Raw genomic sequence first — 288,358 nt, forward strand, 5'->3', positions numbered from 1 at the left:
CACTCATTCCCGTTATTTCCGTTTCCGTTCCTGTTTTTGTCCGATTTTTTTCACAGTTAGCTTCCCGGACATGCATGCAATAAATCCTGAAAGTTCCATCGTTCCATCGTAGAATAAAGGATGCAATTCCCATTCCAGTTCCCGTTTCTCGATGCATTTAGATAAGTGAATGTTTCAGTATCAAATTAAATTATAGTAAAGTATAGGAACGCATACGTGACAGACAGTCAAACATTAATTTATATACATATGTAGGATTGTAATGAGTGGTACGTAGTGTACATGTATTTGTATTTGTACGTAATGCATGTATTTGGAGGTTGGCATGCGTGCGCGCAAGTTGGTTACCAACGTAAATAATTCCTTAACTACACACTGGCGCTTCATACTTTCGCGTCGATAAAATCGTAATTACAAATATTATTATTAAGAGGTGTTATCCCGTTTTTTTTCACAGTAATTTTCCCGGATATGCATACAACAAATCCTAAAAGTTCCATCGTAATCGGTTCTTTGGTAGACAGACAGACAGACAGACAGACAAAGAGACATTCAATTTTATATACAACTAGCTGAACCCGGCATGCGTTGCAATGCCACAATAACGCATACAATTCCCGTTCCCGTTCCTGTTCCCTTTCTCCTTTCCGTTCAGCCTATTCGAGGCAGACAGGCAGACAGACAAATATTTATTTTTAAATGTGTATATAGAATATATACACATATAAAATATATGTGTGATATTTTCCACCTTAGTGAGCGTAAATTGTCGGAAATTACTCTAACCCAATTATCTGGTAGTCTGCGCTCATCATTGTTTTCATGATTGATTGTGATTTATGAGTGAAATTTTGATTAACTCTCTTCCATTTGGGCCTAACAGGGATGTTTTGTATTTGTAGTTGTTTCTTACATATTTATTGAAACTGGCTGTAGGTGCAAGGCATTCCTTATGCTATATTTTTTATTTGATATTTTTACTTTTTTTGTTATTATTAAATGCTATTTTTAAGTTTATGTATGGATGTATTTATGTTTATGTTCAAATGTAATTTTTTATGTATAATTGATGAGTATATTATTTTCGTTATGTATTCATTTATGTCTAATTTTTATTTTGTTTTTTTTGTGTTATATTTTTTGACCATTGTGGCGCTTTAGGAATTCCTATTATGCCACAATGGTCTGTTTAGAATAAAATAAATAAATAAGAAATATGTTACAGTGAATATATAATTTCACCAATTCAAGTAGTGAAAATGTATCAAACAATAAATTTAAACGTTTAACTCTATAAATTTAACCCTTCAACCCAATATTTACTTAACAGGCCAACAGACCAACCCTTACTTAACGTAACCTATCCTAACCCTTAAAAAATAAAAACCCTAACAATCTAATCTTAAATGAATAAAATCAACCCTGAAAATGTACCTGGTTATGATTTCACTGAATCGTCTTATATAAAAATATAATTTCACTGTGACATATATAATAAAATATAAATATTGATATATTATTTTCTATTCGAAGACTTATTTTTATCAATGTTTTTCCGTAATACAAGTATTCCATTTTCGACTCTTATAAATAGAAATATATGTATATATCAAATGTCAAACTATAATCAACAATATATGAAAGATTATGTTTGCCTATCTGTCACTAGCAGTTTCGATGTTGACAGTTTGAAAATCGTACTAGTATGTCTATATTTGTCTCCTTACCCAGATATATCGCATATACTATGTAGATATTGTATGTATTTTTATATGTACGTATACCGAGAAGTCTTGCTTCATATACAGTATGATTTCGGAATGCGATATTTTAATGCCGAGTACATTTACCGTCACGGAGACGGAATTTGTAAATATATATTTGTCGTTTTTGACTGGCTTCTCTTCGAGTGGTCTACATAGGTTCACTTTACATTGCCGAACAGTCTAGGAATAAAATTATTTGAATAGCTCTTAAGTCGACTCTCTTACGTGGAAGGGTAAAAAAATTCCGTACCATGAAAGTTGAATCCTTTAAGCTCATACTAGTACTTTCTTTTTAGCTTTCCGTGTTCGCCATACCATCAAAACCACCACACCGCATCCCATTGAAAGTTGAGATTTCTTTGCATGTCAATAGCCCGTTATTGCATTAAAAAATCTCCGTTTTCCTACGGTAAAGGAAATACGGCGATTTATACTAGCATAAATGCGTGATAATATAAGTAAATTGGATATGATTACCTCGTTAATTTTTTACTTCATTTTTAAAAATGAATATTAATATACATATGTACATATAATATACAAAACAAGTATCCGAAAGTTCTGCGATTCGTGTAAATGGTAGGTATATTTTGAACCATCAAAGTTTTCCGACCCAATTTTCATTTTGTAAATGGCCCATATTTTGTAACCAATCAAATCACTTGCGAAACTATAAGTCATAAAAATGATCCCAAAAAATACGCTTACAATACAGAGCTCATAATCTCTCTCTACACATATTATTATTCATTTATTTTTTATTTAAATTTATATTTTTTCATGATGCCACTACTGGGTTGCTCCTGAGCGACACAAATGGTATAAAAATTATGCATACGTATGTACATATATATGTATGTACAATTTAGTCTCTCCAGGAAAGCGGGATTGTGAATCTCTCCTCTAAGTAATTTTACAAAATGTTTCCCAAGAAATAAATCTCTTCAAGAAAGCCAGGGAGTTGAAACCCAAAGATCCCAAGACAAAGGCACTAGGGATAAACCAAAACAGATATGTATAAAATCCAATGTTTTGTATTTGCGGCTAGTTCTTATATAGGTTCATACATATATTCATAGCCAGCAGCATAGCTCGGACGTTAAGCTTCTGCTTACCGTCAAGAAGGTGCCGGGTTCTATCCCTGAATGAAAATGAATTTTTCAGAGTATGCTGTTGGTCAGACCTGGATTTGTGACTCCAGGTTGATCGTTTCCTATCAGAGTTTGCCAATTTTCTCTGATTTCATTGTTGAAACGGTTCCCGGAAAAAAAAATTGGCTAAAAATCCTTCCTACCTACTATGTCACCACTATTTGAAATTTGATGGATGTACAATAAGAATTTATGTACAATTCATAGATGTCTCGTTAATTTGCGAGTTTTTTCAGTGTCTCGCAATTCAACGAATTATAATAAAAAATGCTGCATTTGTATTTGTAATTGGCCAGGAAGGCGCATTGGGATTTTCCTGTAAGGCCTTCCTGGTATATATGTAAAAATAAAAATAAAAAAATAAAAAAATATGTCTGTATATTGGTGTTGGATGTACATATGTAGATCCAAGATATTCCCTTTGTATTGTATTATTTGATATTTCTTCTTTTTCTGCTGTTATTATAATACTATTGTTTTTTTTTTAATTATCTACAAATGTATTTTTGTCTGTATTCATACATACATATGTATATATTTTTATTTTTCTCATCTCTCTGTATTCTTTCGACCATTGTGGCACCTTGGAGACTCCTGTAATGCCACAATGGTCCAAAATTTAACGTAAATAAATGAATAACTAAGTCATTTTCATATACCTAAGTACATATGTGCATATGTATGTAGATACATATTTTTCCTTTGTAAGGTCTCACCTTGAATTTGCCTCAATTATCTGGTCACCTTTTTATTTATCCCATATTAATTGTATTGAGAAAGTTCAACTTAAATTTATTAAATCCTTACGCTAACTTTTTCCTACCTATACCCATTCTACTGTTTCCGACATTTTAAAAATCCTTTCTTTTAACAATCTTTCTGTCAGGCGACGACATACTTCTTTAAGCTCATAAATGGTTTCCTTGATTGTTCTGATTTACTGAATAAGGTTAATTTCAGAATCCCAGTTCGATACTCTAGACGCGTTGCACTCTTTTCACTTGATCCTTTCAATACTAATTCCCAAAAATATTTTTATCTGCAGCGCGTTTATCGTATGTTTAACGGAGAGCTGAATGAGGTTGATCTATTTGGTATTTCCCTACATCAATTCAGGTCTAACATCAAGAGAATCTTGACCGATTGATTCATTTCTTCTCCTATTCTATTTTTCCAATATTTCCAATATTTTTATACTTTAGTTTAGTTATGTAATGTGCTATTTAATCATATTATAGCTTTCATTATTTTCCTTTTCATTTGTTTATTTTGTATTTACCTTTTTCATTTGTTTTATATTTTGTAAATTTCAATTTCTTCTTATATTCTATTTTATAACCTTTTCCAAATATTTTAATACTATAGTTTAATTATGCAATGTTCTACATATTTTTTCATGCCTTTATTCTTTACTTTTTAATTTGTTTTCCTCATATTTATCTTTTTCATTTTTGTAAAAATCTATTATTGGACTCGGATGTTACATATATTATTTATTTACTATTTGTTTTTTTATACATATCTATGTACATCCTGTCTGTTGATTTTTCAATTAATAAAATAAAATAAAAATAAAAATACATACGGTGACGTCTTACCGATTTTCGTTGTATCCTGCTCGCGAACACATAAATGAGGCTATGCGACAAAACAGAGAGATTTTCACGCCAGACCACTGATTTTCAAAATACAAATATATTTTCAATTATCAGGAAACCTCAATGTCGTGATATTTTCGCTTTTGAGCCCGTGGAAATCACACAGTTCCCGTATAGCAGTTTGAAAACCAATTTGTGAATAATTGAATCTAATGTTACCTTATCAGATCAAAGTATGTATACAAGTTGACCTACATGAAATAAATTGCTATTAAGTCGAGGAATAAGCAAACGACAACAATGTTTACCGGCACAGAACATGCCCCATGTAATATTGCCCATTTAGACAGTAAATATCGAATTATAGGGGTATTTGAGCATTTCGAATTGTGATCTATTTGCATGTATAAAAGCGTGTTTTTTCGGATGTATTTTATCTCAGCCAGCAGTAAAGCTCGGTGGTGGCGTTTATGTTTAGCACTGAGAAATTACCGGGTTCGATCCCGTGCTAATCTTTAATCGATTAGAGGTTACCGGGTTTGATACCGTGCCGCTGGTCAGACTTGGATATTTTGTGACTGCAAGTCGACCATTTCCTATCAGAGTTTGCAAATGTATATGATCTCATTGTTGAAATGGTCCGTGATTAAATTGGCTAAATACCATCCTACCTACTATGATTATATACACTATGATAAATGTACAATAAATAATGTGTCCTAAAATTGCTTTGGAGTTCAAATGCGAACTACTTTCATTCTTATAAATATGTTCATAAACTAAATGATTCTAAATGAAAGTCTATATGTATCATTTAATATAATTTTAGCCAGCACCGAGAGGTTACCGGATTCGATCCCTTGCTAATCTTTAATGCTGCCGGTCAGACTTCGATATTTGTGATTCCAAGTCGATCGCTTCCTATCAGAGTTTGCCAACTCTCCATCAAATTGGCAAAAATCCATCATACCCGCTATGCTTTTTTATCCTACACTGACTTAGATGATAAGTTACATAAGTAGCCAGCAGTATAGCTCGGTGGTTGCGTTTATGTTTAGCACCGAGAGGTTACCGGGTTCGATCCCGTGCTAATCTTTAATAATTCTGGTCAGACTTGGATATTTGTGACTCCAAGTCGATCTTTTGTCAATTTATCCGATTTCATTGTTGAAACGGTTCCTTTATCTAATTGGCAAAAATCATCCTACCCGCTGTTCTAATAAATATCTCAATTTTTTTTATGTACAATATGTAAAAATTTATGTACTAATTAATTAATCAATCCATAGATGTCTCTATGGATTGATTAATTAATTGGTAACTTCGCCTCTTTATTTAGCCTCTTGAAACACAGTGATTTATGTAATAAAAAATGCTGCAATGTTTGTAATTAATTGTCTAGGAAGGGGCGCTTAGTTTACCTATTAGGCTTTCCTGGTATATATCTATGTATGTAAAATAAAATAAATCTCATTTTAAGTACATATCTATAGTAACATCTACTTGTTTAAAGTTTGGTAATCGCCTCATATAAAACGTACATATGTACGTGCAAGTGGGCGTCCACTCAGAATTTTACTGAAAATGCCGGAAAATGCAAAGCGGCTATCGTGGCAATGTCCCGGAAAATTCACGCTCGAAAAGAATACAAGCACACGCATATCGTGAGAACGATCCTGCGTATCCTTCCGCATGCCACATTTATTCGGCGGTCTTATTGCAACATTCTCAATATGCGAAACGCGTCTCGAACTTCCGCAACACGCGAGTCGTTTCAACTGTCAAGTGCTCGCAATCGATATGTCAATATTTGCTGTCAAAGTGGGTACGAAGTTTTTTTTCTTTCTCCTCTTTATAAAGCTTCGAAAGATTTAATCGGGAAAATTCGGAGGCTCGTTGCGTAACGCGCAGGGAGAGAAAGTCACGCGAAAGCGCAATTAAGTTTTATTCGGTACGAAAGCTACGCATGTACGTGCTAAGTTTAACTGCGAATGTATTCTGACCTAGTTGTAAAGTCAAAAGTATTACTTTAGCATTTGTCGACGTGATCCATCACTTTTTAGATGCTAATTTTCCCGCCCTTTGCTTACTGAAAGGAAATGTCAAATTATTCATTAAAAACCAATTATTTCAAAATTATTTGAAAGAAATCATTCAAATCAGTGTACCTTTACGCGTATGCACAGTTTTGTAACAATATATAAACAGGTAAACGGATTATTCAGCAAAAAGCGATATCGCACACGTCGTTAAGGGCGAAATTACACAGGGAAGAACGGCACGTCGTGTTCTTGCCTCCCCGCTGTGGGTGGTCTCTTACATTTCTTCAAATATGGGATACACCGTTATCGATCACTGTCAAGCAAGGATAAATACAAGGATACATTTTTTCGAAAACACTCCAGGGGATGATTTTGGGACGGTGCGTGCTGGGTGTCTGTGCAAGACACGCCACATTTTGTCGCACGTTTAAAAAAACCATGAACCACGTTCATCGCTGTGTTTTCGCCCTTAAATCTCGATTACGAAACATCTGGCACTCGAGCTCTCGTTCGATTGATGGAGTTTTTGGGTGCCAGATGTTCCGTGATCGAGAATTTAGTGACGTGTGCGAGATCGCTTTTTGCGGAATAATCACCGAACCGTATAAACAGTGTGAATTTATTCGTTGAATTCAAACAAACTGACAATTTGTCAAGAACGTACATACGTTTATTTCGAAATTAAGCTTGTATTTTATTTCAATATATATTGCTGTTGGTTCCCTCATCACTGAGGATCGTGACTATGATGTCCGGTCAACCAGCTGCCTCCATTCAGTTCTAAATTCGGCCAGGCGAAGACGTTCAGCACAGCAGCAGAATAATGATGAATTTAAATGAGATGCGTAGAACTACATACATATTTCACTTATTAATGACTAACGTTCTTGGAGTCTTGTTGGTGATGACCGTCACTCTCGGAGTCGATGGTGATGACTGACGACTGTCATCTGCAGAGTCGATGATGATGACTAACGACTGTCATCTGTGGAGTCGGTGATGATGACTGACTTGAATTCTATCAGTAACGAGTTTATATACTTTTCTTTAAATCAATGAAGTATTGAAGACACGTACACGAAGTGTCGTACAATTTCGGTTAGTCGGTAAATTAGGTGTGCCACAAATCAATGGTACTCCTTATTGAATTAGGTGTGTCACAAATCAATGGTGTGTCTTATCCCTACTGGTTAGTCAACTACATTGATAAGCGAGGTATGTACATAACACTGGGTTGGGCAAAGTCCGGCACTACTGTCATTGATGAACAGTATGTACATGTATCTTACCAATAGATGTTGTCCTCATTAAGATTAAACCAAGCCATTAACCAGTATTAGAGCTCGGTGGTTGAGAAGTCTGGAGTTTGAGCCCTGTTTCGAGGTATCGATTGAAAATAATTTATTCTGAGTATTTCTGCAGTGCTGCTGGTCACGCTTAAATATTTGTGACTCCAAGTTGATCCTATCAGAGTTTGCCAACTTATCAAATTTCATTGTTAAAACAGTTCCTCGCCAAACTAGTAACCAACCTACCTACTATTTGTCACTACTATCTGTAAAACAATTTATAATCCATAAACTAATATATGTACTAGTTTAAAACCATAGGTGTCGCTTTGGGGCAACAATGATAAAAATTAAAAATTAATTGAAAAAAGTGGCTAACTTATGCTGAAGAATCTGAGCTAAGATTCATAATGCTTAGACCAAATTCTGTTTCTTATTATGTTTTCCAACGTGTTTGTAATCAACAAGGTTGAAAGTTTTTATTTCATTGTTATTAGCCGATAGTACTCAGCATTGCCCAGATTATATTTTAAAAATTTGATGAATACTCATGAGTGTAGATATTATACATATTTTCTAGTACTTAAGATAAAGTCAAACATTTGATATCGTATGACTTTTGATTAAGAACTGTATTATATATGTATTAGATTAAGCTCTAGTGAAACTCAAAATTTTTGTACAATATTTGAATGTTTTAACAGACAAGCTGAACCACAGGAAGTATGTAAATATACATACATTAAGTCTGTAAAGATGTGATTTTTTAAGGCGTATAATATGTAAGTTCCAACGTTGACTAAATAAAATGTGTATGAATATGGAGTAGTGTTGATAATAAAAGGCAAATGAAAGAATTGTGTAAACATAACTTTTATTTTGTCGCTGTACATCTGAGTTAGTATACATTTGGGCACATAAATTCATTCTTATGTCTAATTAGTAGATCTTAATAGATTATACTGTGTTTGTGTAATCGAATAGACAATCGAGCAAGACTAAGGCGAAACATCTAAAAACAATGTCCGCCAAATATGTATCAAAATGTTCCCATGAAATGGATTATTCGATATGCATGTATAAATTACAAAAAAAAAAAAATAAGTAAAGTCGATGAATATGTTAAGTAATGTATAAAATTGATTTCATTTTTTTGAATCGTATTTGTGACACGGTATATGATTAAAAGCTGTACAAGTTATAAAGATAAACTAAATAAATAAAATAAACAAAAATTAATGTAAAATACAAACTATAAAATATCTCTGAAATAGATTTAAGGGAACATACATAGTTATTAATATATCCAGAGTTATGGCCAGTTGGGTCGAGGCAAGAAATTATTGCCAGTACACATATTTTTAAAATTTTCATTTGTATATATGCTTTCATCACGATATACGCGTTAAAAAAAAAGTATATCGATGTAAAGTACATAAAAGATCTAAACATGTAAGACATTCTCAATCATTTTGTATATCTTCATATTTAAAAAATATAATTTATATATAATAAAATAAATAAAAATTAATATCTATAGCTGTTGGATAAAAGTATAGATTCACTGAATCTAGATAGTGATTTTTCTTTTTATCTTTTTGGTGTGTAAATTGCACAATTCAATAATTGATTTTACATGTACAAATGGACAAACATACAGATTTACACATTTAAAAATTGCGATGGCATTAAATGTACTTTGGATTTTTGTGGCAGCTGTTTCGTGTTCTCCAGCACATAAAACATTTTTGACTTAAATAAAAGCAACTGATATTGGGTCTGAAACAAAACAAAATTTTATTCTATTATTTAAAAAAAAAACATCAACAATTACAACAATTTGAAGTTTTTAACTACCTATAGATCACTTTCCCCATAAAGAGCAGTGCTAAAGGCCATGTAGTCAAGAGCACCAGGAACAGCTCCTTGTCCACGGTATGGAGCCATACGTTGTACGCAATATTCAGCCTGATCTGGAGGCAATTCACGCCTGAGCTCATCGGCTAGGATGTATGACTAAAATAAAAATAAAATACAGTTAATGTACTGGAAAATATAATAAAATTAAGCAAATCACCGTGTATTTATTACCTTATCACCAGCTAAGATCCTAAAGCTGTCTATTACTTGCTCGGCCGTATCAGTATCTGTTGATTCACGGGTCATGAAGTCCAAGAAAGCATCGAAGTGGACGAATCCTATATAAAATCAAACAATATACAATTAGAATGATATATGACACTATAAAAGATATAAAACAGAAATAAACTAAACAAACCGGTGCTGTTGGGATCTACGACAGCGAGAATACGTTGGAAGTCAAGTTCACCTTGACGATCCTTACCAATGCTGTATCCAAGAGAAACGAGGCAAGATTTGTATTCTTCCGGAGCAAGGCGTCCTTAAAAACAAATAAAAAATAAATTAATATGATTTCATCACTAATACAACAACGACGGCTGAATAATACGCATACCTGTGCGATTCTTATCGAAGTGGTTGAACGACGCTCTGAACTCGGTGAGTTGTTCTTGTGTGATACCTTTAGAGTCACGGGTGAGAATTTGATTTTCTACTTCATTGATATTTCTATTGATGGATGTTAATAATTGTTCCCATCCTACGCGTAATGTTTCCATTGTGTATTGTGAATATCTGAATCATGAAAGTACAATTTTGTAAATAAAATACAGCATTCAAATCAAATAAATGCAAAATACTTGGCTTCAATTTACCTATTCTCGAAGATCATGCCTTCCTGTACAGCTTGGTGAATCTTTTCCAATTCCTCGATATGTGGTTTGTAAGCATACACTCCGTGTTCGTATTCTTTGAGTCTGTGCAATTGATCTTCAAGTGATCCCTATAAATGTACATATAATGAAAAAAATATGTTTCAAAGTGGACAATTGTATCAGTCAAAACGGAAACAATACCTGGAGACCCATGCCGATGGCAGTAACAGCATCCATTTGCCTTTCGATCCAAGGACCGACAGCGTTAGCCTTTTCGGCGAATTGTCTACGCAACATTTCGTTGTTCTGTTGTTTCCTTAATTCGGCAGCCAAGGTAGAATCACGTTGTGGTACCAATTGCCTAACATCAGCCCATTTCTTTGTCAAATCCTACAATTTTAATACACATTTATGTATAATAAATCATAAAACTATAACGATTGATAATATTCTTTGTGTAGTTTTCTTACGTTAGCTGTGAGGGTAGTGTACGGGTTCTCCAAACCTCCAGGGATTTGGTGTTGCTTGACGATAGCTTCAACGTCACGTACCAAGTTGACGATCGACTGATATTCCTTGTCGGCTTCTCCCAAAGTTGCCTTGAAGCGGGAGTGAGCGTCCATCAAAGTGGTGATTTCTTCCATTGTGTGTACAATGAACATATCGACGAGATCCTCCCGAGTGCCATCCAACCTTTAAAATTCACAATATATTTAGTATTATGCAAAAAATTGTATGAAATCTCAAATGAAAACGAGTTTTATACCAATTGTTAAATGGAGCAGCACGCTTGGCGAATTCGAGATGCAAGATGTCGATCTTTTCGAGGATGCGTTCGGCTTCATCCAAAGCGGCACGGCGACGTTGAGTGAGAGCGCCGAGACGGTCCCATTGCTCGCAGATACGTTGGCAACGCATGTTTACGCTGGCGGAGTCATGATACTCCAGAGTGCTGTAATAAAAGATTTAAATGTTGACGAAATGATTTACACAAATGTTCTGGAATGACGGATGACAAAAGACATACTTGAGCTCTTGTGCGATGGCGGCAATTTGTTCTACGCGGTCTTGGTGAGCGGCAAGATCGGATTCGAAAGCCTCGTGCTTCTTTTTCAAAGCCTTGACTTCGTTCAACCGACATTGCCTGAAGTCTTGAGACTGAAGCATATCTTCCTTGCCTATAAACAATCAAATATTTCGTTCAACTTCTATTTCTACGTCAGCTACGTTAGACTTTGTGTCCCATAGTACTATATGGTAAAAATACCTCGAGTCCACTCTTCATGGATGTCAGCCTTGTGCTTGAACTTTTGAGCGAGATGTTCAAGTCGTTCCAATCTCATCATTTCGCTGAGAAGCCATTCTTCGAATGCCTTTTCAGCTACTTCAAGTCCCTTCCATGATCCGGTGATGTCCTAAAATTTTAAAATCAATTTAAAAAATGCTTTACAACACCTTCTAGACATTGATGGATGCTAGTCTACTTACAGAAACCATTTTTCCTTCAGTGGGCATGTAAGCCGGGCGGTTGCTAAGACGCAACTTGGTTTGCAAGGTATTGAAGTTGGTCTCCAACTTGGCCTTTTGTTCAACACGTGGTGGCTTGTGTTTACGCCTACAGAAATTCAGATTCAATTAATAAAATATATTTAAATTAAATTGATTTATATAATGAAGTATAAATCACCTGTATGTACGGTAGTCTTCGAGTTTCTTTTGACAACTGGCTAATGAGTTGTCGGTCTGTCGGCTTGCTAACCAGGGCATTGTACGCCTGATCCATTCGAGGAGCTGTAATTTATATTCACAAATTAATATTTGAAATTAAAAAGGATTTGTTTTGAAGTGAACGGAGGACTTACATCACTAGCAAGACGTTCGTATTCTTCCATAAGGCGCTCGTTCTCTTGGTTGACTTTGAGCACCTTGCAAATACGGTTGGCAGCGGTTTCGGCCTGCACAAAACACAACATGTAATTATAAAGCCTAAAAACTTCAAACGGAATCGTTTGTATCTGATTGGTTAGTTATTATGCAACGATTAGAAAAATCACAACTGGTTTGGGTTACATACGAACCTTTTGGGCTCCAGAAAAACAGTGATAGTAGGATGATACATATGTCATTACGGCTCTCTCATCAGGCATAGCTGTGTTCTGTAAGTCTGTCGATAAACAGAAAGCAAATGCAAGCATGCTTTTAGTAGTAGCTTTGATTCGATAATGATTAATTAGAAATAACATTGTGTGAAATATTCATATGAGAAATATACAAATACAATATAAACGAGGATTCAAAAAAAAAAAAAAATTCAAAAAATGAAGAACACTTTCAGCTCAACGAATTTAAAACAAGAAAGGGTTATTAGTACAAAAAAATACAACGATACACATTTTACGGGAGTTAATTAATTTCAATATAAAAAAACTAGGATATTTTTGTTAGATATTTGAATGAATAATAAAGGGAGGAAATGAATTTAATATTATATGTTTAAAAATACACAAAAAAGCAAACATTTATAAAATAATATTTTATATGAAGCAAATTTTAAACGATATAATACAATAAGCGAGGAATTTCTTCAAAATATTTGATATTGTCATGTAAAAGAATCATTCGAGTTTTCATGTAATTATTGAATGGTTTTATTAAACTTGACATTTCTGCTAGCTGCGGTAATATCTTGTAAATTTTTTTTGACCCACTTGGCAATACAATATACTATCAAAATTTGAATTGACTCACCTTCCCTTCCAAAAGTTATTTACAACCATTGAATTGTCAGATAGTATCAGTTTACCATATCAATAAATCAACATTTAGTATTTGCATTATAAAAATATAACTAAATATACATATAGTATACATACGCGTGTTGTTTTTCCAGGAACAAAAATGAAGTTTTATAAAACCATTTAACTTAAAATGTGTTTTTACACAGGTTTTAATGATAAAATTGTATTTAAACTTCATCTTACTATAACTCTTATGATTTTTTTCATGATCATTTCAAATCAAATATACATAAACGCACAAATAGCAAAGGGGAGTTGTTTAAAATCATGCCACATTTCAGCATGGGTTGTTGTTATCACTCAGTATTTATTATAGTCATTAGACTTTTAACCTGTTGAGCACCCTGGAAGGCGTGATAGTAGCATGACACGTATGTCATGATAGCGCGTTCATCAGGCTTGGGAGTATTAATCAGGTCTGCAAATTGTATTCAATTTTTATACTCAAAACACCTATATATTCCCATAAATATGCAAATAAAAAATTCACGGCAAAAATAACATGTGACTCAATGTGTCGTAATGTGTACAAAGTGTACAAGGCAATGTTTAAACAAGTGCCGCTCATTAGAGAGAACATTAACATTATAGTTGATTTGAGATTGTATTTTCATACGTTAAATTTGAATTGTATATAGTGTTTAGTATGCGATCATTCTCACCATCTGGATCCAACATCCTTGGGATGTCAAGATACTTTTCAGCGACGTCGAAAGCTGTGTTCAAGTTTTCCAGAGGATTGTCCTTGGAAAGTTTGCTGTAGTCGATGAGGTCTGGTCTGTGACGATGGATCAGGGCACAGAAAGCCAGACCGTCCTTGAAAGACAGGTGGAAGTTCTGAACGTTGACGTTCTTGTACGGGGCTGTCTTACGTTGGCACCACAACAACAAACCTTCCTGTTTTGAGATAAAAAAGATATATCAATATCTTAACCTTGAGGTTCTGATAGTACGGTCAGTATACGGAAGCAAATTTATACCTTGGCAGTCATTTCTTCAACAGAAATGTCCTGGATGGCGAATCTGAGAATAATAGTCCAGATCATACCCAAAGTCATTTTGAGATTTCCATCCACGATTTCCTCTGCTCCAATGGAGACGAGTTTTACTCCTGAAATTCAATTTAAAAAATCATATAAATTGTATCAAGGTCCTTTTACAAATATTAAATATGATAAAATAAAGATAATTGTATAAAATAGTAAAATACAAAACTTTTCTTTTGAACTTGTGACCCACAAACTCTATGACATTACAGAGTACTCTAACGCGTCACTGTGACAGTCACCCAACCATAACACAAATAAAGGTATATAAAACATCCGTGCTTGACATTTATAATTGAAAAAATCTACCACGGGCGTTGCTCTACAACCACTCAACTAGTTTAGCACAGCTTACATTAAACAGGTCAATTTCACCAGCAACCCGGTTGAGCAGATATATCGCTCTAGATATTGGAAACGTTGCCAACATATTTGTGCGAGCCACAGGAGGAGAAAACAAATCAAGTCCCTGAACTTATTAGGTGTATAAAACTTAAATTCTTCAAGAACCTGAAGATTTTGTGCTAACCCATTTAATAATAGCTTAAAAAAATGCTTTCCCAGAAACATAACACCACGAGACTCCAATGAGCTGAAGCCTAACGCCCCTAATAGGAATGCACTAGGATATAGCCAAGGATAATAACCATACAATTTCATATAACGATATCTGAGAAACCGTTTTTGGATTCTCTCAATCTTCAATGAATGAGTCATATGAGTAGGACTCCATATAATGGAAGAAAATTCATAGGGATTCATAAAGAATTTTAAGCACCAACGCACTCTGGAAATGTTTACTAAGTACTCGTGGTAAGAATACCAGTATTTTTGTGTCCGGCAAACAAATATTGTCTATGTGCCGTTCAAAAATTAAAAATTATTTGAGAACAAGACCCCCAAATCGCTAGAATCATCCACTGACTTTAATTCAACACCACTTAGGTGATAGGGATATAAATGTATGTATGTATGTATATATTGTTTACCTTTGGAGGCGATGTAATCAAGAGCCTTGTTGACATTCGCGATCTTGTGGAAGCGCATTTTTCCGCGATCGGGCTTTGGGAGAGTTTCTCCGGAGATGACCTCCAGGAGAAGCATCAGCTTCAGCCCATTGCGGAAGTCGTCTTCGATGTTCTCAATTGCCGTCCCGGCTTTACGGAGGTGGCTGTTACACCAAGCGGTGAAGGTCTGCAACGCAAAACACACAAATTAGCGATTCATTCATCTGCTGCTTATAAATTATGGCAACGCTCAGTGGAGCGTGGAGTACAGGAAATACAATTTGGATCATAAATATCAACAAAACCGTACGACATTTGGTAATGTGTAATTCAATGTGAACCAATGGAGCTAATAAAACCACATCAAGTTGTTTATCTGCCGTTCAATCATCTCCAATGAACAAGCACAAATTACCATAACGGCTAGTTCGTCCTTGATTGCAGATTGGAGAATATAATGGGTGGACAAATGTATGTACATTGCCGATTATTTTCAGCGCACTGTGTGGATTGTCGGCGCTCATACAAAATTAGCCAAGCGGAAAATTTGCGATTGCAAATGTTTTGATCCCATAACTGTATCCGATGCTTAATTAAATTATAATATACATAAGATTTTGCTATTTAATACATCATATAAACAACTACATACATACTACATATTTAGCTCGGCAATTAATGATGACACAATTTTGAATGTAAATATTAATACGACATTACTTAGATTTTAAATAAGCAAAGGTTAAGTCATCACTAACTGTATAAATAGAGTATATTTCCGTTGAGCATGTTTATATCATAAATTATTAAAAAATCAATGATTTTTAAACATTTCATCAATCTGAATCAATTGTTTTATCAACCAGAAATATTTAACATTATTCAAAACACTGCTAGATTTATTGTTAAAGAAGTCGAAGAAAAAAACATAAAGCATCTAATGAGTGATATAATATACTTTACTTTTTAATTTGTTTTCCTTATATTTATCTTTTTCATTTTTGTATATATATCATTCATAAGATAATATAATATATCATTCATAAGATACTAGTAGGATTAGTGCTGTTATCAGTCAAAGTGGCACTAAATATTAAGATTTTTTTTATAAATTGTTATTTAAATAATTTTTTATTTGTTATCCTATTATAAAAATGTGTTTTTATTTGTTTTACTTATTTTTTTATAGTAAAAAAACTTGCGATTTCTAAAAAATGTAGCGTTCCATTCATTTTGTCACACCTCTGTATACCAACGAAAAGAATTTTCATTTACATACAAAATATTCATAAATACGTTGATTTTAATATTTAAGTAAAAATGAAAGAAATCATCATACATAAATTAATTAAGTAGGAAAAGAAATATTATCGAATATTAAACAGCAAAATTAAAAAATTTAATATGGAATAAATTATTTTTTTATAATTATGTACGTTGATTAAAAATATTATCAGCATCGCATTTTCTTGTAAAACATAAAAAAAACATCAAGATAAATAAAATAAAGTCTTAATTACAACGCAGATAAGATAAAATTTTAATTTTGCTGTAGATGGGGAAAAGATTACACGAATAATTGCATTAAAAACGGAAACATGATATTTTGCGGTTTCGAACAAGTCGACGGATATGGCCCGGCGCAATTTTAACATTAAAATCATTTATCGAAATTGAACATTGCTAAATTGCCACATTCCTAAGATTTCAACGCGCATTAGGAAACCCGACCCAACAACATATACATACATAATCATAACAATATAACAAAACCGAGTCCTAAACGTAATTACCATCGCATAATATAACAGTACAAAATAATTACAAATAAAATTTTCAATTATTACTCAACTATTGTACAACAATCAGTTCGTCACGCTTTCCTCGCCTGACGTAATGATATTAACACCGGCTTCTTAAATCATCCTATTTCATATCCTAGCCGTTCAATAGTTCAAAAAGTGTGACTAATTGGCTTGTCTTGAAATTTGCACGTTACGCACAAAACCATGTAATTGTTTGCATATGAAGAAATTAGTCCACTTCGTAAGAAATGATATATCCGTTCCGCGTACAAACCGGTAATACTCATAACCGGTCAGTTTAGTTGAGTTCACAATATAAAATGTACTATGTAAAACAAACACTCAATCTTCTCGTAGTGCGTCATTGTAGTTTTTCCGTTAAAAATCGACAATTAACCGTAGAAAACACTTTCGAATGATTCACGGAATGTTTACGTCGAGATGAGTCGCCCGAATCGTATGTAAACGGAAAGGAAAACCGTTTAGAAAATTTAAAAGTAAAATTTCTTCGAAAATCAGTACACTTTCCACGCTCAAGGTGGGCTTTGACGAAAAAATTTGAATCAGCAGACAAGTCTGACAATTTGTCTGCCGTAGATATACATACATATGTAACAACAGTTAACAGATAAAATAAAACAATACAATCGGTCGGTGATCCTAGTTGAGCCTATCTTTATCTTTCAAGTATTTAAAATATATCAGATACATATGTATATTCACTATACATTTAACAACGAATTTTACCACTTTACTTTTATAAAGATGCATAATATGTATGATTTGGTAAAAATAATCCAAAAAGTAGCAATTTTCTTTTGATCAACAAAATATTTTCTTCTCGTAGATTGTACCTTTAGTAAGAAAAATTCCGTAATCAAAGACTGCGGGACTTGTCTGTCGACAAATCTTCACATACATGCATACATACATATGTATAAGACCAGCTTAACTGCTGATTCTTAGAAACTTTCTTCGAAAATACGCATTCTAGAACTAGAACTATCTGGACATTAAGCTTAGCTCCACTTATTAGTGATGCTATTTAATAATACATCATTTTTATAAAAAATAATATGATATATGTAATATAAAACTTAAAAAAATCATAAACATAAATGCTATTTGTAATATTTTATTTTATTTCAATCAACCATGCGCACTCGTCTTAACAAATTGCTCCAAACCGACGAGTGTTGTATACAGATTAAGAATTATTAATTACTATTTGTTTAACCCGACTTTGCTCAGTATTTGTAATATAAAAAGCGTAAAAATGGCGAATCTAATAGTAAATATTCATTTGTATTTTATTAAATTTATTTGAATCGAAAAAAATATATAATATTCAACCAATTGAATTGTGGTCATAGAAACTTTGCTTTGTTTATGAAGTTCCCAACCAAGATTACATATTTTCTTACATACTTGCATAGTCTCTTTCGAAATTATATATTAGATACATTTAGGTATACGTCCATATGTTTACATTAAATATGACATCTACGGTCTTTTGTAAGTATTATACAAGGCAAATAAAAACATCGATCCACAGAAACAACTATGGACAAAATAGCAGCATTTATACAAATCAACAAAATCGGGATGCTGAAAAACTTGAAATTTTGCGAGAAAATAGGAAATAGTTGCCAATTTGTTGGAACCGTATCAATGAAAATTAGATAAATCGGCAAACACTGATCGGAAACGACCAACCTGGAGTCAACTGGTGGGATTTAGCCCGTGACCACTTTGTTCGAAAGCATTTTACGCCAAACACATGCTGTATAACCATATTTATTGTTAACCATTGTTTATCTCAAAACATCTCAGTATATGTGAAACCAAGTCGAGATATTTGTCATTAGTAAAGTATCTAGCTAGGACAAATGTATCCAAAAATACTGTACGACAGACTAATCTACAGACAAATATCTAAGTCGACGGTCACTTTTATTAACGCGTCGCAATAAAAATAAACGATACAAGTAATTGAAACATATTTTATTTTTGGGGGGGGGGTGTCGGTCTGCGTAATTTGACGACCGAGTGCCACCCCTCGTAAACGAAACTTTCACTACATAGCAAGACCGATTACTGCCGGAAATATCACTTATGAAACCCTTATAGTGCCATTAGGGTCAATTTATGATAGCTTATGGAGAATGCGGGTACAACCGGGGACGAATCCGAACGTTTAAGGCTTTCAACGTCTGGTCCACGCGAGGACGATAGTAATGCCCGCTTAAAACGCCTCTAATGATTTGGCGATTAGTTAAAATTAACAGCATGTGACTTAAAACGACTGTGAATATCGTTTGGGATTATTACACAATGCAATTTAAAGTCCTACATATAGGATTCTCACATTTAAGTGTTATTGGTAAGGCCATCATGTGCCTATACATATGTACGTGTACTTTTCCTACTCTCTATTAGTGTTATTTCCACAAATGTTGAATGTGCATTTACATACACACTAACTGTCTATGTCAATACCTCCAGTTGATACACCATTGCTTCTAATTATAGGAGTATTCATTTTAATTTAATACTCTACTAAAACATATTTTGAGGCATATACGAAAAGACATAGAAAACGGAATATTTGGGTTAGAAGCATGGGGGTAAAGAGATTGAAATGGCAATGGGTGGGTCACGTAGCTAGAAGAGCGGACGATATATGGATGAAATAAGTGCTCGAATGGTACCCGAGAGAATTTTAAAGGGTGCAAGAAGGCCACTGGGGAGATGGGGAGATGAAATCAGAAAAATGTGTGGGGTGAGATGGATGCGAGTTGCCAAAAGAGACGAATGGAAGAATGTTGGAGAGGCTTTCATCCAGCAGTGCATGGCGAATGACTGTGAATGATACATGTAGGTGGTACACTTCGGAAAAGCTAAAAATTTATATGTGAAAAATTCTTTCGGCTATTATCTTCTTTTGTTGAGATAATGTTTAATTTTATCTTAACTTCAGCAAAAATATACTTCAGATAAAACAAAAGCCTTGTAAAACTAGCTTAAATATCATATAGAAATGGCATATCGGAAAAAAATTGTTCTTTGGTTTATTTTTCATTGTTTTTATAAGTCAATGGATTGAAGCGAATTAAAAGTTGGGAATAGTTATATAAGAATTGAATAAAAAGTTTCTATTTTACTCTGGTATTTGTTTCATTCGAACAATAAGCGCACGCACAGTTTTTAATCAAGAAGAAGTCCAATATAAAAGAAGATGGCCAATTATTAAATGTTTTAAGAAGCAAGGCAATGAAGGCTTTATTATGAGGGATAATAATTGGAATTAATTAGAATCTTAATGACAAGATTACATTATCAAATAATGTTAATATGATAAGTAGTGAATAACAGTACAATTGTGAATACACAAGGTTCTAATGTTAAATTTTATCTTAATTTCAGCAAAAATATACTTCAGATAAAACAAAAGCCTTGTAAAACTAGCTTAAATATCATATAGAAATGGCATATCGGAAAAAAATTGTTCTTTGGTTTATTTTTCATTGTTTTTATAAGTCAATGGATTGAAGCGAATTAAAAGTTGGGAATAGTTATATAAGAATTGAATAAAAAGTTTCTATCTTACTCTGGTATTTGTTTCATTCGAACAATAAGCGCACGCCCAGTTTTTAATCAAGAAGAAGTCCAATATAAAAGAAGATGGCCAATACTTAAAATTTTTAAGTATTGGCCATCATTTTTAAATTGTTAATATGATAAGTAGTGAATAAGAGCACAATTGTGAATACACAAGGTTCTAACTCATGCAATTTTTAATTTTAAAATTCAATTAATACAGAACGGGCCAACTACTGCAATTGCATTCCTATTTACGTTGTTATAAATTAGCAATTTTTAATCGTATGAAAATTTTTACACAGTGTGATTCTTGTAATCAATTTTGACCCACTTTTTCTTGAACTTTTTACCAAATTTTCTAAAAATAACATAAATGTTACCAACGATAACACAACATTCTTTCAAAATTTAAGTTGAATCTATCCTATCAAAAAGGTATTTGAATTGTTAGAAGCTACATATGTACATGTTGGGTAAATAGTATCTGTTTACTTGGTTACCATATCAATGTATCAACATTCAGTAATTGCACAGTAGTGTGTGGATATAGCGTGTTTTTCAAATAGTCGTGAGATTAAAATGAAGCATTTAAGATTATATAGAAGTCAAGATTCTACTACATAGCATAGTCTTCAAACTGGCTAAAGCAAAACTACTACGCCCTAAAATACTGTAACATAGAAATTCCGGACCAATGTAAAGTGGATAATTCCGAGTTTGTAAAGAATTCCTAGTTCGTAGGAAATAACGTGTATGGGGAGTGAAGGGGCTGTTCGGACTACTGCATATCCGAACACTCGGCTACCTGCCTTTAAAAGTGTGTACATCCCGAGTCATAGAATAAATGCTGTTAACCCTTTGAATGCTGATCAACGCCGATCGGCGTTTTACCAACAAGTCTTATTGTATTGTCTTACTGTATTGTATGTCTGTATTTTGAGTATGTACAAAGGGTAGCATTGAACATGGGTCGTGTAATCCGTGTCATTCATTTGTCAACGTTTATAAAGACTGATTTACACCGGAATTTCTGAACCATAGTAGAATTTCCCGATGGGAATCCCTAACTGCTGAGTATTTTAGATTGTGCCTTGGTATTTAGATTGTCAACATTACATTTTAACAACAATGAAGAAGATGGAACTATTTTTGCAAAAATAATAGACTTATTTTGCTTATTTTATATGTATATTAGAGAGTCTAAACACACCTTTACAAAACTCAACATCCTCGGCGGTAGTTATCGAGGGTTTGTTTGGATTAGCTACAATTTTTATACCTGCTTTCTAATGGATTTCTAAATAATTCTAGTTGGAAATGTTGGCGAAATTTTAAGCGTGGCGGGCTTTCAACAGAAAAGACGTCAGCACTCTAACGCCGGGCCGCACCGTGTGACTTGGTTGAGGGCGACAACCAATGCATGCAGGTAGATGGGACATGCCACACCCGTCAACTTGTTTGTCGCACACATTTCCATACATTTTTTCGTGTCGCGCAACTAGTCGGCCGACAAAGTTGCACGGTGCGGCCCGGCCCAAAGGGTTAAGCGACTTTGGCCCATCATTCGGATCCTGAACCCACCCCTACGCAACAGTAGATTCAACAATGAATCTATTACATAATAAAATACACCCTGTGACAAATTCTCCATTGCTCAAAAGTAAGACTCGTCATCAACACTCCCAGCTATTGAAGGAGTGCATAGCCCAACTGACATATCCAAGGAGATGGTCGCACGTGCACGTGCATTCGTCTTGGGTGCAAAACTGATCAGAATTCGACAGTCAGCAGCTGCTGAACGGACGAAGCTTAAGTTCCAGGCCCGGCTAAAGGTCTTGCACTACTGAAATAGTATAGTAACTGAGTATACTAAAAATACGTATCCGCCGCTAGTAAACAACACATGCGTGCACGGAAGATGGATGAGGGGCGCTCGCGCATAATTTGCCTCAATTAGCGACGTGGTCAACAACCCACGCTCGGACACAGATGCAGCTGCACTGCATATTGCAGAGAGAAGTATTGCAGCACTCGCTGGAGCAATTCGTGCAGAATTAGAACCGTCAAACACTCGATCCCCATTGAGACTCTGGAGGGAACTCACCCTCTCGAGTAAGCCTCGGTTTCTATATTCGAGACGAGGAGTGGCACTTGTTTGTGAGGAAATTCAAGTCCGTCATAAAGCTGGGTATAATTAAGGGGACCACCCACTGATGAGAGTCAGAAATTGCCTCGGAAAGGGCGCTCTCTACTGGCCGACTTTTTTCTATTGTTTAGTCAGAGCATCGCGTCTCATATTTTGTGATCGTTTGCATTTTATGCTAAGAAAAAACCGGTCAATAAACAACACTTATGAATCGAAACGAAAATATAATATGTCAGATTCAAAATCAATATAAAAACTTGAATGGATCAAGAAAGACACTTCGTAACAATAATAAATTAGTTGGCCTGGTGACGGTAAAACATATGCTAAAAATGTATGAAATGAAACTATTGTTAATTCCACAAAGCATATGTGACAATTGAATGATAGAAACTCTAGGATATCCCAAGCAACGTAGGAATAGGTTTTTGAACTATTTTACCTAATATGCTGTACATTGACATTAAAATAATATAATACTATGATTACTAACAAAATTAAATTAAAATTGTAAATACAAAATGATCAGTAGATCAGTAGCTATTAAAAAAGATATAAGATGTATTGTGAACATACTTTAGTAATAATAAAAAGCATTTAAAAATAAAAAAAAGCAATGTAGTTGTACATAAAGGTGAACCCAAAGCTATTTGTTTGGCTGAAATAAGCCAAGAATCACTGATCTAGTTTAATCGGATGATACATAATACTAGATAGGATGAGTAGGACACGTTCGGAACGGAAATTGGTCATCTTCAAGTAGTTGTGCAAACATCGGTGACACAATGCGTTGAATTTGGCAACTCTTGCTCGTTTCGTAAAGGGTTTTCAAATGAAACGAATGCACGCGTCAATCTATCGGCGTGAAGTCCATTAAAAAGCACTAAACGAGAATGAAGAATGGGAACTTCAGGAAGTAAAATCAAAATACATAATATGATTTTATATTTGGCAGACCTCATTCGCTTCAGGAAGTGATAATGTGATATCAGTGAATCAATCGACAGAATCCATTTGAGTATTCTTTAGTCTGTATTTTGACGGTGAAAAGGGTCATCACGTAGTCTTAAATTTAGAGATATGGTCTATTTTTGCATCGCATTTAAGTATCATTCTGATAAAATACAAGAACAAGAAAACCGTTGTACGTAGTATACAAAACATTTGACTCGTGCTAGTATAAATTTGATTCGAGAGACCCTCGCTTTCTTTCTTCTATCCCCTATAGATCTGAAAATGGAAAATTTTACTCGAATGTCAACTCACGTGTAAATTCAAAGAAGGCGACAGTAAGTTGTTCAAAATTTGGATCAATGAGAAAATTAATATAGATCTCACGAATTTGGTTACTGCTAGATAAAATTTTATACTGACATTAGACCAAGAACTTCTACGTACGAATAAGGAAAATCAATCTAGTTTAATGATGCCTACACCGTTAAAACCATCAACAGAAATAAACGCCCAACTGATCATAGCCGTATAGATTATTCATTTTGTCATCACTTTTACATTCTAACTAACAAATAGTTCAAATAAAAACCTCTGTCCTTGAATCTTCATTTTGCTTTAATCCGGCGCAATACAAGACGATACGTGTCATGTCTTCAATATACCCAATATTGAGTCATCGCAGCTCGTTATCATTACAAAATAGAATAAAATATATCGCGCACTCACTTTAACCATAACTTATGCTGCACCTGTATGGAATAATGACTTCAATAATCTAAAATAAATCATTTATAATATAACAAGCCCATATATGTATACATTACTAACCTGAAAAAACTAAAGTCAGTAAAAAAAAAATAGCCAGGAGATGCTACGATACGAACAACCATACTAAAAAACTTGTGAAGAGTCTCGGTGATTACAACAAGATGTCTATACCTTTCAGATATAAACACACATTAAAAATAATATTTGAATTAGATCACCGACTTAGAAGAGTATTTAGTTCAAAATAATATATACTAGTGGTTTTACCCAGCTTCGCTCGGTATTTGTAATATAAACCGCTTAAACATGGCTAATGTAATTCATTTGCTTTCAGTAAACATTCATTTTCTTTTTAATTAAATTTATCTGAATCGAAAAAAAAAGAATATTCAACGATATCGATATCATCATCATAGAAGCTTTAATTTTTTTTCGATGCTTTCTATACCCTTCAGGTATAAACAAAGATTACCTAAACACAATCTGCTTTAGATCGTCGACTTTAGAGAGTCTTTAATTAATATTATGTATTAAATGTATTATGAGCATTTATAAGAATTGTAAATAGGTTTTTGAGATATTTTTCATATTATGCTGTACATTAACATTAGAATAATATAATACTATGATTACTAACAAAATGAAATTAAAATTGTAAAATAGAAAATGATCAGTAGATCAGTAGCTATTAAAAAAGATATAAGATGTATTGTGAACATAATTTCGTAGTAATGGCGGAGGCTCCATTTACTTATATTGATGACCAAAATGAGCAATATGGCAAAGTATGAAAACGATTGGATTAGAGGCAAACCTTTTCCTGAATTGTAATCGTAAGTGAAACGTAAAGGAGGTATGTAATAATAAAAAGCATTTAAAAATCAATCCATGCATATGCTGATGGTCATAACAAAGCTCGTCGAGCAGTAGTAATCGAGATGTACAGTTCGCCTACTGCCAAGCTAGCTGAAACGGGATACAAGCATGAATCAGGTATTCGCGGTACCGATCTCATTCACGTTGGCAAAAGTGCAGGATGCACATGTTCAGAGCTTTTGGGATGAGCAGAATTTGGACTACCAATGTGCTGACGGATGTGAGGAATCCGAGCATCAGTTTCACAAGTTCTAGTGTGTGATTCACGGTGATTTGGTGGTGGCGTTAGTTACACCCACGACGCAGATCGTCACAGCCAGCAACCAAACAGAAATAGACGCCGGGCACCGCACGACGCCTATACAAAATTGGGTCGACATCGAAACCGACCGAGTTCGCTGCACCCGGAGTTGCCACCAGCTGCTACTACTACTTGCTAATAATTCAGCTTGGACAAGTTAAATTTCGTAGAACGATCCAGAGGAACCGTATTCCACCCTTATCAATGGACGCGAGTCAAACCCAAGGCGTATAGCGTGGATACTGCGATGGTTCGGTTCATGGAAAGGTATGACTGCAAAGTTCTGGGTGTTCTACTTGCTCTATGTATGTGTGTACAAATGTACTTCTATGGAACAGTATTATACAGTATACTTCAAAGAATGAAGTAAAAATTGTGGCCAATAAAATATATGTAACAAGTTTCCTTAAATTCGGATACTGTACCGAAGTTCATTCTATAGACACAATTGTTTCGGAAACCGAAAAAACCGGAAAATACACCGTGGGTGAAAATTTCATTTAACCCTTTGAGTGCTGACGTCTTTTCTGTTGAAAATTTCGCCGACATTTCCAACTAGAATTAGTTAGAAATCCAATAGAAAGCAGGTTTAAAATTGTAGCTAACCCAAACAAACCCTAGATCACTACCATATATAACTACCGCTGATGATTTCGAGTTTTGTAAAGGTGTTTTTAGACTCTAATATGTCTTGCAACAATATAAAACAAACAAAATAAGTCTATTAATTAATGTAATTTTCCAAAACTAGTTCCATCCTCTTCATTTTTGTTAAATTATAATGCTCACTATCTAAATGCCAAACCGCAATCTAAAATACTCAGCATCTAGGGATTCCCAACGGGAAATTCTGCTGTGGTTCAGAAATTCTGGCGTAAACCAGTCTTTATAAATTAATGACACAGATTACACGACCCATTTTCGATGCATTTTTTTTCAATGCTACCTGGAAAGGCTTAGCGGGTAGTATTCTTGTTTACTTTGTACATGCTCAAAATACAAAGACTATCGGTGTTTTTCAGGTCTATGGACTTGTTGGCAAAATGCCGATCGGCATTGGTCAGCATTCTAAGGGTCAAATTCGGATATTGTTCCAAAGTTCATTCTATAGACACGATTGTTTCGGAAACGGAAAAAAACCGGAAAATGCACCGTGGGTGAAAATTTCATTTAAATAAATATATTTTTCATTGAAGTATCGAATCGTATATAATAACCGTCAATTGCGTGCGTGCCTGCGTGCGAAGTGCATGTGAATGTTCGTTAACATGCACCGTCTATTTCTCCCCTTGGAATCGGCTGCACTAGGTTTTGTGTAGCATCTTAGTGTTAAATGTCTAAGTTTCACATGAATGTGTAAAATATCGAGGTTTGAAGAATGAACACAAAATATGTATTTTTAAACAATTTTTTAGTTTTTAACAATTAGTTAGTTAACCAGAGCTATCAAGGTGAAGTGTTTATACCGGAGACAATATATATGTAGATCCAAATCAAAGTAATATCAACATATTTAAAAATATATATGTATAATATCAGCGATGGTTAAGTTAATTGTAGTGCTTATCAAACTCCGGGACAAACAATCAAAATGATTGACTGTAACTGATAAGTTGGTGATTTTCTTTACATTTTCAAGAATTTGATTTAACTTTTTAGCCATTTTTATAATGAAATTGTAAAAATTACTATTGATCACAATATTTAAATAGAAACTTAACATAACGAGAAGAAAAATAGTGTACCATCATATCGAAAATTATTAACTTTTTCATCATAAAAAACTCTTTGTGCTATCAAAAATGCGGACGTCATTCAAAAACCACAAAAATGCATCGCAATACGAAAAAGGAAAACTTTAATGATCTAAAAAATTTACAAACAAGGAAAACAGATACACCGCGTATGCAGAGTCATCAAATAAGAATGCGACTATCAACAATAAATAACTAAACGTACAGTCGATACGAGCACATAAAGCGAAGTTAATTAAAAACGACGAACGCAAATAGACAAAAGTAAAAATAAATCTAGCCAGGAACTGTAATCTAAAATTAAAAATAAAAAGTCAAAATTAAAGTGATAAAAAAATCCATTAAACGACCGCTGGCAAAGAATCCCACATTGCACACAGCTGGAAGTGGAAAAAAATTTTGACGAGTGAATACTTAATACGTAAATTGAAATGTCAAATAAAAAAATTAATTTAATTTACTAAATGAAACGAACGGGTCGTCATGCAATAAGCGGTAATGACTTTAGATGCGTTATCACAGCACGTGAAAATTTTAAACACCGGCGAAAATGCCAAAGAAAATCCTTGACGAAATTAACGACGCGTTCTATGACTTGTATATCTTGGACAATTTCCTCGGTATTCGACTGCCAGTTACGCAGTTACTTCCACGCTCATACGTAACAAGGTACGAAATTAGACCAGCGCAGTTTGAGGAGCACTATGCTGGATAATAATAATGTCCCAAGGTGAGATAACAAACGGTACAAACGGGTGACGTTCAGAGCACGTCACTGAACGTGACACAGTCAACAGGTGAGCATTCCTATGCGGACTTGAATGGGTTAAATTGAGGGAATTGGGTTGACGAAACCAGGAGACGAGTGCGATAGTGTATTTTGTCTTATCTAATATAATAAAAGCCACCACATGACCCATTTTCCCCGGACGTGTCCTCTTTTCGACATACATACATTTTCCGTCAAATCAGATTTTCAAATACGTAAAACTTTATATTTTGTTTTTAAATGCGAAATGCTTCATATGAACATATTTCCGAAAAAAAAAGTCAAAACACGAAACTTAAGTTTTGAGCTTGTAACCCACCAGTAGGGTTGTCAGATTTCACGCAAGTCAAACCGGGACACCCACAAAAAAAAAATCAGTTCTTTGACTTTTCTATAGATATATATTTTCAATAGAAGTGATAATATTTAGAATATCTATACTTATTTTTTTTTCCCTTCTATTTTTAGTATATGTAAATGAAAAGTGCTACAAGACTTCACTGAGAGGATTAGTGAAAAATCTAATAAGGTTTTTGGTACTTTTTCTTCAGCTAAAAAAAAGCTTTTAAAGCTTCAAATACCTTTAGAGTGCGTTCTATTGCAAGTAATGGTGGTATTTTAAATAAATAAATAAATCTTAATATTTTAATCATTAGAATCAAATCTAAAAATAAAACTTATTATTTACTATGATATATTGAGTTTTTGAATGTGAGAGTAGATTTTTATATTGAATATATAAGCAAAATCAAAGAAATATTATTTCTGTTCTGACAGTGTCTATTCCGCGTCTGCGTGTGATGAATTAATTTGAGTCTGAGAAAATTATCGATCCAAGATAGATTAATTGATGCCTGATACACATTTTTTGTCTCCCTTCTACACATACAAAATTATGTATGTAGTTCTCCAGAAAGTATAAGACAGAGACAAATAGTTCATTGTTGAATATTGCTGCAGTTTTTACCAGACTGTCTGGTCCAAACATCGACTTTTTGTTTATAGTTTATGTTAATCCTGAGTTAAAAACTTCTGTACGAATTTAAATGTAGTAAACCGGGACATTTGGACGTCCCGAGAGGTTTGTTCGGGACACCGGGACACGAGACTTAAAACTGGTGACGCCTGACAACGCTACCCACCAGTTACATAAATGACTGACTAATCATTGAAACGCACACGAAAGTCTCATTTAAAATAATTATCACGTAAAAAAAACACCTTTTTCAGCAATCGACTAATGGAAAAACATTACATACTCACAAAGCAATTATTGAATGTTGATGAATTGATATGGTAACCAAGTAAACAGATACAATTTATCCAAACATAGCTACTATTAATTCTCACGGATCATTCAAAGACTTGTATGAATGGATTGAATGGATTTTCAGTTTAACTGTATACTTTTTTCTGAACGCAAAGATACGGCAATCCTAAATATGATATAAGGAATGTGTATATGCATATGTAGTTATATGGGAGGATCGTGTTTTCTGCAATATAAATAGTGCTTATCGCAAACCGTGTGATTATTTCGCGCACGGTAAACATTTAATATAGAGGTATAGCGGCTGATAACGATCATACGTTCGCGTGAAATTTGCGATCTTATCCGTTAGTAATATCGTATCATTATATGGAAATATTACGTATCTTTGAATGGTAAATTAAACATGTGTTTGTAACTCAAGATAAGAGCGATATCCATTAAAAAACCTTACGCAATATAGTGATTGATTGATTGATTGATTTTAATGTTAAGCCTTGCCTCTTCATTTTACGACGTGTGTTCTAAGGAAGTCCATAAGATAAGATAAAAGAAATGGGAAATAGATAATGAATATTAGTACACTGTGTTGCATATCAGGGGAATCCCCAAGCACATTCATTACCGACTAAATCGTGCAAAAGCAAATCCAGGATAAAAGAGTTAGCCGCAAATGGACGATTGCTATAATTCAAAGTGAATTTTGTATTAAAATTTCATCACTGGCAGGTTATTGATACTTTCGTCTACAATATATTTTAACGGTGCCGGATATTGAACCAGAAAAATCCAGGTAATAAACCAAATGATCAGACTAATCAGTAGCTATGAGAATTTATCGGAGCATTTCTGCAGTGCTGCTGGTCAGACTTTATAAATCGAAATCGATCGTTTCCTAATAGAGATTGTCAATTTCTCTGATTTCATCGTTGAAATGGTTCCTCGTCAAATCGGGAAAACCATCCTACCTACTATTTGAATATGATTTAAAATTTATAATCTATAAATTTACATGTACTATGTCTGTACAAACTTAAAACCATAGGATATTGAATCAAATCATTTGCCAGTAGTATAGCTTGGTGGTTAAGAGGTCCCGGGTTCGAGTCCTGATTTAACCTCGATTGAAAAGAATTTATTCGGAAGTATTGCTCTGCACTGCTGCTGGTCAAACTTTTGGACAGGATATTTATGATTTCGAGTCGATCGTTTCCTATCGGAGTTTGCCAGTTTATCCTAACTGCTATTTGAATATGATTTCAAATTTATAATCTATAAATTTATATATTTATGTACAAGTTTAATGCCAAATGTGTCATAGGTTTAATACTAAGGGTAAAACCCACAATGGCATCATGGTAAAATATAGATTTAAAAAAAGTAATACTAATAAGACTAAGATGCTATTGAATTCAGATCAGCATCAGATCTTTTAAAATTTGTCGATTTTGTCAAGATCATTTTAATCTTTTCTATGCGAATCATTTGTAAAATGTTCTTCGTAAGACACTTGATAACATGGCAAACTGTCAAAATGTTTGCAATGATGAAATTTAGTATACCATTTTAATGTTTTCAGGAATTCAAATGTGATGCTTTCTTCAATAAAATGGTAAAGATAGAAGAAAACGTAAGTGAGACCAGAAGTCGAAAAGAAAAAACAATCAATGTCAAGAATAAATTAAGAGTTTCAGAAGTATCTCAATAATTCAACTCCCATAATATATCAAGATCAAAAGACATCCATTGAGAATGAAATTTTATAATTTTTTTTTTGAATATCGACTACAAACACACTAGCCTAGAGAAACGAAAGGTCGAACCGAAGTAAGGGACAATATTTCAACACTCCAAATAATAGTCGTTACACAAAACCGCCGACAGAATAAATAAAAAGTGACATTGTAGGAGCCAAGTCTTTTGATCCACACACAGTACGGTATACAAATCGGGTTTTTATTTACGAACCCACGAAAAAAATCGGTAGAACAGGTGTCCCCCTTCAAAATTTCCATGTCTTGTCATATTTAACCGAGTGTAGGAACGCGATCTTGGCATATCCCGTGGGACAAAACGCGATCGTAAATATATTGAGCAAGGCTCGCATATTATATATAACGAATAAAATATAGGTCGAACGGGGGCGACTTGCATTAAAGCACATCTAGTATTCAAAATTTTCAACACCTCGACGAGAGACACGTAAATTTAGAACGCGCGTTGGCAAATTTCGCATTTTTTATTATTTTATTTTATTTTTTCACTCTTAGAACCGTCGCCGATAAACAAGGGCGAGTGGAATTCGGTTGACAGTGACCCAGTTATTTGTATAGTGCAGCAAAATGCATAAATACCGTTGCAAAACGTGTTGTAGCGGTGTGGTCCTAAATTTAGATCGTTTCGTACATGTCAAGCTAAGGTTGATTTTTTTACATCGGTCTCGTTTCGATCATTCTAACTTGTAAGCCTCGTAAATCAAAATTTATCCAAAAACAATATATTGATAGTTCCCAAGCTTTTTTGATACGTCTACCACACATTCCATACATTGTTCCAATGGCGTCCAAAAAAATGACACAAATCTTTCGACACAAATCGTTTAACTCGAATCGTTTGAACATGTGTTTAGAATAAACTTTAACAAAAGTGTGGTGACAGATTCGTGTATTTTAAAATTTATAAAACTAATAGATATAGGAAGCCATCGCTTGTCAAAATATGTAATAATCGAAATATTTTGATATAACTGATGTATTTATATGTTTTTCATTATTTTTTTTGTGAACCATTAAACGGAAAATCACGTGTGTAAAACTGTTGTATGTAGATCTATTCCAGGTCCACTTTTTTTAAAGCAATTAGAGCCATTCACCTGAACGAACTGAAATTTTGGATTCAGAAGGTTCACAAGTCAATGTGACGATATGTTCCTGTGGCCAACTACGTAGAATATGAGTATGATGAAGTATTTAGCATACCTGTTCGAGTCTCCCCACACTTATCAATATTCGTGACAAACAGGTTTCAGAACGTCTTCGGAATGCAAAACAAACTTATCGAAAAATAAATCGAGTACATGTATTTTCATAAACAATGCGCGAGGATTGTAATTATACCTGGAAAAAAATTATCGATTTTCTTGTCGGTTTCGTTGAACGTTTCGATATGAATGAAGGTTAATCGCGTTAATTATGATACGAAAAAGCGTATCGCAGAAAAAAACTACTGGGCCAACAATGAACAGATTGAAACTGCCAGTCAAGGCTATCTCTATTCAACGTGGAAGATAAATTATGTAGAGTAAAAGTGATTGTGCGGCTAAAATGTACAATGAACTGATGAATGAATGAATCCTTTTCGTTTGCAATGTGCAATTTGAAAACACTGAATCGTAGGGTACGGCTTGCCTAGGTAGACTCCAGCTATGATGGAACTATCCTCATGTCATTGTTAATTCGTAAATAGAAGTTTCTCCTACATTTCTTCAAATATGGGAATCACCGTTATCGATCACCGTCAAAACAAGGATAAAATATCACCGAAAACACTCCAGGGCGTGAGTTTTGGCCTGGATTGCCATAGCATATATCAGGCGTGCTGGCATTTTACACGTGCTATAAAACCACATGGCGCCTTTTGTTTGCGCCCTAATCCGTTTTGTAGAAAAATCGATAGACGTATCTAATATTTAGGATATGTCGCCAATTATGCAATATTGTAAACAATAACATATTACTTACATATCAGCCGATTTATATTACAAAGTTCAGGGGCGGTCTCTTATCTGATATAATTATAATTCAATTACGACAAACTAATAAAATAAAAGGTTATGTTTCAATAACCCTACGATTTAACTACAAGCTATTAAAATATTATGATATTGTAGTACAAAAGTCACATATCATTTCGGAATTGAGAATGGAACAGATTCATTCAATGCTATTTATTGTATAGAAATTTCGGTGATCCATTTTTACAAGCCTCTTATTAGCTTTATTTTTATTAGATTAAGCCGTCCTCTTTTTAATTGGATCATTTTGCTCATAAATGAATATTAGATCTTCCAAATTATTATCTACATACTATATACGAACTTGAAATAAACAAATTACAGTCGACTATCAACTGAATACCTGCACATAATGAGAATTGAAGAATGACATACATACAATGAGTCGAATCACAGCATGTTTGTGTTTATTTATAGACCACACAAATTAAATAGAATAATAATATTGTTATCACCTCTTAGTAATACATCGAAATCGATAAGGTTGTTAAATTTAGTTAAAAGTTACAGTAGGCTAATAAAATCATAAAACTTCACTACTATTTATTGAACTCGACTTGACTTGACATATCGAAAAGTAGATCAAACAAAGCGTCTATTACGTAAGAAAATCTCAATATATAATTTATCTTCAATTTTATACACTACAATAGTTGAACCTCATAAAAAGCCCCATATAGTAATTCGACGACACATAAAACCGACATATAACGAACACTGCATGGGAACAATTTCAACAATTAGATCGCAGACACAATTTTTTCTCGCCGAAGATGAACTTTGAGCCATATGATTATCTTCGCAGATGAATGACATGGACAAGTTGCAATGACAGACATTGCAAATAGATTGCAATTGGACGAAATTTATCATTGACCGGACGAAATAGAACAAAAGTCAAGACCGAAATATCGAACCCACTCTCGGAATGTACACAAGTACCACCGGTCAATTATAAACGAATTAGCGTCGGGATCATATTACGCGTTCGAGGACTCGATTCAGGTATACCTGGACTCCGTTACACACACCTCTCGTCCCCAGGTAGATGCGAGATGATTTTAGAGCGTATACACCTGAAAAAATTCGGGGTATCCCTGGCACGTGAGCCGAGACGAAACAATGGGACGTTGCGGTCCATACCTGGAGATATGGATAGACAAACGGTGGCCGAGTGCGTGTGTGTGTGTGTCTATGATTATGATGATGATGACGGTTGATGAATACCAATCGAATCGAAAAATATTGACCGGTGTTTGTAAACATTCGTCGGGTGCATGTAAAAGCGAACCAAGGACGAGTACATTCCGCAATGGACAATGGAAGCGTTAACCGTTCTAGTGTCGAATGCGAGCTGATTTGAATTTCTGATAAGGAAAAAGACATAGGAAACCGCTACCTTTTGTGTAGTTGTCGTTTTTACATTGGCGAATGTTGCATTTGCTATAGTATATTTTATGAAATTTGGTACCACAATGGTGCACACGGGCGAAGCGATTTTTCTACCGTAGAGATCGATGCCTACCCTTTATGAATGTATATAATTTAGCGTCCAATAATTTTGTCAAATGCAATATTTGAATATGGTGCATTTAAAAAAAAATAGTATTTAGATTTCCCGTTACCTACATATGTACATATAATATATCTGTACCTCATAGTTCATCAATAAGACAAATTGTGCAACTGATTGCACCTTAAAACGTATTTTAGGTAGAAAATGAAGGATTTGTACAATCAAAAAATTTCTGCACAACCAAGTATCCACTTCAGTTCGTTCATGAACATATGAACTAGTTTATTCATACACGAACTTTAGTTTGAGTGCTAACAGTCAAAAGCTATCTTCAATTAAACTCACCAGACGTCGCATGAAACTTTTAGCTGTTAAAACCTGAGCTGTCAAAACCTTTGAGATGTCCAAACGCCAAGCATTTAAATAGAAAATCCTATGGAAACCACATTACAACGTTCCTGTTTCCGCTAATATTAAAAATATTGTAACTTACGATAAGCATACATACATATTTTATTTTATTATAAAAGGCAAACCAAAACAGACCAATTATATATTACATTTCAAAAGACCAATTATAGGTTCCCACTGGTAGATCATGTATGCATGTAAATAGAGGATGGGACAAACGATTGAGAATACTTAAAACTTAAGCCTTACAGTTAGTGCATGAACAAACTATGTAGTTCGTTTGTCAATTTGTTCTTTTCCGTACACTATACTGGCCAGATCGGTTCATGTATGAACGAATTAGTACAATTGGACTGTTACACATACAATTGTAATTATTTTTAATTAATGAATAAGTCGTTATTTAATCATAAGAAATATGTACCTATACATACATTTTTAATAAAATAAATTGTAACGTAGAACATTATATAATAGTATACATTTCAATTCAACGGTTTTACTAAGGTTTTTCACACTTGAGATTGGGCTTTGTTTTATTTCAAAGTTGTTTTTCACCTGAAATGACAAAGCATTTTGGCGAATTTAATTTAAACTTTTCGCACGGCAGAGCATTTAAACGGGTTCAATCAAAGGAAAGGTTTCCTGTCCTTTGCGTAGTACATGTACCTCGTAACGGGATTGTTGCCACGAATTTAATAAAATGTAATAAATTGAATTTCCAACGGTAAATACTGTTCCTAAGAATTGCGCATCAGTAAAAAATAAAGTAAAAATACTTATTCGAAAAGTTACTTCAGTATCATATATGTAGGTACAGAATCATGCACGTATATATGTACATATGTATGTAGTTTCAACAGCATTCACTTTATGCAAAATGTTTGTACAATATGTAAGTAAGTAAGTATGCATGTACAAAGCGAGACAAACCGGGTTGCGTTTGTTTACAAACAAAGCATTTTATGCACTCGAGAACGAATACTTAACTTGAAATTTCATTTACAATCGGCTCATACAAATCACAAACACTCTCCGAGTCAATATAAAACAATCTAAATCAAATACCGACATTCAATAGATGTTTACTGACATAAAAACATTTATGTATGTTAATTCAATATTCGATTAAGGAAAGATAATCGATTTATTAAATATTCTGAATAGACATCAAGTCATAAATTCACTTGTGTAATAGATTCCATTAGGGAAACAAAGGCAATCATTCAAATCCATTACGACAAAGAAAAGATTCAATAAAATCGATTATTCAAACATTTTAATAATCTACACCACTTATAAGGCCGTGTTTGAATAAAATTGCAAAACAAAAACACTCATTTGAGCATAAAAACATAGCACTAATCAATTTCGCATTCGTTAACTCAATAAAAACCGCAATTAAACATTCAACATCCCACAAGAATCAACAAAGCATTTAATTGCGTCAATTACACCAATCATAAAATTAATTATATCAAACCGTCCGACTGTTTGGATAATATTTTGATCAAACGAACAATACATTTTAATAACATAAAAAAATGGATATACAGTACGTGATATTTGAGATTTGAGAGATACCCAGCTGCAAAACCAACAGACAGCAGCTGCTAAACGTGTTTTGCGCACTTTCAATTTCTAACACAAAAATATACACTAGGGCCGGAAGAGACCGACTTAACACCGGAAGGTTAACGCATTGGAATGCAAGCGATCATCTCTTGAATTGTCATAAAAAAAAAACTTCAACGTATATACAGACATAAAAATAACGGTCACGTCACACTTTCCGTGTGGTCAGAGTAAAAACTCGCACAAGACATCACCGTAAATGTCACGTAGAACTTTTGTGACGGAATAAAGACGTTACAACCGTCAGTCATTATTGTGATAGCGAAAAGCGAACAAATAAAAAAGTCAATATTTACACTGATGACTGTATACGATATTATGTTTGGTTGTACAACTAAACGCGTTCAGTAATTTGCTTAATGACCGCAGAGTGATTCGAAGTGACCGGTCGTTAATCAGTCGGTCAAACGTGTTTATACATGCATGGATATATAAACAAAAATGTGAAAGTTGCGAAAAAGTATCACAAAGCTTATTTTTAATTAAAAAATATTTTATTTCTGCGACAGGTTAAGATATGTATTATGTAAATTATAATGCATGTGTTACAAGTTTGACGTTGAATATCGTTGATCTGAAATCCAATCTAAATGTGTAGATTTGCGTATTCGATTTCGAAACTGCGCTGACGTATCTATGTATGTATTATATATAACTGGAACACCATTAGGCTTTAAATTGACACTTTAGTCGAAACATCATTTGCACTCATCGCTTTCTCTTTAAAATTAAATTGTAAAGAACACCTTTTCATTTATAAGTTTATGCCCCCATAGTCTTCGACTATCTCAAAACAATTCTTAAAAATTTATCACATTTCGGAAGGCCTCAGAAACCTGGATCGAAGGTAATGTAACTATATACGCCAGCTATGTAACTATATACAGCTATATCACTGTTTTCATTCACAAATACATACATATTTAGAACCACTATTTTGGTATAACATCTCAAAGTACTCGTAACATAGACCGTGGCTAGTTTTGAAAGGGTTTCGTCTGCTGGAACGATGCCTGGTAATCTAATTTAATATATTAAATTAAGCAAACGTATTTTCATTGAAATCTAAAAATAAAAAGTGGTCTTACATAAAGTCTAAAAAATACAAAATGAGAGGTGATCTAATTTAAGTCTATAAAATTATATATAACAATTACAATTATTGTCCTATGATAAACCCCCTTACGTTTAACAATAACCCTTACATATCTGAGGGATCATACTCTCGGACTACAAAAAGATAGTATTTCTTCAAAATAATTAGAGAACCCTTCTATAAAATAAGTCTATTCAATGAATTAGTACTTTTTTACAAGGCTCTATTTTTTCTAATAAAACACTATTCATTGTTTCAAACCTTATTTTAAAACTTCTAATAAGATCAATCAAAATGTTTTTTTTTTTTATTTGTAGACATCAGATTCTAATTCACTTACATTATCAATGTACACATGTACCTATGTTTGCACACTTGAACAGAAGGAAGTGAGAAATCACTATAATAATTATCTCAAGATAATCTAAAAAATCCATCATCATGAGGAATTAGTACAGACGTCAAAGATTACGCTGTCTCACCCATCTTCCCGAAATAAACGTATTTTGATAAATAATCCACACAAGTTTCGATCAAATTGAGACGCTCACTTGACAAGATGACAGGTAAGAGGTTCCAAAAACGCAAACTTCAACATAAAAACCGTGACTTAAAAATTACACGTAAAATTATGAAAAATGGGCTACGCCACATCTCAATTTTCCAGCTCGAATAAGACACGCTCTATCAAAAAGATACACACCCTTCTAGCGATACGTTTATTATATTTTGACTTAATTTACATATATAAATACCAACTCGTAAAGTACCAGTGGTATAAACACGATTAATACGACTTCGCAATTTGTTATACGACCGAGCATAAACCGCTGTCCCTCGAGTCCAGATGGATAGATACATAGAGCCGAATAATTCCGACGGGGTTTATTTATTTCGGTGATAATCTTTGAGCAAGGTCACGAAAATTCGCATACACGTTACGCAATTCGAATTCTTGCTCTCGAAAAGCGAACTTTGCATGTTTATTATTCGAGGTGTATACTTTTACATCGGCGCCCACGCAAACGGTGCAGTCGTACACTGATTGTGAGACACTCACTGGCACGAGTTCAAATCTACCAGGTAACATCAAAATGAGAATAATAAGAAGAATGAAAAAAAATGAGAGAATTCTGTATAATACTACAAGAGATATTCATCTTGGAAATGTAACCGAGCATGACTGCAAGTCGAATTACAAACGAACGCTTTTACGTACGAAGGTCAAGTACGGTGGAAATAGTTATAAAATTTCTGTTATCCGATGAGTTTTTGTGTTTTTTAGTCATTGGAAACGTGCTAAATATTGATCAAAAGATACACTGATTATGAAATAAGTACATATTTATATAAGATAAGTGAATCTTGATAATAACACGTCGTATTATTTATTACAGTAAGAAGTATAGCTTGCCAGTTTGCTATTAAAACGGATTGGGATTGCCCTTGTGATTATATTTTATTAGAGTAGTCTTTGCACAGTAGGCAAACTATAAACCCCGATTCTATACGATATTCCTCTAAATAGAGCATCACAAATGTGCAAGAGAAATCGCTTATTCTTCTACCTACTGGTAACAGTCATGAAATTGAGTATAATTAGCTGTATTTTCATTTTTATTAGCACACAAGGGCCAAAAATTATCCTATATAATGCTGGGATGAAATATTTGTCATTGAAAGTATTACACAAGGTCACTTTAGATTGATTAAAATCTTTTAGGTGGTAGCAGAATAAGTCATTTAGAAGCTATCTAGCTATACTGTAGGAGAAAGTCCTGCGGTTTTCAAGATAGAAGACAATTCCTAGAAGAAAATCTACATTTTATGATGAAAATTCAACCACATCAAATTGTGTACTGTTTGGAATTACAGGAATAGACATTGAATTTATTTGAAATCTCAATGTTTTAGATTCATTTCAAGTTTCAACTGCCCAAAAATATCTTCCAATTAGGCTCTTTTTCGATATTATTTCATCGTTGTCAGAAGCGTTTACATTTATCTTGGATAGACTTAATCACCTATTAGTTGGCGTACTAAATGGTTATTATGCTTTCGATGAATCTACTAAAACGGTAAACTAAATGTTCCTCTGATATACTTAGATAAACTGTTTTCACATCGTTTCCTCAATCTGTAACTATCATTATCTTTGAAGACACGACTATAATCATTAAGTATCCAAAACTTCACATTGAGTTTTCAGAGTTGTAGCTGATTCAGCACACTTCCAAAGCCGATCAATCAACTAATTGAACCTGTCCCAACTGACGACTGTTCGATACAATCTCGAAAAGGATTTACTAGGAAGCACGTCTAGCTTAGGCATCGTCAAGTCTCCTCAATAAATGCAATGGTCACCTTGAATCTGCAAGAAAATGTCGCACGTCGCAAGTAAGTGTGCCGACGTCTGCCTTTGTTGCGACAGTGAACCAGTTGCGAAGATCAGGTCTATTTGGGTACGCTGCAATGCGGCAACAAGAACTGATGCTGCTCGCTGATGAAGAACTTGCACCATACGTACATACGTACGTACAATGAGTCGATGGTGCCAAATGACAGGGGGCAAGTGTGCCACTGGGACGACAGGTGACCGGAAAATTGGAGGAAAAGCCGAGAAAAGTATCGAACTGTCTTCGGAACTGATTGACGGCGAAGTTAACGAGCCATGGCGTGTTGTTGGAAAATTAATTTATGCCAAAACCTTAACCCGTATAATATAAAAACGCAATTTTCTAAAATCGAATAAAAACACAGAGGAATTTATACATATACTATAATATAATACTTCATTAGAACAATTAAAATAATGGATTAGTCTAATTGAAATAATATACTGACGCACTGTGAAAGGTATTGTATAATATGAAAAGTGAAACAGTAGCTTTCGGATGTTTATTTGGGACGTTTAAAATTTCACTGTAATATGATTTTCCTATATGTCGAGTACATAAAAAAGAAAAGAAAATATTGATGATGTGCAAAAATAAGCCGTCATGCTTATACCGTCGTAATCTGAGGAATACATACGTTGTTTTATATTCCCGAAAGAGCACAAGCGTGTATCTAGTGTACTAAAGAAAATAATAAAAGGAGAAATAACCCAAATACTTGAACGCAACAAGAAATATAGAGAATCTACGAGTATTTCTGAAATTTCATTATTTATACAGGTGTACAGGTATCGGCCAAAACACGCTACACATTTTCTCATGGTTTTATAAATACGTAATGAGTATTGATCCTATTGCACAATAAAGTCACAACGTAACTAAATCGGTAGAATATTTATTGGCTTCATTGAATTGGAATGTTATACCTCAATTGGCGACATGATCGTCAATCGTGAATTTGGTATTAAGATTTATATAAGACGTTTTCAATTTCGATAGTTGAACTTGAGACCATATATATTTACTCGTAACTTACATTCAGTGTGAAAAGATTATTTAGTTCGAGCTGTCCTCAAAGTTCATAGATGTACACTTTTTACACGGCTTTTTTGGTCTGACACTATTCTTACAGTCTTCCGATCGTTTTGAAATTTGGACGGTTTGGTCAACGATAGAAATTATAATGGCTTCCGCCAGTACGATGCTGAAAAATAATCGTAATAAACACGTTTAAGAATTCAAAAATTTTGGAACCGATGACAGCTCAGCTACGCAGTGGCCAGTAGCCTGATATGTTTTATTTTCCGCCACCCACTCGTTTTGTCAAATTTTAATTGTTTAAACGCCTATAACTTTATCTTCTTCACACTATATCTTAAGAAAATTGAATTACATGCTCTCATATCTCTCATATATATTTTTACTTCACTAATAGATTATATAATTAATGAAAAAAAAAAATTATAATGCTGTTAAACATGTGTGTTACGGCCAAATGGAGCTTCTTGAATTTGAGTCAATCTACTACGACTAGTCTATCTTTGTTTTCAACTCTCCAATTTCGACTTTCTGAATTGATTTCCGTTGGAAAAGGTTGCGATCGTGAAATCGATCTGATATTTCACATGCTTACATACATATATAATTTTGCCTGAAATTGCTTTTCACATTGATATTTTGGCTGTCGTGGTAGAAATAACCCGTAGATACGTTTGAAAAGTCATCGGTGAATACATAAAATTTTTAAATCGATCTGTTTCTACAGTTTCTGATTGCTTTGATCATTTTCTCCAGCATACAATATTTACATGCTGCGTTGGCACAGAAATTAGTTTCTGTATTAAGAGATTAAAGTATTATTAAAGTATTTTTAGTATTAAGAGAGCTGGATACCCGAAACCTTAATTCTGTTGCCGTTCCTTTCTTCGGTATATATATTGAGTGAATGCGACAGTTGCACCTCGACCAGATGATACCTATTTTAATCGACAAAATCGAGGTTTCGTATTCTCCAGTTTTCTTCTCCGAAACTGGACCAATTTAAAAAAAAAAATTATCATCGGTATGAGAAAGATATTTTCTATGTTGGTGTTTACGTATTTTTTTGAAAATCAACCGTTAAATTAGCACGCTGGACTCTTTTCGTGGGTGTAAAAACGAGGCGATTTTATAGATGTTTGGTGGCTCCTAGCTCATATAAAAATTACTAATCAAAAAAATAAAAAGATAGAAACATGCCTATGGTGGATATCCATAGCATATAAAAAAAAATATTTCTCTAGTGCCATAATTGAGGAAGGGAGAAGTGTAATACGTTTGTATGTCCAGCCCACTTAAGTTCAGGAATCAATACTAAATGAATATACATATGTACATCAGTCAAAATGTTGAGGTCGAAAGTTTTCAAAAACTCAATACTCGATCTATTGACCTTCATACATAAAGTAAAAACTAATTTCACTGCGAAAGACTACGTCTAAAAGTGAGGCAACGTTTGCAATAAGAAACAAAAAAAAATCTTTAATTGAAACGATCAAGACACATTGCATCAACGATAAAAAGAACGAGGAATAAACGAACAAAGTTGCTGTGTGCATTTACAGAAGTGCACACATACTGCACATAAGTGGGTTGACGCGTGCCTGCAGAGAGTGGACAGGTAACAACGACCTGGTAGTTGGTTGTTGACTTTGTTGGCCTCTCCGGCCTGCCCTGTATCTGAAGATCACGCACCTCTCTGATTCATCAAGTTCATACGACTCGATGCAGCGATTGTGCATCTCGAATACAATTTCCGCAAATAAAAAAAAAATACTAAAAAAAAAACCAACTCCCAAAATCTAAGCAAACTCAAGTGTGAATCACACGACGAATGCAACACGTTGGCGTGCCAAAATTAGAGCACTAAAATAGAAGGCATAATTGCAACGAACAAGATGATTCTTTTAATGTTTTGAGTACACCGAAAGATTTACTGCCACATAAAACTCAAATCTTACCACATCTCAATTGAAGGATTGCTCAAGTACATCGTGAAGCTCACCTGCAAACAAGAAAACGTATACATTAGCGAAAACTTTAATATAAGGTGTTGCAATAAAGTACATATATTGACGGTATAAAATGTGGCATAGCACTGGACATAAAATTCCGATAGTCTGGAATGGGTTTTAAATATAGAAGAGTTAAAAAAAATGTGTGTTAGTCTGACGCTCATCTCGATTTTGGAACATTTTCCAGCTGCGTTCAAATGTACGTAACTGTGTAATAAAATAAATATTTTATATCTAAATAAAACTTTAATCTTAAAGCGTTGCGTGATCTCCAAATCAGTTCAACGATTTTCAATGTGATTCAATTGTATGTATTTTATAATACAAACATTCGTCTTGGATGACCTGTAACTTCGAAAATATACCATCAACACCTCCCACATACGATTCTGTGACTCTTAGCCAATTGTCGGTGAAGGAAAGTTATAAATATACTAGCAATAACTATTGGAATTAGTTGATGAGACTAGAACAGTAGTTGGCAACTTTTTAAATAACTGGGACAATCGATAGATCGATGTTTTCAATTACGAACCACTTAAATTCTTCACATCGTGACGAATGTACGAACACTACAGTAGTGTCTATTGAAATTTGCTCGAACCAAATGAAATGCTTTTACAACCAAAAGAAAGATTATCATATCTATAAGTTTTGCCAAATAGAACCAAACCACATGAGAACACTATAAAGATCAGCATCTTTTGTGCAGCAAGTTAGACGCACGGTTAGTTTGATTTCACTTTGTGCCAAAAGTTTAATAAAAAAACTTCTCAATTCTCAAAAAGTAAAAATGCGTTTAGTTCCATTATGCAGAACTGCATCAAAATAAATTTAATATCCTTCACAATGCTAAACAGGTCATTGGAAATTATTGCCGAGTGTTGTACGTTGCCAACCACTGCGTTAGAATATGCATGATATGCACACGGAACTACTGCGGATTTATCACATTTCGCTATTGATATTAAATATATCATCATCATCATCATATACACGTCAAATGCGTCCTCCGCACAGACTATGAACATGTCGAACACATGACTTCCTGTACACATCGACACACAATGAACGAGATCGACCTCATTGCGCAAGAATTCGCAAACGGGATTGTTTCGACGCGCGATGATGATGACAATGGATACGTACCGAGCGCAAATTAAAAATAACCACATATAATAGTATATCATACGAGTGCTAGGAAAACCGAGGTAAATATGGGAAATCTGAAGTGTACTTTTCCATAAGTGGTTGAAACCAATTACCGCCACCTATTAGATCGAATTCTTCGGAATGGTATTGTGAATTGAATGGTGTGTGTGTGTGTGAGTTTCCATTTCAAGTGTACGCACATTGTAGGTAATTACTAATTAGTAACGAAATTTGACGGCAATTTAAGTGCATCTGCTCGGCGATTATTGATTTTATTGATATGTCAGACTGGTAGGATGAAATCGACATTAGAAAAGGTGAAGATGGTGTGGAAATTAGAAGGCATCGTAAAATGAGAGAAAATTGCATTTTATTGCATTCGGCACGACCTTTCTACTTATCGCGCTGTCTCATCCGTATGGCCCAGATATGTTTACGATATTATGTAAAGCGGTTTTAATGTAAGAATTAAAGAATGATTACTTCTTGCTAAATCAATACAATTACTATTATACAAATGTTTGTTGCTTTAAAACGAAATTTTCCGTATGACTAAATATTCTTGTAGTTTTTTTTTATATAAAACTAGTGTTTTGCGCGTTGATTTCGGAAATTAATTGATACAAGAATTAAAATAAAGTTATATGTTATATATAAACGATGAGTGCGCGCATTACACGCTCGCCGATACAACCAGTTCGAATTTGTGTGTGTATCTTCGGGGATGTGTGTGTGTGTAAACTCCCGCGCAGCGCATCTGGCGCTGACGTCGCCCGTCTCAAGTCAGTTGCTCAATATCAGGAGCACATATCAGACGCTTCACCCCCCCCCCCACTCCGCTTCCCCGCGTCTCCTCGACACGAACGATCATCACGCCACATCCCTATAGCGGATGCTTAAAATGCACCCATTGTTTGGAATGTGTCGTCGTTGCTCGAATTTGTCGTTGTTCGCCAATTTGATTATAAAATGCCGCAAAAATTTAAATATACGTATTAAAGCAATAAAAAATCACAATCAATCGAAAAAACATCTAACTATTGATTTCGATACTCGCTTAATATTAGGGATCCCAAATATTAGAATATATTCGAATATCGAATATCGAATAGTAGCTTTAAATTATTTATTTGTAGTTTTAAGAAGTTCAAGATATTATTAAAATTTTAAGAGAATCATTATCCGTAACATCAAATATAACTAAATGTGCTGTAGATTGAAAATAAAAAAATAAGTCCGTATAAAGTGTTCGAATATTCGGATTTGGGATCCCTACTTAATACTCAATACTCACAGCAATACTGGATTTTGAGTTAAAGACTGCAAAAGCAAAAAATCTGGAAAAATTGCGCATTCTTTTTAAACGCTCATATCTCATAAACAAGAAGAAACCAACAAAAATTATTTTCATATTAGAATTCAGTGGGCCAAACTTAGTAAAGATTGATTAATCTCCGCTCCGGTGGGTAAAAAACATGATTTTTTTTGTCACTCAGTGTTATTACCAGACTTCGGATAGAGGCAGTGCTTTTTCCAGGAATCGAGGCGGTTTGGCTCTATTTACAAAGCTAGAGTACAAAAAAAAGGTTGGGCGAACCTTTTACAACAATTGAACAATAAACGGCGCGCTGTGGATCCGGCCACTAGTTATTACATAGGCGACTACAAAAAACGGGTGAAAATTGTATGAATGAGCGTTAAAAAGCTACAAAAACGAAAAGTCAATCAGTCAAGTAGACATTTAAAAAATGACACGCGTATAGTGAACAAATCGCACGTCAAAAGCAGTTCTACATTAGCGTTGGCTAAATTTACACTCATTCACAAGTCATATTATGAATAAACACAAAATCACTTTCCCGAAACTTTTGGCGTACGAATTCAAACTGTGGGATAATATTGGTCATACATTGAACTCGCTCAGGAATTGCAAGCCAGTTACGTATGCAAGCGCGAATCGGCATCTGAGCCAACGGATTTTAATTGATCCGAAGATCGACTTGTTCACATTTCATTGGCAATCTCGGGATAATCTATAAGCGAATATCGTTATGCAATATACCATCGAGATAAGATCAATTAAATTGGAACCGTTCGTTCCGTGATTGACGTCGAAGGTAAACAATTGGTTAAGTGAAACTTCACGGTAGAAGTAAACCTAACGAGACACAATCAACTTAACACACGAAAAAAATGCTACCGTTTTGTATTGTAGCATTTCATTCAACGAGATTTATTATTCGAGAGCTAGTTTGTCTCTAAATAACTACGCGAACATGAATATGAACGTTAATTGTAAACTAGAGACCAGGTAACCGTGAAATGAATTCAAAATTGGCGTTTTTTAAACCGGCCAGGTGAACCTTATTCCAGTGAAGATTATCTGTAAATGATTTTCTCACGTTTTTTTATTCGTAGTGTTTTTATAAAACGATTAACGTAACGCTACCGATAAACGAACTAAACTAGCGGAAAATAGTTGAATTTATAATGTAACTAATAATAAATGTGATTTTTCATATGGTAATTAAGTACATAATAAAAACTTTATGGCTAATAAAAGAAAGCTTCAACCTCTTTAATAAAGAAACGCATTTCAATGCAACATCCTAGCCATAAATAAAGCAAGAATTGATTGAATATGCAATAAGGTTAGTTGCTTCATTAAAAAAAGGCGGTTATTCCATGCAAAAATGTGTGTCAAATCAGTGCTAAAGTTATCCAAAAATACAAAAACAAAATAAAAACGATAAATCACGATAGTATAATAATACTTTTGGAAACGTTCCCAACGTATACAACATTGGAGGCAATTAAAATTGACAATGAAAAATCAAATCCGAACGATATAAATTCAAGATGACACATTCTGATATTATATTCAACTTGTATCAAAGAAAAATCATTCATTCGTACAGATCGAAAAACAAAGAGTTGGACTTGCTCGAACAAACTCCGAAATAATAGAATAGCCGGAAGTTAGAAATTCTAAGCGGGTATAAAAAACAGCATAATGACCGTCTCCAATTAATACTGACACTTTTTTCCTCGGAAAAAACGCTAAAAATTATGCTAAATTATGCGAAGATCTCGTCTTGACGATCCGACCCGCAACGGTAAAACGTATCAAAAGTAAAAGTAGATTCGCTTCCAGTCTTAATTAAAACAAATTTACGATTGTTTTCGTGTTCTACGCCTCTGAACTGGATATTATTATGATTTGAAACGTACTCATCATACGAGTATCATAGAAAGTGCGTATCGAGCTTGTAAAAAAATGGTAATTCAACCTTTTCCCTTTTCATATATAGGTACATAGATTATAATACAAACTAGCTTGCAGAATTATACGAAAAAAAATGCAAAGGCGAATCAACGATACCTGTTTTGTAAGAAATGATGCAAAAAAATGCACACGTTTGAAACGTAAGCAATGAATAAAAACATCGAAAGTGGTCGAGACGAATGTACATATATACGTACATATATTTTCGCTCACTTATTTAGTACGCGTTGTGCGAAACTTGGCTGCTGGAGAAACGTAGAAAGTTACATTGTGTATGTATTGTAGGTACAGGTTGAAAGTTGAGGAATGCAACTCTGCAAAATGCAGACGACCGCACTCAAAAGTCCTTTTTAGCATTCGGGTGATTCATTCGTCGACAAAGGATGTATGCAAAATGTGTCGATGACGAGTTTGATACTCAATTAGTCACTTTAATGCGGTACGATAATGATTTCAATATATCGTATGTATGTTGATTACATTATCGTAGTGTTCCTGGCAATAATTCTGAATAATTAATTGTTTAATGTTTTAATGACGATTCTAATTGCAATAATTCATGCATTTTCTACACTATACATATGTAGTAATACACAATATGCATGTAAATTTGGCTTGTACATTTATACAATCAAACAATCACAATGTGCATATTAATTTAATAATAGTACCCAGTGTTTAATTCTTAATATGTATATGAATATCCAATCAATAAAACGTAAATTAAGGACACTTTGTGTATAACTTCTATACTATTCCGGTCGATGTATCAAAATCTTTCCTTGTGAAATTTCATTTAATCTCAAAATTCGCTTCAAAATCAATCATTCAATCGTCCATAGTGGTTAATACAGAAAAATAAAAATATACTCGTATGCAACTTGTTATTAGTAGTTTTGGGTGTTGAGGAATTAGCTTGTTACTACTCAGTCATCGGTCGTAATCTCATTGTTCTCAAGGCAATGATGACAGAACTTTTCAATGAATTTTTCAAAACTACTATTTGTACTTTCGAAAACATTTATCGTTAAATTATTTAATCATAGATTTTGCCAAAAATAAACTGGGAAGTAGCATTCATAAATAGAATTCAGCAGAAAGTGCATGAATTTGCTTAGTCCCAATACTACATATGTCCAGTCAGAGTATCTGCGGAATCTAGCGTCGTAAGCTTTAGCTAAAAACCAAAGGTAGTGTACACACTTACTAGTCAGTGTATACTGATTCAATCTTTTTAAGCTCTTACATGTACATTTTTTGGCAATTCAAGCGGTGCACTAACATTTGGCCGAATGTAAAATTGGCCGACGGACTTTTGACCGAATGGAAATTTAGCCGAATGAAATTTTTAATTGTTTAAATTTATTTCTAATATGAAAAAAGGGATAAATAAAAATATCGTTGCTGATTATTATTTTATTTATCCTTTTTTTCACACAAGAAATAAATTTAAGTAATGAAAAATTTCATTCGGCCAAATGTCTGTTCGGCCAACAGTCCATCGGCGAAATGTCCATTCGGTCAAACGTCCGTCAACCATTCAAGCATCAAATAACCGCTGTTATTATCATCGTTTATGACTTATTATGCTGTATAAACTGTGTTTGGTTTGTATTCGCCATAAAAAGTACCCCCGCCAACTTAATTGAGACTTTTCAACCATTCATTATATGTTCATACTGTTTCAAGCATGGAAGATTTGCTTAATTTTAACATAAATATAGACCTACATATTCTGAATCACAAATATGTACGTATATACAGAAAAACGAGAACAGTTGATAAATTACATACTAATTTTGGCACATGATTTGTACGTGTCATAATCCAAAATGTAATACACGATGTTTATTTAATAACGCAACCCACATGGACCAATTTCCAAGAATTAAATACATGCTCAAAACGCTATGTTTACAAACAAATGCAACCTCATTTTTCTTGATATTCATCGCTAAAACTTTCCGCAGATTTTTCACGAGCACAAGCACCAACCCATACTAATTATAGCCGGGACAAATAAGCAAACGAGACCCAATCGAGCAGGATTTAGACAATCGTAATATAAATTTAGAATGCAAGAGCATGCAAACGGAATTGCATTGTTGGGGAAATAAACGCAACAAAAAGAACCAAAGTACTTAAAGAGAGGACTCTAACAAGACGAAACGCACTGTGTGGTCGTCGAACGACAATCGTACAATGCATTTATAGTGCATATTGTAAGTCGTATTCAAATTCAAATGAGACACATGCCTACACACAGTATACATACATATATACACACACGTGTATATAATAACATAAACAAAGTGCATCGTAAAGCTCTCTTTACACTTTCACCGTACAGGAATCCAAACATACCTGATCTACTACAATCCGATCAAGTCCATTGTATACCCAACGAGATACATACGTGTGGGTATAATTTTAGAAAACGAACGAATCAAAATAATACAACAACAATAACCGCGTCTTAACTAAAACAAACAATTACCCGCAGTTATAAATATACCGTTGTGAAAATTAATGGTCGAAATACCACCATATATTACGTGTGAATGAATTATTTAGTGCAATTTAATAAATGCAATTACTACTACCCACGTGCCGTGTGTAAGCCAGCGTAAAAAGCGTATAGTAATTTCAAACTGCTCAGTCATAGTAACGGATTAATGGTTAAACCGAGTACTACGTTTATTTATATAATAACTGCTCATTGAAATTGAATAACAGTTCTGTAATGTAATAATTTTGTTTTGAGAATATTTAAGACAAGTCTGAGAGAGGAGCGTGAACGTGAATAGTAGTTGGGCAAATATATGTACATAGATAGCATCAGTTGAAATCTTCGGTGCATTAAAATGGTACACTCGATCACGAGTAATCAATAGTAAAGTTGAGCCCCATATGAAGCGGAAGATCGGTTTCCTTTTTTTTATATTTTATATTATTGTGTTATGGGAGGGTTTAATGGTAATATTATGACCGAGGAGATTGGCGGAAGAATGAGAATTCCCGGAGCCTGTTCCGAAATGGTATGTACTTAAACGATTTAAGCGAAACCTGCAAATTTCCGTCTGCCCAGCGGTGACGAATTCGTCGACAAAATTCAAGTACTTATATTTATACTCATTTTAAATATAGCTATACAAAAATTATGTGTTCTTTGAATTTTGATAAAATTCAATAAATTTTAGCATGCTTTAAAGCCAATTTTTTTTTTTGCTATCAATGTACTATCTAAAATAAACACGAATAAAAGAATTGTCATTTTTTTCAAATGATGGTGTACGTCTCTTCATGAGAACCAAGATAAATATGTGGATTTATCTTATCGTCGGTGCAAAAACGGATATACAATTCGCCTAATCACATAAATGCATCCGCACAAGCAAATGTTACCGTGTTAAGTCCCGACTAGTTTCCCGAGTCTATGGAGGGTTTGCGAGCAATAATTATATTAGTTATTTGATTTTATATTATTTTTCTTTATCATCTCACCTAAGATTTTAAAATTAAATATAAGATTTTAAAATTCAACATCTGACGTATTAAAATGTTGAAGGAATCATGCGAAACCATTCCTTTTTTTTGGAAACCGTTGAACGGATTCCGTATTTGCTGTCGACTTTTAAATCGGTTTTTTTTTAATATACTCTGATGATTTTTTCTTGAATCAGACCCGATTACACGACATACTGTTCACCTACAACTAGCTCACTGGCGATTCGTTCACGACAGCTTGCTCACGACCGTTGGCTCACAGATATTTCGTTCAGATATAAAATAACTCGTTCGCGGAGCTCATAGGTGAACGGTGGAGGGTCGTTATCGAATCATGTTTTTCGGCTTTTTCATAATTAAATGTGTGTGAACCAACGGTCGTGATCGAACAGTCGTGAGCGAGTTGTCGATGAACAAAGTGTCAATGAACGAGTTGTCGTTAAACGAAACATCTGTGAACGAGATGTCGTGTCACCTCAGACCCTTCGTGGGCCTCGGGAATTTGTCTCCCCGCCCCTCTTGTTAGCCCTAGGAGGAATCATACTCTTCATTAAGTTTTCAACGCCTTCTGGAGGGCGAAAAAAACTAAATAATTTTACGCCGATTAAATAACCTAGAGATAAAGTTCGGCATGTACTTAAATGCAAAATATCAGCCAGAAGAAAAAAAAAATAAAACTAACAAAATGGAACGAACCACATACTTCAATAGCATCCTAATACTAGGTATTGGCTTCAAAAATATATCGATGCGGTGCAAACGATCGAAAAGCGCCAGACAGACGGAACTACAGATTAACGACACGTGTACCTTATGCGTGCGCACTGCTCGCACTTACACTAAGTGAAATCTACCCGAAGTCCCAACATACCTACTCTGTATACGTTCTGTGCTTCTGATACTTAAGTTCCGAATTTTTCCTTATTAAATTATTAAAAACTTGCCAGAAAGATCCAACTCAATTTTAATAATTACCATTTTAAAAATTGCATCTGTGCACATCGAAAGGTTACTCGTCATCTGATGTGCAATTTTTCATTCGTGAAGTCGAGAATTGCGTTTAAATCAGCCATCCAGTTAATCTGTGGTTCAATCTGTCTGGCGCTTTTCGATCGTTTGCACCAAACCCAAAATATATACATGTGTATGTCGGAGTGGTGCTATTTCGATGACCGACACTGTATACACTCAGACGCCACTTTCCGCCATTTACACACAAGACGTTTCAGAATGACTCAAGATCGCCCTGCGATAGCAAAACCAACAAGGTTTCGCTTCCTTTGAAGTCTGCGAAATTTTCTACTTTTTGGCTCGAACGAGCGCCAGCTGAATATTGAAACGACCCGCATGCATCATAAACCCAAAATCTGTCGTCACGACCGTGACAACGGAAAAATGTGACCTTTCAGCTGCAAAACTTGCAAACGACCGCGCTGACATTACAAAATTCACGCGTTCCAGTTCCACATTACGCGATCGAAGAGCAGTAGACAGGTCGAAAGCGAAAATACTTCAGCGCGGAGCACGTGTCGAAAATTTTGCGTTAAAAATAGGCCCCATAGGAACACACTGTCATATGGGTCAGATGTGACACGCAGATGCAACGTTGAACATTGAGGGTATTATAAATAAATGGGTCAAGTTGGTTCAGGTGCAGGTGTAACAGATTACAGTCTGGTCTACATGTCTGGTTCGATCAATGGATTCAGCATCACTATGAAGTGTGGAGTAGCTAATGAGCAAATGCATGCGAACGTGTTACACACGAATTCATCGATTTGAGGTCAAACACTGCTCTAATCTGAGATTTTTGAAAGTGAGTTTTGGAAGGTTACGATTAGGTTAAGTTAATTTATCGCTATTGTTAAATCGAATCCAGCTCCAATAGAACTCGGAACTTTGAGACATCCAATTATTATTTTTATTTATTTATTATCTTTGAACGGCCTTTTTGATTATTGATCTAAATTACTGGTCTGGTAACCATTATCCATTTTACATTAAATTTCAAGCACGTTTTCTTAAGAGAGTAGTTCGTTATATTTTTAAAATGATCTTTATCGTGTAAAGATTTGTTTCCGTAGTCTGGGACCTGGCCTTACATATCCCTAGTACATTTAGTATTTAGCGTTCCTAAATCATTTTCTATATTGTTTCCTATAATTATAATTGCCTATATTGAAAAAAATAGTCGCAGTACCAAAAACTGCTCCGGAAATTCTGGAAGATTTACAGTTCTTTGACATGTTAGCAGTCAGAACTGCATTTTTATTCATTAGCCAGCAACATGGCTTGGTTGTTGCGTTGATACTAAGCACCAGGGGGACGCCAGGTTCGATCCCGTGATCTGATCTCGATTGAAAAGAATTTATTCTGCGTATAATCTTTAATGCTGCTGGTCAGACTTGGATATTTGTGAGCGATTCCTCCATCAAATTGAAAAAACCATCCTACCCACTTTGTCACCACTATTTGAATATGATTTCAAAAAAATAGATGTCTCGCTAATTTTCTTATATATAATAGGTAGTATTTGTATTATGCTTATATTATATGTCTGGTCGCAGTCATGAGTATTCTGCGATGTCACTGTGGCTAACGGTATGCATATTTATTTACATATTAGCCACAATGACATTAGAGAATACTCTAACGCGTCACTGTGACATATATGTAAGCATAATACAAATACTATATATGTATAAGAAAATTAGCGAGACATCTATTTTACAGATATATTTTTTAAATCATATTAAAATAGTGGTGACATAGTGGGTAGGGTTGTTTTTGCCAATTTGATGGAGGAACCGCTTCAACAATTAAATCGGATAAATTGGCAAACTCTGATAGGAAACAATCGACTCGGAGTCATAAATATCCAAGTCTGACCAGCAGCATTAAATATTATACTCGGAATATTTTTTTTCAATCGCTGTCAGCTGACGGGATCGAACCGGGCGACCTCTCGGTGCTTAGTATCAACGCAACCAACGAGTTACGCTGCTGGCTCGATGTATTTACGTGTATGTATTGTACATATCCAAACACATAGATATGAATTACAAACCGCAAGCATATGTATGCTTCTTGCAACAATCCAAAAATGCGGCCTAAGGAGGGGGTGCCTATTTTATTGGAACAGTTAAACATGAATTTAGATAAAATTGAAGAATTCTAACAGGAGAAGGTCGATTTTGATTTAACCCTTTGACCAAACTAGAACTCCCTAAAATACTGTAACATAGGAATTCCGGACCAATGTAGAGTGGAGAATTCCTAGTTCGTAGGAAATAACGTGTATGGGGAGTGAAGGGGCTATTCGGACTAATGCATATCCGAACACTCGGCTACCTGTCTTTAAAAGTGTAGACCTTCCGAGTCATAGAATAAATGCTGTTAACCCTTTGAATGCTGACCAACGCCGATCGGCGTTTTGCCAACATGTCCATGAGCCTGAAATACGCCGATAGGCGTTGTATTTTGAGTATGTAAAAAATAAACAAGAACACTACCCGCTAACTACCAGGTAGCATTGGAAAAAATGCATTGAACATGGGCTCCCTGAGTGCGTCAGGTCTGCTAAAAACATGGATGCATTCCTGCGAGGTGCGAAGAGACACCTCTGTGAGGGACAGTACATATAAGTTAATTATAAATTTTAGAGTTAAGTATAATAATTAAGATGTATTTTTAAATTAGCTTGATAGCTAAAATATATATAAATAAAAAAAAAAAAAAGACTGGTTTACACCGGAATTTCTGAATGTATAACCATAGCAGAATTTCTCGATGGAAATCCCTAACTGCCGAGTATTTTAGATTGTGGCTGAGCATTTAGATTGTGAGCATTACATTTTAGTCGCAGTACCAAAAACTGCTCCGGAAATTCTGGAAGATTTACAGTTCTTTGACATGTTAGCAGTCAGAACTGCATTTTTATTCATTAGCCAGCAACATGGCTTGGTTGTTGCGTTGATACTAAGCACCAGGGGGACGCCAGGTTCGATCCCGTGATCTGATCTCGATTGAAAAGAATTTATTCTGCGTATAATCTTTAATGCTGCTGGTCAGACTTGGATATTTGTGAGCGATTCCTCCATCAAATTGAAAAAACCATCCTACCCACTTTGTCACCACTATTTGAATATGATTTCAAAAAAATAGATGTCTCGCTAATTTTCTTATATATAATAGGTAGTATTTGTATTATGCTTATATTATATGTCTGGTCGCAGTCATGAGTATTCTGCGATGTCACTGTGGCTAACGGTATGCATATTTATTTACATATTAGCCACAATGACATTAGAGAATACTCTAACGCGTCACTGTGACATATATGTAAGCATAATACAAATACTATATATGTATAAGAAAATTAGCGAGACATCTATTTTACAGATATATTTTTTAAATCATATTAAAATAGTGGTGACATAGTGGGTAGGGTTGTTTTTGCCAATTTGATGGAGGAACCGCTTCAACAATTAAATCGGATAAATTGGCAAACTCTGATAGGAAACAATCGACTCGGAGTCATAAATATCCAAGTCTGACCAGCAGCATTAAATATTATACTCGGAATATTTTTTTTCAATCGCTGTCAGCTGACGGGATCGAACCGGGCGACCTCTCGGTGCTTAGTATCAACGCAACCAACGAGTTACGCTGCTGGCTCGATGTATTTACGTGTATGTATTGTACATATCCAAACACATAGATATGAATTACAAACCGCAAGCATATGTATGCTTCTTGCAACAATCCAAAAATGCGGCCTAAGGAGGGGGTGCCTATTTTATTGGAACAGTTAAACATGAATTTAGATAAAATTGAAGAATTCTAACAGGAGAAGGTCGATTTTGATTTAACCCTTTGACCAAACTAGAACTCCCTAAAATACTGTAACATAGGAATTCCGGACCAATGTAGAGTGGAGAATTCCTAGTTCGTAGGAAATAACGTGTATGGGGAGTGAAGGGGCTATTCGGACTAATGCATATCCGAACACTCGGCTACCTGTCTTTAAAAGTGTAGACCTTCCGAGTCATAGAATAAATGCTGTTAACCCTTTGAATGCTGACCAACGCCGATCGGCGTTTTGCCAACATGTCCATGAGCCTGAAATACGCCGATAGGCGTTGTATTTTGAGTATGTAAAAAATAAACAAGAACACTACCCGCTAACTACCAGGTAGCATTGGAAAAAATGCATTGAACATGGGCTCCCTGAGTGCGTCAGGTCTGCTAAAAACATGGATGCATTCCTGCGAGGTGCGAAGAGACACCTCTGTGAGGGACAGTACATATAAGTTAATTATAAATTTTAGAGTTAAGTATAATAATTAAGATGTATTTTTAAATTAGCTTGATAGCTAAAATATATATAAATAAAAAAAAAAAAAAGACTGGTTTACACCGGAATTTCTGAATGTATAACCATAGCAGAATTTCTCGATGGAAATCCCTAACTGCCGAGTATTTTAGATTGTGGCTGAGCATTTAGATTGTGAGCATTACATTTTAACAACAATGAAGAAGATGGAACTAGTTTTGGATAAATATATTCATTAATAGACTTCTTTTGTTTATTTTATATTGTTGCAAGATATATTAGATAGTCTAAACACACCTTTACAAAACTTGAAATCCTCGGCGGTAGTTATCTAGGGTTTGTTTGGATTAACTACAATTTTTATATTTGCTTTCTTTTGGATTTCTAAATAGTTCTAGTTGGAAATTTTCAGCATGGTGGGCTTTCAACAGAAAAGACGTCAGCACTCAAAGGGTTAATCAGAGAAATGTTATAATAGTTGCATTTCTGAATGTATAACCATAGCAGAATTTCTCGATGGAAATCCCTAACTGCCGAGTATTTTAGATTGTGGCTGAGCATTTAGATTGTGAGCATTACATTTTAACAACAATGAAGAAGATGGAACTAGTTTTGGATAAATATATTCATTAATAGACTTCTTTTGTTTATTTTATATTGTTGCAAGATATATTAGATAGTCTAAACACACTTTTAAAAAACTCGAAATCCTCGGCGGTAGTTATCTAGGGTTTGTTTGGATTAGCTACAATTTTTATACCTGCTTTCTATTGGATTTCTAAATAACTCTAGTTGGATATGTTGGCGAAATTTTCAGCGTGGCGGGCCTTCAACAGAAAAGGCGTCAGCACTCAAAGGGTTAATAACCATCTGCATAGATCTTGCTAGTAGCGATAGACGTATCATATCAATCATAGAGAAAATCGAATACGGTTTTTCAATGTTGTGGCTCATATCATAAAAAGTAATATAAAGCTTTGTCCTAAAGTTAGAACATCCGAGTTCTGTCATGGAGCTCGCATCATCAAGCACCACGTTGACTCCGTGTCGCGATTAAAAATAGACCATTTTTCAAATACAATCGACGGCGACGAGGATAATTTTCGTCCGGCGTGGAAAATTGGCTCTTTCGAGGGGAAAAGGCACTGATGAAGAATGATGTTGGATGTTAGTGTCCGTGGGGAAAGCGCCCCACAGCATCCCGACGCCCGCCGCCATTTTAGGGCATGGCGGGACGTGGAAATTCGACGCCAGCGTCGGCGCCCCCCTCCTCCGGCGCCCGCGCACTTTTCGCCCAGTAGACACACCACCGCACGCCACTGTACTATTCAGACGTCGACGCAAACGCAGTGTTATACTATACACACACGATTTAAAAAAATATGATCCCCATGTCCATTACAGATTGAATGTCGAATGAAAACTTTGATTCGAAATGAAATTTTCCATTTAGATTTGATGTCATTAGCTCGGGGTAGCGTGCGAAAATAGCAGGGCTGTGTAAACGGTTTAAAAATATCAGGAATTCCTGAGAAAATATTGATGAATGCAAATAGAAGACGACTCAAAGCCATCTTAAATAGAATCCATCATATTAAATTCGGACAGTGACGTGTTTTTTTTTTTTGCAAAATATTCAGTTGTTTTTTAAATTAATATCAGACCTTTTATTTTTTTTGTTTTTACAAAATATTGTTGCAATAAACAGTGTGTGATTCAAACAAAATTGCCTCAATGTTGTTTTTTATCGATTTTTGCAACTATTTTGTAAGTTATTTTTCAATTCGGTAAAATTTTATTGATTTTAATCAGCATTTTAATGGATCTTCTTGTATCTTGGTGGTGTATTATTCATATTGTTTTGTGTTTTCATGTAAAAATGTTCTTTTGAGGTGTATTTTCCGACTAACAAAAGTCATGTGCGATGAATTAATTGCTTTTGGAGTAGAAACTGACAGCTGTTGATAAATCCTCCTCTGTCATATTTGCATGTTCGCCAGATGAAAATAGGATCCTACTTGAAGAATTGTATAATTGAAGGTTGAAATAGATGTTGTAAGTGCTTCGGGTAAATATAGCCGCAAATAACCTGGTTAAAAGTTTAATTTTAAAATTAAATTTCGCGGTAGACTACCAGAGTAGAGAGAAAATCCAAGAATAAAATCCAATTTTGATATGTATGCGTATACACACACACACACTTTTATTAAAGTTCTCAAAATAGGTATGACGTCCAATTATAAATTGCTAGTATGAAACTCGTAATCGATCGAATCGCATCGAAAGGAAAATTTCATTACAACTCAATCGAATAGGAACAGAAAATGCATCGAGACAATGCAATTTGTTGACATTGAAAGTGGGCGTAAACTTCAAATTTTATCAACCATTTGTGAACAAGGTTAAGTGTAATTGTTTATTTTGATAATGAAAAACAGTCAATAAGGTGTCTATATAACGTGAACCTTGGATGTGGCATAAAAACATTATGTATTTTTTATGACGTGTGAATCTTTCATGAGGGGTGGAACCCTATTCATTTGTATACAAATTCGTAGATTTACAAAGCTTAATAATTGAATGAATTCAAAGACATTTAATAAAGGGGATAATACGTATAATTTGTGTAGGTATTTAGTTCATATTGTTTTGATACATAATAAAACAAATTTAAACAATAGATACCAACATAATCATGCAAATATTTAAGCATCGATTAAGATAAATAATGCCAGAATATTAATACAAATTTATTATTCTTATGTATGAAATAACGTTTTTGGTAATATTGCCACTAAAGAAAAAGAAAGCAAATTTAAACTATCACTGAGTCATCGACATTTGCACAATCTTATCATATTGATAGTCGTATACAAACTCGACGATAGTCAAAGTCAATGCATTGTGTACATAGATGCAAACACTTTTACATAAATTTGCAGAAGATATTGAATATATTTCAGTTCAAATTTTATCTATTTCAATGCTACCCAGCCCCGAAACATAAATTTCGCCATGGAATGCGCGATTTTAACGCTCAAAACACGAATGCGAGGGGGGAGTGATTGTTGCGATTCTCCCCTAAACTTAAAACGTGTGGGGGGGGGGGAAGAAATATGTACTGGCGCACTTTCACCCCTGCGCGTTCGATCCGCACGTACATATAATTAAGCGGGGGCGTTTGACCGGCGTCCAAAAAACCGCTAAAATGCAAAATTTATGCGAGCTTGTAACTCAATACAAAAGTGAGGGTGAAAAATAGCATTCGGACAAGGTCCCCGGCATCGGCATCGGCACCGGCACCGGCGATAGCGGGGAGAGATTCTTCTTACATCACTCGTCGGGCAATCGGTGCGCGCGGAGGCGGCTACAAAAATAACATTTCGATACGTGTGAGATGTGTGTGATGTGGGTATTTTTTTTGATGATGTGTGCTAAAGGCGAAAAGGCGATGGGAATTGGCGATGTGACGTATCGCGTATGGTCGTGTAAACAAGCGGGTTGAGGCCTGCGCCGGGAGCAGACGAGCCCGGCTCAACCGGCCGTTGTGACATTCGAGAGGGGAGGGTGTAGTAGGGTGGTGGGGATGGTGGTAGTGTTGGTGGTGCTGACCTTTTTCTGCTGCTTCTCCCAGGCAGGGTCGAGAAGTCCCTCCCGCTCCCACTCCTCCTCGGGCTCCATGTATCCGTCCCCGTACACGGGCTCCATGGCCAGCAGGCCGTTCTCCATCAGCGCGAGGCTCCGACACGAGCGGCGACCGCGCGCGAGCTGACACAAACACACAGTCTCACTGAACTCGACACTCGCACTCCACACCACACTCCTCCGCTCACACACACACTCGCACTCACACAGGCAAACGCTCCGCTGCTCAAACTGTGCGACGGGAATGCCCCCTCCCCTCTCCCACTTCTGCACTGCCATCGACTCGCAGTCGATGATCACTTTATTGTCCGCTTTTAATGCATATGCTATTTTATTTTATTTGTTTAATTTCTACCGCAGTTCCATAAAGGCCCCTATAACCTAACAACTAACAACTCTTTAACCCTTTGAGTGCTGACGTCTTTTCTGTTGAAAACCCGCCACACTGAAAATTTCGCAAACGTTTCCAACTAGAATAATGACGTGAAACTTTCGTTTTTCTGCATCGGAAATGGTCGTTTGTTTATTGGTTCCCTTGGTAGAATTAACGGTACGGGATTCGTTAACTCCAACCAATAATACCGGGTTTGGTGCATCCGCTCTAAAATCGTCAGATTAACAGAGCGGCAGCTTTAAACGTAATTCTCGTTTTCTCGAAAGATAGATTGCACATCAGATGACCTTTCGATGTGCACAGATGCAATTATTAAAATTGAGTTGGATCTTTCTGGCGAGTTTAATAAGGCAAGATTCGGAACTTATCGAATCTTGCCTTATTAAACTCGCCTGAAAGATCCAACTCAATTTTAATAATTGCATATGTGCACATCGAAAGGTTACCCGTCATCTGATGTGCAATATATATTTTTATTTTATTTTACATATATACCAGGAAGGCCTTACAGGTAAATCCCAATGCGCCTTCCTGGCCAATTACAAATACAAATACAGCATTTTTATTATAAGTCGTTGAATTGCGAGACACTGAAAAAACTCGCAAATTAACGAGACATCTATGAATTGTACATAAATTTTTATTGTACATCAATCAAATTTTTCAAATAGTGGTGACATAGTAGGTAGGAAGGATTTTTAGCCAATTTTTTTTTCCGGGAACCGTTTCAACAATGAAATCAGAGAAAATTGGCAAACTCTGATAGGAAACGATCAACCTGGAGTCACAAATCCAGGTCTGACCAACAGCATACTCTGAAAAATTCATTCGAGAAGATGAGAATTGCATTTAAAGCAGCCGTCCGTTAATCTGTCGTTCAATTTGTCTGGTGATTTTAGAGCGGATGCACCGCATCCAATAATACCACGTTGATTCAGCCCCTGAACATGCCTTTTTCGTGGATTTCTAATTCGCGAAAATCTAATTCGTGCTCGGGGATTGCACCTCAATATAAAGCAGGTATAATTAAACGAAAACCATGTGAACTGTATAATGCTGCGTACGGACCAAACCAACGATGATTTTGGTCCAACGTTTTAACCAGCAGGATAAAACCAGTAACATACAAAATATCGAAATAAAAATTAAATTTAAAAATTGAAATTGAATATCAAAATTAAAACTATTATTATTATATTAAAATTAAATTCAAATATCAAAATAAAATTATAATCAATATATTAAAATTAAAATAAAATATTGAAAGGTAAAACAGAACATGCCCAATTTAAATAAATTTTCGAGATTGACCTAAAATTAGATCATCAACAATCACATACAGGTAATCCTTGACTTTTGTTTGTCAAAGTTGTTTTGACTTACGAAGATACGCACTAAGATCGAAAAAAAAATCAAAGAATTATTATTTTTACTTCCCCATAATGCACAGTTACTGAGAATATCTCATGTATTAGTATGGGTGACCGAGCGATGATGGCAATCCGGAGCGTTGTCGGTCTATCAATCGATTTTTTTTTAGTCTTCAATTGTTTCTCTCGTCGAAATAAATCAATTAATTAAATCATTTCAGAGGTAAATTTTATCGGATAATGTCGTCAATTGTTTCTCTCGTCGAAATAAATCAAATAATTAAATCCATCTCAGAGGTAAAATTTATCGGATAATGTGTGATTATTAATTTTATTTCGACGAAAGAAAAAAAAACCCTTTGACAAATCACCGACATTTTTTTTGTTAAATGTTTCATCGACGGCGGAAACACAGTAGTATATCGTGACGACTTATAAGAAACAATACAAGGTTTTTTTCGCTCGTAATCAGTGAAATTATAATATTTCTCTGGTTTTAATGCGTATCGTCGTAATTCAAAACATTGTTGTTATTCAAAACATCAACGATGATCTAATTTTAGCTCAATCCCGCTCTTGATATTTAATTTCAATTTTTTAATTTAATTTTTATTTCGATATTTTGTACGCTACTGGTTTTAAAAGTTGGCCCAAAATCGTCGTTGGTTTGGTGCGTACGGACCATTACGTGGACAGCCCAAGAAGAGTTGATCGACATCAGATCAGATAATTTGCTTGAAGTGGAATTTAATGAAAAAAGTATTTCAGAATTTTGGGTAAGGTGACAGCAAGAATATCCTACTATTGGAAAAGAAGCCCTGGTAACTCTTATTCCTTTCGCGACTACGTACCTATGCGAAACAGCATTTTTGTCATTACTTATATTAAAAAAATAAGCAAAGGTCATGCCTTTCCACGGAGACTTTGGAAGATGCTTTGCGAGTTAGCATTTCTGACATTGAACCCGATATCGATTTGTTATGTAAAAACATGCGACCTCATCTATCGCATTAAATTGTTTCATGTGTGTATATGTAGTTTTTATTTAAAAAAATGTTTTTAAGCAAGTTCCTATAATTTTGTACTGAATATAAATATGTGTATTATAATTGTTATAATTACTGTCAAATAAACCTTATAACTAGAAAAAAAAAATTTTTAGGGGCCGGGAATTAATTATTTCAAATTTAGGGGGTCGTGACATAAAAGTAATTGGAAAGCACTGCTATAAACGAACAACTCTTTAACCCTTTGAGTGCTGACGTCTTTTCTTTTTTCGCAAACGTTTCCAACTAGAAGAATTTAGAAATATGTTCAATAGAAAGCAGGTATAAAAATTGTAGCTAATCCAAGCAAACCCTAGATAACTACCGCCGAGGATTTCAAGTTTTGTAAAGATGTGTTTAGACCGGAAAATATTATAAAAAATCAACGAATAGTTGACAAACATCCGACCGACCACGTTCGAAGTGTCAAAGATTTACCGTTAGCAGTCGGGTAGGCTTTGGCCATAACAACTATATCCAGAGAAATGTTATAATTTATAGCATTTCTCTGGACATAGTTGTTATGGCTAAAGCCCGGATAACCAAGGTGCCGTTCATTGTTCAAATGTTGTAAATGCATTGTTAAAGGTTTGTCGAACCTTTTTTACAAAGCATTTACAACAATTGAACAATGAGCGGCACCTTGGCTATCCGTACTCTAGTTATGGCCAAAGCCTACCCGACTGCTAACGGTAAGTCTTCGACACTTCGAACGTGGTCGGTCGGATTATTCGTTGATTTTTTATAACATTATAACTTTAGGCTTTAGGCGTCATATTGTTGTGAAGTGACGATTGTCTACAGACATTCTTAAATAATTTTAGCATCAGTTATATTTGATGCTTGGTGGTCGACGTATGTCCGATAAAAACTTCTCTGTGAAAGAGCAATGGGCAAGTGCATCGTTAAAAATTGCACAATACATTCAAAAACACACAATAAACAACATGGGATACATTTTTATAAATATATTGATCATTAAAGTAACATATTATTCAATTGACATCGTAGTTCGACAGTTTTCATGGCAATCGCCCGTATTCTACATAACATTTCAGGGGTGGAACCAGAAAAATGTAAAAATTATTTTTAAATAAATGTAAAAACATTTTTCTTGGTGGCGCCGAATACTTAACTTAAATGAATATAAACATCATTAAAGTTAAATAAATAAACAATTATTTAACTTTAATGAATATAAACATCGTTAATTTTGTGTTATACATATTTTTTTGACATTACTAAACATTACACGTTAATTTAAGAGTTCCCAAGGACAGACAAATACAAAAAAGTAGATAAAAATAATCCGCAAACTGAGAAAAGAAACAGATTGGCCACCAAGGCCCAACACCACCATATACTCAAATTGTAAATAAACCTATCAAAATAAAACTTTAATTTATGTAGTGAATATGTGATGAACCTGATTGGACTCCATGCGTTTTAGCGTAGTTATGGAGACGTACCGTGTAATATTGAAACAATTTATTTATTCGTAGAGGCACTTCTATTATTAAAAGCGCTTCTATCATTAGATTTCTCTGACTATATCGATCTACCTCCTTTATAATGTAAACATATTAACACTATGAGTGAACCAAAAATACATACAAAAATACATACATATAGAGATAATGGTACCTATAAAGCAAATTTTATAAAATATAGAGTGAAAAAAGAAAAGTTTATAGGCGTTTAAACAATTAAAATCTGGCATAGCGAGAGGGTGGTGAAAAGAAAAAAAAAACGATCCGAAGAGTGTGGATATATACGGCAATGTGGATAATATACGTCACCGAGAACGAGAATGAAGTTTCTATTACGATTATTTTTGACCATTGTAATGGCGGATTTGATTTCCACATATATTGATGACCAAACCGAGCAAAATGGCAAAGTTTGAAAATGATCGGATAAGAACCCAAATTTTGTCAGATGAAATCAGATGAAAATATCGAAAGTGAGCTAATAAGAGGCTAGTAAAAATAGTAGTGGCTTTAGGTGTCGTATTTTTGTCAGGTGGAAAAGGTCCACGGACCTATTAAAATAATTAAATTGCCACGTTATCATTTTGTCCGAAGATATTATGTCGCGTTATTGTTTTGTCCGTAGACATTATGTTGGGTATTCATTTTTTCCGAAATGTTGTGTTGTTCGCCGATTCGTCCGAGGACATTTTGTCGTGAGACCATACAATCAACATCCACACACATTTGTGGAAAAATTTGCAGCATTTATACATATCGACAAAAAATGGAGATGCTGAATAACTGAATAATTTTTGCGAGGTAGGACAGGAATGCCAATTTGAAGGAACCGTTTCAATGAAAAATAGATAAATTGGCAAACTCTGATTGGAAACGATCGACCTGGAGTCACAAACCAAAGTCTGGTCAGCAGCAACCAGTGCAACTTTAGCCCGTGACCACTATGTTCGATGACATTATATGCTATATATGTACATCCATGCCGCTGGTATAAAATGTAATAAAATAATAAAAATAAACTTGAAAAGTTAAAACGTCAATAAAAATTGTGCTATAAAATGAAATAATTTTTAGAACTCGACGACTTCAACCAATTCAGATAGTAGGCCACCCATTCAATTCGTCCAACACGTCTAAATCCTAATTTTATTCAAAGCCGATGTAAGAACTCGCCTCACAGGTTTAGAGCCAGTGAAATAGAAGCGTACAGACCCCTCCACCGCAGACACTCGATCCCTCTCGAAGTCTAGCCCCCACCCAGCAGCTCTTTATTTACCGATCCTAGCAACAAACATAGTAACGAAAACAAATCGGCATTGGGCGCGAGCTTCGAACAGTTTGACGGTCGCTTCTTCTAATTCAAAATGCACGTTAACTTGAATATGCAATGTCACAAATTTTTCCGCCCCACGACTTGGCAATAACACCTCCGATTTCAACCTTTTACTTACCGTAAAATTTATGGATGTAATAATTGTAAATAAACCTTTCATTTCTCGTTTTATTTAATTAATGAATTTATGTTTATTTTACTAGTTTTGTGACTGATGAAATATCATGGCATTGGCATATTAATATTAAGTTATTATATAATAAAATAAATAAATTAAATTTTTTTCAAATACCTTTTAAATATATTTACATTCAAATACCTTTTAAATATAAAACTACCTACCTATCTACATATAAACAATATAAAACACCAATAGAAAAAATAGTTAATTGAATAAATTTTCAATAGATGCCGCTAAATGTTCAGAAAATAATTTGCCTAGATGAAAAATTGGTAGCAAACAGTATATATAGGTTTTTTCTTTCGTTATTATATTCGTACATTTTTTTTGGTAGTGTGGTTCCCGAAAAGATGCACTAAATTGCACTAAATAGTAGCGCAGTTTCGAGAAGTCCTAATTTTCAAAAGCGCTCAAAAAGAACTTACGCAATAGAATTTCACAAAAAAAGGTTAACACCCCAGGATATCATACAACTACCCCTTGACGCTTTTAACGGAATTCTAATGCGTTAGTTCTCCTTGAGCATTTTTGAAAGTTTGGATGTCTCGAGAGTGCAACTAACTCGAGTGCATTTTTCCGGTCACCGTGACATACATATGAAACATACATATGTCGAATGGAAACGACTATTAGGATGAAATCACACAGGGACGAGCGGAACGTCGTGTGCTTGGCTCCCCGCTGTGGGGGTTCTCCTACATTCCTTCAAATATGGGATACACCGTTATCGATCACAAACAAGGATAAATACATGAATAAAATTTTACTGAAAACACTCCAGGGGCTGATTTTCGAACGGCGTGTGCCGGGCGTGCCATAAATATGTGCTGGGCATGTCACATTTTTTTCGCATATTATAAAGTATCTAAAAAAATCACGTGCCGCGTTCCTTCCTGTGTGATTTCGCCCTTATGCATATGTATATAGTACGGCGAGCGTTATCTCAGATAGACACACTGATAAAATAGTGATATTATATATACACTAGTGTTGTACCCGATGAAATATCATAGCATATTAAGTTATTAACCTTTCCTTACCGGTGATAGAAACATAGTCGACATTTACTCTAATTGTGTGAATATCTCTGTAAATATACTAAATACAGAGTTCATATTTTGGGTATTCCTCAGCAATACATTAATGTATTAGATAGAATTATTATAATATACACGTATTTATCTGACGCAACAGAAAAAAATATTTTATCGAAGAATCGGGCATAATGCGCAAATGCAGTGTGTGTTATTACGTTTTTTCCTTTTGTCGTGTCCCGTTCTCGGTGCGCGCGTGTTGTTTTTTTCGTTTCGGAGCTTTTTTGTACCGTTGGACCAGCACTTTATTTGTGTTTCTTGATTATTATATAGTAAATACGGTAATAATTATTTAATGTTATTTTTTTTTAATTTGCTATGCTACATTGTATATTATATTTATATTTTCAAAGACATAATTTTACTGATACGGAAGATTTTATTGAAGATATGGAAGATACAGATTCGGAATTAGAGGCCAGTGAAAATGAAGACGAAGAAGTGTATACATCGAATCATGGATTTCAATGGAATTCATTACCACCATCATCCTCAAGACGTAGAGAGTGCAATATTGTTACCGAAAATTCAGGACTTATAAATGGTAGCACTACTGTAAATACTATTAGAGAAATGTTCTCTTTGTTTATAAATTCAAATATGGTGAGAGAAATATGTGAACAAACGAATCGTCAGTTACATCGTACATCCACGAAAATTATCGAGCCGATATTGGCAGAAGAATTGCTTGCATTCATTGGAATAATGCTTGCGTCTGGCAGAAATAGGACCCGAAAATTAGGCTTAAATGAATTGTGGACTAATGACAGCGCTTTTTGCCAACCATTTTTTACGGCATCTATGTCTCGGGATAGGTTCATCACAATATTCAGTCAAATTCGTTTTGACGACAAAGAAACCAGACAAGAAAGAATACACGTGTCGTCTGATAAATTAGAACCTATCAGGACAATTTTTAATGAATTTGTAGAAGAATGTAAACGTAATTATTCTCCAAGTTGCAACATTACTGTGGATGAACGTTTGGCTACCTATAGAGGCAATTGCCCATTCCGCGTGTATATGAAGTCGAAACCCGGTAGATATGGAATAAAAATGTGGGTATCGGCTGACTCTTCAACAGCATATATATTAAATATACAGGTTTATACAGGTATGGTTAATAATTGCCGAGAGATAAATCAAGGGAATCGTGTAGTGATGGATTTAGTTCAACCGCAATATGGCACCAATAGAGGTGTAACAACGGACAACTTTTTTACTTCGGTGGCATTAGCTGATAGCCTTTTAGATAAAGGGCTAACTCTAACTGGTACCCTACGTAAAAATAAACGGGAAATTCCCAAAGAATTTTTACCATCGAAACATAGACTTTTACACAGTAGCTTGTTTGGTTTTACATCAACCAAGACATTAGTTTCGTATGTGCCAAAAAAAATAAAGCAGTTTTGCTATTGTCTACTCAATTTCATGAAAGTGAAGTGAGTAGTCATGAAGAAAAGAAGCCGGAAATAATAATGTTTTATAATAAAACAAAAGGTGCAGTAGATACCGGCGATAAAATGACAAGTGAGTATTCTTGTGCAAGATCAACAAGAAGATGGCCTTTTAGAGTGTTTATGGAGATGCTGGATATAGCTGCGCTAAATGCATATTTGCTATGGGCGCAGAAATATCCAGAATGGAAGGCGAATATCAGAAGTCGACGAAAATTATTTATTAGAGAACTTAGTTTGGAATTAGCTATGCCCAATATTGTATTTTTTTTATTTACGTTTACTTCTCATTTTTTTTTATCAATTTATGTATTTGTGTATTAAAATTATTATTGTGAAAATAAATACATGAAAAGTACATATAAACATATTTTATTTTATTTGATGAAAAAATTGAATATATTTTTACGCATAGGTTTTGAATCATCGCGTAATTCTGGCGGATGTGGCGTGATTTCTGATCAGCGAGTCGCGGAGTGGGGGCCTAGTGTTCGTCCTCACTTGGAGATGGGCGGCCTTCTGGGATTGTCGTTCACGCGTCTTCAATTTCATGCTTTTTAGATCGTTTTTAGCAGTATATTACCAATATTGATACATATATATTCATTTATATAGATACGGACTATTACTATAGTCATGAATAGAAGGAAAAATGATTAAATATTCATATTTATCAGACTTTAAAATCACGAATTTCTAGAACGACTGAGTCGACATCACCGCTGCACGCGTAATTTTTTAGCACCGTAAGGGAAAGGTTAAATAAAAAAAAATTAAAAGAAATGTGTCGGTTCGATCCGCACGTGGTCGAATTTTTTTCAAATACCTTTTAAATATATTTATATTTAATTGTTTAATATGAAAAAAAGTAAAATTAATATATATAAATATATATATATATATATATATATATATATATATATATATATATATATATATATATAGGTATAATATATAATAATAAAAGTATTATATTAAAATTAAATTCAAATATCAAAATAAAATTATAATCAATATATTAAAATTAAAATAAAATATTGAAAGTTAAAACAGAACATGCCCAATTTAAATAAATTTTCGAGATTGACCTAAAATTAGATCATCAACAATCACATACAGGTAATCCTCGACTTTTGTTTGTCGAAGATGTTTTGACTTACGTAGATACGAACTAAGATCGAAAAAAAAATCAAAGAATTATTATTTTTACTTCCCCGTAATGCGCAGTTACTGAGAATATATCATGTGTTAGTATGGGTGACCGAGTGATGGTTTCAACCCGAGACGTTGTCGGTTTATCAAAGGAAATTTTTTTGTCTTCAATTTTTTCTCTCGTCGAAATAAATCAATTAATTAAATCATTTCAGAGGTAAATTTTATCGGATAATGTCTAATATTTCTCTGGTTGTAATGCATAATATAAGCATTTTCTATCAAAATGTACGAGGCCTTAAATCTAAACTGGATGAATTAGGTTCTAACTCGGCTATTCAATGTGCTGACATCCTGGTACTAACGGAAACCTGGCTTGACGACTCTGTGCATGATTCTTTTTAATTTACATTAATGACATATCAAAAATAATTAAGTATTCAGACTATCTTTTATTCGCCGATGACCTTAAGCTTTTTATGACAGTTAAGTCTCATAGTGACGCAGCCTTGATTAAGCATTCAATTAATAATTTATTATCGACTCATCTGTCGATAATAAATTATTTTTTAGCATTCAAAAATGCTGTGTTCTCAATGTGACAAGATCTTCAAATCGCTTGATTTATCCATATCGCCTAAGTGGTGTTGAATTAAAGTTTGTAGATGAATATTGTGATTTGGGGGTCTTGTTCTCGAATAATTTTCAATTTAAACGACACATAGACAATATTTGTTTGCGTGCAACAAAAATGCTGGGATTCTTACTAAGAGTTAGTAAACCTTTCCAGAGTACGTTGGTGCTTAAAATTATTTATGAATCTTTAGTACGTAGTATTCTAGAATTTTCTTCTATTATATGGAATCCTACCCATATAACCCATTCATTGAAGATTGAGAGAATCCAAAAACGTTTTCTCAGATATCTTTATTTGAAACAGTGTGGTTATTATCCTTGGCTATATCCTATTGCATTCCTATTAGGGGCGTTAGGTTTCAACTCATTGGAGTCTCGTCGGAATATGTTACTGGGAAGACACTTTTTTAAGCTGTTGAATGGGATAATACACAATCCTCAGGTTCTAAAGGAATTTAGGTTTAATGCACCTTGTAAATTCAGGGACTTGAGAAATCGTGATTTGTTTGTTCCTCCTGTGGCTCGCACAAATATGTTGTCAACGGCTCCTATATCTAGAGCGATATATCTGCTTAACAGGATTTCTGGTGAAATTGACCTCTTCAATATAAAATATACTAATCTGGTTGAGTGGTTGTTGAGGAATGCCAGTGGTTGATTTTGCCTATTATAAATATTAATGATTATTATTACTTTATCTATGTTTTTTCTTTTTTTTATGATTTTATGATTTTAATGATGTTGTGTTAATATTGTTATTATTATAAGTTATTATTGCTGTTATCATGTTATTATTACTGAATGACCGGCCACAGCGACGCGTTGGAGATCTCTGTAATGTCACTGTGGCTAATATGTTAAATAAATAAATAAAAAATAAAAAAAATATCGTCGTAATTCAAAACATTGTTGTAATTCAAAACATCAACGATGATCTAATTTTAGCTCAATCTCGCTCGTTAGCTTAATTTTGATATTTAATTTCAATTTTTTTATTTAATTTTTATTTCGATATTTTGTACGCTACTGGTTTTAAAAGTTGGCCCAAAATCGTCGTTGGTTTGGTGCGTACGGACCATGAGGTAGACCCATATACATATACATATGATGAATACGCTTCCGTCGAAACAATTAAAATAATTTGGGAATACTTTGAATTTACATGGATATTTAAATCAGAAATATATTACATATATTACGAAGTGGTTTTCCATTCACATTTTATTGATTGAAATTCGATTTATTGTGAATGGCGTTCTCTTTGAAACTTATTAGTATTGCATAAAGTATAGCTCGGTGGCTTTTTTATGAGTTTCTAGAGAAAAAAGTGATATTAACCGTTTGATTGAGGACTTTTTCAGCCTCAAGGTGAAATGACGCCCCCGCACGACATTTCTGAGCCATTCAGTTATATCTTTTTGGAACGGTCGATACTATTTTTGGCGCTTAACATGCCAACGTTTGAACTACAAAAGATCGTTTTTGTAGACATTGCTTTTATTTTCAGTGGCCCAGTATTCGGAATATTTCAACGTATTGAATGCAAGTTAACTTTCAAATTGGCGAAAAAATGTACATAATTGGATGAAAAATAAAAATAACTCTTCAGCAATACAATACTTTCATTATGTATTGAAAATATTTTATTTTTTAAATATTTAATTTATTTCACATTTCCAGCAAAATACATATATAGTATAACAATAATCCACAAAGAATATTATATGTAGGTAAATATATTTTGAATGTATTCAATTCATATTCAACACAGCAACATAAAAGCGCGAAAATTGACAATGCATTTTCTTTCAATTAATTTCGATAATGACTGGAATGAATATTAGCACAACACTTGAAATACTCAGTCGTCAAAAATTTCATTTAAAAATAACAACGGCAAATATTTCTTTGGAGGACTGTTTATATATCAATGATTGAATGCCAATGCTTATTAATAATGAAAATATATTTTATATTTTTACATAAAAATCGATGTTAAAGTAAATTTACGTTTTTCGTCTATAGTAGGTGCAATTTCTAAACATATTTTAAGGATCGATACATACACATATATGTGTGTATGGAAGTGCTTGTTTTGATAAGTAAATTAATATTTATACATATATATAATTTTGTATATTTTTTTCATTATTTATTATCAAATTTATAAAACCTATAAAATGATTATACATTTCGTAACAAAATTGATTAAATCATTGTAATTATACACATTGGGCATTGAATAGTTGATACATGTCGAAAATAAGTTATTTTATGCGTAGCACCAATTAATTTTTTGTTTGAAAAATAAATGTCGGTTGGCTTAGTGTTGAGCATTTTAAATATTGGTTTGTAATATTTTTTCATGTTACAAAAATAATTAATGTTTGTCATCAAAGCAAAAATTGTAGGAATAATGCAACATCTACATACTTTTATTAATATTATACATACAACAATGACATGATAATAATAAAAATTTAAACATTTATGTGACATCGAAACAAAAATCACATATAGTAAGCACACCAGAATTTGATATAATATATTTAATAATATACTGCATTTACATAATGATTTTTTTTTGCGTTTTAATGCATATACAATTCATACATGCACAATTAAGATATCTGTGAATACATTGACACATTAAATAAATACATATGTATATGTATATATATATATTTTTTTTTTAAATTTTATATATAACACAATTTTAAAATGATTCATCATTTGAATTAAAAATTTTGACTGCTTAGGCACAGATATAAACCAAACGAAAAGGATATAATATTTCTTCTTTATAAAATTTGTTAAAGGCTTAACTTCAAGGCTTGAATAGAAGTAAAGTTTTGAATATTTTTTTTATAAAATCAAAAAATAAATATAACTACGATGAATATCAACTTGTTGGTGTTTTATCTATATTGCACACTGAGACATAATCCAATTATGTATAACATTTTTTGAAAATGCTAAATTATAATAATAATTACAATCCATTAAAAATATTCTCATGCATTTTTAATCGCACTGTTTTCTCTTAAAACGTGTCTGTTTTGATTCCAAAAATACATTATATATATATTTATTAATTTTTAACGTAACACAATTTTTATATTTATATACATTTATAATATACATACATATTATATGCAAGGAAAGGAAATTTTAATTAATAAATTATTCGTTTGCTCACTTAAAATTCATTTAAACCAAATTATCATATTTTGCAATGAAGTGTGAACAACTTTCATTGCATTTGTCAAAAATACACAAAATTTTATTAAATAAGTTACATATTAACGGTCAATCTGAATTTGTAGCGATTTACATTTGACGTACATTGAATTACAAGTTTTTGATGTCGTTCCCGTTTTCTAGCGACTTACAAAATATTTATAATTAATTCATAATTTTTTAAAATAAAAATCAATATTAAATAATAAAGTTGGGTGAAAAATGTTTACCAAATCAAAATGTCATGTAGTTAATCATGTTTAAAAAGATTTTAAATTCCCACAATAGAAAAAGCGATTGATTATAATTTTATTGTTTGTGCAATACATAGTTTTATGTTTTTTTAATGAAATCATAAATAAAAAAAAGTTTTAGGTGGATAAAATTTAAAAAATATAAGAGTTTTATGTACATATGATGTAATACCATTTAGTATTAAATCAATGTACTTTATGTGTAAAATAGACAAAACCAAAATAGGTAATCATAAATAGAATGTTTAAAATTAAGGCATTGAAATCTTGAACAGTGATTTGCAATAGATTTTATATTAGTTTACTTATTCAAGTTTAAGTATAAAAACATTGTCAACATTTTGTTAAACTTCACATTTTCTATAGTTATATTTATTTATAATAATGTACTTACATCAACATCTTATATAAATTAATGCAATATATGTAATAATTATCTCACACTTAGACATCATTATCCAAAATACCATTTAATAAAGTCTGATACTTTAAACAGCTATTTTTACATACATTTATGAACATGTATATTTTTAATATACATACATAACACAGGATAGAGTTTTTGTTAAATTATACATACATATGTGTATGTATATAATATTTAGTCTTATGCAAGTATGTATGAGAATATGATACACATTTAATATTGTGAATGAATGAATGAATTTGCTACTTTGTTTTTTTTTTTTTTGTCTTTAATTCTTTCAACCAATTCACAATCACATCAATACATAATAATAAGTATATTTAATATAACTTATTTTGGCATGTAAATATATTTCCATTTTTTTTTCTAGAAAAACATACATCGAGTTAAATGAGAGCAACATGGCACTTTGAATAATTTCATGTTTAAAATTTAAATTATGATTTAATACTTTGCGAAAGATTCGTATTCATTTCACGTATTAAAATATTTTTTAATGAAAGATTTTATATGTTTTAGACTTGCATATGTATTGGATAGTCTAAAAGTCAATGAAGGTTTTACAAATTTAAAGCTTGCCGAACCCAAAGCAAAATAATTTCAATTTAATTTAAAGACAATAGTGATATGTGATGAAATAAATTATAAATATTTCACAGTCAATTAAAACAAATTTATCTTAGTTAAAAATAAACATAAAATAAATAGAATCTAATTTTTCATTGTAAATAAGATTTTATTGTATTACTTTTTAATATCATAAAAGTAATTATTTTATACTAAAACAATAAATATTACATTATACATATATTTTAATAATAATAAAAAATAATTTGTACATAAATATATAATTTATTTGTTTTTTTTTTTAAAATCTAAAAGAATCATGGAAGATTTCAGGAAAATATTCATCACTGATGAATGCTAAGTTTTGTATAAAATAAATTGGTATATCTGAATAGTAAAAGTTGTGTAAGTTTTTACCAAATTGTAAATAATGAATGTCCGCGATATCATTTTATTTAATCTTTATATTATATACACATAATACAAAATAAAGATAGAGCTCAAAATAATTTATACGAAATTTTTACCATGCATTGTAAACACTAGAAAAGTGCAACGTTCAAGCGACATGACATTTTCACAGAATAATAAACGCTTTAATCCCATCGACCCCATTCAATATTTTTGTAAGACCATTTATCACGATTCAAATTCAAAAAACCATTTTTAATTTTTACAAAACAGCTAGATTGTCCATATCACAATAATGTAAAAGTGTACACACGTATACATATACATGCAAGTGTGTACATATATCCGTACACGTAGATGCATATGTATACATACATATATTGAAATTTTACATAAATGTGTATAATATAATATATATTTTAAATATGTTTTTTTTTTTTTTGGTAAATTTATCAGTCACTTTTGCGAAAACCTATTTTTCCATAGAATTAGATTATATAGTACTAGTGCTAGTAACAATATACAACTAGTACGGGCCAGCCGTTGGTAATATAGTGTTGTTTTATTATTCAGGATTCCGTTGCTGATGACTCCTTGCTTGCTATATACTCCTCGCGAAATAAATTATTAATTTTCAAACAATTTTTCTCAGAAAATACTCAAAAACGTAGTAAAAACAGATTCAGAGGAATAAACTCAGTAAAAGGACACTTTCCATAGACTGTAGCATCAACATTTTTATCTCACGATGGCGTATATCTCACGATTATCTCAGGCATATTTTTTCCCTTCGAAAAAAGTCTCCATAGATGTATCTAATACTTACATAAGGTTTTTACAGTTATTGGTCACATTGACAGTTTCAATTTATTCTTATTTGTTTTCTATCATTTACTACTAAACAATAAATTATACTTTGTCAATTTTATATCATTGATTTCGGACGAAATTTCTTTCAAAATTTTGTTTAAAACAGGTTTTGACTATGGAAAAATTAATTTAAAGAATTATATTATATGTGTAAATCCAACTTTTCATGTACTACTTAGATTATAAATCAGAAATGCAAAAATGAATCTATGTATGTTGCCTGCAAGCCTGTTTCCAATTGTGTTATAAGAAACAAAATATTATGAGTGAAATTAAATGAATAATTTTACAATTTATTGGTCATAGTTCGGTCTTGCAGATATATTATATTAAAAACCATTCTAATAGAAATTTTTAAATACACCTCCATGAGATGGAAACACTGTGCTTTGTATAGATTTGAGTTTGAAAACAAAACATGCAACATTGCCTGAATAATATTCACATTATTAATGATACTTTACTGTTATTCTAGAATAAACCTTAAAGTCCATAGTCAAAGCTCTCCCATTCTGAGAATCTGGAGTCTTGTTTTTGTAACCGTTGTTGGCATGCCTCTAAATAGCTTTCTTGAATGCGATACATTCCCGAATTGGCCTGGAACATGAGCGTCTCTAAGATTCTCTCGTTTTTGATGGCTTTCGAAGGCAGCACAACCTTGATCAGCTCCTGTGGTGATATCCTGTACAACTTCAGATCTCTGGCCAACCGCTCCATGATGCATTTGAACTCTAATTTGGCATCAAGTTTTGACGAAGTCTTCGTGCGGATTTTGTGCTTGGCCCAACTGAGCATGGCCTCGAATTTGCGCACCTCAGGACATTCTAAATTGCGACACATTATCATCTGTACCATCGACTCGGAAAGCGTTAAGAACTCGGGTGTTTGGAATAAAGCCGAAGCTCTCTGTTCTACGAACGCTATGATCATATTGACTAATTCTGACGCTGATGTATAACGCCAATAGTAATTCTCCAATGAAACCAACATGGTGCATACCTAAAATTAAAATAATCATACATACTTACATTTGTACGTCCATCGTTCAGCTTAAATATCAATACTTTGTAATGAATACATACCACATCTATGCGTAGGAACTGTTTTGCATGATGGAAACATGCTTGTAACAGTTCAGGCAAGTCATAATGCTCAGCAGCGCATATTAATCCAGGAATTGAAGCGCACGTTAGCGGACAGCTACCGGTATGTAAGTAGTCTAGAAGTATTCTAAATGTGTCCGGATCGAATTCGATAATAGAAAACTGAAAATTTGTGAACGCATTAATATAAGAGTAGCCAATGTTGGACTATGATAAGTAAGTACATAGGTGTAAAAGTATATACTTCTGTTTGTGCTAGTTTTGCCCGATCTACTTTTTGAGCGTCGGCACATACTGACAATCTTGGCACGGCTAAAGCAGCTCCTGTAGGTCCACCACCACTTTTATCACCGCCTGCTTTATCTATAATAAGTATATTTATATAAATAATTAAATATGATCAATTTTATTAGTGCACCTTTATTAATATTTCTATAATAAAATGAGAATATGATTTTTTCTTTAAAAATTTTGTGTATATCATATTTTTACTAAATGCACTTAATTGATTGTTTTAATAAATAAATAAATCATTATTATATAATGAATCAAATAATTCTTCATATGATATAAGTAGAAATTGACTACAAAATTCATTTCCAAAGAAACCGTTCTAAACTTACACAAACCATGTTTAAAATTTAAAGTGATTATTCTGAATACCTAAAGACTTTTATGATAATTTTTAAAGAAATAAAATTTATGTTAATATGTAGTTCAATCGTATGAAGTTCATTGAGACTTTTAATAATGTTATTTACATATAAAATAAAGTGGTCTTTGAAAGAAAAATTTAACTTAATTTGTATTCAATAAGTCTTGTTTGTGTCTTATTTTTACACAATTGAAGTGCAGAATAATCAATATGTAAGTACGTATGTACATATATGTGTGTAAATTAAAAAACGACATTTGATCATAAAATATTTTTGAAGTTTGAATATAGATACATAATAGTTTCAGCTTAGAATTGATTTGTATGCATAAGCATCTCCATCTGCATCTTCAAAGGAAGAAATGAGACTTAGATACACTCTTAGTCTTATATATTTACATATATGTAGATATTGGAGTACATACTTATATGTGTGTAAATTTAAAATCGATATTTGATCCTAAAATATTTTTGAAGTTTGAATATACATAGATACATAATAGTTTCAGCTTAGAATTGATTTGTATGCATAAGCATCTCCATCTGCATCTTCAAAAGAAGAAATGAGACTTGAATACACTCTTAGTGTTATATATGTATGTATATGTACATATTGGAGTACATACTTATATGTGTGTAAATTTAAAATCGATATTTGATCCTAAAATATATTTGAAGTTTGAATATACATAGATATATGTATAATAGTTTCAGCTAAGTTAATTTGTATGCATAAGCATCTCTACCTGCATCTTCAAAAGAAGAAATGAGACTTGGATACACTCTTAGTCTTATATATGTATATGTACATATTGGAGTACATACTTATATGTGTGTAAATTTAAAATCGATATTTGATCCTAAAATATTTTTGAAGTTTGAATATACATAGATACATAATAGTTTCAGCTTAGAATTGATTTGTATGCATAAGCATCTCCATCTGCATCTTCAAAAGAAGAAATGAGACTTGAATAAACGCTTAGTGTTATATATGTATGTATATGTACATATTGAAGTATATACTTATATGTGTGTAAATTTAAAATCGATATTTGATCCTAAAATATTTTTGAAGTTTGAATATACATAGATATATGTATAATAGTTTCAGCTAAGTTAATTTGTATGCATAAGCATCTCTACCTGCATCTTCAAAAGAAGAAATGAGACTTGGATACACTCTTAGTCTTATATATGTATATGTACATATTGGAGTACATACTTATATGTGTGTAAATTTAAAATCGATATTTGATCCTAAAATATATTTGAAGTTTGAATATAGATACATAATAGTTTCAGTTTAGAATTGATTTGTATGCATAAGCATCTCCATCTGCATCTTCAAAAAAAGAAATGAGACTTGAATACACTCTTAGTGTTATATATGTATGTATATGTACATATTAGAGTACATACTTATATGTGTGTAAATTTAAAATCGATATTTGATCCTAAAATATATTTGAAGTTTGAATATAGATACATAATAGTTTCAGTTTAGAATTGATTTGTATGCATAAGCATCTCCATCTGCATCTTCAAAAGAAGAAATGAGACTTGAATAAACGCTTAGTGTTATATATATGTATATGTACATATTGGAGTACCAATAAAATATAGTTTCTCTTACAAATTGAGGACCACTTTATTGTTCATACAAAAAAATCTAATAAATTGTATTAAGCTTTATGTATATGTATAATATACTTGAACAATCCTGAGATGATGCCCATTTCTTTTTATCGTCAGCACTGAGATGGGCATGCTGCTTTCTGATAGATCTTCCCCAGCCGGCTGTCAATGTACCCAATCTAGAGAAAGCTCGCTTCACCATCGGGGAGCTCGGAACACTTTTCGGTCTAAAAATTAATAACATGAAACAATAACGTTATACACGTATTCACAGAATGTTTGGTCGAATATTTACCTGGCAGATTCGATGTCGGGAACTTGTAAGAAGTTGCTAGTTTTGGGTCTGGCAGCTTGTGGTGACAACAATGACGGTACGGGTCGGGCCAACAGCTCTGCCACAGGCACCTGAGGAGATCCGAAACCGGCTTGAATACCGTACAGCATCTCTTGAAATACTCTGAAATTTCATCAATATTGATTTTCACATTTGCCGACTGAATATTATAAATTGTGTACGTCGCTAATTAGGTAAAACGTAACGAGGGAAAAAATGTGTGTATTTATTGGCGATACGCTTTTGCACATTCGCAATTTCCATTTGAAAGCAAAGGGCTCAACAAACATATTCGAATATCCTGGGAAACCGACATAATATCCGGACCCGTTCGAGCAGCGATCGTCAACCAGTTCGTTGTCAAATACAATAAAATAAATATTTGACATGACTTTATGTGATAAAGTCTTGTCAAATATGTATTTGTGAACGTCATATATATTTTATGTAAAATATTTATATTATTAAGAGGAATATATGTATGTATATTAAAATCATATATGTGTGAAGTATTTTCACGTACAAATATGTACGATTTATGAGGGTTCTTTCTGTCTTTTCCAGGTTATGCATATATCGAATTTTGTCTCATTTCAGATTAATAGATAACGATGTAATATATTAACGATACGTAAAATGTTCACAAATAACCTAATAATAACCCATCGTTAAATTCGAACGGTACAAAATTCCGGAAAACTTGAACATACAGCGGTTCCATGTAAATTTATTACATTATGACCGATTTTTCCGAGGCTACTCAAACAATTTTGTTTTATTTCACATAGATACCAGGAAGGCCTAACAGGTACACCCCAATGCGCCTTCCTAGTATTTTTATTACACAAATCGCCGTATTTCAAGACGCTGAAGACCACAAAATTAACAACAAATTATTCAATGAATTAATCCATAGAGACATCTATGGATTTAGACTTGTACATAATTTTTTACATATTGTACATAAATCAAATTGAGATATTTGTGACAGCGGGTAGGATGATTTTTGCTAATTTGATAGAGGAACCGATTCAACAATGAAATCAGATAAATTGAGAAAAAACTCTGATAAGAAACTATCGACTTGTAATCACAAATATCCAAGTCTGAGCAGCATTATTAAAGATTAGCACGGGATCGAGCCTCTCGGTGCCAAACATCAACGCAACCACCGAGCTGTACTGCTGGCTAATTATGTAAACTATCATCTAAGTCAGTGTAGGATAAAAAAGCATACGAAATTTTATAGTTTTAAATCAAAAATAGTTAATTTGTATAGCATATCTATATACATATATAACATTGAATGTCTCTGTGTGTGTCTCGAATAGACTCCTAAATCACTGAACCGATTACGATGGAACTTTCAGGATTTGTTGTATGCACGTCTGGGAAGCTTACTGTGAAAGAAAAACAACGGGAAAAAACCTCTTAATAATCATATTTGTAATTACAATTTTACTGACGCAAAAGTAAAGCTTCAACGCATCACGCCGCGAGTATGACAATAATCGCGCCACGCCTACCTCGCACTCGAATATATCTATGACTATGGAACAAGAAGGAGAACGGGAACGCGTTGCACGCGTTATTGTGGCATTGCAACGCATGCCGGTTTAAGCTAGTTACATTATAAATTATGAAAAATTTTGGTAGATGTGTATGTAATTATGTAAAAAATGACTTGGATATTTAAGTAAAGCAATGATAATAATATCCCGACGAATTTCTGATAGCAGGAAGTGGCACTTAGACGTTTATATTTGACCAAGACTTGCTCGGAAACGATCGCGTGCCTCGATCAGATAAATTCGCATTTATAGTCTCGACGGAAACGTTTGAAAATTGATAGTGCTTAGTACTAATCCATCGAAAATGGAAAACGCTTTAGTTAATGCGCTTTCGGACGAATAAAAAAAAGTTCGTTTAGATTTTCATTTTGATATTCAGGTGTCGTGGAGCCCGGCTCAAAGTTTGAGCTTGTAACGATCGAGATGTGACAATAACTGCTAATATGTATTCAAAGCAGATACTTCAAACGTGGAAAATTCACCTCCCTACCGGGGGAAAATTCGGCGACAACGTGTAATGAAATAAAATGTATATCAAACGTTACGAAGTGACAGTTGACAGCTTTTCCGGAAAACATACTACCTATACGTATAAGCTCAACCGCAAAACAATTAAACTTTCATCCGACAGTATGCGTGTAAGTACCCAAAACTCGTGTATTGCTACCCTATACATATTATATAAGTAGTCCTAAAAGGTATTTTGATAATAATATGTAGTTGAACAGTATATAATTTATCTGTGTCACATCTGAATAGTGAGAACTACTTATTATCGGATTACATATGTACATACATACCTAATTTGCATATAATTGATCAATTGCTAATAAGCGATACGTGGTCTATTTCTTAATTCTAACTAATTAGGCATCAAGTATAGATTCTGTACAATTGTTTATGGACACATTTCTCACTGAATATATAACTTAAAGGGTCGATACTGATTGGAAATGTCTAAGCATGAAAGAGAATACACGATTCTATTATTTCTGTTTATATACATACATATAACATCTTTTTTGTACTATGGAGTACTAAACATCGAATGAAGGTAATAAAAAGCGTAATAAGATGGAAAACAAGATCATAAAAATAGATACGATATAAGAATTTTGATGTTGTAGATGTCTATAATAGTATATGTATGTTATAGTTGAAGTGTATCTTCCAGTTGTTACATATTTTGACTAGATGTAATATATTCTATTTAACCTGGTGCCAATTACCGTTATAGTTGAAGTGTATTTTCCGTCTAACCCACGTACGTTGATTCATATGGCGAATTACATTCCAACTGGTCAAAATATATAACAACTGAAAATACACTTGAACTATAATTTCAAACCAGGTAAAATGTAAAGGTTAGGTTTTCGTTAATTGAGTTGGAAAGTCACATTTTTGCTTTGAACACATTTTTAAATTTATCGTAATAAGATACTCGTTATCATAATTCGTAATACCTAGCAAATATTAACGCATTATTAAATTCTAAAGCATTTGTAAAATCATCAGAGTTGTCAAAACTCAACTGTTACATATATATGTACAACTGGCGCACATTGCTGAAAGAGTATTTACGCTCGTACAATTATTAGTTGATTTTTATTCGAATATGAATAACCTAAAATGCCAGTTGGAATATACTATAACTGAAAATACACTTCGAATGTAACATATATGTGATTTATTATTGAATTCTTTGACATTCTATCTCAAGATCAAAAATTTAGATATTATGTTTTCTGTAGATATATCTTATAAAGAATCGTTTGGATTATTTTAGTATTGCGTTATGACACTGTTCAAATGTCATGTTTTATAACATTCAGATGAAACGATTGATCAATTATGACTATTGAAAGCTTTATAGCAAACACATTCGCCGTCTTGATCATCTATTTATATGTACATACATATCAGGAATTTATATATACATATATAAATATTTATACCAGGAAGGCTTGACAGGAAGACCCCAATGCGCCTTCCTGGACAATTAATTACAAACAATGCAGCATTTTATTATTACATAAATCACTGTATTTCCAGAAGCTGAAGTACACGAAATAGCAATTAATTCAAGAATTAATCCATTGAGACATCTATGGATTTAGATTTGTATATAATTTTTACAAATTGTACATACAATAAATACAGAAGATTAAAGATAACAGGAAAGATGATTTTTTTTCAATTTTTGAGGAACCACTTCAACAATGATCAGATAAAATTGGCAAACTCTGATAAGTTTTTGAGTCACAAATACCCCCAAATCTAACCAGCAGTATAGCGGATCGAACCCACTGATCACTTGGTGCTAAACATACACGCTAACATTGGCTATACATATTTGTTTATTTATTTATTTTATTTATTTACAATGTGCAATGTGTACATATGTACAATGTGCTGAGATTTCAGGAATTTTATGCTTAGATTTAGACTTATTTTATGTAGAACCTAGAAAATGTAACTACATGCATGCAATTGGAAATCCAATCAAACTGGAAATTACATTGAATCGATAGTAAAATTGCTCACATACGGGTACGACTGGGGATGGGTAAATTTTTAACGTTAATTCCGCAAATTTCTACCTCACAGACAAATTTTCAATATAGCGGATCGTCTCGTTCGAAATGGACGCAATAATGGAAAAAAATTCATTTTGTAAATTTTATAGGGGAAATTTAGCGCACGTGAACCTACCTACTACGTGTACGTGTACGTGTACACGTCGCCATGGGCTTTGTTGGTGCCAGCAAATATGTGCTCATAGCAAACAACATACAGTACAGCACAGTGACTGAACAACACATCCCCCATACACAGGCACATATTGCCTATCGAATGAATTTGTGTAATGTGCCTATACAGTGCCTGTATATGGATGGGCTTGTACATACGTACATATGTACATACGCACGCTACATTTGCGAGAAACCTTTGTTTCATAATATAATATATTACATATATTGTCAATGAAGCTTATAAGAATTGATGTACTGTACATAAGCTCATGTACGTACTGCGGCATAAATATCGGCGACTATAAAATAATACAATTTGTATTAAAGAATAACGAATCAACATATGAATTTAATATATTAATAATAAATAAACTATGCAAAATCATAATATAATGCTAACATATTGCAGTAATTTATTTCAACTATAATTTAATCGAGGTTAATTAATTGTAAGCTTGCGTAAGACTATCGCATTAGAACAAACGTCGCAATGCAGACTGCTATAAAATTGTGCTATAAATATAATAGTCGTGTTTAGAATCAATATAATGAAATATAAATACAAATATAAATCATTGACTTCAAACTGAAATTTTAAACAATGCCGAATTTTCATAGACTTTTAACGCTTTTGTAATTGAAATTATCATTTTGAATAAAAATACCAATAATTTTATTTTACTACCGCCATCTATGTATCAAACTAAAGACTACATAGACGTCACCCAGATTTCAAATTTGCAAACTTCAAACGCGTCTTAAACGATATTTTATCTCTATCGTAATGGCGGAGGATCCATTTATTTATATTGATGATCAAAATGAGCAATATGGCAAAGTATGAAAACGATCGGACGAGATGCAAATTTCTTCCTGAATTGTAATCGTAACTGAAACGTAAAGGAGGTTTCTAAAAATCTTATAATTTTTTTTCTGCTGATGTTTAATAAAATAGAAAAATATGAAATATAATTTATATCAATGATATTAGGCATGAAAAATTTTATTTCGGAATAATATATATATATATATATATATATATATATATATATATATATATATATATATATATATATATATATATATATATATATATATATATATATATATATATATATATATATATATATATATATATATATATATATATAAACGGACACGATATGTTTATGTGGGTATGTATGTGGCGGACGCGTGGACCTTTGACCAATTAGAGGAACGTATCGTCATTCTGACCAATGGGTGCATTTTAAGCATTCGCCATAGGGATGTGGCTTGCGTTCGTGTCGGGGAGACGCGGGGTAGCGGAAGTGGGGGGGGGGGTGGAGCATCTGACATGTGTGATGTCAGGCCGAGCGATGGGAGCGTAAATACATACACACGTCAAGAAAGACACGCACACATATTCATTCATCATTTCGAACGGGTGAATGGGTTAGATCGGTAAATTACCTTACATTATATATTTATATATAAAATATAACTTATATCATCATTTTATGTGTCCATTTCTTTGCCGCACTTTATACGTTTATGTGCAATCGTCACGCATTCGGCATTGTTTCGAAAACTGTTCAAAATAAATATCCTCCCATGCAAGAATGATAAATATGTCAAATTTAGCAAAAAGGAATACGTTGTGAATATTACAGATGAAACTTGAAGTAGGTTTCGGCGAAACTACATAGGGCTGTCACGTTCATTTATTCATAGGGATAGGGCGCTTTGCCATATAGCTAGAGTTTAAATCGACGCGATATGTTTTTATTTAAAAATATATTAAATATCAGTTTATTTTCATACACGTACGTGCATGTATGTACATATAGGTATACAAGCTGAGAAATAAAATTAAGGACTATATTTACTTTCATTTGTCGAAGTCAATACTAGACGTCTAAATCAAATTTCGGCGATACGATATGCCGCGCATACAAAGAGGGAAAAAAGAGCTTTTTTACCCAATTTTTTTTTTCGGAAAAACCGGCGAAAAGAGATCGGTTTACGAAAGCGTATCCGGCCGAAATTACAATGTTTAATTTTCATTCCGAATCGCTTTCATGCGTGTATCGGAATACATTATACGAATCACATGTTTGAAAATCCATCTTAAATTTGAAAAAAATTATGTATTATGTATGTATGTGTGTGTTTGTTCATAGTTGAGTTTACTTTGTTTTTTATTGCTGCTTTATTTTTATTTTATTTTATGAGAAAAGTTTCGTCTGTTTCAAGTTCATACGTGGCGTGTGTTTCCGGTGTGAGGGTACATTATAAAACTTTCCCTTTGTTGCTCGCTCTCTCTCTCTCTCTGCTTACGATTCAAAATATTAAAATATATGCAGACACATATGTGTGTATGAATTTATATATTGTCGAAAGAATGGAGTTTGTATCTAGTGGTTTTTTAATTTTTTTTTATTTTTGGAATAAATAAAAAGTTTATTTAGGTACATATATGTATATTATATATGTACATATATACATACATACATACATATATATATATATATATATATATATATATATATATATATATATATATATAATTAATTAATCGATGATACGTTATTTTTTTAGATTATACTAGCTGAACCCGGCATGCGTTGCAACGCAACCACAATAACGCATACCATTCCTGTTCCCGTTCCCGTTCTCGTTCTCATTTCTGTTCCCGTTCTCGTTCTCGTTCCTGTTCCCGTTCTCGTTCCCGTTCTCGTTCCCGTTCTCGTTCCCGTTCCCGTTCTCGTTCTCGTTTCCGTTCTCGTTTTCGTTCCCGTTCCCGTTCCCGTTCCCATTTGTCGGAAAAACGCAGGCAGCAAACACATTTGAAATTATTGCGTTGCAATGACACTCATTCTCATTTTTTCCCGTTTTTTTTTCACAGTAATCTTCCCGGAAATGCATACAACAAATTCTGAAACTTCCATCGTAATCGTTTCAGTGGTTTAGGAGACTATTCGAGACACACACACAGACATTCATTTTTATATATATGTACATATATAGAAGGGGTCTACGTGACGAGCCAGAATGTTGAATTACAGAAAACACAAATATCGGAAGGCAAAGATCGAAAATCGAAAGATCTTAAGTCGAAAGATCAAAAAAAAAAAAAAGGATGCGTGGTAAACGGTACATACTCACGTACATACTCACCTAATTTGCGCGAGCAGGGTACAACAGGAACAAGAGGAACAGGCTTTTCCTCCCGTATTCTGCGTGCGCACATTAATACGGGAGGAAAAGCCTGTTCCTCTTGTTCCTGTTGTATCCTGATCACGCAAATTAAGTGAATATGTACCGTTTACCATGGACCCTTTTTTTATCTTTCGATTTTCGATCTTTGCCTTCCGATATTTGCGTTTTCTGTAATTTAACATTCCAGCTCGTCACGGAGACCGATATAGAAGATATAGATTAAGACGCAAACTATCTTACGCTTTTAAAAGAACACTCTAACCTTTTACTATTACCCAAATATTTTAATAATTACATAGTTAGGAATAGAGATTTACATAATTATAAAACTACAAATAGGAATAAATTAATTATAGGCAGAGTTAAGAAAGCAAGAACTGCAGGAGGTGTACAGAGGTATTCAAATCTATAATGCCCTTCCCGAGAGTATTAGAAGTGCTAATAACATTGGTGCTTTCTTTAAGGGTGCTAATGGATACCTTTGTGGAAGATGATGTAATTATTTTTTCACATACGTTACATTATAATATTGTAACGTATGTGAAAAAGGAGCCACCGCCTTAATTGGTTTTGAGATTATCTCCAGGTTTAAGTGCAAGTCAGCTAACAATGGATACCCCCGAATTGACTTAGTGGTCGGTAAGTGATTCCCACTAGAGTTCTCAGAACTGACAGCGCGAGACCGTAGGATTGTATATCTGGTACGTGACTATAATAATAGGTAAACAAACGCGTTGAGGAAGATGCAGTGAGCGACCTGCCCTTTATAAGCAGGTACTTAGGCCATATGAAGGCATTCTGGACGGAGCACTGGCAGTGTGTGGATCTCCTTAATCACCCAATAAATGCTGTGAAGCGGCTTTGGCCTTTTATTTGGATCCTCCACCCACCACTTTGCAAAATTATTATGGTATGGTTATTAATTATAGTTTTTTCGTTAATTATATTATATAGCTGTATTACCCGGCTTCGCACGGTATTTGTAATATAAAACGCTTAAACATGATAATAGTAAACATTTTATGAAATTTATTTGAATAGTTTGATATATAGTAATAATAATAGACTGTCACGGACAAACAAACATATATAGTAAGTCTCTTGTAAAAAAATATATGTACACCCCCGACGTCTGCGCCCCTAGGGGGCAGAGCCCTAGGACTTCACCCCCTAGGGCTTCACCCTCGGCACCTACGCCTCCGGGAACTTCGAATCCTTTGAATCGGAAAAAAGTGAATTATTTGTTAGATGACGTCACGGATTTCTACGAACGAAGGATACATACATACATACATATATGTATACAAAGTCTCTTTCCAAATTATATTATGTTATATTATAGTGCTTATAAATACTGAACTGACATGTCTTTTTAATACAAAAAAGTATGTTTGTATGTATGTACTAAAATTTTATTCTTTGATTTGCGGTGATTTGACTCCACTAAGGCAACACTCAGTAGAAGCGTTGAAATATGCATGAATGAAAATGCACGGTAAAAAACTTCTTTAATATGCCATGGCGTCGGAAAATGTGTGCGTCCAAAATGTGTGCGTCGTCACAGCCATTACGGCATGAAATATATATTGCGGTTTTCCCAATTAAGTGCAATTTTCCGATGGGTAACATTGAGCACGTAGTGCAACCACTCAAGTTGTCAGCGAGTGAATATGTCAGTGCAACGTTTAACCACAGTTAAACCGGTAAGCTGATTAGGCGAGTTAAAAGCTCACGTTCTGTCAGTAATAGGATTAATTACTCGACGCGATGGTAGGAACGAGGGAGATTTTCCAAATTAATTGTTGGTTATATGCAGTCGAACGAAACGCCATTTTAACCGACCGCTAGCCATTATTAATAATTAATTCGTACATTTTTAATCAAGCTCGGTCGGCGGTCAAAGCTTCGACTATGTTACTACCTAATATATGTATGTATGAATATACTTAGTCTACGTATATATATATATATATATATATATATATATATATATATATATATATATATATATATATATATACACACGTATGTATGCACGTGTAGGTACATATGTTTACTTACAAAGATGACACTAAAAAGGTACCTGTACTTTCATAGTGCGTATCTTCCAGCCGAAAAACGTTATGGAGTTGAAATATAGCTGAAAATAGTAAGAATCCCACTATCTTTGTAATTATATAATATGGTTTTATTTAAATTTAATTTGTATTAAATCGAACATTTAAATTCGCATTTACATACCGAGTGTACTAATACAGATCAAGAAACACTAGATTACGTAAAAATATTTTTAGATTATATACGACATCTACACATATAGTCAAACATAGCAAATTAGCATTATAAGAATTTTATGCAATACGTCAATACAAAAGAAATTATATATTAGATAACGCTTTTTGTACAATATAAGTACATACATACATATGTAGTTTACGAAAATATACCTTGTTCAAACCTTTGATAAATATAATTATACTGTAGTTACATAATAAGTCAGTATTTGATCGAGGTATCGTTTCAAGTTTGGAAAATTTTATATTATACGTATAAGCGTTTTATTCTTAATCTACTCTCTTCCATTTGGGCCTCGCTGTGATTTTATTTTTTATTCATATTTTGTTTTATTTTACTTTTTCTTTCTCCTTAGTACATTTTTATATACTATTTTAATTTTGTTCAGTGTAAACAAAGAATGGGATTTATGGATTTTATTTTTAATTTTTACACTTTTGTTATTTTTTTTTCTCTCTGAATGATGTATTATTTTCCTTTTGTTACTTTTTTTTATTATTTTATTTTACCATGTTTTCTGCTTTTGCTTTTTTCCTTTATTTACAGTTTACTTGTTTTTATATCTTTTTTTTATATCTTTTTCAAATGTAGGCCATTGTGGCGCATTAGGTTCTTCCTGTAATGCCACAATGGTCCAAAACTATTAAATAAATAAATATAAATAAATAAATATTATACGTACAAGCGTTAATAAAACCACTAGTAATTATATAATTGCCAGAGGAATCTCGATTTAAAAGAATTTATCTGAGTATATCTGCTGGTCAGACATGGATATTTGAGACTCCAGGTCGATCGTTTCCTATTAGAGTTTGCCAATTTTTGCTGATTTCATTGTTGAAACGGTTCCCGATTAAAAATTGGCTAAGAACCTCCCTACCTACTATGTCACCACTATTTGAGTATGATTAATGTACAATAAAATTTGTGTACAATTCATAGATGTCTCGTTAATTTGCAAGTTTTCAGTGTATCGTAATTCAGCGACTTGTATAATAAAAATGCTGTATTCTATGTAATTGGCTAGGAAGGCGCATTGGGGTTTACCTGTAAGGCTTTCCTGGTATAAAATGTAATAAAATAAATAATATAGATAGTATGTTTGTATTGTCTGGAAAACATATAAATATGTAATTATAAATCCGATAGGTATAATTGGACGTGGTAATCCAGTGAGTGGTTAGTTGAGCTTTTCGTCTCCATTCCAGATTAAACCGCGGTTTTCCACCGCATTTTCACGCCGGTTGCTTGACGTGCACATTATTGACAGATGAGCTTTCGGCGAATCCATCATCCCCTACTGAATCCCGTAATTGAAACCCCACGAATTTATTCCCGCAGCCGACAGAAACACTGGCCGGCGAATTTCAATGTGTATTTTCATGGTATTTTGTGCATTTTTTTATATTTTTAAAACAATATATAGGTATGATGTTTTAGCCCGGTGTTAGCAATATTTAGTACAAATATTTCCTTTACACTATTACCCTTTACACTATTACCACAAAAAAAATAATACTGGAGCGGAAAATAATCAATATATGTATACTAGGTTTGACCCACTAAATTCCAATTTGATATTTCATTTTTGTTGGCTTCTTCCCATTTATGAAACATAAGCGCCAGCAGAAATCATTGTCATATTCGAATTTAGTGGGTCACACTTAGTAAAGATTAGTCTCCGCTTTGGTAAGAAAGAAAAGTAATTTTTGTTCCTCAGTGTTATTAGTGGAAATATAAACATTTCTTTAATAAAATCTTTTATATTATATACTAGCTGAACTCAGCATGCGTTGCAATGCCACAATAATGCATGTAATTTCCGTTCCCGTTCCCGTTCCAATTTGTCGGAAAAATGCAGGCATAGCGAACACATTTGAAATTATTCAATTGTTTGTTTATTTTACCCTAACAACGTAGGTCGCGACTCGAAAACATTTGAAATTATTGCGTTTCAATGCCACTCATTCCCGTTTTTTCCGTTTTCGTTCCCGTTTTTGGGGGGTTTTTTTTACAATAAGCTTTCCGGACATGTATACAACAACTCCTGAAAGTTCCATCGTAATCGGCTGAGTGGTTTAGGAGCCTATACGAGACAGACAGATAAATAGACATTCATTTTCATATACATATATAGATTACTAATTTATCCCAATTCAGTAATTGGGATAAATTAGTAATCTATATACATATATATGTAGCATTAGACACAATTTTTTCATTTTTGAATTTACATGAGAATTTTCATAAGATTTTTGAAAGCTTACAATTATTTCATAAAACAGCTTATTTGTTGTCTGCCTTTGTATCATGTAATATTTAAAATTTTTGTTAAATATCTAATCATATAGGTATATATAATATCGCTATTCTGTGTGTCTGTGTGCGATAACGCTGGCCATACTATAATAGTCATATGTACGCCACAGCTAAAACACTGCCAACAAAACGTACGAATATATGTAATACGAACATAATAACAGATCAACAAAAACTTTTTCATATTACACAATTAAATTTAAATATTAAATTAAATATATTTAAAAGGTATTTGAAAAAAAAAAAAAATACGACAGCTTGCGGATTGAACACAGGACCGATACATTTCTTTTAATTAATAGCTTAATATGCCATAACCCATGCGATGATATTTCTTTGGGCACAGCACTAGTATGATATAAAATGTAATTACAGACGAAAAAAAGCTTATATAAATAATAATTTCATTAAAATATCGTAGATGTATAAAAAGTGATTTATTTTTGTAGGAAAAATGATTAAAGCACCATATATTCACCTTATTGAATTAATGTATTCCTCGATTGTATAATAGTTTGAACTAATTTATTATTGAACTAATTATAACGTTGTAATATGAGGCTAACCGCAAACTCAACTGTTCGCTTAATTAGTGTGAAATTCGATTATTACTATACGGCTCGGGTTTCCCCGATATTTTGTTCAATGTCCAAATTATTACATACACACACACACACACAGCTTCAGAACCTCTCCGGAAATTTTCAAAAGCACCAAAAACTTAGTCGATTTCCAAAACCGTCAAAGGCATGTCGTCATTTGATAAGAGCACGCGTAACAAATTTCAAAATTCGCCACTTTAAAACCCAAAAAGCAATGTCATGAAATTTTACCGCCAAATTAAATAACTTAAATGAAGTGTAATTGGTAATTCGAATTCAACGGAAAGTAATTCGGCGTAAAAATTCAAAATCAATACCGCGTTACGATGAAACTCCCCTTCTTGTACTCGAATGTGAAACGTATTTCGTTTCATAAGAATTACTTTTTACCTTATTTCCAATTTAAACCTCGAGCATCAACCGAATTTCGTTTAATGTGGTACGAACACACCTACATAGTATAAAGATGAGTTTTAAAATAAAAATATGATAAATATCGAAGGTGTGCTTATTGAAATTTTCGGCTGCGGAATAATAATGATGGCGCTAATGAACGTTTCGAATCACAGGACAAAACAACAAATAGTGGTTTGGGGTGGCCGATAACACTTTCAGGTAATTGTTTGTCTGGCTGGCTGGGCACAGATAACAAACCCCTGGCCACAGAAAGGCAGGGGATATAAATCGGGTCAGTAGGATGCGAATTTCAGGGATATTTCGAATATATGCCTCGTAAAATGACCGAACGATTTTCCATACGCCAAAATGGAAAATACGTACATATGTATATAGTGTTGCTTCAGAAATATCTCGTAAGTAGAAAAGTAATTTATATTATGAAAAAGATATATGCGAATATAATACAATTTTATGTACAGATATGTTCAAAGCACGTGAAGAAAAAATGTTGCTAATATAACACAAGATTTGTACCTATACATATAGAAATAAACAAAATTGGATGGGAATGTATGTATCTACATATTTAATATATTGTATTTGACGTTATATAATATATGTATATAAAACAATTCTATGAATATAATACAATTTTATGTACAGATATTTTCAAAGCACGTGAAGAAAGAATATTGCTAATATAACACAAGATATGTATGTACCTATACATATCGAAATAAACAAACTTGGATGGAAATGTATGTATCTACATATTTAATATATTGTATTTGACGTTATATAATATATGTTCTAATTCAATGAGTATTTATTTACTCATATATTGTATATACATATGCTTCATACGAATATTTTTTTGATTAATATTTTACCAAACGTATGAACAAAAATGAAAAAATCTGTAACGATGTTATATTTTTTTGTTGTATCACATTTATTTCTGCTTGTGAAATATTTACGTTCCACGAAATATTTTTGCCATACGCCTCATTAAATTTAATACACTTATGCTCTGACTAAATATACATAAATATGTATGTATGTATGTATGTATGTAGGATAGCTTAAATAGAATTTCTTCAACAAATAAACAGTAAAAAAATGTATCACTTAGACATTAAAATTTTGTATTTCCTTAACTATGATCCGCGAGTTACTCTTATTTTATTATTGTAAATTTAAAAATAATTGTACATATTATCAAAAATTCAATCAAAAACATTTGATTCCGTTAAAAAAATATCACAAATACTTGTATATTTTCTGACAGTAATTTGACTGCTTGTTAATTGAGATTTTAGTTATAATTGAATTCTGCTGACTCACTTCAAACGGACCCAAAAACGTAATAGCATACATAGATTTAAATAAGTCGTTTGATTGTATCTAAAACATCAACTATTAATGGTTACGAATTTTTTAGCCAGTTGAGAAATCGTGGATTTAAATCCTGAAGTCGAAAAATATTTAAGAAAATATCTGTTGATGCTAAAAAGATCTGGATGATTGTAAAATCCAAATCGACTGAAATTTTCAAAGTTTGTCCGCTTTATCTGATAATTGCCGAGATGATTCTAAGCAAAATTGGTAATACCCAAAAATCCAACTTATTCAACAAGATCAAAATCTAACCTCATTTTCGATTCTTTCCACTCCAGAAGACAATGGGAAACTATCGGCCGTAAAAACCTTTCCTAATACGACTTAAGAGGGCTGGACACCAGAGCCAAACGTATTACAATTCTCCCTTCCTCAATTATGGTACTTTTTTAATATGCTATGGATATCCACCATGTTTCTGTGGTTTTATTTTTTTGATTAGTTATTTTTAATAGGAGCTAGGAGCCGCCAAACATCTATAAAATCGCCTCTTTTTTACACCCACGAAAAGAGTCCAGCATGTTTATTTAACGGTTGATTTAAAAAAAAATTACGACCACACAAACATATAAAATATCTTTCTCATAGCGATGGTGAAATTTTTTTAAATTGGTCCAGTTTCGGAGGAGAAAACTGGAGAATATGAAACCTCGATTTTATCGATTTAAAATACGTATTATCTGGTCGAAACGCAACTGTCGCATTCACTCAATATATATTTTCGCATTCACTCAATATATACATTCATTCAATATATTGTTGCGTGGATGTGAAGTGGGGGCTTCCAGAATCGGAGAGAAAGACGCAGGAACGTTGTAGTAGCGGTTTATGGGTCTGCTCTTGTTGGCGCTCTAGGTCGGAATGGTTTCCAGACCGAGAGCGCCCCATATTTATACCCGTTAGGCACAATACACATACATACATACACATGTAAACTATTGGTCGATCCCATTGGCCGTTACATACGGGTTATTCATTCGTCGAGGACATTTTGGCGCGAACGTGAGATCAGGTGATTAGCGCTCGTAAGCCATCGGTCCACGAGCGCCACCCACCTAATCTCTACGTTACAATATTTATATATCGAAGAAAGGAACTTCAACAAAATTAAGGTTTCGGGTAGACAGCCCACTTAATTACGTGGTTCAATAGTACAAATGTTTTTCAAAATGAAGTCGGCAACGCTCGAAATCGATTTTGTATTAAATAACACATACTTTCATTATGTATATAAGACGAGACTAAAAATTACCGCAGCAATAAAGCGAATAGGGTTAGAGCGAAACAAGTGGCGAATCGTATCATTAAATTTATCAGTGTCATTAGAGCTTACGTGACATCTGAACAGCGTAATCTTTAAAGCTGCGTACGACTTTGGAGTGTGGCTTTGAAAGCGTAATTTGGCTCAAATTTTAAACCAACCGAACCATTGTGAAAAGCCAGTAACGCCGTCGATTAAAGAAACGACGAGCCAGATGAGACGTGAAAAGCACCGAACAATAGTCAGGAACGTGTTGCATTCGCACGTGACGACAAAAGGTGAAAGACGAAGACGAGAATAAAAAATAAAAAAAAACGGAATCGGTAGGGAAAAAGGACGCGAAAAAGCCGCGGAAAAGAAAATGAAAGTGTACGAGTTTCCCGGGGATTTTTCCCCGGGGCGACCCCGGCCTTAATTCCGGACCCCGACATAAAAACAGTCTTAATGTCGCCATTACCGTTTAAATGAGCGATGAAATTACGCTGTTCTCTTTTTTTTTGTACTAGTATTTTTTTCTCTGTTCGCGGTGGTCCGCACAGTGGCGTAATCCCGGTCGACACATATTTAATTTTGCCTCTTAATAAGTCGTTTGCTTCTTCGGTTTGCGATCTTGCCAACTCGGTCTTAACGAGGCCCTAAACCCGCGTAATGACGGTCAGTGTGACCGCAGCTGGGGCCTCTCCTATCTGGACCATCCCTTTTCGGAGATTTTTTCACCGCTCCCCCCCCCCCCGATGGGGGTTTATTTACGACGTCAACGGGTATATAGTCCGATTTATTGTCGAATGAAAGTCGTTTAGGATTCCCGCTCCGGTGCAATATTCGTAAAAATAAATATAAAACGCGGTTAATTAGAAATGCAAAAACAAATTTCGTGGCAGATTATGCACGCGGAGGCGTCTGCCTGGTGATTATGATGATTTGCACTTTCGAAATTTTAATGGAAGCGCTGAATATTTTATATTAGGGTGAATGCGATAGGTTTAAATAAATTCACAGCTAATGATAGTCATTATAAATATATAAAGCTTAAACCTGACCATGGCCAAAATCCACGTAAAATTTATAACAATGGCAACATTCAATACTTCCTTCATATAATGTGAACAATCACAATAATTATTTATGTATATGTTCATATGTTTATGTTTGTTTAGTTTATTATATTACTAGCTGAACCCTACATGCGTTGCAGTGCCATAATAACGCATGCAATTCCCGTTCTCGTTCCCATTCTCGTTCCCGTTCTCATTTGTTGGAAAAACGCGGGCAGCGAACACATTTGAAATTATTGCATTCCAATGACACTCATTCCCGTTTTTTCCCTTTTTTTCACAGTAATCTTCCCGGACATGCATACAACAAATCCTGAAAGTTCCATCGTAATCGGTTCAATGGAGCCTATTCGAGACACACACACACACATATAGATATACCAGGAAGGCCTTACAGGTAAACCCCAATGCACCCTTCTGGCCAATTACACACAATACAGCATTTTTAATTTACAAAGTCGCTGAATTACGAGACACTTAAAACTCGCAAATCAACGAGACATCTATGAATTGTACATACATTTTATTGTACATTGATCATACTCAAATAGTGGTGACATAGTAGGTAGGAAGGATTTTTAGCCAACTTTTAATCGGGAACCGTTTCAATTGACAAATTCTGATAGGAAACGTTGGCAAAAATTTCAATTGGCAAAAATTTCAATTGGCAAAAATTGGCAAACTCTGATAGGAAACGATCGACCTAGAGTCACAAATATCCAGGTCTGACCAGCAGCACTACAGATATACTCAGAAAAATTATTTTCAATCGAGGTCAGCTCATACATATGTACATATGTATGTATAATCAATTATCCAGATTGGCTGAAAGTACTATAGATATATATTTTTTATTAAACATCCTTTTTTGATATGATATTAACAATTTACATTTATGCTAAAAATATAAATATACGTATGTACATATATATGAACATACATATATACATACAAACATAATAGCAAATCCTTCCTGAAAGCGTTAGAAGTTCTAATAACATTGATGCTTTCTTGAAGGATGTTAATGGATACCTTTGTGGAAGATGATTTATAATTTTTTGTTGTTATTTTGTGTTATATGTATTAGCAGTTTGCTATATGAATAAATAAATAAATAAAAAAAATTTATTCTAAAAATATACATATACCTATGTATGTACATATATATAAATGAAATTATGTACGAAGCGCGAATTACTAATAAACGAAACTGTTGTTCACAAAGAATATACAAAAGACAATACTGAAATAAATAAATCTTTGTAAAACAACAGCTTTAGTATTTTCATATCTTCAACTAATTATAAGCTTGCGTGGTTTATATATGCTTATATATAAAGTTTAAGCTTTACCATGGCCAAGATTTATAACAATGGCAAAATTCAACACTTGTTTCGTATAATGTAAGTAATTAAAAATAATCTTAAAATGCTGATAATTTACTGAATTGCCACAATTAAGCAGAACGTGTATGAGTTTACAGGTATACATATTACATTTATATGGTAATATGTATATGAACATAAAAATGATAGAATGCAAAGCGCTTACGTTCATGAAAAATTGTTGCACTAATATTCATGCAAGTTTTAAGCGATGCAATTTTTTTCCACGCTAGATTTTCATTTTCCAACGTGGAAATTTTCCAGTTTGCAACTTTCACCGTAAAAACAACCAACGCGTTAAGTAAAATAAACGAAAAGCGAGAAATCCATTAGCGAAAATATACTGTGGCGTGGCTCGCGCCGAAGCCAACATAATAAAACATTAAAAATTTTCAGAATGATTTCACACACACACACAAAAAACTATTCGGAAGGAAATTCATTAATTATAAAGTAGATACGAGGGGTGGAAGGCAGGGTCGCGCGTTACGGACCCGGAGATTTTGAATGGCCCAATAACAATACGTACCAAGATGGCCATTAAGAGATAATATATATGTCCCTCCATTATGAGAGAGAGAGGGAGATCTCTGAATAGATTTTCCGCTTACCAGGTATGTCCGGTTAATGAAACAAGATTACGGAGGTCAAGGGTTTCGCCCGTAGCAGTTGGGCCTCATGGGGCCACGAGGCCCCAGGGAGACCGACCTGATTTAATTATGGCAGTAATTCAATGACGGAACTCACCGAGAGTGGTCTACCAGCACACAGGCGAAACGACCTAAATAACAATGTTAAAATGTGAGATGGAATTTTTTTAAATTTGAATAACCGTTAGAGAGTTAATAAGCTCTCTTGACGTAGAACTCCACGTAGGTATATATTATCAGTATGAAGGAGAGTCGCTTATAAACACAATGTTATATATTTCTATGAATAAAGCGAGAATGGTGCTTTGTAACTATAATCATTTATTGGCCTGGTAGCATACAATTAGTCTGCAATGTTGTGTCAAATTTATATTAAAAATATATATGTACAAACATATATAAAATTTTGTATTTTATTTATTTTATTTATTTTATTGTCACAAATCAATACACACTCGCCATTACAGATTTGCTCCAATGCGACGGGTGTACGTTAATGAAATACATAAAAAATCAGAAATCATAAATACAGTAATACATACATATACAATCAGAATATATAGAATATAACAATTAATCAGAAATAATAATCATAGTGACATCTATGGATTTCAGATTACTGTGTATAATTAATACAAATTATACACAGGCAGATTTTTGTGACAACAGGATTAGATTTTTTAATACCAATTTTCAGGAACCGTTTCAGCAATGATCAGATAAAATTGGCAAACTCTGATAGAGAAACGATCGATTTGGAGTCACAAAACCCCCAAATCTAACCAGCAGTGGCGAGGACACGAACCTATGACCTCAGTGATGCTAAATATATACGCTATCACTAAGCCAAAGCGCAAATCTAATATATAATTTGTATATACAGTCACGAAAATGGAAAGTGGAACAAGGAGATTATGCGTAAAATTTCAGCATTAATGTTTAAAACCAACACCCAAAGTCGTTAAAATAGTAGATGATATCGTAGTGCACTATTTAAAAAAGAGAAGTGTTAAAATTATATAACAGAAAGGAGGGGAGACAAGTTTTATGGCTGTTTGGTTTTAACGACGGTGTGTCGATGTCGCGCAAGAATGATATTTGGGATTAAAATAACAGTTTACATGTACATTTTTCATTTTATTTCGATCATATAAACTATTTACAAATTAATAAAAAATAAATTAATGTTTGGTTGCGGCTCCTTTTGCTTTTATCACAGCTTTTATTCTACTAGGAATGGAATCTATCAAAACTCTCAGAATTTCATCGTTTATCTTTACAGCAGCGATTTAAAACTACTGTAGAGATAAGAATAGATCTCTCCAGTGAATTTTCGATCAAAATATGTGCCCAAACTATAAGAAATCGACTTCGAGAAGCAGGAATTTACGCTCGGAGACCTGCGAAAAAATCACTGACCACAGAAAAATGATGCTGACTCGATTAGAATGGGCAAAAAGGCATGAAAATTGGATGTCATTGGATTGGCGATGAGTCATTTTTTTGGATGAATCCAAATTTAACCTGTTCAGCTCTGATGGATATCAATATGTTCGACGCAAAGTTGGAGAAAAATACAATCAAAATTGCACTCAGAAAAAAGTGAAGTCTCCTCCAAGTCAAATGGTCTGGGGATGCTTTTCTTATTCTGGAATTGGTCGCATGAAGTTTGGTAACTTGAATGAATCTTTGTAAAATAACAAGTTTCGTATTTTCATATCTTCACCGAATTATAAGCTTGCATGAGTTAAAATATTTTTTTTAACATGATGAAAAAATGTACTGTATATGTATATGGTTGACGGAATATTGGCTGAATGCATATTTGGCCGACGGATATTTATTTTATTTTAATGGCACATACAGAATAAAAATATAAAAAGTAAGAAGTAGAGCGAAACAAAAAATATACAAATATGAAAGAAAATGTTTAGATTCCAATTACAGTGAGCACCGCAGGGTGATATGTATAAAGAAAACAAAAAAATACAAAAACATAGTACACATAAGCACAAAATGAATGACAATGAAGGTGAAGAACCAAATCAACCACAGATTTGTTTCTTCACCTTAGCCCTAAAAGTACCGATAGAGTTAGCAAAAATATCAGGGTAATTATCCAAACCATCGTAAAGACGGCATATCCGTGCAATTGTATTATTAAATGAGGTATTATTATGAAAATTTGGTGTATAAAAAAGATTTGTACATCTGGTGAATCGGGTATTGATATTGAACAGATGTTCCAAATACACAATTAACTATCATATATAATAGAAATAGATCAGAAACTTATGACCTCGAAATGGGAGTCCGTCATTATAAGTTGGCAATAATCTTACTTATCGGATAAATGACGCAGAAAACGCTTCTGAATAGTCTCTAATTGATTATGTATATGACTTTGGTAATAAGGAGACCATATGACCGAAGCTTACTCCATATTGTTGCGAACTAAACTGTCATAGAGTAATATTAGAGCACGGCCGGCTTAAAGATGCAGCAGACTAGGTATGTGCCTAGGGGTGCCGTGAGGCACCCTCATATTTTGAATTATTTATTTATGATTGAAAAAAAATTGCCTTTCTTTGAACTTATTTTGATATTCAACTTATTTTTTTTCTTCTTTAAGTAACAATGGTGACTATAAAATATTATGATGTACGAGGAACGCAGGAAGTCGACTGTCAAATATCAACGATTCACGAATAAAACTTGTCAAACAATAAGCTGTCGTCGGTATAAATGCTAACTTGGAATTGCACTTTAATAAAATATGCTGAAATGTGACGTCAAACGAAATATTTGAAGTATTGAATCCATATCGATTGTTTACGAATTTTGCATCAGCGAAAGCCAGAAAATTTTTTATTTGAAATATTTTTTGAATATTTTATTGTTATGTATATTATTGCGTAAATATTTACTTTATCTACATATGTACGTAGTAACAATAGATGAAGTTTTGTTATCAAGCGAAAATTTGAACTCGACATTTTGACTGATTCGAACTCAAAATCGATCACTGATCACGTTTTCATGATTAAGAAAAAATGTGTGTGTGGCTGTGTATTTTGAGGATTTTTTGAACACCATTAATTCTAACGAACTGAAACTTAGTATCGGTTACTAAAATTCTTATCGACCGAAAATGGTAGCTCCCCTTATACATAGGTATCCCCTTTTTTTAAAGTTTTTGAATTCAATTATCTCCCAAACCACTAACTGAATCGGACTGAATTTTTTTTATATTTAATAGAAATTATAAATTTTATACCTTAATATTTTTATTTATATTATATTCTATTACATATTACGTTGTAAAAATTTAAAATAAAATGGAAAGAACATTTAATGTTTTGTATGTTTCCACATTTAATGTTTTGTATTTTTTAGAATACATACGTTCCACAATAACATGTTCCTTTTACAAATTTTGTTTTATTCATTTTTATTAATATCATACATATTGAACATAAAACGTGTCTATTTTTAATGAAATTTTTTATTTTTCCTTAGAGCTATATATGTACGTATGTATATATATTTTTCTTCAAATTGTAATTTAAAAATATTGTTAAAAAAATAAGAGGCTGAAAATCAATCTGCCTACAGTTGCCATATACCCTCGGGCCGGGCCTGACCTCATATGTAAATGTAAGAATAATATAAATTTGTTTGACTCACCTACTCCTAACTCCAAGGATAGCTCTCACACCGATGAATTTGACCTTCTGCTTGGACTGTCCAACCAAGAAGACCACGTCAAAGAGTGCAGCGTTCTGCATGGTGTTTGCCTCCGAATTTAAGAACACTCTGGTGAAGTCTTTTGCCAATTGGTCGTAGTCTTCGAACTGATCTCTCACCGAGTCCAACAAAGGCGACGAAGGTCTCATGTGTCCGATGGGTCTCCAAGAACCTGAAACAAAATTATTCGGTTCGTGTTTATTTTAATAAAAAGTGTGGGAGTCGCCAGTGGTTTCGTGCCACCCCTTATATTTTCTTTTCACACATTTTGAAGGGGGCAAAATCAGGATCCGTGAAGGGAAGAAAGCATTTCGATGTTATCCCGCAACGGGTATTGTTGGCTTTGAGGATAAACAGATCGTAAGCAGCATGCAAATTTATGCTATCAACCGTGGACCCCGAGGCGAAACATAAAATTGGTCACAGTATCAACTTTTAGCGATACCCTTTGCGATTCCAAAAAATGTATACAAAAATCGCGTTCCGATTCTGATGCAAACGAAGTTTGTAAAAGTCGTAAAACAAATTCCAAATGCTTTACAAACCTTACCATACGTTTTCAAATAATATAGAGTGTACTTTATTTTTTACACTAAAAACAAAAAACAATACACATAAATAAAATAGCGTAATTTACAATTCGCTCGTAGGGATATTCGAAAAAGTAATTTTCACCTCCACTTAAAATTCAAAGGGCATTGTCTCGTTATTCAAAGGATTTTTATCGTTCAAGTTCTGAAAAAGGCACGACTAATTAAAGGCATACCTTGGCCGTACAAAGGCGAAATATTGAAGACAAATTTTATCAAGACATGAAAAAGATTCGCCAAGAGCAAACGGCGATACAATGCGACGAAAACGAGAAAATGTTTTTCGCACGGCTTATCCAAAGCACGAACTAAAGACCCGTGCGATTATTCAACAGCGACTATAAAACTTTTATATAGGTAAATATAATACATGGGTTTCAATAAAAATAAAATGAAATCCAGTTGAACAAAAAGGTAAACGTGATATCACAAAAACTAAGCTAAATAGATTTATCGATGCAGTTTTTTTTCCTGTTTTCATATTACATCAAAGCCCAGTAGCAACTTTTTAAATAAAGTTTTATTTTCTTTTGGTAATACGATATTTATTTATTTATCTATATAGGTGCCCATTTATATATATTTTTTTTATTTTACACTTGTACAGAAGTATTGTAAGTATTATTCAAGGCAAACATCCATTAACAATCATAGAGATCTATGGACAAATTTGCAGCAGTTTATAAATCGGCGAAATCGAGATGTTGAAAAAGTCAAATTTTGCAGGAGATACGACAGGATTGCCAATTTGTTAAATCCGTTACAATGAAATCAGATAAATTGGCAAACTCTAATAGGAAACAATCGACCTTGGAGTCATATATCAAAGGTCTGGCCAGCGGCACAAAGCCAGGAATAGAATCCGTGACCACACAATTCAAAGTAATATATGCTAACCACTGATCTATGCTGCTATATAGACAAAAATTACAAGTATAAGCTTTAATATCAAATATCGTATCAATGCCTTTCTGAAACCACGCGCTGAAATTTCAATATGCAAAACACTAATAGAAAATAAATAGCTAAAGTAAATTACAATTGACAGATATCAGATTTTATATATGATATCATTGTTCATTCACATATTACCTATATATAATTTGTATTTTTTTACTGTATTTAGTGTATTGATTTTTTATTTCAAATAATCAAAATAAATAGCATCTATTAATAACACTATTAATCAAATAATCAAAATAAATAACATCTTTATGTTTTAAAGACGCGATGTACGTATATGAAATTATTTATTTATTTATTATTTCAATCAAACATGTACACTCACTCGCCTTTACAGATCGCTCTAAAGCGACGAGTGTACTCATACAGATACAATACGATAAATTAAATCAATACAAGCATTCAATATATGTAAAATGCGAATTCAATAGGTTTTTGAGCTCTTTTTCCTATTACGCGTACATATTAACATTATAATAATATAATACTATGATAACAAACAAAATTAATTTAAAATTGTAAAATAGAAAATGATCAGTAGATCAATAGCTATTAAAATAGATATAAGATGTATTGTGAATATAATTTAGTAATAATAAAAAGCATTTAAAAATCAAAATCAAAATGCGAATTCATACAAAAATCATCCACAGTGATATCTATGGAGAAATTTTTGCAGCACTTTATTATACAAATCGACGAACCTCAAGACGCTGAATAATACGAACGGCGATGCCAATTTTACAAGAACAAATTCAATGAAAGTATTATAGAACCGATACAATGAAATCGGATAAATTGGCAAACTCTGATAGGAAATGATCGACTTGTAGTCACAAACCAAGGTCTGACCGGCAACCACTAGTGGGAATCGAACCGTGACCACTCTGCTCGAAATCATAATATGTTAACCACTAGTCTACGTTGCTAGTTAAAATATTATTAATATTATCAAGTTCTGGTTTAAATATTATTAATATTATTTGATTACATTCAATGGAATCGAATCAAAATACGACTTGTGTACATCTAGAAGTAAACTTTTTTTTTATACAATCAAGCATTTACTCACAGACAGATGTTTTAAATGTATATAATACTTTCAGATGCTAACACGTAGTCAATTTGTTAACGAACTGTATCACTTTCGATAGAGAATGCTTTCAACTAATGGAAACTCGAAAGAAGTAGAAGAAGAAGTGGGAAAAAAGAAAGCATGGAAAAGGCAAGCGTTGAGAAATTCACTCGAAAGGGTATAGAATGGCTCGATTCAAATTGTGTCGAAATGGAAAAACGCGAGTCAAAGGGTCAGCGCGAACGCAATTTTCCCCATGTATATCCGAACTGGTTTAACCAGTTGGCGGGGGGTGGGGAGGGGTTTTGAGTCTGGATTCGAAAGTTTAGATTTTCATCTGGGCGCTAGCCTTAGGAAAAGTTTCGCATCCCTCTAAACGTATTGTGTTCGCGTCGAGGTTCAATTTTTTTTCGACGTCGCAACTCAACCGAGGGCGGCTTATAAATAAGCCGCCAAAACGTGCCTCGTGTTTTATATTTATATATATTTTTCCAGCTCGTTCATTTTTCATCGTCATCCGTCGGATAGAGGGTGGGTATTGAAAGCTCGTAATTGAATTCAATAAGGCTTTCTCTGCGTTCGAAAATAAAAATAAAATCACAACAAGTGCGAGTGTAGTGAAATCGTGCAACGAAATCGAACACTTGGACGTTCGCTTCGATGACGTGCTGTCTAATGTGAGTGTATCGGAAAATCATTAAATCCTTGGACGAGTCTACGCTTTCTAACGATTATTGGTACATTAAATATGCAGATACATGTTGACTTAGTTGTCCATTCGACTTTGAAAGCGACTAGCATTTTATATTTAAATATACATAAATATATCAGATCGATAATGAGTAAAGCATATTGTTTGTAGATTAAAATATAGTTAGAAGTTTTTTCTTTAGACGTTCCTATCCGTCAAAAAATCTTGTGATGTGATTTTGAATCACTTCCACTCTTCAGCTCACATTGATCTTACCGACATACGGGAATAAGCTAGCATTGTAGTAAGTTGATGTCTCCAACATCAAGCTTGGGGAATTAAATCATTAACCAGCTCATTAAAAATTATATCGGAATCTTATGTCATATTAAAGCAATAACAGCTAGCTATCCAAACGCGTTTTTCTACCACCCATTCACAATTCACAGGCTAAACAGTTATAGTAAAAATTACCTTTTTCACTTTCATTTACTCTTATCTCATATAAAATTAATATTACAAAGCTTTTATACTTTCTCACATATTTTTTCAATTCACTAATAGATTAAATAAAGTAATTTGATGGTGATATTCGTGGTCCAACTATTAAAGTGCTTTAGCTATAATTTATTTAATATTTAATTTTAAGCGTTTTCGCCTTTAAAAAAAATGTTTTTATTTGTGTACTTTGGAGAAGTATTTTTGAGATTATTATCAAAAGATATTAAGACAGGTTTGCTAGTATAGATAGATATCACAATGAAATTGCGGTTAAGAAAAAAAATGTTCAAAATTACATACTTATCATCTCGATATATTGTATATCTATTTTGAAAATGAATCAATCATCGACATGTTGATGTAAAATATGTATATTATACGTACACAAAATGTCATATATTACATCAAAACGGCTGATTTTGGCTTTCTAACATTTCATAAAATTCGTATATTTTTTTTCAAGGTTCTTTTTTACACCATTTTTTGTATTCAGATTAAAAGCGTATACTCAAGAAAGCTCTCAATTTTCAAAATAATCACGGGAAAGTGTAAAAAGTGACGATTTTATGAAAAAGAAACTTCACTCATACAAACACCCACTTTGTATGGAGACTTTCGAGCGAAACGGCGACATTGAATTCTAGTTTATCAGCCAAAACTAACCATAAATGACTCATTTTAACTGAAATATATAACTGTTCATTGTTTTAAATAACCCACTTTTTTTTAAATTTTCATCGAAATAAAGCGATTGGTTGGAGGCACAGGACATTGTTTAAAATCGATGATTTTTTATTTAACGTTTTATTAATACGACAAATACATCGAATTAAAACTTTTGCTCCGGCCTATTGTGCATATATACATACATATGTATGTACTACATACGTACTCCTATGAGTGGAAAAATTAGAAAAAATCTTTCATATGTCCGTAGACATGTTATAAATTGCTGATGTTTTAACATATGCTTAGTGAAATAGAGAATTTAATGGAAAATTAAATTTTTCCGGTATACGAACTATTAATATAATTGGAATTTCACCATATTCAAACACTGTGTGAGTCAGGCGAAAAAATTCTAACAATGAAAAGTATGATCTTTTTATTTTTCTGCCATAAACGATCTCCGATTTAAGTCAAAAGTTAATTATCGAATTAATTCATTTATGCATATCTCGCTAAGTCGTGAAGTATTTTGAAATGTTTCAGTGACACTACATATTTTACCGTCGTCGTCATCACAGTGGCAAAATTGTGGACATAAGCAATTAATAGGGTCTTTTGTTTCGCCGCAGAAATTAATAGTTTAGGTCTGGATTTCGGTGGGATATTATTTACAACTCAGAAGTTGTAATGGACAGTTCGGTCGTGACGGGGCGGGGCACCACTGAAAACCTTATTTGAATACCAACCGACAGGAGAGTTTCATCGGACAATGAGTTTAGGTCGAGCCCTATCCAAAAGCTCCATCTTCCATTCGACCACTAGAACTTAATGCTGTTTGTTCTGACGGCTTTGTGGAGCGAACAACGCGCGCCGCCATTTTGTGCGAAAATATTCAACGATTTCATTCTACATAATATAATAAATGTGTACATATAACATGCTATAAATACCTCTACGGTACGGCTTTGGAATTTGTCCGGTTTCGGCATGATTTGCCAAATTTGCCACTATGTCCTCCAGCATTTGGCTTCTGGTCCTTTCTTGCATCCGTGCGAACTTCGGTGCAGAATAACTGGCCCTTTCTCCGTTCACTATTTTGGTCAACAGCCACTCCCTATTGAAATACAAAAATAAAATACATTAATCAAGTGCGGCGTAATAAACTGACGTACTTCAAATTAACTTAAATACAAATCGAAACCAAAATTTACTATTAATCATTTTTAAAAGTGGATTCGTCTGTTGCTTTTAAACGAAAAACAATATACTGTCTGCTTATGATTTATTTATTCATTTATTTATGTAAGCTGTAGCTTAATAGCTAATTATATTCAATCTTACAAATAATTATTTATTTATTTAAAGCTTTGACCTTTGTGGCACTACAGGAATTCCTAATGCGCCACAATGGTCAAAAATATAAAAGAAAAGAAACAAAATAAATGAACTATACAGAAAATAGTACATATTTATACATACAATTCATAAAAACCAAAAGTTCAAGCAATAATAGAAATAGTCACATAACATATACCTATACATAATAACATTTAAATATAAGGAGAATAATTAGAAATGTCATGTATCAACATTAAACACCAATATATGTACATATGTACACGCACATTCACACAAGAAATAAAAATAAATATTTACACAACCATACAGAGATGTTGCCTATCAGCTACCAGAAATTTATCAATATTACTTATATTTCTAATTTCATCTGGCAGCTTATTACACATATAGGTAAGTAACAACACCTCCATACAAATTTTTTTTCCTTCTCTTATTTAATTTTAAATACTGTACGGCTAATTTATTGCTACCTCTAGTGATAACCCTCATCAAATATCTATTGAAATACTTATAATATCTATTGAAATACGTAACATTTTATTATCTTACTTATAAATGAAAACCAACGTACATATGTATTTTCAGAGTATCACTAACATTCATCCAATTCAATTCCTTTCACAGTGTACATTTGATTTGCAAATATCATTGGAAATAATAATAGTTGCGATATATGTAAATCTATGTTAATACACTTTTGAGTATATAATTTATTGAAATATTAAAGTTTCTTTGTATTTTAATGTACTCAATAGAAAAATAAATAAAATGTTGTATAAATTCATACATGTTTGTTCGATGCGAAAATGTCAACGGCTATTTAATATTAAACAAAGTTTGGACGCGCTTAATATATAATATGAGAGAAAAGGTTTCTTTGGTATTAGTACCTGAACATCGGCCCTTTATCGAAGACACTCTGTTCCCAAAGGTAAGGTTTGTAGGCTCCAACTTCGTCCCTCGTCACGACTGATACTTCATAACGGGTAGGTCTTCTCTTAATTCGAGCGGAAACTCGCACTGGAAATAACATATAAATGTAACACAACCTGTTTTCTCATCATAATAATATAATTCGCATTCTGGAATATTCATTTGACCTATTTAAATATAAAAATTTGTGAACTTGAGGCAAATCGGTACAATTTCATCGCAACGAAACAACAACAGATCTTTTGACTTCTGCCGCCAGAATTCAACGAGTTCTTCAGATCAAACAATGTATACGTCAAAAAAGAGGACTTTCGAGGCAAGCAGCTTAATATTGCCAAACAATACACACTTGTTTACGTTCGAATGTAAGATATTTAAAGAGGGATCGGGGGAGAGAAGCAAACAAACGGTTTACGTAGGGGGGTAAGAAGGTAAAAAGAAGGGGGGGCCTCAAAAGAATAAATGAAGGAGAAAAAGCACAAAAGAGTATTATTATTAAAAAAAGTTCATTGTTACGACTCCATTCCACCCCATATAATAATGTATTATGTATTATTATTATTGCGTAGACGTTTTAATTGAAAGCTTGCGTAATGACAAAGTCGAGGTAGCTTCGTCGATCGTCTTTCTAATAATAAGGATAAATTTATTAGAATCGGGCGACAAAAGGTTGAGAGCTGCTGCTGTCTACTGACGATGCTTATTAAATTTTCCGATTCAATTCGCAACGAGGAAAAGCACCAATAAACGACGTTATATTAATTTAATTAAACGATATTTCAGACAAGGGAAAAGCTCCCCCTCTTTAGATGATTGATACTGAAAAATGCAAATTGTACACAACGATGAGTATAGAAGAAGATAAGAAAATAATCTAGTAAGAAATTTAATCTTTACTATATTTTAATATGTATTCTGCACGCACATACATTTGTATATAACGCTTTCGAATTAGAGCTGCGATGGTATAAAAGAATTTTCACTCCTTTAAACAAGTCCGTAAGTGTAATACTCCCGAAACAATAAAACAGAGCTTTAGTATGAATTTACTACGTCTTTCTGATTTATATCATCCATTTAGATGTGTATAATGTGGTCTCTAAATAGCTATTGATATTTTTATTACAGTATAATAGACGCAGGCCTCGAATAAGTACACGAAAAATACATTTGGAGCAAAAAGAATAACACGTTGTAGGTCTGTCGAATTTATTGCGGTTGAGGCATTAAATACTGCTAGATTCGATTTAAAGGTGGACAAGTGAATAGAAATGGATATTAATATGTGAAACGATGCCGCAAGTACATAGTAGCCAAATGCGACAGGAATATCGTGTAAAATATGTATTTGAGTGAAAATCGTATCGATTCGTAGTACACAAAAGCTGAAAAAAATCGTACGAGCTTTCCACATACATGAATGAAGAATAGAAAGCACTTTTTCTTCATTAGAGCAATATTGTGCAATGACGTAACCCGTGAGTGAATGGCAGCTGTGGAATAGGCCATCAATCTTCGTTGTATAAATATTAAGAAAAAAACTCAACACACAATAAACACATGTATGTATGTATTTATGTATGTACATATATTCGTACGTACAGTTTTAAAAAGATGCGAGATTCGGAAGCTTGTATATGCCGAATAAATATATTTCGTAAAGACAGTGATCCTTGTTATAAACTTTGTTATCATTACATTACTCTTGGAATAGAAAGCTCTTTTATTTATACATAATTCATATCGAGGTAAGCCATAAATAATAATAGAATTAATAATAATAATCAATAATCATAATAATCAATAGAATTTTTGTTATTAATCCACAAGAACAGTCGAAATATGATTTGTGATGTGGAATTTTATTTAATTCTCATATAAAGACAATTTGATATATTATCCCTATTAATTAAATTCAGATTCGTGTAAATACGAGTAAATACTAGTATGACTTTTTAGCTCGCTAGTTTACCGATTTAAAATTCTGCACACTTCCAATTATCCTTTGTCAGCGAAAAATAAAAAATAGTGTGGCTAGAATACATGTTTCAATAGAAAATACTCTATATAAAATATTATTAACAGTGGGAAAAAATCCCAAGTAGAAAATACGTACTTTTGACTTTTGATTTGAACTGGACGACTACTTAGAGAGATTTGAAAGCTGAAAAGTACTACAATTGAAAGATGAAATACTCGACCATAGATTCCACGATTCATTGACAGATTTTGAGAAATCGACCGAACAACACCAAGATATAGAAAAATCACGCGATTTAAAAAAACACATATATATATCTCCGAATCTCGAGTCAATCAACATTTTTTATTACCAGATTCGTATTTACTGGGCGAAGATCTATAAGAAAAGTCATATCTCGTCTCTGAACCATTTTTCGTGTCGAACAGTGTATTTAAAGTTAAAATTTGAAAGGCAGGTAAAAAAAATCATAATGCTTTTAAGATGCAAATCTTATTTTTCTGTATTGAGTTGTTACTCTCCATTAAGCTTTTAAATTCAGTTTAAAATAATTAATATAGATGATTTTTAATAAAAAATATCGTCTCTCCATATGTTCAAAAATATGGTCAAGCGATAGATTTACAATAGGATCAACGTTTATTATATGTATGGATAATAGTATAATAATAATTTAAATAAACTTATTTAGAATATTTAATGTTTTATTTTTTTTACACATATGCTGTTTATAACATAATTTCCAATTATAACATATAATATGTATTTTTTGTTTATGTTTGACGATAAGAATATACTTAAAGAGGCACTGAGGACGAAGAGTAAATAAATTGCTTACGAATTCAGGTAAGAAGATAAAGGTAAACAGTTTATATCAAATATTGTGCTTATTATATCATTTGATTATATGATTATAAAGGTAAGTATATTAAATGTATTTTACAAGCGTATTATTTCTTGTGTGAAAGATACAAGCTTTAAAAGCAGAGGTGTCGTTTTTTCGCCCACGTTGTTTATATAATATTCTATAAAATAATTTTCACACGAATGATTCGGATGAACGCGTGTATGGATATATGAACACCAATGGTATCATCTTATAACATTGTATATTATAGAATGTTTAGGTGTATTAAAAGCAACGGGCAAAGTAACTGTTTTCGCAGGTAAATAGAGTCGTAGACGCGTCGCAAATTTTCCCGTGGTGATGCGCGCGAGGGCGCGGAAAATTCGGAAGTCTATAATAATGGAAAACGAGCAAGACTGGCAATTTGCGCTGGGAAATCTCGTTATAATGTCTCGACGAGCTTTTCCCAACCCGTCTCCATGGCCGCTGCGCAAACTTATTTCATAGCAAATGAGCAAAAATAGCATTCCGCCGGTTTGAGCATAACTCGTTCAAGTCAATGAGTGTTCGCATAATAATAATAATTTACTGTCGCGTTGCACTTTTCCACTTAGAATACTTTTCCGAGGGAATTTTCTGCCAGTTTTAATATGGAATTTTAATATGCATTCTAATTGACGATTTAAGTGTCCCAAGTGCACTCGGAGCAGTTTCAACTATCAACAATTTAAATTAATACTTCGTGATTGCAAATTTGGTACTATTAGATTCGCTATCCCAAGTTTATTGAATTAACAAATCGTTAATAATATGAATATGGTAAATATATACGTTTCAAGGAAATAAATAGTCATGTTTTGCTCCATATAAAAAGGGTGTTATTTAAGCGCATCATTTATAGCCTCAATTTTTTTAATATCTAAATTAATAGTCATATTACAATGTAAAATTTAATGTACATACATTATTGATTTATGAGTATTTATACTATTAATTGCAGTCGTGACTAAGAGTAAAGAATCCAACAGTTTTTTATCGTCTTTTCATGTGAAAGTAAAGAAAAATATATTGATTGTTAATTTATCAATGTTTATAAAGTTGTTTTAATACGATGTTGAAGATTTTAGAATAGGCATTAATTAATATGTCATAAAGTTTTCATATTTGTTTATTTACTCTAGTATTTTACTGTATTTTTGGAGAAATTAATTGAAATAATATATTCTGTAATGTTAACTAGTATTACAAATATTTCACAAAATTGATTGAATAATATAATAGTTTAGTGGTAATGTTTATAACTTTACCTGTATTCAGTACTGGTTTTAGGGGTGGCTGGGTCGGGTGATGCCCGAGGGCACCAAATAAGTTAGGGTGCCAGTCGATGCGCTAAAAGCGCTTTAAAATTAAAATTAGAGCGCCAAAAGTCCTACATTTGTACTCGGCAAATTCTATTCAAACAATCTACTGAAAAAAGCCGATCTTCAAATTAACCTCACCACGAATTCAAAATCTGATATTATTAGCAATGAACTTATCAATTTAAAATCCTCTCTTTCAAATAAAGTTCAAGGTAAAATGAATCCACTCATTGTATTAAATTTGATAAAACAGCACAATTTACAAGAATTATATCCAAACATTTGGGTTGCTATGCTTTTTTTGCTGACACTGCCTGAAACTATAGCAAGGTCCCAAGGCAGGGAAAAAGGAGGATGGTAATCCAGTTTTTTATCATTTTTTTTCTAAGGGTGTTTAGAAAAAATTGCCTGAGGGCGCCATTGGATGTAAGGCCGGAAGTGTATGTATTTAATTAAGGAAGTATTAAAAAAAAGGGAAAAATCCGGATGGTATCAATTCATGGTAACAATGGGATTTAGAAATCGTAAATATGTATGTATCAATGTATCTAAAAACTTACAGTACATTAAATGCTTGATTATAGCCATAAAAGCATTGGATTTTAATCGGTTTAAAAAGCAGTATGGAAAGTGTTAAAAAATCGAATGAAAAATTGACTTACCGAGAATGAAAGTGTGCAGGAAATGACTTTTGATGCAAGCTGGAGAAAATCCCGTGTTGTCTGCCTCCAAAAAGACTACACAGACGATATCGTTTCCAATATGTCTCTTCCTCTGCAACTTTTGTGGATCGTGACGTTCATAAGGCAGCTGGGTGCTCACGTGGAACATAATTTCAATAGATCTCCAGCTCGTGTACACGGAATATAGTCCTGTCAAATCGTGAACTGTATCCAGTCCTCCTTTGTACTTGTCAAATCCTGTCAAAGAACACACAAACACTTACAAACCCACGATATGTACATATGTATATGCGATGCACCGAGTACATAAGTATGATAAGTGGATCTTTTCGAAAGCTCAACTTAATATTTTATATGTCTGTGCAACTTTTGCATATGCATACATACATATTAACACTTCAGTAATATTCCTGAAACGTTAAGCTTAATTGCTTCAGAAACAACTTCATTCATTTAAGTTTCTCCATGGTGAGTTATATTATATTATGAGAGCTTTCGAAGCAACGGTCAAATATGTTTTGCAAATCAGCATTATTGGGAACATACGCTTTGAAGGGTTACTATAATACATAGTTGTTTACTATGCGACGTACAAATATTAAGCTTTAAGTAATATTGAACTTTGAACTAAGCAAATACGGGTATACCGCAATCGATGAAAATGTGCATGTATTAAATTTTACCTCTCAATCTAACTTTGTCCCCCAGCACCTGTAAAAACTCTTCAAATAATGGCGAGTTTTCATTGTTGTCCAAAATTTCTTCTTCTGTATATTGTCCTTCCTTCACGTAAATCACTCCCACTTTGAGTTCAGATTTTATAAAGACCTATAACAATGAATTCGTATTTTATAATATACACATATTTCGAGGCTATAATATAAAGTTTGGATAATTAAATTTCGACATTAACATTTTTATATTTGAATCAGAATACCCAAATAATACCAAAAAATCCCCAAAATACACATCCACATACACAATCATGAAACGTGATTCTGAGTTTAAAGCAGTCAAAATCTCGAGTTCGAATTGTCACATGATCACAAAACTTCATATATTGTTACTACGTACAAAGTAAAAATACGCAATATATTTTGTATAGAAAAAGCATATGTACATATGTATATAAATTTGATATTGAAAATTTTATCAAAAATGATATGCTTATGATTTAATGAAATTTAAAATGGAAAATACGCATAAAATCGACGTCGGTGAATACAGTGCGATTCGCTATAGAATAAACCTACGTAAGTTTATTTACCTACATATACATATGTATGTACATACTTTCAGTAAGCGAATTTCAATTTCCGGATTTGAGATTGAAAGTTTCTGTCTGCATTCAAAGCGGTTAAATTCGTTGCAGACAAGGAATATTCATTGATAGCTTTTTCCACGGTAAGCACACAATGTAACATCGATTTTTGCGTGTTTGTTATGCATAGAAAAGTATCGGTGTACCTAAATGGATGAATATTGTATAATAAGAAAAGCATTTTCCGAACGTGCGACTGACATCGACGTCAAAGCTGCGGAACAATTATGTGAATCTTTTACACGGAGAAAACGAGAAAAACGACGCGGAAAAGTGTATGAAAGACAATCTTCTTGAACTTGATGTATTAACAATGAGCAAGATGTGACATTTTAATAAAATAAACGTGGCGAATACTATCATACCCTTTTTCATTATTTATCAATCAGTTTGTATTTCTAATTTCATAACGAACCATTTATTAATTCAAGCGTAGCACCTTTGCATTATATGGTTTATTAGATCCAAAAATTTTACAAATAAGATTCATTCTATTTAAATGTATAAAAAATACACACCATAGCTAGTAAGTCTAGAAAACTTTCATTACTTCTCTGTACTTCCGGACTTACTTTTATACACGATATAAAATATCTGCGAGTGTGTGCGAGGTAAGATTAAGACAGTGCCTAAGCCCGTTTTCCATTTAATTATTTAACAAAAATACTATGCAAATTTCGCTCTACATTTTGGAAATATTATTATTATGAGTGTAGCGAAAGATATCTTTCCCGGGATTACAGTATATCGCTAAGGGGGATTTCGAGAAGCCTCCGGGGGTCCTACAAAACCCCTGTTACACCAACTTCGAACCCATCGGGAAATATTAATATATTGCTCAACTTTTAGGCAAATTACAAAACCATTATACGCGTTGCTCATCAATTTTACTCGCGACAAATTTCTAATAAGCAATATATGCAATATATAGAAAGAAAATATGGTCTATTTTCATAATCTAATATATAATTTCGAAAGAGACTTTGTATATATGTACGTATGTCTTATGAAACATTCGTTGGGAACATTGTAAACAGGTAAGTTTCGATGATGATATATTTTCTTTTCGATTAAAAAAAAGGCTCCAAGGCCGCAGGCGCCGGATTCTGGTATACATATAATTTCGAAAGAGACTTAGTATATATGTTTGGTTGTTCGTGACAGTCAATGTAATAAAAAAAAACAAAGCAATATTCAAATAAATTTATATAAAATAAAGCTATTCAAACAAATGTATTAAATTTTTACTATAAGATTAGTCATGTTTGAGAGGTTTATATTACAAATACCAATCGAAGCCGGGTAAAGCCACTAGTTATAAATAAAAGTCTGTGCATTTTACAATTGTTGTTTTATTTTAGATATGTTATTTTGCTGTTAGTTAAGTTTCAATTTTTGCGTGTGATTATTTCCATAATAGATACTATTACAGTGATTGGACATAGTGCAATATATGAAAACGAGGCATTAAAAATTCGGATGTGACCAACTCATGACTTAATCTATGTATTTGAGGAATATAAGAATGTCTCAAAACAAAATTAGATAATAAATCACACATACACGTTCACACATACTGGTTATGAGAGCATTTTCGATACAAATTGAGCGCAAATGTAGGGAAACTTACACGAGACAAAAGTTTTACTTCCGGTTGTCGGATTTTGTTCAAAATTTTTTTATTACTTAAAATCACTATAAATATTATACAAATTAAATATATATTGTTTTTTTAAAAAATACTACTACCGGTTTACGAATTCTGACCAAAACCTCGTCAACTCTAAGTTAGTACATAAATAATACAAATATAAATTTTCCGCTTGTTACGTTCAGGGGTGTGGAAAAAATCGGGTGGTCAGTGATCGATTATGAGTTCGAATCAGTCAAAATCTCAAGTTAGAATTTTCGCATGATCACTATTGCTACTTCATACATACATAAATAAAGTAAATAATATGTTGTTACCTATATAATAATTTTATGTACATTGAATATCAAAGCTCAATACGTAATTGTATTATGCAAATGTTGAAATCCAAAAATAATGATGTTACTAGAATATGAAATATAGTATGAGAGCGTGTGTGGGATAAATCCTTTTACGTTGAGTGCAATAGGTTTTAAGTGGTCTGTTACAATTGAGCTTTTAGAATTCATGTAGAATTTTGTTGAAGAGATACTTAAAATATAATATTGAGTGCTTCAATTTTAAGTACTTCAGTGGAAATATGACCTCAAATGATTTTACATTGAAAAACATGCGCATTAGCATTATTAAGTCGAAAGTGTATACTAAACAGTTTATTGATAATAAACGTTAATTTAAACTTTGGCTCAAACGTATCATTATTCATTATAAAATTTTTGAGGATTTCGGTTTTTATATACATATATAAGTACATATACATATACATATATGTATATATATACGTACATACATAAGCCTTTACAATTTTCTTATAATCAAGCTAATGAACTGATACTTTTCGACGATCGATCTGGATTATATACTGGTTATATACCTCTATACTGGTTAATCAGTGAGATACACTATGACATAACCAGCAGCGTGGCTCGGTGGCTGCGTTCATAACTAAGCGCCAATAGGTCACCGGGTTTGATCCTGTGAGCTGACCTCGTTTGAAAAGAATTTATTCTGAGTAAAATCTTAAATGCTGCTGTTCAAACTTGGATATTTGTGATTCCAAGTCTATCGTTTCCTACCAGAGTTTGCAAATTTATCTGATTTCAATGGTAAGGCTCCATCAAAGTCTCCATCGAATTTGGAAAAACCATCTTACCCACTATGTCACCACTATTTGAATATGATGTCAAATTTTATTATCCATAAAATACATAGATGTCTCGCTAATTCTTATATATTTTTGATTTTTAAATGGTTTTTATTCTCACTAAATTATCTTCAAAATACATCTTATATGTATTTTAATAGCTATTGATCAACTGATAATTTTCTATTTTACAATTTTAATTTAATTTTGTTAGTAATCATATTATATTATTATAATGTTAATTATACAGCATAATAGGAAAAAGAGCTAAAAACCTATTTACAATTCTTATAAATGCTCGTAATACATCTAATACATAATATTAATTAAATACTCTGTAAAGTCGACGATCTAAAGCAGATTGTGTTTAGGTAATCTGTGTTTATACCTGAAGGGTATAGTCATTTTGTTGTAATCACCGAGACTCTTCACAAGTGTGTTAGTATGGTTATTAGTGATTCTGCATATAATCTACTGGTTAGTTTGTTAGTGTGTTAATGTCTGTGACTAACGGAATATTATTTATGGCATGCAGTTTTTTCAAGTTAGTAAATTCTTATATATAGTGACGTGTTAGAGTATTATGCAATGTCACTGTGGGGAATATGTAAATAGTAAATAATATTGAAAATCAAAAATGCATCTATGAATATAAGGAAGATCGTAAAATTAAACATAGCACATAGACAGACAGATAGAGAGTAAAACCGTGTCAATGGATGACAGTTTCACCGGAATCGGGACGAGGTTTTATTTAATTTGGTATTGAGAAGTTTCGCCACTAAATCCAAAATTAATTATTCAAGTGGGCCAAAATTTCAGCTGAACTGCGTGGGTCACTTGTTGAATTGGCCAGAACGCGACGATTGCCAATCCAGTCAACGGCGATCGGCCAAAGTGCTTCCTTTCAGACCTCGTGTCTAATTGGTCTGCTGAAACTTTAATGAAAATCACGCCTGTCAAATGTTGGGCTTTTCGCACGCCCGGAACTTTTCCATTAGCTTCTTCTGCGGATATAAGTACATCATCGACTCGGAAGATTACATCTGCATGTGAATTATTAAGGCGTCACGCCCGGGCTAAATCAGAGGAAGCCAAATATTAAAGAAGACCGATCAAATATTTACTGCTGTCACGTCGGATTGTTTGCCATCTACGTTTATGTATTATACATATACATATGTACAGTCGCATATATACTTGTACACGAGCCAGTGGCTTGGTTGTATTTGTTTTTCGCTCGACGCCGAAAGAAAAAGCTAAGTGTGTAATGAATAATATATGATGTTTTTCGTGGTTGTTATGTATTCATGAGCAATTTTTGAGTAAACGTTTTTATCGCGTCTGAATTTGTGTACGTTTAGCGTTTCCGATCGCTTTGAATTGGCTGTAAATGTAAATAGCGGATTTAAAGCGTTGACGCATTGATTGTTTTAATTGATGATGTTAGATTATAATTAGAGACACGTATTTTGGGCATCTATTTTTGACAATTTAAGCATTTTCATTTTGCATTTTAGCGTTTTAGGGCATTACAATGTTCAATTTTAGCATCTATTTTTATGAAGTGTTTAATTTTAAATAATAAAAAATTTCGATGAATTTAATAAAATTTATATACATATATACAATTTAAAGACAACACAGCAATTAAAAAATAGTAAAAAAATTCAAAAATGTTTTGGAATTAAATGGTTTTACCTTCATTTGATTCTGTCCTTGGAATTTGAGCTGTCTAGACCATACGACCTTTTCCCCAGGTAAAACAAACAAGGTAGCTGTTTTATCTTTCAAACGTTATATAATGAACTTTTTTTTTTTAATAAAATCAAGATTATTAACAAAACTCTCAGCTACTAATTTTAATAAAGTGAAATTTTTTTCCAACGAACACATGACATTTTTCGAATATTTCCACCGTAATAGGACGAGAGTTAAAACGACGGATCAGGTAGATGTGTAGGACTAGACGGAAAAATTTCAAGTATTTCCGCCCTATAATGAAAGCTGTCGCTACTGAGAAGATTGAATAAATTCAATGCTTGGAAGCTGCACGAATATTAAATAAATATTTGACGGTGAATAATTTCAGGAATTCTTTTGAAATACTTTCCGTTTTAATAATCCATTGCACAATAAAGCCGGATCGTCACACGTCGAAGCAATATCAACGTGTGAAATTGAAAAGAACGCGTCAAATTGGCAATGTTGTAAATTTTTTCAATATATTTTTGACTTATTAATTTCCACTTACGGTGGAGAAAATAAACCGCATATGAAATTTCATACGAGAAATGTTATCGCATTACAGACTGTAATTTCTATGTCCATACTAGAACATATACGACAAATGTATCAAACCAAACCTTTGATAACCCAAAACTTAGAACTGGCGCGCGTGCACGTAAACAACCCACACCCAAAACTTCTCAAACTAAACACCCATATATATGTATGTACAATAAACCGGTCGCCAAAAATCGATACTGGCCGAACATACATAGTTGACAGTTTTAAATTCGATCAGGGTAGTAAGTATGTACATAGGTAGTATGGAGCGACAGCCCGCAGCAGTCGGACAAATGAGGTGTAATTTGGTACCCCATTGGGGTGTGGATGTAAAGTGCGAGGTAGGGGTGGAGACACGGTTGTGGTCGGCGGTAAAGAGGAGGCCGTGATTAAAGGGTTGTAGGGAATACTAGCGCCCCCAACTAATGAGGCAAAAAGGATTTCCGTGTAGCCTGCCGATACCACTTGACTATCGATCGTGGGGCGCTTACGCCTTTTTTTCCACCGGGTGGGTGTTCATGTGTAAGGTCGTGTTGATTATGACGATGGTTTTCGGTTCGGAGAGCACTAAAATGGTTTATGTATTGGATATAAATTGTGTGAGACTTTTGCTAAACACATAGATTTTTATGCGATTCGTACTGTGGCGAACGCTAAATTACGACCACGCCCAAGAGAAGATGTAACATCGATTTTTTTTATTAAGATCATTTGAGTTAATATATGGAATAAGTATTCTAAGTTACAGTTGAAATGTATCTTCTAGTTGTAATATAAATTGGGAACTAATTATTTGGTGGGTTAAGAATAACTAAAATGATCAGTTAATGATTTGGGATACTAAAAAAATATACGTATACTTTACAGTTAATTTAAATTAAACCCGAAAATCCTATTTAAACATTATCCTAAACAAATATTATTCCGAAGTTATCACAAAGTCTATTGTAAATTGTCTCATTTTCAAATGTGTGAAATATATACATAAAAAAAAAAATTAAAAATTTGTTCCTATTCTATAATTTGTATATAAAATTATTATTTTGAATAAAAATAACAATAATTTTATTTTACTACCGCCATCTATGTTTAAAACTTAAAGCTGGATAAACGTCAGGCACTTTTCAGAAATTCAAATTTCAAACGTGTCTAAAACGATTTTTTTTCTTCATCGTAATGGTGGAGGATACATTTACTTATATTGTTAAACAAAATGAGCAATATGGCAAAGTATGAAAACGATCGGATAAGAGGCAAATTTTTTCCTAAATTGTAATCGTAAGTGAAGCTAAAAGGAGGTATGTAATAAAAATTATGATAAATGATAAGTTATTTATTAAATAAGTGATCAGTTAAATAATATAAATGATCAGTAAATATTCATTTTTCAACCAGTAAATAACAATTTTTCGATCAATAATTAATTAAATAAGTGATCAGATAAATAATATAAATGGTGAGTAAACCAAATAAATTATAATTTTTGACAGTTGGATGATAGCGCGTCACCCATTTTAGATCTTAGCAGCCAACACTTATTTATTTAAGGGTCTGGCTAGGTTAGGTTAAGTTAGGTTCTAAGTTAGGGTCAGTATTTATTAATTTAATAGTCACGCGAGAACTGCTGAGGCAGTGAGACTGAAATTAACCATGGAGCGAGGGGCGAGAACCGAGGGGGTTGAAAACGGAGAGGGAGTCATTATCTGTTTATGAACGATGTTGAAGTTTTTAAATCCGGGTCAAACACATATCCGAGAAAAAGTCAGTCCAAGGGATAAAACAAAAATCAGGAAGTCAGTAGCGTCAGCAAGTGAAAGAAAGCCAGCTGAAAAACGACAAATCAAAACACCAGTGAATGTCAGATTTTATCAACGCGTGGTCCGGCGTAAACAAAGAAACGCACGCGGGTAGAGTCCACTACCAAAAACGATCCGATATGGCAAAAGTAAGTAAAACCAAATAAATTATAATTTTTGACAGTTGGATGATAGCGCGTCGCCCATCTTAGATCTTAGCAGCCAACACTTATTTATTTAAGGGTCAGGTTAGGTAAGATTAAGTAAGGGTTGGCCCTATTTATTTACGATTACGTTGTTAGAGTCAGTATTTATTAATTTAACAGACACGCGAGAGCCGAGACAGTGAGACTGAAATGAACCTGTAGGTACCTGGTACGATAAGTAGACCAACCATTCCAGACATACGATCGAAATTGACACTACATTTCAGCATTGCAGAAATGTGAAGAAAGGAATAGCTGCATATGTATGTAGATACCGTACCCAATATAACCAATAGATACGTATGGGGTGAAGGTGATATTTCTCAAACTTTATATGTCGAACAATCGAATGGATGTATAAAATAGCCATCGATGGTTTTTCTTACCCGCGTTACACAATATGAAACCCCACCGAAGAATGTCTCGAGATGCTATTATGAAAATGGGCAATGTTTGTGCGTCCCTTTTCATCGTATGGTATCGGATCGAGGATAGAGTGAGATGCTGGTAGGGTCCAAATGGCTCTCATTGTCAAAAGTGCTCACTTCGTTCCGCTTACAAAAACGCATCCAATAACACAGAGTGGATGGAATGAAAATGGACAGAAAAATTGACGAACAACAAGTAAATACGTGGTCGTTTTCAATACATTATTATTTCTTTCGTATGAAGTCCGTGGGTGGGGTTTTGGGGGTTGGGGATCATGCTCTCGGAAAAACTTCTCGTTTGACCCTAACACCGTCAATAGTAATACGGATCAAGACGAAGACGGATAAAAAGGTCGTTCTACAGTTTTTTTTATATATTTTTTAACGTCAGAATTTCTAAATAAAGTATAGTTTTTGATGTTGAAATTTCGACGGAAATATACGTCAATGTAAATAAATTGTTCATGTGAAATGTTCGAACACTCGCTTAAGAGCAACGACAAGCAGTATTTTTATTTTAAAATGATTTATTGTGACACAAAAAAACTTTTCAAAATACAATTTTTTATTTGAATATAGTCATTTCGAAGGTAGAAGATTTTATATAAAGAAAGATTTAATATGCTACGATATTTAACTTTATTTCGTAATTAATTTAAAATAATTTACCACTCGAATTAATAAGTTTGGATAAAAAAAAATATTGAGATTGAAAATCAATCCTTTTAAACTTAGTAAAATATAAAACTGGCCGAATCGATATATGTACATACATATAAGCTCGAGGAAAATTGATATTTTTGACTTCTAAGACTCGCTAGATAATTAATATTTTAAAGCAATAACAAATCAAATTCACTGAAAAAAAAAAATACATATGTATGACTTATGATTCCAATACTCACTTTTGTCACAGCAAGTATATGAAATTTTGTGTGTATCCCTGTAATTTCGATACTATCATATATATAATAGCGCTATTCCATCTGTGTATCTGTCTGTCTATATGTCTGAGATAACGCTCGCCGTACTATAATAATTCAGGTTTGGTGCAAACGATCGAAAAGCGCCAGACAGATTGAACCACAGATTAACTGGATGGCTGCTTTAAGCGCAATTCTCGACTTCACGAATGAAAAATTGCACATCAGATGACGAGTAACCTTTCGATGTGCACATATGCAATTATTAAAATGGTAATTATTAAAATTGAGTTGGATCTTTCTGGCGAGTTTTTAATAATTTAATAAGGAAAAATTCGGAACTAAAGTATCAAAAGCACAGAACGTATACAGGGTAGGTATGTCGGGACTTCGGGTAGATTTCGCTTAGTGTAAGTGCGAGCAGTGCGCACGCATAAGGTACACGTGTCGTTAATCTGTGGTTCAGTCTGTCTGGCGCTTTTCGATCGTTTGCACCGCATCGAATAATTCGTATATCAATTCCTTTCCGAAGTCATTCATTTAAATCAACGGGCACAACACTACTTATAATAATAAATTCACAAGACAATGGCCATAATGATGATACAAGTTTTTCATTCCAAATTGACCCTTTTTCATTTGTAATTTGAATTGGAATGAAGATATATTATTCATTTCAAATTGACCCTTTTTCATTTCAAATAAAACCATTTTTATTTCAAATTGACCCACCCTTTTTCATTTCAAATTGACATTGAAAAAGGGTGAATTTGAAATGAAAAAGGTTTTATTTGAAATGAAAAAGGGTAAATTTGGAATGAAAAACCTGTATAAAGGAAACTTTTTTTGGTGTATAGACTTAAATGACTTCAATCACTATCAGCTAGGGGCAGTTATGCTTCATTCAAAATAGGAGTCTGCACAGCTGACTTTTCTGTGGTTTTTGATCCTGCTTTTTGGCCGCGGGGAGTCGGGTTGCGTCGGTGGCTTTTTCGGAAGACAGGCCGCAATTTAATAAGACCCGAAAGGAACGGGTGCGCCTTTGTGAGTCCTTAAATGTTTACTACCAAAATGTAAGGGGACTTAATTCAAAGACCGACATTTGTTTATCTGCTGTTCTTGCTCAAGATCATGACTTGATTGCTTTTTCTGAAACTTGGATTTGCGATTCTGTCTTAAATGGTGAACTTTTCGATGACCGCTATTTAGTATTTTGGAGGGATCGTTGCAGCAGAGTTCTTCTCGCTGTACAAGCTGCTAGTTTTCAATCTGTTCGCCTTTTTGATCAGCTCAATACCATCGGTGAACATATTTGGGTTGAACTTCTCTTAAAGAATTTTTCTATTTTAGTATGTGTACTGTATTTTCCTCCGAATGAATCTCCTCTTATTACAAATTCATTTTTTTCAATATTGCAAAATAATTTTAGTGTTTTGGCTGGCAGGAAAGTCATGATCTTGGGTGATTTTAATCCTAGGAGTTTGAATTTTGTTCCTAATGAATTAATTTTTATGTCAGAACTATTTAATATGAGTCAATTGAACTCAATAACTAATTGTAATGATTTATGTGTTTATGTGTATATGCATGTATAATGTTTGTATGTATATGGATGTATGTATTGTATGTGTATATGTATATGTATATATATGTATATGTATGTATATATGAATATATATATGTGTAGGTGTATGTGTATGTATATGTATATATGTGTATTTTTATATTTATGTATGTATGTATATGTATATAAGTCTTTATCTCTATTTCATCATAATTAATCTTAATTTTACATTCGAAATTTACTTGTGTGTACATATTAATGTTTTAATATCGTCATCATTCAAACGCACACATTTCATATTGTAAAACAAGCTATAGCGCTTTAGTTTAATATATGACCATTTTAATTACATGTCAAACGACACGACAGTTTGATAATATATTCCGAGTATTTAATTATGAAATATATGTATATGTATATGTATATATTTATAGTGTGTGGAAAACCCACCCGGCATACATATCTACATATTAATAATCGAAAGTAGTAGAAATCAAGTTTCAGCGGATAAGGTATGTATTTCCCAGATGGCAGAGTAAGCTTATTACGCATCGAGAATTAAATAGACGTGGCTTTTCATTGCGTTCTCCCCGCTGGAAAAGCGCGCGTATGGAAATCGGGAAAATCCTACCCCCTCGTTGAAGACCCTTCGTAGAAAGACTTACGATAGACAGATTGAAGAATAGATATGATTGAAAAACGTGTTGTATCGCATCCCACGAAGGCTTTCGAGGTAATCCGAGCACGCATCCCTCGGAAAACATTCATACGTAGAAATATCCCCGTGCCGTGTACATATGTTTGCACTCGATTTTCTATTTTTTTTTAACTTGTACTATTCCTTCACCCGTCAGCAAAGTTGTACTGGAGATCTACAAAGTTTGCACAATATTTTACGTCCGGAGAAATAAAAAATTTCATTTAAGAACATTTGTTCTGAGATCGATCTTGCGAAGGTGTGAAACGAGCACGAATCGGATTGAAAGCTTTGCGCCGAGCTTTTATCGACAAATAAAGAGAAGCACGGGAAAGTTTCGAATCAAACGAAAAGAAATACAATGTGTGCTTATTCTCAACACCTGGTTGTTTTATATCGTAGGCACGTTATACAGTTATTATTTGAACTCGTTTGTAAGTGGATGACGGGTAGGGGTCGCCTGTTATAAAATTAAGCCGTCAAAAATAACAAAACCCAAGCGGCTCATATTGAACACTCGAATGTTGACATTTTCTTGAGTGTCTCATCATGTTAATTTTCAAACGAGGGGTTCTATACCTCTTTTCCACCGTACGATACTCGTGATGGTTATTTTGTCGAATTAGAGAGACTCGTTGTTGAATTTTAATTAAATATATTGTATAGTAATTAAAATTACAACATTACAACAGCATATACTGTATTATTCATTGTAATGTTTCATTTAAATTTATAATATACAGTCTTAAAGATGTCCATGTACTAAAGTGCGTGTCAAAAAGTTGTCTAGTTGGATGTTATATCTTATTAGACAGAGTTTTAGCACGAGATGGTGTTAAAACAAAACTTTTCTAATACAATTAGTATAAAACCGACGTGCTCGCCAAAGGAAAGATCCTTCAAGATTTATTCTTTTATTCGACTCTCGAACCGTAAAAGAAAAAAAATAAACTCCCAAATGTATTATATTCTATTGTACATGGAAGGATCTGCATTTAACTTTTATATTACATATGTATGTACATGTAGGTTAATCTACTATTTATTAAAAAATAAACTATTTTGCATACAATATGATTTTTTTTTGGTTTATACATATGTATATACATATTATATATGGCGTTTTTTAGACGAATAATTTCACCAAAAAACCATTTTTTTAAATCTTTAGTTAAAATTACGATATAAAAATTATAATTCTTATATCCACATAAATATGTATGTACATACTTGAAGTATGGAACGTTCTATGATCGGCATAACGAAGAAATACAGGAAATGGAATATATGGGTGAGAAGTATGACAAGGGTTGTAGATATAGTAGATAGAGTGAAGAAATTGAAATTGCAATGGGTGTGCCACGTGGGTAGAAGAATGGACAAAAGGTGGACAAAAAAAATGATAGAATGGTACCCGACAGAATGCAAAAGGGCAAAAGGAAGACTCCAGGGAAGATGGGTAGACCAAATTAGGAAAGTGTGTGGAGTGAGATGGATGAGAGTTGCTCAAAATAGACACAAGTGGAAGCGTGTTGGAGAGGCCTTTATCTAGCAGTGGATGGCAAATGGCTGTAGATAATGATGATGCATGTACATATTTATAAACTGTCAAAATATTCCAACTAAGAATTAATTTAATTTAATTTAGATATTTTTTCAAGTTTCGTTATTACTTTTTGTGTGGCCAAGAATTGCACAATTTTTAAACGATTTATAATATAATAAAATATATATATATATATATATATATATATATATATATATATATATAAATATATATATATATATATATATATATATATATATATATATATATATATATATATATATATATATATATATATAAACGGACGGGATGTATGTATGTGTGGGTGCGTGGAAAAATATGGAGATTTAAAAAAATAAATTTTAGTTAAAGTTTCGGTTCCGATTTCGATTCCTGTTTCAGTTATTATTCCCAATTTCGGTTCTCTACCGATTCCGATTCCTATTTCAGTTCCAATTCCTAATTGCTGTTTAGATTTAAGTTCCAATTCTGATTAGTTATTATTATACGTATTGTATGTAACTTAATTTTAAATCTTGTATTAATTAGATTCCGAAACCACCCATTGAAATTTCAACGGGCCCAACACTAGTTTGTTTATACAAATTTTAAATACATTTTAAATCAATATCTACAAAAGTTTCCTACAGAACTGATATCTTATAATTCTCGGCTGTTAAAGAATATCTATATATTTATTTTAACGCGTAAAACAATGATTATAATATAATAATAATAAGAATAATTGAAACATATGCATTCATTTGATTTTCTCACTAATTAAAATTTAATATTGAAAATGTACTCACAAATTCGGTTGATATTTATTTATACACGACTTTCTTTTAACGTTTTTAAATTGATAAAATTCATGTTTTAATTTGAATGCATTTGACCACTTTAAATAAACAAATTAACCTATGACAAATTATCAAGGGAGATTCACAACGAACACACACACACACATATCATACACAAAATACAAAATTAAAGTCTACCTAGTGCCATGAACGAACCTTAACACAGGGTCACCCTCATTAATATAAAATATATTTTATAACTCTCGAGTTGTTTCAATAAAACAAGTCTAGTGCCTAATTTATCCCAAGGGGAGGGTGGAGAGAGGGGGGGGGTGTGTGGAATCTCTTTTCAGCGTATCCTAAACCGCGGCGCGCGCGTTCTTCAACCCCCATACATATAATAATATACCGGCAAGCTTAATTGCGATGCCAAATGCGTGACGCAATTCAAAATTAATTACTTGCAACGGCAAAACGGCACGAGCGCACATTTAATTACGTTGTTGAACGAAACCTGAGCTCAATTACATTATAATTGAATATTAGCATAGCCCAGAATTTCGGTGGGGGCGAAACGTCTGAGTGCAAATATTCAATTACAACGACTCCGCAAGAGGCTCTCTCTTTCTCTTTGAATTTTGAATTCGAGTGTGTGAGTAAGTGACTTACTTGGTCCAATTTGAGCAGTTCCTCGGGAGTGTCCGGCAGTTGTCCCAGTATCAGGGGTGGGCTGATGTTGACCTCCTTCCCCAATGACCTGACCACTTCTTCGCGATTGTATCTGTCAGCAAAGACGCAAGACGCTGGTATCAGACCATGCACCGTGTAACTTATGGCTCGTACTAGTATTCTGTAAAAAAAAACAGTAAAAAATTAAATATTTTCAATTTAAATTTGCACAAAGATGCATATTATAGTATGAAAAGTGTTTTGATTCGAAAATATACATAATTTCCAGTACTAAAATGGATAGTTAAATTACTTAAATAATAAACACATTTGCCCAGCGTTCCTCGGGTATTTAATTTATAAAGGGGGCCTTTTTATCCCGAAATTCAAGTGCTTGCAAAAGACAAATACGCCTCTAAGATACAATGCAGTAAAATCGTATATCAAATTTGACGGTTCTAAATTATATTGAAAAACCTTTCCAAGCTCCAAATAATACAAAATAAATCCATGAAAATAATTTATAACACACCCATATATACAAACTGCATGTCATAAATAATATTCCGTTCCCAACCTGTGGTACGCGAAAAAAAATCAACAATGTCGGACATGCAAGAATGAATGATTTACAATCATAAATAGAAATATTTTTTATATAATTAATAAAAATTATCTTAACTAACCATAGTTGACGTCAATATGTACAGTCGATGATCGAAAATCCGGCAATTAATACCGTTTATAAAAGACAAATATATAATAAATAGATTGAATGCAGCTTCAGACTAAAGGGAATATCTCGCATCATTAAACCGAATTATAAAAATCGTGCCTCGAAACAAGCACAAAAATCTCATTAAATTTATTTTGTAAGATTTACTTAAGAAAAGAAAATATATCATATGTCCTTTTTAATTTTGTGTTTTTATTAAAATCATTTATCGATAAAAGAATTATGACAAAATAGTAGATACATATATAAATCTTTGTGCATATTATAATTGTGATTCAAATAACTTTTTTTATTTTATTAGTTTATTATTTTTTTTAACAAAACAGATCCATTGTGTATTTACATTCCCTACTATATAATTACACTTAATATAAGAAATACAATTATTTTTATATGGTGGTACAATTTAGCGTAATGGTAACCAAGTGGTACGCGAGTCAAAAAAGGTTGGGAACCGCTGTATTACATTATAAGTACATATATGTACATATATAACCAGCAGTTTGGCTTAATGGTAGCGTATATATTTAGCACCACTGAGGTCGAAGGTTCGAGTCCTCGTCAAACTGCTGGTTAGATTTGGGGATTTTGTGACTCCAAATCGATCGTTTCTCTATCAGAGTTTGCCAATTTTATCTGATCATTGCTGAAACGGTTCCTGAAAATTGGTATTAGATCTATTCCTGTTGTCACAAAAATCTGCCTGTGTATAATTTGTAATAACTATGCACAGTAATCTGAAATATATAGATATCTCTATTGACATCTCTATAATTTCGTATTTATTACATGTATAAAAATTGTACACAAAATAAAAAACTAAAAATAATCCATAGATGTCTCTATGATTATTATTTCTGATTAATTATTATATGCTATATATTCTGATTGTATATGTATTACTGTATTTCTGATTTCTGATTGTTTATGTATTCTGTATTTCGTTAACGTACACCCGTCGCATTGGAGCGATCTGTAATGACGAGTGTATATTGATTTGTAACAATAAAAAAAAAAAAAAAAAAAAATATATATATATATATATATATATATATATATATATATATATATATATATATATATATATATATATATATTGTATATGTAAAAGTATATTGACATATGCATCGAAAGCACATCTCTAACGGTTAATCCTTACTCATGCTCACCGCGTTTCGTCGATCCTTGGGTTGCGGGATACGTTGTATATTAAATTGTAATCGTTATGTATGACGTTATTCGCGTTTGTGGTTCTTGGGTTTCGTTTCCAGAGATCACGTGCTAATTAAAAGCAAATATATACCCTAGTAAATTTTCCTACCACAACGCGGAGAAAACGAGGGGCGAGGCTCGTTTGGCGGAGATAATCTTGCTAAGACTAGACTATGTCAAACTTCGAAAGCACACGGTCTGATAAACTCAAACAAAACAAAGAGGTGTTTCGGACACAATACTCAAATACACGGGCTGAAAATCATAATCTGCCTGGGAGAAACCAAGCACGTTTCCAGGCTTCGCACAAAGCTCTTCTGTTTCACAACGCAATTGATATTGGACGATTTCAATGCAACGCTTTTTGAAAAATAACAACTCTATCCACGAACGAACCCTCTGGCATTGGAATATCACTGTATATATATATATATATATATATATATATATATATATATATATATATATATATATATATATATATATATACATATATATATATATATATAAATATATATATATATATATATATATATATATATATATATATATATATATATATATATATATATATATATATATATATATATATATATATATATATATATATATATATATATATATTTATACTTGTTGTCTGTAAAACGTTGTAAATTTTGTAAGCACGGTTCTTTGATATTTTTCTTTGATATATACAAACATATATAATATACAAACTTGAAAAAACTGCATGCCGTAAATAATATTCCGTTAGTTACAAATATTACTAACAAACTAACCGTTAGATTATATGACAGAATAACTAATAACCATACTAACACACTTGTGAAGAGTCTCGGTGATTACAACAAAATGTCTATATCCTTCAGGTATAAACACAGATTACCTAAACACAATCTGCTTTAGATCGTCAACTTTAGAGAGTTTTTAATTAATATTATGTATTAGATGGTATTATGATCATTTATAAGAATTGTAAATAGGTTTTTAAGCTCTTTTTCTTATTATGCTGTACATTAACATTAGAATAATATAATAATATTATGATGACTAACAAAATTAAATTAAAATTGTAAAATAGAAAATCATTAATCGATCAGTAGCCATTGAAATAAATATAAGATGTATTGTGAACATAATTTAGTAATAATAAAAAGCATTTAAAAATAAAAAAATAGTATATCCATATAAATTTTTCATTTTTATTCTATTTTTATATTTTCTGTAGTGTATTTTTATTTATTTTTAGTTGTATTGTGGAAATGAAGATTTGGGCAGTCTACATTGTACATTAGACTGGGAGAAAATTGCGAATTTTGGATTTTCATCGACCTAGTAGAAAACTTTCATCGTATCAAGGAAGAATTTTCTTATATCTCTTTTTCGAGAAAAGTCTCGATTTTTTTTTATAATTTAGAAAAAATAAACGATTAATATTCACTTATTGAAGTTTATTTGGGTCTAAAAGTTTTGTCTGATAAACGAGAAATCAAAGTCGTTGTTTCTTTCGAGAATCCTCATACAAAATGCGCCGCGTTCGAAATGGGTGTTTGTATGGGGAAGCGTTAATTTCAGAAAATCAAAATTGTTTTCTTTTTTTCGTAATTATTTTGAAAATAAAAGTCGTTGAAAGCTTCTTTTAATCTGAAAACAAAAATTACCCAAACATTTACGAATTTTATGAAATATAAGAAGGCCAAAATGACCGAAAAAATACATATGTATATATGTACATACATACATACATAGTATAAGTCGTTATATTTGAAAGCGGTGGAAGTCCAATTTTCAGTTCCAAAACCACTATTTTAATTTCACTTTATTCACAAATTATTTTAACTACTATGTATATTCAGAATCTCGGAAAAGCATACTATACATATTAGAGGTCACTAGTGTTTTTAAATATTATACAAGGCACAACATCATATTTAATGTTTTGCGAGATATTTCTCAAAATGAAGAAAAGTGAACTTAAGCCACTTTTAAATATAACGGCTCATACATACATATATATTAAATAAACATATGTACTACATATGTATTTAGATATATATTTGTCTTAAAACCGAATGAATTTAGATTATGTTTGTATTTAATTTATTATACATTGTAATCGAAAATATATTTGCCTTATAAGATATGTAAATAACATTTTATATATTTTCTAAAAAAAAAGCTCGTCTTTAGGTATTTTGACGGATTAGAAATAAAAACTGATGACTGTTTTCTAATCCACACTCCAACGAATTTTGCCATTTGTCATTTATATAAATCTAATACATATACAAACACAGTTAAATAAATATGTATTTGATTTTCCGGCATATACATATATACATATACAGTTTTAAATTTAAAACAACCCAATCTGGTATATTTACAATCTAGTGGTACTATAATATTTTTTAAAAACGTTCCATTTTGTATAGTTAGCTAGGTTATGTACTCTTAGGTTTATATAAAACAATGATATCTTCGATACAGTACGTTAAATTTTGTATCATAAGAATAGTCGTATGAAATTCATTGTGCCCATAAAAAATCCATCCCAAATATAATTCTACAAAATTACTTTTGAATTTTCATTTTATAATTCTGTTAATAAACTTTATTATACGTGTAGTATATGGTGGAGCAAATTATTCTTAATTATCCAATATTTAAGTTGCGAACCCTAAATTGGGAAGGGTCAGAGCACCCTAGCTCCCGAAAGACCAGTCATAAATACCCACACCATCCGCTTGCACATTATCATAATTAAAGTGTTTCCCTAGCAATGAGAGCAACTGCTCTCCGAAGCATCCGCTGAAATTTTAATACATGCGGTCTACCAATGGTATGTAGTATATTCGTATTCAAACTTTCACTTATATGAAATTCTGGCACGTCTAGACTAAACTTTATGATATATCTGAACGTATTTATTATTTTCCTCATCGCATATGAGATCAAAATTTAAATAAAAAAGCTTTTTGTAATTTAATCTAAATGTTAATATGATTTTAAATCATAGTATAACATTGAAGTACCATAAGGCATTGTGGGGGGGGGGGGGGAAACTACGGTGTCTAAATCCTGCAAGAAATGTATGTTTCGTGATTCATACAAATGAGGGTTGCTCTGCAATCTTGATAAGCCAACATATGCGAGCGAACGTTACAATTGGTTATATTAATTATGCAGATGTACAGAGATAATCACTGAAATGTCACGAGCGTATTGTCATACGTATGTACATATTCATGGATCATTTTCTTTGAAGCAAAAGCGATCGTGAGTAATTAAAGGATTATTTTTTCAGCGCAGTGTATAAATAAATTATTCCGTGAATTCAAGAAATTTATTTCATACGAATTTCCTGTCACAACACCGTAGACTTTGAACAGGATCTCTGAAAGACTAAAATGTCAACAGCTGTCACGAGCAAAACAAACAGAATGACAAAATAAAGATATTAAACATAAAAAACATGTTCATTAACTGGAGACGAAATTTTGACGCTTTTTATCAACAACGGGGAAGAACAAAAGATTTTATTGTCTAGAAAACATATGTCCATAAATTAGTATATGTATATGTACCTTGTGTTTCAAAACTTTTCTCATATTTTTAAAATTTGACACAATTTGTGCGCATTGTTTATATACTAGACATTTTGGATGTCACCAACCCATGACTTTATCTATGTATTTGAGGAATATATGTACATAAGAAGGATAAAAACAAAATTCGATAATGAAACATACATACACGCTCACACATATTAGATCATTTTCGATACAAATTGAACGCAAATGTAAGAAATCTTACACAATACAAAAGTTCTACTTGCGGTTGTCGGATTTTGTTCAAATTTTTTTATTTCTTAAAATCACTATAAATATTGTAAACATTGAATATCAAGAAGATAGAAATCATATCATTTTATCATAACATATTTTTATCATTCATTATATAACCTATTAGTGAAGTAAAAATACATATGAGAAATAAGAACAGAAAAAGAAAATATTCGGATGTGACCAACCCATGATTTAATCTATGTATTTGAGGAATATAAGAAGGTCACAAAACAAAATTCGATATTGAACCGTACAGACATATTATGAAATACTATTCTACTAGCTATGAAAGTATTTTGGATACAAATTGAGCGCAAATGTATGGAAACTTGCACACGATAAAAGTTCTACTTCCGGTTGTCAGATTTTGTTAAAATTTGAATATTTTTTAATTAAAATCACTATCAGTATTATACACAATAAATATCAAGAAAATAAAAATAATTTAAAAGGTCAAAATAAAATAATCAAATATCGTTTTATAAAAATTACTACTTCCGGTTTACTAAATCTGACTAAAACCGTATCAACTCTAAGTTAGTACAAAAATAATACAAATATAATTTTTCAGCTTGATACATTCAGAGGTGTGGAAAAAATCGGTCTCCGTGACGGGCCCGAATGTGAAACGCCCGAAAACGCAAATATCGGAAGGCAAAGATCAAAAATCGAAAGATCTTAAGTCGAAAGATCAAAAAAAAAAGGTTGCATGGTAAACGGTACATACTCACTTAATTTGCGCGAGCAGGATACAACAGGAACAAGAGGAACAGGCTTTTCCTCCCATATTAATGTGCGCGAGCAGAATACGGGAGGAAAAGCCTGTTCCTCTTGTTCCTGTTGTATCCTGCTCGCGCAAATTAAGTGAGTATGTACCATTTACCATGCACCCTTTTTTATCTTTCGATTTTCGATCTTTGCCTTCCGATATTTGCGTTTTCGGGGGTTTCACATTCGGGCCCGTGAGGTAAACCCGGAAAAAACATGTGGTCACAACATTTTTAGAGGAAAAAATCGCAATTTCGGTTTATTAAATTTATAGTTTTTTTTTTATTTTCATCACATTAATACAAAGATTATACTTGAATTTTCTCGTGAAGAGCACATATGTTTAAGGGGTCAAAAAATAGTGAATAAAAATCGAACAAGACTAAACTGTCACTTCTGTTTAACGGATGCTCACCAAATTTTATATATAATTTATTATTAAGTTTAGACTTCTAGATATGAAATATCAGTTCTACTCGCCAAAAGGTTTCCAAGAAAAAAAATAAAAATCCTCTATTCTCCAGAGTAAAAGTACAACTTCCGGTTGAGGTAACAATGTTTAAAAAATATTGGGGTTTAAAATTGATAATTTCTAATACTTTAATTCAAATTCAAAAACTATAAATAAAGGACACCTCTAAGGGAATGTACCATTTCCGGTCAACTTAATTCAGTAACCGATACTAAGTTTGAGTTTGAAACCCCAAAATACACAGAGACATTCTAATATACAGACTCACACACAAATACACACACACGCACGTTGTTTCTACATCATGAAAACATGATCGATTCAAGTTCGAATCAGTTAAAATCTAGAGTTAGAATTTTTGCATCATCACGAAACTTCATCAATTGTTTGTACGTAAAAATTAATACTGTGAAAATAGCCCTTTTTATTTGTTGACTGTAAAGGTGTATAACATATTAAGGTATATATTCATACAGACCGACAACTACACGTAAACACTAGTACGAAAAGTATTATTCAGTACATTCTATATAAGTGATTGTAGTAGTAGTGAGTATATTGAGTAAGTGTCAAGTCATAGTCGTGCTGAAAGCCTTCTGTTAATTCACAGGTCATGCTTAAGATCGTAAGTCACATTTCAAAAGTGACGTTCTATTGTCGTGCAGCCGGTCAAGCAAGCAACCCGTTCTCGGAAAAATTCGACGGGTTTTTCCGATGTCGGATATTAATTGTGAAAATGTAACGAGACCACCGTGAATAAGATTGACGAGCTCGCGAGCGTCCCATTAAATTGAAAATGGAACGTGGAAAACTTCACACGACAGGTACACGGAATTTGCTCCCGTCATCTATCATCGCCGAGTCTTTGTTCTGTCGCTCGTCCTAGAGCTTTCGATCCGACGATATTTATGTTTTTCGGCTCATTGCACTACCTACGTATTTATCATTTGAGGGGTGCGGACGCCCGGAAAATGTTGTGAGTTTCCCGGGAAAACGAACCGCGCGCGCACGCCGTGAATATTTAAAATTGCGCTCGAACGTATCGAAATTTTGCGCTCGCATTGTGAAATTTTTGACACGTAATCGACAGGCACATTACAAAAACGTGTACGCACAAAGAAAATGCGATAAAGAAGAGTGGCCATTTTTTTTATGAGCATCGAGTTTATATAGATTTTTTTTCAAAAGTTGAATGACGTTTATGGACGTTTTATTACAGCATTAGTTCAATTCTTCGTTTAATTTTAATCGCCCATTAATATTTTATTATTTTGTCAACGAATTTACGGGTCTACGATTAATTTTGACATTCAAATGTAACCTTTAAGAATCGTTAAAACATCAGAATTTTTGTTTGGTTTTTCAATAGAGTTTTTGAATAGGTCAATGCTAGGGATCCCAAATATTCGAATATAGTCGAATATCGAGTATCGAATTGTAGCTTTAAATTTTGATACTATTAAAATTTTAAGAGATTCATTATCCGTAACATCAAATAGATCTAAATGTGCTGTAGATTGAAAATAAATAAATAAGTTCTTATAAAAAGTATTCGAATATTCGGATTTGGAATCCCTAGTCGATGCTAAATTACATTGTAGATTACTTAGTATAGATTCAAATAATGCATTAATTTATTATTTTTATTTATTCATTTTATTTTACATAGATATATACCAGGAGGGCCTAATAGATAGGCCCCAATGTGCCTTGCTAGACAAATAATTACAATCATTGTAGCATTTTTATTACATAAATCGCTGTATTTCAAGAGGCTGAGGAAGACAAAATTAACAACTAATTATTCAATGAATTAATCCATATAGATATCTAAGGATTTAGATTTTTAAAGAAATTTTTATATTTTATACATTAATCAAATTAAGATATCTGTGACAGCGGGTATAATGATTTTGCCAATTTAAATTAGCATTAATGGAGGAACCGTTTCAACAATGAAATCAGAAAAATTGGCAAACTCTGATAAGAAACCATCGACTTGCAGTCACAAATATCCAAAGTTTATCAAATAAAACAAGTATAATATATAAATATCTATGTATGTAGATTATCAGATCATTGTTTTATACTTTAATATGTTGATACTTTTATATGATATCGATTCGCGCAAGTTTTAAATAAGAAAAGCAAAACTGATTCCAATAATCTATGCTAACATTATTTTAAGTCGAAATATAATATAATAAATCGAACGTAACATGTCCATATTGCTACGATATTTATTCATGAATAGTCTAATCCCAAAGCAGACAGTCTTCAAGTCAACAGAGGTTTATTATTCATCAAATATTATTATAGCAGCAGCAAGGAATTGCACTATAACTGCTTGTCGCCGAGAATAGCAATATTATCCGAGCAAACTATTCCACGAATATTTCACGAAGTCACACTATTTGATAACGGAAATTTCACGCTTAATTCCCATTAAACTCCCCTGTATTGAGGCTTAGTTTGAGTGTCGCAAATAATTGGCCAACTTAGTCCTCTCCGAATACGACTACGCGACGGTCAATGGTTTACGTTGAACTCTATACGCGGTTAATTAAATCGTTACGTTTCCGTAGTTTCCTTTTCCTAACTGTCTACAGTAAAATTGAGGTCGCTGCGTTTAAATCAATTACTGACAGTAATAATGTTTTTGTGTGTATTCAATCAAGGTTTAATTAATATATGTATTATAATCTGTGGACTAATTATATATTTGATATTTTATTTTATTTTATTGTCACAAATCAATACACACTCGCCATTACAGATTTGCTCCAATGCGACGGGTGTACGTTAATGAAATACATAAACAATCAGACATCAGAAATACAGTAATACATACATATATAATCAGAATATATAGAATATAACAATTAATCAGAAATAATAATCATAGTGACATCTATGGATTTCAGATTACTGTGTATAATTAATACAAATTATACACAGGCAGATTTTTGTGACAACAGGATTAGATTTTTTTATACCAATTTTCAGGAACCGTTTCAGCAATGATCAGATAAAATTGGCAAACTCTGATAGAGAAACGATCGATTTGGAGTCACAAAACCCCCAAATCTAACCAGCAGTGGCGAGGACACGAACCTATGACCTCAGTGATGCTAAATATATACGCTATCACTAAGCCAAACTGCTGGCTGTAACGAATATACATATGTAAATATATAATACATATCGGTATTCTAATTTTGGTACTAAAATTACTTAAAATATGAAATATTTGATGAAATTCGAAGTGTGTTTGTTTACATCATATCTACATATATTTATAAAAACTGATATTTGTCTGTTTGTCTGTCTGTCACGTATGCGTTCCTATACCATTCAACCGATTGCGATGAAACTTACTGATGTCATTGTGTATATGTCCGCAATAGTTTCTGTAAAAAAAAATCACCCAAAAATTGGAACGGAAACGGGAAAAACGGGAATGAATGGCATTGCAACGCAATAATTTCAAAAGTTTTCGCGTCACCACCTGCGTTGTTAGGGTAAAACAAATAAACAATTGTATAATTAGAAATGTGCTTGCATTTTTCAGATAAGTGGGAAAGGGAACGAGAACGATAACGGGAACGGGAACGGCAACGATAAGGGGAACGGGAACGGGAATTGCATGCATCATTGTGGAATTGCAACGCATGCCAGATTCAGCTAGTATGTTACATATATGTATAATCAAACAGTAATCCGCTGCTAAATACCGGATAAGTCAGATCACCACGACTTTAACTCGGGAACGAGAAAAACGGGAACGGGAACGGGAATTGCATGCGTTATTGTAGCATTGCAACGCATGCCGGGTTCAGCTAGTTATATATATTTTTTTATAATTAATTGATTTTTTATAAATGCCATATCTTAATGGTGAGTATTACAAAATAATCGAAATCAAATATAAGCACGTTTGAATCGCACATTTTAAAGAGTATTTCTATGTTTAATATAAAAATTTAAAATAGGATATTCAAAATAGAATAAATTGAAACAAGCTAATACTATAAATATAGTGTGTGTAGTCACTGGATCAGTAGCCATTAGAATAGACCTAAGATATATTGTGAATAAAAAGTATAGGAAAAAAAGGCATTTAAAAAAAAAAATTAAGCAAATCAATTTAACATGAATGTTAGATAGATAGATTGCCATTAAAATTAAAAAAAAAGCTTCAAAACTGAAAATGTAATAGATGGTAGGAAAAAAATTATTTGAATTATATATTACTACTACCCGATGAAATATCATCGCATGGGCTATGAATAAAAATAGGGCTATGAAGTTATTAAATAAAAATAAATAAAAGAAATGTGTCGCACGCGGTCGTATTTTTTTCACATACCCTTTAAATTAATTTAATTTCATATTTATATTTTAGTGTTTTTACCCGGCTTCGCTCAGTATTTGTATTTATTTGTAATATTTAAACTTACAAATACCGCTTAAACATGGCCAATCTAATAGTAGACCATTTTATTAAATTTATTTGAATAGTTTTATTTTTTTTAAATTTATTTGAATATTCATTTGTTCGATGACGTCACGGATTTACGACCCAACAAAACTTACATACATACTTACAAAGTCGTTTTCGAAATTATACATACGTACATATTAGATTGTTTATATGAAAAAAAGGTAAAAACTACCTACCTGTCTACACATTTTATTTAAAAAGGCTCACCAACAATGTACATACATAACACAATATAGTCTTTACACATTTATGATTCTGGTATATATGTATGTATGTACATCAATTGTAGGCGTGCACAACATTACTTAAGCATATTACAAATTTATTTTTAAAATGTCAAACAATTAATCTAGAATACAGTAGAACAATTAAGACATATTTGTCGAACAATATAAAGCATCAATAGAAAAATTAATTAACTAAACAAATTTTCAATTGCACTAAATGCTCTGAGACTATTGCCCTAGAGGAAACATTTGTAGCAAACAGTATGTATATAGAAGTGTTTTCCTGATATGCTATTACATACATATATTCGTACATTTTGGTGGAAGTGTTTTAACTGTGAAGTACATATGTATGTCGAATCGAAACGACTATTATAGTATGGCGAGCGTTATCGCAGACACATACACATACACTTACACAGAATAGTGCTATTATATATACATATACCGGCTCCGGGTGGATGGTTGTTTGATGGTGTTGATTTCGTGATCCTCAATAGTTTGTTTTTTGCTTGTAATTGGGATAAACTATATGAGTGCGTTGATGTTAATTCTGCCGTTGATTCCTTTTATAGTATCGTTAACTCTGTATTTGATAAATGTTTTATGAGAAAGCGTCAAATTAATGAAGCAAGGGTTTACCCAAAGTGGTATAATTCCCGAATAATTTCATTAATGCACAAGAAAAATAATGCACATAAAATATGGAAAAAATATAAAGATCCTACATTTTTTATTGATTTCTGTAACTTGCGTACTCTTTTTAAGCGGATCTCGACTTCCGCTTACGAGGAATACATTACTAATTGTGAAAATTCAATTGCTCAGAATCCGAAAAATTTTTGGAGCTTCATCAACAGCAAACGAATTATAGATTCAAAACTTACGAAAATGCACGATATGGATGAGGACTTTATTGGTCATGACAGCATCGCAAATGCCTTTGCTAACTATTTTCATTCGGTTTTTGATTCGACTACTGTTATGACTTCCCCTAGTTTAGATTCCTCCATGTTTCCATTATTGTCTGTTGACAAGTTCCATTTATCTGATTTACGCTACGGTTTTGGTAAAATTAAAAATATTAAATCTTTTGGACCAGATTTCATTCCAGATTTCATTTTAAAGGGTAGTGAGCCTGGACTCTCGCCTCCATTGATTTTTATTTTTAATCTAATGCTGAAGACTTCAGTTTTTCCTGTATCATGGAAGTGTTCGAAAGTAACTCCGATCCATAAAAAAGGTGATAAGTATTCCATTAGAAACTATCGCCCGGTTGCTATAATATCCTCTTCTGCAAAACTTTTTGAAATTATACTTCATAGGTATATTTTCAATCATTGCCAGAGTATGATTATTGATCAGCAACATGGATTTCGTCCACAACGTTCAACGACCACAAATTTGTTGTCATTTTCTGGTTTTGTAACAGGTTCCTTGGATGCTAATATTCAAACAGATACTGTTTACACGGATTTCGAAAAGGCTTTCGACAAAGTAAATCACTCCATCCTTATCAATAAACTAATTGGTTATGGTTTCTCATATGGTCTCTCTCAGTTATTCACAAATTATCTCAAGGATCGACGTCAGTTTGTAAAATATGGAATTTATTCTTCTGTTGAATACCCAACCTGCTCTGGTGTTCCACAGGGTTCTAATCTTGGCCCCTTACTATTCATTTTATTTGTTAATGATATTAGGGAAATATTCCACAACTGCAACTTCTTATTATATGCAGATGATCTAAAACTTTTTAGGTGCGTTGAATCTTCTTCCGATGCTCTACTGCTACAGAGCGATTTAGATTCACTCGTTATTTGGTCACACTCAAATTGTCTTCCGATAAGCGTTGAAAAGTGTCACATTGTCTCTTTTTCCAGATCTCGATCATCAATTGAATTTGGTTACAATATTGATGGCTCTATTCTTGCCCGTCACACACATATCAAGGATTTGGGAATTACTTTTTCAAATATCTGGAATTTTAATTCTCATATCCAAGATGTATGCAATAGGGCTACAAAAACTTTAGGCTTCGTCATCAGAAACTCACGCGCCTTTAATAGCACCAGAGTGACGCGTTTACTATATACTACATTGGTGCGCAGTTTGCTTGAATCTGGTTCGGCCATATGGAGTCCTAATCATTTAAGGTACACGCTAATGTTAGAGAGGGTGCAAAGAAAATTTCTTCGCTATCTCTACATGAGAGAGTTTGGGCGCTATCCCTACTTATTTCCTAGTAAGTTTGTCATGGGCTCCTTGGGCTTTGACTCCTTAGCTTCACGTAGAAACAATCATCTTGGTAAGCTTTTTCTAAAAATTCTAAGGGGTGAATATCATCTTCCTGAAGTTCTGTGTAATCTTAAACTTAGAGTACCTGAGAAACTGAGAGAATCTCGCTCCAGAACTCTATTCCTACCTATTCGGGCCAGGACTAATGTGCTTGATGACTCACCCCTTTCAAGAGCCATTCGACTATTTAACCTGCTTTCTGGGAGCCTTGATGTTTTTACTTCATCATACAGTTCTGTCAGGCAGCATATTTTAAATGACTTCTAGCTACATACATATTTACACATGTTGTTTTCATTTTGTAATGTTATTATTTAGCATAATGTGTATGTATGTTGGTTTTATCTATATTTATATATGTATGCTATTTTTTATTTATATATATATATATATGTATATATATATATATATGAGTAATTTATCTTTATTTATGTGTATTGATGTGTTTATGTGTATATGCATGTATAATGTTTGTATGTTTATGGATGTATGTAATGTATGTGTATATGTATATGTATATGTGTATGTATGTATATGTATGTATATATGTGTGGGTATATATATATATATATATATATGTATATGTATATACATATGTATATATATATATATATATATATATATATATATATGTATATGTATGTGTATATATGTATGTATATGTATATATGTATATATATGTGTGTATGTATATGTATATATGTATATGTATGTGTGTATGTATATATATATATGTAGGTGTGTATGTATGTATATGTATATATGTGTATTTTTATATTTATGAATGTATGTATCTGTATTTGTGTATACGTGTAAGAATTTGTGTATATATGGATGGTATACATATATGTTTATATAATTGTCTTTGGCCAGGAAGGTGCATTGGGTTTACCTGTTAGGCCTTCTTGGTGTAAATTAAATGAAAAAATAAAAAATAAAAAAATAAAAAATAAAATATATTTATTTTTCCTTTGTAAGGTCTCACCTTGAATTTGCCTCAATTATCTGGTCACCCTTTTATTTATCCCATATTAATTGTATTGAGAAAGTTCAACTTAAATTTATTAAATCCTTACGCTACCTTTTTCCTACCTATACCCATTCTACTGTTTCCGACATTTTAAAAATCCTTTCTTTTAACAATCTTTCTGTCAGGCGACGACATACTGATGCTATATTCTTCTTTTAGCTCATAAATGGTTTCCTTGATTGTTCTGATTTACTGAATAAGGTTAATTTCAGAATCCCAGTTCGGTACTCTAGACGCGTTGCACTCTTTTCACTTGATCCTTTCAATACTAATTCCCAAAAATATTTTTATCTGCAGCGCGTTTATCGTATGTTTAACGGAGAGCTGAATGAGGTTGATCTATTTGGTATTTCCCTACATCAATTCAGGTCTAACATCAAGAGAATCTTGACCGATTGATTCATTTCTTCTCCTATTCTATTTTTCCAATATTTCCAATATTTTTATACTTTAGTTTAGTTATGTAATGTGCTATTTAATCATATTATAGCTTTCATTCTTTTCCTTTTCATTTGTTTATTTTGTATTTACCTTTTTCATTTGTTTTATATTTGTAAATTTCAATTCCTTCTTATATTCTATTTTATAACCTTTTCCAAATATTTTAATACTATGGTTTAATTATGCAATGTTCTACATATTTTGTCATGCCTTTATTCTTTACTTTTTAATTTGCTTTCCTCATATTTATCTTTTTCATTTTTGTAAAAATCTATTATTGGACTCGGATGTTACATTTATTATTTATTTACTATTTGTTTTTTCATACATATCTATGTACATCCTGTCTGTTGATTTTTCAATTAATAAAATAAAATAAAATAAAAAATATAATATATGATTTATATTTTTATATGATAAATAGTATGCAAATAAAAAAGGTAGCTTTTGAACTGGTGCAGGCATTCAATTATAGGAAATTTTATTTGCGGAAAAGTGCAACAATTATTAATTTTCAAACAAACACCAACTCACACATAAACCTTCATAAATAATAAATAGCAACATACGCACACTCGCGAGCATAAAATTCGCGTTCCATTAAATAAATGTTGCATTTTTGGCGAAATCCAGCCAAGGACGACCGCGACGACCAGCCTGAATTTTTCACAGTTTTCATCACAATCGCATCGCGCTCTCGCGGTGCGTTCATTTTTTATGCGAGCCTTGTGGGTGAGATCGGGTGGGAAAATTCGAGGGAGAGAGAAAAGCTGTCGGGTAGGGGGAGCGGAGCTTTTCTCTGGGTCACTTGGGGCGACTCCATTAGGGGATTTGACGCGAAAAACCTACCCGAAAGCTCGCTCAAAGCTCGTCTTGTCGAAAGGGACAAAGACCGCGAGCGAGCCCTTTGTCACGACCGGCCCCGTCGTTGGCGACTTAACAACTTCACAATAATTAGTGACCATAAGATTTGGATAATGCGACGACAAAAAAGGCATAATTAAATACTCCTGTATGCGTAACCACCGGAAAATATCCCGATGCTGAAAGCACGCGCCCCTAAGTGAAGATTATATGCAGGATATGCATTAAAATGGAATTAATTTCTTAACAACAACCATAGATATTGAAATAAAAAAATTCTGGTGTGAGCAACCCATGACTGTATTTGTATGTATTTGAGGAATATAAGAAGGTTACAAAATACAATTCGATATTGAAGCGTACAGATAGATTATGAAATACTAATAACTATGACAGCATTTTCGATGCAAATTGAGTGCAATTGTATGGAAACTTGCACAAGACAAAAATTCTACTTCCGGTTGTCTGATTTTGTTCAAATTTTTTTTATTACTTAAAATCACTATCAGTATTATAACGGTGTTCAAAAAATCTCCAAAATACACAGACACACACACTTTTTCTAGATCATGAAAACGTGATCAGTAATCGATTTTGAGTTAGAATCAGTCAAAATCTCGAGTTCGAATTTTCGCATGATCAGAAAACTTCATCTATTGTTAATTTAGATAAAGTAAAAATAATGTATGGAAAATTAATTGAAATGAAAAGCTTACCTGAGACTTCACTACATCCGGTGAAATACGCTACGTTAGAAATCGAATATATGCCATAAAAATATTTAGCTTTATCAACCAGTAATTGATTTTGAATCTTAAATTCTTTTTATTATTACGAAATTATGTTCACAATACAACTTATATCTATTTTAATAGCTACTGATCTAATGATAATTTTCTATTTTACAATTTTAATTTAATTTTGGTAGTAATCATTAGAGGTAGGACCGGAAGCGTGCGTTTTCCAGGAATCAGGGCGTTTTGGGTCTTTTTTCCAGGAAATAGACTGCAAACTACAAAGCTAGAGTGCAATAAAAAAGGTTCATCATACAAATGGGCAATGCACGGCGAACAATAAACAAAGAACGTCACGCTTCCGGTCCTACCTCTAGTAATCATAGTATTATATTATTCTAATGTTAATGTATGTACAGCATAAGAGGAAAAAGAGCTCAAAAACCTTTCGGCCAGTAATGGATATATTTCTTTGTCTATATTTTATACTTTAGTTATAATAAAGTTGAAGATTATTTTTGCCCATTGTGTGTGATGTAATGACTATTGAACAGGTCCATATATGTATGTATATATATATATATATATATATATATATATATATATATATATATATATATATATATATATATATATATATATATATATATATATATATATATATATATATATATTATATGTATATGAAATAAATAAAGCTACACAAAAGCATCGATTTCAGCTTTGATTTATTCTTAATTCAAGTACAAACAAATCATTGATTTCAGTAGGTATTAAATATGTTTGTTATGATTGCCAATTAATATCATATTTAATAATTTGAGCGAAAAATTTAAATACGAATTTATTATTAACCTTGAAACGGTCTCAATTTTATACACGCGGAGCGCTATTTAAAATATTGAATTTTCAATTTGTGAAAGCTAAATAATATAAAGTAGAGTAGATAAATTCGAAGCTTGGGGATTTGAACTTTGAACCTTTGACATTAGTGTATAGATATGTATATATATATATATATATATATATATATATATATATATATATATATATATATATATATATATATATATATATATATATATATATGTATATATATATATATATATATATATATATATATATATATATATATATATATATATATATGTATATGTATATGTAAATGACACTTTTCATCGGCAATTCGATACGACTAAGTAACAAAATACGTCGAACAAATTGATGCGTTGTTTCGAAAAGTTCGTTCAAAATTTGTTTATTTATTTATTTTATACATTCGGTGAGCGTATGCTGTTCTCGGATAAACATAATCTGATGGTATTAAACCGTCTTTGGGGATGGAGAGCGATAAGTTTCCAGTTTCGGTCCGGGAAAGTGTCACCCCTTAGGGAGACTGCAATATGTCAAACAATTTTACAGTGAGAAGCCATCAAGAGTGAGAGTGAAGGAAAATAAAGGAAAGTCAGCCATCACATAAAAACGTCAAACACAATAATACTTAGTCCGAAATATAAAAATAACATTTTCATAGGAGCTTTTTTTCCCCACGCTCTTTTTTTTCTTTTTTTTTTTTTTGTTAGACTGCGATACGCTCGCGCTTTTCCGGAGAAAAGTTCGATAATTCAATTTCGTTTCGTATGAAAATTTCAAAACGAGGGGACGGCAAAAGCGAACATGTCACCATTTTCCGAATGAAACGCGCGCGAGCCCACCTCGATCTATACGAGAGGCGTGTGAATAATGTTTTTCAAACTTTTAATTGAAATTTTTTTCAACTGTGTCAACATCGTTTTCGAATTTCAATTGAAATGACTCGATCACAACAAATATAGATGTACGAATAAATTGTTTACGGGATGCAGTTAATTAAAATACATATATCTGGATTAAACTCATCGGAAAAAACACCAATACTATGTAATTTTTAATAAAGAATCATGTTGTAAAATTATAAACAAACATGAAAAATCTCCTTACGTTTAAAAATAACATTCATATACATAAGAGGTCTTATTGTTAAGGACTTCAAAAATATATATACTTCAAATTAATAAGAGAATACTTCTTTTAAATATAATGGTTAACATTTAGAATAGTCTATACAATGAATTAGTAACTTAAACCTTTTTGATTTACTTAAAATAAATAGTTCTTTTTTTTACTTTATCTATGTACGTAGTATATAACAATAGATAAAGTTTTGCGATAATGTGAAAATTTGATCTCGAGATTTTGACTGATAATAGAAATTATAAATTCTATATATTTTTTGAATATCTTTACCTCAACCGGAAGTAATACTTCTACTCTGGAGAATTGAGGTTTTTCTCAGAAATTTTTAAACACCAGTCAACTCCTGTTCAAATTTTCTTGCACTATTTTTTTCGACCCTTTAAATATGTGTGCTCTTCTATAATAAGTATAATCCTTGTATCAAATTTTTAAAGTTATGTTTATTGTAATTATTATTTTTTGTTTTCTCTTGTCCATTTTATTTTCTTATATTTTGAGTTGTGAATATTTTATTTTCAGTTTTCTTTGTTTTTAATTATTGCTTTATTGATGTATGATTTCCAAATTTTCGCTATTTGTATTTCTGTACTACTCTATATATTATCAAACCCTTTGGGTGCATCGAATTTGCCATCTTTCCAAAGTATTCTTAGATAAATTTACAATATTTGCTTTGTGAACTTCATTGGAACTAACAATTTTTTCATTTATTGAGGTTTTTTACAAGACGTCATACAAAATTTCATACATTTTCCACATATGTACGTAACTTATACGCAATACTGCAAACGCAGGCGGTTCTTATTCATGTAGCGAAAATAAGTAATAGTATAATATATCCCTTTTTGAATAGAAACGTACGTAGAAAATACGTACAAATGTATCATATGTACAAATAACGACTGAAATGAATTGAAAAAGTGGTTAGCAATATTTATAAGTAAGGGTTGGTATTATTGGAAATTTAATATATTTTATCATTAATTCGAAGCAATACTACTGATTGTAAAAAGGGAAGATCAATTAATTGATATTGTTACAAAGTTTGTTTTTTGATAAACAAGCAATGGTCTCAGATTTAATGCGATTAAAAAGATGATTTCACACCGCAAATACGACTAACATCGAAAATATATGAATAATAATGTTTGTATGTGTGTATAATAAACCAAAATCGCCATTTATAGATGATTATAAAATAGATTCTGCATTATCAAATGAACTTATAGATACATATGTAATACTATTTTGTACCAATAACCGCACGTGGATAGACCGAATGCAATATGCGACATTTCAATTAGCATATTGCATTCGGTCAGAGGTAATAATCGCAGGTAACCTCTACAATTCAGGGAATTCGTACAAAGCACCTCGACTATCCGGACAACTCTGTGGTTGGGGATTGGGGGGGTTTAGTGCAATAGGGATGAAGCCAAAACCCCCCCAATTTCAAACCCCTCGTTGCGTGCAGGACCTCCCTGAATAAATAATTCCGGTTTGAGCCTCCTGCGACCCTCTCGACGGAGTATGCAAGCGATCCAGAGGTTTCGCGGTGAATATGGCATGCTTTGTTTTGGAATTTACTGCCACGTTGTACTATTATTATTATCTGACTAAAACGGGATAAGAATTTCACGGGATTGGATATGTGAAAAAAATTGTATAAATTCTTTAAAATTTCTCCATGGAAAAAGTGTTGCTTCTTGTGGAAATTATTTATAGTCGGAGCCGTTCCTAGACCCGAATCCTGACAGGCAAAATCCCTACAAGCTAAAACTTTAGCGAGAGAAAATCTCAACCATCTAAAACCACATTGTTATTTGTATGGGACTTTATTTTTTTTTTATTTAATAGAAAATGAACAGTCGCTTTTACAGATCGCTCCAAAGCGACGAGTGCACTTAAACAGATACAATACAATCAATATATATATAAGCATTTTATACAATGTAAATTCATACAAAAATCCACTGTGACATCTATGGAGAAATTTTTGCATTATTTTATAATCAAATTGGTGAACCTCGAGACACTAAATATCTTGAGATTAGCAAGAGAGATAGGAAAGGAGATGCCAATTTTTACAGGAACCGTTACAATGAAAATCAGAAAAATTGGTAAACTCTGATAAGAAATGATCGACCTGGAGTCATAAACCAAGGTTGGATCAGCAGCGGGACTCTGGTGGGACTTAATCCCGTGACCAATCTGCTCGAAAGCATTATATACTAACCGCTAGTCCACTTCACTGGTTATCTGCTTATAGTCATTTTGTTATGTAGTACATACATATGAATAAAAAAATTGTCATATAAAGTATTTTTTTAAAATATATTATAATATACTAAAAAAACGCGACCTGTTTCAGATTCCATGTTTTTGAAATTTTTGCTTTATATGTTTACTTTCCGGGAATTCGATAAACAAATTTAATATAAAATGCATGCATTCAACATGAAATTGGCTTTTTTTTCGTCGAAAAAAAGTGGTGCTATGATAATATTCCACCTACTATTAAATCTTCATGGAGGAGTTAAATAAAATTTCTTGGAATTTTTATGGAATATAAAAAGTATTTTTTTGAATGTGAGGGCTAGTCTTATAGTTTATGTATGTAAGTTTGTATCTATGTACATACATACATATACATATAACGGTCAGATGGAACCAATAATCAATAAATTTCATTTAGATATTTCAAATATAAAATAAAGCTCTTCCATTTTGAATATCAAAAATGCTACACTCAATAGTGTAATACAGGCTTTTATAACTTATCAAAATTGTATCACTATAATATATGTATGACAGCCGCCTTTGATAGATTATTTTATCGATGAAAGCGACCCGAATTTCATTTTCGACATCTAAATGTACATACGAGATTAGAGCAGCTAATTCCATGCTTATTTTGTTAAACATACAATCGAACTATGTAATTTATTAAATACACAAATTCGAACGAGGTATTGTATAATTTTACTCTCATTGGTTTTGATGGTCAATTACGCATTTAATCCGATCAATGAAACACCATTGTTGTGCACGATAAAAGCAAACGCCAATAGTCAAACAAAAAACTACCGAAAATTAATAATCATAGGAAAAAAGTATAATAAAAAAATAAACCCCAGCCTTCTGATATAAAATATGCACATTTTCGTTCGAAATTTCACCGCGTAAATGGCGGATTTATTTGCGTAATTTACGGCGAACCGTTTCGGAATAATTTCGAAGCATTCCGAAATAATTCAATATAAAATACGCCGAAGCGGATTATTAATTTAATATGCCCGACGCTATACAGATTATAAACTCGGCGGTTTTACATCGACCGGTATTGAATATTGATAAACAAACAAAAACATACGTGCAAACACGGCAATTTCATCCGAAAATCATTACGGGATCTCTGCACGTGAAGCGTTCCGAATTTCACCCGAGGGGTGGTGGACGGGTGGATTACAATTAGCCCTTCGACGTCGAATATTGTAATTGAAATGGTAAATGTATGCGCGGATGTATGTATGCATAATGTGAAAATAATAATTCGCGTCGATTCGTCGAAAGCCGTGGCGTGTCTGCAATATGTATGACTTTTGATATTGTACCTATATAATACGCAAGGGGTAGATGGAAATTTTCAGCAGGGTATTAAAGCCGGAGCCCCGATGAAAGGCATTGTGAACGTACACGTAGCAGTAAGCTCATAATAGATCTGGTTGAATAAAGGCCGCACTGTTGGTTAACAATAGACTTCAGGAACCATATTTAGCAATAGTGCGAACTGATGTGTGAGTTCTATCCACCAGAACGAGTCAAAACAAAAGTCAAGCACATATGTTCGTCTACAATGCAAGTTCTCATTGGGGCGAGGTTGGGGTGTTTTGGGTTAGATAAAATGTATCTGGTTGAAAAATTTATATACACATAACTATATACAGCGTGTTTGGTAGCTAAGTGCAAAGCCTTAAAGGGTGTATAGCTCATATCATTAAGAACATTTTGAGCCACACATACCTCAGTCCAAAATATTACGGCTTTTTTTTAATTTCATTTTTAAAGATTTTTAAGTAAAAGCACCAAAATCTCACAGTTAATTGCTAACACTGTCTAAGTTAAAAGTGGTATGTTAGTCGGTTATTATTTTCTTGTTTATATAATGTTAATTCAATCAAATAAAAACAAATACAACCATCTGTGTCACCATAAGTTTTGAAAATTTAGTCAAGTAAAAAAATCTGATAATTTTTTTGTATTTAAAAAAATAACAAATTTTTTTTTAAGAGATAAAACCATTTCAAAAACTTGCCTCTTTATTGCCATTTCTTTTAAGATATCACTCATGCAGATGTCTTGCCAATTATCAGAATTAAGGTGTAAAACCTAATCATCGATGAAGCGCGCCGAACAGAGGCCGCCAAGCGACTTTAATGTTATAATAAAACAAAAATTTTCATAAAATAGTTTATTGTTTATATTCAAATGCCAATTTTTAATGCATACTAGAGTTTTTCGTCTCACTTCCGTAATGGTAATTTTGGGTTTTATCTCTTCTTCATGGTTTTAAAAGATTTTAATATTTTTCTGATTATCTGTTATTTTGTAATTATTTTTTGTAACTATTGCTGTAATTCCTTTTACATAGATCTTGCTCTTCTTTATGTACTTATATCCCAATTATTATTTTTTTTCTAATATTGTTGTTCTTTATCTTTAGATTTTTTTGACGTCAATGTTTTATATACATATCTACGTGGTTGTTTTAATATTGTTGTGGTTGTTTTTTTTTATATAAATAAATTAATATATAGTTTTATATATAATATTATTTACTAGAGCAATGAAGTCGTTAAAACTCCGGCGCCAATTTTGACATTTTCTCACAATCCGACTTCGACTCCGATTTCAAAAATTCAAAAAGTAAAATAAGATTTTTTCTATTAGGCTAATTTTCAAATACCTCTGGAGTATTAACACAGTATGCCGAAGGTTTTAAATCTGTATACTTTAAATATTCGTAAGTGAATATTCGTAAGTGACTATTTAAAAACTTATACATATACATACGTACATTATTGAGTAAAAAAATAAGTGCGATTTAAAAGTGAAATTGTAATCGTTGTTAAAATTATCTACGAATTCAATAAAATTTAATACACGTAGAAGGAACTTACATTTATCACGCATTGCCAATTTTAAAGCTGAATCTCCGGGCATTTCTCAGAATTTTTATTATACGTTGTGATTTACAAGTATGTATGTATGTAGTTAGAGTATTATAATAAAGAGCACAAATTAAATTCAGTAGTTCTAAATTGAAATTTGTAAACTTGCACTGCGAATATGGAAACATTTGACTTTATATACATATGTATGTAGGTATAGTAGAAGGTATCATATTTTGATGGAATTTCAATGTATAAAATATTATATATAATAACAATACCAAAAAAAAAAATCACACTTATGATTGTCGATAACGAAGTCCAGTGTAAAATTTGATGTACGTCGCCGAAATGAACTAAGGATTTGTCAGATTTTCCGACGAACGAAATAATCCTCTCATTATGGAGCCGATGGGAGGGGACACGAGGTGGGAGAAAGAGAGTGATGTGACGGCAGGGGGTTAAGCTAACTTTGAACGGAATCGATGAGACCCCAACCCCTCCTATACACCCTCCCGAGTTTTGATGAAGATCGAGATTAGATGAAGGGCAAGAGGGTGAGTGAGAGAGAGAAACCTGGCCAGAGCAAACGGAATCACATCGGGCTTATTTTGTAGTCTCAAACTTACACAGTTCCCCTGGTTGATTAATTAATGTACATACATATATATACACACTGATAAGGCGAGCTAATCCTACCGGTTTGCTTAGTGAGCTTTTTGACGTGATGTCGAAATTTTAAATAATACTCGTATGAGACTTTCGAACATACATACATATGTATGCTCAATGGCGACTACTGAAATGAGACCTTTTATACATTTATTCCTTATCCACATAACTGGGTGGAAATATTCTGGAAAATTCTTTCAAAAAATACCCTGCATATGTGAAAATTAAAAATGAAAGTCCTAAAATGTATGTTCGTACTTTCAATCAAAAAGCACTGCATTATTTCTGTAATAACTAATTACAAGTAAATTTTGATACTTGTATATGTTATTGCTTTGACGCTATTTTGTGGATGGTTAAATTCGTAATTGAAACATGATAAGCTGTGTTTACGTACAACAAAATACGTAATTTTGGCAGAATAGTTCAAGCGAAATTTACCATAAAAGTATGTCAAATTTTGTTTCAAAAGCTGTATTACATCATTTTAATATTGAATTCACCGAATTATATTTCAATTTCGTATATTAGATATTTCATATGAAAATCGTATGCAAATTTAATGCTTCAAATATGTTGAAATTATTAAACTCGCAGTAAATTGGTACATATGTATATACATACGTATATATATTTCATATCAACATGAATACGAAACGATATTAAAATAAATAATATAACATTACACCGAAAATTCAGAACCCAACAAAGAATTGTTTTAAATCGATACAACGCTAGTTCAATACTGAGAAATTTTCTACAGGAAAACACGCCAATTTTCTGAAAAATCTCCACTGCTTTATAATTAGCATGTATTGAACTGCAAGATTTTTTCTCTCAAAGTGTAGCTATTATTATCGAGTATACAAATACATACAGTGATTGCGCTTAATATATATGTATATCCAGTCTTTAAGCAACTCAACGAAGCATACGATGATCAGATTGATGGAACGTATCAAAGTGGAAACACACCCCCCCACTCACACACACATACCTATAAATAGGCTCTTTACGAATTTGCAAAAGCTCTAATCTGTTGTGTGAAAATCTATTGCGTCTATGTAAGTTTTCCACCCCCTTTTCACCAGACAGTCAGTGGGCTAATGTGAAATCTCGTCAAATTACTCTCGCAACAAGCGCTCTCGGACGGTCGTTTCCCGGCGGTTGTTTATCATAAAGTAAGATTTAATAGAGGAGGGCGAAAGCTCAGATATTTGGGAGAGCAGTTGGCTGGCTCGAAATTGGCACAACAGCCTGCGCCCGGGAAAAGTGAGCATGGGAACCGAGCCTAATGGAGGACGCGTGAAAAATGACAGTATGAATTTTCATTAAATCTTCGTGTAAACTTTAGAAAGCTTCCCTCCCCTCCTTCAGTATGTAAAACGGACCGAAACGAATCGTCTGACATATATTTACATTAAACGAAATTTAATTTCATCCTACGTTATGTGCAAGGAGCTGACGTCGCAAACGGGGCCCGTTTGACGTGATGTATATCAACGGTTATAATATTGTAATTAAAACTAATACGCTTCGTAGGCGTTAAAATTAACGCTGCGTTTAAACCCTGTTGCCACTCGCTTTTATGTTTGAAAAATTGCGTCAAACCAACGTACAGCTGTTGTCTGGCCGTAATTTGTTAACAAATGCTATAAATTACAGAAAAATAAAACAAGTCTCTCTTATTGTACATATGTATATAAATATATATTTATAGCCAAAATTAAAATTAATTTTCACTTTATCTATATATGTATCGTAGTAACAATAGTTTTGTGATCATGCGAAAATTCAAAGTCGAGATTTTGACTGATTCGGACTCGGAATCGATCATGTTTTCATGATCTAGAAGAATGTGGGTATGTGTGTCCATTTTTTGAACACCGTTAGTCCTATCGAACTAAAACTTAATATAGGTTACTGAAATTGTTATCGATACGATGTAATTTTTTTCAAATTTTTAAGTCGACCGGAAATGGTATGTGTTTTTATAGGTGTCCTCTTTTTTTAAGTTTTTGAATTCAATTATCTCCCAAACTGCTCACTGAATCAGACTGAATTTTTTTTACATTTAATAGATATTATAAATTTTATGATTATATGTTTTAAAAATATTTTTACCTCAACTGGAAATAGTACTTTTACTCTAGAGAATTGAGGCTTTTTATGTTTTTCTCAGAAACCTTTTGGTTTATTGAACTAAAATTTCATATCTATAAGTTTAAGCTAAATACCAAATTATATATATATGTATAAAATATGGTGGTCAACCAAAAGTCGCAGTTTACTCTTGATCGATTTTTTAACATGTGTGCCCTTCACGAGAAACATAATGTATAATCCTTGTGATATGTGATGAAAATAAAAAAAAAACACTTAATTTAATAAAGTGGAAGTGGGATTTTTTCCTCTTTAAAAAGGTTGCGACCATATGATTTCTTCCAGACCCCTGAACATATCAAGTCAGAATTCGTAAACCGGAAGTAGTCTTTTTTTTTTTAAACAATATTTCATTATTTATTTTGACCTTTTAAATTATTTTTATTTTCTAAGATTTAATGTGTGTAATATTTATAGTAATTTTAAGTAATAAACATTTGAAAAAAATACGACAACCGGAAGTAGAACTTTTGTCTCGTGTAAATTTCAATACATTTGCGCTCAATTTGTACCGAAAATGCTTTACGTATTACCGAAAATGTTTGTTTAATTATCGAATTTTGTTTTGTAACCTTCGTATATTCCCAAAATACATAAATAAAGTCGTGGGTTGTTCACATCCGAATTTTTTTTACATAATTTGTAGGAATATTCATTTGATTATCAAAATCTTGAAGCCACAAAAGGCGGAATCCTTTTTTTTACAATTAAATTTTATATACAATGTAAAAAAATCATTTGAATAAAACTAAGTGATTAATTTTAACGAACGTTCTAACTACCCAGTAGGTCTTTTATAATACGTAAATAATCTTACAGTAGATGAACAAGTATAATAAAAGAGACTTATGTTGAATTGAATATGGAAGTAATGTATTGCTATACAATGAAAAGCACTTCCATGTACTTGTCATAAAATTAAACACCACTTGCAAAGTTTTCCACCAAGCGCACTGAAACTTTCACCCATAGAAGCAAACCATCCAACAACCGAATTAGCAACATGATGAAAATGGATTAAAAGCCAGCCACCATACGAATATGTTAATTACAACACAATACACAGTGTGTGTGTGTGTGTGTTGTATTCAATGGGGCTAGAATTTCAGATGCATTATTGTATCGAATATATGTAATAACAAGGATGCGCCGCACGCCGAGCCAATTACCACGATATAGCATTACCACTAACAGCCACGTTGAAATACGACTGCCACTGAAATGTGAAGCCTTCGAACATGGTGGACGTACTAAATTTTCCCCTGGGTTCGTAAACGGCAACAATCACCCCCAGGGCGAAACCGACATGTCGATGCGAATCGGTTGGAATGGACGCAATTGCAGCTGACATTTTGCGTTTTAACCATGGGATGGTGTATTCGAATAAAAATTAAAAATTAATAAGAGAATAATTGATTTACCTGACGCTCTTTATTTGCAAGAGGATTTGAATTCTATTTATGAATGGGCTAATGTTAATAAACTTCCCTTCAATATCCTAAAGTGTCGGGTCATTTCTTACTCTCGTTCTCGTTCTCCTATTAAATATCCGTATAAATTTCATGATTCTCTTCTTCAGAGAGAATTATTTATATCTGATCTGGGAATAGTCTTCGAAAATAGTTGGAGTTTCAACATTCACATTGAGAATATCTGTGATAGGGCAACAAAAATCCTTGGATTCGTAATCCGTAATTCGTCCGAACTAGGGCTCACTGCCATTCGTCTCTTATATTGTACATTAGTTCGCAGTGTGCTCGAGTTTGGCTCCATTATATGGTCTCCCTATCAACTTCGTTACTCTCTAATGTTGGAACGAGTCCAAAGGAAATTCCTTAGATTTTTATATCTGAAGACATTTGGATTTTATCCATATCTGTTCCCTAGTGCCTTTGTCTTGGGATCTTTGGGTTTCAACTCCCTGGCAAAGAGAAGAGATTTATTTCTTGGGAAACATTTCGTAAAATTACTTAGAGGAGAGATTCACAATCCCACTATCCTGGAGAAACTAAAATTCTGGGCCCCGGAAAATCGTAGAGTTTTAAGAAAACATGATATATTTTTGCCAATTAGGGCTAAATCAAACGTGCTCATGAACTCCCCCCTCTCGAGAGCTGTTCGACTCCTTAACTTACTGGCACATTACTTGGACCTATTCGATGCCAGTTATGTTGAGTTGGTGGAACACATCCTAAATAGCACGATATAAATTTTTCAATCTTATTTCTTTGTTTTTATTTTGTGTACATATTTTTTACTTGATTTTTATTATTTTTTTATGATGTTTTTTTTTATTTATGATTTTTATTATTTTCTTATGTTTTTTTTTATTTGTGATTTTTATTATTTTTTTTATGATGTTTTTTTTTGTAATTTTTATGATTTTTATTATTTGTATTAAAATCACATTGACGCTTTGGGGCAACCTGTCAAGTCTCTGTGGTATTGATTTTTTAAAATAAAATAAAATAATACATACATACATACATATATAAGTTTTGGAATTGAATAGTTCGAGGATCTGCATGTGTATGCGAGTGGTAGCCTCTGAATATCATAATCAAGCATACATAACTACAAATATAATTTTTCTAATCGACTATTGCAGTATTCATATTTCTTACTATATAAATTTGATTTAAAAAAAACTTTGTTACAATATGTGTATCATAGGACTATTCTATTGGTTATTGCTATCTATTTTTACAAACCTCCTTTACGATTACAATTCAGGAAAAAATTTGCCTCTTATCCGATCGTTTTCATACTTTTCCATATTGCTCATTTTGCTGATCAATATAAGTAAATGGATCCTCCGCCATTACGATAGAGATAAAATATCGTTTAAGACGCGTTTGAAGTTTGCAAATTTGAAATCTAGGTGACGTCTATGTAGTCTTTAGTTTTATACATATATGGCGGTAGTAAAAAAACATAGATGGTGGTAGTAAAATAAAATTATTGGTATTTTTATTCAAAATAATAATTTATATCTTAATATTATATACAAAACTAAAAAAGCGGTTTGTTTTTAAAAAGATTTTTTTTATAATTAATTGAAATATTTTCTATTTTTGGTAGTAGGTATTGATAATGCTTTCTTATTTTATTGTAAATGCTTAAGGCACAATTAAAGAAAACGTTCAACCAAATTTATATTTTAAACAATTGGACAATATGCATGATTCTGAATAGCAATAAAGTAAATGTATATTTTAAAATAGTAGAAGTAGTAAATAAGTAATTAATAATTATTAATATTTGGGTCAAATAAAAGACATGTCTGGTAGTAAAGAAAAATAAATAAAGAGACGTATGAAATTAGGATGGAGTGCATTTGGACGAATGAATGTTGTTTTTAAATCAAAAATGCCACTCTGCTCGAAGAAAAAGTTATTTGATCAATGCATTTTGCCAGTGATCGTGATAGAGTAAAGGGATTGAAATGGCAATGAGCGGGCCACGTGGCTAGAGTAATGGACGAAATATGGACAAAAGAAGTGCTACAATGGTACCGTAGAGAATGCAATAGGGTAAAAGGACGACCGCAGGGAAGATGGATAGATGAAATTAGGAAAATATGTGGCTCATTCCACACATGGGGTGAGAGTTGCGCAAAAAAAAACACGATGGGAAGCTTGTTGGAGAGGCCTTCATCCAGCAGTAGATGATGAGTGGCTGTAGATGATAATGATGATGAAGATATTTTAAAATGTAAAAACAATAAATCATCAATTAAACATGTCATTTTTGTGTTCAAAATTTAAACATTTAAATGCTCATACTTAAAGTACATTTCTATTAATATATTATTTTACACGTTTTCGTCCCAACTTGAGCTCAAACTAGTTCACCTAGCTATTTTGTATCGCTCTTGTTCCATTTTTATTATTGTTTATCAAAGGCTTTCTCGTTAAACTTGTTTCATTTCAACCATAAAAAGTTCTAGATCACAATTTTATAACATACTAGCTGAACCCGCCATGCATTGCAATTAGGGTTTCTGTATTCCCGGACTTTTTCAATTCCCGGGACACGGGACGGAGCTCGGGATCGTTCCCGGGATTCCCGGGATCCCGGGACACATGTAAAAAAAACTTTTTTTTTCAATTTTTTTTTATTAATAAAAAAATATTTATTTATTTACGAAATATATAAAAATGTAAACAATACATAATATATCTATTAACTAGAAAAAATTTATTATAAAAGTAAACTTATTTAAAGTAGCTTCTTAAGAATACTAAAATAAATAAAATAAAAGAGAATCCAAAGTAAATCCAAATTAATAAAAGAGAATCCAAAAGCTTATTTCTAGATTTGGTACAAAAATTTCCGGCAATGGAAAAAACGGACATACACACAATACGTAACTCTTGTAAACTTCATTGCAATCGGTAGAATGGTATAGGAACGCATACGTGACAGACAGACAAACATTGATTTTTATATATATATATACACTAGTAAATATGTACATATGTATATCTGGCGTCACCCGAGACGAAATTTTAAAATGTTATTTTATATCAAATAGATATCATTGGTAAATAAATACTTACATATATTACTGAGATATGAAATTATCACAATAATCAAAAATAAAAATTTGAAAACTCTTAAGCACAATGTAACTCTGACTATCATGACGAATTGATTTGGACTTGCAATTTGATTTATCCCGTACGTACATATATTCAAATACACTGCATCATATTTATATAAAAACGTATGTATAATGTATTCGTTAATTGATGTAAATATAAATAACTTGAATTATATTAAATTGAAGGTCCAGAAATTGCTTATATTGGTTTATAAAAATGATGAATGAATGACACACCTACGACAAATATAAATAAATAAAGCATTGTAAGGATATTATATTTAGTATGTGGTTAGTTATTTCCGGCTATTATTATTTACTGTCAGTATTTGACTCGATTGATCAATGCTGAAAATGAATTCCGATGTAACAAACACACACAGGGGTTAATTTTTATTGGGCTTGGAACGTTTTAAATAGAACTGGGGTCGTGCACGTGTCGCCGCCGCAAATGCCATTATTTGCACAAGTGCATTTCGAAACGGATACAAATCCAATAAAATAATGCGAATGCGGCAATAATTCCAAATTTTATAGGCTCTACGTGACACCATAAACTTCGGCATCAAACGCTAAAAAAGTCGATTTGAACGCCTTTTTTCTACCTCTTCCTACCCACACTCTCAACTCTCTGAGGGAATTTTCTTTTATGCTGAAAGTTTTTACGGTACTTTTGCGACCTAGAACGCATCAAGTGATTCATTTTATTAACCTCCCAGTATAAATTAAGCCACAACAATATCTCAGATTGTAGAGCTTTTGCTTAGAGAGTGAAAACTCTACCGTCCTCTACTGATGGATGTATACATAGGTATATAATATTTTTCCATTGCGTTTTTTTTATTATTAGACTATTTATTTTATATAACGGTAATTTATTGATATGCGTCATCTATTCATTATGATGCATATTAGTGGTAGGACCAGTAAGAAAAAAAATTGGCTTTAATATTACTATTAATCCAAGATAATCTTTCACACAACAATATTACCTAAATCAAAGCAAAACTCAATTTTGTTCAACTAATACAATTATTATTCTTGCGAATTATTGTCAGCCTACAATATTGCATCAAAAATTATATTACATATATGTACCTATATGTATGTATATATTGAAAGGGTTCAAAGAAGAATTTCAAAAATGTCTTTCTGACTTAAATACGGTATAAAATTGAAAAGAAAAGGCAATCTAATCGTTTAATAAAGTTCACAAAATTATAAATAGCCACTACAACCGTCCAATAATAAGCAAAAATACTCATCTGAGAGACTATACCATCAGACTCAGTATCCCATATATGCAAAATAATTAGAAATTCCTTTTTTTTAAATAGAGTATATAGAATTTGTCATAAAATTTGCCAAATGAATAAATAACCTAAACTTTTTCAAAAATAAACTTGATGATTACCTAAAAAATAATTTAGTTCTTCTTTTTCGGATATTGTTATTTTCTTTCAGCTTTTCTATATGCATTTTATTTTTTGTATTTAAAACAGTTTTCCACACGTTTTATTTGTTGCTTTGTAATTTTCGAAATCGTTTGACAAACCCCGTGGGTTCGTTGGATATGCCACATCTACCAAGTATTTTAAATAATGCAAATAGCCGCCGTTTTGAAGATGTTTGTGACAACGATGAAATAAATCATTCTTTGTAAACTAGTTACTCTGGTATTTTAATTTTCAATAGAATTGGAAAAACTTTGAATACATTTCGCCCGCCCACTGGTAGATATATATTTTTTTTATATCGAATGTAAGCTTGTTTCAATATTTAAATATGGGTAATAAAATACGTATGTACGTTGTAGATACCTGATCGAAATTGCACGTCCATTCGTGAAACGGTACAGGGCCGCAGTATTTATTAGCGAATTCGGTGAGGCGCGGCGCAAATAATCACCAGTGCGTAACGGCCCAATTCGGCCCTAGGAGAGGGAACGGGTGGGACAAAACAACCCTGTTGGGATTCAGAAAGTCCCCTCGAACCTGGATGTTTAGTGAACGGGAACTTCTAGCCGTTCCCCACAGCGGTCGGCTCGTTTTTAATGATCCCAAAATACTTTGTACGCGTCAAGATCACCGAATCACCAGGAGCGAGCCGAACCCTCTCACTCGAAAAAGAGAGGAAAATGATCGCTTTCCCAGCGACTATTTGTTTATTCGAAACACAGGAATTCGATAATAAGAGACACGTTCTCGACGAGTGGGTGTAAATTAACGAAAAAAAAGGAATAAATTCAAACTTTCAGTGAATCGTGCATCGGAAACTCTTATTATTACATCAGTATATGAGCGTTCATGTTTGAAAGCGGCGGAAGTATAATTTTCAGTTGCAAAAACACTATTTCTGTTTGACTTAATTCACAAATTGCTATCACTTATTTTAATTCGATATGTCTAGAATCTTGGAAAAGCAGAATAAACACATTATAGACCATCAGTATTTTTAAATATTGTAAAACGCATAAAATCATATTTAATGTTTTGCGAAATATTTATCGAAATGAAGAAAAGTGAATCCATGCCAATTTTAAATATAACTGCTCATATGTATGTATGTATGTACATATTATGCATGTCAATTCATTTATAAAACCCATTATTTTTAATATTTTAATCACCAAAACTCGTCATCATAATAAAATAGAATAAAACACATCACGCACTCATTTTACCCTTATTGACTACATAATAATATCTACAATATAAACTACTGAAAAATTAAAATAATCCAAGATAAATCACAAAAAATCGTTTATTTATACTATCGTGATAAAACAACAGTTCCAAAATTATATTCCTTTGTTATTAATAAAACAACCAGGAGAGTATATGAAAGATTCAACTATAACCATACTAATAAACTTGTGAAGAGTTTCATTGGTTATAATAACATGTTAATTATCCTTCAGAATTAAACAAAAATTACTAAAACGCTGTTTGCTTTAGACTGTTAGCTTTAAAGGTACTTAAGTTAAAAATAGTATTTAAGTGTATAAAAAGTATTATGAACATTTATAAGTATTACATTTATAAGGTTTTTGTCCTTTTTTACTATTATACCTTAAATTACTAACTATAATCGTTCCATACAATGATAATTTTTATGCCACAGACCAACTCATTTTTATATGGTTGCTAACACTCGTTAAAAGTCGCATTTACCGCTAATATGCTATGTAACTTTACCAATATCGTAATTGTACGTCAAAATCTATTTATTTATTGTAATATCTACTACAGTTATCGTTAGTGTGGAGTTTGTTAAGTTGAACGTTGCGCGAACCGTGTCCTTTAGTCCTGTAGGCTACTAATGGTCACAAGGAATTATTTATAACGGTCTGGAGCACTTTGTCTATTTCACCATTAAAACTTGCGTTTCAGTTACTAATGTTTTCAAACTGAAGGTGTTCAATCAACTTGCGGTATTTTTCAGGACTTTACCGAGGTGAAATTACGACGCTTTAGTTCGTTACATCATTTCATATAGTTTTCTACTGAATACTGCCACATAATATATTTTACTTTAATTAAAACTATCAGCATACATATTAATGTAAAAATCTAATCGAAAATAATGGCCTTTTAAAAATCTACATATATCAGATTATCTCTCGTATCTTTTATATATTATATTGTTGAATAGAACAAGAATCACGCTTGATTATAATAATAACACTGTTCGACAAATGACGACTTTTTTTTTATTTAGAGACAAAATATGATATATTCTTATAGATCTATGCCCAGTAAACACGAATCTGGTAATAAAAAATGTTGATTGGCTCGAGATTCGGAGATATATGTATTTTTTAAATCGCGCGATTTTTCTATATTTTGGTGTTGTTCGGTCGATGTCTCAAAATATGTCAATTTCCTTTTCAAAATTAATATTGGAATCTATAGTTGGGTATTTTATCTTTCATTTTTAGTACTTTTCAGCATTAAAATCTCTCTAAGTAGTCGTCCAGTTTAAATCAAAAGTCAAAAGTAGGTATATTCACTTGGGATTTTTTCTCACCGTTAATACTATTTTATATTGATTATTTTCTATTGGAACATGTTTATTGGAATAGTGTTTTGGCCACACTATTTTTTGTTTTAATTTAAAGGGGTTAATTGGAAGTGAGCTGAATTTTAAATCGGTAAAATTGCGAGCTAAAAGCTCGAACTAGTATTTACTCGTATTTACGAATCTGAATTGAATTAATAGGGATCATATATTAAATTGCCTTATATGAGAATTAAATAAAATTCTACTTAGAAAAATCATCTTTAGACTATTCTTGTGGATTAATAACAAAAATTCTATTGATAACTGGATTACCTCGATAAAATAAACGAAAAATTGCGCAATTTAAAAAACACATATACATATCTCTGAATCTTGAGCCAATCAACATTTTTATTACCAGATTCATGTTTACTGGCCAAATATCTATAAGAAAAGCCTTATCTCGTCTCTGAACCATTTTTCGTGTCGAACAGTGTAATCAAAGACTTCCCTAGACAATGTGCCGCCATTAGGCAAAGTTCAAAATGCCGCCTTCTCTAGAAATATGGTTCCAATAAAAAATAATTGATATTTTAAATTACGTTTTTACGTCTTAAACATATTCCAAAACACACATATTTCAAAATTAATGAATTTTCAATACACATACATATATTGTAACGAAATTAATTCGTATGCAATCACCTACATATATCAATAGAGAATTGGTTGTACATTCTTGATTGCTAAATTATTTTCAGACTATTTGAATGTCATAGATTCCTATAAAGTTTTAATTATACTCGATTTATAATAATAATATGTACACATTCATGTTGGTATACCTACATATATAAACTAATTTAATGAATTTTTTGCGGTTGTCGTAATTTTTCAAAATAAAAAATTGGCAGCTTATATTAAAATTTTGCTTACAGGTGACTAATTGGGAAAACTGATGATGTAATAGATGAAAATTTTAAGTGTTATACATTATATATAATTCGGTCTATTTGTCTATGAAATTGGTTCAATTTAGCGAAAATAATACGAGTGGAAATTCACGCCCAGTTAGCACAAATTTTAGTTCGTGTTTGTGGCGTTTTTTAGTAATCTCAAACTATTATAAAATTAAACGCCGTTTTAATTTAAATTTAAATGAATATAAATATTATACTCAAACGACTCGCACAATAATAACTAAGTCTAAAATTATATATGCACAACTTTAATCTAACCTAAGAAAATACACGTGTATTAAATTGAGCCATTATATTTGGACACGTCGGGAAATGTGATAGATTTATCGATACATGACAATGTTCTGTCGAAACTATGGCGATAACTTGACTGGCGACTAAACACTCGAGAAAATATCAGTAAACTTGGCAAAACTTCTGCGAAACATCTCATAAAATACAATTTCATTATTGCTTTTCCACTTGTGCCCGGCGTGATATAATAATAACGAACTTATAACGCTCAGAGGTCGATGTTGATATTGTCTATTTAAAAGTGTTTGTTCGCACTGTACGGCTAAAGTCAAACTCACGAAGTCAAAGTATAAACTGAGCGAGTTATGTACGGGCTAATGAAAAAGTTACGATCGATAATTTTGATTATTCACTAGAGTTCAAGTTTAAATTAGACTCGTTGTGAGTTTAATTCGGGCTTATTTTATTTATTTCGGGGATAATTTAAAACGTCTGGCGACTTTTGTCGATTGGTCGCACGCAACATATTATGTATCGCGAGGTGCGAAAAACTGAAATGAAAAGCTTGTCCTCGCTTAAGTAATTTCCATTGTGTGCGTCGGCTTTTATAGGCCGCGGCTTTTCATAACTATCGGGGTCACTTTTTGTGCTGAGGACATTCTCACTAAAGGTCAACTAATAATTTTCGAAAAATAAATACATATCACTATAGTGATATGACAATAAATTGTGATAGATCGCTACAGGCTGTTGATGCGAAATATTCCCCTCCCAAATTCTATTTATGTTGTTTTTTTATAAATATATTTTTATTTTTAGTATATTCTTTTGTGTAATCATTTATTTAAAGCTACCAATGTGTCATAATAAAGTTTGACAATATAAATAAAATTGCATAGACTCAATTTATCCAAATCGTGAAGTCAAATACATAGTACATTCAGATCAGTGTTGAATCATATTATTATTATATATACACATACTAGTGTTGTTCCCGTTGATTTCAACGGGTGGTTTTGGAAAGGAATTGATACACGAATTAAAAAATAAAGTTATATGTTATATATAAATATAATGTAAAGTCACTCACGGGCATGTATTAATAGAAAACATTGAGTGCGCGCATTATACGCTCACCGATCCAACCCATTAACTCGTTCTAAATCATGAATGAAAGCGTGTTTGTATGTCTTCGTGGATGTGTGTATGTCTGTATGCTCCCGCGCAGCGCATCTGACGCTGACGTCACTCGTCACTCAGTTTGCCGTCACTTGGCGCTCAATATCAGGAGCAAATGTCAGACATACACACGCCACATCCCTATAGAGGATGCTTAAAATGCACCCATTGGTCAGAATGTATCGTCGTTGCCCTAATTGGTCAAACGCTTTAGTATACGTGGACCACTTCTCGCTGATTGTTTGTACGCCTCGTTCGCCTGTTTTTATTTTATTAAATATCTCTAGTCACAATATATACTCCGGGGATTATAAAATGTGTTTTTTTGAAATCTCGATACTGGTCAAGATTTCAAAAAAAAAAATATATATAAATATATATATATATATATATATATATATATATATATATATATATATATATATATATATATATATATATATATATATATATATATATATATATATATATATATATATATATATATACATATTATTATAAAAAGTCTCACGTTAAGTGTTCTTTTATTCGGAAATACGCTGTCTTAAATTTAAAGCAAAGGTATTATAATGCGGAATTTGAAAGAGGGTGTATTCAGTGTTAAACGTGCGTATAAATTAAGTATCGGATGTATCGATACTTTTCAGTATAATAATATAGCCGTACAAAATTGGATTTTCATCTCACAGGGCCACTTCAAAAGATCAATAGCACGGAAAGTAACGCAACAGTGAACGACTGAAAGTAATGTTAAAGTTAGCGATGCTTCGATTCAATCCAACAAACAACGCATACAGGAAATTGTAAAATCATCTAAAATTTTGGTGCTACTGTCAATTAAACAAAAAGTAATTTAAAATGATTAATTTTTAAATTTATTCACAAAAATTGTATATTTTTTCAACAAATTACAATAATTCAGATCTTTTTTGAATTTATCATTTAATATTGTACACAAAAAATCTTTTTTTTAATTTTTATTTTAATGTTATTGTTTTAAAGGCATAAAGAGGAAAAAACTCAAAGGCTTTATACATTTTTTGTATATAAAAATGTACCGTAAAACAGACATGCCAAAAAGGTTTCAGCAATCGTATAAATTCATAAAGCATGTTTTCTTTGACTAAAACTTTTGAATACAATGTATAAACCGTTGTGTAAATATTGTTCAAATAAAAAAGGCACGTCAAAGTGTCTTAAATGTTATGCATTAAATTTCCAATGAATCTATGCGTCTGAATCTATCATTATGGATGAATTTTCCGACATTTTCCGGAGCGGAGCTCAGTTCAGCTCCTGCGCGTCCGATATTCCAGCACGCTCAAAGGCATTTCAATACTTCAATTCGTGTTTGCAATAATAAATTCGGTCCTTCCGGATGATTTATTGGTTCTGTCATTTTTTCGGATGGCCGTCATTTAAGTCGACTCGGACTGGTAAAAGCCTTTTACGCCGGCCGCGCCATATTAAACGCCATAAAAGTGTAACACAGATACATTACGCGACCACGCCATTTATCACCCGAGAGAGAAAACTTTTCTTGGTGACGTCGACCTGCAGAGTGAAAATTCTTTTCTGAAAAGCTGACTTTTCATTTGCAAATGCGAAAAAAAAACCTCCGTACACCTACGACACCCGTCATTGATAGTGTCTACAGACAGCAAAAGAATGAAAATATATTTTACCTTTGATATATGTTCTAAATTGAAAAAAGCATAATAATCTAATAAATAATTTGGAGAGAGACTTTGTATGTATGTAACCTTCGTTCGTTGGTTCGTATTTTTTTTCGATTCATAGTAGCCGATTCGATTTTTTCGAATCAAAGGATTCGAAGTCCCCGGGGGCGAAGGCGCCGAGGGCGAAGCCGCCTTCGTGCCGGGGGTGAAGCCCTAGGGGTCGTAGTCACATTTGGTGCAGGCGCCGCATTCTGGTATACATATGATTTCGAAAGAGACTTACTATATACATATGTTTGTTTGTTCGTGACAGTCAATTTAATAAAAAAAACAAATGAGTATTCAAATAAATTTATATAAAATAAATTTAATAAAATGTTTACTATTATATTAGTAATGAAGCCGGGTAATACAGCTTGTAATAATATAAAACCAAAATTCCTATATTTATTATAATTAAAAAAATGCACAAACTACTATTTCAAATTCAATATATTATTAATAATAATATTCAAAAAATAACCATAAGATTTTCATATAAGAAGTTTTCATGACATAAGAATTCAATACTTGAAACGATATTTCAACATTTATTTAAGCCATTTTTTACTTTCATTATTTTGATAAATGCAAAATAATTACATATTGTGCAAGTGTTAATGAAACATCATTAATGTAAATTAAAAAATGTAATTTAAAGGTTGATTGGTGTTTTTAGGAAGGACTCCGTATGCGGTTAGGTTTATTCATATTATATTTTATTTCAATCGAAAATAAACACTCGCTTTTACAGATGACTCCAAATCGACAAGTATACTAATACAGATACAATACGATCAATATAATCAATACAAATTTTACAATGCGAATTCATTCAAACATCATTCACATTGACATGTACATATAGAGAAATTTTGCAGAATTTTATTATACATATTGGCGAACCTAAAGACGTTGAATAACTTGAGATTTGCAAGAGAGATTGGAAAACAGAATTTACAGGAACCGTTTCAATGAAAATCAGAAAAATTGGCAAACTCTGATAGGAAACGATCGACCTGGAGTCACAAATCAACGTCTGACCAGCAGCTTCTAGTGGGAATCGAACCGCTAACCACTATATGCTAACCACTAGTCCACACTACTGGATATATGCATATATATAATTGGGTCAGATCTAAAAATCGCATAGAGTATGATACTCAAAGATAAATCACATAGAGAAGACGATCTTTTCAATACGTTAATAAAGCTTCTCTTGAAGTATACATATGTACATACTTTTACGACTTTGGCAATCATAATCATGCAGATTTTAAAAGTTATATCGGGTTCAAAACCAATTGGGCTATTTTTTCTAAATAAATTAAAGTATAAAATCATTTTAAAGTAGTAGACGAAAAAAACGATGTTGAAGGCACAATGATATTGAAACTGGCCTTTGAGTTACGCGCGATAAAGTTTCAGATTTTTTTTAAACCGTAGTATTATTAAAAAACATGTGATACGAAGTTTTTTGATGTAAAATGAAAAATACTAATCAGTGCCTAAAATAAAATATAGCCTTCGAAAATTGCTAAAATTTATGATGTTAACAAATTTTAATAGGCTGGCGGCAGTACAATTTTTTTTTTACAATTCTTATTCTTTTTTTTACGAACTCTTTATGAAACAGAAAGTCTTTTCCAACTTGATTTGATTCCAAATTCCGAAATTCGCTATTTCTGATGCACCCTAATCGTTATGTACTAGCGTGTGAATTTAATATTCAGTGATTTGATTGAATGAATCAAAGTCATCACAATTGAATATCATCAGTCGAAGATTTGTCAGTGGTTGTCTGAATCGAATTACCGAGTGTCAGAAGTCGTACACGTGGTAATCACATGCCTTTTCCTTTTTGATCGATTTCGCTACACTAGCGTAGTATTGGCTACGCGAAAGCTACGCCAATACTGACAGTTCAAATTTACACGTCCGTTCAACTAGACAGCTCAATCGTACGAAACGTCAATAAATGGATTTGCCGACTGTTTCTAAATTTAACGCCTACTACTATTCATAATGTATATACATACATATGTATACATATAGGAATATACGTATGCAGCATTTGGCAGGCAAACGTATGATTCCTGTTGAATGTGCATTTCAATCCTTGTATTGAAACTACAACGAAATGTTTCATAACTGTCTATACTTAATAGAAGTTTTAAGAACAAATACCCATTTTGATTTTTCATAAGTTTTCCGATGTTATTAAATTGCTTATGATCATTAATATACATATGTATGTATATGTATATTCTTAATGTGATCAATAACCTATATGACTGAAGTAAATCTTCATTCATTTTCATTTAATAAAATTTTATAACATAAATTTCAAAATTTCAAACATCAATTTAATGAGTATCCTAAAAATGAACCACTAGTGGTTTATTATTATATGTATATACTTAAATATTGTATATATGTACTAGTAGTTTTACCCGGCTTCACTTGGTATTTGTAATATAAACCGCTTAAATATAGCTTATCTAATAGTAAACATTCATTTGTGATATGAATCGAAAAAAAAATTACGACAGCCAATAAGTAATGAATTACACACACACACAACGAATGGTTTTTTTATACATATAATATATACGGGAACCGGAACTGAAAAAATAATCCCGATCCGGAACTAAAAAAGGAATCGGGATCCAGAACTGAAATCGGTATCCGGATCTGGAACTGAAAACGGAATCGGTATTCGGAACTGAAAAAAAACCCTGATCTGGAAATGAAAAAGAAATCCGGAACCGGAACTGAAAAAGGAATCTGTAACCGAAACTGAAAAAAGAATCCGTATCCGGAACTGAGAAAGTAGTCTGGATCTGAAAATGAAAAAGGAATCCGGAACTGTAACTAAAAAAGAAATCCGGAACCGGAACTGAAAAAGGAATCCAGAACCGGTACTTAAAATGGAATCGGGATCCGGATCAGAAACATGAATCGGAATCGAAATCTGAATAGAAATCGTAATCGAAATCAATATCGTCGTCATGGAAAATGTAGATTATTTCGATCACGTCATGGACTCTGCACACCCAAACCTTACATAGATACATTAAACCTTAGAAAGTCTCATTCATACCCTTCAGGTATATACACAGATTACCTGAACCCAATCTACTTTAGGTCATTGACTTTAGAGAGTCTTTAATTAATATTATGTACTAGATGTATTATGAGAATTTATAATAATTGTAAATAGGTTTTTGAGCTATTTTTCGTATTATGCTGCGCGTTAATATTAGAATAATATAATACTTTGATTACTAACCAAATTAAATTACAATTGTAAACTAGAAAATGATCAGAAGATCAGTAGCTATTAAAATAGATATAAGATGTATTGTGAACATAATTTAGTAAAAATAAAAAGCATTTGAAAATCAAAATCAAACAAAGTCTCATTCGAAATTATATATTAGATAGCAGTATATTATTTTTTCTATAAAAATTTTATATTAAAATTCGACGTATCAAAATGCAATTACGTAATTCAAATATGAATTTTGATACGTAGAATGTGTACATACATATACATATCAGCTAGATATTGGCGTGTAATTCAATATTCTTTCATAACGTTATTATACCGACTTTTTTCCCCGCATAAACCCGGACGAGGCTGAGCGAGCACCTGAGCGTAAATATGCAAAAAAAGCACACGTAAAATACTTTCATCATTGCCCATCACCGAGACTTTACAACCACCCAAACCAAACTATACAGATGAGCTCTATCGACGGTGAAAATAACGATGGGGAAAAAATCTGTAAATTGTTCGATTCAGCAAAAAATTCAGCAACGACGACTCACCTGAACTGATCCCTCGAGTTTAGAGTCTCCTGTTTGATGCTGAGTATCACCGGTCCCAGATCTTCATCATTGGTGAAATAGTTCCAGTGTTCCGTCCCATAGAAATATCTCTCGTACGTTTCCTGTTCCACTGATGTCAGTTCGAAGCCTGCCGACGACTCCCATTGCTGCTCTATCGTTGTTTTCTGTCTAGGTGGACTCTCATCTTCCGTATCCTCTTCGCAAAGAGCGCTATCCCTCCTTCGACCTGTGAAATTAAGACATCCCGTCAAATACGAAGGTCTCAGAGTGCCTAAAATTCGATATGGAGTTTTCGAAAATTACCTCTATCTCTCCTCGGAGGATCCAACTCTCTGCCTGATTCGTGTTCCGATTCGCTCTCGTCCCATATCGTATCCGTAGTTATTTTTTGTCGGGAACATTCAATCCAATACCCGGGAGTGGGTATTAAATTGTGTGGAAATTCCTCGCAAAACTCATCTGAAACACATTTTTCGTTAATGGAAAATCGCAAATCATATAGCATCGATATATCTACATACATACATACAACAATGGTACATTTAATTTACAAATTCATATATGAAAAGGCCAATATGAAAATATTATGTATTGAAATTTTCTATATTGGAATTTACGATATCAAAAGTTTCACGCCCGGAGATGGGTTTCGATGCAGTCCATATTTTTTGCAACGTCTCAGCTAATATATTTCAATATTTTTCTATAAAAGTTGACATTTATTGAATGAATATTTACATATAAGCTAAATTCGCCGCAAGATAAGACATTGACCTTTTGAACTAAGCCATACAAATATTATATATGAGACATAAAATATAGATAAATTCAATCTGAGCTTAAAAAGTACTGAAAATAACCATACATTTATTTCATTATGAGAAAATTTAGTAATCATTAGTAGAATAACGCAAAAAAATATTGTAGAAGTGACAAATATAAACGTCATTTGAAACCGATAGGCTAAAATGTATAATAGCAATCAATTCGAGATGATAGTGATTTGTGAATTGCTAAAGTTTTAATACACAGATGTGAGTTTAAAAGGTTGTATGTTGATTTTAATAGTCTCAATACATATGTGAAATTTACAATATTGTATTTGAATTCAATTATTATTCGTACAATATTTCAATGTGTTCAACATTTGTTGATTTATGTAAAAAATATTTCGTTATATAAAATTTAAATGGCGTAGAAAATTTCGTAATATTGTTCGCGCACTTCAACCCTTAAAATGCATTACAAATGAAAATGACACCCGTCAAGTAAATTGCGTTTGAGAGACGTTATTCTGCTAGCTGGGGGGGAAGAGAGGAAGACTCTCACTGAAAATATACATCACAGCATCTCAAGAACAGTGTTCAAATTTCACGACGAATAATCGTTTCAGAGGCGAAAGACGAAGTAGATGGATGTTATCTCGCGGCGAAAGGAAAATATCTGGTGTCTATAGAGGAAAATTTAGTTTTCTCATCCCGTAAAATGTATTTTCATATGTACCTATGTATACCTGAGAAGGCCACTACTTTTAGCGGGAGAAATATCAATCTATGGCGGTCAAATCCAAAACAATATTTAATACATTTATGACTCTACTAGTATACTGTATATATCATCATATATATATATATATATATAAAAGCCTTATATATATATATATATATATATATATCCTTTGAATGCTGACCAACGCCGTCGGGATTTTGCCAACAAGTCCATGATGGGCGTTGGTTTTTGAGTATGTAAAAAATAAACAAGAATACTACCCGCTAAGCCTTTCCAGGTAGCATTGAAAAAAAATGCATTGAACATGGGTCGTGCAATCAGTGTCAATGTTTATAAATACTGGTTTACACCGAAATTTCTGAATTTATAACCATACCAGAATTTCTCGATGGAAATCCCTAATTGCTGAATATTTTAGATTGTGGCTTGGCATTGAGATTGTGAGTATTACATTTTAACAATGAAGAAGATGGAACAAGTTTTTGAAAAATATATTCATTTTTTGTTTATTTTATATTGTTGCAAGGTGTATTAGAGAGTCTAAACACACCTTTACAAAACTCAAAATCCTCGGCGGTAGTTATCTAGGATAGTTTTTTTTGGATTAGCTACAATTTTTGATTCCCGGAAAGATGCACTAAATTGCACTGAAAAGTAGCGCTGTTTCGAGAAGTCCTAATTTTCAAAGGCACTCAAAAAGTACTTACGCAAAAAAAGGTTAGCAACCTCGGATAACAAACAAATAACCCTTGACGCTTTTTTGTGGAATTCTATTGCGTTAGTTCTCCTTGAGCATCTTTGAAAGTTTGGATGTCTCGAGACTGCATTTTTCCGGTCACCACAATTTTTACACCTGCTTTCTATTGGATTTCTAAATAATTCTAGTTGGATGTGTTAGAGAAATTTTCAGCGTGGCGGGCGTCAGCACTCAAAGGGTTAATTAATTTTTCTATTGGTGTTTTATATTATCTATATGTAGGTAGGTAGGCAGTTTTTACTTATAATATACCCGATTAAATTTTCATCGGTTCTATCACTATATTACAGGTTAGAAATTGCTTACATCACCCATATAAAAAAATACATAACGTTAATTTGATTTAGCGCGGTTTTGTACCATTTTTTTCATATTATACATAATTAAATATAAATATTTAATTAATTATATTTTAAAGGTATTTGAAAAAAATACGACCACAATGCGGATCGAATACAGAACCGACAAATGTATTTTTATTTAATAACTTAATATGCCATAACCCATGCGATGATATTTTATCACAACACAAGTATAACTAAATTAAAATATAACATATTTCGGCACAACACATAAATTCAGTTCAGACGAACAAATCTTGAAATCGTCAATTTGATTTCCCATCTCAATTTTTAGTGGAAAATTTATGTATTATTGTTTTATATGATACATGTATAAAATATTCCCTAACGTTTCAAAATTCTAAATAATATCTTAAACCTTAATTTGATCATTTACACACACACACACATCCCGCATAAATTAAATTACATTACCTCCGCAACACGAATATGATAATGATACTGTATATTTTCTTTAACGCACGCCGTAACGTTTTACGGACAGCGTTTACTTTCAGCTTCAGCGACTTTTCCGCACGAATTTTCCAGGAAAATAACACAAAATTTGAGCCACTCGCATTTGTAGATAACACCAAAGTCCACTCACTGTAGGTTGAACACCAAACAAGTCTTTAATTTAGAGCTTGGCGTTCCAACTTAGAGTGAGCGGGCTTGGTTCGGCTGCAGGTCGAATCCCTCTTTGGCTTGGTCCATTCTGAATGTTTTTCTCGTTCAGTTTGTTTATTACGGTCGAATTTGCCATCAATCAATTCACAAGACAATGTGTCAATATATGTAACTTCCGTTTCGCACCATTCCATTCGGCTTATCTCCGTAAAAAGCATTGCCACTTGCTTTATCGACGTATTACGCACGGCGTATCTCTATAATATATTTTTTTAATAACAGATATGTTCGTATGTCTGTATTTCTACGCCGGGAGTGGAAAAAATGCGAAGCGTGAAAAATGATCATTGCCAATATTCTTAGCATCCATATTTTTCATATCTTTTATTTGATCTTCCCATATATTTCTTCTCGGCGTATTTTCTCTCACATCATAGTACTTCATATAATGACATCAAATCCATCTTCGATAAATTACCAAATGAAAATGCGAAAAGTCACAAAAGGCATTGCTATATTAGACTTTTTTTTTCATCATTATTTTATGCAACATTTATTTTCAACTATGTATAATCATTGCACCATATTTTATTTTGCGAGTTTGCATTGTGAACATAATCTAAAAGATAAAACCCGCACGAATCTAGGATTCCAGACATGATGCAAATAAACTCTTATCAGATTATCATTTTGATAGTTCTAATTAGACGCGCTAATAAGTTGTAATACAAAAATTTCACAGATAATACACCCTAAGAGTTATGTTATTCGTTTAAAAAATGCATTCACTAATTTAATGTTCATAATAATCATATGAAGAACAATCGATAATTATAGAATGAATTTGCTTACTAATTTGGAATGACAATGAATATAATTTCTTGCTTCAAAAATGCTTTACATATAGAATGTATGTACATATATGTATATAATATGAAAAAAAATTACAAGTTGAACATATTTTTCTTTTACATATAAAATTTAAAATGGTTTAGTTTAAATTATGTACAATATAATACATATATATTTTGACAATTTTCATATTATAAAGAAGTATCTTTTGTGACAAGCTCAATTTCATGCCTACTTATAAGCAAAAAAAATCCTTCTGTCACAGAAAAGTGTCCAGATAAGAAATACATATCCCTAAAAATTCTTTGTTATTGTCATGAAAGGAAAGAATAATTTTTAGGTCGGGAGATTATGTTAATTTTGTATGTAATTTACCACAAACAAAAATTTAGTCAAATTTTAACGGTAGTGTATCAGATTTTTATATACATACATATGTAGCATTGAATTAGAAATATACTGCAAATGTAATTATTCATCGGGTTTACATACGAATACTGGAATTGTTATTTTACAGTTTAATGATATTTGAAATTAACAACAGTTCCATGTATTTCAGCAATTTTCGGAACTTTACACAAAATTTTATATATTTTTCACACAATTTTGATGCAATACTACAAGCTGATTATATGTAAATCCCCAGGCCAATTAATTTTATTGTTATTAAACCGCTATTCATTCCCTGATCAACAATATAAGAACTTCTGGTATGCAGAAGATAATCGAATCGAATTAAATAGCAATTTCAAAAGCTTGTTTATGTCATTTTGTAAATATACATAGCATACAAAGAAAGCATACGAATATTGTAAATATACACAGCTCTTCGTATATGTATATAGGATTTTTTTTAAATTTTTTCTTATTCACAAACCTTATAAATTAACCTCAACCTCAAATTACATCATGAAATCTTACAACTTTCTTTCACTACTTAATTTATCTAAATTATAGTTCTAAGCTCCTTCATTTATGCTAACCACATAAATAGACCAAAATAGTCAAAACCTATTTGATACAAGTCATTTTTAAATTTGTAAATTATATATAAACTTTTTAGCTTTAGCCTATCTACAAAATAAATTTGACAGATTTCAAATACACCTAATGTCGATGGAAAAATTTGGATGATACTAGAACTGAATCCATCCATTATATCAGAATTATTTGACAGTTTCTTTAATCATACATTTCAAACAAATAGTTGACATATTTAATATTTAACATACTTGTAAAATAATTATAATAAATCTTATTTTACGTTGTATACAGTATAATACGGGGATATGTGTGTTTATCGTTGTTTATTATTGTTTATATGTGTGTTACTATGGAAATTTTCTCTTTCCAGGGGGCTTTCTAATTAAATATCTATTATTTTATAATTACCTGAGCATGCTTGCGGTGGCAGGGGGAAAATGAGTGTTGTACTGCTTTTCCTCCGGGCCACGGCACAGCCCAGAGATTGCGGCTTGAAGCTGCGTAGCTGCTGCATGAAGTCACTGCACTCCATGAGGGCCACGTCTGCAAAGTGCAAATCGCACAGAATGGCGTTCTTGAAGCGGCGAGCCCGCTTCTGCAACAATCACCGCATTACACTAATTATTATACAAAATCCGCATACTTAGAACATAGACGTGGAAGTATCTGCAAAGGCCTCAACACGTTTTCAGACCACTTTGTATGCTTGGTGAAGCGGTTGAATAGCTTCAATGCTTCATTAAGAGCGGTCGTCGCCGACGAAGTAATGCATTTTTTATTGCTGCAAGTTGCAAGTGCAATCAAAGGTAATGATGCAATTCTTTGGTGAGCTTTTGCCGAGTAATTTTGATTTATGCAGTGCATTTTTTTTATTCAGCTCATAACATATGTACTTAAATAAAGTATATATTATATGTAGGTATGTAAACATATGTATGTAGATATGCAGCAAACCAGGAGGGATAGGAAAAATATAGAGTGAATTATAAAATATAGAGTGAAAAAAGAAAATGTTATAGGCGTTTTAATAATTAAAATTTGACAGCGAGATGGCAGGGCGAAAAGTAATCAAACTACCGATGTGAATGATGAATGTGACAGATAAACGTCACCGTATAATACGATGCAGTATTTTCAAACGTGTCTAATACGATATTTTTTCACCATCGTAATTGCGGATGATACCTTAACTTATATTGATTACTAAAATGAGCAATATGGCAAAGTATGAAAACGATCGGATAAGGGATATAAAAAATGACCGCTTACACGAAAACCATGTGAAACGTATAAGAGGTTAGTACAAAAGAAAAAGTTATAAGCGTTTAGACAACTGAAATCTGACATGGCGAAAAGTGAGAATAGTCTAAACAAACGGTGGATAAACGTCAACGACTATCTGGCCGGACAGATTTCAAACGCGTCTTACACGATATTTTTGCACCATCGTAATGGCGGAGGATTCATTTACTTATATTGATGACCAAAATGAGCAATATGGCAAAGTATGAAAACGATCGGATAAGAGGCAAACTTTTTCCTGAATCGTAATCGTAAGTGAAACGTAAAGGAGGTTTGTAAAAAGAACACGTGGGTGAGAAGTATGATAAGGTTAGTTGACAGAGTAGAGTGAGTGAATAGATTGATAGCAATGAGTGGGTCACATAGCTAGAATAATAAATGAAAAAAGTGCTCGAATGGTACTTGAGAGAATGTAAAAGGGTGCAAGCAAGGCCACAAGGGAGATGGGTGGATGAAATAAGAAAAATTAGTAGGATGAGATGGATGAGAGTGATTTAAAACAGAGAAAAAAATGAAGCGTGTTGAAAAGGCCTTCTTACAGCAGTGGATGATATATGAATGAAAATGATGATGAAAGATTTGTATTTAGATATGGTTTCACTAACGGATTTTTTTGTTTTAAATGGTCAGTTTTATTAATAAAAGCCAGTAACTTTTATGGAAATTTAGTAGTAATAGTATAAGACACGTACATATGTATGTATATGTAGATAAAAATCAAAGGTTTTAAGTTATTTTAAGACAAACTAATATAATTAGTTAGTGATAGATAGTATATCTCACTGATCATCTTTTAAAAAATCAAACAAAGTTACTGACTAAATAAATAAATAAATACAGGTCGATAGTATGTGGTGTTTGAGAGAAAAAATGATAATACTCAAAGCTATGTTTTGCATTTGAATGATTTAAAATTCAATTGAAGGGTTAATATAATACTACATGTAATAAAATTGTATAAAAAAGTGGATTTTCCAATGAATTTACATTTTTAGAGTCATGATTTACTTTCCCCGAACATAATAAATTTAGGATAAAAAGTGAAAATTTCCAAAAGTCGAAGGAAATTTTATAATATTTATTAGGTAAATTAAAAAAATATATTAATTAAATAATAATATAAGCATAGAACATTTTTATGGAATATAAAATAAATTAATTCAACAAACTTTGATGAAATTGAATTAATTTCAAACTTTTTAAAGGATTTTGTGTTGGCAAAATATATTATGAAATCGATTAAATTTCAATTTTAACATAATCACATGTATATTTTAACAGGTTTGCTAATTAATATGATACATTGGTTAAAATATAAATGATATTATTCTACGTATTGGATATACATATGTATGTATGTACACGCATATGCAAATATTTACACACGCCTATGAATCACCCTCAACAAAATTTAAATATTATATATTTATGATGCCCAAGGATGAAGTTAATAATTCGAAAGAAGTAACTTTATCGATTTTTTACAGTGCCGTTTAGGAAAGTTTGGAGGAGAACCTTGAATTATATACGAGCTAATGACACTCAGTAATTAAACGCTCTATTCAATTTTAACGAACTCCCTACAATATAATAGGTATTAAACGAAAGAATTTCCTTGAACGTTAATTATTATCGTTAAATTTTTCCTTGAAATTTTTTAATTAAAAAAGGGTAAGGTGTACATACATATACATACATATACATATTGTACATATACACACAAAAAAGATTACCTGATTTGGTCCTGTGAGATTTAAGCCGCAAGAGTTGCAGCGAAGGCATTCCTCGTGATAGTGGTTATTGTCGTACAGTGGAGATGGTTCTGTCAAAAAAAATCCGCACATAAATAAATCACTTTATAAATGCATATTGAATAGTAAAAATGTATGCGGAATTAAAACATGTCTGAGTTGCACGAACGGCGAGTGAATTTCAGAGAATTTAATAACTGCACGTAAAAAAGAGTAAAACATTCTGTTTCGGGAATTTGATCAGTTTCAAAATAAATAAAGTAAAAAGAGATCAAATGCACGCTTTGGTGGTTGTTTTAATTTAAAAGTTTATTGCACTGCTGCTTTTTTCAATCCGAGCATTCTCTATTCAATTTCGTAATAATATTTTTACATATTTACATATGTATGTACGTACATATATTCAGGATATTCACCAAATTATAGTCATGTTTAAATTGTGTGCACACATTTGAAAGGACACGTGTGCACACATTTGTATTTTTAACACAATAACACTGAGTAATAATTAAAAATTATTGGAGTGACAATAATTATAATATGACAATATCTTTTGTTGGTTTCCTATTGTTTATGAAATACATAAGAACACTTAAAAAAATGCGCAATTTTTCAAAGATTTTTGTCTTTTGCAATCTTTAACTCAAAATCTTTTGATTGCCAAAATTATTTCAGTAGTGGAATAAATAGTCAGTTTTTTTTTACAATGATTGGAATTTTTTGATGATTTAAAATACCTAAAAGTCAAAAATATATATTTTTTTGAAATTTTTTCCGTAATATAATATAATCTAATTTCTCACTCAAGCACGTTTATAAAGATTGGTTTTTTCATCTCCAGATATATTTAATTTTTATCTGAACGTACTAACTCGAGCGATAAATGATTTTAAATTGATTTAAAAATGCATGATGCATGATGATTTTAAAATGCATGATGCAAGAGTGAGATGAGGATTTTGTTGCTCGATGTAATTAATAAGTGAGATGTTAATGTATTTTTAACATAATGTTTCATTAACCCAGCGTTGCTCGGGTGGTTGATAATTAAAATCAACCTTTAAAAAGTTGCTTTCGTTTGATAGTACTATGAGATAGTATTAAATACCAAATTGAGTATGAAAATTGAACGTTGAAAAGTACGTTCGATTCGCAATGGTATACCAAATTTGGTATACTATCTTATGCTACTTGTACCGTAGCCGTTTTCTGGAAGGGTTTGGAATCCGGAATCACAGGATCCCATTCAAAATCATCTGAGAAATGCTGAGATAGTATGATAGCCTCTTATATAGATTTACAAGATTTTTCAAAGGTATTTTTGTCCAATTTTCATCCGAGTAATGCCAAGCAAGGCCCAGAAATGCCCGAAAGCGGCCGAAATATTAACGTACAAAACACTACCATGCACACGTTTATTTGTCAAAAGTTTATATCAAGCGAGCTATTTAAGCATTCGTTGAAACACGCGTTCAAATATTCCGCCATTCAAATATTCATACGTACGTAAAACGGCCATTTTGTATTTGCGCGAATTAAAACTTGGGATAAAGCCGCACACCACCCCCATGCATGCGAAATCTGTTTGCATACGTTTTTGTTTTGTTTTTTTGTTTTTCAGGACATTTTTTTTTATACTTTCCGCGACCATAATCTGCTAAAGCTTTGGGTACGGTGAAGCTCTCGCTTCCCGCATCCCTGTTTGCTTTTAATACAGGCATTTCAAAGCAAGCATAAAATTTTGGCGGTCCGCACACATATGTTTGCCCGAAGATAACATAAAAACGGGACAGTCAATAAAGGCGAAGACCTCAGAAAATAAAATTTGCGATTTGCATACATTTTTATATGCGAAACCCGTGCCCGAATGCGCCTTCACGGGACAAAACGGCAAGAAAACAAGCGAGACTTTAAACCGAAATTGCATTCGATGTGACAGCGAAAATTTACATTTATTTTCCTTTCGTGTTTGAAATTCTATTTTAAACATTTATTTTAACACAACAGATTTATTAATATATGTATTAAATATTAGCGGAAAATTCTCAGAAGTATGTACATTGGAGATCCGCCTACGAACTTTGTATCCGAACGCGTGGGATGCAAACAATAATACTCATGTAATATATTAAAACAAAATTTGACACACGGGTAATGATAAAAAACACAAAAATGATTTAATTTAATATATAAATAGTCAAATCCGCTTGACTAAACTATTGTGTACATATTTAAATCAAATTTACATATATACATATGTGACGTACAATATAAACATATGATAGAATTTGGAATAGACAAAGTAATGTTTAGATTATATAGTATTAATTCGGCAATAGAGTTCGAAAATGCTCGCGAGTGAATCTCATATAAGAATAGTTTGTTTTTTATTTCATTTCAACCTATATGTATATTTAGTTCAAATCTTCTGGACGGATAATCAAAAATTTAGCATTCAATGACTAATAAAATAGCTTGCTAAACAATATATACCTGTTGAATATCTACTTATTTTAATATACATATATTTGTGTTTAAAATTTTTTGTTGAATTAATAATGGAGTCTATATCAAAAAACTATATAAAAAAACCTCGAAAGTGTACAAATTATTCATTCATAATACTTTTTACGGCGAAGTAATAGAAACTTTGCTTAGTTGTTCAGTAAAAAAAAAAATTAAAAACTCTATTAAATATTTTATACAGAATAGAGTGGGAACAATTAAAAGATTAGTATCTTGAAAATGAAAAGTTAATATAGTGAAGTAAGTAAAAATATATAAACGAGCCAAATTAAACTTACTTAATTAGTATAAAATTATGCCATAACTTCATGTTTTGAATATGCCATTTAGATGAGTTCAGCATTTTGTCGAGTATTATTCATTTTCATCAGAATTTATTTAAATATATGATTTACAGTTGCATGCTGCCTACTTTTGTTTTATTTGAACCCTCATATAGTTATATGAACGGGAGAGGTTTATATTAAAAAAAAAAACAAAAAGATATGGCGCAATATAAAGGTAATCAATACATGAAAGGGTTGAGCTATATACATATGTAACGTTAGCTTCGAAAATCATTCTTCGACTTTATATGATCCATGAAAAGGGAACTTTATTAGAAACAGTTCATTTACGATCAATTTATGTATGTATGTACCATTAAAACCACTCGTCAACAATTGAGTAATTTCCATAGAAAAAATAATTGCCCGACAAGGTGTAAACACGAATATCGGAGAGCTTTAAAATATAGTGAACTTGAAAAACGGGTCATGAAAGCCACACGTACTTTTGTATGGTAAAGTTGAGACACGCAAACACTTTTATCTCGCATAATCATCGACGGTAAACACACGTAGCAGTTCATTTACATGAACGTAAATATTTGATAGGACGATTTGTGGTAATTGATTGTGAAAGCCAGTGGATGTTGTATCCAAACAACGCCGCAAATAAAAAATACATTACAAAATTGGACCCCAAAGTACCGAAATCACATCACTATTCTTGTCGGGAATTGTTTTTACTCCGAATAAGGAAAAAATGCTAGCTTACACCCTATAAATTTTATATTTTATTAAATCAAAATAACAGGAGTTGGATTATTCCATGTACATATTATTTAATATAATAATTTGATTGATAATATCGCTAAGTGCCTTTCATAAATGCTAATATGAATGCTCCGAAAACGTAATTACGCACCAAACATACAATTAATGGTAAAGTTTTGCTAATAACATAAGCACGGAAATTTCGCATAGCCATTAGAGAATATGTGTTTTGAATAACCCACTATTTCCTATACATAATTCACACCAATGCATTTGGAAACAATACGATTAACAAAACGAACACGCTATTCTAACTATTGTATGTAATGAATTTGACTAAGTATCTGAGTATACATCGAAGGTTCAACGACCTCTCTGTATCGTTAATTTCAACTGAGAATTTTCCGAGAAAGAAAGTTATTTTATCATTAAAAATACAAAAATTTGACTAAAATTAAAAAGGCCAATTAAACAACGCACTGTACTAAAAATATTTTTAAAAGAACATCGAACAAACACAAAGGTTTAATATTTGTACATATATAATATAAACAAAGTAACAAGTTATTTTATATATTGTAGTCATACTTAAAAAGAAATAACTGTATTTTATATAATTTAACAAGATCAAAAAACTTTCATACAATTTTTAAATACAAATGGACAGGAAAAACTGTCATTAGCCAAATTTACTAATTATTACACTTATTTTCAATTTTTCGAATATGCATAATGCTGATTAAATGTATGCACACACACATTTTTTAACATTCCTTTGAAAATTTAGTCGATTTGGCTACCGAAAACATATGAAAAATGGTACCTATATTTTCCTCCAACGTCATTTGTGCGAAATCAACTAGCAAATTCGGCAAAAACACAGACGACACTACAAATCAACACAATCAACAAGTATGAATTGAAACATTTTCGAGCGATAAATAAAACGCGTGTGGTCAACAACAACGGCGTCCAATCTTACTCATTCATTACAAGGAACTGAATATCCTTCACCGGACATTTTATATATATAATACTAGGACATTGCGGTAAACGCTCCGGAAAACGATATTCAATTGTTATCGCTTATCAACGACCGAACGAGCCCGACGATTAAAAACAACAAAAAAAATATGACATCATAACTACACATGAATCACAAATACGAACCGTATCGCGGCGCTGACATATCTCACGTTTCGGAAATTTTCCCATTTTCACACTTTGACGTGCACTAGATTGAGCCACTGTCAAACACACACACACACACACACACACACACACAAACCACCACCACCACCTTCGAACCTTCGAGGTTATCTCATTGTTTCAACACCACTTTATGTCATTAGATTTGGAATGAGTCGGGCAATGTTTTTTTTTTGTTGTTATTATTTTTGATCACTTTATGTATAGTCAATGTGTCAAAGTGTGTGGTGTTGGTTTCGTTGATTGGGAGGCGATTGATCACGGAAAATTGTGGAAAATCAGGTGGGAAAGCGTCGCCGTCGTCGGTTCGAGGTAAACAAACATGGCCCACACAGAGGGGGTGCGCGCGCCCTCAGGGCGGGGTGGGGTCGTCGGGGGCGCAGCCTCAGAGGCGGGAGGGATCCGCCCTAGCAGGGACAAGTGCCCCCGGGGCTTCCGCCCTCTCGAAGGGGGCCCAAAGCCTCATGTCAGCTGGCGGTTGGAGACGCGCCTCGTGCGCCTCGTGCGTCCGGGACGCACTCCTGCGGCGTCCGCGTACTGGGATTACCGACCAGAGCCCTACCTTACCGACCTCCCCCCCTCGTCTTCGTTCGGTCGATATGAAACCGGTGGCGCGCTCTCCGGATGGCGCCCACTTTCGAACCGTTGTTCTCCGATAAATAAAACAAGAGTGTGTACGCAAGTGAGGATCACTTATTCAGGGGCGTGCTGCGTCTCTGCAACGGGGAGATCTCGCAGGGTTGATGGCCGCCCTCCTCCCGCCTTTCCTCCTCTTTGGGATACCCTCCATCTCCCCGCCGACCTCTCCTGGTGTTTCTCAGGTGTGTTGTCAGTGTGACGTACGACGTCTCAGGTGTGATGTGAAATATGACGGTTTGTGAATAGGGATTTCGGATGGGTAGTTTGATGGGTGTGTTTGTTGTATTGAGCGTTTTCTTTTTCTTTTAGTTCCGGTGGGACGGTTGCTATGTTACATTCATACAGGTGTAGTTGAAAAGATATACTCAATATAGATAAGGTTACGGTGTTATTTTTCATCCGGATCCTAAACTCTAACAATATAATTAATTTGTTTTCGACTTTCATTGCCGTGTAAAAGTTGAAAAAAAAGTAAAAATTTCATCAAATTGTTTTATGGTCAAAGTACCATAAGATTATATGTATAATGAAGTTGAAATCTGTGGATTTGTGTAATGGCCAAACACACAGAAATTAATTGATGTACATATAATACATATACGACTATTTATTGGGGGGGGGGGGCTCATGTGGAGGGCTTTATTGGTTGACTTCATTGACCTCTAAAAGGGTTTATATACATACAATTAAGCTGAATAGCCGATAGCGAGGTTCCATATTCGGTATAACACTAAGTTTTATTTCAAAAAGAACTAAATTACAATCATACAAGGTGTAGTTGAAAAGATATACTCAATATAGATAAGGTTACGGTGTTATTTTTCATCCGGATCCTAAACTCTAACAATATAATTATTTTTGTTTTCGACTTTCATTGCCGTGTAAAAGTTGAAAAAAAAGTAAAAACTTCATCAAATTGTTTTATGGTCAAAGTACCATAAGATTCTATGTATAATGAAGTTGAAATCTGTGGATTTGTGTAATGGCCAAACACACAGAAATTAATTGATGTACATATAATACATATACGACTATTTATTGGGGGGGGGGGGCTCATGTGGAGGGCTTTATTGGTTGACTTCATTGACCTCTAAAGTGGGTTTATATATGTACATACAAATAAGCTGAATAGCCGATAGCGAGGTTCCATAGTCGGTATAACACTAAGTTTTATTTCTAAAAGAACTTAATTACAATCATACAAGGTGTAGTTGAAAAGATATACTCAATATAGATGAGGTTACGGTGTTATTTTTCATCCGGATCCTAAACTCTAACAATATAATTCATTTGTTTTCGACTTTCATTGCCGTGTAAAAGTTGAAAAAAAAGTAAAAACTTCATCAAATTGTTTTATGGTCAAAGTACCATAAGCTTATATGTATGTATAATGAAGTTGAAATCTGTGGATTTGTGTAATGGCCAAACACACAGAAATTAATTGATGTACATATAATACATATAAGACTATTCATTGGGGGGGGGGGGGGGGTGGCCTCATGTAGAGGGCTTTATTGGTTGACTTCTAAAGTGGGTTTATATACATACAAATAAGCTGAATAGCTGATAGCGAGGTTCCATAGTCGGTATAACACTAAGTTTTATTTCAAAAAGAACTAAATTACAATCATACAAGGTGTAGTTGAAAAGATATACTCAATATAGATAAGGTTACGGTGTTATTTTTCATCCGGATCCTAAACTCTAACAATATAATTAATTTGTTTTCGACTTTCACTGCCGTGTAAAAGTTGAAAAAAAAGTAAAAACTTCATCAAATTGTTTTATGGTCAAAGTACCATAAGCTTTTATGTATGTATAATGAAGTTGAAATCTGTGGATTTGTGTAATGGCCAAACACACAGAAATTAATTGATGTACATATAATACATATAAGACTATTCATTGGGGGGGGGGGGGGGTGGCCTCATGTAGAGGGCTTTATTGGTTGACTTCTAAAGTGGGTTTATATACATACAAATAAGCTGAATAGCCGATAGCGAGGTTCCATAGTCGGTATAACACTAAGTTTTATTTCTAAAAGAACTAAATTACAATCATACAAGGTGTAGTTGAAAAGATATACTCAATATAGATAAGGTTACGGTGTTATTTTTCACCCGGATCCTAAACTCTTACAATATAATTAATTTGTTTTCGACTTTCATTGCCGTGTAAAAGTTGAAAAAAAAGTAAAAACTTCATCAAATTGTTTTATGGTCAAAGTACCATAAGCTTATATGTATGTATAATGAAGTTGAAATCTGTGGATTTGTGTAATGGCCAAACACACAGAAATTAATTGATGTACATATAATACATATAAGACTATTCATTGGGGGGGGGGGGGGGGTGGCCTCATGTAGAGGGCTTTATTGGTTGACTTCTAAAGTGGGTTTATATACATACAAATAAGCTGAATAGCCGATAGCGAGGTTCCATAGTCGGTATAACACTAAGTTTTATTTCAAAAAGAACTAAATTACAATCATACAAGGTGTAGTTGAAAAGATATACTCAATATAGATAAGGTTACGGTGTTATTTTTCATCCGGATCCTAAACTCTAACAATATAATTAATTTGTTTTCGACTTTCACTGCCGTGTAAAAGTTGAAAAAAAAGTAAAAACTTCATCAAATTGTTTTATGGTCAAAGTACCATAAGATTATATGTATAATGAAGTTGAAATCTGTGGATTTGTGTAATGGCCAAACACACAGAAATTAATTGATGTACATATAATACATATAAGACTATTCATTAGGGGGGGGGGTGGCCTCATGTAGAGGGCTTTATTGGTTGACTTCATTGACCTCTAAAGTGGGTTTATATACATACAAATAAGCTGAATAGCCGATAGCGAGGTTCCATAGTCGGTATAACACTAAGTTTCATTTCTAAAAGAACTAAATTACAATCATACAAGGTGTAGTTGAAAAGATTTTCTCAATATACATAGATAAGGCTACGGTGTTATTTTTTATCCGGATCCTAAACCCTAACAATTCTTAGCATTAATTTGATTTTGACATTCATTGCCTTATAAAAGTTGAAAAAAAAGTAAAAACTTCTTCAAATTATTATTAAGTCAAAGTAAAATAAAATACTAAAGATGAAAACTGTGGATTTAAATATAGGCTAAGCACACAAAAATAAATTGATGTACATACGTACATATTAGATAGTTAGCTGAATAGCCGATAAAAAGTTGGTTAGTCGGATAAAAGTTGGAAAAATCCGCTTCCAGGAGCTTTGACCCTTAAAGCCATTATAAATTTAATGGTTTTAAGCAGATTAAAAACTGTAGATTTATACATATTGTAGATGGTATGCTACTAAGCTTCATTTATAAACTAACTAAATTATAATCATTAATGGATAGTGGAAGTAATTAAATCTAAATTAAAAGTAAGATTTAAAGAGATTTAAGATCTAGATTTAAAGTAATTAAATCTAAAAACATCATCAATTGTTATATGAAGATAAAACTTTGGTAAAAATAAGTTTAGTAACGCTACTATGTATATTCTTCCGTATTATTCATTTCTAAGTTTATTTTTGAATGACTTTGAAAGCACACGTATAACTTTAAAAGCTTAATATTGTAGTATAAAGTATGTAGTATATAATTATGAAAGAGTTCAGTACAAATACATATTTATAATAAAGTTTTGTTTGACAACTTCATGAAAGTTACATATGTATGTACATATTTATGTACCAGTGGCGTGCCGTGAATTATATAACAAGGGAATAGGTATGGACAAAAATATATTTTTAATTTTTAAATTGTAATAATATTTATTGAAGTGATTATTAAAGAGCAATGGTCAGGTTTCCGCCATAAAATAACAAAATACCTCTCCATTGTCCGAGAAAGTAGGTAAACAAAACAAAATGGTTGACAATATAAATTGACAATAGTGAACCATTTTTTTAGCCGCCAGTATTGCGAATTGAACAGAATTGAGGCCGTGCAAGTGGACGAAGCGGCGGACCATACCATAACATTCCACTATCACAACAACTACCTTAGCTTGGACCGATACCAGTTTCAAAACTTCGCTGACCCGAGTGGAAATATCAATATAGACAATGATTTGAATTCATTTTAATTGAATTGGCGATATTTTTAAATTTTAGGTGAAAGACTTTAGGGTACTATTCTAGCCCTCTAGTCCAATGATAGCACACCACTGGTGTGTTCATACATAAATTAGTACTCTCTTCTAAACTTTCCAGATTTTTCGTTCATTATTTAATAAATAAAGTGTTAATTTTCCACGAAAGATTCATTCTCATATTGGTATCAAAAAATAATTATGGTTTTTATTATATTTGGAAATATTCACAACGATAACTTAATTTAAACAACTAATTGACCAATTAAAACAAATAACTGCATAAAGTTGGGGAGCCACTGCATGCTATGTAATTTAAAGTTTTCCTCATAAAGTCGAGCGTATAAACGAATAGTTTTCAGTAAGTTTTAACCACTATATTTCAAATACGTGGAAACACAATTATCCCGGTAGTTGATATCAATGCAGCCACGCTCATAATTACATTTCACGTATCAAATATAATGTAAATTAATATATAAACGTGCACACATACATTTATACTATTAAACTTGCTAAAAATTCCGTTGAATAATATATACATAAATATAATATATAGGTACGCTTGTTACAACTGAGAAATAGACAGACAAGACAACTCTTACATTTTTTCCCATCGACTAAAAGAGAATATTTTTTTTTATTACAACAATATTCGAATTTCATTCAAATGCGGACTATTTGAAGGACGTTTTCGATTAAGAAACAAAATAAATACGTATTTTTGACGTCGATTATTTGATTGATGTTCAGAATAAATTATGGCAATTTTCTATCGATATATAATATTTTCAAATTCAAATATCCGGAATTAATACTGACATCCTCGTTGATATTTATTTCTTGTCATTTTTAATGCCAATTTTTTGTTTTGAAATATTACCTATATTATACATATGTATTTTTGATATACTGACCACCATCCGACTAAGAATATAATAAACGGTGTAAGGGATCGAATCAAATCTACCTGGAAGAATTTATACGTTCATTTCGTACGTTATTGTAGTATAAACTGTTTGATCAATATATTACTTTGTCAGTTAATCCGTATTACGCTTAACCCATTGTACATTAATATTTATTAACCGTGTTACACTGAATTATACAAATACTTGAAGATTTATATCTAAACCCTTGTCAAGGCTGTTTTTGTTGATTTAGTCCACATTTCCCGAAACCAACTCACCTAATTATTATGCTTCTGCTACTCAGTACAAGTTAAGCAACAAGTACGTTAAAATATCAATATATGTACATACAATTTCCAAAATTTAAATACAATTAAAAATATAAAACCAAATCTGACGCATATAGTAATAATTAAACGGACTTATCGATTACATATTTTATTTTATTTTATTTTATTTTATTTTAAAAAATCAATACCACAGAGACTTGACAGGTTGCCCCAAAGCGTCAATGTGATTTTAATACAAATAATAAAAATCATAAAAATTACAAAAAAAACACCATAAAAAAAATAATAAAAATCACAAATAAAAAAAAACATAAGAAAATAATAAAAATCATAAATAAAAAAAAAACATCATAAAAAAATAATAAAAATCAAGTAAAAAATATGTACACAAAATAAGAACAAAGAAATAAGATTGAAAAATTTATATCGTGCTATTTAGGATGTGTTCCACCAACTCAACATAACTGGCATCGAATAGGTCCAAGTAATGTGCCAGTAAGTTGAGGAGTCGAACAGCTCTCGAGAGGGGGGAGTTCATGAGCACGTTTGATTTAGCCCTAATTGGTAAAAATATATCATGTTTTCTTAAAACTCTATGATTTTCCGGGGCCCAGAATTTTAGTTTCTCCAGGATAGTGGGATTGTGAATCTCTCCTCTAAGTAATTTTACGAAATGTTTCCCAAGAAATAAATCTCTTCTCTTTGCCAGGGAGTTGAAACCCAAAGATCCCAAGACAAAGGCACTAGGGAACAGATATGGATAAAATCCAAATGTCTTCAGATATAAAAATCTAAGGAATTTCCTTTGGACTCGTTCCAACATTAGAGAGTAACGAAGTTGATAGGGAGACCATATAATGGAGCCAAACTCGAGCACCCTGCGAACTAATGTACAATATAAGAGACGAATGGCAGTGAGCCCTAGTTCGGACGAATTACGGATTACGAATCCAAGGATTTTTGTTGCCCTATCACAGATATTCTCAATGTGAATGTTGAAACTCCAACTATTTTCGAAGACTATTCCCAGATCAGATATAAATAATTCTCTCTGAAGAAGAGAATCATGAAATTTATACGGATAATTAATAGGAGAACGAGAACGAGAGTAAGAAATGACCCGACACTTTAGGATATTGAAGGGAAGTTTATTAACATTAGCCCATTCATAAATAGAATTCAAATCCTCTTGCAAATAAAGAGCGTCAGGTAAATCAATTATTCTCTTATAGATTTTTAAGTCATCCGCATATAATAAAAATTTAGAATGGTGAATAGAAGATTGAATATCGTTGATAAATATTAGGAATAATAAAGGGCCAAGATTTGATCCTTGGGGAATCCCAGAAGTGGCAACATACTCATAAGAAAAGCAACTCCCAAACTTAACGAATTGACGTCGATCCTGTAAATAAGAAATAAAAAGACCAACAAGATTATAAGTAAATCCAATAAAACTTAATTTACTAACCAAAATTTTATGATCAACTTTATCAAACGCCTTCTCAAAATCAGTATATATTACATCCATTTGATTATTACAATCCAAAGTGCTGGTTATGTCATTAGAGAAACATAACAAGTTGGTAATAGCTGATCTGGCCGGACGAAAGCCATGCTGCTGATCAATGAGCATACTTTGAAAGTGATTAAAAATGTATCTGTGTAATATTACCTCAAACATTTTGGCTGGCGCTGACAAGATAGTTATTGGTCTGTAGTTCCTTACACAAGATTTATCGTCCTTCTTATGAATAGGAGTTACTTTAGAGCATTTCCATAAATTGGGGAATGAAGAGTTCCTTAGAATTAAATTAAAAATGAATTTTAAAGGTTCTAAGAGACTAACCTCACATCCTTTTAGGATGTAATTAGGGATGGAGTCAGGACCGGAAGAATAAATATTTTTTAACTTTAGAAAGCCATATTTCAGATCGGAAGAGTCAAGATGATTAATCGCTAAAGTGGGGAAAGTAAATACCGAGTTATTGGTAGGTTCCATGGAATCAGTAGGATTATTGAAAACTGATTTAAAAAAGTCGGCAAATCCATTAGCAATGTTTTGATCACCCTCTAACAATCCAGAATCATTGTACATAATGGTCGACTTTACACGATTTACACGTTTAGAATTGATGAAGTTCCAGAATTTCTTAGGGTTTTTAACTATGGAACTTTCACAATCAGCTACATAAACATTATATGCATTATTAATTAATTTCTTAATTTCCGTACGTAAAATACGGAAATTATTTAAGATAAGAGGATTGCTCGATTTCTTCCAGAGTTTATGTGTTTGATATTTACTTTTTAAGAGATTAATAATTTCTTTAGTAAACCAAGGCGGATAAATCCTTTTACTCGTCACTAATCCTTTCAACCGAAAACAATCATTAAAAATAGAATATATAATGTCATAGAAATTAGAGAGGGCCAAATTAACATCTTTGCACTCATAAACTCGCTCCCATTGACAATTACAAAGAATATCATTTAAATATTTGAAATCAACATTTGTAAATAACCATCCATTTAGGACAGAGGTATTAAGACAGTTATTTATTAAACGAAGTGAGGAATAAGTTATAGTTAATTTTAAATGAATATCAAGAGCAGGATGATAGCTGTCTTCAGGAACCAAGGAATCAACTGAATTTGAAATAATAATATTCTGACAATCTAAATTTGTTAATAGAAAATCCAACATGGAATTATTAAAATAGTTTCGAATAGTATTAATTTGTTTTAAGTTGAATAAAGATATAAAAAAATTAAGGTCATCAGGAAAACAGTTAGAAGAATTCAGATTAAAATCTCCAGATATAAAAATGCGACCATTACTTAAATGTGAATAATTAGATATAATTAAATCAAAAAATCGCTTATAAATATTTGGTGGAGATCTTGGTGGAAAATAAATAGTACATATGTATATAAAAAAAGGAATGTTAACAAATCTTAGTTTTAGCCATACACATTCATGAATGTCCTCAAGATGACTAAGTCTTTCAACCGAAATAATATTTGTATTTTTAACTGCTAGAAGAACACCACCACCTCTGGCAGATCTATCATGGCGATATATATTGAAACTGCTGTCAAGTACTTCGGCATCATGTACAGATGAGTTTAGCCATGTTTCAGTAATAGCAAGGACGTCAATAGATCTAGAAGCGGCGTTGTTGTAGAATTCCTTGAGTTTTGTATTTAAACCCCGCACATTTTGATAATAAAGTTTAATGTTACGGGTCACGGGTTTGGGCAATCGGTTTCGAAGAGATTTTTTTGAGAAATAACCATTCTCTTATGCCAGTACCCATAGGCCAAAATTCAGGATTGATAATTATATTAAAAGTTTCAGTATCTACACTAATTTTAAATGACGAGCACATGTCAGTTTTAGCAACCTGAGAAACGTTGATTCTTTTATTTTTAATTTTATTTAATATGAACTGTTTCACAGTATCACAAGTGCAGTTATTTGCCAAATTAAAAACGTGTACATTCTTCAATTTCGGAATAGTGGCCACCTGTAAAGTTTTATCAGGTGCTCCAGATCCACGAGTGTATGGCAGTCTCCCGGAAGAAGTCCCAGCGACCTGACTGAACGAATTTGAAGGATCTACAGTAGAAGCAGAAGCAGGAGCACAAGAGACAGGAACATAATCAGATGTTGAAGCAGAAGCTGATGTAAGTGTAGCTGAAGATGAAGATGGCAGAGGTGAAGCAGTAGAAGATAGCGCTGCGACCTGACTGTAAGATTTCGCAGGTTTTATAGGAGAAGGAGGAGAAGCAGAAACAGAAACAGTAGAAGCAGAAACAGTAGCACACCCAGGAGTAGATGCTGAAGCTAAAGCAGACGCGAGTGAAGTTGAAGCTGAATAAGGCGGAGGTGAAACGGTAGAGGATGCCGCTATAACGTCATACGGGCATCTGACAGGTGTTTGTTTATGTACTGTAGTATTGTTACATTCAGTTGACAGTGTGGAGAGTTCTCGTAATGTTACCTCGCCCGATTGCAGAGTTGTAGGTTCAACAAAAACAGCTGGAGCCAGAGCTGCTGGAAAGGGACGACACATCATCCTCTTTATTTCACCGACATCAGTGTGGATAGTCTGGAGGGACTCCACAGCGATTTTTAGCGAGGCCAGGTTATTAAAAGCGACGCGTGCGATGGATACTATATTTTTAATTTCGTCGCTGATGTATCGCACCCTGTCCTTGGTAAGGACATTGGCACCAGATCCTTTTTTTGAAAGGTCCGCGAGTATTCTCTGGCTTATAGTAACAATATCCTCCATGGTAGAATGAGAACGATTTAACACGTCCAGACACAACGATAGCACAGATATGAAATCTTACGTATTAAAATTTGAGTTTCTACATCATACGACCGTCTACTATTAGATTTTGTAATTAAAATTAACATACAAGTAAAGTTGTAGTTGCACTCATAGGTATGTGAAAAGTTTACACCATCTAAATATATATATTATATTGAATATTAATTTTAGAAATGTTTATAAGTACGTATGTACCTATACATTAGTAAAATACTATCTCTATGATTACTAGCATTAATTCGAATGATATTTTTATGTAACTATCTATGTTTTTTTATGATTTTGTGGTAAGAAACGTTTAGAGGAGAACTATTACTTTTAATATAGCGTTTTAATTTTAGCTTCGTTTAATATTGTGTGTAAATAGATTATATGGGGCAAATTAGCAAATGAGCGCGAGCGAGTCTCTCGAGCAGTAATTAAGAAAAATCTATGCAGGCTAGGGTAGCGACCGGGTTTTCCTTTTAACCCGACAAGGTCATTTGTCAGGGGGAGGGTGGGATATTTTCCTGGGTGTGGCGGGGGTGGTGGGTGTGGAAGATTTTCCGAGCCGGCGATGGTGCAGCCACCTGTTGTGTCTGGGATTAATTAAAAATCAGGGGGTTGTGGCGACAGGGTGGCGCATACTGATGAAGCTTTTCCTTTTGCAGGATTTCCTCCGGACATGACGTACACACCCAGTTACCTGCTCGACGTCAAAGACGGCCAGCATCATCACGCTTTTCCATTATTTATCACTTCTATGTACATAGACCTAAATCACGGTTGATTACGGTGTATTTATGGCTTACACAAGAGATGGACGTCTGGTCGTTGATTTTTATGTATTTAAACTTAAAACCATTACGGATATAATTATTTTTATGTATGTTTGTATACCTACATATGTATACATTTGCGCATACACACAAACGCCTGTGCAACGCTGGGCAAGTATGTCTGTTCAATAGTAAGAGGATTAGATTTATTACTAGAGAATTGGGTTTAAGAAGCAGTCAGAGCCTTTTTAATGTTTCTCCCCATAAATTTAGCCCGTCTGAGTAATGCCAAGAAATGCCCGGGGATAATTTTTTTTAATTGCAAAAATTAAATCAGCATCATTAGATAATAGACAAAAATCATTACCGATATTTGAAATTAAGATTTCGAAAATACAACTCTTCAATTGCTGGTATTTATATTAAAATAGGGAATGAAGATTTGGAAGCTTTGTATTAAATTCTTCTTAATATTTTTCGTCAGAGAAAAGTATATATTTGAGGCAAAAAGAGCTTGTCTAACTTCTCAACTTATTGTTTCTCGACTCATGTTTATAACATCTAAATTAAGATCTGGTTTAGTCAGACAAGTAAGACTAAGATAACAGAAGATAATTAATATTAATTAAAGATTATATATTTGTTCATATTTACTGGTAAAATATTTAGTAAATCGAACTTAAACTTTCAAATTTGTTCCACGAACTTCATTATTTAACTTAATTTATTCATAAAATATAATAAATTAAATTCAAAACAAATATTTATACATAATTAAATAAAATTGATCAACAATCGAAGTATTAACAATCACGACATCTATGCAAATTTTATTAGCTACATAATTATTGCGTAGTATTTTATTATCAAAGGTATATAAACTTTGCATAGCAACATAATGCTTAAAAAGCAAACGGACTGTATTAATGCTGTCGAAAAATTGAAATTGTTTTTACGAAAAATATTTATTTAAAAATCGATAATTCACTTCCACCAAAGTTTGCGCATAAAATGCTAACATGATTAAAAAAGGATCATCTAATATTGATAAATCGTTAACGGATCAAATTTAAATGCGAACTCGGGAGCTTAATTTGGGCGCAAATTGTTACAACTTTGCGGTAAATTTATACAGGCGTATACATTTTTTGCGTTTATAATTAGAACGTTTCATTAGTGAAACTCCAAAGTTGTACATATTAAAACTTTTGAGTGCTTGGATTATAATTTAATACACGTTTTCCTCAACAAAGGATCCTAAGGCCCCCATTATCCGGAACACACTTAACTTTTCAACAGGTATACTTTCAGATACATACGTTTATCTATCTACACCTGATATTTACATTTTTTTATCATGCTGAATAATATAACGTAAAAAGCTCACAGAAGATATAAAGTTACAGTTGGAATTTCAAGGCATTTGATACGTTAATGGTTTTTTTTTTAATATTGAAATTCAGTTTATTTTGAATTTGATACGAGACAATGAAAAGACTTACCGGTTTGAGTGCTGGAATCGAAGAACGTGCTTGTCGTCTCCACCGTCATGGTCCCGATGGTTCCATCTGTAATTTGAGCACAGGAATCTCTTCTTCCACGATATCGCGAACAATCATCACTTTGTGAACTTTGCCTACGAAAATTCCTACAGCGAATCATTTCTTCCGTTGTGCTCTGTCTTCGGAATCCTCGTGCTATCAAGATTTCTTCGGTCGTAGATTGCCTTCTGATCGAAGGTCTGTGCTCTTGTGGGGGAGGTGGAGGTGGAGCTCGATTGCACGGGCTTGGATCTCGGCTTGAATTACAACTGCTGGAATCTGGAGACCTGGGTTGGCCTGGGATTGGGGTCCTATTCCCACCTGCTATGGATGTAGATTGTCTTCGTAAACGTCCTCTGCGGTTGCGTGCAACCGGACTCAGATCTCTCTCTGTGCTTCTTTCTGGACTTAGATGTGTTCTGGATTCTCTGCGACTTCTCGACGCTGAATCCGGACTTAGGCTATCCCTTCTGGCCTTTCTGCCCGATTCATCCACGTCTGGACTCAGCGTCGGTTGACTTCCTCGTCTCCCCCAGTTTCCAGGTGGTAGACAGCTCTCGTCGTAGGCTGTGGCTTGCCGTTGAAGTCGGCTCATCTTACTTGAACGATCTGGACTTGCATGAGATCTGGAATCTCTGCGATTTAACCTATGGCCACATTGAGTCGTAGAATCTCTCCTGGTTGAAAGTAAAGGGTGGGGCTTCGTAGGGGTCGTAGCTTGCGTTAAAGGAGCCGTGGGGGAAGCGGGTGGAGGAGTTACACTAGAAGTTATAATAGTAGGTGGTGGAAGAGCTTGGCAGCTGCTATCAATAGTTGTGACTTTCCCTGGCGATGGATGAACAGTTACAATTGTGATATTAGGCGTCGTTGAAGGATGTGCAAGACTTGGCTGTAAGGTGACAGCAGGTCCTGAGCTGGGCTGCAAAGATATCGAAGGACCTGCTGATTGGATTGTGAATGACGGACCAGCCGCCGGTTGTATTGAAAACGATGGACCTGCTGCAGTGCTGTTGGTGGAAGTGATAGAATCAGTTGTAGACCGGTCCCTGAAATGCTGCATATCTCCAACAGTTCTAGAATCTCTCCTCTTCTTCTGCGCTGCGACTACTTTAGGCGGGGGTGGAGTAGTTACTGTAGAATCTCTACGGCCGCTTTTGAAACTATCTCCACTTCCTCTCCTTCCGTGTGAATCCCTCCGACCACTTTTAGACGAATCTCCCGAACCTCGTCTGTTCTTCTCCCGCTCCTTCTCCCGATCTCTCTCCCTGTCTTTCGGGTCGCGAGCTATGATGATGGTGGTACTTTCTCGCCTAGACCAAAGTTTCGCCAGGTCTGATCTGAACTCGGATATGTTGGTGACTTGAGAATCGCGTCTCGACTTGGACACCATGGATTTGATGCCCGAGTCGGCACTGGATTCCCTTCGTTTGCGCAGCATGGAGATGTTAGTTGGTGTGGTGGGCATTTGAGACGAGTCTATGGTCTGTTGCCTTCCCCAGGGAAGGGAGCGAGCCAAATCTGCCAAAGTTTCTCTCCTGCATAGGGGAGCTTTGTTAGCTTTTGCTTTTGGTCCACCACTCCACTCTCTCAAGATGTCAGTCAACTGCGCCAGCGATGATCTTCGTCTTCTTTGGCCGGCTGTAATTAAAATAGCCTTTTAGTACATAAATAACTTCTTCGTAAACTTGAGAAATTATGGTGCATTTCAAAATGACGAGGGAATATTTTAAATTGTGTAGTACAGCGAATACACAATTTTGTTTTGCTAAAAAATATGTCTTACAATTCTTTCTGAAGTAAACCGGTGCACAGGTATTACACCTGGGATTTCTCCTAACAAATTATACGATACAATTTCTTTCTCCTTCTTGAAAGTTTTATTGTAAATATAAAAATAAAGTACAAATCATATTTTTCTCAATTCATTCACCAATTGTTAATATAACAGTATCCATACGAATATTCTGCAAACATATATGTACATACACTGAATGTATTTTATTATATCTAAAGTAAATTCTAAAGGTTCGTTAAAAGTTCAATTAAAAACTGCTATTGTGATATTTTTTAGAATGGAATATGAAATAAATGAAAAATGCCTCTTTTGAATTGAAAGAGTAGAAACTTTTGTAAAACTCAAACTAAAACGTTTGAAAAAATATTTACGTTCAAATAAAAAAAAATATTTTAATTGCTAACTTTATTGGAAGGATTCAGTTAGCATACTGCATCGATTGTCTATATCGAATTTAAATCTCAATTATTTATATCTTTAGATTTTTCTTAAAGTATACTATTTGATGGTATATAATATTGCAGCGTATATATTTTTATTATATGTATACATACATTATTATTATATGTTCATATATACTAAGAAGGCCTAACAGGTAAACCATCATGCGCCTTACTGGCCAATTCAAACAATGCTGCATTTTTTATTAAGTGGCCGAATCAAGAGAGACTTAAAAAATTCTAAATTAAAGAGGCATCTATGAATTTTAAACTTGTACATAAATCATACTCAAATAGTGGTGACATAGTGAGTATATAGATGGGTTTTTAACCAATTTGAAGGAGGAACCGTTTCACCAATGAAATCATAAAAATTGGCAAACTCTGACATTTCATTGAAATGGTTCTAACAAATTGGCAACCCATTTTCTAGCAAAATTCACAAAAGTTTACAGCTCGGATTTCACTGAATTTTATAAAATGCTGCAAATTTACAAATCTAACCATAAATGTCTCTGGGGATGTTAATTGATATGTATTTACTTTGTATAATTATACTTGTATCAAATTTACATTGTTTCTGGTATCCAGACATGTACCCCCTGGACACGTACCCCCCGGACACATACCCCCGGTCAAAAACCCCCTGGAAATTAGCCCCCCGCCATGGAAAATAATTGTTTAAAAATAGAAATAATTTATAATTAATAATAAAGCAAAGTAATAAATAAGAATAAATTGAGTGTGGTAGAGCATATTGAATTTCAATTTATATACAATATTTAATTTCAATTTATTGTTGTAAATAGAATAAATATCAAGACTTTTAGTCACCAGTTAGCGTTTGCGTTCTGTAGTATTGAAAGTAACTTTTAATAGAAGTATATATTATTCTTATATTATTATTATTATATTTTAAATATTTTTAGACTATCCACGATGGAATTTGTAAAATCGAGAAAGGAAAAGAAGCAGAGATTAAAATACAATTGATTCTGGAGTTTTGTATATTTTTAATTATTATTATTGATTGCTGATTTTTATGATTGATTATTGATTATTTATAAAAAATCTGATATATGTATTATTAATATCTGTATTTTTCTGGCTGAAATAAATTAACATTGATACTGACTTTTTATTAAAGATACTGTCAATTTTAATAAAATATTTTTATCCATGACGAGGTTTTTTGCACGGGGGGTTAATTTCCAGGGGGTTTTTGATCGAGGGTATATGTCCAGGGGGTAAGTATCCTAGATCCATTGTTTTTGACCAGGGAGACGCATTGGGGTTACCTGTTAGGCCTATACATAAATACCTGGTGTACATAAAAATAAATAAATATGTACATACATTGTTATGGTGTTTGAATAAGTCAACGTAATTGCCATACCACGTGGTGGTGAGGAGTCCCTTGGTGGTGAAACACAGCAGACCTGAGCTGAAGAGTCCCTTCGTCCTCCGAGCCTCTGTCGAATGGTACTTTCCTCCAGCTGCTCCCGGACCATGTCGTCCCAGCCGTTTCCACCGGACCACACCAGTCCAACCTGGTGTGACAGGATCGGAAGGTTGCACACGAAACATATTGCCGTCATCGTCCTGCACAAACACAAAACGACAAACATTAATTATATTTAATTTCAAGCACAAAAAATGTCTTATAAAATATTCTTAATGGTGCGTACGCACCAAGCCAACGAAGGGCCCCGCAGGCCAACTTAGCTAAAACCAGTAGCGTACAAAATATCGAAATAAAAATTAAATTAAATATCAAAATTAAAACTATTATTATTATATTAACATTAAATTCAAATATCAAAATAAAACTATAATTATTATATTAAAATTCAAATTAAATATTGAAAGTTAATAATAATAATTAATAATAATAATAATAAGAATAATAATAGTTTTAATTTTGATATTTAATTTAATTTTTATTTCGATATTTTGTGCGGTACTGGTTTCAGCTAAGCCTGCGGTGCCCTTCGTTGGCTTGGTGCGTACGCACCATAAAAGGAATATTCCTGGACTAGGTAAAGTAAAAAACTCCTCATATGAATACCGGCCATTATATCAACAATCGAAATTCTGACTATTATAAAGACAAGCTTTTAAAAGGAATTTTCATATTAATGTTTTTCAAGAGAATAAAAATTTTACCTTCGAATTCTACCTATACACGGGAACTAGCTACTGAGAACTGGCATACGAGTACGGAGTTTCTGAAGTTGATATTAGGAATGAATTTTAGAAAGTGTGTGCTTTGAATGGACCTATCTAATAGTCGGATATAATATTACAACATTAATCAATACAGATTTTATACCGATTTTACATATACATACATACATACAATGACTTAAATCAAGTAGGATCAATAGAAGCACCCGTAATCATTAAAAAAAGTTCGATTTCACCTGAATTTGCACATTCGTTCAATTTGAAAATATAAATTGATTTTCTATAGAAGCTTATAAAGTTTTATCTATGCATCGGGTTCAGATAAGATTATCTCAGTTTTGCTAAATAAATACTCATACTTAAAAATATTTACATATATAATCTAATGATGCTACCCGGCTTCGCTCGGTGAATAGAAATTAAATTAAAACCATGAAAAAATGTTACATACATACATACATACACATATATATCATAACAAATATATGTTTTTAATGAATTTGAAAAATATTTAACATCACATTCAATCGAAATCCATTTTTAATCGAAAAAGGACAATATTATTTTACGACCGACCAATCACAAACGTCTTTGACCAATTGAGCCAATCAGAAGCTACTTTGACTACAGCCAATCAGAAACGAATAGCAGTCGCCATTTCGGTTTTATATATAAGAAGATTATATGTAATAGTTATAGCTTGTCAATAAAATTTTGGCTGAATTTCAGCTCTCGATATAATGACTGTATGATATATGTATGAATATGAGCCTTATAATAGTTAATATATAATTTTAACTAACTATTTGCATTTGTAAATAATCTAAAGCGTGTGTTTTTAATCTAAATGCTACATTGAAGAAAACTATCAAATTCCAAACTGTTTAATTGTTTGGTTTTCCAGTTTGACATATGTATGTATGTTTAATGAGGAGCTTTACAGATTGTGGTGAAACTTCAGATGAAACTTTGAACTGCGAGTCTAACGCGAGTTTGCACAACTCAAGAATGTTTATTCAAATTAAGTATAATACATATGTTATATAGTTTCTGAGCTTATCCAAACATATGTTAATTTGTCTATGAATGCACAAGGAATTTGATTATTTTAAAAATTTCGTATCACATATTTTTTCTTATTTCCAATTCATAGTACTTGAACCGTTTCTTTCTTCAGCGACCCTTTTTAAAAGGAAAACGAGTTAATGTTATTTGAATAAAATCCTATTAACTCTCTGACAAATAAAGTCTGTTTTATGCAATATTTAAGCAAAAAAAAAATTAAATAAATTCGCTTTGTATGTTTTATACATATAAAAGAACAGATATTTTTATGCGGTCTTCTATTTTCACGTAGATTACTTCCATTTGCAGATAATGGAAAAAGCTCATCTCAACAAGTCTTCATTCCTTACGAAGCTTTCACGCTTTGTAGAATTGTATTTTATTTTTCAAATTTTATTCCACATCGTTTATTTTTCTCTTTCTTTTATAATTCAACTTCGAAATTGGTGTTTTTTTTTAAACTGGTGATAAAATCTAGTTAAGTTCACATTCGAATAGATTAAAAGCATTTTAAATGTGTTTATTATTATTAGTTTTATCGATTAATTAGTTTATTATTAAATGTGTTCGCGTATGTACATAGGTATGTGATTTATCCATTATGAGAGTCTGATTTGTTGTTATATTGAAAATCTGGCATGAATTCGGGAAATTTTGTTGTATAACAGTTTTGATGAAATTCCTGACATTTCTTGTCAAATAGCGCTCGTTGTTTAAATTATACGATGGAAATATTTTAAAATGTAAATTCAATACTTCGATGTGACATTTTTATAAAAAGCGCTTCTAAATTGTATGAATAATAATATTCTACACCGAAATGAAGTATTCACGTTGAACGAGCAATGTTTACGGTTGAATTTGCGTCGAAGAAAATATTTTTTGAAATGCGTCATTTGACGAAGAAATAAAAGGAAAACTACCGTTACATTTTCGTAAATGGAAAATATTTTTCCTTTTAAAGTTCAACGTGCACGCTGGCACTCTACAAATGTACCGCTTAAATAAGCTTTGTTCGTTTCATTCCCCCTTACTTAATTCTATTCCTTCGTTTTTCATACTCTTTTTCGTTTCGAAATAGCCGCAACAATTTTCCGCGTACCCGTTATTATATTTTAAATTGACCAAAGAATATTTTTATTAATACAGAAGGAGCGATCGTATTCCAGACTTGAATTTTCCCGTTGAATGTTTTCTCTTTTGAAGGAAAACGTATAAACACTCTGTAACGGTGAAATTATAAAACTGATTACTAACAACATACGTTTAAAGGGATAAGAAGCATTGAAAAATCTCATGTCTTTATAAGTAAAATAACTATCCAAGTACATACATACATATACGAAGATTTAAAAATCATACGATGTAACAGCTTTTATCCTTATCAAAAAAGCAACATATTAATCAGAATATTTTGCATAACGCTTCTTCAGTGATATGACTTTTAATGGTGCAATAATTGAAAAATAAAGTTGGAAAATTAAATAAGTTTATTTGTATTGTAATACTCGAACCAATTATAGTGTTGCAAATTGTCAATTTTATATTCTGCATGTTATTTTCTCACTTCACTTTCAGCGAAAGCGTTTTTTTAAAGCAATTTCTACATCGAGATACTTTATAGGTTTCAAAGTCTGCTCTCATCAAAAGTTCTGTACTTGTATAAGCAAAGTATATCGATTTTCGGCCTGTATTTTCTCAATATTTTTCTTTAATCATAAACTTTATACTTTCTTTTGGCAAAATAAACCATCCAGTGTTGCTTTATGCTAAGATCCAATTAAGACTGTGTTTTTATTCGGGAATATATTTCAAATTTTGTTACGAAATAAGCAATATAATCATTGAAATCTTACTTTGAAAATATTTTACATTATATAATGCTACCAACATTAAATATTTTCATGTTAAAATTCAAAATACACAATATCAAAATTTGTAAAATCATAAGCAACATTTATAGGCAGATATAAATTTTGATAATTAAATTTTAAGCTAATAATAATATTATATTATTTAAGCACTTAAGCCTTGAAATGGTACTTGGGCTATGAAATAACTAATGTAATATCTATGAAACAATTATTTTATATTTTCTTAGGACTTAAATAAATAATTTACTAAGTTGAAAAAATACAACTACATATCTTTTAATGCTTGTTCTAAGTACTCAAAGAAAAAAAATGAAAATATTCTTTTCAAATCAACACATTTACATACATATAAATATTTTGCGAATTTTTCGTACAAAGGGGGAGTTACCCAAAAAATATATGTATACGCATTTATTATTTCAGCATTCAATAGACAACCGGGATTATGTAAATTTGCTGATGAAATTCATAAATCTATTAGCAAATCAAATTTCATAGCAAGTAGTATCACACCGCTAACTAATTATGTAGTGGTTTCCGCATTTTGATGTGTACGTAAACGCTGAATATACATATATTATAGGTATACTAAATATATTAACCACCGACGTTCAAATATAGTCAGCAGAAATCAAACCCCAGCTTCCGATTCAGTCAATTTAATGTTAGCAAAATTGAAACGTGGCGAAAAACAGCAATCGATACAGTCAATTAAGATTTTCTACCCCCACTTCAAACAACTATTAACACTTTTAAAGATAAGCTCAAGCATGAAGAACTTGACAATTGGCATTTTAAATGTCATCTTTATTCCAAAAAAAAGCCACTATTTGATTCAAGTGTTCCACAAGCTCTTCTGCTTTATGTAATTTTTCACTATTTTAGAATTGACCATTCGTTTTGCGAGAACGGCCAAACAACTCAACCGAATCGCGTTTGATAGAAGGCAAAGAAGAAAAAAAGACGTTTCGTATGTATCGAAATAGCTATTATTTTATGTAATATCTGTACGGGATGATATTTTTTGTATATAATACAGAAACATTCGTTCGTCGTAATCGCAAACGAGCGGTACGAAAATTGAGCATGTGGAAAATTGAACGTCGAAAAAACTACTTAAATTTTTCCACGCAACGGAAAATCATAGAAATCACATAATAGTAGCAATTCATATCAATGTATGTAATTCATATAAAAAAAGTAAAAATAAATAGCCATAGAATATATTAATAATGTAATGTGAAAGTGTATATTTAAACTAATTAAGTCTATTTATTTGTTTTATTTACATATATATACCGGGAAACTCCAATGCGCTTTCCTGGCCAATTACAAACATCGATAAACAATTATGTTTATACTGTATCATTAAGACATCGATGAAAAAATTGAATAATATTAATATTTCGAGAAGTATGTATATCTATCTTACAGAATGGGTAGCATATTTGTAATATTAGAAAATTAGATATGCTAAAAGTTGAATTTGCGTTAGACAGGAAAGGATTTTGCCAATTTGGTGGAATCATTTCAAAGAAATCAGATAAATTGAAAAACTCTGATAGAAAACGATCAACCTGGAGTTAAATATCCAAGGTCTACAGGCAGGAATTGAACCCGTGACCACACAATTGAAAGTATAATACGTTAACCATTGATCTGCATACATATGGTGCTGGCTGTATGAAAATCATTCTTGATAATTTTTCTCCGGTCAACTGTCTTTCAATTGTAATTTACTTTGGTTATATAATACATAGTTATATATCCAAGGTCTCGCCAGCAACACCGGTCTAGGAAATGAACTCATGACCACTCAGTTGAAAGAATTACGCACTAACCAATGAGCAATGATGCTGGTTATAATGTACATAAATGTATGTATATGTTACAGTCGAACTGTATTTTTAGTTGTAATATATTTCAGCTGTCGTTTTAAGTCATTCATATTCGAATACAATTCAACTAGTAAATTATATGTCTACAAGCGCAAATAGAATTTAATCATGCGTTAATATTTGCTAGCTATTACGAATAAAGATAATGAGTACCGAAATACGATAGCTTTGAGAATTTATTAAAAAACAAAAAATGTGACTTTTCAACTTAATTTACTAGTCGACTGACGTTTTGACGAAAACCGAACCTCTCCATCTTACCTAGTACCAACTTATAGTTGAACTGTATTTTCAGTTGTTCTATATTTTGACCAGTTTGAATGTAATTCATCATATGAATCAACCTACGTGGGTTAGACGGAATATAGTCTAACTAGTCAAAATATTAGGGAGACCGAGAAGTACTCAAAAAAATATTCCCAAATTCCCCGTTCTGATCCTCAACTATACAGACCATGGACAGCCAATCGTCAACAATAATTCCTCGATGATTTGACGAGGATCTAATTCTACCATTCACGTCAGGAAAGCATCATCTAATTTTTGAGCTCTTCCTTTCGTGCGATCTCTTTGATGCGATCTCTTCGTGCGATCCCTATTCCCAGTTTTAAATTGTTTATACCAACGATGACAATTGTTTAATTTCAAAATATCCCCATAAGTATCGGTAATTTTCTTTCACTGCTTCATTTGCCTTAATTACTTGGTCTAACATTATATAATATATTATGTATGTAATTATGTAATATATTTTGACCAATTAGAATGTTATTCGCCATATAAATCAACTCAAGTGGGTTTGACGATATATATTCCAACTAGTCGAAATATATTACAATTGAAAATACCCTTCAACTGTAACGGTAGTTGGTAACATGTCATATGGAGAATATTCTAACTAGTCAAAATATATTACAACTAGAAGGTAAATTTCAACTGTGACATATATACATATAGTAGAACTTTTCTTTAGTGAAATTAAAAATCAAATATTTATTCTTTCAACAATGAATTTTTTACTATAACCAATTTGATACAATATGTATGCGCATATATTAAATATGCAAATGTAACACTGTTGACTCAAGTATTTTAACGATATTTTTATTGCAAGCTATTAATTCTTTATATAAATTCAGCCAACTACTTTTAAATGACCCACGATGTTTTACGACAATTTCTGAGTACACGAGCAAATGCAAATTTTAACCATGCATACGTATTTCGTATAATATATAGTCTATTCCTAATAGAGCTTTACATTCAACTGTATAAGTCTTCTGAGTGTACACATGTATGTACATAGATTTTGATTAAAATAGCTACGTCGCACCCATGGTACAGACTCAACTATAAATCAAAACGACGAATTTGCATAAACTCAAAACGCAAATAACTATGTAAAAATCACTCTCATACTATAAAACATTTCAACCGAAATAATCGTGACACTGAAAAATCTATCTATCAAATCATACAGGAAAACTGCATCTTATTTACATTTCAGTTGTAAATTGCATGATTGATCGAAACCCATATTGATTTTTAGGGATATAAATTTCCGCACATGCGATATTATTGTTATATGTTCGTAAAGCCGAATATGCGAGTGCGTGCGTTATTACGGATTCATGACATTGGCCGGTGTCTGTTATACGTGTTTGGGGTCGTTTTTAGGGGTTCATAAAAGAGCAAAGGGAAAACTGGGTGTTTGCATCCTCGTACCTATCCCTTTCTGACCCGCCTCTTCACCGTTCTCATACATACCCTTCTGGCCGATCCGAAAAGCGGTTTACGCGCGGCCAATAAATGCAAACAGATGTAAATTAGCGAAAGCGCGAACAAAGCTTTGGCCGCTTGTATGTTGGGTTACTTAAGCGGTTCAAACACATAAATTACAAAAAACGTTTAACGGATTCGTCGTCGTTTAACGCCCGTTACGCGCGTCGGAAATTGGTTTTGACACATAAAGAAAACTCGTTCTATTGCCGTCTAAATAACAATTATATAGAGTGTAACAACTTCTTTGTATACAATATGAAGTTAAATACGTATTGGGAAAATCACGATATAAATATATTGAATTATATAATACTAGCTGAACCCGGCATGCGTTGCAAGACACAATAATGCATGCAATTCCCGTTCCCGTTCCCATTCCCGTTCTCATTCCCGTTCTCATTCCCGTTCCCATTTGTTGGAAAAATGCAGGCAGCGAACACATTTGAAATAATTCAATTGTGTGTTTAATTTACCCTAACAACACAGGTCGCGACGCGAAAACATTTGAAATTATTGCGTTGCAATGCTACTCATTCCCGTTTTTCCCGTTTCTGTTCCCATTTTAGGGAAATTTTTTTTCACCGAAAGCTGCCCGGAGATCCATACAATAAATCCTGAAAGTTTCATCGTAATCGGTTGAATGGTTTAGGAGAATATACGAGACAGAAGACAAACTATAGACAAGTATTTAGCTCGTTGACATTTCAATGGGTGGTATTAGAATAATTATAATTAAGAAATTTGAAATAAAGATAAAATAAATCAAAATTAAAAGTATTATATATTTTTATAGAACATAACCAATATATTTTTATAGAACATAAACATAGGAAAAAACTCCAATAAAACCTCAATTCAGTACTAAAAAGTAATCTTATCATTAGAGATCAGCAGACAAGTTTATTTTGCCAACAAAAAACGGTTCACTATTGTCAGTTACTATTGTCCTACAAACCAAGACACCAAAAAAAGAGGTTAACAATAGTAATTGACTATAGTGAATCATTTGTGAGCAAAAGCAACTTGTCCACCGATCTCTGCTTATCACCATAAATTGTAGGCGAAAGTGACAGATTGGGGTATCTTTTATGTCCCTATGACCCAATAAAATATATTCTAAATATGCCATAATAACATATGTAGTTACATATTTTCATTTGAGCGGTGTTTTCCATTATTTTTCTTCATTTAGTGAATATAAAATTAAATTACAAAAACATAGACAACTATATTTTTGTCGTAAAGATAATTCGCTCATTGGCTAATCATTAAAAATAAAAGTGTACGGCAATTTTATAAATGTATAGATGGAGTGGAACCAATGTATTCGAAATCTGTATTCTTTTGTATTCGAAATCTGAAATATCGATTCCGATTAAAAAATAATAAATTCAATAGCTCGAGTACCAATTGAAAGGTATCGTAAAAATTGTTCAAGTGATTAACGATGCTCTTTCAATATAAAAAATAATAATAAATGAGCCACTTGCGAATTGAAATTGAATCAAAGAAAAGAAAAGCTCTGGCTGAGATATCTTATTCGATGGAGAGTTCTTATTATAATAAATTGCTAACGTTTGAAATTATTATTTTGAATCTAATGAGAAAATATGATAGCGTTAATACTCGTTAGACATGATAATAATATATAATTTCATATTTTCCGAACGAAATTGTCGGTAAGTTTAAATGATGTCGTTATGTTGCGATAAGCTCGAACATATATTTTGCTTTTAATTTCAAGTATCGATACACATATATTATTATTCCGATTGCAGAAGTTTTCAACGTTCTTTCTTTTTATGTAGAGATGAACAGACATTGTCGTTTAAAAATGAAAGAAATATTAATAACATAAGAAAAATTTGGCATACTATCTAACTTATGTAGACCGTAAATTACGAAATGTTCTAAGAATATTCCAATTTTTTTCCTTTATTTTTCCAACTTTAATTTCCCGAGCAACGCCAGGCTATTCGGTTAGTATTATATAAGATACATATATATATATATATATATATATATATATATATATATATATATATATATATATATATATATATATATATATATATATATATATATATATATATATATATATATATATATATATATATATTTTTATGTATTTTTAAATGTAAATATGTATATTTAAAATAAATGGCTACAGGTGAAAGACATTCCCTACATTCATTGTGGAGCATTAGAGACTCCTGTTATGGGTATCAGGGAATGTACTCCTTGTACACATACCCCTCAGACGTATACACATACCCTGATCAAAACCCCCTGGAAATTAACCCCCATGCAAAAAACCCCCTGAAAAATAGCCCCCGCCACGGATAAAAATATTTTATAAAAATTATCTATAATAAAAAGTCAGTATAAATACCAATTTATTTGAGTCAGAAAAATACTATTCGGATAATACTTCCAAAGCACGGACAACTTCATCTATCGAAACAAATGCGAGAGCTAGTATCATTCATTAAATTCAGTGCAAAATCGGAATATTCTTGGTAAAGTCGTTGCATCCCATTCTCTATAATTTTGATGTTTTGAAACACGGTCTGGGAAACTTATGTATTTCTAAACTGTGCCAATTCAAAGTCAACCATGATGCTGGTTGGGCTCCAATTGGCATTCAATATATTTAATGTCTCAAACAGTTTAATGTAAATATCCCGTCTTTTGTTATGTAGTAAAACATAAAGACAAGGGATGGCTCGATCATGAATAAGTCCATTAATCGTGTATACAGTCCCTACTAAAAAAAAACACTTGCGAGCTTTGCGACATACGCGTTTGTTCTAATCACAACTTCGTTATTTGTAACTTGATCCAAGTTATTTCTTCTGCATATTGCTAACAAAACGTAATCCTTTAAAACTATGTACAAAATATTGTGTATCTGCGCAACAAAACAGACTTAGGTACAAAAAACCCGTGATATATGTATCTGTTAAGGGTACGCCATTGTTCATTGTGCGTCAAATATTTTCTAACATTGAAAATATCATTCTCAGCTGAAATATTTTGCTGCCTGGTTTTCCTAAGGGTGAGTAACGTTTAATATTTTTTTATTTTATAAAATAGTTGAAAAATAACATTTGAAAGTCCCATCTGAGTGCGATGTTGTTTCTAACAGTCGGATACTGTCACATGTTCAAAATATTAATATTCGATTGTTATCCTCTCGGCCGGAATCATTTAAAATTATTAATTATTTATTACTATTTTTAAATAATTTTCATCCATAGCGAGAGTTATTGTTCAGGGGGTTAATTGCACAGGTGCTTAATCCACAGGGGCTTTGAACGGGGGTATGTGTCCAGGGGATATGTGTCTTAGAACCTCTGTTATGCTACAATGGTCCAAACTTAAACTTAAATAAATACATAAATTAAATGAAAAGAGAAATATGTATTACATATATTATAGAAAATAAGTTAAGCCATTATTGTTGTTTATGATTAAAGGTTATTCAGCTAGAATACATGAGCAAATTTGAATTATCGTTAATCATTCAAAACTTATCATAACTGACCCAAAGACATTTCAACATGTGAATATTGAAATATTCCGTTAGTCACAGACATTACTAACAAACTAACCAGTAGATTCTATGACAGAATCACTAATAACCATACTAACACACTTGTGAAGAGTCTCGGTGATTACAACAAAATGTCTATACCCTTCAGGTATAAACATAGATTACCTTAACAAAATCTGCTTTAGATCGTCGTCTTTAGGGATTATTTAATTAATATTATGTATAAGTTGTATTATGAGTATTTACAAGAAGTGTAAATAGGTTTTTGAGCTCTTTTTTCTATTATACTTTACATTAACATTAGAATAATATAATACTATGATTACTAGCAAAATTAAATTAAAATTGTAAAATAGAAAATGATCAGTAGATCGGTAGATCAGTAGATCAGTAGATCGGTAGTTTTCCAACGAGTCCACCGATGAATATACAATAGCCGCGTTTTCGCTCCGTAGAATAAAAAAAAACAAATTTTCAATATATCTCTAAAAGCAAATGTAGAGACATGACATCGCAAAAATCACCATCCGAGCGTAGGATTAAAATAGGAAAAAAATCACGGAAAATGCACATTTTCCTCTGAAATCGAAGGCCCGTCGATAGCAGCGTTCGTTTATTTTCCGGATGGGATTTTTTTTAATGGGACCCCTCGCACAAGGGTCACCATCATTATTTTTTGGACGACCGAAAGTCCATTGTACCGCTCGGGATAGGGGGAGGGAACGGGGTGGATTTTGTTCTAAAAGTATATACACATCTCCCCTTTCGCTAAATAGCCGCGTTTGCGGTAGATAAAGAGAGGACGAGGTGAGGTGGGGGGGGGGCAGGGATGCTTAGTACTCAGAGGGGGGTGAAAACACCTCAACTTGTATACACGTATGTACGTATATAATATGTAGGTGTGTTTGCAAAGGCTCTCGCTCTCAATATAATGGACCGTAATGGACTGCTCGGCGGTCCATAATGCCCCCGACCCACGGATTGCCGCATATTTGCCGCACAAATTTAATAAATCACCTGACGCGCGCCACGGTTTGTGCACCACTTCGACGGCAACGGTTGCTCGTTTTAATTGCCCGGCGCCCGACTAATTGCTCGTAAATTGGCCACCTTCTCGTTGTCGTTTTTGCTACACTTTCGGAAACAACCGTTAAAATGAATCTGCCCGTCTGTCTCTATTCGATGTTTTGTGGCGGCCCTGTCATAATTCCGAATGATTCGGTACGAGTGGTTTTTTTTATTATTACTAGCCTCTTATTAGCTCGCCAATATACATATATTGGAAAAACTTTCCGAACATAGATTTTCTTGTATTCTACTTACATATTTCAAAAACCTTACTATCGTTTAGTAAAAGTACTGTTGATATAATAATTAAAAATAAAACGAAGTCTTTGATGGTGAATTGAACATACATATATTATACATACATATATTAACTACCAAAATATAATACTATAATATATTGTCCCGTTGCTATTTTAAATATAAAAGAATTTAAAATTAACACCAATTAAACTGAACGAAAATCTTATTAATATGAAGAATTAAAAAATTGTCATAATCTGTACTTTGTGAATAAATTGAGATTAAACTGGTTTGTATATATTTAATTTATTTATCCGTGAAATGATAGCGTTTTAATTAGTCACGATACGTTTAATTGAGTTTTGGAATAATTATTGTGTAAAAAAGTAACGTTTTTGTACGCTATTTTAATAATTCCATGAGCCAAATGTCACGTGAGTGATTTATCTGTGAGTGTAATGTCCGTGAGTGATTTGTCGCGTGAGTGATTTATCTTTGAGTATAATGGCCGTAAGGCAGTTGTCGCGTGTGTGATATTTCGCGGAACCGATATGTATATACCAGGAAGGCTTAACAGGTAAACTCCAATTCGCCTATTCGCACAACTTATTACAAACATTGAAGCATTTTTATTACATAGCTCGTTGTATTTCAAGAGGCTGAAGATCACGAAATGAACAATTAATTAATTAGTTAATTAATCCATAGATAAATCTATGGGTTTGGACTTGTATATATATTTTTACACATTGTACATAAACCATTTTAGATATTCAGATGAGTATGATGATATACATACATATGCATATATGAGTCTGATGATCAGATATTCCAATTCTGACCAGCAGCAATAAAGATTATCACGGGATCGAACCCGGTAGCCTCTCGGTGCTAAGCATAAACGCAACCACCGAGCCATACTGATGGCTTATTGTTTCCGATAAATCGTTAGAGAGATTTAGTGGTCATAAACATGTTTAAAAGCCCCAAAACTATGGAGATGTTTACAACTTTCGACTAAAAAAGCACCTATATATTGCCTCTTTTTTATGTTTAAAATTATAATTAATGCTTTTCAGACGTTTTGTTCAGTTTAAATAATTACTTACATATAGACCAAAGCTAAAAATGCGAACTAAAAATTTTCCACTATGGAATAAGTGGGTAGCTTGCGTCTTATTAAAGGACCGTTAGTATAAAATTTCATCGATTTTAAACAATGTCTGTAATAATCGATGAAATTTTATATCAATAAAAATACATTAATTTAAAACAAGTTTTATAGATGTGTTAAGAATCATCTGTTTTTTGTATCGAGTTATTTTTCAAAATCGTTAATAAATTTTTTCGGATATCTAGTTAGAGAAAATTGAAGAATAGAAGATTGGAATCAATTGAAATATCCAAAATCTATTAATAACATATAAGTAGATAACAAAATGTATGCACACATTCCGTAAATATTGAAAATTTATATGATATTCTACAAAAAAAGGATTTTGTTAATATCCCTAATCGAGATATTTCATTGGTAGTTGAATAAAAGCCGGGTAAAATTAAATCAGCGAAAATTTCATCCACTGTTAATACATTATTTTTTTCAAAACAAAATTCGAGTTTATTATGAAAAAAAAATGGAATTGTTTGTTCATCGACAACAAAAAATTTAATTAACCAAAGTACGATATGCGAAAACAAAATCAAACATCCATTTTCTCGGAATCTCATAATTGACTATTTACCTTACGGCAAGCTAAATATTAAAGACAACACAAAAAAATAAAACAAATCTAGCTCTTGAATAAATTTCATCTACAAATTAGCGGGAAATGATCTTGTGTACGAAACATATAAATATAACAAAATTAGAAGCCTTCGAATTAAGTCATCATCTTGCATGGCCAAGACGGAGAACGCACACCCTTGACCCGGCCGGAAAATTAAAGCCGGGCGTATGAATTTTCCAAATTTTCCGAGTGTGCGAAAATTGGGTGTTTTTGTCGGGTGTAATTGATATTCAGACAGCCGCCCCGGGCGCACTATACGACGCGCCCTTTGATAATATTTTCTTTTGACAGTCGATACACTTTGAATACGCGATATCAGCTTGATAAAATATTCAGCACCGTCTTATTAGCGAGCGGATGAAAGTGTGGGGGGATGGGGATGTGGTTCGTTTGTTAAACGTGGAAAAACCTGGAGGTTTTCACAACTTCCTCGACCCGTGCTTTTATCCGAAAACTCTCTCCCTATCCTCTTTCTACCTTATTTATTTGTGAGCGCACTTGCGTTCACGGTCGAGATAAAAAATAAAAAAAAGCGAATGAATGGACTCTTCTTGTATGTAGTAAGTGGGTAAATATACACGTTATCCTTTTGATATTAACTAAACCTGTGCCCAAAGGTTGGACAACATTTCATTCCTCAGTATCAAAAGCGTTCAGTATTATATTAATTAGTTAAAATTATTATTTTGAACTGTTTTTAACTAATACAAATTCATATTTTGCAAAAAAATTCAAATTCATATTGGATACCTTTATCTATAACGTAACTTCTATATTTTAAAATTAAAAGTTTCATTGACTTAAAATTTTCAAGGCTTTTCAATTTATTTTTTATGATTTTCCTCCTATCTTGAATTTAACACTTACAATACATTCGTTCATACATATGTATATACGTAGTTCTTATATTGAACCTCTAATATTTATAAATTAACCATTCAATATATTAAAATAAATTACCACCGAGGTCTAAAATATTTTTTTTTTTCAGAGGAGAATTTATCTATTTTATCAATCTTATTATATTTTACAGCGCTGTGGAGTCTGATTCGTGGAGTTGGAGCATTTCAAGCAGAGCCGGAGTCGGGGTCGAAGCCTTAAAAAATCAACTGACTCAAACTCCTTTTATTTATTTTGTTTATTTAATAGTATTACGATATGTGTTATCTAGAGTCTTCAATTTTATTGAATTAAATCTATTAATAAATTTAAATTTAATAATTTATTAATAAAAATCATGATTTCTAATTACACTATAAATAAAATCGTCAATTTGCAGGTATTTTGATGTTTTGCGGCTAAAGCCGATTGTTTCATCAGTCTCATCGTTGTAGTACTCTGATTTTTCGAATTGATTTAATTGTGTTTGAAATTCATACACATACACTATTAATGTGCTTACTCTTTATTTATACCTATTTAATTACAAATAATTCAATAAATTGTGTAAATAAATGATTTTTTTAGTTCCTTTAAATTTTTGTATTTTGAAAATCGCTTTTATTTTACAACTAACAATTTAATGCGTTTGCAAGAAAAGCCGATCTTATTAAAATCGTTTAAGTTGGACTCGGAGTCGGAGTCAGAGTCGGTAAATTTTGATCCAATTCCGAAGCCCTGATATTTTATCGTTTTTCAATCGTATTTTTACAGATGCGAAAGTATATACGGTGGATTTAGAAGCATAAAATCATAGATTTTTCATTTTTTAGGGAATAGCATTTATATAACGCTTACTAGTTAGAGCAACAATATTATTAAATACATGTAATAAATAAACATACATATGTATTTGTAATAAATAGTCACCGGACCCAGAAGGTGCGCGTATTGTTCAAAGGTTGTAAATGCATTGTTAAAGGTTTGCCGAACCTTTTTTACAAAGGATTTACAACAATGGAACAATGGATAGCACTGTGACTATCCTACCTCTAGTAATAAATACATATAATATGTACAAAAGTATCTAATAAGCATAAAATTATGCAATTTGACAAAAATCAAATTTCTTTACAGATTAGAATAATTGCAAATTAACGTTTTTGATATCTGTATAAATTTAAAATACGATTAAACTACCAATAACCAAACTAACACAATTGATTTAGTATAAGCACAAATCATATTTGAAACTTTTTGCTTTTGATCGCCAACTCTAAACAGATTTTAAATAAAATATAAGATGTATAATTAATGACCTCGTGTTGGCAATTATAAAAAATAATTCTGTGCTATTTTTTATATTATATATTATACATTTAAACTATTTATAGTAGGAGAAACATTATATATAAATACTAATAACGAGTAAAATAAATGGTCACTATTCGAATGGATCTGAAACGTATTTTGAACATACTTAATATATAATGAACAGCCTTGAAAAATATTTCATATGTACATATACATATTTATAGTATGTATGTCAACATAAATTCATCAAATATTGAAATAAAGCCAACGAGATCACACTGAATCAATTAATTATATTTTCTTTACCCCGTAACAAACCAAACATCTAATACAACTGAAACAATACCCCATTGTAAAACAACACCATAATATATTTAGAAAATTCACCGAGTTCAAACAAAACTAAAATAAAACAAACTGATAAAGGTCTAATTAATAACGTGAAAGGTGAAACAAAATCAAAGTAGAAAACGGCCTAGAGACTGTGCACACCAAAATCAACATTATACATCATCACAATTACCGAACAACAAACACGACAACACAGCCTTCACTCACAAAACCGATAATTTATAAGCCGCGGCGTTACATTTAATATCTTAATGCTCAAGTTCGGTGGAAATTATTTTAATGGCGAACTTTGATAAGGGTCTAGTACGCGCCTTTCGGCTAATGCATGATACATTACTCCAGAAGACCAATCAGTATACGACAACCGGCTTAAGGTACAAATTTATTATTGATATTGCAAATTGACGTATGGGTATGTGGAAATTTTGCATTACGACGACTTTATCTAATATATGTACGTATATGTGTATACATACATAAACACGTACATAGTATGTACGTACATAAAAGGGGAAAAGTTTGCATCGAATCAAACATTGATATCGTAAATAATGTAGAGGCGATGCGATGCGGGTTAATTTGAACTGTCTGGTCATAAATCCCATTGAAATTTAACAATTTAAGTCTACTTTCATAGCCGAGGCAGTATTTTCTCATCCGGCTCGGTGGGGTAATGGGAGAAAACCTGAAAAGGGGCTTTCATTAATCCCTTCTTGGCATCGAGCTCGTTAATGGTGTTTCTACCTCCTGCCGTTCATAAAATAAAGTAATCAAAATTATTCCCATCAAAGTTCTCACAATAAGCGCGATCATAAATAAGGCGATTAAATATTCGGAACGAAACCTTTTTTTTCTTCCTTCCTTTTATTCGTTTTAATATCTCTCGGGCTGTTTAAATAAATTCGTTTTAGGATTTGATTAAAGCCGCCATATTTTATCTGAAGTTTTATCCCACCGAAGGTATTACTAAATAAAGTTTCCGCTTTGGATTATAATCGACGTATATTATAACTTTTGTTCGCGGCTTCACTCGTTTCACGTAATAAATAATAAAACTCATATTAAAAAAATATTGGATCAGCTAAGCAGATTTCATCTAATGCCTGTAGTTAAAGGGGATAGATTAGCGTTATTTTGTCTTACAAGTACACAAACTGTGTAAAAATATGGTATCATTCTTCAAAAATATATTTTGTAAAGATTATTTTAATCTACATGTCTTAGTAAATAATTTAGTATTATATCTCATAATACTCAATTAAAACATATTAAATATTTCAATTAAAACATTATTTTAACGATTTAATACAGTCAAATGTATGTTCTATGAAAACTATGTATGTATATTCTTTTAAATTATATTCTTGTATTGACGAATTCACAAACTCTTTTAGATTTTGATTAAGATGAGACAATTGTATGTTTGACGATGAATGAAAAATGAAATAAGGATATAATAATGTAAATAAAAATAGCCTCACAAGAAATGAAATATACACGAGAAAAACACGTAATTTAAAAATCCATTTTAGATATAAAACCAACTTCGACCAAAGAGTTATTTCAATTGCTGTAAATATTTATGCGAAATCTATAAATAGGCTTCCGGATTATATTTTAAATATTTTAGTATTCTTAAGCAGCTATTAAAAATAAATTACACATGTCCCGGGATCCCGAGAACAATCCCGAGTTCCGTCCCGTGTCCCAGGAACTGAAAAAGTCCGGGAAATCAGAAACCGTAGTACATACATACATACATATGTATACCCTATATTCAATGTTTTTATTTATTTTTTCATTTTTAGTTATATACGTTATAATTATGTTTGTTTCTATTTTTTTAAATAAATAAATAATACTGTATAAACAAATTAAAAAAAAAATGAAAATGAAAACCAAACTATGCGGTGATTATCAATTAAATCAAAAATAATTTTAAAATATGACCTTGTACATAGTGTAAATTTATATCAATATTAATTTACAAATTAAGAAAATATGCATGAGAATAGTCATGTATAAATGTGGGTTATATAATTTTTTTTTCTTAAATGATATATGTACATATGTACATACATACACGTCAACAGTTAATAACGTAAATATGTTACGTTAGCTTTTTATAATTGTACTCAAATTATTAAATTACCATCTAATAGTTGACTGGTTATTCCATCTAGCGAGGATATTCTGTTCATTCAGCACAAACTATTCTGTAAACACGAACATTACTCCGCATTGAGGAGGATAACACGGAAAAAACATTTTAAAAATGCTCCATCGCATTCGAATCGCCATTATTTTTCGTATTTTTCATTGTCGGAACGAGCGGGATTTCAAATCTACCTTCATTCAAAGCACTCGCGATAAAAGCAAATAGCGTTCGTGGTCGACAGGCTTCGCACAATTTAGTATTCGAGAAAAATCGAGTGACTTCCAACGGCTGCTGGGAGAGTTTTCTTTCCCCTTTCCCCCCCCCCCGCTACACTTTTCAAGCGAATGTTTTTCCTGAGAAAACTCACGTAAAAGACGTATGTAGGTACTCATCCTGCACTTACCGGGAAACTTCTATCGAGTTCATCGCACTGCTTATTTACGTACTCTACTAGAGTGCACTATTATTTTTTAGGAAGATTCCGCACCGCGAACTTAAATCGACCGCCATATTTAATTTTTGGTCACAAGTCAGAAACTAGAATTGAATTGTTTTTATTTGACGACGATCTTGAAACCTACCGTATAAATTTAATGATTTTTCACTTCACCTGCCGCATTCATAATATACAAAAGGTTTTCAGTTAAGAATGAATTCTAATTTTATCATTTCATCCGGTTTTTTGACCTAAGATTAGTTTTCAAAATTTCACACAAGGAATATCTTTCAAGAAACAGTCAATTAATGATTTCCAATATTTCCGACTAGCTATTTTATGCGCATACGAGTATATATATACCTATAATTTCAAATTGTAGGTATATATGTATGTACATACATATGTGCAATCAAAATTCAATACGAACAGATTCTGTCAACACATGATGATAATGAGTAGGATGATACTTTAATTTCACTGTATTTGTAACTAATAATTTCATTTATTTACATATTGACGAGCAGAATATACATAGCATATGTTTAGCATATAATGCTTTGAAAAAAGTGGTCACGGGTTCAAATCCCACTAGTTTCTGCTGGCCAAACCTCAGATTTGTGACTGTCGATCGTTTCCTATCCGAATTAGCCAATTTGTCTGATTTCATTGAAATGGTTCCAACAAATTGCCAACCTTACCCATTTTCTAGCAAACCTCGAATTTCAGCAATGTCAAATTTCATTGAATTGTATAAATTCCGAAAATTTACAAATTCGACCATAAATGTATTTGTATACATATGTTAATTGACATATATTTAGTGAATTTCAGTGAATTGTTTAAAAATGCTGCAAATTTACAAAATTGACCATAGATGTCTATGTGGATGTTATGTATTTATCAAATGCACAAATGTATATATATATATATATATATATATATATATATATATATATATATACATACAATTATGATTATATATACACAAATTATTCCGGTAATTTCGAAGATTGCTTAAATTATATTCGCACAAAGCATAAAGATCGACTTTATATGTATGACTAGTTCGAGGAGGCTCGCTTTGTTAAATCGAAACAATTCAACTATCGAAAGCAAGAGAGAGGGAAAGCGAGGACGAAACTAACTGAAACTTTGAAATTGGGGACCTGGAATCGCTTTTAATTAAATATCTCGGAGCAAAATTGGTCCGATAACCAATAAAAATCCGCACTGCCAAATGTACGATGTCGCGTATAAAGCGCAGATAAATATTTATTTAAATTATTTATATTCGAGTTGTTGTTTTGCGGACCTTCACGTCGTTTCAATATTGAGTTATCAAACTTATATTGAGTTTTGGGGGCCGAATGGAAAAACGAAACGGTCGAATTTAACATTTTCTGAGATTTACGCTCCGCGAAAAATATTTCTCTGCGGAAAATATTTCATTTCCCGGGAAATACTTGTCGTATTCGCTGTGTCGCGAAAACAAATCTATTGTTCGGATTCTAATAACGCCCGATGAATAAGTAGTTTTTCCGAGCGATCGCTTTCAACCGTGTAACATGATCATGAACATACTATTTTGTACACATAATATAAATATTGCGAATCAAATCGAACGATTCAATAACAGCGAAATAGATACGAAAAGTCGATGTATGTAGTAGCTACATATATGTATGATATAATATAATATACATATAAGACGTTTTCCAATTATAAACTTCAAGGAGGTTCAAATATAGAATGAACACGGGCAAAACCTGTTTGCGATTTTCTCGAAACGTTAATATAAATTTCGCGTGTTTCGGCTGGTTTTTCAGACGTTGACGTGACATGCTGAAACTGGTTAGAAGCTGAAAACACAATGCGAAAAGCTGTACGTCAATTTATGCTTTTTTCTTTGCTTTACGATAAGAATCTCAAACTTGTAGTGAAGAAAGAGATCGTAATTGAGCCGAAGGCAAAATATCATTAAGTTTGCGGCCGAATAAAACAAAAAATAAAACTGATTTTGAATAAAAACCATTGAAATTATATTAAGTTGTTGAATACTTATTTATTTAAGCGAGACAGCATTCGAAGTTTAGTTAACATTTACCACTAATTATGACGAGAAAGTTTGTATTTATGGTGGTTTAAAACCGCGTCATTCTCAAAAGCTCTAATCAAAACTTTAAATATTAATATTTTCCAACTAATGATATTATTTTCCAACTCAGTTTGAATTTCATATTGAAATTTCAAAATATCAATTAAATAAATATTTTGATCCACATGTTTTAACGTTAAAGTTTTCATTATAATAACATATTCGTAGTTGCTTACCACATATTTTTAATACATTATTTAATGTTTTATTTTCTACAAAAAAAATATATATTTATACTGATATAGTACATAAATAGGGATTACGACATTAAGCTTTGTGAACGAATGTTCCGATTTTTCCAATTTTAATATCGTAAAATTTTATAAACACCGTTTATGTCGAACCAAGTCGATATTCGACGGAATAAAAGAAGGATTATGGAGGGGGTGGAATTAAAGGGCACCCACCCTAAGCCCCCTCGAGGGATTTCGACTTGTATTGTGTACGACCGGTGCGAGTAGGGGTGGATGGGTGGGCGTATTATGTGAAATTTTCCGGGGGAAAAACTGACACAGATTTTCCTGATTCGCGACCGAAATATACACACACACACACACACATACACACATGCATATAAATCATTCACTTCATTTTTGATTTCGATAATAATGATTGAATTTGCCGCGCGCGTACACGAAAGAGATTTTCATTCGTGCATGTAAAATTCTACGCATTGACAAAATCGCAAGAATTATTTAGATATACTCGAACGAAAGTCAAATTATGCATTGAGAGTTGCTTGTACGCATTTGGTCTTTTGGAAAATGGAAAACGTACTTTTGAACTATGGCATTTTTGATTTTATTTTACTTGAAATCGAAATCAAATTAAAATGCAGAATAATAACTTCAAATCAGAGCTGTTAATCATTGTTTTATAACGGAAATAATATTAAAGTAATTCAAATAGTTAACTCAAGACGTGTTAAAACGGTTCAAAGTTATAATGATTTTCAATATTTTTTAGTACAACTTATTTTTAAGACAACAGATGCATCTAAATAAATTAATTATGGTTTTTTACTGATCATGAAAATTATATATTCTTAAATGGAATATTCTAGGACACCTTAAAATTAGCTTGAACGTATTTAAATTATAATTCAAGTATAGTTTGTAATATAATGATTATAAATAAACAAATTGTATGTATGTATAAGTATAATATGATAGATAATCCTATGAAGCGTAATATCAGAGTATTTTCTCTCATTTTGATTTAACATCGAAACCTAAAGAAAAACATTGAAAAATACACTTCAAAAAGAAATAAAGTAAAAAAAAAAGATGAAATTCTTTCTTCGAAAAATAAAGATAAAAAATCTTAATATAAATGAAGGATTCCCTCCTGTGATTTTTACGAGAGAAAATGAAAATCGCCGATCGTGTCCTTAAGCGTATTCACGGAAAGCTTTTTCTTCTGATTAAAAAAAATTATATGTACATGTCAAAGCATCTTTCCTTTCACCGATGTTTTTTATATGCTTGTATTTATTTGATCGGTAGCTTCGTTTGAGTTGGACAGTAAATGGATGATCAGTAAGTTACATATGTTATCGGTCAATGACTGCACGACTATTCTCTGTAAAATACTTAAAACAATAAGTGACTTACTCATTTTTTTAAATACATACATTCGTAAAGTAAACCATTTTTGTTAAAACTACTGACCGTTGAAGTTTTTGCCTTTTTTTTAAACTACGGGCACAATATGGATAAGATTGTTGTATCATTATAAAACGTGCATACAACTCGCCGTATTTATAATTCATTATAATAACGCATGCATATGCTTTGCAATTTTCGACATATTATAATAAAATACAAACTATTTCTCAATAGTTTCTACCGTATTTTAAATGCTGAACAAAAATTATACGATACAATGGATGGAAAAAATTCAACGCTTCGAATAAATCACCTTTTCGCGTAGCAACGACGTATATTCAGACGTAACAGGTATACACAATAATAATAGAACACTTTATCAATTTTATTACTTGAAATCCACAATACCATAATCTACTTTGGTTCAAAATCTACATAGACAACACATAAAAGCGGATGATACATAATACATATACACATATCTAAAACTATAAAATATTTATGACACATATTATCTATACTCTATCCAATGTAAATATATTATATAGGTATATATGTATGTATAAACATATATACAATTACTTGCTGTATAATATAATAAACTATAAACATTAAACACACACACACATATATGATACTGCTTCTCTGCGTGATCTGAAATGGAAACAGTGGATAAGCAAGCGCCAAGCTTCAAGCAAAACATTCAAGCAATTACTTTGCGTGCATTTTTCATTTAGTTTGTTTCAATTTTCATTGTGTAGTGTATTTTATAGCTGTGTGATTTTTTATCGATATATGTATAATGTTTGCTCGGTGCTTTGCTAATTTTTCTACTCGTTGAATGGCGCCAACAACCGTCTTCCAAAAAAGTATAAAAGCTCTTTGTTTATGATAAATAAATAAATCGATAGGGTCGCTAATGCCTTCTTTGTCGTTTTTTTTTATATATACGGACATACGAATTTTTCTTGTGCGATATATCATACAAATACATATAATAGTGAAATATGTGGGATTTTTTTCCCTTTGCGCGTGAAAGACGTCTATTTCATTCGACCATGAAATGGAATTTGAATACGTGAGCATAAAGCGAAAAAATATCGCAAACAATGTGTCTGCGGTGTGTAAGAAGAATATCCGAAAGATATAAACATGAAAATCTATTATAATGTACCTTTTGTGAAGGTTTCGGATTTAATACAACAATAAAGGCCAAGGGATTAATTGAACCGAAAAGGAATACCTTTAACAAAAAACAGTATGTTTCCCAAAGAAACATATATTCATTGATAAAAAAAAGATACCTTTAAACAGTATGTTTCTATTATCAAATAATGGATTTAAAATCAGCTTCAATTTAAGGTTAAATTATATATTACAAACAATTGTTGGAACAACTTGTTTTCTCAACCGAATGATTATTCGAAATGAGGGTGGTAAATTAAAAAAAAAAACAGTTAAACGTATTCCTTCAAGCCTTTTAAATATTCTGAGAATTTGCTGTCTTTAAAATTAATATTATAATAACATTTAAAAAGAAAAAGTTTTTCAAGAAAAATTGAAAAAATCCTTTCATCCATTAATTTCGTTTACGGATAAGTAATGTTATATTATAGTAACTTATGCACATTAATTATATGTTTTATAAATCAAATCTAATAAATAGAAAATAGGATCATATATTTTTTTATTTAAACTAAAATTGAATTTATAATGATCAAAATAATCATTGTAATTTACGGGTAGTTTCATTTAATATGGGATTTCGTGCTTTTGACACCTTATTTTGACCGAATACTACGTCAAAGTCAATATATTAGTTAATATGCCAACAGTCATTATTGACTATTTACTTATTCTATACGAGAAATAATCTTAGATTGTTATATTTTCGGCGGCATATGTATTTTCAAATTGTAACTTAAATATCATAGCTTTAAATAAACACGGAAGACACAAGCGACATCATAGACATATTATATAATACAAGAGCGAAAACACTGGTCAAAGATAAACGCCAAAGTTGCATCAATTTTAAATGTACAGTATTTATATCTTAAGAAGGCGTATTTTACAAAACCATTAACTTACATTTTCATCCAAAAACGCGAAACTTATATTTTCATCGATGAACCTAGTAAAAAACTTGCGTTGTTGTATCAAGGGAAAGCCAAATAAAAAAATTCATTGATTTTAAAAAACGTCCTGTGCCTCCAACCAATCGATTAATCTCATCATTTTTTTTTTGAAAAAGTAGCTTTTTTGTATATCTCATTCAAGAATGGTTGATTTTTTTTGTTACTAAAAAAATAAACGCTTAATATTCACCTATTGAAGTTTATTTTTGTCGATTTTGATAAATTTTGACTGATAAACGAGAATTCAAAGTCTACGTTTCGCACAAAAGTCGCCATAGAAAGCGCGCCGCACTCACAAAGGGTGAAACGTTGTTTTCATAAAATCGTAAATTTCCCGGATTTTTTTGAAAATAAAAGTTATTGAAAACTTCCTCGAGTAAAATACCTTTAGAAATTTTATGAAATGCAACGAGGCCAAAATAACCTGCTTTGTCGTTAAACATGACATTTTTGCGTCCAAATAGCTCATATAAATGTCCGTAAATTTTCGCGGTATTTTATGTGTTCAAATTAAATTTATATACAATATACATCTAATATATAATTTCAAAAGAGACTTTGTAAGGTTGAATGTAAGTACAGTTTGGGTGATAAAATCCGTGACGTCAAATTGAATAAAAAACAAACAAATTGAAATAAAATAAAACTATTCAAATATTTTTTTATAAAATGTTTACTATTAGATTAGTCATTTTTAAGCGGTTTATATTATAAATACTGAGCGAAACCGGGTAAAACCAATAGTACTCTATAAGGGCGAAATCACACAGCAGTGAATGTGGCACGTGGTTTTTTTTAGATAGTTTTAAAATTATAGAAAAAAATGACGTTCATGGCACGCATGCATGGCACACGGTGGAATGCGTCGTCTCAAAACGACACTTTCGACCTAAGTAGTTGAAATTGTACGGTAGTACATATTTATCCTTGCTTGACAGTGATCTGTATACCAAAACGACGCTTTGGACCATTTTCGGTAAAATTGAAAATTGTATCCTTGCTTGACAGTGATCGATAACGGTGTATCCCATATTCGTTATCGAGCACAGTCAAGCAAGGATACAATTTTACCGAAAATGGTACAAAGCGTCCTTTTGGTAAAGATCACTGTCAAGCAAAGATAAATACGACCATACAATTTCAACGACATAGATCGAATGTGTCGTTTTGAAAGGTCTATCCCATGCACGCGTTCCATGAACGCCACAATTTTTCTATATATTTAAAACTATCTAAAAAAAAACTCACGTCTCAAATTCACCACTGTGTAATTTCGCCCTTATAAAAATTTACGCTCAAAAATATGTGTACATTGAAAATTTGAACTTTTAAAAACTTGCATTATTATTTGTGTACGCTTCAATACACCTTTCTCGGAAAACGTAAATATACAGACAAGAAATGGGAATTTACATTCATGCAATGTCATAATTTATGAAATCGTAGAACGATTTATGACTCATAAGCCGGAACATTCACCGCTGTGTGATTTTGCCCTTATACTAGTAGTTTTTTAGTATTCATAATATAAACATGGCTAATCTAATAGTAAACATTTTATCAAATTTATTTCAATAGTTTAATTTTATTTGAATTATTTGTTTTGTATTAAATTTAACGTCACGCATTTTATAAACCCAGACCATACTTACATTAAACCTTACAAAGTGCGTGTGATTTCACCCTAAGAAAGCTCTCAACGAAGCACAGAACATTGTTTAAAATCGATGAAATTTTTTATGTAGCGTTCTCTTGATACGACGGATAGCGTTGTACTTTCTTGATACGACGTAAAATACAACCTTTTCACCGGTACGAAGTTAGCACCTTTTAAGATTCTACTTCAATTATATCAACCCCTTTGTGAAAATCAATCAAATCATAATTTGAAATCCGAATTGAAACGGCGATTTTCATTGAATGTGCCTTCACGCGCAACGACGACCTTCATCTTTGACTAGCGATGGTTGAATGGATTTAAATTGACAGATCGGCAATTATGATACTACAAGCTATTATTGGACGGTTGGCCTAGGTTGTGTGTGCTAGTGCAGAGATAGATTGATGGTGTGGTAGAGAAACCTGTAGTGGCGCAGTCGCGGCGAGGGGAGCTGAGCCATGGCGCATGGCTCATTGGGGATGGGGCAGTAGCGGCCAACGGGCGCCGACTGGGGGAAAACACTTATCTGAAACAGGACACATCAGGACAACACCAAATCTGAAAAAAGGGACATCGAACTTGCTGGGCGACTCGACTCGGACTGAGGGCCTAAGGCGCGCAACAGGCGGGAGTCAAGCCTCGGATCGCCTAAGTCACATTTAACACTTAGCCATCGGCAATTTCGTCAAAACCCTTCGAAAATGCAAAAAATATATTCAAATTGACATCGTATGTATTTACATACATATATTGAGCTTTTGTACTTTACAAATTATGTAATGCGTGTATTATACATACATATGTACATCCGATTCTGTTTGTGCGCGGCTCTGGTGAATTTCGCATAAAAAAAATACATCGCATATCGCGTTCTTGGAGCAATAAGAAGTGGCTAGTGAAAAGGGTGTCCGGATATGTAACCCCTGGACACGTACCCCTGGACACATACCCCCGGTCAAAAACCCCCTGGACATCAACCCCCCGTGCAAATAACCCCCGCCATGGATAAAAATATGAATAAATAATTAATAATAAAGTTAAGAAATAAATAAGAATAAATTGAATTTCAATTTATATACAATATTTAATTTCAATTTATTGTTGTAAATAGAATAAATATGAATTTAAAAGACTTTTAGTCACCAGATAGCGTTTGCGTTCTGTGGCATTGAAAGTAAATTTTAATACAAGTATATATTATTGTTATATTATTATTATTATATTTTAAATATTTTTAGACTATCCATGATGGAATTTGTAAAATGGAGAAAAGGAAAAGAAAAAGACATTAAAATACACTTGATTTTATAGTTTGGTATATTTTAAATTATTATTATTGATTACTGATTTTTTATTATTGATTATTGATTATTTATAAAGAATCTGATATATCTGTATTTTTCTGGATAAAATAAATTAGCATTGATATTGACTTTTTATTAAAGATACTGTCAATTTTTATAAACTATGTTTAACCTTGACGGGGGGGGGGGGGGTTAATTACACGGGGAGTTAATGTCCAGGGGGTTTTTGACCGGGGGTAAATGTCCTAGAACCAGAAAAAAGTGATATGTTTTAAAGATTTGAACAAGTCAAAGGGAATGAAAATATAATTTAAACTTTCATAACTATAGCTTTTATATCTTTCATTATTGTAAGTTATAATTATTTTTCCCGTTAAAATTTCAACATATGTTTTTGAAAGTAATTGATTGATACGCGATTTGAAATACATTATAATGCAAAAAAAACAAGTTGCTATTTTGAAAAGATACTATCTTATTCTGATAAAATATGAAAACTGCATTGATAGTTCATTCTTCTTTGTGCTCTAAATATACGATGTATTCGTTCAATAGTTCATAATGCGTAAAAACGATGTAAAATTATGTCTCAAATAAAATATGAAATTTTTAATTATTTTTCCGTTGGTTTTTAATATTAATCTAAATAAAGGACAATATGCAATCGTTAAAGCAGCAAGAAATGATCAATATAATCTTTTAATATTTCTTTGATTTTTGAGCCATATTTTAATCGTATAAAAATACCACGTAAAACAGAAATCGGATGTATTACGAAATATCACATTAAATTTTGTAATTGTTTTCTGAAAAGTAAAAAAAATCATATTTACACGAATTGTGAAAGTTTCGTATTTTTCCGGCACGTATGATTTTTCGTCAAAACTACACATTCTTTTTAAATTAAATATAAAATAAAATTATTATAAAAAATATTTAAATTGATTTAATTTCATATTTGTACTTTTCATAGAAATAAAAAAATTTAAATCAACTCCGTTACGGTTATTATAAGGAAAAATCTTTTTTTATTACTTATTTGAAAAATTTTAATTTTCACCAATAGATGTCTCAATCATTATCTATACAAATTTGCATTTTCTTGTATGTATTAATAAATATCTACGCAAAATATTAGTAATGACGAAATTGCCGATATTATTTAATAACATTTGGGTTTCATGCTCCATTGTAAAGGTTCATATTTAGCAAAAACATCAGTTTTAAAAATAAAAATTTATAAGAAAGTTTAATGCAATAATTAGTATGAAAACTGACATTAATTGAAAAATAATATACATCAAAGTTTAGATAAGGGCTAATGCACAAGAAAATTGATTGAAGGTACACACGAACAGGAAACAAGAGAGGGTGGGGGTTTATATATGTATATTATATATAATATACATTTACATTTATTTACATACATATATAAATATATGTATATATATATATATATATATATATATATATATATATATATATATATATATATATATATATATATATATATATATATATATATACATTTATATATATATATATATATATATATATATATATATATATATATATATATATATATATATATATATATATATATATATATATATATATATACATATATACATATATAAATATATGTATCAATATATTGGCAAGCATTTCATGAATATGTCCATCTGTCGATTACCTAGTACATGATATTGCTGAAAAAAAAACAATCAATTAGGCAGTACATTTCTTTCGATGTGTACAATTCACAGTGGCGTAGGAATACATTAATTGTACGTATATATACCTTTTTTTAATTAGAATATTGATTAATTTGACAAAAAAAAAGAAATAAAAAGTTAACCTCTTCGTCCTTTTCGCTTTATTTTGAATCGTGGGCGTTTTCGCTTTCATTTGCAGAGTCGAACTGGGCAGGTCCGTTTTTGAATTATCACCTCTACATTAAGTTCCGATGACAAATTATAATTTAACTTCGTTATTACCACCATTCTCTCCCAACCCTCGTTCAAAATCTGAAGACAATTACAATGTTAATTTGCCCATTTCTCGCCCTACCATTGTTAATTATCGTCGGTAATATTCTCTCCTTCTCTCCCCCCCGGAAAACGTTACGTGGGCAAACAACAATCATTCCCTGACCATAATCTCTGTGACCGCAAAATTGACAAGAATTCCCCCACAATTTCCCTTCTTGTTTCCCCATCTCGAGCGGCTTCGGTCGTCGGCCTAATTTGATAATTGAAATACATCGTTTCAAAGAAAACACCAGAGCAGCCGGAAAATTTTACACAAACAAATAAAATTATCGCCAAAAACGTAAGCGAAAAGTTCCATATTGGATTATATGAATGCTATTTTATAATCACTTGGCAATATTAATCAATAGTACCCGACTTAATCTTTGCTTATATTAGAAAATTTTAATTTTGCTCGTATCAATCATATTGAGTATTGAATTCTTTCGTGCTCGATGTGACGGGTTCGATTCCCACTAAGAGTCTCGTTGTTGGCCAGACCTTGGCTTGTCGAGGTCGATCGATTCTTATCAGAATTTGCCAATTTGGCTTTTCCTTCCCAATTTTCCGTTGCAAACCTCGATTTATTGTTATATCTCAGGTTTCGCCAGATTTCTCACCATTGATGTCTCTGCGGTTGTTTATCGAATGTAAAAATTCGTATTGTTACATAAAAAATGTTTTCAATCGTATTTATACGATGTTTGTAATATCTGACCATAGATTTCAGGTATTGTTTCGATTTACATGTGTACATATGTATGTAATAATTATGAATTTAGATGTCTCGTTAATTATGAGTTTTCAATATCTTGTAATAAATTAGCCATAGTGACGACCTGGAGCTAATCTGTAATGTCACTATGGCGAAATAGTAATAAATAAATAATATCAAACAAACATTTTCGTAGCTTTGCTATTTATTTCGGACATTAAACCAACGAACGTTTGGCTGATTTTGTATCAAAACTACTCAGTAGCCACTGAAAACAAATACAAACTGGTGCAAACTCTGATTGGAATCGATCAACCTGGAGTCACAAACCAAAGTCTGGCCAGCAGCCACCAGTGATACTCGAACCCGTGACCACTCTGCTCGAAAGAATAATATGCTAACTAGTCCACGCTGCTGGTTACAAATGTATGATACATATGTGAGTTCTGAGTAGATTCTAATAATAAAACTAACTTGTTTTCATATGTTTCATATGAGTGTTTATAAATAAAATTAAAATTAATCCATCATTCCAAATTCGCCGCTCACTCTGCGGACGTTTCCAAATTGAGTTTTCCCAAAATGAGACACGTTCGACGGAATTTTTCCCTCTTCAACCTTCGGGTTAAGGACGAAGGCCGCACACTGATGGCGCGACAAGCCTTCAGGACGAGCCGAAACTGAGAGAAAATTCGCTTTGTGTATATTTTATCTTCCCGTTTTATCCGACCTAACGTTAAACCTAAAGGGTAACACTCAAATCGATCTATATATGTATGTATACATATTTATACATACGCATACATATTTATACGCTTTTGAGTTCGGGCCCGTGTAACGGCGCCCGCCTCCTACCGATAAATATTTAATTTTACCTCAAAATTTTCCGGATAATAGCGACGTCGTCAACAAACACATTAACGATTAAATTGCCGCGTTACATTTACAGAAGTGAGAATTGTGTAATTACGATAAAAGCCTTATTGTCACGCCGTAAACCTGGGGGTTTTTAGCGGAACGCTCTGGGGGTGAGTGCTTCCAAGCAATTCTCGTGAAAAATTCAAGTCAAGTGAATTTCACTCTAAAACACAATATACAAACATGTGTACATATATAGCATAACTGGTGATCCAACAATAAGCGTGAAAGTTCTACGTAGAATAAAACACACATTTTATAAATGAAAATCAGATATCAATTTTTTTTATCTAAATTTTTGATTAATGCGGTTTCGTTTATAAGCAATAATCTGTACTGAAATTAATGTAACAATTCAATATCAAATGATCAGATCTTGTTTCAACAATACCGCGTCATATCCCATACTAGCCATGATACAATCGCTATATTGCGTTTTTAGATCAATGATTGAATCATTTCCAAAAATAAAGTCAATTTAACTTCAAAATCATGTGTTTTAGCTCTTTATTCTGGAGTAATTACAGAATTAAAATATATACCAGTATTTTTACACCTGAAATATACTATAATATTACAGTGCTGTAATAGATGTCATTGATCAACTTACGACAAATTTGGCGAAAGTCAAATTTTCAGTTCCAAAAACACTATTTCTGTTTGACTTAATTCACAAATTGGTATCACTTGTTTTAGTTTGATATGTCCAGAATCTCGGAAATGCAGAATAAACGTATTTAAGGCCACCAGTATTTTTAAATAATGTTAAGCGTAAATCATTGACATTGAAAAAGTTGACTTTTGTCACTTTCAAATATATAACGGCTCATATATTGACAAAATTTGTTGAAAATTTTTCTTTGAGATGATTGTCCGTAAATAAAAATCAAATGAACAATTACCATAAATCAAACTTTTAGTTACAATGGTGTTAATTTCACATAAAATATCTGTTTCATTTAAGAGAAACTTCAGACCTGTTGCGCACGAAGGTCAATTAATTCCAGCAACTCGAGCTCAATCAGCTTCCAAAATCATTCAAATTATCTTTGAACTACTTTCCATAATAATTTAAGTATATATCAAATAATCCAAAATCATTTCACCACCTAAAAGACAACATTCGAGCTACCAAAGATGTCATTGATCAACGGAATTACTGTAAACAATGTCGTATTGCGCGTTTGAGCACTATTACATATATTCTATCTATGTATGTATATTTGGCATAAAATCAACTCTCGGACAGAATAAAAATTTTCAATACTACATAGCTCATAAAATATACATTTCATTTAAGAAAATATTCCACGCCAACTGTTGGATCACCACTCTTAATAATACGAATTTAATAATTCAACGAGAACAATAAGCTTGTAAAATTCAGTGTATTGTTTTGTAAGATTTTGCTAGACTTATTTTATAATATTTATATGAAGAGGAGACAACGTCAGCCCGTAAAAAAGTGGCATTATTAAAGTTTAAATTAGAAAAGCTCCATTGTGATGCGACAAAGGGTCACATTGAAATATTGTGAAAGCGAAACAAAGCACTATTTTGTACCGTATTGTGACCACTCTCTATTGCGTTTACTATTTACTGTCGACCGAAAATAAAAATAAAAACATTTGCGCTTTATGCATAAGCCCTTTGTAAAATCACAAAGGGAATTTTCAAATGCACTATTTAAATAAATAAAAAAAAAACGTATTTTTAAAGTGCATGTAGGATTAAAAGCAATTTCGATGCGAGCAAAATGAATTTTGCACTCGCATCACGTAATTCTACAAGCACTCTTATGAAAAACATTTATTACAAATTGAAATTTGATTTGGGATTAATTATTACATGCGTACCGCATATTAGTATATAATTCAAGCATTTTCAATACAGCTAATGTTCGTAATCGTATTAAATTATACAACAGTAGACCGATTAGCATTGCTATAAACATAATAATATCCTGTGAAAATATTTTAATTACGAATATATGTATAGATATATGATATAAAAATCAACGCACATTTCACATCATGTGAGATTTATTGCTCTACTTAACTAAAAAAACATGTATAAACCTTTTTTAATTAAAATATTATTCACATACGAATCGATCATACGACGAAACATTGTTTTTTAAACGGTTGAAACATCCATATGTTATACAAATAAACGGGGTTCAATTAATAAGATACAAAAATATATAAATCGATTACAAAAAGGTATTTTAATTAATAATAAAATTCAGTATCGCTTTGAATCTAAATTTTTACTTCATGAGCTAAATTTCCACATTTTCAATCGTAAATGCAATGTATTAAATAAATTTAAAAGTGTCAAAGTGGATTCGTCAACCGTAGAATTATTAGATTAGGATATTTTGCTATTTTATAAAGATGAATTTACTTATTACTTTTACAGTTATCTTGTGAACGTCACTAAAATTAGCAATAATTTTATTTATAGCGGTAATTTAAAGTACTTTATGAAAAATTTCATACATTCGCATAACTTTGACCCAATACTGCAGACTGAATCAACTTATTCTATGTATTATTGGAAAGCCTCAATCTTGTTATATTCTACGATATAATTAATATTAAAATGCGAAAGATAATCTCGCATTTATAGCAGCTTATATTAAAATGCAGTCAAAGAAGTATGGAACGTTGTAAGCTTGGTATAACGAGAAAAGATAGTAAACGGAATACGTGGGTGAGAAGTATGACAAATGTTGTGGATACAGTGGATAGATTAAAGAAATTGTAATGGCAATGGGCGGGCCACATGGCTAAAATAATGGACGAAAGATGGACAAAAGAAGTGCTAGAATGACACCGGAGAGAATGCACCAGGGTAAAAGAAAGACCACAGGAAAGATAGGTAGATGAAATTAGGAAAATGTATCGGGTGAGATGAATGAGAGTTGCGCCAAATAAAGACGAGTAGAAGCGTGTTGGAGTGGCCTTCACCCAACAGCGGATGATGAATGGCTGTAGATGATGATGATATTAAAATGAATCTTCATTGAATAGACATGTTATATAAAACACGCTTATGCAATCAAACCTTATTACATTGAACTAATGCATACATACATATGTATATATGTATTGTATGTATGTATATTAGTTAATATTATAATCCTTGAAAGGACAAACACTACAATACGAATTTAAAATAACCGATAAATATAAAAGAAAAATACCGAAAATAGAAATCGTATCGATAACAATATAATAATAAATAGCCTACGGACAGTATCAACGGAAATGTACATTAATAAAACAAAGGAAATATGGACATACATATATACACATAGAAAACAAACTTCTATGGAAAATTCGGTTTAATAAATAAGACTGGTTGTGAAAGAATAGAATTCCTTTCTTTTCGACAAAGACAAATCGTTATTTAAGATGTTTGGACTAACTTGAGCAAATCATTTACTCGGACCGTTCCTTCCCATTTGTTTACGTTTACGCACATCCTAAAAAGATCCTTTCACACACACACACACAAACAATTTGAACATATTCTCACACCCGTTTTATATTATATACATACATATATACAAATGCATATAAAACCAACAGAATATACTAATGGTTAGTATATAATGCTGTGAACAAAATGGTCACGGGATCAAATCCCACTGGTTTCCGCTGGCCAGACCTCAGATCACCAAATTGGCAACCTTACTCATTTTCTCGAAAATCTCAAGTTCTCAGCGATCTCGAATTTCGTTGAATTGTAAAAAATGCTGCAAATTTACAAATTTGACTATAAAAATGTATCTGTGGATGTTAATTGATATTGTTGCGTCGGGGTGGGTGGAAGATCCAAATAAAAGGCCAAAATCGCTTCACGGCATTTATTGGGTGATTGAGGAGATCCACGCACAGCCAGTGCTCCGTCCAGAATGCCTTCATATGGCCTAAGTACCTGCTTATAAAGAGCAGGTCACTCACTACATCTTCCTCGATGTGTTTGTTTACCTATTGTTATAGTCACGTACCAGATACGCAGTCCTACGGTCACGGCATGCAATCCCGCGCTTTCGCGCTGTCAGTTCTGGAACTCTAGTGGGAAGTGACCGAATGCCGTTACCGACCACTAAGTCAACTCGGGGGGGTCTCCATTGTCAGCCGATTGCACTTGAGCCTGGAGATAATTCTCGCAAGCCAATTAAAACGGCGGCTCCTTTTAGCATATGCTACAATACATATGTATTAACTAAATTGTTTAATAATAAAATATATAGTGAAAAAAATAAATAGTCATAGGCTATTAAGCAATTAAAGCTAGATGACGGCGAAAACGGATATTTGCCAAGAAAACGCTGAGACGAGCGCAGTGGGCAAACAATGCCACTGAACATATTGGGCGATTAACGTCAGGCACTTTTTCGTGGGAGTGTTTTCAAACAATGTGAGCAATATGGCAAAGTATAAAAACGATGTGATAAGAGATAAGGGATATAAAAAATGACGGCTTACACGAAAAACATGTGAAACGTATAAGAGGTTAGTAAAAAAGAAAAAGTTATAAGCGTTTAGACAATTGAAATCTGACATGGCGAAAAGGGAGAATAGTCTAAACAAACGGTGGATTAACGTCAACGACTATCTCGCCGGACAGATTTCAAACGCGTCTTACACGATATTTTTGCACCATTATAATGGCGGAGGATCCATTTACTTATATTGATGACCAAAATGAGCAATATAGCAAATTATGAAAACGATCGGATAGGAGGCAAATTTTTGCCTGAATTGTAATCGTAAGTGAAGCTAAATGGAGATTTGTAGATTTGACCATAAAAATGTCTCTGTGGATGCGAATTGATATGTATTTACCGAATTTCGCGGTATTGTCTAAGAAAATGCTGCACATTTCCAAATTTGACCATAAAAATGTCTCTGTGGATGTTAATCGATATGTATTTACTTTGTATAATAATACTTGTATCAAATGTACAATGTTTCTGGACAGGAAGGCGCATTGGGTTTACCTGTCTGGCCTTCCTGGTATGAATTAAGAAAATAAAATAAAAATAAAATATATTCATGATATTTTTTATCTAACTGCGGTGTCGTTACGCGTCGCGTTATTGACTTTTCGGCCGTCAATAGAGACGTTGTAATGCGAAATCGAAGCGATATTTTGTATTCGACGCTTGTAGTGTCTCGAAAATGGCCGAAAAGATTTTTCAGCGTCGGCGAAACGATCCAATTGAAAATTTACGATTCGTATCTGGCCTGAATTTCAAATGCGAGTCCCGCTGTGGAGGCTGCTGTAATCGATCTCGTCCGCGGATTATTTTACTGCTGCACGAGGCGGCGAAAATTCCACGAAATTGTTCAGGTAATAAACAAGACTAGTGGTGGTATTAATTTATTCGCAAAAAAAATTTAATATGTATTACATTACACACACACACACACACACAAGCGCAAGAAATTCATATTGAACAGGGTCTGCTTAATAAATCATTCATGGCGTGTTTTGAGTAAACACGATAAAGCTTCAGCTTCCTGTTTATACAAATAAACAGAATGCGAAATCAATTAACGCGGAAGTTATTTAAAAATAATCAATCGTACTTGAATACATTTGTAAACGTTAATCGAAGGAATCAATTAATTATTCTCTTATTCTCGATCAAAAACGTTGCAGCAAAATAAAATAAGCATTTATAAATTGGTTTTTGCTTCAAAGCCTATTAAGTCTATTCTAAAAATGATCTTTGTATACATATTAAAGTACCAACACATATTTGCTAATGCCAATCAAATTCTGACCTAATTAGTTAACGAACCTAATTACATACATATATGTTCATACATACATATGTACATACATATATACATTTAATCCAGCGGTTTCCAAACTTTATGCTACTACGCCTCACTCAAAAAAAATTTTTTTCCACGTCTCCCTACCTTTTATTTTTTAATATACATAATAATATAGACACGTTTTAAATAATAAACCTTTATTTAAAAATAAAATACTGAACTCTACAATAGACAGAATAAGAAAAAGGTTTTGCTTTAACATAAATTTATACGAACACGTACATATATTTATTTTTATATTAAATTACTAATTAAACTACATTTAACACATCAAAATTGAATGCGAAAGATGTTGTTGTTTATTGGCACAAAGTTTATCAAATCTTGGGGGCAATATGGAGAATGCAACTCCTTTTACCGACTATTAACCTGGCTCGATATTTGGTTTTCATTGCAGCTAGTGCCGAAAAGCCCGTTTCGCATAAATAAGACGTTACAAACGATAGCAGCACTTGCATTTCTTTGCAATACAAAGATTCATACTCTTCACTAAGATTCATCCAAAATTTAATTATGGTTTCATTTTGAAACTTTTGTTTTAGTGAGCTATCGCATGATAATTCTATCAATTTTTATTTTTCGATGGTTGTCAGCTCGAATTTGTCTTTTTCATTTGTAGTTAAATGGATTCTGTATCCACAAAAACTTTGAGAAATGAAGGTTTTTGAAATAATTGGAAAACTGCCGCACTAAAACATCCAAGTGGTCGGTAAACATATTTTTAATTGCTTCAATATTGGCTGTGGCCCAGAAATCTTTGGAAAGTGAAAACCTATCCAACTCATTCTTTTGTAAATTTGATTTCCATAACTTTTTTTAATGAAAGCTTTTACTTTGTCTTTTTGAACAAGTGGGTGTATTTGTGATCCCTGCATTGATTTATTTAAACCGCTCAATTTTCCAAAAATTTCAACCAAATAGACAAGTTTAACAATAAAATTATCATTCGTCCACAAATGTGCCTCTTCATGTTGGTTTTCTTCGAGAAAGGTTGCTATTTCTTCTTTGAGTTCAAACACCCTTTAGAATCATTTTTGCACGAGATTGCCAGCGAACTTCAAAATAATACAAAAGTGAGGCTTAGCTTCCATATCAGCACACAGCTTTGCAAACAGCCTTGCTCTCAAAGGACTATTCTTAATGTAGTTTATAATTTTTATAACTTTTGTAAAAATGCTGTTCAGTTCCTCGCTCATATTTTTTGACAATAGAGCTGCTCTGAGAATCATACAGTGTGTCCAGATAGCATGTGGTGCTTTCTTTTTGATCAATGCCTTAAGTCCTGCTTTGTGTCCGGACATTGAGTGAGCTCCGTCGGTACACGGTCCAATTATAATTTTATGTCGTTCACAACGCAATTATTTCACTTTATGTCGTTTTCTTCAAAAAAACTGTCTATTAAATTAAAAATTTCAATGAATGTGGTCTTCCCAAGAATGTGTTTGAAAAGTAATATATCTTCTAATATATTATTATCCGCGACATATCGAACATATGCAATTAAATGGGCATCTTTAGCTAAAACAGAGCGTTTGAAAAGGCGCAATTTTTAAAATCTTCTTCTCCGGATAATTTTTTATAGGAATTAAATGTGTATATAAAAATGAAAGAAAAATAAAAATAAACATTCATGCATTGAATTTTTACTGTTAAGCTACGATATGAAGTTTTATTTATTTGTAGATATTATGGTATGAAAATTATTTTTTTATTAAAAAGTTTTGGCGCCTCCCCTGGGAGGCGCGCCTCCCAGTTTGGAAACCGCTGATTTAATCAACCAATTAATTAAGTGCGAATTGTGTGATATCAGATTTAGCTCTAATTAGTTCGTTCATATTTTCATTATCTAAATACATATGTATGTAGTAAAACTGTTAAATGTTAAATATATTATATAGTAATTAAATTATTATATAATATGTGCACCAAAGTTCATTTGGAAGCAAAATTATACATATTTATGTATGTATGTTAATTTAAAGAATTTTTAATTATTTAAATAAAAATCTTATTACTTAAGTTTTTAAAAAAAAAACAAATATTATATTTAGTCGTTATTTTATGAAATTTTTCTAACTCAATAATTAATTTCATTATCTAATTAAATGTTGTTTTTGTATCGTTATTGAAATTCATTGCTAAGTAAAATATTTTGATTTATTATAAGATACATACAAATATACATATATAAAACTATTCAATACGTAAATGATTCGCTTGAAAAATATGTATATTAAATAATATTTTTGATAAATCAAAAAAAAATTAACCCTTCAAAGTTCACTTTAATTAAATAATATACAAATATGATATCCAAGGTCAATACAATTTAAATTTTAGGGCTTAGCCCTGACTTAACATGAGTGGAAAATATTACAGTAATTACATCGTGTTATTACTGTAATATTTTGTTTCTAGTTAACAAAAATAACTTTTCAAGAGATTTGAAATAAACTTAATTTCGTATTTTCATTATTAATTCATAACTTTCTTTTTTAAATTTCAACAGCATGTGTATCTCCTAATCAACACGTGTTTTATATTAATTTTATATAATATGCTTAAATCATTAACATTTAAATAAACATACTAAAATCTTCATAAAATCTCCACGGATTACCACGTGTTAATTACCACAATAAGTCAGATTACCACGATGTTAATTCGGGAACTGGAACAACGGGAACGGGAACGGGAATTGCATGCGGTATTGTGGCATTGCAACGCCACATATCGGATTCAGCTAATATAACATAGACGTTAAAAGAAGCATTGAAACAAATAAATGCCCATCGACAAGTTTCGGGTGTAAAGCTTCTACGCAATCTTCTTGAGACCCGAGAGTATAACAATTGTTATAAAAAAAGTGAACATGAAATGAACGATAGTTTTGAATGAGATTGCAGAAATAAATTATGTATATTAGAAATGTTATCATTCCGCCATTGATTATGTTTAAATATCTTACATCACACTTTATAGGTATTATAAATTATTAAGTAGTGTATCGCATATACATTAGTACATGGATACATACATATGTATATACACGACACTTTTCCGTCAATACCCATACACACACGTTCACACATATTTCTATACTGTAAATAGAGTTTTGAGCTATTTTTCCTATTATGCTGTACATTAACGTAAAATAATATAATACTATGATAACTAACAAAATTAAATTAAAATTGTAAAATAGAAAATGGTCAGTATATCAGTAGCTATTAAAATAGATATAAGATGTATTGTAACATAATTTAGTAATAATAAAAAGCATTTAAAAATCAAAAAAAAATATTTCTATACATATGTACATATGTATGTACATAAACTCTTCCAAGAATGGCTCGTTCACCCCGCTGTTCACTGTTTGAACATCTCGAGCGAGATCGACAAACAATAACATTGAATAATTTGCGTGTCCCATCACGCATACGGGGGGCTTTATCGCGACTGACATTTGACGGTTGGATTCGGCGCCAAATGGAAATATTGACACTGGGACATATGAAGGAGGCTTTTTTCGAAATGAAAAACGGCAGAAAGCTTTCCGGGTATTGTGCACGAGACTTCTGGAAACGGGATTTTCTCGAATGTCGCACGCGCCCCAATATTATCCAATGCTACCGGAAACCGACGAACAGATGTTGTGTGGACACATAATATGCCTCTTATGATGTTGTTTTGTACACAAATTTGTATCACTGATGCAAAAATTGTATTTGCAGAAGTTACGAAACTAGCGATTTTTTTTATGTACGTATATCAGCAGTTTCTTAGCAGTAGTTATGGTATGCCTGATAGCATTTCATTAATGATAAAATAGTTTAAGTAGTAAAAAATTATTTATATTAAGGTCAAATAATAGACAGGTCCGGTAGCAAAGACGAAGAAATAAAGAGACGTATGAAATTGGGATGGAGTGCATTTGGACAAATGAATGTTGTTTTTACATCAAAAATGCCACTCTGCCTAAAGAAAAAGATCTTCGATCAAAGCGTTTTTCCAGTGATGACGTATGCAAAACTTGGAAATTGAACGCCAAATTGCTACATAAAGTCCAATGCACTCAAATAAGTATGGAACGCAGTATGCTCGGCATAACGAGGAAAGGCAGGAAGCAGAATACGTGGCTGAAAAATATTACAAGGGTAGTGGACATAGTAGATATAGTAAAGAGATTGAAAGGGTAATGGGTGGGCCACGTGGCTAGAAGAATGGACAAAAGGTGGACAAAAGAAGTGCTTGAATGGTACCCGAGGGAATGTAAAAGGGTAAAAGGAAGACCGCAGTGAAGATAGGTAAAGGAAATTAGGAAAATGTGTGGGGTGAGAGTTGCGCAAAGCAGAGACGAGTGGAAGCGTGTTGGAAAGGCCTTCATCCAGCAGTGGATGCTGAGTGGCTGTAGATTTTGATGATGTGGATTAATTCCCATATGATATTTTAATATTTAAGTTTCTGTTGAATGTTTTCCACATTATATATCTGAATATTTCATAAATATTGCATTAAATATTTATATAAATAAAAAAAGCATGATCTAAAAACATGGGCTTTGCGATTTAACTGCTCAATATATGAAAAATCTCTTTAATAATAATGAAATCACTTAACATGCAAAGTTTCCGATTGATATTCATCGAAGAGGATAAAATATATGCAACCAGTCGCTTTATATATTTAGTCGTAATATTACGTATATTTATAGTCATTTGAAAATTTGTAACAATCGATTTTTTTTATAAACAGTTCACGTATAGGTTTGATTTATATTTGATTGCATATATGTACATACATACAAATCTAATCTATAATTTGGAAAGAGACTTTGTATGTAAATATCCTTGGTCGTCGTCGTCGTCGTCTTCGTCGTCTTCGTCGTCTTCGTCCGTAGATCGGTGACGTCATCGAACACGTGATTCGATTTTTTTTTTTTTTCGATCCATGGGCGCCGATTTTTTTTTTCGTTTCAATGGATTCACCCCCGCGGGGGCGCAAGGCGAGTAGCTTCATGGGGCCCCGCCAGGGGCGCCACAAGGGGCGCAGCCCCGTGGGGCTCAAAAGGGGGCGCCACAAGGGGCGCAGCCCCGTGGGGCCCCGAAGGGGGCCCGGGGGGCCCAGCCTCATGGGGCGCAGCCCCATGGGGCTCAAAAGGGGGTGCCACAAGGGGCGCAGCCCCGTGAAGCCCCGAAGGGGGCGCGGGGGGCCCAGCCTCATGGGGCGCAGCCCCATGGGGCTCAAAAGGGGGCGCCACAAGGGGCGCAGCCCCGTGGGGCCCAGCCTCATGGGGCGCAGCCCCATGAGGCTCAAAAGGGGGCGCCACAAGGGGCGCAGCCCCGTGGGGCCCCGAAGGGGGCCCGGGGGGCCCAGCCTCATGGGGCGCAGCCCCATGGGGCTCAAAAGGGGGCGCCACAAGGGGCGCAGCCCCGTGGGGCCCCGAAGGGGGCCCGGGGGGCCCAGCCTCATGGGGCGCAGCCCCATGGGGCTCAAAAGGGGGTGCCACAAGGGGCGCAGCCCCGTGAAGCCCCGAAGGGGGCGCGGGGGGCCCAGCCTCATGGGGCGCAGCCCCATGGGGCTCAAAAGAGGGCGCCACAAGGGGCGCAGCCCCGTGGGGCCCCGAAGGGGGCCCGGGGGGCCCAGCCTCATGGGGCGCAGCCCCATGAGGCTCAAAAGGGGGCGCCACAAGGGGCGCAGCCCCGTGGGGCCCCGAAGGGGGCCCGGGGGGCCCAGCCTCATGGGGCGCAGCCCCATGGGGCTCAAAAGGGAGCGCCACAAGGGGCGCAGCCCCGTGGGGCCCCGAAGGGGGCCCGGGGGGCCCAGCCTCATGGGGCGCAGCCCCATGAGGCTCAAAAGGGGGCGCCACAAGGGGCGCAGCCCCGTGGGGCCCAGCCTCATGGGGCGCAGCCCCATGGGGCTCAAAAGGGGGCGCCACAAGGGGCGCAGCCCCGTGGGGCCCCGAAGGGGGCCCGGGGGGCCCAGCCTCATGGGGCGCAAGCCCTAATAGGCATTAACTAAGGGGGGCGAAGCCCTAGACGGCAATTAATCATGGGGGCGCGGAGGGGCGAAGCCCTAAAAGGCAACTGATCATGGGGGCGAAGCCTTAGACGGCATTTAATCATGGGGGCGCGGAGGGGCGAAGCCCTAAAAGGCATTAACTAAGGGGGGCGAAGCCCTAAACGGCAATTAATCTTGGGGGCGCGGGGGGCGAAGCCCTAAAAGGCAACTGATCATGGGGGCGAAGCCTTAGACGGCATTTAATCATGGGGGCGCGGAGGGGCGAAGCCCTAAAAGGCATTAACTAAGGGGGGCGAAGCCCTAAACGGCAATTAATCTTGGGGGCGCGGGGGGCGAAGCCCTAAAAGGCAACTGATCATGGGGGCGAAGCCTTAGACGGCATTTAATCATGGGGGCGCGGAGGGGCGAAGCCCTAAAAGGCATTAACTAAGGGGGGCGAAGCCCTAAACGGCAATTAATCTTGGGGGCTTGGGGGGCGAAGCCCTAAAAGGCAACTGATCATGGGAGCGAAGCCTTAGACGGCATTTAATCATGGGGGCGCGGAGGGGCGAAGCCCTAAAAGGCATTAACTAAGGGGGGCGAAGCCCTAAACGGCAATTAATCTTGGGGGCGCGGGGGGCGAAGCCCTAAAAGGCATTAACTAAGGGGGGCGAAGCCCTAGACGGCATTTAATCATGGGGGTGCGGAGGGGCGAAGCCCTAAAAGGCATTAACTAAGGGGGGCGAAGCCCTAAACGGCAATTGCTCATGGGGCGTGGAGGGGCGAAGCCCTAGAAGGCAAAGGCTCAGGGGGGCGCCGAGGGCGAAGCCCTAGAAGGCAAAAAAAAATTTTGATTTTTTTTTTTTGATTTTTTAAAAATTTTTTTTTTAATTTTTTTTTTATTTTTTTTTTATTTTTTTTTTAATTTTTTTTTTGATTTTTTTTTGATTTTTTTTTTATTTTTTTTTTATTTTTTTTTTTAATTTTTAAATTTTTTTTTAATTTTTTTTTTTTTTTAATTAAATTAGCTTAGTCATGTTTAAGCGGTTTATATTATAAACACTGAGCGAAGCCGGGTAATACAGCTAGTGTATTATAAATGCGATCGAATTCCACAGTAAAAAGTTTGAAACACGATGCCTTTTGCATTTTTTTAAATTTATTATACGCTTGTATACATAAAAATGAATACAAATGTGTATTGAAAAGGACTTAAAAAAGGTGACAGATGTATTTTCGTTACATTTGGAGAAAAATAATTTTTCTAAAAGCTCGAGCATATGACATATAATCACTTATTGTAATACACTTCAAACAAAATACAATATTTTAGGTTGAAATATAAGCACGATTATTCCCAACACATAAACATAATATAGAGAATAATACGTTATTTCTCTTTTTAGCTTTCATTATACTGCTTCACGTTACGTATTTGTTATATTATATTATAATCTATAAACGTCAAATGCGGTCTACCTCAAATGGGAGTTTATTTTCGCGAAATATCACATTTGAATAATATAATATTACGAGTATATTTAAAATGTTTTGTATAATATATTTACCAATTTACCTATATAATGAATTGAATAAATTACTACATGGGCACATCAATTTGTTTATGAGGTCGAATCAAATTTAAAAAATATATATACGGTCAATTTTACGTAAATGAGGTGGATGAAAAAAACCTGTAAAATATTTATTTTTTTTATTTTAGCGAATAAGAAAGAATGGCGGGGAAATTTGGAAGGTCTTTTATTCCTTTCTTTTTTTTCGCGGAGTGGGACTACTCGAGAATCCCTTTTGTTTTTGAGTATTTCTCGTTCACACACAAAAGCCCCCATTCACATCATGAAAAATGATATTCTTCTGTAGCACACGTGGGGTACGCGATTCCCCACCTCGGAAAACTCACTTTTATTTCTAACTGGAAAAGTTTATTTATACGCAAAGTATCTGCATACCGAAATTTGAGGTAAATTTTAAACGAAAATTCTCAAGGAAAACATCATACTGCTACAAACCAGGCGTATTTTATATGTTCCAGTTGATAAGTACATTAGCCTACCTCGTCGAGTTTGATTCCGTGTTATTAGACTTTCAATTTCCGAGACGATAAAAGTACATATGTATAACTGATAGTCATTTTTTATTATTATAATCGGATTCAGGTTATTTCAAATTTGTACTTAATCAATGATACAAATTTACTTTATTAAACCAATATCATGCTACTTCCTTATAAAATCCTACCGTTTTCCCCCATATTTCCCATTCTAAAAAAAACAATGAAACTTGAGGATATCCTTTCGTAGAGACATACGATTTTAAATTTATATTTAATTAAATATTATTATAGACATATGTACATGCATACAAATAGGATTGTTTAAAGTATTTAATAGTACATATGTACATATCTACAAATTAATATTTAATAAAACAATTTTATTTAAGACCTTCTCACTTTGTGTGAAAATATTGAGTGGGCTTTTTATTGAAGCTTTAGCGTAAATATTAAAAATATTTGTATCCATTCTTGTTGATCAAATATAAATTGAACGTATTTCATATGTACTATTCATGTATCGTATATATTGTATTCAATATCGCTTTTAATTTAAAAATTCATGTTCGTATTTTTCAAGTAAGTAAGCACATTAAATATTTATTGTATCAGTAAAAAATGTTGCCCACCCCCCTAGTTTTATGACTTTTATAATATTAATGTATTCTCTATACACTCATTCCTATTCAAAATGTCCGTTAAGAGTCATGTAGCTTCCCGTATAATTAGCCGAACCTCAACTGCCGTGAATTCTTTTGATTTATTTCGTACGACTTTCATTCTGTACACACCTGAAACCTTTTCAACCTGCTCAAATATGCCTGTAGTATATGTATATGTATTATATCCATACTTATACACCGTATACCTTGAAAAATCTATAAATAAAAACGCTGGAAAATATTCGAACGGTGTAATGAGGAAAAATGTGATAGAGCAAACGAGCGCGACTTTCCGATGGGAACGGATGAACTTGAAGCCTTGTAATGAATTGCTTCCTCTTATTTCTTGGACGTAATAAAAAAATACGGTATTTAGACATTTTAGGTTTTTAATCATGTACATATATATGCATATAAAATATTTTATCTCATATTTACAATGGATCGATAGTAAGTTTTCGTTTTGACTGAATTGAGATTAAATCAATTTAATTCCAATTATCAGAACATGCTTTTTGCGTTTTAAAACTACATCACTTAGTTGGCCAACCCAATGTACAAAAATCGTTAATTTTACATTTGATTTCAAACCAAATACCACATCCTTTATAAAACCACCTGTTGAAGCATTATCAAGTAAAACCTCAGTAGAAAATAAGGAATTGAAAAACAGTTAACTGGAGTATAATATTGTGAAGAATAAATTGTCATTTTTATATTCATTCCTTCTAATATATGTAATATATGTATGTACATACCGTAATGTATGTATGTATATTGCCATGATCTCATTGACTACATGATGACTACAGATGGGAAGAATATTTTTGCTGCTACCAGATAATTACTTTTGATATTACGAGAAAATCTACTCATAAGAGTTTTTCTAACAACCTAGATAATATGACAATTTTATATATAAAACCGAAACGGCGTCTGTAATTCGTTTCTGAGTGGCTGTCGTCAAAGTCGTTTCTGATTGGCTGGATTGGTCAAAGACGTTTTTGATTGGTCGGTCGTTAAATAATATTATTGTTTTCGATTCAAATAAATTTAATAAAAAAAAAAACAATTTTTTTTCATGGTTTGACGGTATTCTCACTACTAGACTGCATATCCAATTCAAGTTACTTTTGTTATATTCATGCTAAAATGGAAAAGATCATCAAAAGTGGAACCGAGCGAAGCCGAGTAGCACCCTGGTATATTATTAAATGTATTAACAGAATAATACAAACTTTAGCATAACAATACAAACTTTAGCACCATAATACTAGCTTCGTCATAATAATACAAACAAAGTTAGCTTTTGAATTGAAATATAATCAGTGACTTGAATAAAGAATATGAACAAGTATAAAAGCTTGTAATATTAAGTTTATATGTGACCAGTTGTTTTACCCGGCTTCGATCAGTGTTTGTAATATAAACAGCTTAAACATGGCGGACCAAATAGTAAATAGTCATTGATTTTTTTAATAAATTTATTTGAATCGAAAAAAATATATATCGAATGGAAACCATATCGAATCGTCGTCATAGAAACTTTTTCGATTTGTTTTCGATGCTACCAACTAACATTACATACTTACAAAGTCTCTTTCGAAATTATATATTAGATGAGAGTAAATTTTAAAGAAAAAAATAGCGTTACAAAGGGGTGAATGGATAGTTAGCTGTCATCGCTCCGATTTGACAAAAGATTGCGATTTAAATTTTAATGAGTTTGCTAGTAATTAAACTCCTCTGGAATCATTAACTTGCTTCAATGTTAGCTAACCTCCATATGTCGGTAAGATATCGAGGTGACCTGAAGAGTGGAAGATTCATTGACGAGCCGAAATGTCAGAGTGAAGCTAATAAAAATCTTGTATAATATAATATATATAAAAACGGTGTGTAGGTAAATATGTATGTATGTGACAGACCGTCGACCAGTATGGGAAACCAATCACAGTCGAGTATTCGAGACGTGGGGATATGTATCAGAACGTAGTACAGTGTGGGGGAAAATCACAGTCAAGTATTCGAGACGCGGGGATTTGACCCACACGCTTCTTTTATCACTTACACATGGGTGACACATACGCACGCGGAAGCTTTGGGTCAGCTGCCGCAGCGCCGAACGAGTGAATCGATTTCGATTTTGATTTCGTGTTAGTGTCAGCCTGGATTACTGTTTTAGTTTCGATTACTGTTTCAGTTCCGGGTCCCAACTCCAGTTTCAGTTCCGGATCCCGATTACTGTTTCAGTTCCGGAGCCCGATTACTGTTTCAATTCCGGATCCGGATTTTTTTTTCAGCTCCGGTTCTCGATCCCTGTGTCAGTTCCGATTCCCGATTCCTGATTGTTTTTTTAGTTCCGATTACGATTAATTATTACTATACGGATTGTGACTTTATTTTTAATCATGTATCAATTTGTTTCCGGCGCTACCTAGTATATAATAATAAAAAGGGATCTTATACAATACGACCTAAATAAAAACAAGGAATAAAAAATCGGAGCAATGTGGAGAAGAATTTTGATTAAAAGATGAACAGAATCTGGAACGAATCGTTACAGAAGAAGTTAATATTAAAAGGACTAAGATTAAATAAAAAAAAAAAAAAACAGTGGAGACTTTTTCGAAGAAAATGCAATTTGATCGGAAATTGTTCTTCTTGACTGGTTACTATGATCAAAGCAACGAAACATGAAGTTTGGTAGAACTCGCTAATTGCAATAGAAGAAGTGAATTAGAATAGGAACCTTTTCCCACACGAGTGAAGATATACATACATATATAACACCGAGAAAATTCCGAGTCGGCCGATTCAGAGTTCGTTAACTAATTTCATCATGCGGATATACGGGAAATAAACTGCGGTGGAAAGTCGACGGGATACGTGTTAAAAGCTTTATGTAATTAATGCCTCGTGAGGCTGTTATTTTCGGTTTTCTCTTTTTTCAGATGAAAAACACCGTCCATAGAGGTATGTGTACATACGTACGTATCTACATACACACATACTTATAAAAACATATGTATGTACGTATGATAGTCTGACAAAATATAGGCGTATAATAAAGAGCGTGTGTGTATGCGGGAGTGTCAGCCAGTCGGACCGCGGGTGTCCCTTATTAATAAAGAGCGGGAGAAAAAGGGAAGATGAAAGGAAAGAAGTTCACGGAAAAAGACTTTCTCTTTGAATATTCATGCATGCGAACACGAAATGGGATCGCGGGGTGGGGGAGGAGACTGTGTTACAGTCAAGTCAAAGCAGAATGTGACCTGATTTTGGCGAGTGGGCGTCATGATTGAGTGACCTCTTTCAATTACAGTTGAGCCGCCGAAATACTGTAATCATCGTATGAGTTTATCTTTAAAAGTTATACCCGATTTTAAAAATTCATACACTGTGTACATACATAATATGTAGTGCCTTCTACGTCAATTATTAATATAGCAATTACATATTTATGCATAAAATATTGACGATTTTGTTGAGAGCCGATCCTGCGGTGTACTTTTTAGACGGAAATTAGATTTTCATCGGAAAAACTATACCTACTCAGAAAAAGGCGTAAATTTAATTTGTTATTGAATATTAAAATGAACTCAGTTTAAATGAAGGAAACCTCCAACGTTCCGAAAGTAATTTTATATTCAATGTTAGACTTAAAATATATAATGGTCAGAATATATGAACAATAAAAAGCACTTAAAAAAGCTTTTAAAATTAAAAATGATGAAAGTATTGATATATATATATATATATATATATATATATATATATATATATATATATATATATATATATATATATATATATATATATATATATATTTTTTTTTTTTTTTTTTTTGATAATAGTTTATTTTTTAATACTTGAAGAGAAAAATGAAAAAAAAAACTTTTGTATGGATTACATATTTTGGAAGATAAGTATTTATGATATCAATTTTATGCGGAGCTGATTTTAAAAACACATAGAGAAGGATATGAAATAATTTAAAATATCAAAATAAAGACGATAAAAAAAACTCGGAACAAAAGTTTTTATGGTGTCAATTTTCGTTATAACGAACAAATATATCGAATATATTAAATCTAGCTATTAGGAAAGAGCCTGGTTTTGACTGTTTCAAGTACGATAATATTCATCATAATGAACCTGGATAAAAACAAGACACAATTTTTCGTAACTGTGAAAATTAACCAAAACTTAATTTTAAAAATACTTGAACTATGCACATATGTACATACTTAAGTCTCATACATACAGACACATGTAGGAAATATTTTCAAACGTGCTGAATGTATGGTTAGCGAACGTACATGGTGCGAAGCGTGTGTGGGGTGCGTATCTATGTACATATGTAGGTACGAGCGAAGCGTGTATAGAGTCACTTGCCGTAAACCTTGCCCGAAGTTAAGACGTATAAATAAACACTATCCAAACTACTTCATGTGAATCATTTGAAACCCCCTGCCTCCAGGATCCTACATTTTGGGGGCTCGTCCGGGATCCATTCAGGGGATTCTACATACTACATATTATAAGTATAGTACACATGATAAAATTCCAAAATAATGTAAATCTTTGCCATTTGAAACGAAATAATACATTTATCGCCTGAAAGCGTCTAGCATAAAGTAAAACTAAAATACAAAAAATATTTTGAATAATTCATCGTAAATTTTTGACAATAGCGTGTTCGAATATATAATTTTGTTAGTAAAAATTAATAACACACAATAATTCCAGACGATAATCAAGGTAACGTGCATACATATGTATAAATCAATATAAGATAAATTCCAAACGAAAACATAAAACAAACCAAGAAAGAAATGCGAAAAAAAATGTTCACTCGTTTTAACGAAGAGACGAGCATTGTTTTCGAATTGTTTTCAGAATTCTTTCTACCTTCAACTAACGAATGAAATTTCTCGTCAACTTAATCAAAACGGTAACAAAATCCTTACACAGTGCCTTTCCGACTCACGTTTTTCACTAAAATAAATACCGCTGGTTAAAATTCAGCACCGCACTTTGCTTTACAGGTAGACATTATCACTAATTGGACAAATAAACCAAGATAATTTAAACCGTATTATTTTATCCAGCTTAAACATATAAAAAAAGCACATAAACAAATCAATACATTAACAAAATGTTTTATAACCTTAGCTTGTGCCGATTTTATCACTTTCATCGCGATTTTTACCATTATTTTAAATTTACGATATTTTTTTCAGACGTTGATATACGACGAACACAAGCGTGGGTAATGATTTGTATCGATGAAATTTAAACAAACATTTATGTGTTACGTACATCTTATATTGAAAGTGCCCATGAAAAACTCTGCATACAGAAATTGCCTTATTTAAAAACGATACGTTCCACGAGCATATTTCAGTTTAATAAGAAAACGCATTTTCCTTTGAATCAACCTCGTATTCGAGTAAAAATAAAAAAGAGCATGTTATTTTCCTCCTCGCAATCGTTTTCCCGCATTCTCTTACACTGCATGTGGATATTATATTATAATATATACCTATAGATAGGTACAATGTAATAACAACAGAATTCCCCTTTCGTGGTAATCATGGTAAATGTTATTGTTTCGTATAAACAGGACGATAATGCTCGAAAACACACGGATGAACATGTTGAATAAAATAAGGTTCAAAATAAAATGGAAAAAAAACCTAAACAAGCCATTAAATAATGTCAAGCTAGACGCTTTCAGAGGCACAATTTGAACTTTTGAACCCGCCTACGGTTCCACGCAAAGAAAGGATTTATGTTTGTTTGATGAATTACTTCGTGAAAATTTCTCGGATTTATTTATTTATTTACAAGGAAGGAATGTTTTATAATTGCTAATTAAGACGAATTATTGTGTATTCATGCAATACGAAGATTTGTATTCTAGCAATCAAAATATAAATACTTTATTTCTTTTAATTTTATGGCTTAAGTTGAAAAATTAAAATCCGCACGAGAATTATCATGCAAACATTTCAAAGTAATTTTTTTCCTTGGCAAAATTGAACTCGGCAAGGACTAAGATGTCTTTTTTTCTTCGTTTTTTTAACGTACGCCAGCAATATATAAATTTTTCGTGAAACTTTCCAATTAGAATTCATCATCGGAAACCCCCTGGGGAAAAGCTTGTCATAAGCTCTCAAAAATAAAAGTTTCACCGGAGTATCTCGGGCAAAATGAGCAGGAATTTATTCATTTGTCCTACGAATTCACAGCGCAGCTTAATAATTATACGTATGATCATTTTTCCAATTATATCGGTTGGAGTTGAACGACGGCTTATATTCGAATCCCCACTAGAAGGTTAATTACATTTCTATTTAACCGCAGCTCCACCGAATTAATTTCACGATAAAATATTAAAGAATATAATAACTGTGGCAGCGAAAAGAATACGTTTATAATGGAAAAGTTTTCCGTATCAGAACAAAGGTCCTCACCCAAGAACCATTTACAAAGCTTTATTCTTCCGGGTGATAAAAAGGTCAATGTGCCGTTAGTTGTTTGATTGTCAAAACCATTTCCCACTGAAATTAGGTTGGTGTTCGTCTTTTTCTTTTTTTTTTATTTCCTTTCACTCCTCATCTGCAGTCACAATGCTTCTTTTTTTTCTTGTCCCGACATTTCGGGGCAGGATCCTGACAAGCGCTTTGTATTCCCGGAGATTTCATAAATGAATTCAGGTGTGTAATCTTTTCCGTTGTAATCCATGAAGAATACAAGAACGAGAACAACATAATAAGACGAAAAAATGAGTGGGGCGAGATCCTCTTGATAGAAACGTGTTCGCATACATATTGATGCAAAATACCGAGAAATTGTTGTTTACATGTAATATAAAATCAAACAAATTTTTGCTCCAATTTACAATTCAAATTAAGACTTTGATGATTCAAATTTAATTGCTCAAAAAAAATTGCTCTCAAATATGCGATGTCAATATCTTAGCAAAATGTGTAAAAAAACGATTCAAACGTGAGCACGCTTCAAAAGCTCGCATTAAAATGTAGTCTTATTTTCTATTCAATAAATAATTGCTCTTATTAAATGCATTGGACTATGTACATTAATTTACATTAATGATATTTGTTCCCGCTTCTTGTGAACTCATATTTTCTGATATTTGCTGAAGACATACAACATTAAAAAAAAACCTCTTCCATTGAAGATTGTTTAAGCTTACAAAAATAATTGAACTCCTTCACGAACTATGCTGTCTTAATAACCAGTTAACTCTCAATGTTACCAAGTGTTTCCACATTAAATTCTCTAGACTTACATCCCCTATATTGTTTAATTTTACAAAGCATATAGAAATTTGCATACAGAAATATAGAAATCTCAGCTCTCTAAATCCCCCATAGTGATGATGACTAGCTTTTCAATTTATTTGTAAGAAGTCATCTGAAATTTAATGGTACTGTTTGGAAAATGTCTATCGCATATAAATACATATTTTTATAATTTAGACCGCATTAATAAAAAATTCCATTCCCACTGCTATTCCAGATTTCTTCACAATCATCGTTTTGTTTCCTTAATTTTTTTTTAATTCATGATTTATGTTTTTTGTTTAACATTTTGAATTATATAATTGATAGTCCTTATCTATTGAGCAAAATTCTATTGCAATGTCCAACTAGATCATTCCGTAATTTTTCCTTATGTCACATTAATCCCTGTTCTAACAACTATTCATATAATTCCTTTTTACAAAGATCTTGCTGTCCTTTTAACAATATTCTTATTCCTAATAAAATATTGATCCTTTTTGTTGTTAATTCTATCGCTTTAAATTTCTATTGCTTGAACATCATTTTCCTTAGTAATATATACATACATACGTATGTATGTACATACATATATCCCATTTCTACCATTTAACAGTGCTATTTTTTTTCATTGTTTTTATCAATCTTTAGAAACACTTTTGGTGTCAATGTTATACATATATATACATCTATGTACTCTGTAATACTGTTTGTTTCTGTTTTTTTTTTTCGTTGAATAAATACATAAAATAATATGTTTATAAATGAATAATACATATAATATATTTTGTTTCATATTTAGCTATAAAAGTGTACAATGACTTTAGAAATTGGAGACAGCTTTAGATATTGAGAAAAAATGTTCCATATTATGAAAAAAGTCATATTTTGTTTTGTACTGCCGCCAGTCTATATATTTATTATTTATATGAAATTTTCAATATGATGAAAAAACATTAGAATACTTTCCAACCATTCTATAGATCATAGTGCGTTTATTGAATATTCTTATTCCAAGAGATATCCGACTTCTCAAAGAAATCGTTGCTGCGGAGCTTGAATGTGATATTTTCCGAATTTGTCTGGTAGCCTGCGCTCACTACTATTTTCATAATTTAATGTGATGTATGAGTGGAAATTCTCTCTTCTATTTGGACCTCGCAGGGATGTTTTGTATTTGCAGCTGTTTCTTATATGTATGTATATCGGTGCTGGTTGGTGCAAGAGATTCCCTCCTTTGTATTTTATTATTTGATATTTTTACTGTATCTGCTATTATTATAATGTAATTGTTTTTTATGATTATTTATAAATGTATTTTTTGTCTGTGTACATATGTATATATTTTTATTTTTCACATCTCTTTGTATTTTTTTGATCATTGTGGCGTATAAGGGACTCTGTAATGCTACAATGGTCCAAACTTAAACTTTAATAAATGAATATTAATAATACTCAAATATTAAAATTAAAATATACAATGTCACAATTATATGATAGTATTGCATTTATTTAGTTTTAAAACTAAATATATAAAGTATAAAATTAAAATAATCACCGAATCTATCTAAATTCTTCAACTGCCGTGTCTGTGCCACATTTCGCGTACCACCACATAACATCACACACTTTCCTTCACCGAGTAATCCTTTTATTGTGGTCCATTTTGTATTGAACGCGTCCCTACGGACGATTGTGCGTTCATTTTGTCGTGTAATTAAATCAAACACGCACCCTGACCACCCCCTAAGTGGTCAGCAGCTCGTGAAAAATTACCGGGTGTACACGGAAAAACATTTTCCGCGTTGCGGAATCGTGACATTTCTTTCGGCGAATAAATTTCCACGAAAACACATCGAGGTAGGGGAGGTTGTTTACACCAACCGAGCTGCCGCATTCAATCAAACATTAATCATCGATTCATCCATCGAGCGTAATAAGCCAATTTTACGCCTGATCCTATTATATGATAAATAATATTGTGCTAAGGGACGACCCAAATTAATTGGTGTATCGCAACTTCGTGAGATTAAGCGTTATGATGGGTACGATAGATAATTTTTCCATTCCGTTTGAATCTATGTAAATGTACAATTATATATATATGGAATTTATTGACAATTTATGGGTGGTGTGAGAGGAGGGTGGTAGCGTGGGGGGGTGATTGAAAAAATTTCTCTCGAGATGTTTTCCCATTAGGAACGGACTGATGGGACCGGTGAAAATCCGCAAAATGGATTTGGGCGAGAAACGTTTAAATTTCCCCCCAATTTCGCCGGGAAGTTTATCTCGCGTGTCTTTTCGCCGAGATTTATTGCCTCGGCTAGATTTGTTGATGGCTTTTCTTTTCCTTTCTGTTCGTTTGGAAAAGTTTAACCGGCGGCTAGGCTACAAACGATCGAGTTTTTTTGGTGCAAATTTTGCCAAATATACAACGCGTGTATATACTTAAAGTATTTATGAACTATATGCTGAAAATAGACTTACGTATATAATACAATTGTAGCTTCAAATTGAAATTGAATACATGTGTGTAGCTTCGTCTTCATCTTCTCCTAAGACCTTCATCTTCAACGTTTAAGATCTTGACTGCATATATGTATGTATGTACGTATGTATGCATTCACTTTTCACAATCACTTTTTTTTAAATGAGCACTGTTTAATTATTTTTATTAATGGAATAAAAATTCAAAACTATTTTTACACGAAGAAACAATTGAAAATATTTTTTTACTTCGTCTTAGAGAAATTTTCACTATGAAATTATTTTCAAACGACAGTTTATTCACTAAAATAACGCTAAATTATACAATTTTTTTATAACCAATATAATAACACTTTTATAGATTTAGTTTTTGTATGCAAAAACGTTAAATATGTACATATTTTTAATTCAAATAACGCACGACCGATACTCCGACTAACTAGCTTGTTACTATGCAGCTACATATAAACAACTGAATATATAATAATAATGAAAAAATAAATAATAAATGAATTTTTTATTTGAATTCCATTATATACACATTTTTTATACAAACTTTATTCAAAATTAATTTAATTAATTAAAAATTCCGTATTTATATGTAAGCATCATATTTAACTGTATAAAATATTTATTTAATAACTATTTTCACCTTTATTTAAATTAAACTAAATTAAAATAACCTTGTATGTCATTTGCAATTTAAGAAAACTCTAAAAGAAACTGGCTTATTTTAAGATCATATAATAGAGACTAACTTAATATATCGTGTTTTATTATAAGATCATAAAAATAGGGTTGTGGATCCGTTTCAAAATTTCCGACTCCAACTCCAACCTGAAAAATTTTAGGGAGATCGACTTTTCTTGCCAACGTATAAAATTGTAAGTAATAAATTAATTTAAAAAATTGTGATAAGGAATCAAAAAAAAATTACATTTTACCTAATTTATTGAATTATTGGAAATGAAATCGGTATAAATAAAAAAATAAATACATTCCTTGTGTATGAATTTCATTCACCGATTTTATTTATAATGATTTTTATAAAAAAACTATTAAATTTCAATTTATTAGTGAATTAACTTGATTAAAATTGAAGACTATGTTGTAGAATATGTTGACACATATCGTTAAATTAACTATTAATTAAAGAAAATAATAAAAAACAATCGGAGTCGGTTGATTTTTGACGACTCCGACTACACTTGAAATGCTCTGACTTCACAGCCCTGAGCAAAACATATTATAAATGTACATATGTATATGTATACATACAGTGATTTCTGAATTCATTGATTTGATAATCAAAAATATTACGGAAATTCTGTATTCCGTAATATTCATATCAATACATTTTATAAGTGATCTTATAAAGTTATCCTACTAATTAATTACTTTCATTTACGCCAAATAAGTAAGTATTTTTTTTATTTACGAACTATTGAAATATTATATCAATACATATATAAGCTTTTGACTTCCTGAAACATTAAAATTAAAATAAGAGAAACATTTTTAATTGGCACAGCAATAAATTATGTAATATTCAGATAATGATCCGACAATGAGACAGTACTGCGTTTTAATTTTAATTTAATTGAACCAACCGTTCAATAAAATAAAAAGCCTTTTAAAAAATGAATAGCACGTATTTTTCAATATGTTATAACTGTATGTAGTTAAACATGTTATAATACATATAGTATTAAACCTGTTATAACTGTATGTAGTTTAATACTGCATAATATGAAAAAAAATAACAGGCAAGAAGGTTGAGGAAGGAAAATCGCATTTTCCATGTACACATCCGTACATACTATATTATAGCTATGGTTTCTTTTCAGAAGAACGTCAGAAAGTTAATCTATACAAAAGAACTTCTAGACGCAAAGAACTTCATCGACAAAACCTCTTTCACGCCACGGCAGATTCGATCAACTCAACATTCTTCCAGCTCAAAACCAACACACCAGCTCGCAAAATGACAAAGATTCACCCGTGCAAAAACCACCATGGACCGTAAAATTACAATATTAAACATAATATTAAACAAAATCACGAATTACGTTTGCCTTTCGCGAGCAAACAAGCGTAGTGTAGTTAATATTCGTGCACAAGTGAATATACAAATGTTTGTCGCGCGCACACACACACATACACACACACACTCATACGGTATGGAAACGAGAGCTTTTCCTACCCACACCACCCACCCACCCACCCACAGCCTCCCACTGAACCCACCCACTAAACATTTAGTTTCACTGGCGGGAACATAAAGCTCGGCAGCGGCCAATAGACCGACACACGGCTACGAGAACTGATAGCTTTATCTACGGTCGAATCACAAAGGGGAAGCCTGTTGCATTCTGCCGCACCAAAAGCCTTTCAAAAAGTCCACAATTGGACATGTACATTTTCACAATCAAAGCGTATAAAATCTAATAAAAACACACACTGCTACATATAGCAATACGTATTTTAAAATATATTTATATATATATGCATATACACAGATTAACTAAACACAATCTGCTTTAGGTCATCGACTTTAGAGAGTCATTAATTAATATTATGTATTAGATGTATTATGAGCATTTATAAGAATTGTAAATACATAAGTTTTTGAGGTCTTTTTCCTATTACGCTGTACATATTAATATTATAATAATGTAATACTATGATTACTAACAAAATTAATTTAAAATTGTAAAATAGAAAATGATCAGTAGATCAGTAGCTATTAAAATAGATATAAGATGTATTGTGAACATAATTTAGAAATAATAAAAAGCATTTAAAAATCGATTGCAATACCGTTTGCCGGTTTATGAAATTTTACGGTAAATTGCAACACATTCATACATATGTAGGTGCCTAATATAATTTTATACAGGCACGCATTGTAAGCCTTTAGTCACCAAAAATCATGTCAATGCCAGTGTTTTTAATCTTTAATTACTCGGGATGTCAACATTCAATGCCGAGGTGTCATTATATAATATATAGCGGTGAACTAATTGAGCCTTATTATGAGTGTTTATAAAGGAAGGTTAGATAAAATTAATGTTATTTTATAATGTAAGGAACTGGAACAGCTTTCCAGCACTTTTTTTGCTTTCTACCGTTTTTTTAAACAAATTATTTGTGATGTGTGCATGTGGCATAGAAAAGGCTTTGAATTTTGTTTAAATGATATTTGAATAACAAAAAAAGCTTGACAAGAATGAGTTCCGGCACTTTGTTTTTTTAAAAAAAGCTGTCTGAAAGACTCATCAAAAGTTGATCCATCTTATGTACCTACTTTAAATTTCAGCTGTAAAATTCTATAGCAGGTTTTTTAAAAATTGGAAAGTAAGTGCGTTTAATATTTATAAGAATCAAATCAAATACAATATTTCTCAAAAGCTAAATTTCATAAACTGAATAGAAAAAAATATGAAAATATACATATGAGCCCTTATACATATTTTAAGTTGGCGGAAGTCAAATTTTCAGTTCCAAAAGCACGATATGTCCAGAATCTCGGAAAAGCAGAATAAACGTATTAAAGGCCACTAGTATTTTTAAATAATGTTAAACGTAAAACATTATGAAAGATATGAATAAAAGTGGACTTGATAATATCCTGTAAGTACCTATTCCGACTCCATATCATAAACATATATTAAAACTATTATTTTATACATCATTTAATCAACATCCTGTATATAAAACTAATTTATACGGTCACCAGCATAAGCTCACATTACCCCTGTGTAACACAGAGGCCTTGTTTGTGACACACTGGCGCCGTTCAATCAATGTCACACCAAGCAAACTTTAACTATGAATCAATTAACATTTTAGTCACTACACTATCCGAATATATGTGTGCATGTATGTATGTACATGTTTATGTATATGAGAGCAAAAACGAGAAAAATCAGGCAAAACGACCGCATAAAAATTCAAGTCTTTTCTTCATATTCCACCCGGTTGAACCACACAAGAGGAAAATTGCAAATCATAGTGTGCGAATGAAAAAAAAAGAAATTCCATTGGAATATGAAGAGTCATACCTGGTATTTGCAGTCGTATCACGTTCGATTGCAATCTTAACCGTAGCACGAGATCAGACATGGAAAACAACGATCCAACTCCCTCTTAGGGGTGGATCGATAATAGGGCAAGCTGGGACCGAGTCCGCTTGCGGATTTTTAATAACAAAACAACCCTCTCGTGAGCAGAGGGGGTGAGTTGTGTAGGAGTGCCGAGAAGATTAATGACACTGAAACTTTACTACGGCTACAAGTTCTTCTCGTCCAGGGATCGTAGCGTATGCTACGGCTTTTGCTACGGGCGAGATAGAAGAGATAGATGTTGCGGTTACGGTAACGATTTCGGAAAATTAATACCAATATTAATCAACGGCGCTTCGTAAAACCTTTAAAGTGTTACGGAGTCGTAAAATAAAATTAATTTTCGTCTTGATGATTTTTTTTTTGCTCGGTCTGCTCTCGCTTTGGTAATCTCGATCTCGACAATTTTACGATGGAATTTTTCACTTTACGAGTTACCGTAAAAGAGTTGCAACGTAGAAATTGAATGAGGGCTAATTTTCTCGGACCGATGTATACGAATGTAAAACGGAATTCCCTTAAATTGAAAAAAAAAGTGGTTTGCGTGCATTATCAATGAATTTATTCACCCGAAATAATTAAATCTACATTAAAAACCACATTCAGAAATGCTAAATTAAAATTTCCATACTTAAGAACAGCGCAATTTGAATATAATGGAATATTTAATTACTTCTTCTGTATTAAACGGCTTAAAACTGTGACTTAAATGTGTCATTTACTTGCATACACACACACACACACATATTTTTAATCCTATTCATTCTATTTGGGCCTTGCAGGGATGTTTTGTATTTACGGCTGTTTCTTATACATAAATTGGTGCTGGCTATAAATTCAAGACATTCCATACTATGTATTCTGTTTATATTCAATCTAGTATTATTAATATTGTTTTTAATTATTATTTATTAATGTATTTTTATCTGTACATTTTTTCCTCTTCTCTATTATATTTTTAACCATTGTGGTGCATTTAGGATTCCTGTTGTGCCATAATGGTCCAAACTTAAGTAAATAATTTATTTTACCATGATGCTATTAATGGTTTTACCCCTAAGCGACACCTATGGTATTAAACTTATACATATATACATTCGTAGAATTTAAAATCATATTCAAATACTGGTGAAAAATAGTAGACGGGATGGTTTTGCCAATATGATAAACCGTTTCAACAATTAAAATGGATAAATTGGCAAATTCTGATGGGAAACGATCAATTTCCAGTAACAAATATCAAAGTCTGAAAAAAAATCTTTTTAATCTAAAACAACCAGGAACCTTTTGGTGGTTAAAATTTACGCAATCACCGAGCTATACTGCTGTATATCGCATATAAATATATTATAAAACAATATTATAATTGTACCTTATTTGAAATTTAATAAAATATAACTAAACGATTACAAAAATCAACGCAAATAATTTTGAAATAAAATAATTGGTATTTTTTATTCAATTGCCTCATTAGATTGCGCAGCTTCATAAAAATAGTATATACCACCTTTAAAAAGAACAGTTTGTTTAAACCGTAAAACCAAGCAAGAAATAATCAATATACATAAATATATACATAGGTTTGTCAATGTTCAATTGTTATTAAGCCAAATTAAATTGATCAATGAATTGAAAAAATATTTTGGTTTAGCTAAAAACACTTACGAACCTACAAGTACATATATTATGCTTTCTATGCACTCAATGAAAATATTACTATTTCTGTGAAAAATAACAAATTTTCTACAACATAATAAATTTAAACCAATTTAGAGTGCAATACAGCGGGTGACTAGTTCAAGAGTTTGCAAACTGTTATATAATATTATAAATTATGCAGTAAATGAAGCATGAAAGTGTTATCAAATAATTTATAAATGAGTTAATTCTTCATATAATACATAAAGAAACTTTTTCGAATAGTTACGTTATTATTGCCTAAAAATCTGTCTATTTTCTTCGTGTCGGAACAATGACTTTTAAACTTTGAACTGTTGACGATAAAAATTGAGATTAGGTTGAGCTTCTGCATGATTATTCCCGGCGAACTTTTTTAATCATAATCTGAAAAAGAACACGTTGAAACTAGGCAATATAAAAATGAAAATTTACTGCTAACCACCGTTGAAATTCATTCCAACCTTTATTACATGCAACAGGTGCGGAATTCGGGATTTCAGCGCACTCGCGCATTCATACACACGTGTTCGCTTTTAAAATTGAATGAAATTTACATTCGGAATTATGTATATTAGAGCTAGGATAGCGTTCGCCTAAATTACACATTCATAATTTAATTTACGGCGAAATTATACATTGTTGATTTCGCGACGATCTATGGCGGATATCCATTTCAAATAAATTTTCTACTGCGAAGACAATTCCGTATACGATTTGAGTACATACATAATATATCAACCTAAGTGTTATATTATACGAATGTAATTATCCTGCAATATAGACGACTTAATTCAACAGTTTTCAATTATAACTAAATTTGGCCCAATAAATTTGAATATGACAATAATTTCGACAATAATTAACGTTTAAAAAAGTGTGTAATTTTTACCCAGGGAATTGTAATATACTTAATTGTACAATTAATAACCTAGGGAATTTTAATATATTAAATGCTTATCTCATAAACCTGAGAAAACCAACAAAAAACAATGTCATATTCGAATTTAATGGATCAAATTTATTAAAGATTGATTGATTGTATCTTATCTAATATGATTTTACTATTTTTTCATTTCTATTTTTCTATGTTTTTGTCATATGATCAACGGAATATTATTGTTTGTATTACTTTTATCTATTGATATTGTTTTCTTTTGTTATTATTGTTTATATTATGCGATATACTGAAATGGGTTTTTACCTGTATAAATAAAATAAAATAATATATGTACACCTCGAACAAACATATTTAAATACAATCCGTGGACTTTTGACCTTTTCCCTAAACTCTAGACATAAAAATATATATGTACATATTCTAACAAAAAGCATTAAATGTATAAAACAGATTATGATCACTAGACCAGTTACTTCATATTTGAATGGATATAATGAAGCCCATCGACAATTTGGTGATCGTAGATATTTTGTATCGAGGAGCTGGTTGTCTGCCAACTGAGTCATTTTAGGATTTAAAATATTTTATAGAAATAGACATAACGCTTTATCTTTTTGACGTTTGCTCAAAAGCTTATACATTTATAAATATATATTTGTTCGAAAAAACAAATCTCAGAATAGAAATTGGGATACTTTTCTTTCGATAAGACTCATAAACCTGGTCATAGCATTGATCGCTATGAAAAATTTGACAACTAGCGATTTATCGATCACCTTATCAACCGCTAATTTGCTTTGTTGAATAGCCTTAAGTGTAGTGTGAATATATTTATATACCTTGTGAATATTAAAAAGCTGTTTGAAATACTTATATGATTTTTTTAAAATTAATGTAAAATTTTCCGTACTACAAAAAATGTTTCGTTTCGTTTTTATGCTATACATGTAAGACTGTGAAGAAGAATATATATTTAGAATTTTTGTAATTATCTTTAAGAATCAAGAACATACCTACACCACTTTAAGATGGCTTCTGTGAATTGTATTCGGTACACATCGAAAGATTGAACATACTTTCATATATATTATACATCCATTTATAAGTTGTATTGTAATAAAAGCATGCTTCGGCGATATCGAATTAAATTTCGTGATTATTTTCATTCTTTTTTTAAATTTAATATAATACTTACATCTCTGATGGACACCTGCGACCTCAGTGGCCGCCTCAGCTTCACCTTACTGTATTGATTTCCTGGAAAAAAAGAAACAAAACAAAAAACGTATTAATTCAAATACCAAAAATGTATGACATCTTTCCCTTACTTTTTCCTTTCCTTTCGACTTATTATTATGTCAAGATTTCACTTTCACATTTTAACACACGTCATACCATTGATATTCAAGTGGTGGCGCGAGACCGAGAGCTTTTCAAGTGTGGCGAAAAACTCCCAGCGAGAATACGAAATGCAGAAAAGCTTTGTTGAAGAACACTGTCTCCAAGGACCTCACAATGCAAACGTTGAACGAAAAGTATGTAATATAACGTAAAATATATATGTATGCATATGTACAGAGATTTCTTTCATTTAAGAGAAATATAAACGAGCTTAAATTGTCGTAAACAAACGAACAGCCGATCACGACCCTTGGCTTATTACTAAAATAAGCTAAAAAGGAAAAGAAATAGTGCGTAAGTAATCTGGTCGTAAAGTCGAGAGGGACTCCAGTCTGGAAAATAAAAGATTATATTAACGCAAACTCAACAACGAAACACATTCGACCTTTTCCCCTTGATTTTGTCATATTTTCGCAACGTATATTGTATGTATGTATGTATGTAGCTCTCGAAAAAAATAATAATTAAAAAATCATACTTGCAGGGCTAATCTTAAAACATAGCACGCTGCGAAAACCAAAGTTGGCCTTTTCAAAACGACATGGAAAATTTTCATGCGCTCGCAAATAAATAAATAAGCTTATCCAGCTCTGGACATCCCCTTGTTGTTATTCAAAAGGTCGTGTTTATGTTCAAGTCTCACCCACTCGATTTTCGCCTCTTTTTAATAATATTTTTAATACACATTCAGAATCGCACGCGCGTGCGAAATAAGCCCCCTTTTTGATCCGGGTATGAATTTATTTTTATACCGCTCCCGTATCGCATCACATCGACGATTAATTAATTAAAAATGTATTACAGTCGTGTTGAAATTATATCGTTTGATTTGAACGTACTTCTAGAATATAAATTAAAATAGATTTTTTTTAACAGTAAAAACGACCTGTTTGCCATAAAAATGAAAGCAATATCGTACATACGCAATAAAGTTTTTTTGTATCATATGTATATAATGTCACTATTCTGTGTTTCCGTCTATCTGTGTATCTGCGATAACGCTCGCCGTACTTATTTAAGTATTATAAGTCGTTTCAATCCGACAAACATATGTACGTCACAGCTAAAACACTGCCAACGAAATGTACCTATATATTAACAAAATAAAAAACTTCTATATACATATATACTGTTTGCTACCAATGTTTCCTCTAGGAAAGTCTATGAGCATTTAGCGCCATCTATTGAAAATTTATTCAATTAATTTATTTTTCTATTGGTGTTTTATATTGTTTATATGTATGTGGGTAGGTAGGTAGATTTTACCATTTTTTTCATATTAAACAATTAAATATATTTACAAGGTATTTGAAAAAAATATGACCGTGTGCGGATCGAACACAGGACTGACACATTTCTTTTATTTTTTTTTTTAATTAATAGCTTAATATGTCTTAACCCATGCGATGCTATTACATCGGGCACAACACTAGTCTACATGCGTATATTGACGAAGGAAATTCTTACAATATACATATGTATGTATATACGTACCTATTATGTACGTGGTAGACATCATCATTCGATAGTCATACCTCTGCCCGCACAGTTCTTTATTGGATTGCTCTTATACCGACTTTTTAATGTTATCGTTGATGCCGTGCCTGAATGTAATATTTTCCACCTCAGTGAGCGTAGGTTAACGGAGATTATTTTAACCTAGTTGTCTGGTAGTCTGCGCTCATCATTATGTTCATAATGGTCAAAATTTGACTCTTCTAATTTGGATCTCGCGAGGATTTTTTGTATTTACGGCGTATGTAAATATTCTGTTTTATGGTATTTTTTTCATTTTTATCTATTATTTTTATTTAGCTTTTTTCTTTTTATTCTTATGAATATTTTGTTCTTGTTTTCTTGTGTAGGCCATTGTGGCGCATTAGGTACTTTCCTAATGCCAAAATGATAGCATATTTACAGAATTAATTTTATTTAATTATATTTATAAATAAAAATACAATATATTTAATTTTCATTCAACACGTTGTTTCATCTTTTCATTACTTTCAAAACATATTATCTTCCTTTCTAAAATTCTTTTCCTATGTATATTTTCCCCTTTTTTATTCTGCTGTCAAATCCATTCACCCCAAATAAATTAAACTCCATCTTTTATAGACATCTCTATTTTTCTGTTTCGTACATATTCATAATAGATTAAGCAATTGTCAAAGCGAAAGGTATATTAATAACCCTCTCAACCTTTACATTAAGGCTATTTTTTACTATATACAATACGTAATTTGATTTTGTGAATAAAAGACAATCCTCTTTACATTAACCTATGTAAATATATACATACATACTTGTATGTACTAAAGATGGTTACTACAGCAAGTATACATATATATGGCAAATCTACAGTATTCAATTTCAACTTTCATCCATCTGAGAAACGCCAGGCGACTCGTTTAGTAGTTTCTAAAACAAAGATGAATTTAACGGGTGTTGATATACTTTAACCTGTACTTTTGAAATATCTCAAATATCTTCATTTTTCTATAACATTTTTCGATGATTGAGAAAGTGCAAAAAGCATTTCTTCGGAAAGAATATGGTTATTATCCATATCTCTACCCTACTCCTTTCCTTTGGGCATGCTTGGGTATAATTCCCTCGAACTTCGGAGAAACTTCTCATTAATTCGTTTTTTTCTCCAGCTACTTCGTGGTAATACATAATGTCCGTTGTTGCTGGAACAGGTGGGACTTTATGTCCCTAATAATTCTTTTTCAAATGGCTCCTATTCCAAGAGCTATTCGACTTCTTAATGAAATCGTTGCTGCTGAGCCTGAATGTGATATTTCCCAGCGTAAATTGCCGGATATTATTCTAACCTATTTGTCTGGTAGTCTGCGCTCGTCATTGCTTTCATAATTGATTGTGATTTAGAGTGGAATTTTGATTTACTCTATTACATTCGGGCCTCACAGGGATGTTTTGCATTTGCAGTTGGTTCTTTTTTATTGGAACTGGCTGTAGGTACAAGACTTATGTTATATTTTATTATTTGATATTTTTACGTTATCTGCTATTATTAAATGCTATTGTTTTTTATGATTATGTATCAATGTATTTTTGTCTGTGTGTAAACATATGTATATATTTGTTTTCCCTTCTTTGTTTTTTATAATTTGTAATGACTATTATCCGCTATTTTAAAGCTTATTGTTTTTTTATGATTATGTTAAATGTGTTGTTTGTGTATATATATGTATGTTTTGTTTTTGTCATGTCTAATTTCTATAGTTATTATTTTGTTTCTTTTCTGTTATATTTTTGAGCATTGTGGCTCATTAGGAATTTCTGTAATGCTACAATTGCCCAAACTTTAAATAAATAATAAATAACAGAAAAGCTATATGTACTTTTAAAACAGATAAAAACAAACTGCATGATATTCAAATAATGTTGAAATATAATTTAAACTTAACTCTCCTAGCAGACTCGACCTTTATTATAAATTAATAGATTTAAACTCCATGATCCCTCAACGGTGTCGCATCAGAATTTGAATTAATTCCAAAATCAGGCCGAAAATGGAAACATCCCGTACACAAAAACGGCACGGTAATGAAATTCATTTTATGAAAGCTCCTCTAAATCAAATCGTGGGGGAGTTGCGCCACAATTTTACAGCATCTCCGTAATACGACAACCAAAAGCCGGAAAACATCATTAAGTCTGTATACGGTCGAATCAAATAAAAATTAAGGCCGAATTTGCATTTTTACCGAAGAATATACATACGTATACATCTTTAAAGCGCGACTTTACGAGCTCGGTTGTAATAATTCTGTATAAATTTGTAAAATAGTCTCCTTTACGAGCTGAAACCCCCCACAAAACCACCCACAACTCATCCTCTCAACTCCCCCTCCCCCTAGGATTTGCATAAGCCGATACATTTAGATTTTACGATGCGATAAAGAGACCTCGACGCCTAATAAAACCGGCGAGCGGAAAAATCGACTTGTCGATGACATTTATACACGCGTAAATCGTCCGCTGAGAAATCTCATTAATGTGAAATCAAATCGTAGAAAAGTATTCGATCATAAATCAATAATTTATTTACACAATAAAGCATCCTTTTCAAATTATTATTTTTATTTTTTAATTTACTTATTCTAAATGTGCATTTATGATTGTGTTTTCATTGTAAAAAATTAAGCTTCTTCTCTTTTTATGCCTTGAATAATTGTATAATATTTAAAAATGAAAAATATTGATTTTACTAACAATAAACTATTAGAAAATTGAGAATATACCTTAATAATAAATAGTAAATAATAAATAATATAAAAACAAAAATAAAATGATAACAATAATATACATATATTATACTATAATAGAGAGATATTTTTTCTTGATTAATTTATTGTGTTTTGAGATTATTATTGAAATTACTAAATTTGTAGTTATTACTAAAAAAATAATTATAAAATAAATACATATATTTTATTATCGTGTTATTTTAGGTACTGTAAATATTAACCTTGATACAAAATTATTCAGTATCACAAATTTACATATGTACATATGTACATTCATACATGTGTAAATTTATTATTATTAAGATGCCTGATTGAAGCTGAGTATAAACAGCGTCATTGACTATGCTCAAAAGTTTTCTTTAATGTGTGAAATATTTATCTTTGTGAATGTTTTCCTTTCGCTACTTACATATATTCCAACTTTCATACATTTTAATTATACAACACATCATTAAATACTTAATAATAGAAACAAACCAGTTTAATAATAATATATAGTAAAAATGAAATAATATATTAGCCGTGTACTTCCATTAACCAATAAATCATCTTTTAATCTGAAAATGGAGGCTTTGCTAACATAAGAGTTTCTAATTTCCCGAATTTTTTCAATTCCCGAGACACGAGATGGAGCACGAGATCGTTCCCGGGATCCTGGGATATATGTATGATGTAAAACATTTTTTTTCTATTTAATTCATTTTTTATTAATATAAAGTTAATTTATTTAAAGATAAACAATGTATCTATAAAATGAAAAAAATGTAATTATAAACATATATACGTTTAAAATAGCTTCTTAAGAATACTAGAATGTTGAAATGAGAATCCAAGAGCCTATTTCTAGATTTGGCGCTAATAATTCCAGCAATGGAAAAAATTCTTAAAAATTTCGGTCGAAGATGGTTTTCATTTTATTTTTATTTTAAACAATTATTTTATTTATTAAAAATTATCTCGTTTTTATACAAACCTCTTTTTTCTCCTGTCATCATGTTTATATTCATTTATTTTTAAAGTCGACCCTATTTTGTCTCATTTTAATCAGAATCTAAAAGAATTTCTTCCGTTGTGGAATCGTCAATACAAAAAGGATGCACTTTCTTCATAATAAATACATCTAGGGATAAATATTTGCCCTTGTTAAACTATTTAAAGAACGTTTCGATTGAAATATTTTTCCAGGGACTCGAGATAAGAATTCCCGGAACCGGGACATCAAAACTTCCATGGTTTCTAGAAAATTTCTGTCCCGGGTCGACCCGGGAAAAACCTTATATATATATGTATGTAGATACAAGCGTATACTTAGACGTTGCAGTTTCATTGCATAAAAGCATGCAAAATCTCTTGGGGAAGATGCTCCTACTCAAAGGCGGTCTACTTTATGAGATGAGACATTAATGGAGAAAGGTACTCCGATTTCCCAGGTAAATTCTACCCTATTTGTCCACACAAAATTATATTACATATATTTTATTACAAATATATACATATATTGTATGATATACATGTGCATCCATTAAAAGGGAAGCTGCTTTGCCGTTCGGTAGAAAATTATAATAACGCCGAAAGCGTAGAAACGCCCGTTATAAATAACGAATGATAACGGGAGAAAACGTTCCACAGATTCGTTGGCAAGATTGTTCGTTAACGCGCGCGCATTTTCGAATCGTGAATTTGCGGCTGCCATCTTTAATTCTTATCTTAATATTTATCTGAGGAAATGATTTTAAACAAAGGTAAACGCTGCCGAAGATCGGGATCGTATTCAGATTAAAACTCCCCGTATTTATTTGGTATATTAAAGAAATTACATGCATATATATACATGTACATATGTATATTCAATAGATAGCTTTTGGTATATTAAATAATTTTTCATGCACTTTCATTTTATGTAGTATTATTATACTTCTAATTTTTTATATAAAAACACAAATAACTCAGTTCGACAAAGGACGATTTTTTTTTGGTTCAGAGGCGAGGTATGACTTTTATTATAGATCTATGTCCGGTGAACACGAATCTGGTAATAAAAAATGTTTATTGGCTCGAGATTTGGAGATATGTATATTCGTTTATTTTATCGAGGTAAGCCAGTTATCAATAGAATTTTTGTTATTAATCCACAAGAATAGTCGAAATATGATTTTTCTAAGTGGAATTTAATTTAATTCTCATATAAAGACAATTTAATATATTATCCCTATTAATTCAATTCAGATTCCTGTAAATACGAGTAAATACTAGTACGAGCTTTTAGCTTGCAGTTTTACCGATTTAAAATTTAGCACACTTCCAATTAACCCTTTTAAACAAAAAAAAAATAGTGTGGCCAGAACACTATTCCAATAAACATGTTTCAATAGAAAATACTCGATATAAAATAGTATTAACAGTGGGAAAAAATCCCAAGTGAAAATACGTACTTTTGACTTTTGATTTGAACTGGACGAATACTTAGAGAGATTTGAAAGCTAAAAAGTACTAAAAATGAAAGATAAAATACCCGACTATAGATTTCAATATTCATTTTGAACAGAAAATTGACAAATTTTAAGACATCGTCCGTACAACACCAAGATATAGAAAAATTGTGCGATTTAAAAAACACCTATATCTCCGAATCTCGAGCCAATCAACATTTTTTATTACTAGAATCGTGTTTACTGGGCATAGATCTATAAGAAAAGTCATATCTCGTCTCTGAACAGTGTAATTTGAAGGTATTCTGAGGTGAGTAATTACGAAGAGTTAAAAACTTTTGATAAGAGATTACAACTAAAAATATAAATGCAAAATATGTACATATTATAAAAATATAAAAAATATATATGAATATAAAAAAGTAAGCAGGTTATTATGTGAATATTCATGAGAATGCAATATTCAATATCCGAAGACTTAATTGATTTATTATTGACTGCAGTAAAATATATTTTTCGACTTTGAAATAATAAAACTTTCCAATCAAATTTGTTATATATTTTTTATTAAATTAACAGAGCCAATCAGCAAGTTTGATTTAATATTCAAAATTGCTTTATTAAATAATAGTCCTAAAGGTATTGCGTAAGAGAATTTCATGTGAAAGTAAAAATAACATTATATGACGTGGGTATTTTCACTTTGAATCCTCGTCCTCTTACATATTTATGTCATACACATTTTGATTATTAAATATTAATCATAAAAAAAGCTCTCTGTCGAGATGAACATTTCGCAGAGCATGACGATGCAAAAAATATGTTAATAATTTTAAAAGGAATTTTCAATACGCGTATCGGAGCCGATTCATAAACCGTATCTCTGCGCTTTCTTCTGATACGCTTAAGGAAAATATTTCAAGAATCCCTCTGAGATGTTAGTGATTATTTTGAAATGAAAATAGCGCGTTGCTATCACGCATCAATTTATTTTTTTGGTTCAAAACATGAAAGAAAACCGTCGTAATCTACCTTCAATATCTGCGCTAAGGGAACGTAATATTATACGAAACGACAATATAAATTTCCGCGCTCCATACTTTTTGCTTTTAATGTACGAAATATGTAGGTATCTATAAATGTAATACGATATTCACAGATTTGATAGACAAAATATGATTCGTTGGCCATTATTTTAATGTCGACAACTGCTCCGTATAACGGCTATACGTAATATTGTCGTGTAAACAGTTTCACACGTCAGATAACAGGTGGTTATACGCTAAATCTCGATTAATAGATAACAACCGGTCTATTATCGCTCCTTATCTAAACTGTATACTGGAAATAAATTGAATATGTGAGAAATATGTAATCAGACGTTGTGAATTTGTTATACTGCTTTATATATGAAATTTAGCATTAACTTTCATATTGTGAAATAAATTGTAAGATCGATAATATGAAAGCGAATGTTGATTTTGGTAAAAATGAGCATTTGATTATAAACATTATAGTTATAATACCGAGACGCTATACAAACAATAACTGTAAAATGTAAAAATTAAACAATCATTTCAAATTAATGAAAATTAAACTGTTGTTTGAGTGTAAAATATAATGAAAATAAATTAAAGAGAACGAAAATTTTAAAATAAATATAACATTATAATTATAATACTGAGACGTTATACAAACAATAGCTAGTATACATAGATATAAATTTCAAATTTATTATATAAATTCATGAAAATAAAACTATTGTGTTGGTGAAAAATATAACGAAAATAAATTTCGATTATGTTCATATGTATTTTTTTTCGAAATTGAAGATAAATAAAAGCATGTCTGCAATATTAACCGACACTTTTTGGTGAATTATAATGAAAATGGTAAATTATAACTATATAAGAAAAAAAATCTGATGTGACCAACCCATGACTTTATCTATGTATTTGAGGAACGTAAGAAGGTCACAAAACAAAATTTGATAGTAAAACATATGTACTTATGTATGTACACGTTCATACATACCGGTTATGACAGCATTTTCGATGCAAATTGAGCAAAAATGTGGCAAAAGTTGTACTTCTGGTTGTCGGATTTTGTTCGAAATTTTTGTTATTATTTAAAATCATTATAATTATTACACACATTAAATATTTAGAAAATAAATTAATTTAAAAGGTCAAAATAAAATAATGAAATATTGTTTTAAAAAAAAATAATACTTCCGGTTTAAGAATTCTGACCAAAACCTTATAAGCTCTAAGTTAGTACATAAAGAATACAAACATCAGATTTACGTTTAGGGGTGTGGAAAGAATCGTGGTCACAACATTTTTGACTTTTCTAAGAGGAAAAATCCCACTTTTTTATTAAATGTAATGCTATTTATTTTCTCATATTGATACAAAAATTAAACTTAAATTTTTTCGTGAAGAGCACGCATGTTTAAAAGGTCGAAAAAATAGTGGAAGAAAAATCGTAAACTGCCACTTTCGGTAGACGGATGCTTACCAAATTTTATAGATAACTTGAAATTACACTTAAACTTCTAGATATGAAATTTGAGTTGAAAAAACCAAAAGGTTTCTGAGAAAAACTTAAAAAAAAACTCGATTCTCTACAGTAAAAGTACTTCTTCCGGTTCAGGTAAAAATATTCAAAAAATACTTGGGTAAAAAAATTATAATTTCTATTACATATAAAAATTTTTCAGTCCGATTCGGTTAGCAGTTTGGGAGATTATTCATAAAGAGACTTCAAAAATTTAAAAAAAGAGGAATCCTACATATAAGACGAGGTACCATTTCCGGTCAACTTAAAAACTTGAAAAAAATTAACATCATATCGATAAGAATTTCAGTAACCGGTACTAAGTTTCACTTCGATAGGACTAACAGTGTTTAAAAAATCCCCAAAATACTTCGTTACACACACTCATTTTTTTCTAAATCATGAAAACGTGATCAGTTATTCCATCTGACCATCAGACTGATTCCAACTCAGAATCTCTAGTTCAAATTTTCGCATGATCTCAAAACTTCATCTATTGCTACTACGTATAAAGTAAAAATCAGACAATCATTTGTCACAAAATATGGAAAAAAACTTGAAAAGTTAACTAAAACGCTTTTATAAAATTAATATTTTACTGAATCTAATACCTAATATCCGAAGGCTAATACACTATGTTCTCAGTAGTGGTCAAGTATTATTAAAGTATCTTGAATTTCATAGAAAGAACAGCATAATATTTTTGAAATGAATTACAAGATGCGTTGACATTAACTTCTGAATTATTACACCCATCGAATTAAAACTATTATTAACTTTTGCCTGTATATAATCTGATCCAAAGCTTTGTATGCAAGTATGTATGTGTAACAGACTATATACTATCTAACATATATTTATATTATTTCCCTCACCCCCATATGCTCTATTAATTTTTATCAATTTGGGGATACGTCCGAAAAACTGTCTCTAAATTTGGGAAAACCCTGTCTTAATGAATAATATGATCTATAATACATAGAACCAATTTAAAAATGACTTTACTATTTTTTTGCATAAAATAAAACTTCTTAATAAATAACGTGAAGTTGAGTTAACATTCAGAGGAGATGCTGTATCAACGGAAAAGCGACTAATTGCCGTGATGAAATTTACATTAGAGCTACGAACTAAACCGTCACCATCGCCGGTCGCGGAAAAACCTCGAGACATTTTCCCGGCTCTCGGGAAGACTGCTTTGCCACCGGAACCACCCCCATCCTTCTAACTCAACCACCCTCAACTCACCCACGCACTCGAAGTGAGTGCGGGGGTGGTGGGAGAGTAAACATGCTCTGCTCTGATTGTTCAACAGGTAGCCGGCAAACCACCCACCATCCCACCCACAGATCTGCTTCAGACCGACGGAAATCCTCCCAGCCACCCACCAACTCACCCTTGCTATATCCCGACGGGGATGAATATCCTAACTATGGCGTGTCGGACTGATATCGCGCCGAAGGGAGCACGCATCGCGTGACAGGAAAGTGCCAATTTTCGCGTGCCAAAAATTCGAGAAAAAAAAAACCACCAATAGGTGAATATCCACCTACCTATGTGTTGAAGAAAGTTTTCACTTCGCGAAGTATCTCATGTGACTGTCTTCCGTGCTGATTTGTTACTGTCGACAAATTAGACGTAAATGTTTAAATATTTAACTATGGAAGGTAAATGTTTAAGGGTTATGGGCTTACAATACGCATATACATATTACCTAGACATACACATAACGTTAACATATAATGTAATCAACTCATTGTATTGCTTTGAAATATTTACTGGAGTATATTGATTTTTAATATTATAAGTAAATAAAAGATATGGCAAAATATTCCTCATTTTTATGATTCGAATGATTACAAATGACGACTTTTTTTTGGTTCCGAGACGAGATATGACTTTTCTTATAGATGTATCCCAGTGAACACGAATCTGGTAATAAAAAATGTTGATTGGCTTGAGATTGGGAGATACACTTATGTGTTTTTTAGATCACATCGATTTTTTGATGTCTCAAAATCTGACAATTTCCTGTTCAAAATCAATATTAGAATCTACAGTCGGGTATTTTATCTTTCATTTTTAGTACTTTTCAACTTTCAAATCTCTCTAAGTAGTCATCCAGTTCAAATCAAAAGTCAAAAGTACGTATTTTCACTTGGGATTTTTTTCCATTGTTAATACTATTTTATATTGAGTATTTTCTATTAAAAAATGTTTATTAGGATAGTGTAAGAAAAAGTAAGAAAAGTTGAAATGAGAACATAACTATATTTATTATTCTAAAAATGTTTAAAAACGTAAATTACAAATATTAGTCTGTTTAATTCAGTGTCTTATATATTATGATTTTGTTTGTTTTACTCTCATTACAATCGAGTTTTAACACTACTAATAAAATTGACTTTGAGCTATTTAAGCATCATTTTAATCAACTTTAGAAAAAAATGGAATTATTTAAATTTAAAAAAATAAATACATTGCAATTTTAACAATTTTGATGTACCGAAAATTTGGACTTTAAAATATGTACATAATGTAATGAAGCACTCCATTGTCTTTTTGTTTATAATTTAAGCGAGAATCATTTCTACCTTCCATTCCATTGTAAAATTTTCTCTCTGTCAACACGACATACGTCAAAAGCTACTTCTAATTTAGGTATTTAAGCTGTAAAATGTCATTGAAAGGCGTACCTTAAAAAATTTGTACGAATAAGTACGGAGCACAAACAAAAACCCGAAATATAAATTCGTTTAAAGTTGTAATTGATAAAAATATTACACTTTACATAAATATAATTTTCAAATTCAAAAATATCAAATCTACTAGTTTCATATCGTGTACAAATACGTACAGTATATGTTTTTATACTGGGAAAATCATATTTATATATAAGATCACATCACACAAAAATTGCTTACACGTCTGCCGAAAAAATCGCCAAAAAATTCATTTATGTTCGGCTTACCGCGAGTGACACATTGAGCCTCTAATTTACGTGTGATGTATACTTTTATGAAGAAAAAAGCGAACCAAAGCTACATAGAGAAAATCTAAAGAAAAATGCCGACAAAATTACATCAAAAATTTTAAAAATATACTATAGAATGGAAGGCTAATAATAGTTTATATAATAATGCAAATTTAAATGATATAAATGTTACACATATTCAAAATGAAAGTATATATAATTAGACTTACTTCACTTTTGCCCAAAACAATGTAATATGATAAATTTTTTATTTTGACAGGCTTACAACGCGTTCCCAATACTCGTCCATTGAGACTTTTTTTTAAGGTTTAACAGCGTATTTTTGTGCTCTGAGAGTCCGAAATTTTCCCACTGCTTTATCGTCAAATTTTCCGACCTCATTTTCCGACGCACAAATACATTTAATAACGCGTTGATTCATACCTAACACTATAGCAGACACACGGGAATTTTCCTGGCAAAAAGTGTTGCGTCATATTGCGTGCTGAAGATCGTCTGGAGTGGCCCTAAGGTAAATTCTCGAGCCCTTAACAAGAAGGTCCATCCCTGACAGTACGAACCGACCACTTTAACCCGTAATAATACCTTCCAGTTTTGCTGTAGTGACCCGGCCTTTCCTCTGATTTATTTTCAACATGAATCTTCCCCCAAACCACACATTTGTACCGCGCCGGGGCAAAACATCAGAATTTGTCCAGCAAAATACAAAAAAAAAATGCAAGTGTGATTTTGCATGTAAATACGATGATTATAAAACGGCTTTGATTGATGGTAATTGGCGTTCTGCTTTTGATACACGACCTTTCGTGATTCGTAACGTTTACGAAGGGGCATTAGCCACATTCTGTGTTCTCATGTATGTTAACATTCGCACGATCGTTAATCATTTTATATTTTTTCACATGTATTTTTCGTATATGTGAGTGTTATATGTAATTTTTAAATGGCCGACACTAATTTGGGTAGGAGAAAATGATCGATGAATGACGATAAAATATATAGAAAAATATTTATGTCCAATATAATAATTGTATCATAGATTATTAACATTTTAATGAGTGTCATTATATGAAAGATATCGATTATTTTTTAATTATAAATTAAATAAGCCAAAAAACATGACAATTTGATATATACGTAGAAGATTTATTGAAATTGATACAAATTTTCATTTCGTTGTGCTTTTAATTCAAAAGCTTTTAAATGGGTTTTAAGATTTTTGTATTGTATAACAAAGGTCGAAAGCCATTTCCTATAGAAATGTATTTTAAAGAACAATTCCTTCAAGATTTTAATAAATAAAAATCACCTCTCCTAAATATTTTAAGGCGAAATTATTTATATTTTGATTGTTGAATATGTATATATATTTTTAAAATTTATTAAAAAAATATGTAAAATCATTTTTAAAAGAAAAGAATTCTTAATCTTTTACATGTTGATGGTTTAGATTACTTTATGATCATATTTTTTGATCATTAACAGATAGAAAATTTCTAATACCTAATTTCATAGTTTGTGAAATATCTTTTGAATAATAAAATTGTTAAATAGCGTTTTATAATACCCGAATTGCAAAATATTAAATATTCTTAAAAATAATGTGTACATTAGTATAGATTAAAGATCGTCAAAATTTACAAAATATACTATATCAACACAAAAAAATAAAATTTTCTTATATTAAATATAAATATAAATATAAATATAAATATAAATATAAATATAAATATAAATATAAATATAAATATAAATATAAATATAAATATAAATATAAATATAAATATAAATATAAATATAAATATAAATATAAATATAAATATAAATATAAATATAAATATAAATATAAATATAAATATAAATATAAATATAAATATAAATATAAATATAAATATAAATATAAATATAAATATAAATATAAATATAAATATAAATATAAATATAAATATAAATATAAATATAAATATAAATACAAATATTAATATTAATATTAATATTAATATTAATATTAATATCAATATTAATATTAATATTAATATTAATATTAATATTAATATTAATATTTATATCAATATTACATGTGTAAAATATTAACTGAAATTATTTAAAAACCTTCCTTAAGTTATTATACGAAAACTTAAGCCAGCAAGCAGTATAGTTTCATAGTTACATCAATGCTAACCACCGACAGGTCCCGAGTTCAAGCCCTAGCTTAACCTCGATTGAAAATAATTTATTATTGCTATTTGGGGGTATTTCTGCAGTGCTGCTGGTCAGACTTATTTGTGATATTTGTGACTCCAAGTCAATCTTTTCAGAGTTTGACAATTTATATATTATTTCATTGCTGAGACGGTTCCTAATAGAATTGGCAAACCAACCTAACCACTATTTGAATATAATTTCTATAAATTTATACGTGTAAAAATTTAAAACTGTAATGGCACCATGATAAAATGTAATCTTTTTTTAATTATAAAATAAATAAATAAACTGTTTATATTTGTTTGTATGTATATTTGTATATTAAAACAAAACCTGACTTTACATAAAATAGCCGACTATTTCAGCATTGCTTGGGCAGATGAATGATTAAAAAACCATTTCAAAGCTGTCTACGGTCTATATAAGAATACCATGAAATATAATGATACACCAAATAAGTATGTACATATGTAGTTCTTCATTGAAAACTAAACATTTATGTTCAAACTATAAACTATGTGACAAACTAATATAAGTACATTTATCTTTATACGGTAGATAGATAGAAGAATATTGCTGCGAAATTATTATTATTAGTTTCAAATATATTAGTATCATTTTGATCAAAAATTGAACCAAATATAGAACATCAAATTAATATAACACGAATATTTGCGAACTCTGACGTTCTACTCTCACAAAGGGGGTAAATGATACGCACGGCAACATTGTATTTATTGAATTTCGTCGAATTTTCCATGGGGCGTACAATTTGAAAAATTGCGTTTTCCCATCTATCCCATTTGTGCAAAGTGAATGAGATGGTATTACAAATTGAATTAAGCGGTGCTTCATCAGCCTTTTTTGACAGTGGAGAGAACCCAACCAAAAAATGAACCATCGGACGAACGGACGGGGAAAACTTGCGTAATCAGTCAACGTCCACATTAAAATTGTGAATTTTTCCTACCCTGTCTAAATTCATTATTACGATCCACTTCGACAGTAATTTATTTATTGTGCGATCACTTATTGAAATTGAAAATAATGTCCGCCGAAAATATGTATGTATAGGTATATTATATAATACGGACTAATTTTCCATTGTTCTCTTCTCCCTTCGCGTAATAATTGTTAGCACCGTTTGTTTGTTTTTCTTTTCGAATGAGGATAATTAAGCGCTGGATAAAACATAACGCAAGGAAAAACAAATAGGCCGTAAATAATGAAAGAAAATCTTATGAGATTAAGACTAATTGGCATTATCACTTGAACAAACGACGACCTGTGACATTTTTATTTACATGTTTTGTTTTTATTCTTGTTAAAAAAATATCCACGTACTGAAGTGAGATTTATTTTTGGAAACTACCGTTCGAAATACATACATATAATATAATCGTTACTTAAATTATTAAACGAACCTAATAAAATCTGTTTTTATTGAGCAACTTATATTTAAAATATATGAACGATTTCATACAATTTAATTAGACGCTTTTCATTTTTCTTTTTTTCTATCTCTATACATATTTATGTAAAAATTTTACCCCAAGGTGACTTATGGTTAGAAGTATGTAGGTAGCATATTTATAAGAATCAACAAATTCAAAACGCAAGGAACTGGAATTTGTGTGAAAATAAGGGCGTAGATCAGCGGTTTCCAAACTGGGAGGCGCGCCTTCCAGGGGAGGCGCGGACTATTGCCAGGGGAGGTGCCAAAACTTTTTAATAAAAAAATAATTTTCATTCCATAATATCTACAAATAAATAAAACTTCATATCGTAGCTTAACAGTTAAATTCAATGCATGAATGTTTATTTTTATTTTTCTTTCATTTTTATATACACATTTAATTCCTATAAAAAATTATCCGGAGAAGATTTTAAAAATTGCGCCTTTTCAAACGCTCTGTTTTAGCTAAAGATGCCCATTTAATTGCATATGTTCGATATGTCGCGGATAATAATATATTAGAAGATATATTATTTTGCAAACACATTCTTGGGAAGACCACAACCATTGAAATTTTTAATATAAAAGACAGTTTTTTTGAAGAAAACGACATAAAGTGAAATAATTGCGTTGTGAACGACATAAAATAATAATTGGACTGTGTACCGACGGAGCTCACTCAAAGTCCGGACACAAAGCAGGTTTTAAAGCATTGATCAAAAAGAAAGCACCACATGCTATCTGGACACACTGTATGATTCTCAGAGCAGCTCTATTGTCAACAAATATGAGCGAGGAACTGAACAGAATTTGAAAAATTATAAACTACATTAAGAATAGTCCTTTGAGAGCAATGCTGTTTGCAAAGCTGTGAGCTGATATGGAAGCTAATTATACCTCACTTTTGTGTTATTGTGAAGTTCGCTGGCAATCTCGTGCAAAAATGATTCTAAAGGATGTTTGAACTCAAAGAAGAAATAGCAACCTTCCTCGAAGAAAACCAACATGAAGAGGCACATTTGTGGACGAACGATAATTTTATTGTTAAACTTGCCTATTTGGTTGAAATTTTTGGAAAATTGAGCGGTTTAAATAAATCAATGCAGGGATCACAAATACACCCACTTGTTCAAAAAGACAAAGTAAAAGCTTTCATTAAAAAATTAAAGTTATGGAAATCAAATTTACAAAAGAATGGGTTGGATAAGTTTTCACTTTCCAAAGATTTCTGGGCCACAGCCAATATTGAAGCAAGTAAAAATATTTTTACCGACCACTTGGATGTTTTAGTGCTGCATTTTTTCAATTATTTCAAAGACCTTGATTTCTCAAAGTTTTTGTGGATACAGAATCCATTTAACTACAATGAAGAAGACAAATTCGAGCTGACAACCATCGAAAAATAAAGATTGATAGAATTATCGTGCGATAGCTCACTAAAACAAAAGTTTCAAAATTAAACCATAATAAAATTTTGGATGAATCCTAGTGGAGAGTATGAATCTTTGTATTGCAAAGAAATGCAAGTGCTGCTACCGTTTGTAACGTCTTATGTATGCGAAACGGGCTTTTCGGCACTAGCTGCAATGAAAACCAAATATCGAGCCAGGTTAATAGTCGAAAAGGAGTTACGAGTTTTTTTAGGGAGGCGTAGTAGCATAAAGTTTGGAAACCGCTGGCGTAGATACTAATTTATTAGATACATCTCGGCAATTAAGCTACATAAATCAGAAAATTCTAGCAGAAGACGGTCTCTCTGTGTATTAATAATACCAAGATTTCACCAGCAGTGTATTTGGTTGGGACTTGAACCCCTGACTTCAATACTGGCTCTTCTTTATAAACTGTGACTCTATATGTATGGGTCTACCTCACGTGCCCGAAAGTGAAACGCCCGAAAACGCAAATATCGGAAGACAAAGATCAAAAATCGAAAGATCTTAAGTCGAAAGATAAAAAAAGGGTGTCTCCCCCCCCCCCCCGTCATACATACTCACTTGATTTGCGAGAGCAGGATACAACAGGAACAAGAGGAACAGGCTTTTCCTCCCGTATTCTGCGCGCGCACATTAATACGGGAGGAAAAGCCTGTTCCTCTTGTTCCTGTTGTATCCTGCTCGCGCAAATTAAGTGAGTATGTACCGTTTACCATGCACCCTTTTATTTATCTTTCGACTTAGGATCTTTCGATTTTCGAACTTTGCCTTCCGATATTTGCGTTTTCGGGCGTTTCACTTTCGGTCCCGTGAGGGAGACCGGTTCCTAATATGCCAAAATTTTGATAAAACCACTAAGTGTGAAATTTAGACTAAAATTATGTATGAACATATGTTCTCGAGACTAATAATATTTGAATATTATTAAATTTAAATTTGGCCTCTTCAAAAAGTACTCACTAAAATATTCATATTTTGCTACAAGTCCTTATAAGAGCTAGCTTTTGATATAATCATAACAAAGACCTTTTCACATTTAAATATACCACTGTATGAAATTCGAACATGATGCAACCCGCATATAACAATAATTATTCGATTTCAAAGAATTCGTATTTAACATATTCACATTCAAACTTCATTAAATACGGCCGCTTAATTGATTTGCATGGTGAAAAAGCTCGATATGAAGTAACATTGGAGCTACGAAGGTTCCGTTTTCACCGATATCGAAAGCTCTGTGTATTGACCACTGCAGGTGGTATTAATAAATATACCCCAAGTGGCGTTCACAAGTGCTTTTTTATGACATTGTTCAGACGGATGTTGGAGAAAATATGCCAAAGACCTACTATTACTACATTATACGAAGAAAGCTCGCAAGGCTACACCGATAGTGACTCAGAATTAACTTAAGCTTTTACGTTGAGGAAATCTCGTTTTTTTTCCTTTCGTTCGGCTCTTTCTTCCCTCCGAAATACATTCAATTAAGCCAAAATAGCTAAAGATTATCCCAAAGCTTTTTTTAAGACGTTAAGAGGAGAATATTAAAATTTCCGACGCTTCTGTAACGAATTCACCATTTGGTGTATTATCTATAATGGTTGATTTATATTTCAACGTTATATGTATGTATATTCTTACGACTATTAAGCGATTTATATTTAAATATTGAATTAAGACTGGATTTGACTTGAAGACATTTACGTGAATCGTTTAACATTATTTCTGATAAAAATTTAATACGAATAAGTGAATCAATCATTAACTTTATAATGCATATGTATAAGTATATATAATATATTATACAAAGTATTGATTCAATTTCATCTTTATATACTGTATGACAAAAATCTACATTATTTTACATTATAAAATAACTAAAACCCATTTAAACTGTATTACTTCATAGAACCTAATATTACCAATATATTGATTAGACAGTTGCATAGTGAATTTTCAAACCCATTTATGATGCAAAAGCTTACAAGCGGTTTTCATAATTAAATCATTAATAAACATTTTTGCATCGATAATTGAAATGTTCGCTTAGTAAATTTGTTCAAAGTTGAAACAATTATGAAATGGATTTTGTAATGAACGAAAGCTCTCAAATTCGTGTTTGTATTTCGTTACACTTTTCATATATCGGTCAACACTATCTATACTCGTACATAATTGATTCCATTATTGATCAAATCGTTTTTGACCCAGAAATACATACACATACTTCATTATGTATGTTTGTAGTTAAGCTTATGAATCGAGAAACAACGACGCTTTTGTAAAATTGGCCTAATTTTTCGAATCGAAGTTACCAAATAAAATGAAACTATTGTTAATACTAATGATGTTCGCTAAAGAAAATGTTAGTTTTAGTAGAATGGTATTAAGAACTTTAGTATTTTCATATCCGCAAATAAAGCCTAATAAACACAAAACTACAACTGATTCAGATCAAAAGATCCCAACGATTAGGCAATCGGTTGGATTATATAATATTTCGTTTCAACAACCTAGTAGGTAGTAAACAGCAGTTCTTCAAATAGCTCTAAGTATAATAAAATTATAAAAAAAATGATTTATTGTCAACTGAAATGTAATATTTTTCAAGATCGCCTCAAAATTAAATATGATTGAAAATTCTCCGAAATAAATTTGCCAACCGAAGTTGAGCCAATTTTTTTTCTTTATTTTATTTTTTAGAATTCTTAACATAGAACGTTCAGTGTTTTCATCCCATAAAGGTATGTTTCAAAAATTCTATTATATGAACAAGTTTTAAACGTATATACATATGTAAAGCACATATGCCAGCAGTATGTCCCGGTGGTTGCGTTTATATTTAGCAGCGAGAGGTTACCGGGTTCGATTCCCACTAAGAATCTCGTTGTTGGCCAGACCTTGTTTGAAATTAAAAAAATACACCCCTTTACTGCTTGTAATATAAAATATGCCTTGGTTAGATAATCACAGTAGACGGATCCACTTCGGTGACTTTTCTTGCATTTGTGAAACCGGCTATTATAACAAAAATAAATGAACGTGTCGATTGTTCAAATCGTTTCACGCTTTATTTTTAACCCTTCGAGGGGTTGCACATCTCGTTTTGCCATTCGAACCGAAACAACTCACGAAAATAACTTGGTAGGCGCTTAGACGCCGTCTGCCTCTGCTTTGATACGGTCCAAAATCGAATTAGTCAAGATTCACTGATCTAAATGGAGTTAGTGAAGTGCGGAAATGTAGGCAGCTGGAAGGGCCGTCCACAACCCTGTCTGTCCTGAACCTATGTACTGTACGTCCCAGAGATCCCACCCTTCCATACAGTTCGCCACAGGCATACCCAGCATTCTTGTCCGTGGACCCCATTCTATGTATACCCCCTCGCCTACATTAAATTAATCCCCGGACGCTTTCTCGTAGCCAGATTAATTCATGATTTCACGTCGGTACCTCTAAAGCCTCCGAATTCTTACGGTCTCTCTCTATATATATTTATACATACATATATGTATATATATATATATATATATATATATATATATATATATATATATATATATATATACATATAGATATTTCCAAAGGGTGGAAGGGTGTTTATTGTGCGTGAACGACTGCTCCGATCACATTCCATGTACGTGTCTAATAGGACACCCTTATGTCAATATTATTCAACGAGAAGAATTCGTTCCACAAGCCCTTTAACGTCTAACTGTTCCGAAATCCCATTATTATTGTTGACCCTCTTGTTAGTTTTTATGTTTTGAAATAATTCATTGTATAATTTTTGAATGATCAATCAAAAATATTTTTTTATAGACTTGGACAATTACTACATACACTAGTAAAATAATAATTGTAAATAGGCTTTTGAGCTACTTTTTTCTATTATGCTGTACATTAACATTAGAATAATATAATACTATAATGCCTAACAAAATTAAATTAAAATTGTAAAATAGAAAATGATCAGTAGATCAATAGCTATTAAAATAGATAAAATATTTATTGTGAACATAATTTCGTAATTATAAAAAGCATTTAAAAATCAAATACTCCAAAGCGATTCCAAAATTTGATTATATGTACATATGTATATATATCGAATGGGTAGTCTTTATAAATGCCTAATTTTTCTTTCATAATTTTAGATATTTTTTTTAATTAATTATGACGTATGTACATATGTTATTATATTTTTAGCATTTAAATGAAATCAATTTCGATCAAAAAGAAAACATTGCATTTAACCGAGAGATCAAAAGCATTGGAAATTTCAGCATTTTTCATAATAACTTTACATTTTTTTATTTCCGTCGTTATAAAGGTTACTAATTTCAACCGCAAACTTTTTTTTACCTTTGCTTTATGTTTCATCAAAGAAAACTCTGCAATTTAAAGTCAAGTATATGTATAAATATGTGTACATA

At 32.4% G+C, this 288,358-nt stretch overlaps 2 protein-coding genes across 4 annotated transcripts; both read right to left on the reverse strand.

Annotated features, from left to right (window-relative positions):
- Nucleotides 1–9,391: 9,391 nt before the first annotated feature.
- Nucleotides 9,392–60,730, reverse strand: Actn (alpha actinin). 3 transcript variants are annotated; one of them, XM_077431788.1, is made up of 20 exons: nucleotides 60,471–60,689; nucleotides 15,415–15,619; nucleotides 14,360–14,490; nucleotides 14,042–14,276; nucleotides 13,705–13,797; nucleotides 12,660–12,745; nucleotides 12,444–12,536; nucleotides 12,269–12,372; nucleotides 12,070–12,196; nucleotides 11,849–11,996; nucleotides 11,609–11,759; nucleotides 11,348–11,533; nucleotides 11,052–11,274; nucleotides 10,783–10,971; nucleotides 10,582–10,709; nucleotides 10,323–10,501; nucleotides 10,125–10,247; nucleotides 9,938–10,044; nucleotides 9,704–9,862; nucleotides 9,392–9,625 (listed from the first exon to the last, which is right to left on the reverse strand). In XM_077431788.1, exons 1-19 carry the CDS (start codon nucleotides 60,585–60,587, stop codon nucleotides 9,704–9,706), a joined length of 2,784 nt encoding a protein of 927 aa, XP_077287914.1. In that variant the 5' UTR covers nucleotides 60,588–60,689; the 3' UTR covers nucleotides 9,392–9,625. The 3 variants fall into 3 exon arrangements, with proteins under 3 accessions (XP_077287914.1, XP_077287916.1, XP_077287917.1); XM_077431790.1 differs by lacking the exon at nucleotides 12,660–12,745 and having other exon boundaries at nucleotides 13,712–13,797; nucleotides 60,471–60,730; XM_077431791.1 differs by lacking the exon at nucleotides 13,705–13,797 and having other exon boundaries at nucleotides 60,471–60,725.
- Nucleotides 60,731–75,997: 15,267 nt separating this feature from the next.
- rsh (Rap GTPase activating protein radish) lies at nucleotides 75,998–202,536 on the reverse strand. The gene is made up of 17 exons (XM_077432355.1): nucleotides 202,337–202,536; nucleotides 198,667–200,343; nucleotides 181,311–181,399; nucleotides 178,684–178,870; nucleotides 173,509–173,664; nucleotides 173,185–173,431; nucleotides 129,479–129,659; nucleotides 115,128–115,272; nucleotides 114,424–114,681; nucleotides 109,530–109,659; nucleotides 108,231–108,394; nucleotides 102,732–102,963; nucleotides 80,117–80,278; nucleotides 79,897–80,048; nucleotides 77,773–77,891; nucleotides 77,508–77,690; nucleotides 75,998–77,424 (listed from the first exon to the last, which is right to left on the reverse strand). Exons 1-17 carry the CDS (start codon nucleotides 202,449–202,451, stop codon nucleotides 76,909–76,911), a joined length of 4,713 nt encoding a protein of 1,570 aa, XP_077288481.1. The 5' UTR covers nucleotides 202,452–202,536; the 3' UTR covers nucleotides 75,998–76,908.
- Between the last annotated feature and the right edge of the window lie 85,822 nt (nucleotides 202,537–288,358).

The sequence above is a fragment of the Arctopsyche grandis genome, chromosome 6 (assembly GCF_051622035.1).
Source record: "Arctopsyche grandis isolate Sample6627 chromosome 6, ASM5162203v2, whole genome shotgun sequence".
NCBI lineage: Eukaryota > Metazoa > Arthropoda > Insecta > Trichoptera > Hydropsychidae > Arctopsyche > Arctopsyche grandis.

Bases quoted from the DNA above. Each gene is read 5' to 3' on its own strand.
- rsh (XM_077432355.1), bottom strand. From the start codon at position 202,451: ATGGTCCGGGAGCAGCTGGAGGAAAGTACCATTCGACAGAGGCTCGGA. The intron at 181,400-198,666 runs GTAAGTCTTTTC...TTTTTTTGACAG, and splicing joins CGATTCCAGCACTCAAACCG to AACCATCTCCACTGTACGAC. The intron at 178,871-181,310 runs GTAATCTTTTTT...TGATTGTTGCAG, and splicing joins ATCTCACAGGACCAAATCAG to AAGCGGGCTCGCCGCTTCAA.
- Actn (XM_077431788.1), bottom strand. From the start codon at position 60,587: ATGGAGAACGGCCTGCTGGCCATGGAGCCCGTGTACGGGGACGGATAC. The intron at 11,760-11,848 runs GTATTTTTACCA...GATTGTTTATAG, and splicing joins CCATGAAGAGTGGACTCGAG to GCAAGGAAGATATGCTTCAG. The intron at 10,248-10,322 runs GTATGCGTATTA...TTTGTTTTTAAG, and splicing joins CTTCGATAAGAATCGCACAG to GACGCCTTGCTCCGGAAGAA.